General features: G+C 40.6%; 2 protein-coding genes and 3 long non-coding RNA genes across 9 annotated transcripts in view; 3 read left to right on the forward strand and 2 right to left on the reverse strand.

Annotated features, from left to right (window-relative positions):
* Window positions 1-25,517: 25,517 nt before the first annotated feature.
* On the reverse strand, window positions 25,518-204,121 carry LOC307047655 (leucine-rich repeat and fibronectin type-III domain-containing protein 2). Of its 3 annotated transcripts, XM_079694745.1 has the most exons (7): window positions 203,578-204,121; window positions 178,924-179,039; window positions 130,961-131,088; window positions 99,752-99,883; window positions 83,163-83,249; window positions 34,743-36,138; window positions 25,518-28,154 (listed from the first exon to the last, which is right to left on the reverse strand). In XM_079694745.1, exons 6-7 carry the CDS (start codon window positions 36,116-36,118, stop codon window positions 27,167-27,169), a joined length of 2,364 nt encoding a protein of 787 aa, XP_079550871.1. In that variant the 5' UTR covers window positions 36,119-36,138; window positions 83,163-83,249; window positions 99,752-99,883; window positions 130,961-131,088; window positions 178,924-179,039; window positions 203,578-204,121; the 3' UTR covers window positions 25,518-27,166. The 3 variants fall into 3 exon arrangements, with proteins under 3 accessions (XP_079550871.1, XP_079550869.1, XP_079550870.1); XM_079694743.1 differs by lacking the exon at window positions 178,924-179,039; XM_079694744.1 differs by lacking the exons at window positions 99,752-99,883; window positions 178,924-179,039.
* LOC307046708 lies at window positions 85,970-91,773 on the forward strand. Its single transcript, XR_013810180.1, has 2 exons — window positions 85,970-88,785; window positions 91,269-91,773. It is a non-coding gene; the product is annotated as an uncharacterized lncRNA (long non-coding RNA).
* On the forward strand, window positions 137,899-139,458 carry LOC307013195. Its single transcript, XR_013800888.1, has 3 exons — window positions 137,899-138,720; window positions 138,819-138,920; window positions 139,042-139,458. It is a non-coding gene; the product is annotated as an uncharacterized lncRNA (long non-coding RNA).
* A 44,805-nt stretch (window positions 204,122-248,926) lies between the features above and the next one.
* Window positions 248,927-251,547, reverse strand: LOC307046906. 3 transcript variants are annotated; one of them, XR_013810286.1, is made up of 3 exons: window positions 251,385-251,547; window positions 249,496-250,994; window positions 248,927-249,058 (listed from the first exon to the last, which is right to left on the reverse strand). It is a non-coding gene; the product is annotated as an uncharacterized lncRNA (long non-coding RNA). The 3 variants fall into 3 exon arrangements; XR_013810287.1 differs by lacking the exon at window positions 248,927-249,058 and having other exon boundaries at window positions 249,073-250,833; window positions 250,934-250,994; XR_013810288.1 differs by lacking the exon at window positions 248,927-249,058 and having other exon boundaries at window positions 249,073-250,107; window positions 250,287-250,994.
* Window positions 251,548-284,840: 33,293 nt separating this feature from the next.
* Window positions 284,841-288,358, forward strand: part of LOC307046429 (uncharacterized protein) — a gene marked incomplete at its 3' end in the record, with an annotated part of 9,080 nt that continues 5,562 nt past the window's right edge. The window contains exons 1-5 of the mRNA XM_079692823.1: window positions 284,841-285,148; window positions 285,691-285,774; window positions 285,873-285,974; window positions 286,096-286,182; window positions 286,485-286,563. Of these exons, the coding sequence (XP_079548949.1) occupies window positions 285,070-285,148; window positions 285,691-285,774; window positions 285,873-285,974; window positions 286,096-286,182; window positions 286,485-286,563 (431 nt within the window). The 5' untranslated portion in view covers window positions 284,841-285,069. The remainder of the gene's footprint in view (window positions 285,149-285,690; window positions 285,775-285,872; window positions 285,975-286,095; window positions 286,183-286,484; window positions 286,564-288,358) is intronic.

Below are 288,358 nucleotides of genomic sequence, written 5' to 3' on the forward strand. Positions count from 1 at the left end.
GCAGGTTAATGATGCAAACAACAGCACTAAACATCAGCCATATGGAGCTGCAGTGCGTGTTTTAATATCATTATGTCTTTATTTCTTTGCCACACTGAGACAAACTGTGTGATTGCATCGCAGAAGATGTTTTGCTACTCTTTACATTGTTGCATACAGAGATGGATCATTAGTTGTTGTTTGGGTTTTGGTTATTACCTCTCAGCGCTGTTTGGCTGAAGGATGCATCTTCAGGAAAACTTGACACCTTAAGTCAACATTTTCCCTTTAGTTTTGAATTGATCTAAATGTGTTTTAAGGAAGATAGGCCATCGTAACAGATTTTTTGGAGATACAATTGTTTCGATTATTCAGGCTGGACGAACCGCCAAACAGAAAGGTTATAATGCATGACTTCTTTTTATATGTTTTCAAGCTGATTTTCCACATCCCTCAAAATAACAAACTGTGGTGTAGAACATGCACAACAGATGAAATGAAAAAACTTAAAAAATGAATACAGAGCCCTGCTTTTGAGTAATGTTATACATTGACTTAATCTAAGTGTGTTTGTGCAGTTTATTAATAATTATTGCATTAATATTGGTATTTGAAAAATATTATGAGTAACTCTACATTATAACACTTTATTAAATGGCTGCTTACTACAGATTTCATAAGCTGTTTTCCAGGAACTTGTACATTTCTATGAAAAAACTTGTTTTTATTGTAGTCAAATTATCAGATAATAGATTTAAATCCACTTGGAGCAAATTCAATCAATTATAACATGGAAAAAATAGAAGAAAGAAAAATGACATTGTGAAAGAAAAGCAATAGTGCATGATACAAATGTCCCATGACACCGGGCCACATAACAACCACACTGGCGCTAATTCATTTTCCTGATAATTTTCCTCTTGGGGGAATTAGAGAGAAACACCTTTAAAAACCTGAATGGTTTCTGGTCTCCATCCAATTTCCCAACTAAAGGCAAACAAAATAGATATAACTAGAGGACGAGTGCTCATCTGGCAGACAGACCTGACAATATATAATTTCTGTTAATACAATTTCTGAATTGAGCTTATTTCCTGGACCATTTACCACTTGAATGTGTGCCATAAAATATTCATAATGCATGTTGTTGAGAAAGGAAATATCTCGCTTCAATTACAGAGGACATTTTTATGCCTGAGATTTGCAAACAAGTTAATCACATATACCTGCTACAGCTGGATGAGGTGATTCAGTCCCATTCATCACGCCAAGCAGCTGGATGACACAGAGGCGGATGGCGTTTCGTTACAGACGAGAGAAACGTTTCAAGGTTACACACACTTCCTCGGCTCTATTTACTGAGTGACATTTACACAATATTGAACAAAAGGTTGCGCTGCCGGGATGCGTCATGCTGTGCTTCAGATGTGCTGCTGAGCTGCATTATACTGGCCTCTCTGTTGTTTGACGTAAAGTTCCGAAATGAAGCAACAAATTACTTTCCATCAAAATCAAACGTTGGATAGTAATATTTATTTTGCATGTTTAAGGTTTGAATTTTGCTGGTCTTTCTTTGTGTATGGTGCAAGAACTGTTCAAGGTTAAAGCGAGGTCAGGCAAATATTGATTGAAAACCAGTTATACCATGTAAGTGTAATCCATGACCAACATGACAGATGTAGCGGTTTGACGTTGAAGGGCCCCACTTCACAACAGTGCTTGATATTTTATTGAATCCCCCTGCGCACAATAATTAATGTGAGAGTCTCGATAGCCCAAAACAGGATCAAATTAATTGATTCTGCTTGAGGCCTGCAGTTAATAAGTGAATATGTTTTTGTGTTATTTTTATATTATAACCGTTGCAGTGCTAATTAACCTTTATCGGATTAGTTGATTCATGGTTGTTGTTTTGCCTGGTTCATCTTCTTGTGGCTGTTATGTTCTTGAATGCAACACATTCCTTAAAAACTTACAATGCTTCTAATCATTTTTAATTTAGCAATGACATGATACTGTGTCGTAAGATTTTTAGAATGATAGTTTTAAAGGGGCCGTATTATGCTTTTGGGAGTTTTCCCTTTCCTGTAGTGTGTTATAGGTTTGTGTGCATGTAAATGGTCTGCAAAGGCTAAAATCCCTGTGTTCCCTCCAGAGGGAGTTTCTCTCCAACACCCAACCTCCCACACCTCCTACTCCTTTGTTGATTTCTGTAACACGGTGACATCACTATGTAACACCCGCACTTCTATTCACTAGTACGCCAACACATCGTACGTGATAAGGGGCGGGATATCTCTAAGCGGTTGACCAATCACAACAGAGCTGGCCTTCTAACCAATCAGAGGGTGAAAAGAGGTGCTGCAGCATAGGTAGTATGAGAATAAATAAAGACTATTAACATAAGAGCATGTGGACATTTCAGTTTTTAGAACATACAAATATTCAACAGAAAAAAAAGGTACACTTTTGACAACAATTATATGTTTTATTTTTGTATAAGGGAACTGGTTTTAATGCTTCTTCTCCATCAGCTAATATCTGGTCGACCAGTACTGCAAGCATTTAGCAAAAAGTACACATTATTAACATGAAAAAAGTTGACAGTTGTGAAACAAGCTTAAAAAGCAAACATTGATTTGTTTCACCTTATTAAGTTCCTAGGGTTAACATGTCAGCAATCAACTTTATTAATTTGGAAATGTCTTTATTTCTTTGAAATTCCATTCCATTCTCCGGTTGGTTTATTAAACTCCTGGCTCTTGTTCCACTTGTTTACCACCTGGTTGCAAACTAGTACTGCTGTTGGATGCTGAGTTAGTAGATTACAGGGTATTCTATTGTCTGTTGTTGCTAAAAGTGTCTGCCTGCTGTGGCTGAAACTCTAATGTTGTTTAATTTAATTAAACTCAATCCAATTGTCACACATTGTTGAACAACTGTTCTGTCAGACAAACTGGTATCCTGCTGATTTAAGCTGCTGAATGCATTACCTCTAACAATCTGTTACAATAGGAAATGTGGGAAATTAAGGAAGCAATATGGTGTCCAAATGCTGTTTCACTGTCACGCGAAAAGTTTAAACCAGTCTATTTTTTTTCTTTTCCAGAATACATAGCAAGTACTTTTTCTTTATCTTCTTGTGGGTACATTCAGACACCTAATGTTTTCAAGCTTGCTTATAATCAGATATATTAACTGTCAAGTGTTTGATGTACTTGGTTTGGCAGTTATACAAGGACAAGATTAAAACAAAAAAAGGGACTTCAATTATTTGGAATGTGTGTTTGTTGATAATAACATTTGAAAGGGAGATTTTAGTTTTAGTTGTACGGAGATAAAAGCATCCCAAGTTGCTAGTTCAAAGAGAGAGATACCATCGGCCAACAGAGGGGATTTCATTGCCAAAAGAATTGCAGCATTCCTTGGGCTTCAACATACTTTTAGTAGGTGAGGAGTTGACGCTGATGAAAGAAGAATCAATTGAGGTGGTGAGGTGTTGGTGCAACACCAGCCGCAAGATGATTGGATATTTGCCAAGTGAACATCTCCCTGCAGGAAAAGGAATCTGGAGGTGCATCACAGGAGAGGAAGTCTATCCGTCATAAGTATAAATCTCTTCCCCTGATCACTAAAAACTTGCCAGAAGTTAAAGATTAAACAGGATATCTGTGAGGGAGAACTCTGTGTTATAAGGGAAACACTGTACCAAATTAATACAAATAATACCTCTTTATATCAATTAAATAATGATAAAACAGTAGGTAACCAAGTTAAAAAGTTCAAAAATATTAGTGATCCTTGACTTTTATAGTGGTGTCGATTTTAAAGAACGTGCACTTCAGGTTTTTATTCACTTCAATTACCTGATGATCATACCAACCTATTTTGCGGATGAAGGCTGTGATCACATACTGTACATGTAGAGATATGTTGCCATAATAAATGCCTTAAAAACAAATGTGTGGGTGACCAAATTTGTAAAGCTCTTGCTGTTGTTTGCTGTTATTATTGGCTTTTTTTTGGTTTAGATACTTGCATCAAAACGTAGTAAGAAAGCCCGCCACTTACTTGATTTTATTGGTTGCCTGGGTCAAAAGGGACTAAGAAGAAGAAGTGCAAAAGGAAGCCCAAGCGGGTTACACGCCGTAAAATAGCAAACAATGGATTGGTTGGGTATAAGTGTTCACAGGACATCAAGGTTTTTGATATCTTGATTGTTTCATCTGATGCTTCTGTACATTAACTTATATAGCTCAATGTCAAAAGGCTAGATGCTCATTTACACATCCAAACGATGTTCGAACAACTGTATCAATCATTGTAGTCGTATCTTCGGCCACCTGATGAATGGTGACTCCTGAGGATATTAGATATGTCTGTTTAGCTGCTAAATGCTCCACATTTGCTTACTTGTTCTGTCTACTGTTGAGTGGTAAGGCTGAATCAAAACACTAAAAGTTGCACAGAGTGATACTAAAACATTCACACTGGAGAGCAAAGCCGACAGGACCCACAAGCAGGAAACCAAATAATTTGTCAGAATGATTTGGGCAAGCCAAAAAACAAACAACCCCGGTCTGACAAATATTGACAAAAAAATGAACTTAAATACATGCAGAGGTAATCATAATGACAAGACGCAGGGGGAAGGAAAAAAACGAAAGGCCATCAGGTGAATAGAATCAGGTTATCAAACAGGCGGGACAGCACAGAGACAGGTCAGGACTGACACATTGAGGATGGGAACTGCTAAGTTGCATGATGATTCCCAATGTGATAAAAAAAAAAGTAATTTGATCGATTGTTGATAAAAAACAATATTACTTGTGAAGCTTTATGTAACGCTTTTAATGATTTACTACATTGTGCTAGTGCTACTTTTAGTGGAGCCAATTATAAAAGTATGTCTTAAGAAATTCTTGCAATAACTCCAAATATTCCAATGTAATTTATGCCAGACTGATCAGGTGTGGAATTACATTAAAAAGGGTTGGCACCTTTATGAAGAAATAGCATACATGACAGTTAATGTAATGATGTGGAGATGTGATTGCATTTGATAGCTGTCCAGAGGAGCGTTTAATTGCATTCTGACACCTTATTACACTATCCAGCAGATATCACTTAATTCCTTGTTACAGAGTGGAAGGAAGATTGACAGCGGATGAGATACTTATTAAGACTGAGTGATGGTATACCAGCTATGAGACATGACTAAATAAACTCTGGCAGGCTCACATTTCAACTTTTCTCCAGCAAGACAACTTTGTCTGAGAAATAAACAAACCTCACACAGTCAGCCGTTCCCTCAGGCATTATTAGTCATGAAGTTATTAATATAGGATTCTGGGAATAAAAAATCCCAATGGAAGTGGTGATGAGGCTGCAGACACAGACGATAGATAAGGTTTGCTTTCCCAGAGCTCTTTGTAATGGACACCCACTTTTGTTGTGAATATGAGACTCCCACTTCATGCCAACTTTTTTGTCATGACCTCAAATATGGTGCGGTTTCCCTCTATAGAAAGAGAAAACCCATACCTGCGGCCTGTACTCTAGCATAAAAGATTATCGATGGACAGTGCACTGCAGGGCTGTGAGTGTGAAAAAGCTGCATAAAATAAATTGCTGAAAAAAGTACTTCAGACAACCTAAAAGGGGTTGTCTCCGAGTAAAACCACATTTAGCTGAGGTCTTTTGATTAAAACAGTGACAGTGAAGGTCAGCGATAAGAGACGAATAAAATGATGAACGTCCCTGGTAGGCAGCCCAGTCAAACAAACGATGATCCTGTTCTTTTTCTGTATGCATCAAACATATTTTCCTTACAAAGACATTTTTTGTTTTGTTCGATCAGACAGGACATCAAACCAGTGATGGCTGATGGTGTTATCACATGTGTGAGAGTCTAGTCAAATCGGTAGCCTCATGCCAGATAAAAAGACTTGTGAGGCAATCGGGAGGCTGCTTACTGTTAAGCCCCCTGTTCGAATGGACCCATGTGTTGGGAGAGGAATAAGCCTTTGGCTGACATGGCACCCAGTGGTGGTGGCTCCCTTTCTTCTGCTGCTGGGGCAGCTGCTGCATGGTGGCCATGCATGTAGGGAAAAAGTCGGAAACCATCAAAGAACATTTTACTCCTATTATGCTATTTGTAGGCATATATTATTGGTCTCAGATATATACCAATAAAAAAACAAGTCTATGATGTGTTTTGCTGAAAATAGACGGATCATGGACTTTAGACATCCCTCATATCCCTCTGTTTCAGCCCTGTTAGAGAAGTGCTGATTATGGGTCAGTAGCTGCTGGCCCCGCCCCCTTTGGAGCATGCATGCAAGATCTGAGCTGCAGAGAGATAGTTATAGCTAAATGTTGCCTTGATTAAATGCCATATCATGTTCCAAACGACATCAAGGATTATTTCGGAAATAGTGTGGAGCTCAAATGTTTTTTCTCTTGCGGGTTACTACAAGGTGAGTTCCTTTTTTTATTTCTGGCTTCTTACACATATGCCTCTTTCCAATACAGCTTAGTTCTGAGTGTTAGCAATGCTTGCTAATGTAAACAAAGACCATATTACTTCCAAAGCACATTGAGTCTGATAGGCACGTTTCTGATAGGGGGCGTAACGCCAGCCCGTCATATCGGTAGAAAATCTGGATCAGCTCCGTTCAACCCCCGTTTTAGTTTTTATTTGGGTACGGAGGAAAAGAGAGAAGGTTGTATTTTCTGACACTTTGTGGGTTCCCTTACACACCGGGGACACATTTATATATAAAAGACATACAAAAGTGCACTTTGCATGATAGGAGACCTTTTAGTTGATGTGTTGTTGTGTTGAATCAGTATTCAAATCGGGATTAGTGTTGATTAAAGGTGTAACATAATAAACAATGGTATTCTCTCAAATCCCTTTACAAACCTCAAACTTAGAGTCAATTTAGTAGTACACCATACATAACTAACACCAAAGGGGCTTCATGGCACACAGTTTATAGTAAAGAGTGGTTGACATTGTCCCCAAAAAACCTGTTCTTGCAACTCCACAGGGTGCACATACAGTGTTGTTCGCCGCTGGACGTAGAAACATCCTTGATGGATTCAAAGATGTCTCCTGCTGTGGGGCAGAAGTTATGAAGCACTACATAGGCCCTGATGACTGAGGGGATAAGGGTCTGCTCAAACAATCTCCACAGATTATTTAACCTGTTAAACCCCAAGCCTGTTTTTCAAGCCTCAGGCTCGAAAATGACATTCCCAGAACAAATTACCATGACTTCACTTCTAATAGTGGTAAATTAATAATCTTTTTCCTCAAAGCAATTATAAACCTGTGTGTTGGCTGTAGAAAAGTCAGAATCAATATAGATGTTTTTATTTTAAAGTAAATTCAGATTGAACATAGTAAAAAAAAATGTAAATGATAGTTTCCTTCCAAAATAAAACCCATTACTTATAGTGAAAACCACCCTTGAATGATGGGATAGTAGACTAAAAGCTTTATGAATCCAAACTATAACATATAAGTACCCTGTATCAAGATTGATGCAAAACAAGACCTTTTTAGAGAGGTTTAGCAACATTTGGGTGGATTTGCCGTTTCTCTGGGAGCCATTCGTCGATTTTGGTGATTGACATCTCTTTTGAACCGTTAGAGCCAATAGAATTGAAGGGGAAGTTCCACATACACACACACATTACCAATGAGGAGTGAGAGTGACGCACACGCAGTCGAAAGCTATGTTACTCTCAGACAACTGAAAACTGAAACCTAGGCTCAAACTAGTAAATATCAAGATGGATTATCAGTAATCATTTCAAAGTGATATAGACACATTGGATTAACCATTGGATTAACCTTCAGCAGCGTTTTTATCGTTTTGATGCCATTGAACACAACTTTTGATCAGAACAACAGCTAAGGTAAGACTAATGAAGCTCAGCACAAGTTCAGGCAGGAAGACCTATCACTTCGTATTGCACGTCATGGCAATACTCGCTCCCTTCACTAAATGGTAGGGAGCGCCACTCCTCAGCTAACCTATCACTTCCCTCCATTCACAAGCCTAATTATCGCACCTGTTAATCCCTCTATATGTGCTCTCCCCTTTTCCATCAGCTGTCTTCCAGGTGTCAACGCGCAAGTTGGTAGCTTACGCTCCTCTTACGCCTAAACACTTGATACAAAAAACCTCAAACATGTCTAATTCAGACTCTTCAGAGAACTTACTTTTTTCGAAGGATCTTGATCCCGATGCACTTCCAGAGGAAGCGTTAAACTCCTCAAGTCACCGTCGCCTCAGTTCTCGTCTGAGCGCCCGCAGCAGCTCTCGCACAGCAGAGAATTGGGCGACGAGAATTCCTCGTCGCCCATCTCCGGAAGCAGGGCATCACCCCACCCCCAGATCTCCTACTTTCCCAGCTCCTTCAGCTGTCGGATCAAGCCTCCGGCGTGGTCTCCCAGCCCAGGCCAGGAGCTCTAGCCAGCCCCCCTGGAAGAGGGCGAGGGCGCTCTCGCGGCCGCGGGGGCAAAAGGTCTAAAAAAGCGAGTCCTCCAGGAGCTAGCTCGGCCAAGAAATCCTCCAATCCCCAGGCTCACTCCAGCGCCGCTCAGCAGCCCAGCGCCGCTCAGCAGCCCAGCGCCGCCCAGTCCAGCGCCGCTCAGCCTGGGAGCTCCGGCACTCAGCCCCTCTTTGATGGCAGCCTAGTCAACACACTGCAATCTCTGGCAAGTTCTATGCTGCTAATCGACGCTCGCCTTCAGTCCATGGAGAGAGGCCAGGCCGGAGCTTCAACCTCTGCGGCGGCCCCGCCGGGTCAGGATTTTGCATTAGGCACGGTAGTTCCACCTCACTCTCTGGCTTCCGCCCTCCCGGCTCCTCCCTCAGGTAGGCCCTACATTCCCCAAGCCGCTAACATCTCCTCACGGCTCAGAGCTAAGATCGTCGGCTGGAAAGACATTAATTTGGTCAGCCTTATTCTGCCTTCCCCGGAGTGCGACAAAGCCATCGTCACGGGAGGAAGCATTAAGGCGGTATTTAAATCCGCAGACCCCCGGCTCCTCAAAGACTTTTCTATAGGGCAATTTCTGGTAGCTTTTAGCATCTTCCGCGATGCCCTCTGCGCAGTTTACCCTGAAAGGAGAGTGGAGTTAGATGCTTATCTGGTCATGATCGGCAATCTTCACATCAAATACGGGAAATCTGTGTTTTTTATCAATACCATAAAAGCTTCTCTAGCAAAGCAGCGCTACACTTAGCTCATTGTAACATCCGCCTGGACTGGCCCGTGCTGGATACCGAGCTGCTTGTAATGGCAACAAGTCGTCTCGCGCATTAGCTGCGGAGCGCAGGGCCACACCTCTCCGCTCTGCCCTTCAGTGCCTCTCTCCGGGTCTAGCGTTTTCCTCACGCAGTATTCTGGGAACAATAAACCAAACCGTCAGGTGATCAAACAAGGGGATAATAAGATTTTGCGTTTCTTTTAACGAGACCGTGTGTTCTTACCCTCATTGTACTTTTCTTCATATTTGCAGTACCTGCAGGGATGCTCACCTGAGGTCAGTTTGCCCAAGGCGCCGGCCCCCTTTCCCACGCCAGAATCAACGTGGTGGAAAAACCTTTTAAAGCATCAGCCCTCGACTCCCATTAACACCACACATTTAGCAGCAGCGCTTTTGACTCACCCAAATCCCGTGTTCGAGGGTTCAGGGTAGGGGTCCTTTCCCCCCCATCAGTGACTTTAGTGGCAAAAAACCTGCAGTCAGCCACCAAAGAACCCACCATAGTCTCTCAGCTCATTCAAAAGAGCTCAACAAATGATATTTAATCGGTCCTTTCTATTCCTCTCCGTTCCCAGTGTTCCGGACAAGCCCAATAGGGGTCGCTACACGCAAATACTCTGAGAAGAAAAGGCTCATCTTCGATCTGTCCGCTCCTTGCGCTGGCCCGTTTTTCAGCATCAATAGCCTTATTCCCCCAGAGTATTTTTCTCTTCATTACGCTTCAGTCGATAATGCCATCAAGCTCATCAAATTCGCAGGGCAAGGAGCGTGGCTCTCCAAAGCAGACATTACTGACGCGTTCAAAATAATTCCCATTCACCCATCTCAGTGGCATATGTTCGGTATCAGATGGGAGTCCAAATTCTACTTCGCTGTCCGTTTAACCTTCGGGTGCAGAAGTAGCCCTTGCATCTTTAATTCTTTTTCCGAAGCCCTCTGCTGGATCCTCCTGAACATAGTCAGAATCCCCTCCGTCCTTCATTTATTGGACGATTTCCTCCTCATAGATCCCCCTCGGGACAACTCAGGCGCCTCTCTAGCAAAACTCAAACTATGCTTTCAGGAGTTAGGTGTTCCCCTCTCAGAAGAGAATACGCTAGGTCCCACCACACGCCTGGAGTTTTTGGGCATGACACTCGACTCCGTAGACATGGAAGCGTTTCTCCCCACGGACAAACTGCAGCGCATTCGCGACATTACAAAGTTCTTCTGTGAGCAACAAGTTATCACCAAGCAGCAGCTGCTCTCCCTGCTCGGGCACCTCAACTTCGCCATGCGTATTATCCCTCAGGGGCGCTCTTTTATTTCCCGGCTCCTGGATACAGCGTCGGCTGTAGAAAACCTCCATGACCACGTCTTCTTAGATGAAGGCTGCCGCTCTGACCTGCGGTTTTGGTCCCTCCTGCTCGCGCACTGGAATGGCATCACCTTCTTCTACGACGACCTCGCGTACTCCTCCGACTCCATGAGATTCTTAACGGACGCTGCCCCATCCGTGGGTTTTGGGGGTTTCTTTCAGGGAGATTGGTTTGCAGGCTCGTGGCCTCCGTCATTCCCCAGCCATGCCTCTTCCTCCGCTCTGCATGAGATCTTTCCGATCGCTGTTGCCTGCCACGTGTGGGGTCACCTCTGGCCCCGGAAGCGGATCTCAGTACTCTGTGACAACCAATCCCAAGAGGTCGGGATTATTAATAAAGCGCGCTCCCCGTGCCGTGACATCATGCCGTTCATGAGAAGCATCACGTGGTCTTCCATCACCCACAACTTCCTCATCTCCGCTCGTCACGTCCCCGGGCCACCTCAACTCAGTGGCTGATTCCCTCTCTCGCTTCCACTTCCAGACATTCCGGAACCTCTGCCCAGAAGTCAGCGCTCAACCCGTCAGGATTCCTCCCCTGCATCTCCTCTCTCTCTTCTAAATAGAAGCCCCCTAACAAGGCACCTCGAATCCGTTTTTATGAGGAAGGGCTTAGCCGCTTCCACCCTTAAAACATATGATTTCGCTTGGAGAACGTTCACTTTATTTTGCTTTATCGTAGGCATTACACTTAAACCTGTTCTCATCTCCACCGTGTGCGCCTTCATGTGCTACTGTGCCACTGATCGCCACCTCAAACCCCAATACATCCGGGGCCTCTTAGCAGGAGTTCAGTTTAATGTTCGCTGTTTCGATCCCGGCTTTCCCAGCTTGTTCACAAACCAGTCAGTCAAACTCATTCTCAAAGGTCTTATTAAAACGTTTCCCCCTGCCTTAGACCGGAGACGTCCTATTACACTCTCCACTTTACGCCTTATGCTCTCCAAACTTAGAAGTGGGTTGTTCTCCCCTTATATCGATGCGCTACTTGATGCTTTATTTCTCCTAGCTTTTTATGCTTTCCTCAGACCAGGTGATTCTACACGTATATTCGCCCCGCGGCTCATGTTTATCCTTGCCATGTCTAACCCCGTACGTCCAGGTCGTAACCTTCGGGTCTGTATAAAATGTGTCCCTGCTAAGTCAGGTTTCCCCGTACGTCAGGGAAGCCCCGTACGTCCAGGATGCCCCGTACGTCCGGGATGCCCCGTACGTCCGGGATGCCCTGTATGTCCAGGACGCCCTGTACGTCCAGGAAGCCCTGTACGTCCAGGAAGGATGCCTAGGAGGCATCAGTATGTAATCCCCACATGTATTAACCTCTCATTTCATCAATAGATTTCCACTGCATCCCACAAGGTAAGAATTCATTACGTTCAGTACTTCATACTTTCACTTCTTTTGGGGGTTCATCGGAAACGGTTCTTTTCCTTCCCGAATGATATCCTACAAAACCTGGGCCTAATCGCCAAACACCATTTCATTCACTTGTCATAAACTGTCATCATTATGTTTCATTTATATAATGTGACCCGATAATAAACATGTATTCCATACATCACGTCTCTCCTGATTGAAATGAAGCTCAGCGCCAGTTCAGGCAGGAAGACCTATCACTTCGTATTGCGCATCATGGCAATACTCGCTCCCTTCACTAAATGATAGGGAGCGCCACTACTCAGCTAACCTATCACTTCCCTCCATTCAAAAGCCTAATTATCGCACCTGTTAATCCCTCTATATATGCTCTCCCCTTTTCCATCAGCTGTCTTCCAGGTGTCAACGCGCAACCCTCCTCCACCCCTTCGCCTCCTGCTTCCAACTCAGGGCCAAGCTTAACCTTCTCCCTTCCAACCGGACCTAACCACTCATCACCACCACCAGTGTCTAGACCCAGGGGGGTTCATCGGAAACGGTTCTTTCCCTTCCCGAATGATATCCTACAAAACCTGGGCCTAATCGCCCAGCACCATTTCATTCACTTGTCATAAACTGTCATCATTATGTTTCATTTATATAATGTGACCCGATAATAAACATGTATTTCATACATCACGTCTCTCCTGATTGAATTTGCGTGTTTGCTCCGTAAAGCTACGTTGTGTGATGAATGGGTTTGCTTCCCGTGCCGCAAGTTCTGGTCGCTCAGTGATAATACTTATATTTCTGGAATCTGTGGAATCTCAGTTTGCTAGCTGATGTCTTGTTTGTGAAGATCCGATAAGTGGTTGAGTGTTTCTACCATGAGTTATGTGCTAAGTGCGTGTGGGCGGCGCATTTTCAATATCTAAGTGAGGAGTCAGATTCAGCTCTGGACCTGATGGCATCCCTGGCCGTGTTCTCAGGGTGTGTGCAGTTCAGCTGGCAGAGGTGTTCACAGACATCTTCAACAGGCCCCTGCTGGAGTCTGTACAGATGTTTAAAACACTCCACCATTGTTCCTGTCCCCAAAAAGACAAAAAACACCAGCCTCAACGACTACCGCCCAGTAGCACTCCCCAGACCCCAGGCAGTGCAGGTGGGAAACATCACATTCTCCACCCTGATCCTCAACACCGGAGCCCCTCAAGGCTGCGTGCTCAGCAAACTCCTCTCCTCCCTGTTCACACACGACTGCATGGCCACACACAGCTCCAACACCATCGTGAAGTTTGCTGACGACACGACCGTCATCGGCCAGATCACCGACGGCGACGAGATGGCGTACAGAGAGGAGGTCGAAAGCCTGACATCTTGGTGCCAGGATAACAACCTCCATCTCAACGTCAGCAAAACCAAGGAGCTGACTGTGGATTACAGGAAGCAGCCGAGAGAGGGACACGCCCCCATCGCCATCAATGGGACTACGGTGGAGAGAGTCAGCAGCTTCAGGTACCTCGGTGTCCACATCACTGAGGACCTGACATGGACTCTTCACTCTTCTTCCTCCGCAGGCTGAGGAGGTTCAACATGCACTCCAGGATACTCTGCAACTTCTACAGGTACACCATAGAGAGCATCCTGACCTTCTACAGGTGCACCATAGAGAGGATCCTGACCTTCTACAGGTGCACCATAGAGAGTAAACCTGACCTTCTACAGGTGCACCATAGAGAGTATCCTGACTGGCTGCATCACGGCCTGGTACGGCAGCTGCACCGCCCTAAATCGTGAGGGTGGTGAAAAGTGCACAGCACATCACCAGGAGGGAGCTGCCATCCATGGAGGACCTTTACTCCCAGCGGCTCAGGAAGAAATCCCTCCGGATTATAAAAGACCCCCATCACCCCAGCCACAAACTGTTCTGTCTGCTGCCGTCTAGCAGGCGCTACCGAAGCATCCGGACTAAAACCACCTGTCGTGGCCCATTCTTGTGGGATATCTAAAAACTGTGCCACGTCAACAGCGATCCGCTTCTTGACTCACACGTTAAAAAACATCCAAATAAAGCTCTGTAGGCGCTGATTTCTTTGCCTTCCTTGGCCGATTTATTTACTTCCATATATTTAAACAAACAAAATAAACAAAATGATCAGTTTAACATGAGGTCAAAGACTGTTCCGATTCCCCGTTCATTGCTGGAGACAATTTCCTCCTCACGCTCAGTCCCACCCCTTCCTTATATCACAGGTGTGGCCCGCAGTAAATCAAAGTTTTTCTCCGAATATTTAATTCGGTACCAATACATAAATGGAAAGAATATTAAGATCTAAATTAATAAGAAAATATTACACTCATTGTCAACACATTCCAGCCCCTATTTGCATAGAATATAGCAATTACAACAAATCATAAATAGATTCAATATTCAAAACAAATATATTCATTTTCTTCTTGTCAGAGTTCATAGATGAGATTCATCTTGAGTTCATAAAAAAAATTAAAAATCGATTTTTCTAGCTTCAGCCAGTAGTCCACTTAATCTCCAGCTTCCAGCAGCAATCCAGGGTTTGTCACCTTCCTTCTTTGAGTGATCTCCAAGAGCAATCTTTTCCATTTCAGGATCCAAGCTACAGCTCTTTTCAGGCTGTTCCAATCTGAGTAGTGCTCAATTAGTTCACTTGTGGGACTTTTCCCCTTAATACTCATCACATTTACAGTGACATTCTTTTTCACTTCAGGATCACCTGGAGAAAGAGAGCTTTGTGACATTTTGTCTGGGTTCCCTGGCCACTGAGACTCCTCCTCTTGCAGGAATTCGGGTCCATGTAGCCATCTTTTAGACTTTAGGAAGGCTTCAATGTTTAGCCCCCGGGAAGCATCATCGGCCGGATTTTGTTTGGAGTCTGGAGTCATATCTCCACTGAGTCTCATTTGACATGTTGTGAATAACTGCAATCCGATTAGCTACAAAGTGTGGAATCGCTTGGTTTGATTGCATATATATTTAAGTACAGACTGGCTGTCTGTCCAAAAGATGGACTCTTGGAGGTTTAGCTGTAGCGCTGAGCATAACATCCGATCCATCCTTGCAGCTAGGGTGGCTGCTGTAAGCTCCAGTCTGGGTATAGTCATCCTTTTGAGAGGGGTTACTCTAGCCTTTCCCATCACTAAAGCAACATGAACTTCGCCCAAGCTGTTGACACATCTGAGATAACTTGCAGTGCTGTATCCTTGCTCACTGGCATCACTCAAGTGATGCAACTGCATGGTTTCCACTTGGACAATATCCTCAGGTTTGAAGCATCTGCTTACCTGCAAATGTTTTAATTGTTCCAACTCAGTCAGCCATTTTTCATATGGTTTGGAGAACTGACCAGGGATTGTTATATCCCATCCACACTTAGCCTGACAAAGACCTTGAAGAACATGTTTTGCCTTTAGTACAAAGGGGGCAGGTAGACCTAACGGGTCATATACTGAACTGACAGTAGAGAGCACAGCTCGTCGGGTAAGGGTCCTGTTTTTTATTGCAATTTGGAATCCAAATGTGTCGTCTTCAATATTCCAGTACATTCCAAGAGCCCTTTCCACAGGTAGCTTCTCTCTATCCAGGTCCAGTTCCTTGATCTGTTTGGCTTTGTATTCATCAGGTATAGCAGCCAGGACAGCACGGCTATTGCTAATCCATTTTGTTAGTTTGAAACCTCCTTTAGCACATAGTTCACTCAGATTCTTAGTGAGGATAATAGCTTGCTCTTCTTTTGCAACAGATTTCAGGCAGTCATCAACATAAAAGTTTGATTTAATGGTGTCAACTGCAATTGCATCACTCTTGTTCTTATTATCTTCTGCTGTCTTTTGCAGGGCAAAATTGGCACAGCTTGGTGAGGAGATGGCACCAACAAATGAACTTTCATTCGGTATTGCTCTAACCTTTGGCTTGTGTCACCATTTGGCCACCATAGAAATCTCAACAAGTTTGTGTCCTTTTCGTGAACTCGAACTTGGTGAAACATCCCTTCAATATCTGCCATAATGGCAAACTGTTCCTGGCGAAACCTCAGCAGAATGCCAAGAAGTGAGTTGGTTAAGTCAGGTCCTTGTAAGAGTTCATTGTTGAGTGATGTTCCTTTGTATGAAGATGTAGAATACAATACTACTCTACTCTTTTCACTTGTGGTACACCCCATGGTGGGGTATGTACCACACCTTGCCATCATTTGGATGAAGGTCTTTTGATGGCACCTTCTCCGCATAGCCTTTTTGTGATTACATCTTCCATGAAAACCTTGTACTCTTCAGCATAAGCAGCATCCTTCTTGAATTTCCTAGCAAGGTAATGTGGTCTTTGCTCAGCTATATGGTGATTATTGGGCATGATGACATCACTATTACGAAGTGGCAACAGTAGATAATAGTGATTATCCTTCAGCGTAGCTGCACTTGATACCAGCTCCATGAATTTACTTTCTTCAGCTGACATTTGAAGTTTTCCCTCATATTCTCTCTCTGGGAAATCATGATGATACTGATTTACAAGAGGCTTTTCCAGTTGTTCAATTGAGATGCGATTTACTGATGCCACTGGTCTTCCAAATGTGTCCACAGCTGTAGTTGAACTAAGCGGTCCATTGACGACCCATCCTAAGAGAGTTCTTACAGCATAAGGACCATTACCTTGACTATTTATGATTTGCCAGGGCTCCATTGCCTTTGGGACATCTACTCCGATTAAGAGTTCCACGTCCGCATCAATTTCTTGTAGTTGTATTTCCTTCAAGTAATGCCACCTGTTGAGATCCTTTTGAGAGAAAAGGTTCCTCTTTGTCACTGGTATCTTTGTTTGTGTGTATATCTTTTGCAGATCAATAAAGTTATTCCCATCCAAATCACCCACTTGTAGTCCAGTTATTTCATAACTATCCACTGGTTTCTTTTTACCCATTGTTTGCAGGAGAACTGTAGTCTTCCGTCCTGTTGTATTCAGCCGTCGCATCAGATTTTCTGTGCAAAAGGTTGATGTGCTGCCAGGATCAAGAAAGGCATATGTTTGTATAGTTTTGCTTCCTTTGGAAACTTTTATTTGTACTGTTACTATTGACAGTTTGCAATCTTTTCCAGCCCCGATGTCCTCTTCTTTATCCAGAACGACAGGAGTTCCACTGACTGATCGTTTAGTCCAATTAGTCATGTAGTCGTTTTCCTTTTCTGTTGGTTTATCGACGTGTAGAATGCTATGGTGCCTTCCTTGGCAGTGTAGGCATGTACTCCTTTTCCTACAAGCTTTGTTCATGTGGTCCCTGGTTAGACATCCAAAGCATATGCCTTTTTCCTTCAATAGTTGCACCTTTACATCACGTGGTTGCAGCTTTAACATTTCACATTCATTCAGCTGGTGCTTGCCTTTCTTGCAAATGCAACAATTACCATCCCACCTATTTGTAATCAGGCTTTCAGGTCGTTGATAGCTTTTTGGAATTGCAGTGTTACAGTTCCTCGTTTTTATTGCCATGGCAAAGCTACTACTTTTACCTCGTTGGTTGATTTGCTGTCTGGAGTAGGATGTAGTAGCTTTTGGGATGGCTCTCTGGGATGGCATAACATCATGAATATCACCAAAGAGGGGATCTTGCAGAATACTGGCTTGCTTTTCCATAAACACAACAAGATCAGAGAATGTGGCTCTTCTTTGGTTTCGTTCCAGAAGCTTGAATGCTGTATTTCTCCACTTTTCCTTCAGCTTGTATGGCAGTTTTGACACAATGAGCTTTAAAGTAGATACAAGATCCAGTTCTTCCATGCTTTTTAGTTCCTTCATAGCATTGCAGCATCCTCTCAGGTAAAGGGCATAGGCATAATGCTTTTCCATCATCAGGTTTAATCATGCTCCAGTTGAGGGCTTTCTCCATGTAGGCATTTGCAATTTTCAATTCATCTTCAAAGTGAACTTTCAGAAGTCTTCGTGCCTCAGCATAACCTCTCTCTGGTTCCATGTGAAAGCAGCTCCTCACCAGTTCCCTAGGTTGGCCATTAGTGTATTGTTCAAGGTAATAAAGTCTATCTTCATCACAACTAGTTGTATTCTCAATGCCATGTTTAAATGCTCGCATGAATGTTTGGAAACTTAAAGGGTCACCATCAAATACAGGTATTTGTCTGGAGGGAAATGAGGATTGTTTCTGATGTAACATTAGTAAATCTACAATATCATTTTGCCTCTGGATCACAGTTATCAAATCTTTACTATGAATACTAGAGTCTGGTGGCTCTTATGTTCTCGGGCTCAACAATGGAGCTGGTTCAGAGGGGTCTAATGCAAATATTCATTCATTCCATCTCTTTCCTGTACTGTAGCATGTCTTTCAGGGCCCGCATAAAAAATGTCAAACACCTTTAATTTGGCTTCAGATTCGGCTATATGCTCCTCCAGTTCCATTCTCTCCAATTCAGCTTGTAATTTTCTTCATTTCCATTGCCTGTTTCCGTTTTAATGTGGACATCCGTGCTTGTAATGCAGCTTTCTCCGTGGCTACTTTAAGATGAGCTGAGGCTATCGAAGTTGCAGATCGTCTTGTTTGTTTTGAACATTTTGATATCCTAGACTCATCGGATACATTGGAGATACCATCATGAGGATTAACAAACATCTGAGGGTCTGGTGAAAAAGTGTTTCATGAATCCACTTCCTTTAGGAAATTCTCAAATGTTTCCATTTTGGGCTCATACCAGTCCAACGTCTCATTTTCCTTTATTTCAGAAGGTAAAAGTATTTGGACAGCAGCATGAGCATCTCTAAATTCATCCAGAGTCACTTTTAATTGTTCCACACCTCGTAACACCCTTTCACTATTTCCACTATCAGCAAGCAGTGGTCTGAGTTCATTCAGTTTGCACGTGCACGCGCCCAGTTTCCCTTTTTTTTAACTCATTGATTGTCTATTTTATCAGGTTCTTCAGCCATCATGACATCATTTCCTTGTCCTTAGGATAACACCTTATCAATTATTTTGATCGTTCAATCCGCACTTTAATCCAAACATTGCGTCGTCACAAACATTTCTCTCTGCTCCATTCCGTTTCCTTTTATCTTGGTAGGCATCCAGCATATACATCCCGATCATCTTTAATATCTTTCTTCTGGCTTAAGAGTTCATCTCATTCCTAATATTAGTCCATTTACTCACTGTTCTTGATCCGTCCTTTGTTTACTCGCGGCCCTCCGCATGGCTCAACAGCTGATCGTTGCGCAATCCTTATGCTCTGTCCACGGCTCTTCCATTCACAAATCTCAAAACCGGGATTCCAGTCAGCGATGAGTCTTTCTGTGAATGTTATTAATTTGCAATTAAGTAACAGCTACTTGGTAAGCTATTGCAGCAGGTAATGTTACCTGCAAACAGCTGACACTAATTTAACAGCAGATATCAGCTGCAATCACTTAATATCTGAACCATGCATCTACAATGTCAAAATACATTAAAAAAAAAAAGAAAGATTTAAAGCCAGTACACTTCTCAAAGGAAGCACGTCTTGGATAGGATAGAGACCCTTCTCTATCTCTAAGCAGGATAAGAGACCCTCATTTATCTCTAGACAGGCACATTTAGATGACATGTTGATGGAGTCAAGATTGACTACAGGATGTTAGTGAAGATCTATACTTGTATGTATTCAATATAGGGCTGGGCAACGATTATAACGCGTTAACTTGCCCAGCCCTAATTCAGTAAAAGTTGTTCCTTCAGAGCATGTTGAGGAGAGGACCCGTGCTCGTCTGTTGAATAAAGGCATATTCAACTTACTTTGTGTGTCTTAGCATCATCTTTAAGTCCCGGTCGGCTCAGATCCGTTTGTTTAGAAAACAGCTAACGTTAGCAGATAAAAGTAGCTATGTTCTACTAACATTATACACTACACACATAATCTGCTCCCACACACAAAATAACGTCATTTAAAGTCATAAATACGGCAGCGACAGATATTATCTACATCCTGTGTAACTTTAACATTATAAACTTACCCATGAGATGTTTCCTGGAGATCCCCCAGACTTCTTCTTCTCTCGCATAAAAAACCGCATGTGCATCAGCAATAATAGTCCCCGGTAATTCACTTCCGTTGTGGCTTTTTTATTTGCATCGCGGCGTTTTTATTTGCGCGGCATTTCTGTTTCTTTTTATTTGCAGCGTTTTTTTTATTTGCAGCGTTCTTTTATTTGCAGCACCCTGGCCTCTCAGGGCCACCGTATCTTTCACATCAGTTATTCCAGCGGTCCGGAGTCTTTGACTGTGTCGTGGCCCATTCTTGTGGGATATCTAAAAACTGTGACACATTAACAGGGATTCTTGACTCACACGTTAAAAAACATCCAAATAAAGCTCTGTAGGCGCTGATTTCTTTGCCTTCCTTGGCCGATTTATTTACTTATTTTATTTATTTCATTTACTTGTATTTACTTATTTAAACAAACAAAATAAACAAAATGATCAGTGTAACATGAGGTCAAAGACTGTTCCGATTCCCCGTTCACTGCTGGGGACAATTTCCTCCTCACGCTCAGTCCCACCCCTTCCTTATATCACAGGTGTGGCTCGCAGTAAATCAACGTTTTTCTCCGAATATTTAATTCGGTACCAATACATAAATGGAAAGAATATATTAAGATCTAAATCATTAAGAAAATAATACACTCATTGTCAACACAGAAAATGGCTCTAACCACCAAACTCAGGGACAGTTTCATCCCACAGGCAATAAGACTGTTAAACTGTTACGAACTTAAGATACACAAGGAAGAAAGGACTCAAATGCACGACCCGGGAGCCAGAGATAAAGTATAAGTAATATACTTTATTTGCCAAAAGGATATACAAAAAGAAAAAACACTCTTTGCGAGGTGACAAAAAATAAAGAGCTTCAATAAGTAGTGATGGCAGTTTGACACTGAAGCTTCGAACGGAGTCCGAACCAGCAACTGCTTCATTTCCTGAATGAATCAACTCACTGGTTCGCCGTCCAATCAGGTGATTCAATGCACTGCCTCGTCTCGATTCTGACAGGTGACAGGTTGAAACAGTTTCAAATTTGAGCGCTTCAACACTTTATAACCGCTCTAAACAATGCGCAATGTGTGGGTTGTTGTCGTAGTTTGCATTGTTGCTGTTGAGTTGTTGTTGGCATTGCATTTGAATTGGATCATTATAGAGCAAGCCAGGAAGAAAAATAGGTCGTTCTGGCTCGTGAAACACTTCGAAATGTGGAGAAGTTGTGAACAAAAAGACAATGACTAATATAAAAACACTTCTATGGTGTAAGGAATTGATAGCCCAGTGGATAGAGCCGCCGGCCAGGATGCGGCGATATCGTCAGCGCAGCTGGTTCAAAGCTCGGAATAGTTCAACTTTTAATCATTGCTTTTCAACTTTAATACTTTAATAACTGATAAAAGGCCCTCTCCCCCCCAAAAAATGTCAAGCACTCTCTAGTCTCTTCTCAATAACCCAATACACACTATTATCAATCTTTAATTGCAAATAGAACATGATATTCAGTCCAAGTGTGTGTATGTGTGTGTGTATGTGTGTGTGTGTGTGTCGAATATTTTTCAAGGCAAAGATACGTTAAACCCACTGCAGCCTTGCACTTCGCCAGGAGAGGTCGCTGTAACTGAAGCTTCGAGAAATGAACCTATTTCCGACACAATTGTCCAAGTGGTTCGACGCTTCATTCAAAGCTTCATTTTGCCATCACTATCAGTCAACAACAAACGCTCACTACGTGAGCAACAAAACTTACAAAAAGTTTTCAGGAGCATGAATCAAGGTAAGTGCCAAGAGAAACAAATACTGACGAGCAGAGTTCTTACATGAGGACAGGACAAGACGAACTGACACTGAACACTGGGAGACTGGGGAATTTAAACACTCAACAACGAGACACAGGTGAAACAATCAGGGGCGGGGCTGACGCTGATGAAGGCGGGAGAACACATAAGGAAAGGGAGTCAAGGGACCTGAAATGAGACGTGACAAAAACAAAACAGGAAGTGAAAAACAATACAAAATAAACAACATGAAACATGACTGACTTAACACTTCTGGCGGTGCACAACATAAACACCTGAACTGTTGAAACAACATCCACAATATTCATCTGGCTGATACTTAAAAAATATTTATCTATTTACCTAATATATCATATTTCAATTAGTTGCATATACATGTATAGACTCTTATTGCACTATTTCACTATTTCACTTTTTTAAACTATTTTTCTTCTTGTATTTACTATTTACTTGCACTATATTTTTCTGTTTGTCTGTGTTTTGTGTTGCACTGTTGGAGAAGCCTGTGACACAAGATTTTTATTGACATAACTAGACTGTAGCTGTGTTGGTTTGACAAATAAAGAACCTTGAACCATGTTAGCATTTTTTCAATCAGGTCTAATTCAGAGGCTCCGCGTTAGACTTGTGTTTCGTATGGCTAAACATTTTTCATATCGTCAGTTAGCTGAGTTTCTTCCCGTTAAGTGGATATGACACATTCATAGGTTGTTAAATGTTAAGAAGCCCTCAGACGCTGTTTCTTGCAATATGTTGCATTTTGCCCCGCGGACGGGGGCACTGGGCTCAACAGGTTAACAAATGCCCGCTTTCTATAGGGTTGGGCGATGACTGAGGGTCTTTTAATGGAGGGATAGCCTCTAACGCCATAAAAATAAATATATTTTAGGAAATCTTCCACTCTACATATGTGCCAGATTTGCTCCAGTTTGTGACTTTTACAACCTCAGATCCAGTGCCTTGATACGGTTCCAGGTTCCTGCTGTGCAGACTGAGGCTGGAAAAAGGAGTCTCTTTTATTATGGTCCTTGGTCTTGGAATGACCTTCAATCACGCCTCAAACTGACGGCACTTGTTTCTATAGCCTGTTTTAAATTGAAGTTGTCAGAAGTCCTTACCACCATGCTGCTCTTGCAGTAATAAGTAGTGCCTTTCTTACTGTCCTAATGTGCACAATGTAGTACCTGCTTTTTTTTTCGTCTTTTGTTTTCTTAGTTATGTTCTCTGTATTTTATATGTTTGTGTTATGTGTTATGTGTAACGTTGCTGCCTTCTTGGCCAGGTCAGCATTGTAAATGAGATTTTATCTCAATGCTTTTTATCTGGTTAAATAAAGGTTAAATAAAATAAAAAAATACTTCAGAGTGGGAAACTAATAATTAAAGAATTTCTAATAATTGATTGATATTCATGTAGAAACAACTTAATTTAGCCTCACTTGAAGGATGAAAAAGAGCCTCTGCTCCAGGAATCTGGTATCTTGGAAGGAGCCAGGATACCCACAAAGGTGTTGATGAAGGCCCTTCCCATCAATTATTGCCTATGATGGAAAGAGCTTTCTGCCAAGGTAATCCTGGCACTTGGGTCCTTTTGGGAGTCTTTATGCAGACATGGCAGCCATCAATGTCATCCACATACCTGAAGAACAGGAGGCCGTGCAATGCTTTTGCCAACCTCATCCAGTGCTCCAGCGGTTGGCCGTGGGATGACGTCCTGGCAAAGGGATTCCATTTTCTTGGCTCTAGTTAGCACCAATCTGCAGATTGTAGGCACCATTCTGAAACCATTTTGTAAGATATGTTTTTTGGCAACCAGTAGACTGAGATCAGCAAACATACCTCATGTAACCAGCCGTGTTCTTTGATGGCATAATCCTCAAGAGGGGCTCCATGGACTGTCACCCCAGCCTTCAGTCAGCATTCTGGTCCTTCTGACCATCCAATAACAGACTGGCATATCAACATTTAGCATTGCATTGGGTTTTCAGTGTCCAAAGCCATCTACCAAATAAAGGAATTATATGTTGAATTAACCAGTAGTAGTTGCGGGGAACCTGAAGTTGATGCTGGAAGATTTATTTCGGTAAAGTTTTAACGTGATAGGGGTGTGACGAATCAGGGAAGGACACATCATGACTAAAAGGACCCTATCAAAAAGTTATCATGGGTATCTGCGTCATCGTCTTCAAAGGTAACCGTTTCTTCCTAGCCAGACTAAATGGCAAACCTTTAGTTAAAAAGGTTCCAAAACACCTGAATATTTTTCCCTCGAAAAAGGTATTAATGTGGATGTAGCCACAGTTTGTGTTTATGTCTTCGTCATGTCAACCTTTGGCAGGTGCATATCACAGCCTTATCATGGAACACTTGGCCCTTGTGGAGGTTATATTTGCTCTGTGCTGCCGTAAGCACCTTTCCTGACACATTATACGAATTAGGGTCTTATTATGGGCTCTGCCAGGAGCTGCATGTACCGGTGATTAGTAATAAGGGCAGCGATAAGGTGAGTCAGCAGCAACTGGCCTGATTACAGCAGCTGGACCTTAGGAGGCAAATCCTTCCCATCCCCGGTAAACAAAGACAGCAGGATAGGAAACACACTGATTTAGTTTGTATTGTGGGTTTGAACAGAACAGTAAGGTAACATTTCAAGAAGGATTAGGGTTAGGGTTAGGTTAGTAATCAAAGGAATGTAATATGTTTAGTGTAAGATGTTTTGAGAAGAGAAGACACAGAAGAGCCAGTTTGGTTCATAGGAATAGATCAATATTTTATATTGTTTTGTAGCAAAATGTTTTCACACAGAAACATGTTTTTTTCTTGTTTTTGTCCTCGAACCTCAGGTGAGAGTCATGACTATGTCAAGTCAAGTAAACGCTTAAATTGTATTGTCAGTTAACATAGTGGCAGAGGAGGTTACATGATGTCACAGGTAAAGAGAGCAGGTTAAAAGGTCAGTTTCCCCAAATAAAAGAAAAAGGAATCTTCATATTCATCTTTATAGGTTTACATTCATGCAGAAATGTTCGTTTCATTTACTCAAGTTTTGAGATTTGTTTGAATTATTCTCTTTCAGGATTTAGTCAAAATAAACTAAAGTTCCTGTGATTTTGGTCAAAAATAACATTTCCCCTGTTTGTGTCATAGCAAACAAGCTCTGTGTCAGAGGACAACACATATTTCAAAAGGATTGATTCATTGTTGTATTGGTCTCTTTAAGATAAATGGGAGAAATAATGCCAAACTTTTGTAATGGCACTGAAGAAAATACAACAAATAGTGCTATAAGCTCACACAGAGTTTATACCCCCATATGTATTAAATAGATAGCTTCTGTGGTATACGTGTTATGGTTACAACTCTGAAAACTGTCTGTTGGTATATAATGCTATTTTGCACACTAACTGTTTTATTGTGGAGGTAGACATTTCATAGTGGGATAATAAATCCTTGGCAAATAAACCAAGACATTTGAATTTATCTTTTACATTTTAGCCGACCCTTTAAATCAGCCAGTAGTTTACATGTGACATCATGTAAAATCCTATTTCAGTGAGCCAACTAACAATGACCAAGTTGGTACACCACAGTAAAGCACCTTCTCACTGTTTGCTTCACATGAAAATAAAAGTACTACTGCACAATCCCCCCCCGCCCCTTTACATTCTCACCCAGTTTTTGTACAAAAAAAATGTCAATATACAGAACAGTACACCGAGGATGAAAATAATACAAAAATTATGACCACCCGACATTTTTTAAATGCAGCAGAAACCCACAATATATCGAGAAAGGCATCAAAATGTTTAGGGATGTCTTGGCAGTAATCCCAATAGCCACTAATTCAAAGAATCATACTGCAATGTACAGCTCTGAATGAAAGACGGTAAAAGATGAATGGTTCTTTTGATGAATCAACTCACATAATACATAATACTAACTGTGGTTCTGTATCACGCAATCTTGTGAGATATATTTCAAGCTAGTTTCCAGCTGTTTGGCCCTTTTTAAAAAGTTATCTTTTTCCCATTTTCTCCACTTAACATCCTCCCTTGAGCAGCATAATGACCTTCATCAAACTAATAAAAGTCAATTTGGACTCATTCCGCCATTTAACCTGGCTAAATGAATAAGTGGCGTACTCCCTTGTTATTGTTAACTAAAGAGAATTAGAGCCGTATACATCCTGCTGTGAGGATAAGCAAATTATTGTGTGGCCTTGATGGATTTCAAAGACTATTCCCATCTGGTGATACTAATATGTGCTGTAAGCATCAGAGACAGTATCGTGAGGATAACACTGGGCTTACATCAATGTCATTTGAGCCTAAAGGTGAAACTGTCGTCAATATTAGCCATTCAAAGCTCTCAAAAAGACATTTTGGAAATAAACCTGAGCTGGAAACAAACTCAATTTCATTGGGTAAAAAACTATTCTTTGAAGCGTTTGCAAACAAGTGAAGAAGTTTGTGTTTTGAGCTGCTTGTGATCCTCTTGTGCATTTGGATTGTTTGTTGTTTTTCCATTTGCTTTCATATTTAAATAATCACATATGATCCATAACCTGAGGTAGAAATCCAGGCTGGGTTATACTGGCTAATTTTGCCTCAGTGTTTCTAATATCTAAGGCCTAAAGAACTTACTGTAAAAAAGGTTTCTTTTTGTAACTGATTGAAATGTGTAATTTTGAGTGATGTGAAGGGATAGCTGTGTATGTGTATAATCTCATTAAAAGAGCTGTGCCTGCTGAGGAATTACCTCAAATAATAAATAGTAAAAATGGTAGAAAAACCAAGATGAAAATAAAAATGACTTTGTTTTAATGTTCGATTCGCTCTTCCAGTCTTTCTCGCTACTGTCGCAGCAGTCCCATTTTCTGTTGCAGTAGTTCCATTTCATGCTGAGGGTCCAAGACATTGTGACGCACATTCAGTTCACCACAGCCAAGGCAAATCCTCTTGGCATTCAGTTTTTCGATAAAGACTTAGTAAATCCACTCAGAATTGATCATCGTTTTCCCCCCTCTTTCTCTATGAGACACTTTAATATGCCTTGTGGTTGGGAAATTATTCCCACTGCACAATCCAGGAATCAGTGTGGTTTTGACATGGGAACAGTATTGAAATACAGTTAGACACTTTCAGAGATTTGAGATAATGGCCAGTAATCTATGGATTTTAGTGTCTTTTCTCACATCATTTAGACAGTATTCACATGGATGAACTTCATGCAGTACCCAAATGCAGATTCCCATTTGCAACACCTTGCCAAAACACTCATGTCCCTTTAGCTCCTGATATAGATTTATTGGCCATGGACCTCATAGTAAGACCCACTCAAACTGTGCTTTCCATCACCCACTCCGCGCTTTCGAAAGCAGGTTTCTCGTCCTCACTGTCATCGTACTGCAGCAGCATGCCGTTAACAGACAGACTGCGCTTAGTCCAGATGTTACTGATTCTGCGAGGGTGGCTACCGTGACACTGTGCCGCCCCCACGTGACCCATGTCAAACGAGTGGCTCCTCCTGGGCTTACCCTCTTGGGGCATCCCTAACAGACGTCCCAGCATGGTGGTTGACTCGGCCCTACCAAGCAGGGGTTGTTTATCAGACGGGGGTACCATTGCTACCGTGATCATAGCATTGGAAGAGGTAGTGGGGCCAGAAGCCCGGTGGTGGTCCCTTGCTACCCCTCGCAGCTCCAGTGAAGTGAAGGCTCCTAAAAGGTGGTCCAGGTTTGGCCGTGCTTTGGTGCCATGCCTCCTGAACTTGCTGCTGGGCAAGGTGCTGCATTCACTGCTCTGCATGCTGTAGTGGTCGCCAGCCCCCCTTCCTATTTTGCTGTCTAATGAGTTAGAAGATGATGATGATGATGAAGATAGACTGCTCTGGAGGGATCCACACTTGAACTCTACCATTTCCTCACGCATGACCACCACTGTGGATTTGACCTGCGGCTGGGCACCGCTGAACCGGTTCAACCCCCCGTTGGTCTGCGAGTACGTGTTGCTCACAGCAGGTAGTTTATCGGTCTGGATGCCACTTGTCACCTTGTACCGCACCATGAGGATGATGATGAACACCAGCAGCGTGGCCACGATGATGCCGCCGATGACTAGGATCATGGTGCCACCCAGGAAGCCACTGTGGAGAGAATGGCACTGCGGGTAGTCCTCCGTGGTTATGAACTGGACACAGCCGACTATGTTGGTGGCAGTTAGGGTGGTAGCGGTGTCATCCCAGATGGCCAAGACACACAAGTCATACTGCATTCCTGGGACAAGATTTGTGACTATGAAGGCTCTGTTAGTCATGGGAATCATCCTGACAAGACACAAAAAGATACGGCATGAAAAATACAGACCTCTTGCTGTGGAAGTGCAAGGTTAGAAGACTTTACATTTGAATGAAACACTGGTATGGTTCGTTATACAAGAGCAGATCAAAGGAATTGCCAAAATGAAGCATGCTAAGTAGCTATTTATATGCACAGAGTAATTCAGAAAGATGACTTCATTGGTCTCAGTGTATCCCATTTGACATGCATGAGGCAAAAGCAATGAGATAAGTATTCAATGGCGACTTTTTGAACATTGTTTTGGCTGAATATAAATTATTTTATGTTCCATTTAACAAGCATTCATTTGTTTCAACTCAATCTGTTACAATGTCAGATGTTTAAATATTACTGAATACTAAGCCTCGCTGCTTTTGACTGAAATGAACGTCAATCTGCAGAAGATTAATTCTCTAAATTGTATTGCCAATCAATGCTATGCTGCATGAAACACTGAATTGTGTAGACAGCCAGTGATAGAGGCCTTTTTCCAACAAATTAATCCGACTACACAGACTGCAGTGACATACACATGTAACAAATCCCAAAAACAGCTATATTAACGTTTTTTTAGATAATTTAAGCAACTAAACTCATTAAAAAAGCTATCTGATTAATGCAGTTTGTGAACAACAGCGAAGTGTTATAAACCTTTCCAAAAAAACTCATCAAATCAGATTGAAACAGCGTTTGGATATCAAATGTATGTAAGCCCTTTGCAAACACTGTATACACAGTCTGGAATTCCGTACATATTGGACTAATCTGATTTCCATTTTTGTTGAGTGCCAATGTTCTTTTTTTTCACAAGTCTTTTTATTTCATTATAGTGTACAGTAATCTATGCCATTTAATTTATATTGTAATATCACACTACACTCCCCCCTCCCTCCCTCCACCCGCACATGCCCACACAGGCGAAACCAAAAAATGCTTATAAATATAACTTAAACAACAGAGCCATGAAAATAAACATAAAAACGGAAAAGGAAAAAACAAAAAAAGTGCCAATGTTCAATGCACTCCAGGAAATGTGTGGAGGCTTGGTTGTTGGATGGGCCCGACTTTTGTCATGAAAACAACTTAAAGCTAGCATTTTCCTTTAAATTAGCAGTACCCATATTGTACAAGTCGTGGCAATGCACATACTCAAACTGCGATGAACCAGAACTATTAAGGAAGCTGGAATACGACTATAAACATCTGTTCTCTGAGATCAATGCTCTGTACGAATGAATATAAACCGCGTTTCAAAGTCAACCACTTTGTATTAAAGCTTTGTTTTGCATATTGAAAGTAAGAATATAAGAACATTTATTTTGGGGAATATACTCAAGAAGCATTTGGGCTGATCAAAAGTCCTACATTGTCATGGTAACAGCTGAAATACAGCAATAAGGCACATATCCAAACCTTAACCTTAAACGTGTTGTAATGCATTGAATAACATCAGCAGTTACAACTGATATCTATTGTGCACAGTGAGTGAACAGCAATTACAATGTATTTTGAGTTAAAAGTCTTTAAACAATGCGTTATAATATGAGTGTTTATTACTATAATTCTACAGTTATATAGAATAGCCTTGAGTTTTATAGAAAGTGTTACCTGAAATGGAAATACGTAACCAAAATTCAAGAATACATGTTGGAAAGGTTTAGCATAAATGTAACGTAAAGTGGTAATACTGGTATTGCAAACTTGACAGAAAGGGCCTAAGCTAAAACAATGCCAAAGGGGCAGAGTAAATAAGAACATTTACTGAAGTATTGTATTTAAGGACATTTTTTAGGTACTTTTACCTTACCTGGTATTTCCATTTTGTGCTACCTCTTACTTTTACTTCACTACAATCGGGTAGAGATATTGTACTCTTTATTCCCCATCTTCTTTTGAAAAGATTAGTTATGAGTTAATTTTCAGGTTCAAATTATTAGTACGAAAATAAAATCGGTTAATGAATTATGATATACTATTATGAATTAAAATACCTTGGAGTATAAAAAGTAATAAAAGGTAATTCAACATTTACCAACAGCACAATTAAAGCTGTTTTGAAACAAGGGATCATTATCAGAATCCAGCTATATAATGTTTCAATTATTTACCTCTACTATGGGGTTATATTCCTTTCACTTCTACTTACCGGTACTCCTTCCATCACTGAATAATGCTAAGATCAAAATGTCTTGTATAATATAATTTCACTTGGTGGGTGGTATCAATGGAGCAGATATTGAGCTTGGATATATCTGAAGGAAGATGTTGGAAACCATTGCTATATAGCCTATTACTGAGACCACAAAACATGGAGTAGCAATCAATGGCTGTAACACACTGGGAGTAAACAATGGCCCTTATAGACTCTTCACCATATGTGTACCTGAAAATAGATTCCTCAGTCGTCTATAGATTATTAGCTTGCCGTTCCCTTCCAGTACATGTATCCTCATCTTTGATCCCTCTGAATCGCAGGGAGCCCAGACACCAGAGGGGCTGCAGTCCATTATTCATCCATAATTGTATTTTTACATAACTAGGAAGAGTTGGCTCACGTTTGAGAGAACTCACGCAATATTTCTCCTCCCCCACGTGGCTCTGATTGATTTTTAATCATGCCATTGCTTGAGTGCGGGCAGTACCCTGGGAAACTGTGTTAGCCAACAAGAGGAGAGCAGTAGGTGTGCGTGTGCAAGCAATGAAGTCATACTGATGTTAATTCAAAGACAGTTGTGGCCTCTCTGTGCACGTAATCTTTTCCTTCCAGCTCCTAATTTTTTTTCTGACATGCAAAAGTATTGCACAGCCGTTATTATACAAGACCAGATAAATCCATTGCTTTCGGCCATTTTTCTACTGCATACTGTGTGTGGTAATTATGAAGTAGAAAACATTTTTTAAACAGCGAATCATGAGGGCAATTTGGAAGTATGAAATAATGATTCTTGACTAACAACACCATCAGGAATGCTATTAAAATAATCACTTTTTTACGGAAAATAATTCAGTAAATATACCACACATATCAGTGGTATGTTTGCACATTAGATAAAATCCATGAAAAAAACAAGATAAGTCATCCGACAATTCCATCACCGGGGGAACAAATATACTGAAAATTCATATTGTTCTCTTTTTTTCTGGCATGACAATCTGGCACTGCAAGCAAGGAAATCAGATAAACACCTTATTATTGAATTTGCATGGATAGTGAGTTGCATTGACATTTTTTGAACAAAGTAATATCTTTCTTCAATATTGTGTACAGTTCTTATCTCATATTCCCAGCTAATAACCAGACTTCTCTTATTTTCGCAATGATCTTTCATTAAATGGCTCTGGCTGGGATGCGCAGTGCAGGAAAATGACGAAGGACTACGGCACAGACTAAGTGAATTCATGAAGTGGTGCTAAAGGATTTACCATCCATTGTTGGTTCGTAGGGAAGAATGAAGCTGACAGGAAATTGCAGTACATGTTGACCACAACAGGCTACCAATTTTCCCTCCATTCTGATGCCGTGAATACCATTTTTATTATTCTAAGGGTGGTCTTTGGCAAAGATATCTTAGAGCTGTCAGACAAATTGAATCCTTTAGGTTCACAACAAGGATTCATCGAACATGTATCTATTTGTTTGTTCCTACAGCAAAGTGTGGCATCTTTTTTTCTTTTCCAAAATGATTTAATGTTTTACAACGAGGCTCTTTTCTATATTTCCAACTTGATTATAACATCTCGATATCACGGCAAGACGTGAACATGTGACGATTTACCATGCTGGGAGACGTGAAGATGTCACGATTTTGTCCCTTCAAACGTGACAGTTACACGGTATTGTTAACCCATGTTAATCAATGAAGAAATAACCGGAAATGCCAAGCAAATGCTACCCCGACGGTCGGTTGTTATTGTCAATATTAATATAATAATTATTTAATTTGTAATAGTCATACTCGATTACGCCGATGTTCTCGTTGCCCCAGCTGGTCGACACCTCTTTTAGCAGAAACAAAGGCTACATTAATGTATTAAATAGATGTTAATCCATGCGTGTGGATGTGGAATTAACGGACGTGAAGTTGTGCGATTGAGTTGCCAGGCAACAGCTTCGGTTCATGTTAATTTACAAACTCTTCAACTACAACCGCAGTTATATTTAAAAACATGTTAGAAGGCCACACAAAATACTTTAATGCAAATTAAAATGTAAATGTGAAGGAATGTGTGTATAACAAAATACATCGGTGATAAACGAAACCGGAAACTGACGTAGGCAAGATCATCAGCTCGATGATCGGATCGTTTAGCCGCAATGCATGCTGGGATTTGGTGTTTATGTGATGTGAAATCTGAAAACGTTTTTAAAAAATAAAATAATACTTTATTCCGAGTGTGCTTGCTTTTCTCTTTGAAAGTCATTATATAACGGCATTGTAATACACCGCTCGGCTGCATTAAATATTACATATCTGCCGTAGTTATCTATTTATAGAGCCCTGATGAGAAGACTTCGAGAAAAACAGGAGAACTGCCGCCAAAACTGAAAACGTGACGTGGATCATAAATATATAAGCAATTAAACAACATCTTACATTTATTTTCACACAATACGTCTCCTTGCAGTATCAACACTAATTCGGCTGACTTTTATATTTGATCCAATTGGTAGATAGGCTTTATAAACGGTGCAGAGCTGATAGAAAGGGACACCTGGTGGTTGAAGAACGTTATTGAATTTTATTATTTTATTATTAGATATTAATAGGATCCCTATAAAGTATATTCATTACTCGTTATTCTCTACTAATAGTTGATTAAAGACTGTATATAATGACTATAGTTTGCACATCCCTTTCAAGATTTCAAGATTTTCTAAGCTAAGGTTTATTGACATATCATAGTATACACAACTACGGTGTAGTTATGCAATGAATGAAAAACTTGGGTCACAGGTTCCTCAACAGTGCATTTCAAGAAATCTATCAATATGTGTGTATACCTCGACCATTAAACTGTCATTCCTCACATTTATTATACTATCTACATCTTATAAGAGTATAATACATTATGTACAATATCAGTTTAATAATAAACAAATAATAAACAAATAAGTGCTTTAACATAGTTAACATTGCAGGAAAGCAATATATTAGACGTTAAGTACTTTGTCAGGCTTAATATTTATCTGTAGATACAAATGTCACTGTGTGTGCTGTGTGCTCTGTATGTGTGACCATTAAAGAGGGTTTCATCCCTCCATATTCTTCTTCTATACCCCCAAAGCTTTTTTCTTATTCAAAAGAAGACCTTAACCTAAAGTACTCTTTAATGTTTAAATTAAGCCTTATTAGTTTGTCTGTTTTGCACATCCTCCTATTAATATCTAATAATAACAATTATAGATACAAGTAAATAGAAATCTACCAATTGGATCAAATATAAAAGTCAGCCGAATTAGTGTTGATAGTGCAAGGAGACGTATTGTGTGAAAAGAAATGGAAGATGTTGTTTAATTGCTTATATATTTATGATCCACCTCACGTTTTCAGTTTTGGCGTCAGTTCTTCCTGTTTGTCTAGAAGTCTTCTCAGCAGGGCTGTATAAATAGAGAACGACGGTAGATGTGTAATATGTAATGCAGCCGAACCGTGTATTACAATGCCGTTATATGATGACTTTCAAAGAGAAAAGCAAGCACACTCGGAATAAAGTATTATTTTATTTAAAAAAAATGTTTTCGGATTTCACATCGCATAAACACCATATCCCAGCGTGCATTGCGGCTAAACCATCCAATCCCCGAGCTGAGGATCTTGCCTACATCTGTATCCGGTGTCGTTTATGACGGATGTATTTTGTTATACACACATTCCTTCACATTTAATTTTTTTATTTACATTAAAGTATTTTGTGAGGCCTTTTAACATGTTTTTAAATAAAACTACGGTTGTAGTTGAAGAGTTTGTAAATTAACATGAACCGAAGCTGTTGCCTGGTAACGCAATCGCACGACATCACGTCCGTTTATTCCACATCCACACGCATGGATTAACATCGATTTAATACATTAATGTAGCCTTTGTTTCTGCTAAACGAAGTGTCGACCAGCTCGGGCATCGGCGAAATGGAGTATGACTATTACAAAATAAATCATTATTATATTCATATTAATATTGACAATAACAACCGACCGTCGGGGTAGCATTTGCTTGGCATTTCCGGGTATTTCTCCACTGGTTAACATGGGTAAACAATGCCGTGTAACTGTCATGTTTGAAGTACGGAATCGTGACATCTTCACGTCTCCCAGCATGGTAAATCGTCACATGTTCACGTCTTGCCGTGATACCGGGTTGCTTAAAAGTGTGCAATTTCTTCATTCCAGAGGAAACATTTTTTATCTATATCTTGAAGTAACACACATTGACTTAAGTACTCAGCAACAATTAGCAATTGACTGAAGAGGCTTAAAAGAAAATGATTGAAGTTAAAGATTATACCTCAGGCTTAATTAATCACCCTGACCAGAAATGCCTCGGCTCAAGTAATGGAGTTTCACAAAGCATTCTTACCTGTAAATAAGGACTTCATCCTCAGAACAATTGTACTGAAGCTGATACATTTTGACCTTTGGAGTTGATTTGCTAACAGTCCACTTGACCAGTGCAGAGATGGCAGTCACTTCTGATGCAGAAACCACCTTCTCTGGTAGAGGTTTAGGCTCCCCTTTACTGATCTTGGTAGAACTGGTTATATCTGAAAGCCCTGACTTGGACTGTGTGGTACGGTTGGTACCATTACTCAGATGGGGGAGTTGAATGATTGACAGTTCAATGGAGGCCGTAGATTCCCCTGCAGCATTGGCAGCTATGCAGGTAAAAATTCCGTAATCATTGGATGTGGTGATTAAAATGTCCAGGGTGCCATTTTCGTATACTGTTGCTCGGGAGGAGTTGCTGATCAAACGATCATCAGGAGCAACCCAATGCACAGTTGGCATCGGATCCCCGACTGCTTTGCAGCGCAGGCTAGCCGTTTGGCCTTCAAGCACTAGTAATTTATGTGTGTGTTGCGTGATCAGAGGGGGCTCGCAAACAAACTCCTCCTCACGAACAGACCAAAAGTAGCGCCCCTTTAGACTATTAGGAGATGCACAAGTTTCCATATCATCGTCCCGCTCTAGCCTTCGAAGCCAAAGCACTTCACAGTTGCAGTGCAATGGATTTCCTCCAAAGCTTAGAGAGAGCGGAGGTGCATAAGGAGTGCTCATCACTACATTGCTTTGTGAGCGCCCAAAGATGGGGTCTGGAGGGAGCTTCTGGAGACGGTTGGAGGTGAGGTCCAAGCGGGCCAGTTTATCCAGATCTGTAAAAGTCCCCTCAGAAATGTACAATATGAGGTTATGATCCAGACTTATCTGATGGAGGTTAACCATCTTGCGGATGGCTTCCCAAGGCACATTGCGCAAGTTGTTATACGACAAATCCAGATCTTCCATTGTCGATAACGAGTCGTCAAAGGCTGTGTCAGCGATCTGATTCAGCTGGTTGTTGTTGATGATCAGGTGCTGCAGGTTGGCCAGTCCTCGGAGGTCGTCGGGTCCCAGCTCAGTCAACCTGTTACTGTCAAGGTGAAGGGATCTCAGGGTCTCCAGGTCGATGAAAGAGAAAGGCTGGATGGTGCTGATGGTGTTACGGGACAAGGTAAGATCAACAAGACCCGTCATGTTGACAAAGTCCAGGGTGGTGACCTTGAGGATGAAGTTGCCGCCCAGCCGGAGCTCCACAGTTCGCCGGTCAATGTCTGGCGGGACAAAGAGCAAGCCTTTGGAGGGGCACAGAGTCCCTAAAGACTCTGAGAGGTTCTGGCAGACACAGTATTTTGGACATGCATGGACCATCGTTACTGCGGTTCCCAGAAGCAGGAGACTGATGACCACTTTGTCCATGTTAGTTCACAGAAAGGGACCTGCAAAAACGAGAAGAAAAAAAGAGACACATTTTTAGATCATGATCAGCTAAGATAAACTGTTCACACTTTACTTCATCTTATAGTTTAATCAAAACATTAATAACATCACACTTGCATCATTGTGTGTGTGTTTATGTGAAGGACATATTAACACAGTTAAAATACACTTCCACCATGACTTTTGGACCACGGAGGCCAATATTTCTCAGATCTATCAATCATCCTTGAGAATTTTCTACATTAATATCCTTCATGTATTTTGTAATGCAAATAATGTGTGAGAAATCACATGAGGATTCTCTGAATAAGCCAGCTAAGAAGGAATTTTTAATGACGCACATACCTATAAGCTCTCAATACATATAGGGGTGTTATGCATGCAATGGAAATTAGATAAAGTGGGGCAAGTGCATGTATATGCTGTAAGACATGGATGAGTTCTGGTCTGAGTGTTAACTGACGGAGTATGTTTTCTACCTTTGTCTTATTAGTACCCTTTTCCTATCATATCTGTACCATTCAGACACAATTGTATGCAATATTCCATAACAAAACCTCACACCTGACAGGATGGCCAAACTTGGCTTCATCCAACGGTCTTTACATTCCCGCAGACAGTTGTATCATTCATTCCTAATACACTAAAATCAATTTCAATTTGTTTTACATGAGCAACATTAATGGAAAACTGCCTTCTAGTCTTTGTGTTTCTCACTAGAACCAAAGGGAGGCACAATTGTAATATTTGTATGTTAACTACATGCTATTATTTATCATTATTCATGTGTGTGAGAGGCTAGTTGCAGTATATTTATCTTAACTAAGTTGTTACAACCCTATAATGTTTTTTCTACTTTTCATTACTCATAATTACAATAGGAAAAATGCATAAATAACCCCTCCTCGATTCAAGTAATTGTTGTATTGTGGAGTGCCACTGCATATGGTCTGTGTATTACACAGAGATAATGAGAAGGAAATTGATATGGAAAAAAAGATATTCATGGAGTCTGAGTCCCTGAAGAAATTAATGTATGTATATACAAAACAGTCTGTTCATATGTTTCACCACATTTACAATATAAGACCAAGTAACTTTTTACAATCATGCACTATTATTTGATTTGTTCTTATAGATTTAGCCAAGCAGCTATGTGGACACACTTAATGTTGTTTCAAATCTGCACGTTTAAGCAATACACTCTCACTCCCTAAACGTCCAGGAGCGACGCTTGGTCAAGGTCCCGTGGCGTGCAGTTGGGACGCGCCGAGGCTCCTTCAGCTTCATAAACGGACGCGAAGAGCTTTCAACTGATTGCAATGTATTCCCATCGGCGGCGGTATTTGACGCTCAGGGAAGCACCGCATCCATTTATGTCGGCAGCTCTTAAAGGCAATGTGAGCGTCCATTCCCATTGGATAACGGAGAATTGTACACCCGGAAGTAAGTATTCTCCTTACTGTCGATTGATTTGATATCTGCACTACTCATCGACTAAAAAACACCAGATTACCTTTGTTTAAATTGTGTACAATGCTTTTGTCCTTTTCCCCTTCAATTCTTAGAAACAACTTGTTTTCTCTGAAATGTGGACCGCCAAAGAGACTACACTACCCACAATCCCCAGCTATTGTTGTGACGACGCCTGTCCGCTTTGACAAACCTTGTGATAAGTCAACAAGCGCTGTGATTGGATGAAACATAAATTCATACAAAAAAAGTCCTACCCTGTCTCCTAAAAATTACGTTCCCACAGAACTAAACTGCATTCTCAATTACGTTTAGACAGAAAACACGTGGCACAATTCAAACGGGATTGAAAGATAATATTTCTCTCTCCATTGACTTCAATACATTATTTTTTCGAAAGTTAATGTACGCGACTCTGGGATTTGTAGTCTTTCTAGTTGTGTATTTTTCAGAGTCTTATATTTCAAAAGTTTTAAGACAAACTGTGACTTTTTCGACATTGAAATAATTTTTTATGATTGACAAACATCATATGTGTAATTCATGGCACAATTCAAACGGGATCGAAAGATACGTTTTCTCTCTCCATTGACTTCAATACATAATTTTTCAGAAATAAGGTTCCATGGGGCGGAAGTAGATGGGTGTGACTTCGCCACTCTACTTCAGCATGTGTAGTTCTGGGGGGGGCGTTCGAGTCCAGTTTTGAATAGTCTGCCGTGGTTACGTTCCATTTCAAAGAGCTTGACGCTCGGCGTAACCTTGGCGCACTGCCACTCCAACATCCAATCCCAGAGCTTGAAGATTAATCCCGGGGTTTGTCGCAAAGCGGACAGGCGTCGTCACAACAATAGCTGGGGATTGTAGTAGTAGTGTAGTCTCTTTGGCGCTCCACATTTCAGAGAAAACAAGTTGTTTCTCAGAATTGAAGGGGAAAAGGACAAAAGCATTGTACACAATTTAAACCTATCAATGTCGTTTAATTAACAAAGGTAATCTGGTGTTTTTGAGTTGATGAGTAGTGGAGATATAACTGTCAAATCAATCGACAGTAAGGAGAATACTTACTTCCGGGTGTACAATTCTCCGTTATCCAATGGGAATGGACGCTCACATTGCCTTTAAGAGCTGCCAACATAAACGGTTGCGGTGCTTCCATGAGCGTCAAATACCGCCGCCGATGGGAATACATTACAATCAGTTGAAAGCTCTTTGCGTCCGTTTATGAAGCTGAAGGAGCCTCGGCGCGTCCCAACTGCACGCCACGGGACCCTGACCAAGCGTCGCTCCTGGACATTTAGGGAGTGAGAGTGTGTTAGTTTAAGAGCTAGACTTTCAGCATCTTAACAGCATCTGTGGTTCTCTGTCCTTTAAGATGGACCTGAATTTCCCCATGGTGATTAAATCTGAGCATTCAATCAGCACTCCAGTAAACTGTGTGAAACTGTGAAAAATGTGTTTATTTGAGCAAAAATAATTGCAAATCTAATGCACACTGTTCCGACTCTCTCAGCACTCTGGAGCTAATTCCCACAAGGCCTCATGGTGAGAGCTGTCAGTGAAGAGAGACAGTTTCTCTCATGAACTAATTTTAATGGACAGAATTGAGAAACAGCAACTGAAAAGCCATGAAAACCCACAGAACCTGCCTCACTCATTTTCTTTTGATGTTGCTTTCCACTGAAATAGCCAATTGTGGTGGGTAAGCCTTTTCAAAAACTGGGGGAAATATACACATTTGCAGAGATGCTCATAATGCTATATGGGTGCAGTTGAAACATTCTGTATCATTTTCATTCCGCACATCCCATTAGAGTGCGTGCAATATGTGAAGAGAAGGGTAAAGAAAGCCAGGCGCATAGGGGAGGCAGAGGTGACCTTTTAAGGTTAGTAGTCACAAAGAGACGAGAACCACGGATGTTTGAGGTCCACATCCATTTACTCGTGGCCTTTACCAAGCCAGCAACACCTTCTACAATTCAATTTAAGCGACAAAGAAACTGTGGAAATACCAACAAGGCCACATTATAGAATTTTCCACAGGGCATTGCATTATACAACTTGTGAAATCCATTATTAATCTCGTTGTGACCCTGGATTCTTTGGTGATTAAAGCACTCTTTTTATCTCTTCTATGGATAAAATATATTTCTAGCAGCTGCAACGAGGGTGATTGTTGGATGATACTTGAGACAAAAGATTTTGGTGTTATTTCTTACAAATCACATTTTTAAATCCTTAAAGAGTCAATTGATGTGCATTGTCCTGCATTGTCATATCACACCAGGATATGTGTTTGCCTGCCCCCATTTAGTTGATTATAGGCCTGTCACGATCACAATATTGTCGGCACCGTTGTAAGACCATTTTAGACCACTCAAACAGACCACCAAGATGCATTGTCAGGCAAATGCATCTTTGATTGTAAACTATCGGGAAGGTGGGGGCTCTCCATCTCCAGATGCCGTGTTTGCTCCCAGCTGGGAAAACGGAATGGGTAGGTTAGGTTTCAGGTGCAGTTTAAGGTTGGTCGTATTGCTAGCTTTTGTTGCTACCTTTTTAAAACAAAGGCGACACACCGCCCAGCTCATTCAAGTCCGTAGGTTCGCCTCGTTGATTTGGCTTAAATCCAAAATATTCCCACACTGGAGATGTGGTATTAGGTTTTGCAACCACTTCTATTTAACTTCAAATTCCCCTCGAGTAAGTCACACGTTGCCCCACAGCGCACCTGGCTGGCAGCCGCAGCGTGCCTGGCTAAAAGACTGGTCCCATCCTTATGTAAACAAACACGCATGTAAACGGCAATTTATCGAGCTCAGAAAAATTATCGAGTCCATTTTTATTTATCGTACGAAAAGTCCATTTATTGATTATCGCGACAGGCCTAGTTGATTATATCATTTTTCATTCATATTTGTATTTCTATTTGTATAGACCTTTTTGTGTGGCGATAGCTAATTCATGTAGGGCTGGAATTTTCACAACCTGGTCATTTTGGGAGAGTTGGTACCTGAAATATGAGAGTTTAAAGGTTACATTATCACCTTTAGCCAAAGTTAGACCAGAACAAGCATTTTTCTCAAGCTACAGAGGAAGTCCTTAACCTAAAGTCTTATTTACTTGTAAACGAGAAAATTCAAAGCATTAATCAAAGATTTTCAAACTAACGATCGAACCATAGCTTTTTTACTTTAGCAAGCTCAAGCTTTTAACAACAAAACCAGAGAGGTAAATTTTTTCCTATTATATATGTAACAATGTAACAATGACACGTACCTATTGAGCTGTAACTGTATGAAAACATCTAATGAACCTTTCAAAGACAGTGTTTTCAAGTAACTTATAGCGTAAGTTTGCTAGCTGCAGTCTATAGATTGATAGTCATGATTTCACTCATTTGAAATTGATGAAATGAGAACCCTTTTTTTCTCTCTTCTGTCTGAACGCAAAGACCCATTGCTGAAATAAATGCATTAAACTAAGAATGTTGATGTTATATTAATTTCCTCTGTAATCAATAAAAAGATACACCATGCAGAATGGAAAGACAGATGGAAGTAACCTACTTTGGCAATAGTCTATTAATAGTAATACAAACTCAGAGGAAGCCTCTATAGTGGAATATTATAATTCAGTTGCAGGTAAGGAAACTTCAAAGACTGCAGCTAGTGTTTGTACATGCATTGGCAGTTACTTTAACACAGTTTTCACTCACTTTTGAGAACCAACAAACTTTGGTTGAACTGAAATGTGTTTATGCAGCCGTTCTTTAGAGTTGTACATGATTGTGCAGAGACTGGTTCTAAAAGGCATCCAGCGCAGACTGCAAATTACTCCATTACTTCTGCTTTCATGCGCTTGTGAAATTAAATGTGCTGCTGTTGCCTCTGTGAATGTTAAAGGACATCACTTTATCAGCTGAACAGGGATTTCTTGTTTTTTAAAAAGAAAGTACAACGTTTGGCATTTAGAACAGCAAATGCAGTTTAAAAGGTTTTTAAATTGGCCATTGGTTTAATAGCTTTTGGTTGTGTCAGCTGTACTAGCATCAATCAAACGCTAATATAAAAAAAATAAACAGACATGAAAAGGTATAGGTGGAAAAGCTACTTATTTATCATTAGGCATTGTCAAATCCCCACATGCTGCTCTACACATTCTTCTCTTGAAAAATAAATACGTATTACGTGGAGAAACTCTAAATTATTCTGATACATTTGTCTTTGTCTATATCATAAAAAGGCAACATATATTTACTGAACTGATTTCCTTTGTGAACAAAACCCTGACAAAATTGTATATAGTTGGCAAGTACATTTTCTTACAAACTTTAAACATGAAGTGCTGTGAAACATACAAGAAATGTTCAAACAGTGTTTTCTGAGTGTTTTTTTTTCTTCTATGAAGACTGGTTTATATACGTTGAACTTTAAATAAATTGTTTGCCATTCAAACAAATCCAGGATTCAATGTATTGTACTTTGTCTTTTGGTCCTTAAATGAATGGATTTATATTGTGGTAGCAGCAGACTAGCTATTTGTCCTGCTTCAAGGCTTTTTGCCAAGCTCAGCTTTTAGGATGTAAGGCTGGATTGTAACTTATCTACGAGTTATTGGGAAAAGAAACAGACAAAGATAGGCTGGCACGGCGGAAAGATAGTGCAGGTTTGTTAAAAACAAGGTGTCTTTTGTGAGTAGGAGTTTGTTGCACAAGGTTAACCATCACATGAACATGACTGCACAGCTGTTTGGCAATCTGTTAGAGAAAAATCCAATAGTACTCCTTTAGGGGGAGAAGGACGGTCAGTCTGATGGCTTCTTCTTACCAACGAACATTCTATATCAGTCCAAGTGAATATGTCATGCTGTACAGCCAAATACATTGGTCGTGTTTCATTGTATCTGACTTATCTTTTCAATGCCCGGACCTACAAAAAAAGTAATCCAAGTCGCGCCCCCTTTGCAGGGGTGGCGGGTACTGTAGGCTAGGGAAGGCTAAGCCTTCCCAAATATTTGTGTCACTGCATCCTGTTAAAATAAAAATATAATGTATAATGTTTGTGTCTTTGACATTAGCGCTGCTATGCAGCCACCTGTGCCCTGTGCACTACGAAGCCAGTTCAACAGACCCTGGATATGTTTGAGTTATCTTAACTAATCCTAACAAATGAGATCTTGCTAAGCGGTTCTACGACGCTGGTTATCAACTCCGTAAATCAAGCAAGGGTTTCTCTGTCCGGCTGAGAGCGCGTTCACGTGAAAGGGGCGGGGTTAGCTACATTTGACCAATCACAAACAGGGACAAGTGTACTGACAGTGCAGCGTCATACTTCATTAATGAAAAGTAAACTAATATTAGACAAATATGAACTTTAAACATCCATGATTTAAATCAAGCCATATAGTTGCACCTGCAAGGTAAATATAGAACAACTGGTTAAACAATAACTACGGAGTGTTTGAAAGCGTACAACAGTTTGATGATATCACTGCCCCATCTAAGACATGAGTGGATCTGACTTTAATTACATTTGAATTGAGTGTTTCGTCAACTTAATGTGTTGCTTAAAATAATACTTCTGCATACAGTATGGGACACTGTAGGTGATGCACGGCCAGATACGGCTCGAGAAGCTGACTCAGTCAGATAAGGAAATATATCATATATCGATGTACTGATTGATGATGTGATATGAATGATAAGTGCGACACGTCGGCGTCTTCTCTGCATACGGCAGTTTAAACTGTATTTCCTTTATCCTGTAATATGACTTGACAGATTTAAACTCCGCACACTGAGCTTTGATTGGTCAGCAGGCGGTGCTTTCACTGGGTTGATCTCTTTTCTATTGACGCCGAAGGCGGGCAGCGTCAGGTAAAAAAAGTTAATTAGCCTTCCCAAACCTGAGCCTCACGTGTCCCTTTGCCTCAGTGCTATTTGCCGTTGTCAGCTGTGTTCAGTGGTGTAATCTCCCAACACCCAATTGAGGGGATACACTACTCCCGATCTCACAGAAGATTGTGAGAGTACTGACTAGAGAGAGCTGGACTCACCAGCCTTACATCTTCTGCCTTTTCTCTTTCCTCTGTAACTCTTTGATAGAATGTGTCACATGTAGACAGCTTGGTAAACCTTGGTGTGATGTGTACAATCCAATGATGTCACAATGTTTAGTGCCGGAGCGTCAGCAAGCACACATGATGAAACATGACAACAGTTACACCTCTCACAGCTATTTGGAGCTACCTGCAAATATAAAGATGCCCCCGTGCAGCTGACAACATTCGGTTTATTTTCTGTTTACTTCCTAGCATCTTGCATCTTTGGGGAAATTAAATGTGAAAATAAGTGCAAAATTGCTCACAGGATTTATAAAAAATAATCTTGGCATCAGGCTTAGCCTTGACAAAAGATGGAGATTATCAGAGTGTAAAATGGAAGCAGCACATCATGGCAGAAACCTGACACTGGATAATAGTGATCTATCTGTTCAACCACATACTGTATACCCAAACACATTTACAGGCTTGTCTCTGTCTGCTGGATATGAAAAGACTACCTGAAAGGGTGTAACTTTCTAGAACTGTGACAGGATTAGATCAGCCAGCTGTGAGTTTTTTTTCCTGCTACGCTTTCTTACAAGTTTCTCTGAAGAGGATCTATGGAATTGATGCAGATGTTCAATCAGATTTTGGGAGTCTAAAACCTTTGAGATAAGGATAGCTGTCTTTGAGCACTGGTAAGATCAGGATTTGTACAGTTTTTTTTTTAAAAGGTTCTTAATTCTGATTGACTGCTCAGAGAAACTGATGTTGCTTTATTTGAAATGTCATCGTCACCAAACGTTTTATTCATCGTAACCAAATGTTTCCTCTGTAGTTTTTATCATCATCAAATGTTTTCTGGGTAGTATTCATTATCACCCAAGGTTCCTGGGTGGTATTCATCGTCACCAAAAGTATTTGTGGTCAGTTTTCATTGTCACCAAAGGTTTTCTGTGATACACTGGACACAAGTCTACTTTTATCCTGTTATTATTGTGCATTCCTATGCAACCTAAGTGCTGTGGTTCACACTTGTCCTTTTGCACAGGAAACAAAGTTGCAAAGTAGATATACTTATACAGTACCAGGCATCCAGAGTTGCCAAAGAGAATGACTAATTAATTAACTTGATTAGCACTTAGTTGGAGCTCTGCCAAGGATTCATTGGATATGAATACCTCCCACTTGAATCTTCCGCATTAAGATTATCAACTGCGTTATAAAAATATCTGGTTCTTGCATGCAATAGTTAAATGTATAACCCTGGGTATGAGTACAATGAGGAGAAAAGTAAACTACAACACCTAAAGTGTTATTCTCTTCAGTAAGAAGCACTTATTGATTAAGCCTAAGATTATGTTGTGTGCGTAACAGAAATTAAAATGGAATTTTATTTGAAAGCTCTATAATCAGCCTTGAACTTGCTGGTAAATCCAGCCTCTGAAGCCCAGAGTCATGATATGGTTGAGGGGGCTCTGAAATTGGGCTGGCACTTTTAACCAAGAGAAGTCCACATTTATTTATTCCTTTGTGGTAACACAGTAGCTTTTTGTGAAGAAACTGAACTCTGAGTGGCAATTTTCTTTTTCCGTTTCTAAAAGTTTAAACTTAAAATCTGACCCTAGATATCGTTCAAAATAACAATGGAGAACTCAGTCTGGGTCAGCGGTTTTCAAAAGTCAGTCGTATTCAACACAACTGCCACCAAACCCAATGATAGATGGGTGCTTTAGTGAACAACAATACTGGTGGGACATTCAGAGCCCAGTACTGTCAAACAAATATTGATTGTGCAACATGAAAACTTTTAATTGACTCGACAATCCCCAAACCATTAATGGTCAGCTTACATTTTGGGTAAATATGCTCTAATGTCCAAACCTGACGTTTCTTAAAGGACTTATGTTGAATACCTTAAAATATATTACTTTATTATTACATGTAATTTGTTAGACGCTTTTATCCAAAGTGACTTACATAAATTCAGTACTGTGGACAATCCCTACAGGAGCAATTGGAGGTGAAGTGTCTTGCCCAGGGACACAACGACATGCTGACTGCAGTGGGACTCGAACTTGCTACCCTGTGAATTTAAGTCCAGCTCACTATCCAGTGAGCCACAGTCTCCCTCATTTATATCTATTAGTCTCCATATTTAAGAATGAGAAGGTGCTAGTTTGCCTGTCTTAGCTTCTTCCTAGCATATCATATCATATTTGCTAAGGATAAAAGGGAATTTGTTGGAATTACACCGAACTAACGAGGAGCTTTGTGCCATTATTCATCTGTGGTGTTTTCATTTATTCAATGAGACATCTGCCTCTTGAACAAGCCGTCATGATTGTAAAAAGGTCAGACACTTTAGGTCTGTGTACCCTCTTCATTTCTGTAGTTTACCATTGTCTTGTACTAATTACATACATGCCTCTGACATTCAACGGCAAACACACATTGTCACACACACGCACGCTGATTAATTAAAGCAGACTTCCCAACCGTGCTTGCTTTTTGATGAAATCCCCCCGCGCACAATAATGAATGCGAGTGTCTCCACATCCCAAAACAGGATCAAATTAATTGATTCTGCTTGAGGGTTGCAGTTAATATATTAAATTGTTTTTGTATTCATTTTATATTTTAACTGTTGCAGACCTAATTAACCTTTATGGGATTAGACTGTGTCTATTTATCGTTGTTTGTTTTGTCTGGTTTATCTTGTTGTTGCTTTTATGCCCTTGAATGCGACACATCCTTTACACGTTTCCAATGCCTCTTATCATTGTAATGTATGATACTTTTTTGTAAACCTTTTTAGAATTAAAGTGCTAAAGGGGCCCTATTATGCTTTTTGGGGTTTCCCCTTCCTGCAGTGTGCTGTATAGGTTTCTGCGCATGTAAATGGTCCCATAGTTCCCTCCAGAAGGAGTTTCTCTCCCAAATACTCCCCCCCCCCCTGCCTGAAATGCCTTTGTTTTCTTCCATAACATAGTGACATACATTTGTAGCACTTGTGCTTCTATCGGCTAGCTCTTCAACACATTGTACATTATAGGCTAAGCGGCGGGACATCTCCAAGCGATTGACAAATCACAACAGAGCCGGTCAGCTTACATTTTAAGCCATAACCTTTGACATTTAGTTGCACCAGAGGCATCAATCTGCATCTGCTCTCCGAGACGGTTAAAATTACATCAAGCTCAAAGCGGTCGGACCTTCCTAAGTGGCAAAAACAGTAGCGTATACCATCCACAGGTGACCTTTGGAGCTTTGTTACATTTCAAGCCGTAACCTTTGACATTAGGAGCAGCAGAGGCATCAATCTGTATGTACTTTTCGAGCCGGTTCTAATGAGAGCAAGTTCAAAGCCTTCCCAATCAGAGCAGAATGGGCTCTGGTTTCAGACAGTGGGTGAAAAGAGGTACTGCAGCACAGGCAGTATGAGAAGAATAAAGCACGTAAACATGTCACAGTAGAGGCACAAAATGCAAATAAAAACCTGAAAATGAGCATAATAGGGCCCCTTTAAGGTAAGAAAAGTCATTTGGGGATGATAACGGCCTCAGACAAAAATAAAGACATAGTAATTAAAAATGAAGGTAATAATTGACAAGAAAAATTAACATGTATGAGTTGGGAACATTGAAGGTTAATGGATAAGTAAGGAGCAGATTCATTGCGATGATATTGTAAGTGGATTGGCAGTCTGGGTTGGTTGATGTCAGCCTAATTTATATTCAACAGCACATGTACCAGTCGAGGTAAGCTGAATCATCTGAGCTTTTGAAGAAAGAATATTTTCAACCACCATAATAATGTAGGTTTCTCAGACCAATCTGGAATTTGTCACACGTTAACTGAGGCCGTGGCCTTGCTTTAGTTTTGTGATGCATTTGAAAATAAATGCGAAATAGTTTGTCAATGGCATTTCGCTCTAGTCACCTAAGACCTTCGGCACCTTTTAAATAATTTGATCCTATTGTTTACTTTTAGCAGATCTTAAAGGTGGGGTAGGTAATTTTGGAGAAACCAGCTCGAGAGCGCTACAATTTGAAAATATACAGCCGGATAAAATCTGCCACTTCCTTACAGAGCCCCTCCTCCAACACACACGAACGCGCACATGACCAATGAGGGCACGAGATAAGTTTATGCACAGATGGAAGGCTGACAGGCAGGTAGGCCATCCAGTTATTTTAGCCAGGCCGGCTAAAATGATTGGTCGTGCTTTTTACAGTGCTACGGCTTCCACAGATGATATTTTTTTATGGATTTTTATTCAAAGCACTTAAGATATTCATTGCTCTAGGGATGTTAAGAGCATTCCATGGAATATAGCAAAAAGTGTATCTCGAGCCAGTTTCTCAAACTTACCATACCCCACCTTTAATGGTTGTCAAGTATTAAGTTGAAACACCACATTGTTGTTCCAACTTGCTATTGATGACATGCAAAGGGAAAAAGTGTTTGTATCTTAGTGTTCGAAAAGGGGTACATTTAGTTAGATCCTTAAGTTTTTTAAATATTAAAATACACCATTATAATTATTGTATTGAGTATAACTTAAGTACAAGTATGTTTAGAAAGTTATGAAAAACATTTAAAAGGAAAAGCAGTGTAGTATATGAATTTAAGACTATTTATTTAATTGAGTTTTGCTTAGTAAACATGTGTATCTGGGACCGCATGAGATGTCCTCTCATGCTGACACCAGAACATGATGACCCAGCTGTCCAAAGAACAGATTCAGAGTCAATAAGTAAATGATGTGAGGTCATGTAATATTTGTTTCAAAATAAAGAGATTGTATTGAATGTCTGATGCCTTTCTTGAAAGTAAACAACCCAAATCGTATGCTACTGTCTCCAGTCTATTTCTTCAGATATGTGGAAATTTAAAAAAATACACAACACATAGGCATCACAAACAGGATCTTCACATTTAGGAAGCTGGAACTTTGAAATGTTTTTTTAGACAAAACTATTTAAACAATTAGCAAAATTGCTACCAACTCATTTCCTGTCAACCCACTCAATGTTTCTTGAAGGTAATGTTGGATGGTCAATTCATATAAAAGCAAAATTATGTATAAACTCTACCTTGTATGTTAAGATCTGAAATAATTTAGTCACTTTATCTGTTAAATCAATATTTCCCTTTGAATTGTAGTGGAACACAAGTATTAAGTGGCACAGAAAGAAAAGTACTTGAGTAAATGTATTTTTCACAACTGTTTGGTTCAAGAGATAAGATTTTGAAAGAGCGTTGTGAGATCTCAGAAAGTTATTTTTATGCATTCCTGTTTTCATTTATATTGCATCTTAAAGAACTGTGCAGTCAGAGACAATTATGTTTAGATCAAACAAAGCATCAGGGGAAAACCAACAATCAATATATCAGTTTTAATAAACATAAACCTGTGCTGTTACACGAAAGAAATGACTAGAATGTTGAATTATTACTGTTTTACCCAGGACAGCTCGGTTAGGTTTGACGGTAGAAGTGCAGATATATAGGGATGAGTCAGATTGCAGTACAGTTTCAGACAGCTCCCACACAGAGCTGTCCACATACTATATATCTGCAGTGCTGGATACGCTCCTGTTTCCATCACATAACAGCCCTCACACCCCCCCAGGCAAGTCACAGGTTCTGCGCTATATCAGACCTAAATGGGTAATTGACAAGGTACGCCTCCTGTTTTTGCTCCCTTTGTCCAGTCAAAGCATCTCACTTGTGTCTCTTCTTCATTTTTAAATTTGGTTGGCTCTCTGAGCGCTGAACTTTCCGGCCAGAGACTCTGTCTCTTTCAAGCGTGAGATCCAAGGCCAATATTCTATAAGTGTGTGTGTGTGTGTGTGTGTGTGTGTGTGTGTGTGTGTGTGTGTGTGTGTGAGTGTGTGTGTGTGTGTGTGTGTGTGTGTGTGTGTGTGTGTGTGTGTGTGTGTGTGTGTGTGTGTGTGTGTGTGTGTGTGTGTGTGTGTGTGTGTGTGTGTGTGTGTGTGAGAAATCATGTCTAACAGGAGAATCAAAACTGTGAAACAGAAGAAGTTTGATAGGAAGGGGTAGATGTACAACAAATAATTGGTTCATTGGTGATGATGTGTTTTTGTGGCGATCTGACTAAGATTAAATAGAAAGCCAAAGGTCATATCTAATTGGGTCACCCCTGGTAAATTCTACATAGATTTGTTTTTCAAAGCTCTGGATGAAAATCTTCTGCTATAAATACAATGCATAATAAGACCTATTTCAATAGATACAAGCAAAACGGAGGTAAAAGCCCATTAAATCAGCTTCTTAGGGATTGCGTCTTTCAAAACAACATTTTTTTGTCAATGGACTTTCTGTGTGTTTTTATTCAGATTAATGGCAGTTCATGGGTTGTTTTTTGACAGATCACTGTCAGCACATCTGTTCAAACCACACGTGGTCCATGAAGTATATATGCTGGCTTTGAAACATTTGAGAAAAAATTACCTAAGGATAATCTTTTTAGACATTTACCTTCATTGTTGCATATTTGCTCATGAATAGAAACTTGTTTAAGGTTTGAATTACAATTTCCAGGGACTAATGAGCATTAAGAATGTATCAGTTATATGTAAAAATGTCTTAGAACTTCTTCATTTGGAGAATTTCTTACACAATGTATGTATCTGTGGTCTTAAGAATTTATCATTTTAATAACACATGAAATTAAGGTTGTCATACATCCTATAGCTTCACTAACAATGCATATTTGTGTAGATGTATTCATTTTTCAATGCTCTCGGAAAGCTATGTTGTGAAAATACCATAACCACAGACCACAGACTATAAAAACTTATAAAATATCTTATACTTTTATGAATTGGGATTTTGAGACACAATTGAGCGGTTGATGGAGCCATACAATGAAATTGATTTAGACAGTCAGTCTGGCAACTGTTCTCCATTACTACTGCAAAGCCACGATCATTCTGTGGCCCGTGATGCCTCCGAAACATGGATATTATCATAGCAATTAGCTGTCTGACTCTTTCCCCAGAGTTCCATTTGCAATTAATTGCAGAATGACAAATAATGTCCCTATACTCCGGAAACCACAGCCCCATGTCAAACACAAAATGAAGGCAGTGAAAAAGTGCAACGGGTGAAATAGTTTGAACAACAATGGGCATGTATTCTTTTTAACAAAGAAGGCCTCAGGGGTTACATTCATATACAGATGTTATATTATTTAACCACTCATTTAAGAGATTAATTCCAAAACTTCCTAGAAACAGATTTCAACTGTGATAAACAACAGCCTGTGGTTCAGATTATATATTCTCATTCAAAAAGTGCAGGAAGAAGATGTGGCTAGGGTTTGCCTGGAGCATGTTCCAGCAAGACATTAGTGGCCAAGCTGAAGTAGCATCAGGAAGATCTAGACTCCCCAAGGTTACTCAAAATCAAAACTTAACTTAATTTGCTGATTATTCAAAAGTTTAGGCATGTTTTTTTTCATCTCTGTTGACAGAAGATGATAAATAGGCCACTCATAAAGCTGCAGTACACACTCATTTTTATCAACAATGGATCAAATGGCTATGTGGAAATATTTCGCCACATATTAAGAATAACACTGTCTATGCAGCCATTGGCACAGATCTGGCTTTTCACAAGTGTTTCATTAACTTTAGGTTTTTCTTATTGCTGTTGGTTTGATGTTGGCGACCTATGCCTCAAGTTCCAAAAACTTCTACTCGTTGCACCTGTCAAATTTTTCCCCCATTGTGGACCCAAGCAAATTGTAAGGCGGCTGTTGATACATTTTTTGGTAAGCTAACGTTAGCCCTTTTAGCTATTTATAAGGGGCCTTATAGATCAACTCTTTAGAAACCTTTACCCCTTCTGAGTTTTAAAGTTTATTCAGCTTTAAGCATTGTTATGCTCTTCCCCAATTAGTCTCATGTTGTTGAAAAATAGGACCCAAATGCAGATTGAGGAGGAAGCAGGTTTCAAAAGGAAACAAAAAAGGCGAACTTTAATTTCAAAAGCTGAAAAAACAAGAATCCATGAACAGGTACGAGGTAAAACAAGAATGCATGAACAGGTACGAAGTAGTATCACTGCATCACTAGGGCCAAAAGGGTGGGTGGAGGGGGTCTGGAGAACGGGTCTGGGCTGACAGCCCAGGGGCACGGCAGAAGACCAGGAAGGGGTCTCGGGCGGACGGCCTGGGGGCAAGGCAGAGTTCATTGTGGGTGTCAATGGGACCCCTGATGGAGCAAGGGCTGGTGTCGATTGGACCACCAACGCAACAGGGCAAGGAGTAGGCAGGACCCCCGGTGGGACAGGTGTCGGCATGATCCCCCACGGAAGAGGACAAGAAGTTGGCAGGACCCCCTGCGAGACAGGTGACGGCGGGGCCTCCAATGGAACAGGGCATGGGGTTGGCAGGACCACTGGCAGAAGAGTAGTCGGCGGGACCTCCAACGGCACAGGACATAGGATTGGCAGGATCCCCGGCAGAAGAGTAGTCGGTGGGACCTCCAACGGCACAGGACATAGGGTTGGCAAGACCCCCAGGAGAAGAGTAGTCGGCAGGACCCCCAACAGGACAGGACATGGAGTTGGCAAGACCCCCAGTGGAACCCCCAACGGACCAGGACATTGGTTGGGGACTCGAGAGGAGACTCGAGGGGGGACTTGAGAAGAGACTCGAGAGGGGACTTGAGAAGAGACTCGAGAGGGGACTTGAGAGGGGACTTGAGAGGGGACTTGAGAGGGGACTCGAGAAGGGACTTGAGAGGAGACTTGAGATGGTCGGTTCGCAGACAGAACACAGGGGGTTGGAGTCGGCCGGAATGACGACAGGACACGGGGAGCTGGCGTCGGACGGTACACCGACAGGAGACGAGGGGCTGGAGTCGGCCGGTACGCCGACAGGACACGGGGAGCTGGCGTCGGCCGAAGAGCCAGTACTGGAGCCAAAACCAAGGCTGCTGGGGCCGGTTCTGGAGCCGGAACCATGGCTGTTGGGCACGGAACAGAAGCCTGGACCCTGGCTATGTAAGCCAGGTAATAGTGCACGGAGGCATGGCTATGCGGGCCGGTACTGGTGCACGGATCCATGGCTTTGTGGGCCGGTTCTGGAGCCGGAACCGTGGCTGCTGGGGCCAGAACTGGGGCCGAAACTGGGGCTGGAACCATGGCTGTGTGGGCCGGTACTGGAGCAGGCACCATGGCTGCTGGGCACAGAACACGGAACCATGGCTGTGTGGGATGGTACTGGAGCACAAAGCATGGCTTCTGGGGCTCGGGCTGCCAGCCTGCACCTGCGACTCCTTCTCTTAGGAGCCTTTTGGAGGCTCCGTGGACCTCCAAAAGCCAGACGAGTACCCGAGAATGGCTCCTCGACAGGAGCAGGAAATGGGGAAGAAGCAGGGGTTGACTCCAGACGGAACACACCAAGGCGTATGATGTCAGGTTGGGAATTGGGAGGCAGGGAGCTAGCATGCCTGAAGCTAGCAGGCCGGGAATCACATATCGAAAGGAAGTCCAAAATCCAGTCAGGTAAGAACTTAACTAAACATGGCTTCTCCCTTCCACCAATCAAAGCAGCAAGCCAAAAAAAAGGTACAATTCTGTAATTCTACCTCAAATGGATCGTTTGCTGGGTCCATTTCTGGTTGGTTCATTCTGTCACGGTTGGGGAAAATAGGACCCAAATGCAGATTGAGGAGGAAGTAGGTTTCAAAAGGAAACAAAAGGCGAGCTTTATTTTCAAAAGCTGAAAAAACAAGAATCCATGAACAGGTACGAGGTAAAACAAGAATCCATGAACAGGTACGAGGTAAAACAAGAATCCATGAACAGGTACGAAGTAGCATCCAAACAAAAGGTGACTGTGACCAACATGAAGGGAGACATGAACGACAAATAATTAACCAACACCGAACACAGGAAGAGATAAGACTAAATACAGGAAGGGGTAATCACGAGACGAGAAACAGCCGGGCAGGGAAGGAGAAACACAAGGGCAACAGGTGAACACAATCAGACAATCAGAGACACCAGGGAAACTAACGACAGGGAGGAAGACAAGACACAGGGAGAACAGAATTGCAAAATAAAACCATGACAAGACAGACCAAACTAAAACCGTGACATAAAACTAAGATCGTGACACATGTCCAGCCAAAGAATGGTATTAGCAAAGAAAGCTAATTCAAACAAACAATGCACATCAACCTACATCAGCTAGAAGCCAAAGAACTAAAACAAATTTAGCAACAAGCTGGTCGGAATAGATTAAAATGTTGCAGTTTGTAGAGCAGGAAGTATAGGGTGATCTGTCTTCAAGTGGTGGATAGAAAGCCTACTGCTAAAGAAGCTGGATGTATATACATCAGAAATGTTGCCATGCCGAAATTATGAGGTGGTGGCGGGTAAAAAATTGTGTTTCCATTAAACTCAGTTATGCATTTGGTACAGCATGTAGGGAAATATCAAAAGAGCAAAATATGACACGACTTTAAGAGACATATTAAGTGGGGTGCATACGGTCACTGCATTAACTTGTCAAAGCCTATTGAAAGGTAACATTTTTTATAAACTTCCTCACACATCACCAAAAACATTTCCAAATGGCCTTCCTGAAAAAAATTATAATTTAAAACGTTTCAGAAGGAATAGCACCAGCTCACTCGTTTCTTATCAGAGGCTGCCAGATGCCAGCCCACAACACCATCCCACACACCGCCTGAAGGTGCACTGCAACACGAAGCCTTTGCGTTGGGGAGGGAGAGCGCGGGAGAGCCTGAGATACAGTAAAAGGGAGAGGAGACGTATAGCCTATAAACATTTGGAACCAAAAGTGGATCACGGTGCGGAGGAGGGTTGATTGGAGCAAAGGGATGCTGGCAAAAAAAGGGGATCTGTAACGTCAAAGACCAATTCCTCTGTTTCCCCCACCATGCCTGAAGATGAAAGAACTTCAGATGACAGAGTGATCTGCTACTTTGAAAAAGGAGAACAAAATTATGTTTTACGGGGGTTCCCCCGGCAGCTTTGTGGCAACAGTAAAGATGATGCAAATCACTTGTGAGTAACAAGCTCCATCCATCACCCTTGTTACAGCTTCAACTTACAGCACAGGCCCAGCAGCAAAGCCAATCATGCACACATTGTATGCAAAAGCCCACTGGCAGTCTTTCACAGTGGGTGTAAGCTTTCTAAATGGTATATGTGGAAGGCAGAAAACCTTTTACCAGAGCGCGAAACCCTCTCTGATCAAGCCATCTGTGATTAGAATTTTGACAGACTGCTGAGAACGTTCTAGTTGACAGCCCCAACATTGAATTTTGTTTCACTTTCTTATGTTCTCTTCTTAAAGACGACTATCTGTGGTGACATTCAGATGCACACACAGTTGACAGACGCACAGGCGTACACACTCATGCACACGATGGTTGGCAGCTGCTCACCGCCTCAGCTTCTTTTTCACGCTGCCTGTGAAAGCTGTTTACCACCACCAGTAGTCCTCCAAACAAACAGAGCTAGCTGAGTATGTGAGCATAACATGTGAGTTAGAGGAAGACAGAGAGAGACGGGTACAAGAAGCCATCACGAATGCCACTGAGTCTTGTATAAGAACTGAAGCATGGTAAGGGAATAAAAAGGAGGGAGCTAAATGTAGTAATTCTAGAGGAATGAAGGGACAAGGGAAATTTGCCAGGGTTGATTGATGACGAAGTCTAAAAAATCTGAACGAATTTAAGATATTTTTCTTACAAGTTCTCAGATAATAATAATACATGTTTTTTTATAGTACTTTTCCAGGTGCTCAAAGAAGCTTTATTCTACATTACATTAAATTACATTACATTACATGTCACTTGTTCGACGCTTTTATCCGAAGAGACTTACATGCATTCAATACTGTGGACAATACCCACAGGAGCAATGTTGGGTGAAGTGTCTTTCCCAAGGACACAGTGGCATGCTGAATGCAGTGGGGATTGAACCGGTCCGCCCCTGATCTGAAGATGAGTGCATTAACCTGCTGAGTCACACCTGCCCAGATGTCAATGTGATTCCTTTTTTTTTACCCGACCAACACTCCAAAAGCCAAACGTGTTTGCAACACAGAAGGTTATAAGATGAAGATTCAGAATAACCTTTTCTTTGAGAAGAAACTAGGGAATAGTGTTCTATTTGATACACGGTCTATCAATCGACCACTCTATCTTCTCAATCAGCCATTATAGATAATGTAAAGCAGTTGTGATGCCAAATCTACCAAATATATGGTGTTCTTAGTTTCCATACCTCCTGTTTTTTACGAGCGACTTATCAAGTCTTAGAAAACGGCATTAAACACGATTAAACTTGATAGTATATAAAACCATGCTCGTATCTACAACCTATAGAAATGCAACACGGCGTCAGTGGGGTTCCCAAACTTTTCAGCCCGCGATCCCAACATTAACAGTGCCAGAGACTGGCGCCCCCCAGTCGACGGGGGGGGGGGGGGGGCTGTGCTAGTGAAATAATTTCAGAAAGAAAAAAGAAAAAGTTTGAGAAACACTGCGCTAGTGGATTGTCCAAAAAAAAAAAATATTATAAAAAAAAAATTCCCATTTTTATTTTGTAATCATCTTGCGACCCCCACTCGGGGTCTTGCGACCCCCCTCACTTTGGGAACCCCTGGTTTAGACGTAATTCTGTCCTTCTGCATACCGCATCATTTATGAGAATACATGTCATAACATTAAGACAACATATTCGAGGTGGTTTTAAATAACATATCCGTATTTATTTATTTATCCAAGTCATGTTTTTGTGTGCACTGAGGAGTCGCAAACAGGCATTTGTTTAATCTTTTCAAGATTGGCTTTAATCAATGTTTGCAAATGAATTCTTCATATATGACACATGAGACGTAACATTGTATTTATGGTATTATTTTTACAACATTTCTCTCCGTTCTTCCTTCTGCTAACGGTGTCGCAGTTTCTCGTCTCTCCCGTTTTTGTGCTTAGGGATGTGCATCTCCATCACTGACGCCGATACGATGCAAATCCATCTCAATACGTTGCCATGATACGATACATTAACGATACATTTGAAACACCAGGTGATGCGATACGATTCACCCCTGTTGCGATACAGTTCGATACGATTTGATTCAACATTATGCGATACGGGGCGATACGATGAGATTCAACACAATGTAAAATAATAATATTTCAATATGGTATGGCAGAGGATTTTTGTTTTATTCCTTATATTAAGCAAATCATACATTAACAAAAAAATGCTTTACATATTTGATTCTCTCTACTACTACTGCACATCCCATCATGCTGTTACTTTTTTATCTTAAAAGAATCTCCAGAGTACAGTACAATTGTATAACACCTCACAGTTAAACAATTTAAGGATGCATTGCCCATGATTAACAATGTGCAAATAACAGCTACCATAGTGTAATGCCCATACAGCTGCCAGCCTGATGTGCTTAACACTCATTCATAGGCTAACTCACCAGTGAGCAGAAAGCGGTGGTTTCTATATGAACAATAAAGAATACAAATAACCAAACAGGTATTTCATAACTGCTTACAGTAAGGAAGACATTTTAATTATTATTGGCCGTCACAGGCTGCTGTAAACTAAACACCACTCTCTCTGACAGAACACCTCACTGAGTGGTTTAACTCATAGTCTAACTTTCCGGTTTCTCTTTTCAGCCGCAGACCCCATGTCGCCTCTTTATGTGCGTCGCTAAGTTCCTCGTACTACTTGTGTACTTTAAAGCGGGTCGGCATCGTTAACAATTTGCGAGCGATTTTTCAAGTTGACCGTTTTTCTTGAAAAATCCGAAGTGTTGCCAAACGTTTGATTTGTAGGTATTTTTTGATGCGCTGTGTTTCTCTTTCTCCTCGACTTCCATGGTTGCGGTCGGATAGTTTAAAAATCAGCTCCTAAGTTCTAACCCTATCTCCTATTCCTTGACCTCTGAGTGAAACGTCACGGGGTTAAGGGATAGTGGATAGAAGAATTCAAAAGGACTTAGGAGAAGAGACTGCGGTACTTTAGAGAATCCGAATGTACTTTCACTATCCGACGTGTTTATGATGCGCCAGCGGACGTCATTGTGTGCGTCTGCTGCTGTGGGGAAACTATGGAAACTACAGTGTTCTATACAACGGACTACATGGAGGTTTAATAAGAACGAGGGACTCATCTAGAGACTCTGCACCGTGCTCTGATGCTGTTGTTTTATGCTTTATGAACGTGGACAACAGAGAAACATATTCTTCATGACCAAAGTTGTAATTGATATAAAAAAGGAAAGTGAAACTTATGCTCGTCACCCTCTCCCTCCGGTCCACATTAATACAAATGATCCCAATACGTATGATTGTATGAAAATATCTTAAAATCAATACAAATGTATTTATTATAAACGTTAGTCCTTAACACCTATCACTGTGTACATCACCATTCAAACATCTTTTAAAAGTTGAACAAACCCCACACAGCTCAGTGAATGTTGACTTTATTTGACAATTTCAGGAAAAACTAACGTTCATATTTCTCTTTTTGATTATAATACTGATGAACGTTCAAAACAAATCACTTTGGCAAGTTACCACATATAAGCACCGTAACTTTCATGATATAACTTCTCAATCATAATCGTTTGTTTCCGTGAACGGCCGACTGTTGTGTGACGGCAAATTCTGCGGCTGCAAGGCATTGTGGGGCAGCATTTTCTCCTCTCCTTTCGGTTAGGGAGGTCCAGTGGTTCCTAAGCTAAAGGAGGTTATCAAGGAAGTTTGAAACCTCCTTTCCTATCATTCTAGAGAATTCGAACGGCACTTATCATGGCTGCCACTGAGGGACTTCCGGGCCATTTCACTCCGTTAGGAAGGTTCCTAAGCTAAATGGACTATTCGACTTCAGCCCCTGTGTGTTGATAACTGAGACTCTCAGCCTCCGTAGTGCGAAGCAAAGATCAAAGATCAAAGATCGTCTCTGCTGAGTGCTGACAGGATGAGAGGATATTATATGAATGAATCGTTTTTTTTCCGATGCAAAGACGCTACAATCGATGCATCGCGAGTTCAACCCAAACTGTAGCCGATGAGCACTCTTTCAACCGGTGCACTCGCATCTTGAGCGTTTATGCCGGTGCACCGATGCAAATCGGTGACTCTTAACATCCCTAGTACGCATGGGTCAGAGTTTGCGTAGAGGACTGCACATTTTCCCGTAAAGGTTGTTTTTTTATAAATCGCAAATATTGCTTAGAAACTGGTGTACGCCACCTTTTGAGTGTACGCACCGTTTATAAATGAAGCTTCAGGTGTCTGAAAAAATATTTAAATGACTCTTTGTGAGTCTGACTTTTCCAGACAATCAGGTGTCTGGAGAAATGTTTAGAAGAAGAAAATAACAGCCATCTGCAATTCAAACTTTACCCAAAATTAAAATCTCAGAGGCAGTAAACCCATCCCATCTGCTTCTCCAAAAAGGGAAAAACTAAAAACAAAGAACTTTTAGAAAATCTAATCTAGGTCTGGGAAAAAGCCAACAGAGGCAGATATGATACCGGGTATTAAGTCATCTTTTAGATAATGCAAACTCTCATGTGAGAAATATATTTTTGTTCATCCAGACAACTGTCCATATGGGGGACTGTTATATAATTCATACTGCAGGTGTTAAAGAGCTTAGACTTCCTGAATGAAAGACAAGCAGCTTTGAGACAGGGCCATTCATACACTATGCACCCATATGCTCACAAAATGGCTGACGGGAAGAAGCATTGAGAAGAAATATGCCCACCACAGGGACACACAATAATAAGAGAATATGAGGGGCACAAAACCAATCAGCGGGCTGTCAGCCAGCTTTTTGTCAAACAGGAACATGTGTGATGTCAGCCTTTCTTACAGGACAGAACGGTTTCAAATGTGTTTGAAGACGAGCAGCTAGAGCGGACTCAAATCAAATAAAAATAATCTGCATGTGATCCAGTCAGCCAATATTCCGGCTACAATAATAAGATTAACTTTTGTTCCCAACTCACTATGTGATTTGCCTTCAGAGCCCGATAAGGTCCTCTTTTAATTAGTTTCAGAAATGATAAAAGAACACAAAGTGATGAACGATTGAAGTTAGGCAATATATTTTTCCGAAACCGAATGTTCCCATTGATGTGAGATGCACTTTGCTTCATAATCTGTAGTAAACATCCCTGTCAAAGAGCAGATGTGGCTGCTGCCTTTCTTTGTGGTACAGCTGGCCCAGAGACATGAAATAGATCTCCCATCAACAGAGTCTTGTATAACAAAGGCAGCTGGTCATTTTTAGTGCTTAGTGAACCTGTTCAGTGCATGCTGTGGCCACTGAAGCCTTATGCTACTGTAAAACACAGCAGTACAGTCCTGCCTTTCTCTGATCTCTGTGGTTTAATCACCCACTGGTCATACTGGGAAACAGAGAAGGTTGCCCCATATATTTCTTATTTCTCAGGAAATAGGCTTCCTGAAGGGTAGAAAGATTAAGAAGGGCTATTTTTTTGCATTTAACTAAAAGTTGTTGAGTGAAAACCTATTTTCTATTGTCTTTCTGGATCTTGTGGGTTTGGTAAGTCAGTGTTTAATTTACATTAGTTTCAACTATCTAATAGTTTAAATCCTACATTTGACCTATTTCTGCAATTTATCACATTTTAGCCTCCATTTATAACAGTCAAACCCCAGTACTTGCAACACAGTGCTAGAGACCGAACCAGTGAAGTTGAACAATTATTTCCCTGACTTTATCATGAACAAAATGAAGCAATATGACTAGTGTAACTTAAGAGAAAACAAGGTAGACACCTACAGTACAGTATATTGTTACTTTATAAAATCACTGAATCATTACATTTTGGCAGCTGTGCAGAAATCAAATCACCAGGATGTTTGCAAGTACCAGGGCTGCCAACCCTCACGCACTGAGCCACACATGCCTTTCCTCACGCTAAGTTTACGTCCAAAATAAATATCTATAAATATAAAACGAAAGTGAAGGAACAGCAAACCGAGCGGTCTACTAAATGAGACGGTCTGGCTTACGGAGGAATTCCTGTTTGCGTCACCTGACACCCGCGGTCCGTAGCACTGTCGCCTAGCAACCTGGACAGCGACACCCTGTTGTTCATGTTTTACAGGTGACAGGTGTGGGCCGGTTTGATAGACTCTCCATCAGGGTTTGAGTTATGTTGAGCTACCATATGGAGGGGTCTGAGCTCCCATGAAAGCAGGGAAATCATACATCTGTGGGGGTCGCTAATACATTACAATCCAGTCTCACGGCATTTCGTGTTATAGTCACGACATTTAACATATTGGTTTGTGTTCACCAACACGATTTCCCCCTTCTTCTTTTTTTCGTGTAACACAGAACGATTTTAAAAGCAATGTATTTCTATTGGTAGTATGGTTCGTGCCTGCACCACGTCTTTTTGTCCGGTCGGGTCTTGGAAGACTGGAAGCTGTGGGGTTCATAAAAGCATGTCCTTACTCAATATCATGCCACGATTATTGTTTTTAAATTTTAAATCGTATAATGTCTGACTTTTTTTGCCGTCTGTGAGGAAAATGAATGGGGCTCAGAGCCTCAGAATACTGAAATCTGTATTTTTAAAATATTTTTTCCTTCTAATTTGTTATTCTTTTCTAAATAACACACTGTTATTTACTCAACAATAACACACAATTATCCTTCTTTTTATTTATTTGTTTATATCTATAATCTCTGGCTTTTTTGCCGTCCGCCAGGAATTGAATGTTGAACAGAGCTTGAGGACTAATCACGGGGTTTGTCGAGCAAAGCGCATGGTGTAGTCTCAAACAATAGCTGAGGATTATGGGTAGTGTAGTGTCTTCGGCCATCCTAAACTCCGATACAACTATTTGTTTCTCAGAGTCGAAGGGGAAAAACACAAAACCATTGAACACAATTTAAACCAATCAATGTTGTGTAATCAACAAGGATAATCTGGTGTTTTTTAGTCGATGAGTAGTGCAGATATCACTGTAAAATCAATCGCCAGAAGGAGAATACTTATTTCCGGGGTGTACAATTATCCGTTATCCAATGGGAATGGACGCACAAATTGCCTTTAACTGCCGCCGACATGGACCGATGCGGTGCTTCCCTGAGCGTCAAATACCGCCGCCGATGGGAATACATTGCAATCAGTTAAAAGCTCTTTGCGTCCGTTTATGAAGCTGAAGGAGACTCGGCGCGTCACAACTGCACGCCAAAGGGCCCTGACCAAGCGTCGCTATTGGACTATCAGGAAGTGAGACTGTGTTGTTTATCTAGCATAAAAGTCCATGGTCAGTCTGTATTTTCCGTTCGCTACATTTTTCATCTCATCTGGCATCTATTACACAAAATGCAGCTTAACATTGATAGTTTAGCTGGAGATGTAGGTGTGTTATGCTAGTAGAAGCTAATGTAACCTTCAGTCTGTAGCCTTAAGCAGAAAAGAGGAGTGGTTTACAGATATGTAGTATGCAAAGTTCTGCCCAACTTCACACTAACTTTTCCAACTTGTAGTCTTCAGCCCCAACACACCCAAGTAATTTATCACACTTCGGACAGCTCTATACAGAAATAACAAAATAAATTAAGTTTTACCTTTACTTGGACTCGACTGTGTTCCGGATTGGATTTTTAAAAAACTTGACCTACTGTAGGTGGTTTAACAGTCATGGTGACTTAATTGTTGTAGTCCTTCAATCCTTTCTGAATGACTAATTTCTCACTTGTCTTGGCTCTAACCACAATACTTAAGTTCCAAAGATTTAGTTTGGAGAAAAAGTCAACTTTTTTTAACCCTAGAGGGGAGCAAATCAAGCTGTTAACACAACATTTAAATGACCTTATAAAGTTGATATGTTACCACAAATTAAATTATATTTCACTTGGATCCATGTTTCTGTCCATCGGATCCACGTGCAACCAATAATCTGTTTTAATCTTCACCAACTCTTGAGGAAAATCTGGCTCCTCATCTGCTATAAATGCTCCATAGAGGACCAGAACTAATAGATAAATGTGTCTGCCTGCTGTTTGGTCCTGAGCAGGGAGGTGCTCTGCATATCCATTTACAAGCTGTAAAATCAAAACAGTGCTGAACGATGTATAAACATTTTAGAGCTGAGGGAATTACAGAGTCAGGTGGTAATTCACTTTGGGTTTGGGCATTCACAAAATGCCTTGATTTATCCCATTAGTAATATAAATATATGAAATGCTTAAAGGATGTGTTGGAAAAGCAATCAAACAACCAAGTAAGAATACTGTCAATTATATTATTGTCAATGCGATATATGCACACATTGCTTCAAATGTGTTGAAGTCAATTTTTTAACAACAATGTACTCTCCGGCAAAGCTTTAATCTTACTTTTAATGTACATGACCCAATATTTTTGGTGATTAAACTGCATATACCATTGTATTTTGAATATACAGTTCTAACCAGTATTAACATGATAACTATTCCGTTGCAGGATCATTGATGCAGCCACTTGATAGCCACTAGGGTCAGTATCCCAGTAATGTCTGTTGCATGTTTTAAATGCATTGTATTTATTTGTTTAAAATGAAATATGTTTTAGGTTGACATTTAAAATCTGTCCAGGGACTACAGATGAAAAATTGCCTCTTGGCTAACTCTGGCACATTTACAGAAATGTTCATTAATGTGCACTGTCCCTGTTAAATAAATGAATAAATAAATAAAAAATAAATTAGCTTTGCTGCATTGACCAGAGACACTAGAGGAGTCCATTGATTGAAATATAACAGTCAAGAAGAGTGTGAGACATAGGGGAGAGTGTGTGGACTGTCAAACTCAGCATGGTAGGGCTGAAGGCTTCTAAAAATCTTAAATGGCTTGCTGCTTCCTTGGACAAGTAAGAGAAGATTATTTGAAAGACAACAATGACCTGTAAAAGAAAGTACATACTTTACACCCATCCTTTGTAGCAGCTTAAGCTTTCTGTGGTCTTTATTTCTCCTTTAGCTTCATATTTTACTCTTGGAAGAGTGGTTTCAAGTCTTTAAAGAGTGTAATAAAAATGCATAATGGTCACTTGCTGTTTGCACTGCACAGACATCACCTGGATTACTGTGAGACTGGAAAACAAGTTGGATTCTAATGACTATGCTTTTTGGAAAATCAGCGATTGGGAATATTTCCTCAAATATTCAGAGCAGTTTGTATCTGTTAATAACCCTTTCTATATTCATTTACCAAGATTATTTTCATATTCGTTCACATCCTTAGCTGTAGGATAATGTGCAGTGAATCTCTCCTCTCTAGGATAATTGGGACTGGAGCGAAATATTTATATACTATCTATGGGATTTGAGACTAGATATCGTCTTAGATTTTGGAAATCATATTATCCTGTGTTATCTTAAGACTGTAACACAGTAAAGTGTTTCATCCATCTTCTCCCGCTTATCCGTGGTCGGGTAAAGTTTTTCAATTTTCTTAATTTACGAACTAGTTCCAGCAGTTATATTATTTGTTTTACCCACTAAGTCATTATTTCTGCATTACTAATGAATATTGAGGAAAATTCTAATTGTGTAGACAAGGCATCGATGGTCAACCCTACAATGTCAGCAGCATATCCAGGTATTTGGTAAAAAAATATCGAGACAGAGGATCTTTTCATATGGCCCAGACCTAAGGTGGATCAATTTATAGTTTCTGATCATTTTGTATTTTTTTCAGCTGCATAACAGAAATATGTACCTTGAAGCCACAGTTGTATCAGTCTATCACTTCAGTCACAGGCTTTCAACGTGCTCATGTAACCTGTTATATACTTGTGAAAACACATTTCAGAAGATAATATAGGACTGAAGAATCACTGTCTAACATTTGCAAGGCTGAAAATGATGCTGATGTCATGAAGCGTCGTTATGCGCCCTACTCAAAGATTCCTCTCCTCGTGCTTCTTCACAAAAGTGAAATTTTTACTAGTGTAATAAAGATGACGGACTGTAGACAGGTGAGGAACAAAATTGGAAGAAAGAAGAAAAGTTCACAAAACAAAACCAAGAACAGAAGGTCGAGATAAATAGATTTCCCCTCCAGTTGAGACACAATACTTTTCGACTCCTTTCTGCATGTAATTGCAACCCTTTTTCTTCTTCCTTCCATTGAGGCAGCAAGCGAGAAAACACATCAGACAGAAGCACATGGCAGCTGGTGCATCTTTTTAACAGCATTAGTTCAGCTCCAGTGGGTTTGTCACAAAGTCGCGATGATTTAGCGCAGATCAATGCTCTCCTTTCTTGGGGAACTGTGCATTTTGTTCACCGTGCAAGAGCGTCAGAGGTGGCCCAGTCTGCAATGCTTAATTTAAGCTTGTTTAGCTGATTGGTTTGTTGGGGAGGAGTTGCCTTTGTGGTCTGAATCTGATTAATTATCATGTGAAATCATTCAACAAACACTCAAAGTAATCCAGCATTAATTAGCAATTAAGCCAGGCAAATATAGAAATAGATTTGTTTTTTGTTTTAGTTGAATGCTATGATGATAATAATCATTCGCATTCATGGAAACGACGTGTCACTGATCCATTTTGAAGTTTTGATAGGTGCCTTGACTTTGTGCCAAAGGACCCCTGCTGGGATCAGAGAAAAACAAATCGATTCACTTTCGCCTTAAGCAAGGATACATCACACTGCCTGGTGCACGATGGAAAATAAAACATAATTTATACAACCGTGATGTGGGAGTGACCTGACTCGTGTATTCAGCATCCTCACACACTCACTGATTTTAAGTTGTGTGGGCATTATTGCAACAAAGGCTCTGTTTACAACTCGCTGGATTCATCTAGACAACAATCAGCTCATTATAGATATCATGTAGCTTAGTTTTTGCTTTGTAATTATTATAATTACATGTGTTGTTACACTTAACACCTTGAACTGCAGCTCTGGACCCTCAAACGTACTACTGCAAGCTGTGATTATAAATGTTTTCATGTTGACATGACTTCATGAAATGTCAAAAGATTACAAATGTATAGACACTGATTATGTTATTAGGCTATCTTACTGCATTTATAGTATAACATCTCTGAAAACCCACTGTATGCTACCTACCTAGTACCAATAAACAGACAAGCAAAGTTTGCATATGATGAGCATAGAGTAGCAGTTATCAGCTAAAGAGCCAGATATTTCTCTAAGGAGTTGACCAAAACAGAGAACAGAGAATGTTGCACTTACATTTACCAGGTAGCCAGAAAAACCTATTTCCAAATAGATAATAATCTCTCAACCCATCTAATGAAGCACTCCCTGCTAACATTTTAGCCATGTAATGTTTATGAGTTTATAATATGTTAAAGGTGGGGTAGGTAATTTTGGAGAAACCAGCTCGAGTGCGCTAGATTTTGACAATATACAGCCGGAAAAAATCTGCCACTTCCTTACAGAGCCCCTCGTCCAACACACACGAACGCGCACATGACCAATGAGGGCACGAGATAAGTTTGTGCACAGATGGAAGGCTGACAGGCAGGTAGGCCACACAGTTATTTTAGCCGTGCCGGCTCAGATGATTGGTCGTGCTTTTTACAGTACGCAGCTTCCACAGGTGACATTTTTTAATGGATTTTTTGTCAAAGCACTTAAGATATTCATTGCTATCGGGATGTTAAGAGCATTCCATGGAATATAACAAAAAGTTTATCTCGAGCCGGTTTCTCAAACTTACCTACCACACCTTTAATATTTTAATGTATTTAGCTTGTTTTGCTGTGACCTCTTTGGCCACCCCTACTTTATGAGAAGACTCGTCATGTGTTGTAAGTTATTTGTCGTACCAATTATCTCAAGATTATTGGACAAAATACCCAAATTATCAATTCTACATTTCCAATAATGCAACTAAATATGGTTTTTGGTTAGAAACCTTCTTCCTGATGACGTCAACACCTTTGAGACTCCATACCCCCGGTATTTATTGCACACTTTCTGTAAAATATATTTGTTCTCTTTTGTTTCTGTTATGGACCATTGATTTCCATGATTGATGATCCATAATTGAATTGACAAAAACGTCTCACCGTTAATAAAATGATATGTTTTGAAAAACTAATCCAAACTTTGTCCAAATGTTATAGCAATCCTATAACAATCACAACTTGGTTGCTTGCGATCATTATATTCTCGCTCTTGCAGAAAATCACTGACTTTCATTTTGCAGCACACAGACTTGGATGATGTTGAGGCAAATAGAATAGCCCAAATTAATGCAGTAATGAGTAAGAAGGCAAAATCAAGCCTTACACCCACACAGTCACAACAATTTGGTTTGTATCAAGCGAAAGACAAGTACTGTGTGGGTTTGCTGGGTTTTGTAACTCGATAATTGGATCTACAACTGTATGGTGTTTGGCAAAAGAAAAAACTGTTTCATCTTGGACTGACTATAAAAGTCTTCTGCCAGTGGTGTAAGACTATTGTGGTTACCGAAGCAAATCAGTATCTCTTGTTTGAATATGATGACCTACACACTATCAAATTATATCAGTCCAAGAAAAGTAAGTATTAAAAAAGAAATTTCGGTTTTCTGTTAATATGCTGTGCGCCTATAGCTTGATATCGACTCTTGAATTCATTACGCAGAACAAGGTACAGTTAATCACCTTTTTCAGGGCCTAGTAGAGAGGAAACACCCTGAATTGCTCAGTGTTTATTTTAATATATACACAAAATGGATGCTTTCCTAGTCTTTCTGTCTAGTAAAGCATTGGTCTACATTGCGCTTGAGCTAACATTATACAATAAAGAAGGTTAGCACTGAAATAAAAAATAGAAGGGATTGTTTTACAGTGTTCAATAGAGGCTGAACTTCCAAAACAATACTTCTGGTAAACAACTGAAGTACAGCAGGTTGATAAATAACCCTGATTGTCTATTGAAATTCACAGCCAACTCCAAAATATCTTTATGGCTTTGAAAGCTTCTGGTGACTCTCAGAAGCTTCTATGATTTATTTACTAATGTAGAAATAAATGTGGCAAAAAAAGCAAAGTTAGAAGTTGTTTGGCATGTGTGTGACTAATGGAACATGATGAGACTTTTTTATCACCTAATTTATTCAGATAAATCAATGGAACAAGACAAAAATAAAAGAGAATTGATACAGGTTATGTGAATGGACTTTAGAGACCTGTACGACGAAGCCAGTTCAACAGATCCTGGATATCTTTGAGTTAACCCCAACAGACACTTTTTTACGCTGCTATGGACAATATTGCAATAATGCACATTCTATGGAAAATCTTGCACTAATATTTATTTTTGCACATTTTATTGACAATCTGCACACAATATTTAAGTGAGTGCTATTTTATATTGATTGTTGTGTTTTTATGTAAGTCTAAAAGCGTGCACATGTACAAATGTGTCTTTGACTGTGTATATATATTTGCACATATTTTAATATTTTATATACATTTGTTTTTATATTCGGGATTGTGGGAAACAGTATTTCGATCTCTGTTCGTCACACAAACTGGAAGATTGACAATAAAGTTGACTTTGACTTTGATTAACAAATGGATCTCGCTAAGCGGTCCTACGACGCTGGTTATCAACTCGGTAAATCAACCCAGGGTTTCTAAGTCCAGCGGCGAGTGTGTTGCCATGAAATGGGCGGACTTAGCAACATTTGACCTAACACAATATAGACAAGCGTATTGACAGCGCAGCGTTATACTTCATGAATGAAGACTAAACTATCATGTTATAATTCAAACATCCATGACTTAAACCCAAACCCAAGTACTGTTTGAATGCGTAAATAAAAGGTTTATAATATCACTGCCCCATCAAGTGACTTTAATTATAGTACACTTGAGTGTTGTCTCAACTTAATGTGTTGTTTAAAATAATACTTGTGCATACAGTATCTGGCAATATAAGTGCACGACTCCGGTGTGTTGCACGACATTAAGAAGCTGACACAGATAAGGAAATATATGATGTGATATGAATGATATGTCTGACACATCCGCGTCATGCACTTACACTGCCCGGACTGTATGCAATGCTCTGAATGACTTTGCTCCATTTACTTATGTTGTGGCAGGGATTTAAGTAAGCTTGGTTTCCGCAAATGTGATAGATGGGCAGTGATATTTTATCAATAGCCATATTCACACAATCGGCGATTCATTGCCAGCCCTCTTTCCTGCATTCGTCAATTTAACCTGGAGATTGTTATATGTTCAGCATAAGTTACCATGGAGATCTCCCCCGGTGTTTTTTAAATTGTAAGCCAGTTTACAGAAAAGAAACAAAATGTGTGGTTGTAACATAACAGCCTGTCAGAATAAGCATAGACCCCTGAACTAACTCTGTCTGTGTGAGTCTGGTGGTCAGCCCTGAGCAACACAGAGGATGAGATAGGGAAAAGCATAAATATTTTGACATCACAATCCATATCTGATCTTCAAAATAAACATGTGGGTTTGCAGTAATACATGTACATATACTAATGACTGAGACATGTTCTTTGCAGGGAAATCAGTTGCCAGTGTAACCATAAAAGCTTTAAAATAGAGCTTGCTTATCATATAAATTCCCAGGGTTGAATCCCCAAAGACATTTCTACAGAGGTCCGGGTAGCCTGAATGTTTATGTTATTATTACTATATGCCTCTGCTGTGCCGAAACTGGGTCACCACGTTGGCGCTGCCCAAGATGATAGTGGTTTCATTTCTTAATCTGCAGCCCTGATGGGATGCAACTATGATTGTGTTTTTTTAAGATCAGTGAATTTCCAGACGAATATAAGTATTTTACCTATTGATACAACACACTCTCAACAGTTTATTGATCTTGCTTATCAATCAACACACTCTCACTCCATAATCGTCCAGGAGCGACGTTTGGTCAGGGTCCCGTGGCGTGCAGTTGTGACGCTCCGAGGCTCCTTCAACTTCATAAAGGGACGCAAATAGCTTTCAACTGATTGCAATGTATTCCCATCTGCTGTGGGATTTGACGCTCATGGAAGCACGGCATTCGTTTGTGTCGGCTGCCCTTAAAGGCAATGTGAGCGTCCATTCCCATTGGATAACGGAGAATTGTACACCCGGAAGTAAGTATTCCCCTTACTGTCGATTGATTTTACAGTGATATCTGCACTACTCATCGACTAAAAAACACCAGATTATCCTTGTTAATTACACAACATTGATTGGTTTAAATTGTGTGCAATGCTTTTGTATTTTTCCCCTTCGATTCGGACAAACAAATATTTTTTCGGAGTAAAGGATGGCAGAACACTACCCAGAATCCCCAGCTATCGTTTAGGACTACACCATCTGCTCTGTTTGACAAACCCCGTGATTAGTTCTCAAGCTCTGTGATTGGTTGACCTCCAACTGCATTCCATCTGAAAAAAAACATTTCGTAAAAGATAAAATCATACTCTATTCAGCAGTGCTTGCTTTACTCTTTGAAAGTCATCACATGAATGCATTGTAATAAATGGTTTGGCTGCATGAAATATATTATACATCTGTCGTAGTTCTTTATTTTTATTTATCTACAGAGATCGGGCTCAAAATAGACCGGAAACTATTCTTTTACCGTTCAGTTTGAATTTCACAATAAAGTTAGTAGTGTAGTGCCGAGGATATGGAGTCAGAGGCGGTGCAAGGAAGGTGCAGAAATAGTAATTTATTAACAAGCTGCAAGGGACATGTTGTCGGGTCGCAGCCCGGGTCGACAAGAGAGAGCCAAGAGGGCACACACTATATATAGGTAACCCATAACATGTCCGTGTGGGAACAATAACCGCAACTGTAGTTCCTAGTTTGAATTGTGTCCCAGTGGTTAAATAGGTGGTCACCACACAAGCCCCCCACAATTCAAACAGGGCAAAATAAATCCTCGCGCCCGTGGAGGAAGCACCATAGGGGCCTACGAGGGTGTGGTCGCAGGTGGGGACCGGGCCATGAAACGGGCCACGAAAGGGGGCCGCAGGAGCGGGTAGGGGTCCTAACGAGGGCACCCCCACCGGGGGCGGGCCGCAGCAGGAGCTGAGGCGTCCCCGGAAAGCAGGAGAGCAACCCGGCCGCAGGCAGACGTGCCGCGGCAACGGGCATGAAGTCCTCAGCAGGCGCCGAGGCGTCCCCGGGAAGCAGGAGAGCAACCCGGCCGCAGGCAGACGTGCCACGGCGGCGGGCATGAAGTCCTCAGCAGATGCTGAGGCGTCCCCGGGAAGCAGGAGAGCAACCCGGCCGCAGGCAGACGTGCCACGGGGGCGGGCATGAAGTCCTCAGCAGGTGCTGAGGCGTCCCCGGGAAGCAGGAGAGGAACCCGGCCGCAGGCAGACGTGCCGCGGCGGCGGGCATGAAATCCCCGGGAAGCAGGACAGGCCAGACAGGGTCCCGGAGCGTGCCACCCATGGGTCGATGGAGCATGGGCGACGTCCGGAACTGTTAAGGCGAGACGGGGTCCAGGAGTGCACCACCCAGGCATCGATGAAAACCTGAGTGGCGTCTGGAACCACCGTCGATGTGGTGAAAAAGGTGAGAGTGTCCACATGAGGTCAACCGGCTGGTCGAACCTCCTCTCCGGCACCAGAAAACTCAGAAGGGCCGATAGCCGTTAGCACTAGCCGTTAGCACTAGCCGTTAGCCGCTAGCTAGCAGCCTTGGGTAGCTGCTAGCCGTCGTTAGCCGCACGTGGTTAGCAGCCGGGATGTGCAGTCGCACGCCCCGAAGAACAAACCCACGAGGTAGCAATGGGGTTGCTGGTCGACCCAGCAGGTCGTGCATCGTCCCCCTGTTGTATAGAAAGCCGATGCGGGAACGGCGAGCAACGTCCCCAGCCTTCTGCGGAGCGCGCACCGAGCCTCAGTGCCGGTGGCAGCCATGGACGTCTCCAATCAAACCCCGGCATTTCGAGAAAGGAAAACGGGTTCCTTTTGCCGTGTTCGGCTCCGTCCAGGAAACTTCCCAAGACGTATCGGGGTCACCAGTGTAGTGCCGAGGATATGGAGTCAGAGGCGGTGCAAGGAAGGTGCAGAAATAGTAATTTATTAACAAGCTGCAAGGGACATGTTGTCGGGTCGCAGCCCGGGTCGACAAGAGAGAGCCAAGAGGGCACACACTATATATAGGTAACCCATAACATGTCCGTGTGGGAACAATAACCGCAACTGTAGTTCCTAGTTTGAATTGTGTCCCAGTGGTTAAATAGGTGGTCACCACAGTAGTAATATTTTGTTTTGATATTATTGTTTTGTATTAACTACTAGACCGCTGGGTCATGTTAAGACCATCTTTTCTGTGTTGCTGTGGGTTTTTTCCATCGCTTTTGTGTTAAAAATATCAAAACAATAACTAAATATATCCGTCATAAACTAAACCAGAAACAGCAGTATATTTTATTTTGTTAACACTGTAAACTTGACAGCTTTTTAACCTTTTTAACCCAAACCACCTACTGGTTAAAGCACGTTATTAGACGTTTAGAGTAATGCAATGCAGGTAGATTGTGCTACCTGCTTGAAATGGGATGGAACCACGTCAGACTGTCCAAAACTGGATTTGAACGGGTCCACCGCGTCCCCCCCTCCCCCACCCCGTCCCCAGAACTACACATGCTGGCTATTGTGTTTCGCAACATGTTCTCTATCTATGGCACGTCTCTACTGGGAGTTGTAGTTCTAAAAGACGTTTTCGTATTTCCCATAATAAGAAGTTGCCAGTATTAAACTGTGTACATCCCTGGAGGTTTAGGGGATAGGAAACACTCAAATTTAAAACATATAATTAATAAATGGGTGAAAATTGCTTGTGCCCATAATGGGTAGCATTAATATATACCCACATACCAGCTAAGGTCAGAAGAGCTTTATTTAACAGCTGGTCTTATGTCTGTGACCCCTCCTGTTGTTAATTGATAAGCCTGAAACATGCACTTGTCAAGGTTCAGAGGCAAATTTGGCAAATATGGCAGTAGCCATCGATCATCTTAAGATAAGATATACTTTATTGATCCCAAGTTGGAAACATTTGCGTTACATCAGCATGTGTAACAGTTGTAAATATGCAGTGGTGTTTATTTTTAAATCATTTAGTATAATCACACAAATTCTGTGTTTTATATTTAATAATTCTGTGTTCTTTATTTATTGATCGTTCCATACCTGACAAGGCCGGAGATGAAATATCTATATACATCCTATAAGAGTATAATACATTATGTATAATATCAGTTAAAATAAGTGCTTCAACATAGTTAACATTGCTGGAGGTATGCACAAATATTGATAAATGTCTTGTAATGCACTATTGAGGAACCTGCGACCCAAGTTTTTCATTCATTGCATAACTACACCGTTTGTGTATATATGTCAATAAACCTTAGAAAATCTTGAAATCTTGAAAGGGATGTGCAAAATAGTCATTATATACAGTCTTTAATTAACTATTAGTAGAGAATAACGAGTAATGAATATACTTTATAGGGATCCTATTAATATCTAATAATACAAATAATGAAATTCAATAACATGCTTTAACCACCAGGTGTCCCTTTCTATCAGCTGTGCACCTTTATAGTGTAAATACAGCCTATCTACCAATTGGATCAAATATAAAAGTCAGCCGAATTAGTGTTGACATTGCGAGGAGACGTATTGTGTGAAAATAAATGTAAGATGTTTTTTAATTGCTGATATATTTATGATCCACGTCACGTTTTCAGTGTTGGCGGCAGTTCCTCATGTTTGTCTAGAAATCTTCTCATCAGGGCTCTATAAATAGAGAACTACGGCAGATATGTAATATTTAATGACGCCGAACCGTGTATTACAATGCCGTTATGTGATGACTTTCAAAGAGAAAAGCAAGCACACTCGGAATAAAGTATTATTTTATTTTTTTTAAATGTTTTCGGTCTGTTTCCGGTATTTGTTAATGACGATGTGATGTGAGATGTGAGACTGGAATTGCACAGGGGAAAATAACGTATCTTTAGATGCGGATTTTGTTAAACTAATACGTTTGCGCTGTGGACCAACACTATACATTGACGGGGAAAGGGGTAGCAATAAAGATAACACCATTACACAGTTAACAGAACAAGGCAACATAACAGAAATAATATAGATAGCAGCGTCCCTAGCAACCACCTTGCTAACAATGAAAACGTTCTATGGACGCAATTTCCTGAAGTAATCTTCGTAATAACTAGCAAACTAAAGATCATGTACATCCACTGCACACATAATCTGAAATAACAACTCCTATTTCTCGCATCAAATGACATCAAAACGCATTTTAATGGCCAAACTAACTTTAAAATAGGCATTTTCCACCGAGAATAAAACGAAGTCCGGCCATGTTTCTTTTTTCTGCAGGGAGAAATTTGAAGATCACGTGACATAGACGCCAGCCATTGGAATGAATGGGGTTTGTCAAACAGAGCAGATGGTGTAGTCCTAAACGATACCTGGGGATTCTGGGCAGTGTAGTGTCTTCTGCCATCCTTTACTCCGAAAAAATATTTGTTTCTCCGAATCGAAGGGGAAAAATACAAAAGCATTGTACACCATTTAAACCAATCAAGGTTGTGTAATTAACAAGGATAATCTGTTGTTTTTTAGTCGATGAGTAGTGCAGATATCACTGTAAAATCAATCGACAGTAAGGGGAATACTTACTTCCGGGTGTACAATTCTCCGTTATCCAATGGGAATGGACGCTCACATTGCCTTTAAGGGCAGCCGACACAAACGAATGCCGTGCTTCCATGAGCGTCAAATCCCGCAGCAGATGGGAATACATTGCAATCAGTTGAAAGCTATTTGCGTCCCTTTATGAAGCTGAAGGAGCCTAGGAGCGTCACAATTGCACGCCACGGGACCCTGACCAAACGTCGCTCCTGGACGATTATGGAGTGAGAGTGTGTTGATTGATAAGCAAGATCAATAAGCTGTTGAGCCCTGCGCCACCCGGTACTTTTACCTTGGGTCCAACTTCAAAAATCAAATGCCCACCCACAAATTTAGGTCGGCCACAATATTCTGAACATTGCGCAATTCGATAATATGCCCTCAAGTCAGAATATTGCCCCATTGGAAATGGATTCAACAGTCTAATATTCTGAAAATACACATTCTCTATGCTATAAACAGAAGCACATGGCTTATTATCCTGCAAAATGAGAGACAGAGTAAGCTTTTACAATAATTTCAGAATATAGTTTATATTGGGAAGTTCATCCTGGCTTATAATTGGCCATGTGCTTCTTGTTGTCTTGTGTAGCATTGTACTTTTTTAGCAATAGACCGTTGATCTTCTTTAAGGAAAGATTGATAGTTATATTATATGCAATTTGTTCATATCATAATAATTGTTCTATGTCTTTTTTCATTTACTAAGTATAGAACACGTTGTTGTTTCATTGTTAAGATAAGGAGTCAGCCCAGGGCTTTAAAATCTAACCATATTCAATCCCAAATATGTTTTCTTTTACATTACTCTTACATTACATTACATTGCATTTAGCTGACGCTTTTATCCAAAGCGACTTACAGTAAGTACATTCGACCAGGAAGATACAACCTTGAAGAAAACAGAATCATATAAGGTCATCAGTTTTCATAGAGCCAACATACATACACATTACTTCCAAGTCTGTATACTCGACCAAAAAAAATAAAGTTCCCTCCTGTTCCCTACTGCGTTAGCTGTTTGAAGGGAGTTGTCCGACACTAAAAACCAACAGTGACAGGAGTCCGAATGACTATTTCAACACAGTTTATATTGTTTTCAGTGGTAGTGGATCTCATAGCAACTCTAGTAGCTGACTTCTCTCTCTGTATCTTTGATCACTATTCTTTCATCTTTTGTGTGCCTGGGACTGGCACAAAATTGCTGCATGGCATGATATATGACTTTCCATCTCAGCAGCGTATGAAAAATAAATTAGATTTCCCTACACCATTTCCTGATCAGCCCCCACCACCAGCCTTTCCTCCCTTTCATCACACCTGCCATCCTCATCCTGCAGATGCACGTGGCAGCTGGGCTGTGAAGCAGCTGAAGGTGGGTTCATACTGAGTGTGTCGGAGAAGCTTTGTTAAAACTCTCTACTCTTTATGTCTGGTGGTGTTCTAGCAATGCCATTCATAATATGATTCCCCCAAATAAGTCCACTGAAAAATGCATAGGCCTACTTTGATGTCTTTTTTTTTTTAGTCAAACATATTTTACCGTAACTGTGAGACTACATTTAAAAAGCATTAGATTATGTGACTTTAAAGGATTGTAACTTCCATTAGTTACTTGAAGAACAGTTTTCACCACCATTTTTATGACACAAAACTTCTTGTTAACCTTTGACCTATTTCCAAAATGTCTAAGTCTCCTCAACACAGAAACTTGAAAAATAGGGCAGAGGGCAAAAAATACCAAAGCTTTTTTTGTTAAGTAATACAAGACAGAATGATATGAGGATCTCCGCGCTACAGCTGCTCCGTGCATGCATGCAGTGACATGTAATATCCAAGGATTAGAGACTGTTGGATGCGGCTGTTTTGAGCATTGCAATACATTTATTTGTATTATGTTTTTTTTATGATTAGAGACGGTTGGATGCTGCTGTTTTGAGCATTGCAAAATATTTATTTTCATGTTATTTATTTATGATTATCCTTAGGCTCAGCAAAGATTTGATGTCAGCTGTTGCTGTCTTTTTTTCTATAGCTAATAGTTACTGAAATAGAGCCCTGCTGTTTTATCAGGGCCTTTTCTTTAAATATAATTTTAAAATGTCGATACAGTAGCCCCTTTTTTTAAATGTCTATGCTTAAGTTGTTATAGATGTTGCAATCTGCTTTGTGTAGCGTGGTTCAACAAACAAGTAAGTGCATTCATTGGGTGGTATCAGAGAGTTACGAGGGTCTGTAAATGCAATGAAAACATTTGGCCACAGCAAATCATTTATATTAAACATGTAATTTTTACTTTTGAATACTTCAGTACAAAGGATGTATTGAATAATTTAAGTGATATATATGTACACATATAAATCATTAGTCAAAACAGGGCTAAATTTGATTTAGTTATAAAAGGTATAATATGTGGAAAACTGAAGAGCCGTTTGGGAGCCGAAAGAACCGGCTCTTCTTGGTGAGCCGAGCCAAATGATCCGGCTCACCAAGAAGAGCCAGAATTCCCATCACTAAAATCAAGCCAGGGTTTCTCTCTCCAGCTGAGAGCGCGTTCACGTGAAAGGGGCGGGGTTAGCAACATTTAACACATAGATCACAAACAGGGACAAGTCAGAGCCGTATCTGGGACAAGTGTACTGACAGCGCAGCGTCATACTTCATTAAAGAAAAGCAAACTAATATTAGACAAATATGAACTTTAAACATCCATGATTTAAACATATAATCCAGGATACAAGCCACATAGTTGTACCTGCAAGGTGCATACAGAACAACTGGTTACAAAATAAATAAACTACTATAAAGTGTTTGAAAGCGTACAAGAGTTTTATGATATCACTGCCCCATCTAGACACGAGTGGATCTGACTTTAATTACATTTGAGTTGAGTGTTTCGTCAACCTAATGTGTTGCTTAAGATAATAACCTACTTCTGCATATAGTATGTGACACTGTGAGTGTTGCACGGCCAGATACGGCTCGAGAAGCTGACTCAGATAAGGAAATTATACATTATGATGTTATATGATCGATGATCTTATTGATGATGTGATATGAATGATAATTGCGACACGTCGCCGTCTTCTCTGCATATGGCAGTTTAAACTTTCCTTTATCCTGTAATATGACTTGATAGATTTAAACTCTGCACACTGAGCTCTGATTGGTCAGCAGCGGTGCTTTCACTGAGTTGATCTCTTTTCTATTGACGCCGGAGGTGGGCAGCGCCAGGTAAAAAAGATGTTTAGCCTTCCCAAACCTGAGCCTCACACGCTGCCTAGTTCAGACATTGAATGACTTCAGGCAGGAGTCATTTTTTGATAACTTGTGGGATGAAGTGTTGGACATTTCTGAGCAATGTGATAATGCAATACAGCCAGCAGCAAAACGACAAAAACGACTGAGCTCTAAACTTGCTGAAAGCTTCGTACTGACTACTGTTGGACAGAGAGAGACAGAACAAGATAAACACGGGTGTCGTACAGCCTTTTTCTACCCTGTCATTGATCAGAGGCTCAATGAGCTTAATAGACGGTTTTCAAACACAAACTGTGACATGATGAATAGCATCCAAGCTCTTAACCCCAAAAGTGATGCATTTCTGAAGGAGACAACTCTGTTTTCATTTGCTCATTTGTATGATGCAAATATTGAGGACTCGGGGCATGAACTACATCAGTTCAGCAGAATTTTAGATAGGAAAATAAAGACTGGGATGCAGAGACCTGATAGTACAGTGGAGCTTGTTCAGTTCATTGAGCCTTATAAATAAGTGTTTTTTGAGCTCTTCAGACTTTGCAAAATAGCAGTCGCAATCCCAGTCAGTTCTGCTTCCTGTGAGCTTTGAAGCTGGTCAAAACTTTTCTCAGATCCATCATAACTGATGAGAGACTGAGCAATCTGGGTGTGCTTAGTATTGAGTCAAGGAGGTCAAAGGCTTTGAATCTTGACTTATTTGTTGATCGGTTTGCCAAAAAACACAAAAGCCGCAGGATTTTGTTGCTGTAATGTGACATTTTGGGAAGGAAACTACAGCCTGGGATGCAGACACCCTTATGTAAAGTAGAGATGTAACTGTTCATTGCCTTTATTTTTATATGTAAATCTGTGTGTTTTCCAGATATCACTGTTTTACGTTTATTAGAAATGTGACAGAATAGACGAAACTGATTAGTGCACGTGCAGAACAGGTGTGCATTCTGTATTCAGTCTTCATGTTTGTTAAATAGCCTACTTGTCTGTGCTTATGGGAAATAATACATCTGAAATCTATGTTTTCTATCTACGTATATCCATGTATTTTATTTAAGTCAACATTTACGATTTGTAGACTTGTACATTAAATCCTTTTCTGTGGATTTAAAAATGTATATTTTCTCATACTCTTGTTGCGTAAACTTGTTGATTGGTTTGCCAAAAAAAACGCAGGATTTTGTTGCTGTAATGTGAGATTTTGGGAAGGAAACTACAGCCTGGGATGCAGACACCCTTATGTAAAGTAGAGATGTAACTGTTCATTGCCTTTATTTTTATATAAATATGATATGGTGTTAGTGCAAAAATTGTACTATAACTTAAGCTGAAGCTAACAGTAATAACTATCTATCAGTAATAACTATCTATCTAAGATCTATCTGAAATAAAACAAGTGTACTGAAACAAATACCAATAACTGTATTGCATTGTTTTCTTATGCCCAATTACTTCATACTGTCTAGTTCTCTTTTTCGTCCTGCATTTATTGTGCCCCCCTCAGAAAATAACTGGCCCCCCAGTGGCCCCCCCAGTCAAATTGGTCTAGAACCGCCACTGGTTGAACTGGCTTCATCGTACAGGGCACTGGAAGCAGTAACGTGTAACTCAGCAGAATCTGAGAAGAGCAGCACCAGCTGCAAGAGCTGTGCCTTTTACTGTTTACTTCACTGTGTTTCCCTTCATTAGAACAGCTGAATAGAGATCGAGGCTGCTTCAACCACACACACCTCAACACACATCGAACTACCAGAGTATTCCCCCTAATACTCGTTTTATGAAGGAGATGTCCAGTCACCGCATGATGTGTGTGTGTTTGTGCTCAGCTCCGCTCTGTGTGTGTGTGTGTTCGGTGTGTTGCTTGTGTGTGTCCGACACCACCAGCATTTGTTTTCAAATTACCACGAACAGTAATTTACACAAATCTGGTTTTCCATAGTTATATGTGTATTTCCAAGTGAAAGAAATGTGTTTAATCTTAATCTCGATGTAGTGCTATGTCCTGCCGGTGTGCACCGGAACGAACGACACTATCATAAACAAATACACACAAACACACACGCACACCCTGGCGACCGGACATATTCTTCATAAAACTAATAATATGGCATAATAATCGGGCAGTTCGATGTGTTTAATCATAAGAAGGTGTCTGTGCGAACGAGAAAGTATAACGCACAAGTTAATTAACCATGGCCTCGTTTTATTTATGATTCTCTCTATGAACCCTCCAGGGCTCCGTAGTATTGACATGTCATCACTGAAGGCAATTGCGGTTTCCAAATGAGGTGAAATGTCCATACACTGTATAGCAGACTTTTGGAACATTTTGCATTTGTTTTACAAAAAAGGTCATGCCTTACTTAGAATTTCTGCAGTGTTACTTAATACCTAGAAACAATTCAATATAGAAGCGGGACCACTGTAGATGTTATTGGACTAAAACACATGGACCTGTCACACTTAGCATGTCATTTGAAAGTTAACATCTACAGTGTGTTTGCAGAATGTTTTCATTAAGATATCACACTTGCAGACTTATGGGATGAAGGGGGGAACTAATTGAAACAATATAGTATTTCCCAAGACATTCCTCAGAGGAAAGCAACTTCTTTATAAAGCCTCAGCTTGTCGACTCTTGTATTGTAGGTCAGAAAGCATTCAAGCTTTCACTCATTGCGGTTTAAAAATGTAACTCTTTTTAACTGTGTTTTACATACATATTCTCACCTTCTCGTTCTCCCTTCAAAAATGATACCTTAATGGAGATATGCGACGCGCCTTGTCCATGTTATAAAATATCCTTTTATGAATCATGCAGGAGAGGTTTTCAATTTATACTGATGCACTTTATATTATGTTCACATACAGTGAGCGCAAATCCAGTCCACGCCTGCATTCTTGTTTATCTCAGGGTCAGTAAAAAGCTGTGCATTGTTTTTAGCTGTTTATCTGTTCTTTATGAACCTGCCCTATATCTATCATTTCTATTTGAGTGCCAAAACAAGCTAGACATCACTTCATCCTCTTCAAGTACTCTAAGCTAGACGTACTTTGGATCAAAATAAATCCCCCGCAGCACGACTTTAAGCATTGTTTTGCTGCAGGTGCTACAAAGACCGAATCCAAGCACGTGGCACAATTATTCTGCATATCGCCTTCTTAGTTTTTTCACTTTGTGTGACCTTCGCAAACCCCCTGAGTGGGAATGCGTAAAGCCTCAAAAGCCTGAATCACTCTTTGAATCCCCATTAGAAGACTGATCTGCAGTGATCAGAAGTGTTCATCAAGAACCTAGGACAGCTTCCACTGAGGCTTGGAATTGCCACTTGCTTTACAGTAGTGACAACATCAATGGCAGAGCTGTATACTGTAGCCTCATTTAACAGCTGGGTGTTCTGCTGTGGTCACAGTGTCAAAACCATCATCACTGTCATCATCATCTTCACAAGCTGCTGCACCGGCATCTCCTTCGCTCAGTGTTGCGTATCATTCAATGCACGTCATATATAGGATGCATCCCTGCATACATGTATAGCATGTCAACAATTCTAACAACTTCAATATTCATTGGTTAGCAATGCAGTGACCAGAAAAGCAACTAGGAAGAAGTATGTAGGTTGTTGTACCAATGACTTGTCGTTTCAAGCAGTAAATTGCCACTTAGAGTTCTCTTGAAACCTTGAGAAGCAACACAGTTAAAACAATTTGGCTAGAAAGCCTCAACAACATGTTCTGACCTATCACTACCTTAAACACTGGGTGCTTCTATAAATAATAATGCTATCAAAAATATATTTTTTTTCTCTTTCAAATATTGTTGTCACTAGAGATATTAAATAATTGTTTTCACATTCAGTTGAGTATATTATGAGGTAAATTGACACACCAAAGCCTTCAGGAAGAGTGCCTGCTAATTTTGATAGTGGCCAAAAGATGGTACTTCAACTTCTGTGTTAGTCAGTTGATGCCATTGGGCCCAAACATACTTTTTCTAATTGCCTTACATGAGGAAAAACAAGGCTATAAATTAGCACAAAAAAAATCAGTGAGATTAACCAACTCCCCTATATGAACACTTGAAAAACCCTTATTGAAATCATTAGTTCTAAGTTGTAAAATGCGCTGAAAGCCGAATCTAGAGTTATGTTCCTCTCCATTCCTCTGACTTAGCTGAGTGACGCTGCTGATTGGAGGCAGGGCTAAAGCTGGCATGCTCTATGTGACCAATGTATCCGAAAGATCGCCTACGATCCAGGTATTTTTGTTCTTAAGTGTCAAGCAATTTAAGCTACATTCACAAGTGAGCAATTTTTAGTTGAGTGAAAAGGACCCCACCCACAACGCTGTATCCAGTTTTCTTTATACATCTATGACTTTAACAGGCAATATTGATGGTTTACATATCCCATAATGCATCCAATGTCCCGATTTCTATTGACACTTGATAAATTCCCATGTGCATTTAATTCTAAGGCTGCATTCCCTTGCATGCTTTTTCTTTTTGCTTTTAGTATGAACTGAATGTGCCCTAACAACTCTGTTTCATGTAGTACATACAATTCATTCATACTGCCCCATCATTACATTGCGCCTTGAACTATGACCTTATCATATATCCATTGCAGTTCACAGCGGGAAATTCCAATGAGCTGTCATCTGTCTGTGCTCTATCCTCGACCCAAGCCATGTAACAGATCATCCGCTGCTCAACTTTTGGGTTAGAATAGCGAGAAGCAGGCTTGCGGTATTTTGGCATTCGGCATTTGACATTCTAAATACTATGATGGTATGGATATTGCAAAGCTGAGTAAATGTATTGTCGCAATGACAATGAATAGCAGAGCAAATGTGTGGTCGCTATGACAATGAAATATGAAGGATTGCAGCATACTATGTGTTTAATTAACTTTTGTCACCAGTACAAAGACAGGCTACAGATGCAGGTAGGTGCAGACTATGCTCAGAGCACGGAGGCGGTATGCAAAGTACAATGTTTTATAAAAAAAGAGACACTGTAAAGTTTAATATGCAAGCTCATATAGTGAGTGGGAGGTGCTGTTTGCTTGTTTGATTTGTTTGTTTTCTACACAGTGTTAATGATATAAACCAAGCATTCAGCCATGTACCTGACTCATTCATTTGTCATGTGACATTTTTCTTTTCATCTGGCAGTTTTATAGGTTATTCAAGGCTAATAATTCATGCCTCCATTTCCTGAAACTAAGTATCACTCCTGGGCGGGAGATACATGTGGAAGCTAAGAATAATTCACCAACCAAATCTGGTGTTAAAGGCTCAAGTTTATCACCTTCCCCTGAGGTTTCTGTCACTTTTCTCATGTTGAAAGTCTTCTGCATTAGCGAATACATCCTGCCAAGGCCTGAGCTTGATAAGAATGGTCAAGGGCTTTTCAGGGGTAATTTCAGCCCTCAAAGTAAACAGGAAAAGTGAAAGGAAAAAAGCGTACCTATATCGTGTGGTATTGTGCCATACGGTCCCTCGAAAATACCTCAAGGCCACACATTCACACTCAGCGAGCAGGATGTAACGCAGCCTATAGAAAGAGAGAAAAAAATAAGGTTATGTCCCATTCAAATGTGAGGTTAAGCGTAGGAAATTCCAAGAGAAAGTCATGACATAACAAGCATTTTTTCCTCTCTTGTGAATATTGTACTGAATAATAAAATAGGCGCCTACATGAGAGTCATGTTAACCTCTGTATTTTGATACCATCTCACACAGATTCTAAACAAAGCATTTGCTGTGAGCCAATCATGCCCTTAAGCTTGGAAACCTTTTACAATTCAGGCAGCGCCATTGTGATTGATAAGGAATTATCTGCTTCTCAAAGAAAAGCCTATAAAAATCTCCTTAAAGCACAGTGTAGGAGGGAGGGGAGATTGAATTGGTTTATGGAAAATTATTGAAATAGAGCACAGCGGGTTGTTTGTGCAGGGCTACGGCTCCCAAGTGACATTATAATCTCGGCAAGGACTGAGCATTACTCGTCTCTATTCTCTTATTTTTCCTTGGCCAGTCATCCCTACAAGCTGTTTGCCTTCATAAACACACACTCCGAAAGCTGTATTGTTTGTTTACTTTGCAAGTATGTGTGGGAGTAAGAGTGCCGGTGTGCATGTGGCTGAATATGTTTGTGCTCATCTTCATGTATGATGAAAAAGACAAGGTCATGCATGTAAAAAACCCATTTTGGGGACATTAAATGAAGCAGAATACCACCATCTGCTCACAAAGCAATAGAAGGCTATGATATCTAGAAGTATTAAATAAAGGTGAGCATGTATTTTTATCCGAATGCTGTGAAGTCATAATCATGTTAAGGTAAGGAATTACAGGTTGCACCTTTTTTCCTTCTCCATTGATAGCATCTTTATATTTCACTCAGTGCTCATCTTACGAGGAGTTTACATGCTGCCTCCCTCATGTATTTCCCCTCCTTCGCAAGTTCTTCTTGATCCAGACTATCTTATTGGCACACACGCAACTGTTCCATCAATGCCTCTCTCAGTGGACCCATGACACGCCTTGTTCTCACGGATCAGATTTATTGTTTGACTTCCTGCTCACTCTTTCCTCGTGAACTTCAAGTCTGATGCGTTGAAAACTTGCAAGCGCTCCCCCAACGGAGCTTTGATTTCTGGAGCAGATCTGGCTCATCAACAGTTCTCCATCAGCCAGGGGACCCTAACAGAAAACAATCTAAGCCTCTGTTTTTAGCAGGTCCCTTGCTGGGCTTAGCTTGTCGATTTGCAGTTTTACAAACGCCAACACAGGATGCACTTCACGCTCACCTAAGAGACTGAACCTCCACTCAAACCATTCCCAACTGGAAATAGCTAAGCCGGAGTTATCGGAGAAGGTGGATGGTGGGTGGACCTGAGATTTGCCCATTCATGAAGTCATTCTAAGCATTTAAGGCGGAGCAGTCAGAGAATAGTTTCATTAACCTTCTTAATTCACCATCATTTCATTTAAAGAAATTGCCTCAAGCTATTTCCTGCCGTGTTGCACATTTATGCTAACACAATGAATGAGGGAATTGAGACTTTGAAAGATGCCAAGAGAACGCTGTTTGCGAAACATCAGAAGCGTAATTTTTTGACATATTTCTGGATTGGATCAAGCACCAAAGACATTGACTAAATAATTCACTTTGACATCACTTTGACATCACTTCCTTTGACAAATTGGGTGAACTCATGATTTTGGAACAGTCCAAAAACATCCTTCCTGACAGCATTGCAACCTATATAATAGAACACAGGGTAACTTCGGCATCCGAGGCTGCAGTAGCAGCGGATGAGTTTGTGTTACTGCATAAGGGCAGGTTCGAAGGGCGTGCTGGAGATCTACCTGTGTTTGGGGGAAGTGGAAGGTCTGTTGATGTTGGGTCATTGGGGATGGATCTAAAGAAAGTGGCTTGGGAGAAATCTGAGGATACTTGTAACTATTGTCGTGAGAAAGGCCATTGGAAATCAGACTGTCCGGTGCTTAGAGCAAAATCCAAGGAAGGAAGATTTGTGGGTAAACCGGTTGCGTTTGCTGCTCCTGTGAGTAGCTGCTGTGTTGACGAGGTGCTTACGGACCACTTATGTGGACCTGAGGTTCTGGCGTCCTATGCTCCTTTTATAAGAGACGGCTTGGTGTCATTGGTGGGTAGCAATGTCAAAGTTCCAATTAAAATTTGAGGGATACAGGTGCTTCCAAAATGTGTTCAGATAGTTCAGATGAAAAGTGATCGATGGACCATTTGACTTATTGCCATCTCTAGAGCATGCTAGCATTGTGGCTAGAAAAACCCTCAACTGAAACATCAGAAGCGTAATTTTTTGACATATTTCTGGATTGGATCAAGCACCAAAGACATTGACTAAATAATTCACTTTCAATTCATGAGTAGGCCTACTCTTGTTATGATTTCCTGGTAAATGCCCACATAAAGGACTTAACGCAGGTTTTTGTTCAGAAATGAATACGCCAAACAAATGAATGGTCCCGTAAAATCCACAAAGTTATTTTTCTGGACTGAGAACCACATAAGACGTTGTAGAAGTGTTTTTTCAAAAAGGGTTGACTAAAGTTCCCTTTAAAGGTCCCATGTCATGGCCATTTCTACTGATAATAATTCCATTGTTGAGGTCTACTAAAATAGATTTGCATTGTTCAATCTTCCAAACTCACATTGGTTTCTCATACAGCATCTCTGTATAGTATGTGTATTCACTCTCTGTCCTAAACGGCTTGTTGTGTGGGTGTGTGTGCTTCTCTCTCCCTGATTATATCCAGGTGCAGCCTCTCTCCAGGTGCTCCCAATCTGATCAGCGCCTCCATAAAGGGTCTAAGTAGGCTGCAGTGGCTCTCTCTCTGCCCGGGGAACGTAGGAGGAAGAGCAGCCCGGAACAGCTATCCTCCTGCATAGAGCTTGTTAACCCTGTTTGGTGGTCGGTTGTTTTGGGGAGTGTGAATAAACTCCTCTTTTTTCCGTACTCACGTCGTCGTCTCATCGCTGCGTTTGTTATGGCTGAGAGCCAAGCCGTGACAGCTGGGGGCTCGTCCAAACCGGTAAGATAAGCTTGGGTGCGTGTGAGTTCGTTCGTTATTTTGTGTGGGGTTTCTCCTGATAGGTGGTAGCGACGGTTCCCTTGGGACCGTTGTGCGGGGTGTTAATGTTGTGGTGAAAGTGGCTGAAGCTTCGGTTTGGGGGCATGGCCGTGGTCGCAGTATTTTTGCTAGCTTGCTAGTCGCTTTGCTCGGCCAGCGGTCTTTAGTGCATAAGTACCCGCCGCAAGTAACCACATGAAGACCAGGGAGGAGATTAGTTAGCGGGTGTCGTAGTTAGTGGGGAAACTCCAATCAGTTTTTTTTCTCTTTTCTCTCTTTTGTCTCACTGTAAACTCGGTGTTGCGTTGTAGTATGGCGGAGGTAGACGCGTTTATCAGTGCTCCCTCTCAGGAAGCCCTTGAACATTTCTCAATGGAGCAGCTGCTCGTTATTGCGGAACATTTCTCGGTGGAAGTCGTTGGCGATAAGAGGCTAAAAAGCACTATAAAAACCTCTATTGTGTCAGTATTACGTGAAACGGGTGTGCTTCCGGAAGTTAAGGAGGGGGTGTTAAAACCTCTGTTGCAGGCTAGTTTACTGTCCTTTGAGCAGCAGAAGGAGATGTTGTTGTTGCAGCTGAGTCATGACAAAATGAGGTATGAGATGGAGTTTGAAAAGGAGATTGCAGTGGAGAGGATGCGGCAGGAGACTGAGAAAGCCAAACTTGATATGGAAGGACAGCGTCTTTCCATAGGCAGAGGTAGTGCGGTGTTGGGTGAGCGGCACGGTGAACAGGTGCCCAGGTCTCCTCAGCGGTTCGATGCTAACAACTTGCGCTTGTTGCCGCAATTTAATGAAAGTGATCCTGACACTTTTTTTTTGCTTTTTGAACGGGTGGCTAAAGCTAGGGATTGGCCGGATGCAGACTGTGCCCTGATGCTTCAGTGTGTACTCACAGGAAGAGCACAGTCCGCATATTCCGCGTTGTGTTCGGAGGATAGCTCTAGCTATGTTAAAATAAAATTGGCGGTGCTTAGAGCTTATGAACTTGTTCCAGAGGCTTATCGACAGCGTTTTAGGTCCTTGGAGAAAAAACAGGGTCAGACTTATGTGGAAATGGCGAGGGATTTGTCTGTTCATTTTAAACGTTGGTTAGCTGCTATGGACATCACTTCCTTTGACAAATTGGGTGAACTCATGATTTTGGAACAGTTCAAAAACATCCTTCCTGACAGCATTGCAACCTATATAATAGAACACAGGGTAACTTCGGCATCCGAGGCTGCAGTAGCAGCGGATGAGTTTGTGTTACTGCATAAGGGCAGGTTCGAAGGGCGTGCTGGAGATCTACCTGTGTTTGGGGGAAGTGGAAGGTCTGTTGATGTTGGGTCATTGGGGATGGATCTAAAGAAAGTGGCTTGGGAGAAATCTGAGGATACTTGTAACTATTGTCGTGAGAAAGGCCATTGGAAATCAGACTGTCCGGTGCTTAGAGCAAAATCCAAGGAAGGAAGATTTGTGGGTAAACCGGTTGCGTTTGCTGCTCCTGTGAGTAGCTGCTGTGTTGACGAGGTGCTTACGGACCACTTATGTGGACCTGAGGTTCTGGCGTCCTATGCTCCTTTTATAAGAGACGGCTTGGTTTCATTGGTGGGTAGCAATGTCAAAGTTCCAATTAAAATTTGAGGGATACAGGTGCATTTGACTCCTTTATTGTTGACTCGGTTCTGCCTTTGTCTGAGGAAAGTGACACTGGTGACACGGTTCAGACTCGGGGGATGGGATTAACGGTTTTTCCTGTTCCTGTCCATAGGATGTATCTCGACTGTGACCTTGTTAAAGGGGATGTAGCTATTGGGGTACGTCCAGCTTTTCCAATCGAGGGGATACATTTCATTCTTGGTAACGATTTGGCAGGTGGTAAAGTCTGGGCTGATGGCCCTTCTGTGTTGTTAGTCACTGGTGGTCTGATTGAGTCAGCATCTGAGAAGTGCTCTACAGTGGTGCCAGACGTTACGGCCGCGTGTGTGATCACAAGGGCTAGGGCCAAAAGGGATCAGGACTTGCTATCACATGGGAAGTCAACTGACACAGTGGAGGTTCCATCTTTGTCTGAGTTTTCGGTGTTACTTACACACCATGAGGTGGGAGAGGAGCAACGTCAGGATGCTTTGCTGAAAGGCCTTTTTGACTGTGCTGTGCCAGTGGCAGAGAGGGAAAACGCTTCAAGTGGATACATGTTGCGTAATGACTTGTTGTTTAGGAGATGGAGGGCTGTTGATGGTGCAGGGACTGAGGTTTTCCAGCTGGTGGTGCCAACTAAGCTTCGTCCTCTTGTCCTGAAAGTCGCACATGATGAGTGTGGACACTTTGGGGTTCGGAAAACATATTGGAACATCCTGAAACACTACTTCTGGCCACGTCTTAAGACAGATGTGTCGCAGTATATTAGAACATGTCATGTGTGTCAGCTGACAGGGAAACCGAACCAGAAGATCAAACCAGCACCACTACAGCCGATACAAGTGGTAAGTGAACCATTTACACATCTCATTGTGGATTGTGTGGGCCCTTTACCATGTTCAAAGTCTGGTTGCAAATATCTGCTGACTGTGATGTGTCAAACCACTAGGTATCCAGCAGCTTATCCTTTGAGGTCGATTACAACTAAGGCGGTGGTTAGGGCCTTGTTGCAGTTTATCTCAATATTTGGTATTCCTAAGGTCGTTCAGAGTGATCAAGGCTCCAATTTTTCGTCTCACATGTTTGCTCAGGTGTTGAAGCTTTTGAAGATTAAGAAGAACCAGTCAACAGCTTACCACGCCCAAAGTCAGGGTGCTTTGGAAAGGTTTCACCAGACATTGAAATCCTTGTTACGTGCTTACTGTACTGAGCTAGATGGAGACTGGGAGGAAGGTCTTCCTTGGTTGATGTTGGCTGCAAGGGAGGCGGTACATGAAGGTACGGGGTTTAGCCCTAATGAGTTGGTTTTCGGACATGCTGTACGGGGCCCCTTGGCAGTGCTGGAAGAGGGTTGTGTGGACACTGAGCCACCACGGAGCTTGGTGGATTATGTGAATGGCTTCAGACGTCGTTTGATTGTTGCTTTAAGTATGGCACGGGAAAAGTTGTCAGTGTCTCAAAGTAAAATGAAGGAGTTGTATGACCGTCGTTCGGCACGACAGGAGTTTAATCCAGGTGACCAGGTTCTATCACTTATGCCTATTGTTGGTTCCCCATTTCAGGCTAAATATTCAGGTCCGTACACTATCATTGAGAAAACTTCTGATTTAAATTATGTTGTGGCAACACCAGAACGAAGGAAGACTAAACGCCTCTGTCATGTAAATCTTCTGAAACCCTACCACAAGCGGGAGGTTAACACGGACACAGAGGTGGAGAAGGATGAGGTGCAGCCGGCTGTTGCGGTGACACATGGTTTGATGCATGAGGGAGATGTAGTGCCTGAACCTGATGATAGTTTGCTCTGTGGTCGTTTGAGAAATTCGGAATCGCTAGATAATTTAGACGGGTTGTTGTCTCATTTGGCGGAATCAAGACGTGAGGAACTCTCAGCATTGGTACACAAATATCTGTGTCTGTTTGGAGACACTCCGTCGCAAACTGACTGGGCTGAGCATGATATTGATGTTGGGGACGCTCAGCCGATTAAGCAACATTTTTATCGCATGCCACCAGTTAAGCGCAATCGGCTGGATGCAGAGATGAATTACATGTTGGAGAACAAAATTGCTGTCCCATCAGCATCTAGTTGGGTGTCTCCATGTATTTTGGTGCCAAAGCCGGATGGGACACCTAGATTCTGTACTGATCTAAGAAAAGTGAATGCGGTGACAAAATCTGACTCTTTTCCTTTGCCACGGATGGATGACTGTATAGATCAGGTGGGGTCCGCAAAGTATGTTAGCAAATTTGATTTGCTTAAAGGTTATTGGCAGATCCCCTTGTCCAAGCGGGCACAGGAAATAGCAGCATTTATCACACCATCTGGACTTTATTCATATAAGGTAATGCCGTTTGGGTTAAAAAATGCTCCTGCTACATTCCAACGTTTGATGAATCGCGTGGTGTCGGGTTTAGAGGGTTGTACGGTGTATCTAGACGATTTGGTAATTTGCAGTGACACTTGGACTGCTCATGTTCAGCGCATCGAGAGGTTGTTTGAACGGTTGACGGAGGCACATCTGACTATTAATTTGGCCAAATGTGCCTTTGCAAAGGCAACAGTGACATATCTTGGCCATGTGGTGGGTCAGGGTTGTGTGGCTCCAGTTCTGGCCAAGGTCAGAGCAATATCTGAATACCCACAACCCACAACCAAAAAGGAACTCCAGAGATTTTTGGGTATGGTGGGTTACTACAGGAGGTTCTGTGAACATTTTTCCACTACAGTGTTTCCTTTGACTGAACTTCTTAGGGCTAAGGTAAAATATACTTGGTCGGTCGACTGTCAGAGAGCGTTTGATAGGGTTAAGTCTCTGTTGTGTTCCTCTCAGGCGTTAGCGGCTCCATGTTTTGATCGTCCTTTTAGTCTCCAAGTAGATGCAAGCCAGGTGGGAGTCGGTGCGGTTCTGCTCCAGCTTGACAAGGGGGGGGTGGAGAGACCCGTCAGTTTCTTTTCAAAGAAACTTAACAGTTACCAAAGGAATTATTCGGTGATTGAGAAGGAAGCGTTAGCACTCATTTGGGCGTTGCAGCATTTCACTGTATATGTGGGAGCAGGAGGACCAATTTTGGTTTACACAGATCACAATCCCCTGACCTTTTTGCATTCAATGAAGTGTCCTAACCAAAGACTGACGAGGTGGTCTTTGTTTCTTCAGGCTTACAACCTTGATGTTAGGCACATTAGGGGGTCTGACAATGTTATTGCTGACGCGCTGTCACGAGCCCCATGGCACTAAGTATGGTTAGGTCTTACCTTAATGTATATATATTGACTGTCATACTGTGATAAATCTTTCTTGCTCTGCCCATTCTTTTTAAATAGTGCTTCTCAGATACTGGTGTTGCTAAAGGTGTGGCTGGGCGTTGAAGGAGAGGATTGCTGTGTGAAGGTGTTTTTTTTTGTTGTTTTTTTTCATTAGGGACCTGGGGGAGTTCCATATGTGGGGTTTTGTTTTCCATGACCTTTTGCTTTGGTTTGGGATGGGGTTGGTTGGTGGTGCCGGTGGCCCTTGGGACACCGACTTTAAGGGGGGGGGGGTGTGACGACCCCTGCTTCACTGCCTATGCTGGTGTGGGTGTGCCTTTGTGTGTGGGTGTGTGTGCTTCTCTCTCCCTGATTATATCCAGGTGCAGCCTCTCTCCAGGTGCTCCCAATCTGATCAGCGCCTCCATAAAGGGTCTAAGTAGGCTGCAGTGGCTCTCTCTCTGCCCGGGGAACGTAGGAGGAAGAGCAGCCCGGAACAGCTATCCTCCTGCATAGAGCTTGTTAACCCTGTTTGGTGGTCGGTTGTTTTGGGGAGTGTGAATAAACTCCTCTTTTTTCCGTACTCACGTCGTCTCATCGCTGCGTTTGTTATGGCTGAGAGCCAAGCCGTGACACGACTGCGAGACACCGCGGAACTCAGCCTGGGCACACACTGGCAGCCTGGCTGGGAGTTTGTTTGTGTGCCCAGGCTGAGTTCCGCGGTGTCTCGCTGTCTCGCCGACCCCACACCAGTGAGCCAGCTCACAGTGTCCCGCTCCTCGCAGCTATCGTTTCACATATCAGTCAACCAGCTCAGAGATGGATGTATCGCAGGATCGAAAAAAATCCCAAAGTCCATGTTTGATCGCAAAATCCAACTCATTGAGTTACAATAATGTTTGTCTTTGAACAACGTCACAACCAAGACACTTACGCAGAGCATCACTTTTTTCAATATCAGTCTGTAACCTTCATTGACGATCTAGAAGTGGGCTAAGAAATGACTTGGCCTGTTTAGAAGTTCAAACTATGTCATCCTTGACGTCCAAGCATGGAGGAGTACAAGTATGTTTACTCCAGTTTGGATAACACAGACGGACTGGCCATCTGGAGTCTTTTTTCACAGGATGGTTGGTGGTTGTGTGGGCCAGAAATTAGCCGAGAAAAGTTGAAATCATTTCCCATGGTGGGTGCTTGAGGCCAGTGGTTGTTATGAGTACTGTTCAAGCCCAGTCCATCTTGGCAGCCCGCCATTTTACCAAGATGAAATATAATTAATGAATAATATAAATGTAGTGGTAAACAGAGAAAAAAGGCAGGGACCCAGAAACTCAAGGTAGAGCTGAGATGTTAAGAAAAAAGTAAGCCTTAAGTGGCTTATTGCCACAAATTGATTCATTTTATTGGCAGGACTGCAACAACGCTGCTGCTTACATCAATGCTGTGCCTCATATTGTCGTCAATACATCTCAGTACTTTGTTTTCCAGCTTTCTAGGGCCTCCAGAACTAATTCCCTTATGGTGAAAGGTATGCCAACAACCACAAGTGCTTCAGAATATGAAAACCAGTCAACTGTGTGTGCTAAAGGGCCACCTTCTTTAAAAAGAAACATAACAGTATGGATGGGAATGGAATTATAAGATTCTCTGCAAGCTCTTCTTTATTTTTAACAAAGTCTGGATCCTAATAGTAGGCTTCAAACCAGGGGTCAGGGTATCGTTCTATAACAGGGGTCACCAACCTGTTTTAGGATGAGAGCTACTTTCAAAAAATAAGTCGTGAGCTACTTTTACTCCTTTTTTTGTTTTTTGCAGTGTATTCATTTAGCGCATGTTAACATTATTATATGCTTCCCTTTAACCTTTGTGTGATGTTTGGGTCTGTGGGACCCGTTTTCAGTGTTTATTAAAATAAAATGTATTCAATGCAATTATTTTAACCTGCTTTATTTGGGGGTGGACCTCACCTCGTCTAGAAGGGTCCGGGGGCATGCACCCCCGGGAAGAGTTTTTTTAAATGTTGAAGTCAAATGCATCAATCTGCTGCACTTTGAGCACAACATGAATTGATGGAAACAGCTCTCAACACCAAGATGAAAGAGAGCTGTATACTTTTCAATGATCCAAACATCTTTAGAATATGATCACAACCAACAACAAATCATTTAAACTGGTTTATTCTTATCTTATGTTACCTAGTTAGCATTCTTTCTTTCTATTTATGCATATTTTACTAATCACTCCCCTTTTAAACTGTTTTTTTTTTTTTTTACTGTCCTATAGTACACATTGGAATGATTTCTTACTTTATCTATATTAAATAGATAAAGGTGCTCTCTCTCTCTCTCTCTCTCTCGCATTTTTTTAAGTGAGGCATTTTTCACTGTTAAAACACAAATGGCCGAAAGGAGTGTTTTTAATATCAATATCATGGGAAGCTGTGGAATTAATAGGGCAATGATAATCAACACCATGCTAACAATGGAGTTAAATCATTTAATTTTCCAATTAATTGATAATAATTATCTATTTATATTCAAGTTTCCAAACAATAAGTAAAGGTGTGGTTAGGTTTAGGGTTGCGCTGTTGCATTTAGCCATACAAAAAACATTCAAACTCCACAATATCCACAGGCAGGTTCGCTTATATTTTTTCTCGATTGATTGTTTGGTCCATATATCAGGAAATAATCCATCCCATAATGACAAAGTACAAGATTATCAGTATGAATATGTAGTTGTATTAGTCCATAGCTACACACATTCAGTTTAATATAATACAAAAAACTGAGAAAAGCTAAATATCTCTATGACTTTTTTTGTGTACAAAATTAAATTTCAATAACAATAATAATAGTTGCAGATCTACTTGTTAACTATGTGTGTATCCTAAGTGCATCCAGTGATGTTCCATACAGGACCCTACCAATTAAAAAAAATGTAAAGGAGTTAAAAGATATAAGAAGAAATAAGCTATACAAAAGTGTAATATTCACCTGTTATCACCTGGGTACCCCTGGTTCTTTTGTTTCATACCTTGTCAGACACATTAAACTACTCTCTATAGTTCAATATTTCACATCTATTCCTCGGATTAAAAATAATCTGTACCCTAAAACACTTTGAAAAAGGATAGCCCATTATTCAAAGAATATGTCTGATAGAGAGCCAAAGCTGCTCGACTCTGTACTTTCTCACAGTGGATGATTTGTAGCCTTCAAACCGCTTCAAACCCATCTTGCCCGCCGCCTGTCACTGGAGCTTTATCACCATTTGTCAGAGGAAGTTCTATGGTTGGAAGTGCTGCCCCTGACAGCCCAGCTTTCAATTGGTCTCAGTTGTTTTCAAGATGAATCTGAAAGGCGTTTGATAAGGAAATGAAAAAGGAGCTTATGGACTGAACAGGTAACTTCAGAGCAGGGTCGATATAGATACTTATTCCCTTCCGGAAACTTTGCACAAGCTAAATGCTCAAAGTCACTTTTTCAGGCTATAAAGTGTATATTTATTTATTGCCATCAGAACCTCAAGGCTTGTTTGGTCTAAGAACTCGGAAATAAGAAATAAAACAAGGACTGACTACAATACATTCAGAAATGAATTCAGCCCTGAGGTTTTACCTTCTGTATCTTACACCGCATACTACAATAACTATCCCTGCCACTTGTATTGATCCTGAAAAGCTTATACAAATATGAACCTTTTTTTTTGCTCTGTTCTTGCTGCCTGTCCTGGTTCAGGCTATTTCCTAGACTAAATGCAAGACCTATTGTTTAAAGAGACATGTTTTCTAATGTACAATGTAATAAATGTTGACAACAACCGCTTTCTTATTCGTAAATTCACAACACATTTGAAATATTCTGGGTTTTGAACTCCAGGAAGGTTTCGTGGTGCCATTGCTAATAGCGATACTTAATAAATAAATAAACCCTCAGTCTTTTAATAGTAGTACACGTGAAATTCAATAATAGGTAGCGCAAATTCTATCTATCCCATTTCCCCTCAAACAGCAAGATGGAGTGATAACAGCTGCCTTTTCCACTTGCTATCTGGTCCCTCAGACAACAGAGACATCAGAATCCTGACACACATGCTATATTGCTTCATGGCAAATTCATGACATGTGCACATACTGCCAAAGATGAAAGACACGAGTACAAGGCATGTGGGGATAGATGTACACTAACGAGAGCCTGGAGGCCCGGCTTAATGAGGAGGATTAGTGAACCATGAGAGAGCTCTTGTGCTGGGCTGTAAGAGGGGCGGTAAGGCTAGCAGAGAGGGGCTGGATGGATGGGGGAGCAAAAGTTTGTCAGGTAGAGGACGGGCTCACCTCAGCTCCAGAAATCTCTTAAATGAGACAGACGGATTGCAGACCAATAGATGAGGCCAGATTGTAAAAGCTGACATGTGCAATCAATAGATCGCACTGTGATATTAACTTGCTATCATCTTTTTGATATCCCGCAGAGATGGGACCTAGGAAGGAGGCAATTCCCAGGTTTCGACTAATGTGAAATGTCTTCACAGCACTGCAAATTAATGTTGTCAGTACAAACATTATGACACCTTCGAACGCTTTATAAATCCATTTCTAGTTAATTACTTAATTTGCCAATGAAATGCTATCAAGAGGCGCTATACTACTTCACATTTTCCATCTAGCAGATGGGACAGATGGGTACAGATATTTCTGGGAGACACACTTTTGCATTAAAGACCATTAACGGTGACATATTTGTATTGTTTATTAGGTTTGGTTCACTGCTTTTGGGTGCCTTATATGTGTCCCTGTAAAGTGGTGAATACTCCTACATCCACCCTCAACATCCTGACACGAGTGCTGCATTTCTGCTACCATATAGACACAAGAAAGTGGAATAGCGATGTCCTCAAAGATTCTTCAGGAAAACGGCAGTGCTAAAGGTTTTGTGAAATAATTACTACTCAGAGGGGAAGTTGTTGAACTGCTGGTTAAACGCTTACATGCTAGCTCGCTGGGAAGATGCTAGCACTAGTCACATTCATTTTCAGGCTAGTTCTCTAAGCTAGATGAAGTTAACGCATTTGCTAACAGGGAAATATGATTGCTCTGTTTATTTAAAATCTGAACCCAGAGATGGGTCAATAAAAAGACTGATCAATAGGCTATTTCTGAATAAAACTTAATTGTCAAACCATGTGGCAAAAAAAAGGTTGTCTTGAGCAAAGGTGTACTTTCAATGATGTGTATTTATTATTGTAGGCTATAACTTGAAAGTAGTCTCATTTTAAGAAAAGCATTTCTACCATTGACATTTATCTCATTACTTTCAGAAAATGTCTTTTGTGGAGCCTTTTTGACCTCCAACAGGCAAAGAAAGAAAGGGTAAATAAAAGTGGATGAAGAATGTCTAACGAGCGAATACTCGATTTCGGACTCTCTGTCTACCTTTTCCTCAAAGGTTAGCACTGTCAGGTTTGCTATGTGTCAATGGATTCTATCAAAGTTCACCTAAGTTGAACAAAAAATTACTTTGTCCCTGAAAGCAAATTCACGCGAAGCAAAAACATTTGTTATGCTTTATTCAATTGTTGATTAGACCACCTTGAACCCCCCCAGTGATGAGAAAAAAAACTGAAAGTGAGCAGCCTTTTAAGAGACAAATACAAATAAATGTAGTGAAATTATAAAAGGACTCAACATTTATTCAAGAGAATAGTCAAGCTCCAAAAATCTTGATAAACATCTGATCTTATTGAATATAGTATGAGTATGACAGAGAACACCAGCTAAGTCTGGTGTCTTATCTTTATTCTGTAGATTTAATTAAGAAAGCTTAGCTTAAACACACAATACACCAAATGACATGCATATGACCTGATATAATTAGACACCTGGTGAGAGCTTTATCCGACAAGACAATGAGATTTATACATGACATTTCACATCAGTCAGTGAAAGAGCAGGCCAGCAAATGTAGATTGCTGACAGCTATCCTTCAAAAGCTTCTGACAGAGGTCTTACTTGTTTGGTCGTGTGTTTCTTGCTCCAACAATGTTTTAGTGGGGGAATGTCTTCGCCTAAACTAGTTTGCCATTGATTCCAAACAAAATTCCTTTTAGTGAAGACATGGTGTCTTTTTAACAGGAGCATAAGTTTGCCTGACATTCTGGAAAGCAAATATGGTCTTAAGAAAAGTTTCCCATCAAATTCAGTGAAAGCAAGCCAAACGCGTCTGTGACCATTTTGGGGAAATCAACATAATTTGCCTGGCAGATTGCATTATCTTTCTTTAAGTGTTCAATCATTGTAGTCCGTTTTGCCTCGGTGTATGGCACCTCCTTGCCTTCAGTTACCTGAACTCCTTATCTGTTTTCACCCCCTGGGAGCAAAATTGAAACAAGCACGGATTAACTCAATGTCACGGCAGCTTTGTCCCTGGGATAATGGGGGACAATGAGCTCTGCAGTGACAGCAGTAAATGATGCCAATTTACTCAGAGAAAGGGAGAATGATAGAATTGGAAAAGAAGAGAATAGTGTGGGGAGATAGCTTAAGACTCTAATCCAACTTAACTAAATCAGAACGTTCTGGGTTTTGCTGATTGTTTGTCCTGTTGAAGTGATTTATATCATCCAATCATTGTGGCACAGGCGGCACAAATGCTGACTGAAGGAATGTGACAGAATGGGTTTAAGAAGATTTGGTGAAGCATGTCATATTTCCGTGAAAATAAAATGTGACATGTTTTGTCTTAAGGTTCCAAAGTTTGATTGAGCTTTTCCGCCATTGCTAGGTATGAAGCCCCTGTTCATCTATACATTCCAAGTTAACCATAAGCCCAATGCTAGATGCTAACATGCATTCACTAAAGGGTTATTCAATGCTAGCAAGTGTGATGCCAAGACAGCTTCCTTGTGTTCAGTGTAATTGAAGATTAATGTGACCAACACACTCTCACTCCCTAAACGTCCAGGAGCGACGCTTGGTCAGGGTCCCGACATAAATGGATGCGGTGCTTCCCTGAGCGTCAAATACCGCCGCCGATGGGAATACATTGCAATCAGTTGAAAGCTCTTTGCGTCCGTTTATGAAGCTGAAGGATCCTCGGCGCGTCCCAACTGCACGCCACGGGACCCTGATCAAGCGTCGCTCCTGGACGTTTAGGGAGTGAGATTGTGTTGTGACATAAGCAAGACATATCCACACCAACGAATACATTTATTTTCAGATTGCTGACATATATGCATTTATTTTATAGCCTTTAGTCATTAGCAACGCAAATTACCATCAAAAGCTTAGACATTTTCCCTTGAAAACAAAAATATATATTCACCCATCATATTTATTCTATATGTTTACTGTACATTGTCCAATTAGGAATTTTGCATGATACAAATATACTAATCCAATTTTTTATCAATACCTGATAAACCACTGTGTTGATAAAGGGTACATAGAGCAGGGCAATGTTTTTACTGAATAGAGCTTAGACACATGATAGTGTACTTAATAAACTTCCATCAATGCAAGACAGTGCTGCTAACAGCTAACGTGAACATGTACGCTTATACAGATGTGTTGTTCCCTTTGTAGCATTATCTCGACCCAAACAAACTGAAACATGATAAAAAGTTACGGCACTGTGCATGCTCAACTGTTGTAAAGCATTGATGCAAGGAAATGGAAGTGACGGAGGCATGCCATTCCAAGGAATCAGACAACTTAGAACCTCTCAGGCAGGTACAGTACATGTAGGAAATCGATTAGAAACTAAGTATATGCATACAGAACATGGTCAAGAAATTGTTGAGTGCCACCACATTTTCATAGAAAAATGAAGTTTGATGTCAATTTATATACAATTTATAAGAAGTGGGCGTATGAACAATGATGCAACACTTGGTTTGTCGACTATACTTCTATGCATTTTGGCTGTCGCCATCTTTGTTTTATGGCATCAGAAGGTTGAGATTGGTAAAAACAAGACATTTGTGTTTTTTTAGTCTACCCTGTTCTGAAAGGAACCACAATTTGAGGAAATGAACAAAATGCAGATTTGAATACAACTTTGAAGTAATGATTCAGACCATAAAATAGGCAATAAAATGTTTACTGATGTTATAACAGTATAAAAAATACATATATATATATATATATTTATATGTTAATAATTTTGTTTTTGGGAGAATGGGATTAAATAAGTTTAAGCTTCTCCCCACCCCTTTTTGGATTTGTAATTAAGTAGAGTAATATTTTTGTTTATCAATTTGACACTGCTTATTTTTCGTGTTGTATAATAATTGTTATGTTAAATGTTTGTTTACACATTCAAAATAAATCTGATCAAATGAAAACATTAAATCAAAAAAAATAACCTCTATTATTTTGTGTATATATGTATATTTATATTTATATATATTGGTTAAAATTATTTGGTTTTGGAATACAGTAACTTGAGTCGCACCCTGTTGGCCATTAAAGAGAATGTGAGTTTTAGGCCTTTCCGCATTGGCTTCACATTTAGGAACAGTTGAACAATGTACTCCTTATGAAATTAGATGGTGGTACTCACAGTAACAGGATCAGTCGTTTGGTCAAGTCAGGAATGCAAACACATAGTGATTCATGTCAAGAAGTCAGAGCTCGAGTCGTACACTTCTTTTGATAGTTGTCACATTTGTCTCTGTTGGATCTTTCAGTTCACCTAAAAAAGGAAAAGGCATGGTAGGACAAGTTAGTTAAAGAATATTTTAACTTTATTACTATCATGGTGGTTCAGAGTTGGTTTTCTGTGATAAATGATTACGAATGTGGAAAAATTGTCTGCTTAACAAACTATTTCTGATTTAAGGATTCAATGGTGGGAAAAAATAAATTTAAATTAACAAATGTGTACTTGTTGATTTGTTCTATTATGTATCTGTTACCAAAAGCCCACTGGCTGGCCATGACCAAAGTGAAATTAATGTTCAGATATTCAAACTGCACTATAAAGTCAGCAGATAAACAGTTTTTTGTTGCATTCGGTTTGGTAATTATACCTTTCAGTGACCTTTATTCATGTCCAAAATGTTTGCAGGGAATGTTTCAAAGGAGTCCCCTGACAGAAGAAACTGTTTGGATGTTAGTTAGTTATAGGAATGCAAAATATAGCCCTCGGGATAAATGATACAGCATTCATACATTGACTCATCAAAATTCCGTAAGCAAGTCATTGCTAGCGTCCTCAAAAAACCCAATGCTGTTTTTCAACCTTTCATCAAAGATAAGATAAAAAGAAAACACAGAGAGAATGGTAGAGAACAAGCTTTCATAATGTTTATTTGGATACAAATGGTGCATTCTGTCTCGAGGCTATGTCGGCCGAGGTGAATAAACAAAAGCAATTTTAAAGTCTCCATGCAATTAGTGCTGTTTCACAGACCAATACATCCTTCTGCTAAAACAAAGCTCTTTCTAAGGTCTGCATCTGCCAGGCGTCCATCTTTGCCAAATCACACAGTCAGGGTAGAAAAATAAATGACACAAAATCCAACTGGCTGACAGGGAAAACAATGCAGTCTTATGGCAAAAGACAAAAGAAGTTTAACAGTGCCAGTGTGATGCTGGATAATAAGCACTGTGTCACAGCGGCCTACCATAATGAAGAAGCAGAATGCCTGATCCCAGACAAATGACCGTCGTTGGCACTTTCTCCATCTGCCCGTTCATCAAGAAATGTGCATCCTTTTTAAGCCTCTGTTCATCCAAAAGACAAAAACAATATGTATTTGTCCAAGAATACTTAAAATGATCCTTAGAAAACTCAGATTTTAAAAAAAGAAAACAGTTTTTTACTCATCATTCTACTTCTTAATATAACTCTACATTGCATTAAGGAACACAAATGAGGATAACCTCTCTATGCAAAGAGTTTGCAGCATTCTGTCTTTAATACAAGTATACAAAATGGATTAGGTATTAGGTATTAGTATTTTCAAACATAAAATGTATTTGTTAACGTACATAGGTGAGGATGTAGACTGCACAGATTAATGTACGTGCAAATGTGAGGGACTTTTTGTAAAATCTTGTTCAAAACAAGTTGGCTTTGAACCTAAAATCTAAAGACAGTGTTTAAGCAAAGCATTTTGAGTGGTAAATATTAAAATGTTATTTAAGGCTTGATATTTTTCAAGTCAAGTCATCAGGTTTCTGGCACACGAACATGACATCCAGATAAATAATTCCACATAAAAACCCTCATTGGCTCAATTACCTCCCATAGCAAACATCAATGACCACATAACCAGACCATTTTGAATACCTTAAAAAAAGAACTGAAGATGTTGGCAGATTTAAAGTTAGTTCATAATTAAGATGGATAAAAACAACTGTTCATATGTCCTGAAGTCAAACTTTTTCTGGGGTTTCAATCTATTCATTAAAATAAACTAAACGAAAAGACAACAATTTGCTATCTCTGGCAACCCATTTCACTTGTTACGTCATGATGGGATTTCTGCCTCTGTGACAAGAATGCAGAATATTCTCCCAGAATCCCATTGATAATCTCTCTCTGCAGTGCGGGGTGATTCTAAGCCACAGAGATTTCCCGACATCCATGTTTATAGCGGTTAGCAGTTGCCAAGTACACCTCTGCTTTGGATTCTGGCATCACAATATGCTTGAACCAGATTCCAGAGCCTGCAAGCAGCAGCTCCACCTCCAGCAGCCGAGTGCCCACACTGCCTCGTGGTGGGCTTAACATTGTTCAGTGCAAACGGGCATGAAGCTGTGAAAGTTTTACCAGAATTGAGACAGTTACAATTTCACGCTGCATAACTGAGACGCTGCTTTTGCATGACGCGTAGGTCATCAATCAGCTGTCACTCTCGATTATGGTTGATGTAACAGAATGTAACAGAGGAAAAATGGTCCCTCTAACTGCATGTGTTCCTATCTCACTTTTGCCGCTGTGTTAAACAGCGGTGGGGAGTAGTGGAATACAAATACTTTGTTACTTTACTTAAGTACATTTTTCTGGTATCAGTACTTTACTCCACTGCTTCTTTTTCTGACAACTTTTTACTTTCACTTCTTACATTTTTAACACAAATACCTGTACTTTTCAAAACAGGTTTGTTACTTTAGTTTTAATCTGTGTTTGGTGGCGTGATCATTATTATTTAGAGTCATTGCGTGCCTATGATTTTAACACGATCCGTGTATCCATCATTTCCTGGTCTTCTCTAAAGAAGAGGGACCAATGAAAACGTTGTCATGTTGCCGTTGTTCAGCATCGTAACATTCATTAGCTAACAATGACATTATTTAAAACAGTTTGTAGTTACTTAAGTACATTTGGAAGCCCATAGTCCTTTACTTTTACTTGAGTAAAGAAGTTTAGTCAGTACTTTTGCTTTTTATAGCCTACTTTTTAAACATGAATAGGCTATATGTACTTCTATTTGAGTAAAAGATGTTTGTACTTTTGCCATCTCTGGTGTTAAAGTTATGTAAATGCAGTTACATGTGGAGATCTTGAAGGTAAGGAATATGTAAATTAAGTATCGTCTGCCCTATGACACATAAATTCATCTGTTTTCACTCACACCCCAAACGCTACAACAACTATGCTCTGGCTGTCAGCCTCTCGACATAAAACAAGCAGTGTGCATGCTCATGAATGTCAAATAGCTCAAGTAAGATTTGAGCTACTGAATGCCTGAAAGCAAATTAATCAAGCTGTGTGTGTCTCTGAACGCTCTATATAAAATAAGTTGCATCGAAGTAATCAATCAATAACGCTGTCTGTCTGGTACTCTTCAAGGGTCAATCAAGGCGGATGGAGGATGCCAATAAAAAGTTTTAAAATCAGTGTTTAAAGCCCAGTGAATCCAGTGTTGACAGTTGGCTGATTAAGGAATCAAGATCACACACACCTTCATTCAGGGCCTTTCACAAGCAAGAATATATCAGTATGGGAACATCAGGAGTTACTGAGACATTGTGAATAACACATTAACATACCATTAAAATGCATACTATAAAGCAATTAGATATTTACGTACACAAATGACAGCACTTGTTTTTAACCTTTTCAGTCAGGAACCCCAAGAACAATCATGTTGGTGTTCACAACATTAATCACTAATAAACTATGAGAAATTAATGCTTTTGGTGTAAACATTTGGCATATTATTACAGTAAGTCCCAAAGTTAAAAAAGTGGATGTCTGTGCTATAAAATGAAAACACATAATGTAAATGTAAAAAAGTAAGGGGGTCTTGTGTTAGTACGCACCTTTCCATAAAACTGAAAAAATGAAGCGATAGAGAGTCAGGAACTTGTCACGTCAAAGTTTCTTTCTTAGCCTGTTTGCTTTTTGTGATTGTGAATAGATCTTTAAGATCTAATTCCGACTTTCCAGAAGGGAAAACACATTGAAATGAAAGGACCAGGTAACACAAATGGTGATTAATAAATGAAGATAGGCTATGCTTCTATTCGTGATGAACGTTTTGCTTGGATTTGTGTGCCTTGAACAACTTCTACTGTATGTCCTGGCTGGATTTCCATGACTGTTTCTCTCCAATTGACCTTCCGGAATCCTCTTTTTCAGACACAGCAAAATGATGTCGATGGTAGAGGTAATGTACTGTAAACGACAGATAATATTGCATTTTTTCCTCCCGAACCATCTGGCCACCACCAGGAATCATCCTGCAAGTCTCTGTGGGGACCGGACCCCCAGGTCGACAACCACAGGTCTATAGTACATTAACCAGAGAGTGCGGACCTTCGTCAAAGCCAACGGTGCATTCAAATGCTCCTCAGATGATCTCGGTTTCACAGTAGGGAAGAAGTTCTTAAGACTTCTGTGTATTGGGGAATTTTAAGTCGCATTGTGGAAGAAAACATGGATGCTATGTAAAAAAGAGTTGTTGTATATTATTGCTAATTTGGATATCAGTTAAATCAGTTAAACCAACAGGTTCTGTGTTGTTACATCAACGTGTAGACACTCTTTCTTTGGCTATGCTATCCTTTCCATTAGGTTTCATGAAAATTGGGCTAGTGGTTTTTGTGTAATCCCGCTGAAATACTGACTACAAAAAAAAAAAAAAAACAGACTAACTGAGCCAAAACCACACACACACACACACACACACACACACACACACACACACACACACACACACACACACACACACACACACACACACACACACACACACACACACACACACACACACACACACACACACACACCCCACACACACACACACACACACACACACACACACACACACACACACACACACACACACACACACACACACACACACACACACACACACACACACACACACACACACACACACACACACACACACAGGGTTGCTTTAGAGGATCATTTTAAGTCTGGTTGGTCATCTGATCCAAGCCACAAAGAGCACATCTGATCCCAAAACCAAAGCCACAACTGGACACCCACAAGAGACAGAGCAGACTGCTGGGTTGCTCTAGAATTAGATTGTACTTACTCCTTGCATATAAGTTACTGAGTTCAGTGTGCATTATAAATAAGCAAGGGATTGGTGGTTGAGTACTACAAGACCGATCCAAATTTAAACCCGTATTTCCTTCAGGGGAGATGAAGTGTGTTTAAAAGAAGCACCCTTTAAATCTTACACATGTATTACTTCTGCATATCTTCTGCTACTTACTTATACACAAACACACATATAAGAGGATTCAATCCATCAAAATGCAAGCTTTGAAATTGTTACATAATTGCAACAATGCAATGCTGTCAAATGTATGTATGTGTCCATTCAATTTGCCAAGAGCAGATTTTTCGTACAGACTTCACTCTATAAAAAACATGTTAATATGTCATTGATGTTGTGATGAGATCTGGCTCTGCTAACTGTAATGGGTTACGGGTTGGGGTTAGTGTTAGTGTAAAATATTCTGAAAGTATCCCAATCTTTTTGAGGTGTTTTGACCTTATACTGATGTGGCCTAACATGCTCACAATGGCCATGCAGATATTTCATCTTTTCCTAGTTCATTAGATCTGGATTTTAAAGAATGCAAATCTTAGTATTTGTATCGATCACAAGAGTAACAGGTTTCCTTTTTAATACAGCATTGTTTTTCTTATCTCTTTCATGTCAAATCAATACTAGTATTGTTACTAAAATAACGCTAATGCAATTGATAATTGATTAAATTGAATCAAATCAGAAATCTAATTTAATTTTGAGCTAGTAAATCTGAATTAAATCAGTTCAATTAATAAGTTGAAATACAGCCAAGGCTGAATTTTTTTTACCTCGTTATAGCACTCAAAGAAAATCAATAATGCAGCACCAATAGTTATAACAATTAATTCAACGTCATAATGTGTGTACCACATTTCATGGCAATCCATCCAAAAGTTGTTGAGACGTACTATTAAAAATCAAAACAACACCAACATCACGATGGTGTGGGAGGACAAATCAGGTGATATTGAGATACTTTACTCTGGACAAAAGTGGTGGACTGGTCAACCTACACTACAACTTGGCACTCCTTGATTGACTGAATAATTTTGTTCAAAATTATGCAGATTCTGATTTAGAAACCTTATTCCTTTAGTCAAACCTGTTTAATTTTGGGTGTTTCTAATTTTCTTTCTTTCATTTTTTCTAATAACAACTATGGAGAGCATAAAAACAAATGTTTCTAACTTTGTTTTCATACAAGATGTTACTTAAATTGTATTTTTATGAATAAACATATTCTATTACAAATAAATAAAATGTCAAGAGAAAATTAATTACAGTATATCCAAAATATTACATATATATATATACTACTGAAAAATGCCTTAAAGTGTATTTCTTTATAGATATAAACCAATACTCTTTAAGGGATTTAAAAAAAGTCATCAACACCCACATACAGTAAAAGACACAAATGGTACTTTCTGTTTAAAGTCGGAAAGCCAAACTACCCGGGTGATGAAACATCACAAAGCGCCAGAGCATCAGACAACATTTTTCCCAGACTAAGAAGTACTCATGACTACTAAATCAACTCTGACAAGTAAAATCATTGTAGTGCCTTTGAAACTCTAACTCAACAGAGAGAAAGTTCACAGACTGAGTCATAAGGCCCTTATTAGTTGGCGGTATGCTTGCACAAGGAAACATGTAGGAGGGTGAGCAAAATCCATAAGTCCTAAGAGTTTAATAGACTTTGTCTTGTCTTTCACAAATTTCTGCAGGGCCTAAATACATACTCCTCTTTAACATCATTACCACCTGTATCTAGATCATCAAAGAGCTGCTTTACCGTCCTTTCAAATCAAAACCAATCTCTCTCAGAAAACAAACCTATCATCGTGACATGACAGGTTGCTGAGTATACCATGACACCATCTATCTAGAGGGATTTTCACATGACACCAAGCTGCAAATGAGGCGCCTCAAAGACACAAGGTCAGAGAGAATGCTACTCACGTCCCTCCGCCCTGTTGTTGGCAATGTTTTGATCTGAGCCCTGGGCGGTTGGACCAGGGCCGTCCTTTTGAATGCTAATGAATGAAGTCTTAAAAGAAAGCAGCACTCCATAAAGTCACCTTATGCTATTGGGCCTAATGTAAAAGACAATTTCACATAAACAGTATGGAGTGGGTAGACATCAAAGTAAGCGTTTTTCATTCATTTAACTTCAATTCTTAAGTCCTGCAATCCACTGTGAGAGCACATCCTTGTCCACCGAGTAGTTTGGACATGAGGTGTGCTGGTTGGATGAATATAGACATTTGATACTATTATGTTAGGGCACACTTTGGCAAAGTTACAGAACAAACACTGTGCCGCAGTTTCCTTTTTCTCCCGTTCTCAATTGATGTCATTGACTTACACACATGCGCACAAGGTAACACATTTGAACTTGATCTTTACACCAGAAAAGGTTTTCTTATACATTTAACTTGCCTATATTGCGTAATGCTAGCAAATTATGAGGCGTATTGATTATACAATTATCTATAGAATATTGTGCGTCTGTGCGTGTTTTCCGTTAGTTTGCTTTGTCGTTAACAACATTTTTGCCAAATGCTTCTGTTCCACATTAAATGATAATTTGTATATGGTCAGGATTAAATGTACCATTTTAAATGGTTGGTTTATTGTTTTATTTTTTTAAACAAATCTGACATAAAAAAAAATTGGGGGAAAAAAGCCAAATTTGAAAAACGAATAAACTTTATAAACAGAAGTTAAAAAAACGTGTTTTATTATAGCCTTCGTTATTGTCAAAAATGATCATTAGAAACATTGAACTATTTTTACCAGTATCTGCTGTTGCGTTGCGATGGCCTCATGGCTGTTCTAAAATAAATTAGAGTAGTCTGTTCTAGAGATAAACCTGCTTTATCAATATTTTCCAGATGTACTTTGGTTCACTGTTAAACAGAGTTATACTATTTAAATCTATGTTCTGCGACATAGTTGACCCTTGAGCAAACCTTTCAATCAAATAAAATAAAATCAAGTTTTATTTATATAGCACATTTAAAAGCGATTTTTGGTCGAGCCAAAGTGATGTACATGTAATAAAAACAAATTACTACAATCACAATAAAAGACAATAATTTACTAACGTCAGGTGTCATACTCCGCTCTGACTAGAAGGCTAGAGAGAAAAAGTGTGTTTTTAGTGAGGATTTTAAAAACCCTAGGGTTTGGGCCGACCTCACATGGAGTGTTCCAGAGCCTAGGGCCAGCTGCTGCGAAGGCTCGGTACCCTCGGGTTTTGAGCCTGGTCTTGGGCACTACCAGCAGCAGCTGGTCAGCAGACCTTAAGGCTCTGGCTGGGGTGCAGCGATGGAGTAGTTCGGCTATATAGGCCGGAGCCAGCCCATTTAGGGCTTTGAAAACAAATAAAAAGGATTTTAAAATCAATTTGCAACCAAATTGGAAGCCAGTGTAGTGAGGCCAGAATTGGGGTGAGGTGGTCACGCTTTTTGTGGCCAGTCAGAAGACGTGCAGCTGCGTTTTGGACTAGCTGCAGGCGTTTAATTGAGGCCTGTTCCATACCCACATACAGAGCGTTAAAATAGTCCAGTCTCGAGGTAACAAAGGCATTAATAACCCTTTCTAGGTCTTTAAAATATAAATACGACTTGATTTTGGCCAATAGTCTTATTTAAAAAAGCAGAATTTGACTACGGTGCTGACCTGCTTGTCGAATTTAAAAGTGCTAAGGCTACTCCAAGGTTCATGACAGAGGGGAGGATGTTTTCATTGAGAGAGCCCAGAATATCAGCCGGAGAGGCTGGAGGTTGGGGTCCAAAAAAGATGACCTCGGTCTTGCTCTCGTTGAGGTTAAGGAATTTTTTGCTCAGCCAGGATTTTATCTCTATCAAGCAGTCCATCAACTGCTGCAGTGAGTGTTTGACATTTGATTTGAGGGTCAGATCGATCTGTACATCTTCGACGTACAGATGGAGCACTGAATTTCGGACTCCAGCTTACAGCTTCCTGCCTACGGCCTGCCAAAGACCAGTATAGAGGAATGTTAAGCCCTCCCACTATTTTCCAAGAGGGCGTTGCCAGATTTTCAATTTCAGGTTTTAACCAGGAGATGGCGCTTCATTCACAAATACAGAAAGACAAGTTTCATGGACTTTCAGTTGTGTTTTGAAGAGCATTTGAACACATCAATATTTTAGATAAACTAAAGTATATCTAATCTTGTAATTCAATAATATATAGTCTTTATATATTAAATAATCATAATTATAATGTAAATGTTTACATTACACTTCTTTATTTGTTATGCTCATACTTTAACCTTTACAATCGTTCGCTTTAATATGCAGTATATTTTTGTGTTTGCTTCCTCCTGCTCCCTTTCGGACACATACTGTATGATTTATTATTATTATTAATATGAAGATATTATTAAGATAAGATAAGATGTTACTTTATTGATTTAACATTTTAGTTTAGAATATGCTGTCCCACGGTAATTCAGAAGGCTCACAGGTCACATTCCGACCATTATTTAAAATAATAGGTGCTTTCACACCTTCTACAGTTTGATTTGTATAGAGGGAGCTCTGTCAGTTTTCGAATTACCCATTTGCTTTCGGGGAGCCCTATTTTTCAGAGCACATCCTGCTACTAAATATGTCACACGCACGCTCTGTTGACTGGCGCAGCAGCGCGGATGCGATCAATTGCTATAAAAACACTCTTCTACTAATACAGACGGTGTCACTATGCCGGCGGATGTGGCCGTTGTTGAAGCCTCTTCAGGCTCCGCATCGGCAGGCCTCTCCCTCGGTGTGGAGCTGTCAAACTCGACCCTAACGCCGCTTACAGCCGGCCAACTAAAAGTTGTTTTCCGTTCACGTTGTCATTTTTAGACTCCTTCGCTTCTTTGCTTGTGAATCCAAAAGCTGTGAGGCTTGGCTGTTTTCGTTTTGCCATATTTTTTTATTACACAGCCAGAGTTAAAAAAATATCAATATGAACATTTCAAATACCGCGCCGGCATCACCGCCATAATCATAGCAACGTAAGTAAGAATGCAGAGCCGCCACATACAGATGGCAACACCCAGACATATTCACAAATATAAAACAAATATTCAGAAACTGTAATGAACAATAACTATTATTTATTTCAAGAACTGTTATTTACAGAAACTCAACATTTCTAATCTGTGTGACACAAATATGCACGATTGTTTTGGGCTCCCCCTATTTATCTCAAAGTCAGCCTTCAGGGGAGATCCCTCCCTCTTCGGGGGAGCCAAGCTCCTCCTAGCTCCCCCCCATTTCGAACAGTGTCTGTGGCTGAATGGCCAGCGATTAGGTGCGGCGCATTTGTCAAAGGTGATCAGAGCTAACTGCCTGCCGTCAGATTTCATTTAAAAAACAGATCTGATTTTAAGACTATTTCTGCGCTCATAAAGAATGATAAGAATAAGAATAATGCGTATTGAACTGGTTTCATTAATTAGTGAGTTTATTTAATATTAGAACCGCCAATCGGGTCAATTTGTGTGATGTGTGTTGTGTGTGTGCAATGTAACTTTTTTTCAATAAAATATTAAAGTCTCCCAGTCCCTGACTTTTCCTGAAAGTGTGTTATGTAGCACCCTGTGTTGTTAAAAATTGCATTCTAATAGCGGGATTAGACAGGTTTAGGTAGGCCTATACAAAAACCTCTGGCGGTTCTAGTGTTAAGGTAATTAGGTACAGTAGAAGCCCTTTTTTTTATCAGTAACGAATTTAGCAGTTGAACATAAAAGTCAACTAACTGAGGGTCACTTGCAATGACAGTGTTGTGTCTAACTGTAAGGTTTTTTACTCAGAGTAACCTACCGTTAATTTAGCTGCTGGAGAAGAAAGATCAAGGGGGGAGGGGGGGAGAGAGCTATGGTTGATGGGCCATTAGTTGTGTAAATACACAGCTGAGAGCTGCCGTTTCATTCAGACTGTTTAAAAAACTGTAACAACGGACTATTTTTCTTAGCGGATGCATGTCAATTTAAATCAATACTTACAACTATTTTTTAAATCAATACATACAACTATTTTTTAAATCAAAACACATTTTCTAAATCCATAAAAGCATTTCAATTAATATTGGGAGTCATGTCGTTACTTTGTTGAGAATGTGGCCATGTAATAAGCGGGATAATTTGCAGCGACTTGTTCTTTATGGGGAAAATAACACCCTTCATCCAGATGAGGATCCCTCCGCTACACTTTGGGATCCTGATCGACCGACGAAACTCCATTAAAATACACATATCTTTGGTGAATTACTGAGTTTAGGCACGTTAATAACGTTTTAATGAAGTTGAATACAGTATATTCATATGTGTCAGTGATTTCATGTCAATTCGGCGAACATAAACATAAATGATCGTGGTGAAGATGATGATTAAATTAGGATTAAAAATCGAGAGCCGGGCTGCATTTCCTCCCGTTCGTTTTTTTCGAATAACAACATTATTTTGTTAAATAACAACATGGTGATGTTTTGTAAATGATTACATGTCTCTTATTTAGCACAGTAGTATGATATCCGTGACATATGGATCTTAACAAAGTTCCGCTGTACATCCAACATACTGTATCTCACTTTATTTCACATGAGCTCCAGTGTGGAACCCCACTGCACCCTCTGGTGGATCAATGATCTATTGCAGCTGGCTTCATTATAATTACATTTATCTATCACGGGGGCGGTCTCAAGTCAAGCTGGAGGTTTTCCCTTGAGCGAGGGCAGATCACGTACCAATCACGGCACTCGCGTTTCAAACTGTCTGAAATGAATCGCTACATCTGTACAGTAGCAGTGGAAGGGAGTATTGTGTTTAGTGAGAATTGAACCTAGGGGCAGTATGTACAGGAAAAAGAGGATGGGGCCCGGGATAGAGCCTTGGGTAACCCCACAGGTCAGAAGGGCTTTAGCAGAGGAGAAGGCACCTAGCTACACTGAGAAGCTACGGTCTGTCAGTTAGGACTTGAACCATGCAAGGGCAGAGCCTGTGATTCCTGCGGACTGTTCAAGCCGTGACAACAGGATGCATTAATTACAGACACACACATTCGAGAGTCCACGGTGTCGAAGGCAGCTGTCAGGTCTAACAGTACCAAGACAGCTGGGCTACCCGAGTCGGCGGCTTGGAGCAGATCATTAAAATCTCTTAAAAGGGCTGTTTCAGTGCTGTGCATAGGTTTGAAGCCAGACTGAAACTTTTCATGGATGCCATGTGTGGTTTCAACACACTCTCCTGGCTTATTCCCTGCATTGAACCTGCTGTGTTTTTACCACTGTGGGCTCTGTGCAGGCGGAGTGAACCTGACCTCTTCTTGTTTCTATCTTTAGCTCTGCAGCATCGATGACACAGCCTGTGGATTGCTTCTGTGGGTCGTTGCTACATAATTCATCTGTGTTTGATCAAAATCTGCTTGAAATGATTCAGTGTTACCCTGACTCAAACCATCAGCCATTTAATCATTATCACGGTGCAACATGTCTCACTGCAAGGCCTCACCCTGGAGTTGTGTTGTAAAACTGCTTGTGTTAGGTGTTGGGATGCCAAACACCCCAGATACTGGGGATATGCAAATACCCTGATAATCTCATTAAACAATTACATAACTGATGAATGCCAATGATTATATGATGTACATTATATTGTGCAAATTCTTGGATCACATAAATTGGAACAAATCCAATAAAGCTACTACTACTGTATATCTAACCCTAAGCCGAATACAAATAGTATCATCCTCATATTACTGGTGTGGCATCGTCTCTTCCTGCAATTGTGCAAAAAATATGGGGTTTAAAATACAACCAAATAGAAAATAAGTAAAGAGGTGGCTGAGATATGAATGAACCTAAAATTAAAGTTAGTTTAGAGATTTTTCCCAATCTGTTACCATATCTTTAACTGAAGGAATATCCATTTTGAACTGGGATCTGGATACTTGAGTTATTTATTAATTGTGATTGTTCAACCGCTTAGCATATCATGTACAATGTGTTGGAGCCCTTGCCAATAGTAGCGCAAGTGTAACATACTGATGTCACTATATTACAATATATTATTATTGAGTACAATAGAGGCAAAATGTTATCAGACATTTTGATCAGTCTTTGGGAGCAACGGATTACAGGTAACCAGATTACTTAATCAGAATACAAAAAAAGGTAACTGTTTTTCCTTACAGTAACATAAAAAGAAAGATCTAATCAGATTACTGGTACATTTATAAAAACTGCCAGCAGGGTTAAAATGTTACTAAAAACTAAAAAGAGCATATTGTGTTTGTTGTAAAAGGATCAGATGCTCTGTAAACTGTACTGTTCTATACTTTAAGTGAATATATAAGCCCGCTGCATAAATTTGCTTCATGGTTTTTACTTTCTGTGGCTCATTTGTTGAATTTTAATTAATTACGTCAACCTATATTTTCATAAAATTGTTCGTGGCAGCCTTGCTGTATGTGTTAAACAAAAACATTTGCATTTTCTTTCAGCTCAGATTTTATGTTTGCTTTTTCAAACTGTAGTATGTGCTCATGTTTATCATTGGAGCTGTATTGTGTAATCTAAAAGTTAAGGAAAGCAATCTGTTGACATTACTTTTTTACTTTGATACTCGGTTACTGATTACATTTTTTGTTAAAGGTGATTAGAAATTGTAACACAATATATTTTTTAAGTAACCCTCTCAACCCTGCCTTTGATTAATTTGTCACCTGGGGGTAAGGTAGAGACCATGGATGGGGTCTCGGGCGGACAGCCCGGGGGCAAGGCAGAGTTCAAAGAGGGGAACTCGGGCAGACGGCCGGGGGTAAGGTAGAGACCATGGATGGGGTCTCGGGCGGACGGCCCGGGGGCAAGGCAGAGTTCAAAGAGGGGAACTCGGGCAGATGGCCCGGGGGTAAGGTAGAGACCATGGATGGGGTCTCGGGCGGACGGCCCGGGGGCAAGGCAGAGTTCAAAGAGGGGAACTCGGGCGGACGGCCCGGGGGCAAGGCAGAGTTCGAGGAGGGGCGAAGACCACCGCGGGCGAACTCAGGGGACCGGGCTCGAGGGCGAAGACCGGACAGCTCCGGAGGCCGGGCAGGAGCCCGTGTCGGCAAGATCCCCCACGGAAGAGGACACAGGGCCGGCAGGACCCCTGGCAGGAGAGTAGTCGGCGGAACCTCCAACGGCTCAGGACATGGGGTTGGCAGGACCCCCGGCAGAAGAGCAGTCTGCGCGACCTCCAACGGCTCAGGACATGGGGTTGGCAGGACCCCGGCAGAAGAGCAGTCTGCGGGACCTCCAACGGGACAAGACATGGAGTTGGCAGGACCCCCGGCAGAAGAGCAGTCTGCGGGACCTCCAACGGCACAGGACATAGGATTGCTAGGACCCCCAGCGGAACCTCCAATGACACAGGACAAGGGACTTGAGTGGAGACTCGAGAGGAAACTTGAAAGTTGACTTGAGAGATGACTTGAGAGGGATCTTGAGAGGGAACTTGAATGGAGACATGAGAGGAGACTTGAGGGGAGACTTGAGAGGTGTCTTGAGAGGGGACTCGGGTAGGAACTTGAGAGGAGACTTGAGAGGGGACTGGAGAGGAGACTTGAGAGGGGACCTGAGAGGGAACTTGAGAGAGGGCTTGAGAGGGAACTTGAGAGGCGACTCGAGAGGTGACTTGAGAGGTGACTCGAGAGGTAGCTCGAGAGGAGACTTGAGAAGGAACTTGAGAGGAGACTCGAGAGGGGACTTGAGAGGGAACTGCAGAGGGGACTTGAGAGGGAACTGGAGTGGAGACTTGAGAGGGGACTCGAGAGGTAGCTCGAGAGGAGACTTGAGAAGGCACTGAAGAGGAGACTTGAGAGGTGACTTGAGAGGGGGCTCGGGTAGGAACTTGAGAGGAGACTGGAGAGGGAACTGGAGAGGAGACTTGAGAGATGACCCGAGAGGGGACTCGAGAGGAGACTCGAGAGGGGACTTGAGAGGAGACTCGAGAGGGGACTCGAGAGGATACTTGAGAGGGAACTCGAGGGGAGACTTGAGAGGTGACTTGAGAGGAGACTCGGGTAGGAACTTGACAGGAGAATTGAGAGGGGACTGGAGAGGAGACTTGAGAAGGCACTGAAGAGGAGACTTGAGAGGTCACTTGAGAGGGGACTCGGGTAGGAACTTGAGAGGGGACTGGAAAGGGAACTGGAGAGGAGACTTGAGAGATGACTCGAGAGGAGACTCGAGAGAGGGCTTGAGAGGGAACTTGAGAGGAGACTCGAGAGGGGACTCGAGAGGGGACTCGAGAGGGGACTCGAGAGGATACTTGAGAGGGAACTCGAGGGGAGACTTGAGAGGTAACTTGAGAGGGGACTCGGGTAGGAACTTGAGAGGAGACTTGAGAGGGGACTTGAGAGGGAACTCGGGAGGATACTTGAGATACTGGAGTCGGGACCATGGTTTCTGGGGCCGGAACCAGGGCTGGAACCATGGTTGCTGGGGCCAGAACTGGGGCTGGAACCATGGCTGTGTGGGCCAGTTCTGTAGCCGGAACCATGGCTGCTGGGGCCTGTACTGGAGCCCGAACCATGGCTCCTGGGTCTGGAACCAGGGCTGGAACCATGGTTGCTGGGGCCAGAACTGGGGCTGGAACCATGGCTGTGTGGGCCGGTTCTGTAGCCGGAACCATGGCTGCTGGGGTTCGGGCTGCTAGCCTGGCCTTGCGACTCCTTCTCTTCGCAGCCGCCTGAATACTCTGTGGACCTCCATAAGCCCAACGAGTTCCGGAATACGACTCCTGGACAGGAGCAGGAACTGGGGCAGAAGCATGGGTTGACTTCAGACAGAACCCACCGAGGCGTATGGTACCAGGTTGGGAATTGGGAGACAGGGAGCTAGCATACCTGGGGCTAGCAGGCCGGGAATCACACACCGGGAGGATCTTTGAAATCCAGCCAGGTAAAAACTTCACCAAACCTGGTTTCTCTCTAGCCATCTGGCGCGCCTCCGACAACACAGCCTCTCGCTGCTGAACTCCGGGTGCTCTCTTCCATCGATCCGAGCAGTTAGCCAAAAAAAAGGAAAGTTCAATACTTCCAGCTCGAACGGATCTGCTGGGCCCATTTCATGGTTGGTGCTTACTGATACGCAGAGTGAAGCAGGGAGGACCCAAACGCAGATAACACTTGACAACACCTTTATTTCAAGGACTTAAGCAAACAAAACACTCTACGGTGAACTATGTCACACACAAAAGAAGCACCAACACTGAACACAGGAGCAGACAAGACTAAATACACAGAAGGGTAATCACAGGACAAGAAACAGCTGGGCAGGGGAGGAGAAACACAAGGGCCACAGGTGAACACAATCAGATAACTAGACACACCAGGGAACTAATGACAAGAGGAAAAACACAGGGAAAAGGACCAGACAATAACCCAGAGAAAACATGACATGGAAAACAGCAAAAACACCCAAACCTACAAAACTACAACCGTGACATGAACCCAGGAGCGTGACACATGCAACCTGAAAAGTAACTGAGAACAAAGTTTAGTTATGTCGGGATATACTTATGCAGAAACAAAGGGTTTCATAAATATAAGTTGGCAAAAACTGTCTGGTGTTCGTTAATAAGAAAGTCTTTGTGTGTCACAGTGAGGGTTCAGAAAGACCATATAATTATCTGGTACTAAAATCAGAGGCCCAGCCATAATAGCTAGCAACGTGAAAACCTCCATTGTTTCTCCTTAATTGGGTACCTGCCACTCTGTACTGTATGAAGTATAATTGGCTTAGTGGCCGGTAAATGTGATTAAGTGCGGGAGAGAAAGAACAAAGGATTCCTAGGTCGCACTATATGTCCATTTACAGTTTTAAATAAATACATGAATACATCAAATTGCCTAGAAAGTACACATACCACCTTTTTAGCACAAAAGGACCAGGAAAATCAGTGTTAACAGTTTCAACTCTTTCATAATTTACTAAACACCAAAACCAACTGAGTTTTACATTTTTAAGTCACCAATTGACGCCCATAACTGATGTCAAGGTGCACTGAACACAGTCAGAGTACTTCTACATCACTGCAGAGCAGAACAACTTCAATCCATTGAAGTCTGCAAAAATTGCAGTTGATATGTTAACTCCCCAAACATTTGAAGCCACTAGCATCACACAGAAAAGCAAACCAAAAAGAGGTTGAGATTGGGCGACGGGGGGATTCTTTAAACCTTTGTAGTACTGTGTTGAATGAGGCATTCTCAGTGTTTTCAAATGTCAGCATAAAAATATGCCAACTCCCCTCATCATCTGATATCAACCCTGACAGGAAGCAGAGTCTGGTGTCTGGCGGTCACTGAGGCACTTAGAGACTGACATCAAGCCACAGGCTTTGGCAACTTTAGCTACAAATTAAGCACCATGCTAAAACAAAACAAACATACAGGATCCATCCATAGCTCAACTTATACAAATTGTATGAATGTGACAGGACTTGATCATTCTTTGTGTTGGACAACAAATTGGCCATTAATAATCAGAACTGGGTTTTTGCTGTTCATTAACTAGTCCATCATAGTAGCTCCACAGTTTTCATTCATTGGATCTGATGCCAGAACTTTAAAACCATCACTTGACAAATGGCTATAAAACAATCTGGATATATTTTAATCATTTCAACTGTTGTTAAAGTCATTTTTCATGCAGAAATGTCATAAAATGCTGTTTTCAGTCTCTCAAATATGGAAATGTCCTGCTTCTCTCTTTGTTTCGTTTCATATTCAAGAGAATATCTTTGTTCTTTGGACTGAAAAAATAAGCCATCATCTTGAACTTTGAGGAACTGGAATATAAATTGTTCACATGTTATAGACCAAACAATTAGCCTATAACATAGAAAGTAGGGAAGATAGAACCCAAACTTTCAACTGTAAATGTTACATTAACTTTTTTAACCATGTGACTATTTCCCAGAATAAAAGACAACTAAAGTGATTGTGTGCCATGAGATGATAAGAAAGAGAGGTTGCCGTGTATTCATACTGCAGGCCGACCTTTTAAAATGCCATCCTTTGTCTTCAAAGACTGACCCCATGCCACCAGAGAGCCGTTTCACCTCTGCAACACCAAGTACATACATGCACTGTCCTTTTGCTGGGGCCAATGTATTAAAGTTTTTCCAAGAACTTTGTGAGTGATGGTTTCCCCGGAAAAGGGCACATTCGTTGTAGCTAAATAAACAATTTTCAGGGGAAATGGTGTAAAACTAACCCAGCGAAAGTTTTTATTTTGCATGCAAATGAATATATTCCTTTGTATGAACAGGGGAGATAATGCACTGCGGCTTTGCCTGTCTGTATGATGCAAGATAAAAATGATGTCATATTAAGCTGGTTTTCGAGGTCTGGTTTGGATGTAATCCAGCTAGTTTAGCATTTACATCCGCCATGCATAAGAGAGTACATTACAACCTGACAGGAGACAAACATGAGCTTCAGGCTGGGGCTCTTTATGTAAACCTCATCCCAAAACAGATTTTACAACAACAAAGAATTTTGGAATTTAAAATGTGTTATTACCCTTGCATACATAATGTATTCCCCGCTTGTTTACTCGTCATAAATATTCTATCTTGTGTTCAGCACTGCAGGGCCTAACTTAGACAGTCAATTACTGTATGCGCCTTCATCATATATCTTGCATGCAAATGGGCCTATAAATACAACGACTCATCTCTCAGATGCATGACTCTGTCGCTGCATTAAACAGTGGGCTGAGACTCACTGTAGGTCTGTCACTGTCTTGAAGTTCTTTATAACATTCAATCGCATGATATGAGACATGCAATTGTAATCTTCATCTCATGCAATGTCAGAAGTTATGCCTCTACATAGACTAGAACTAAAGACATATCATTTTTAAAGTTTTAACTCATAGACATAATTGTGCAAGACCGACATCCTGGCTTCAGGAAGTGCAATGGAGAAACTCTGCAAACAAAAGGTGTTCATTTAAAGCATGGCGACGTGTCAAAGTAGAGGCACAACATATACATATGAACCTGGAAATGAGCATAATAGGGCCCCTTTAAACATCGTCCACTGAAATAAATGTGTGATTCCGTTTCAAACCGGTCTGAAACATGACATGCTGAGGTGCTGCTCTGCCTGTCTCACATCTGATAGAGTTCTTGAAAACACACATCAAATATTCAATAAAATATTCAAAAAGCTGTCAGTCAGTGAAATATGAGTGAACAGCTCTCTGGGAAGAAATCAAAAGTCTGATAACATTGAGCCACACACTGATGTTTGTTGGTAGCATTCTGTTCGCAAACTGCTGCAAACCAGCTGCTGACGGAAACAACAAGATGCACCCCGGAGAGACATGAATGAAGGGAACAGTGTTTGCTCGATATGATGCTCTGCAGAGGCAAATGAAAGGTTGCTCCACATTTGCATGATGTGGGACTGTTGTTGTCTGGCAGAATAATGTGTCATTAGTTTATAAGATAGAGAAAAAAATGCACATCAGTCTATCAATAGCTCCTTTGATCAATAAAACATGAAGAGCTTTGTCAGCAGTCGCTCAGTCACATTCTGAAAAAAGACAAGTGGGTTGCTTTTCTTTCCGTGTGATTACTGGGAATGGGAGAATGTATCTATTTGAATCCACATTCTTGACTAATTCCGTGAAGATCCCTTTTATTTTGAATTCAGTTTGAAGAATGGCTTGTTTTTTATCACATGAAGTAGTTTTAATCGTAAGATATTTTCCTAACCTTTGCCTCTCAAGGATGGTTTTATCTAGTTTTTACTAGGAGCGCAACTACTAATTATTTCATTTTTTGCATTCTACTTCCTGAGAAGATGTGAATATTGTGTCAAATGTTTAATCTTTATGTCTTTTTCGTAATATGCTTTGGGTAAATCATTTTACAGACAGTGATACTTCGTACAATTGTCTTTTAAATGGTTATCTTTTGAGGATTGCTTATACAATAATCTTTAGCTGTTGAGAAATATTGTGTTTCATTAAACCTAGGGAGTGATTTAAGACAATACTGTCTTCATTAGAGGATAACATAATCTTTACATACAGTGATTAACCCAACTGGGAGTATGCAAGGGAAATTAAGGGAAATCTAAATGAGTGTTTTTCTCATTACAGTAGTTATCGTAATACAAACTCCCATGAAGGTGTTTTGCTGAAAATGATCCCAAGATGGCATTAAATGTCAGTGTACGCCCACACTGTATGATGATTGATTGCACCTTCCCCTGCTGCATGCATAATACGCTGAAATGCAGGTGAAGATAACTGATATTGCATTAAAAATCCCTAGAGGTACAATTTAATATAAAAAGCAGATTAAGGCACTGATGCTTACTGAGATTTACAAACAATTTAACTGCTATGGCATTTCGCATCAACATCTGAAAACCTTTATTATTAATGTAAACAGGTAACAAGTTATTTAGATATACTTTTAAAGATGATCCGAGGACTTTACATTCAAAACGACACACCAGACCGCATTGTTGTTTGTATCATTGAAGTCAGCACCAAGCGTGTTGGATGCATTTCCTTTCTGGTTCAATTCTGGATTGTTTGAAGTTTGCAATCCTTCACTCTTCTTCTCCACTGCCTGTATCAGAGAATTGTTGCCTTTCTTTATACATTACTGCTAACTTTGCCTCAGTGTAGAACCATTGGCAGAAATAAGTATGCACAAATGCAATGCATGGGTGTGGCACCATCCTAAAATACTCCTCCCTAGCTCTGTAGATCTCAGAAACTCCACAGATTCATGTCATGTATTCAATGGGAGTTGCACGACCCAATGACTCAATTATGAGTAAGTTCTGCCCTAATGCTTGAGCTATCAATATCCAAGTTTCATAGAACGTTGAAGTGATGTTTTAGTGATGTCTTGCTTTGGAACAAACAAAAAAAAAGCAGACCAACCATAGCTGAAAAAGAGATCATCTCATTGTCAACATCTGAACTTCATTCTTATCAGTACCTGACACATTATAATGCCTCATGTTTCAATATGTACTCCCTGAGACCTCCTTTTACAACTGTGCAAGTTGTAGATGAAAGTTAATAGGAATGAGTCCTAAAACCCATGCATGAGTAAGCATTTTACAACTTCTGGTTCCATCGTCTCAAAGTTAGCGTTTTTATGAATGTCATTGTGGTTTGATTCCTGAAATAAGGTCTGTGGATAACACAAGCTGATGAGATGTTCACGTTTTGTTCAACAACATACAATAGGTCAGTAAATACCCAACTGGTGAATCTCTGATCTTCTATGTAAAAATGGTGGTTGCTAACAAGAATCTTTAAAAAAGTCTGTCTTTAGCTTAGCGGCCGTGATATTTGTCCATAGCCTAACGTAAGCTATTTACATCTGGCAAATGTATTAACACTTCAACCTGTTAAGTATCATATATTTGTGTTTGCCACAGAGTTTATTTTCTGCGATATTCAGAAATCCATATCAGAAAATCCGGTACCACTTTACAATAAGACTACCCTTAGGGGTATACGAATCGTTTTTAATTCATTTATTAAATAGGTTCTGAACACTTTACAAATCATTAATAAGCTTTTATAAGACATGAGATGAACAGGGCAACTGTAACCGGTTGCTTGCCAAATAGTGAGCCCACATTTATCTGTACTGCTAAGCATTATATTGGCTACTTAGCTTACTTCGTCTTCTTCATCAGCCAGCATCCTTGGTGTCTGTTGCTCACTGAGTTGATTCTCGCTAAGTAGCCAATATAAGGCTTAGTCATCTTGCCAAATAGTGAGCCTCTGTTGATGTACATGTCTATGTTAGAACTGGTTTATAAATGGTTCTTAAGGATTAATAAAGTGTTTACAACCTAATTCATAACCTAATTATAAACCCTTTATGAATCCTTTATAAGGGTAGTCTTATTGTAAAGTGGTACCGAAAATCCTATTGCTTGCAATGCTAACTTTTGGGTCGGCATACCATAAATCTTCACCACCCTATAGCACATGATAATGAATCAACAAGTCCTCCAACACATATGACCCATTCCTATACAATGGCATTCACAATGACATTCATAGATCAAGGCACTGTCAGCAAAGGACACAACACATGTCTGAGCTTTCATCAGGATATCTTGACAATGAGAATCGAAAGGTTATAAAACCATAGAGACCTGAGAGTTTGTGGAACTCTGCTTGGGTGTTTTTGTCCATGTCTTTTTTAGTATCTGGAGGAAACTTTGGCTTCGACTATCTGACACTGAGTTTTTTGGGATCTGATTCCACATTCTGTTAGAGTCTTTGGTAGTTTGATGGCTCAGGCGTGGTCTTGAGCTGTAGGATAAAACGCACTCATGAGTCAGTGATATTCATCTTGCTTGTCAGAGATACTGTTTCTGCACTTCCAGTTAATGATAGCTAATAAAACTGACGGGTTCGGTTTCATACCATTATACATGTCTTCCCCAGTGGCTACGGTATCAAAACTGCAGAGATTATTCATAAAAGAAAATAACTGCTGAGGCATTTCCTGTATTGAAATTAAATTCAATACCACTTCTCCATGATAACACACAGCTTTTATATGAGCACATTAACCGTGACACTGAGCCTAATTGAGGAGCAACAAGGACATTTTCTGAAATTCTCTGTGGAGTGACTCGGCTGATTTCTAAAATTTAAAATGCATCAACACTAAATATTTTTGGCAGGTTGCCTCCTGAATATTTGATGGAAATTGTTCATAAGTTTGATTTGTAATTCTGCTGGTTCTTTTTTCCATCTAAACACTTTGCTAACAGTATAACAGTATTTTGAGTGAGTTGAATTTGTGGATTGATATAATGACTGTTGGACATATTGCACAGACACAATTCCAACATAAACAAGATTAGAACCTGATCACATAACGGTAAACCTGGAATAATTTGCAATATAGATGGTATGTTGGGAATTCTGTGACACAAGAACTCTTGGGATTACTTTTAGGCTTAAAAACTTTCAGCTGCTTTTGAACTTAGTCTGTCTGACACTTTTACGTGAGACACATGTTGCATTCATGCCATTTTTCAGAAGTGTATGGTGAAAACAAGTATGTCAGTATTCCACTAATTAGGAATTTATGACAGATTCAAAATCTCTCATTTTATGGGAAGAATCACAGCAGTGTCCACAAACTTCTGGCAAAATGACTACAAAGGAATAACTGACAGTCATACCAAAACAAAATTAACACTAATGCGATTGATGCAGCTAATTAAAAAAGAATCAACACTTACGTTGTGTTTGGCTTCCCTTGTTTACAAAGCAATACACAAATAGCTAATTAAGACTTAATTTCCATTTCTGACTTCAATGGAGTTTACCATCTTGGAATAATGGTTCAACGTTCCCAAACAGAATATAATGTGATTATCATGTTTGTCTCATTCTGCTGCCTCAGTGTGACCGCAGCACAACAGCTCTTTCACACCAGTGTTTCCTTTGGTGAATTAAGCTGAATTGCTGAACATGAAAAAAGCCGGAGTCAGATGATTAATACAAGTGAATATGTACAAATCATTCCTGCCTAGCTCAACTTTGGTGAAATATATATTCCAGTTTTTGATCAATAGCAATTTGTCTTGATAAAGCTGAAGCGTGATGGAATGAATAGCCGTAAAATCCAGATTGGAAGAAACAATCTTATTTAATCCACTTCTGAAACCTCTGCAACCGTGGTACTAATAAAAGTATGCGTTACAAGCTTATATCCACAACTTTTCCTTATTGAAAACCAACAAAGAGCGAGTCCGGTGGAGTCAAGACCTTTTGGTTTATTATGCAGTTAAAGAAAATATGTCGTCTGACCATCAAGTTCCTGCATGACTGGATGAACCCATTTTGAACCTGAAAAAACAACAAACTACTTGAAATGCCAACAATGTCATTTCTTAGCATGTTTTCTTGGTAACGTGTAATGACAGGAAGCACTACACAATATTGAATCCCAAAAGCATGGACAACAATGCTTGATGGAATAATATAATATCATAAGCTATCAACAACAATGGGATTGTACGCATTTGAGGCCACTGGTTTATTCCTTCAGTTTCTGCCACCAGGAATCCATTTGGGTATGCTGACATTTTGACTTTAATTAAATGTATCATGTCAAATAATTTCACAAAACTCTATTAAGTTAGATGAAAGTCTAACTTCTTAAGTTGAACCTAATATTGTTTAGTTGACATAAAACATTTAATTAAAGTCAACTTGTCAATCTTTTAAGTGTTCGGGACACCATAGGATTCAATTCACCTGAGATATCTAGTGAATATCATAGTTTCTACCCCGGGCCCTCCTGTGGATTTGTATTTATCATAGAACGAAGCCTATATAGCACTTCATTAACTCCCTGTATACTGTTACACAAATAAAAAAGTGTTTCTGTGTAGCAGCGCATAATGCAACCCAAGGCGCTTTCTAACCACCCAACGCTTCATTGTCTGAACAGCAATGATGCCAGTATGATAATCAACATGTTCCTTACAGTTGTATTCACACATATGAGACAGGTTAATATGGCTCACAAAGCAGGCAGTGCAATCTGAGGGTGGCACAGCTAAATCACTGGAGTATTTAGACTATAAAAGGATTGTTGAGGAATAGGCTGACTCGATCCTGCACCCTTCATCCAGGGTGACAGTTTTGGGACAAGTTCATAAATAGCTGCTGCAGGAGGGGGAGCTATTCAGGGATCTCGCCATCCAGAAATGTTGTTGATCAAAGCTCAGTAGGTAGACACAAACAGCACCACGGTGGATTCTGAGCTACAGTTTCATCAGCCAATTTGTATATAATCTGCACGATTCTTGGAAGTAGCCGATTTTGTCTGACTGTCAAGTTTGCTTTGAACTCAATATATCTGGGTAATGTTTAAAGTAAATCACATTTGTCCCCTTATTCTTTTTACAGATCTCTTGGAAAGGCTTCCAAGCAGTCCCACTCTCCAAATATATCCGCAGAGAAAAGCAATGCATCACTGCGTTATTCATAAAATTGATGGCACATCACTTTCATTGCAGTGGGTCATGTGCCAAACAGTTGAAATAAGAGAGAATTAACGTTAAACAAACAGCCCTGTGTCTCTTGCAGTGATGGTAATATTGGACGATTCTGCAGCTCACAATGTATGGCCAGTGGTCATTTTCAGGTGAAATGCAGGTAGATATGGCCTTCATTTAGTGAGGAATACAAGTTGAAGTGCAGACAAATAGCTCAAAACTTGGTAAATTAGGCATTTGGAACTAATGAAAATATATTGTGTTGGGGTTAGGGTCAGTGGGTTAAAGTTATTATGTAGAATACTTCAGAGCAACATTATTACCAAACTGAACATTTTTCATTCAAAAATTCAACAAACTATCTCCAACTGAACAGTGCCAAATCAGACATCATCATCATCGGCCCCCCATCCCGTGTCAAAGACATCCAGAATTTCAACTTCACCATTGACAGCCACACTCTATCTCCCCCCCCTCACATCCGCAACCTCGGAGTCATTTTCGACAGTCAGCTCAAATTCAACCACCACATAAATCAAATCACCAGGACCGCCTTTTTCCACCTCAAAAACATTGCCCGTCTCCGCCCATCACTCTCCTCATCTACTGCTGAAACCCTGATTCATGCATTCATCACTTCACGACTCGACTACTGCAATAGCATCCTCTATGGTATACCATCCAACCTCCTCAATAAACTCCAACATATCCAGAACTCTGCTGCCCGCCTCCTCACCCACACCCGCTCCCGAGGCCACATCACTTCCATCCTCCAGAACCTCCACTGGCTCCCCGTCCGTCAAAGAATCCACTTCAAAGTCCTCCTCATTACTTATAAAGCCCTCAACAACCAGCCCCCCCCTACCTCACAGACCTGCTGCACCACCACTCCCCTTCCCGCTGCCTCCGCTCATCAGAAGCCAACCTCCTATCCATCCCCACCCGCACCAATCACCGGACCTGGGGGGACAGAGCCTTCTCCGTCGCTGCCCCCTCCCTCTGGAACTCACTCCCCCAACCCATCAGACTGCCCTGACCTCACCACCTTCAAAAAACTCACAAAAACTCACCTTTTCAATCTGGCTTTTAATGTGTGATTGTTTTTGTATTATTTGACTTTAACTTTACCTATATATTTATTTGTTGTTCCTTTCTTCTCTTTTCTTTTCTCTTCACTATTATCTGTAAAGCGTCTTTGAACACCTGTAAAAGCGCTAACAAATTAAATCTATTATTATTATTATTATTATTATTCAAACAACAAATCCATTCTGTTGTACAGATCAAAACATTGAAAATTGCCAACATAGTCAACAAACTACAGGCATTCATCAACCACTGCTTCAGATGCTTCTTGGGGTTGTCCATACCAGAAACCATTACCAATGCAGACTTCAAATAGAGCGGCAATCTAGAACTATTCAAAATAAATGAAATCCAAGAAGGTGTTAGCATGAAATCCAGAAGGCAAGAGAAAGAGAGAAACCCTAACCCTAAGACCAACTAAAGAACAAGAGCTAAGGCCGAGGGGCTGTCATGGCAGCAAATAGATTGAACGATATGCCACCATGCAAATAATGGATTCCCCCAAAATATTGTCAGGCTGTGCCATCAGAAGTCAAATAAGGATCCATTATATTTATTTACCATCTGCCTACTTAAGCTCACCGCAAAACCGCCTTAAATCCATTCAAACATCTTGTCCGCCTCTTCGTAACAATCATTATGTTTTAATTCCCTGATTGGCTAATTGAAAAGTTTATTATATTTGACTTGAAATCAACAAAACTTGTACAAATGGTGGCTTGTCATTCAATAACAACAGATGTCCAAATGCATTATATGGCAGTGTTGTGTTATACACATTAACCATGACTTCAAAAGTGGAGAGTCAGAGAGGAAATGTAATTGTGAAAGTCAAAACAACAGAGCTCATTAGAATGTAATACAATCACTCCGAGGTTAGACTTACTCAATATTGAGGAGAGACCTATTAGGATCACATCGATATTCCATTGGCTATTACTAAAATGCATATGATGGAGGATTGAGTGTGTGGGGGTGCACTAAAGGAAGATCTCTATTTGGCAAATCAATTAGTGTGTGTTTGAAGTGATAGACTGATCATTGTCCTCCTCCAGGCAAGACGCCTGATTTTGGAAAGACACAGCAGGATATTTTCCTTTGGATAATACATTACTACATGTTATCAGTAGTAATATTCACTGATCATTTACAAATGATGCAGTAATTACATCGCTAACATCCAGCATATCTTGACTCAAAATTATGCAATAATACAAGTCATACTGCTTCCCTGATGGCTCCCACAGGATTGTTGACATCCTTGTGGATTCATCTTCTTATTATAGACACATGCCTTTCCAAACATTTGGTCTACCTATGCTGTAAAATGTATTATCTCTTCAATTTACACACGGCATCTATTGCAGGTCTGTCCGTCCTGGGAGAGGGATCCCTCCTCTGTTGCTCTCCCTGAGGTTTCTCCCATTTTTCCCTTTAAACTGTGGGGTGTTCTCTGGAAGTTTTTCCTTGTACGATGTGAGGGTCAGAGGGTTTCGTATTGTCATACTGATATTCTGTACACACTGTGAAGACCACTGAGACAAATGTAACATTTGTGATATTGGGCTATATAAATAGCTCAATATCGATTGATTGGTTGATTGATTGATTGATTGATTGATTGATTGATTGATTGATAGATAGATAGATAGATAGATAGATAGATAGATAGATAGATAGATAGATAGATAGATAGATTGATTGATTGATTGATTGATTGATTGATTGATTGATTGAAGTCCATGCATTTGTTACGTCAAGGCATGGACTATTGTAATTCCTGATTATCAGGCTGTACCAACACGTCTCTCAACACCGTACAAAATAGGATCATTTTACTCCTATATAAGCTGCTCTGCACTTGCTCCCTGGCCAGGTAACATCCTATTTTGAACACAACTTCCCCACTATTACCTTCCAAGAGTTATTAATGGTTCCCTAGAGTCTTCAAAAGTACAATGGGGGCCAGAGCATTCCTCTATCAAGCTCCTCTTCTGTGGAACCATTTTCCAGTTTGTGTTTCGGAAGGCAGACACCATCTCCACAATTAAAAGCAGGGTTAAGACTTTCCTTTTCAATAAAGGTCAAAGTTAGGGCAGGCTCAGGTTTACTTTGGACAAGTCCCTCTATAGGTTTAGACTGTTAGGGGACATTCACATTTCACCTTTCTTCTCCTACTCACACATGCATTTACAGTGCATGATTGCCCTGATAGGATTAAATTGTAGTTGGTTCAGTAAAACACTGAAAACGTAGGATGAAAATTCAAGGTTAAAAAATACCAAAGTTACCTTTCCTGCATAAATTCCTCATTTGCATTCCTAATAGATATAATTATAAAACGCATTGACTATTGTTACTGAAGGTCATTAAAAGTATGTTTTTCAAGCATGTCTTCTGTTTTAAAAAATATACTACCACCTAATAATACAAATAGGTAATGAATCTAGGATAACATTGTTTTTGCTAAATGTATCACTTATAATGCAGACACAAATACCTACTGTAAATGAAATGATGTGAGTCCCATTTTTGGTTTTTTTTCTTTATGTTGATCAGCTGATGGATTTGAAAGTCAAAATAAAACATTCATTGTTCTGAATGTCAAACTCTGAATGTTCATTTTAGCAGCCTCAATATTTTTGAATGACTTTGTTCATTAGCAGAAGCTTTACCAAAAAGCATCCTTTGTGTGCATATTGTTAAATCATCAATCTAAAGGGAATAAATTATAGTGGAAACAAAGGTAATCGACAGATAAATGTCAAATGCCAGTCTATATGCTTCATATTTACTCTATTCACCATAAATATACCTTGTGGTAGTCCATTAGCAAGAATCAGTGAATACATAAAAATGATATCTGAACATAAATAGGATTATTTGGGATAATCATAGTGTGTCAAATGCTCTTTCAGTCCAATATCAACCCACTTCTCATATATGTGAACACCAGGCCTCCCTGCCAATGAAACACACTTTACAGCCCGTGTGTGTTTTCACCTGACCCTGCTCGTCCTTCACAGTTCCCTGGGTTTCTCAACCTATAAATCAGGTATTATTATCTGCAGCTTTTCACGTAATTTGGCGGAATATTCTACAAGGGCTCTGTGCCAGGCGCCAGTCCTAAGGGGAATGTCAGTCCTAACCTCATCTCCAACTATCATTGGCTCTGTGTGAGCTCCTCATATTCACCAGGAAATCCATGGGGCGACAGACAGAGATGAGGGAATAGGTAAGGAACAGAGGACAGACAGGAGGAAGGTGTGAGGGAAGGAATATGGAAGTAAAAGTGGAAGAAGGGAAGGAAGGAGAAAACTAATAAATAACAGTAGAGAAAAAATGGGACGTGTGGAAAAAGGAACAAAGATGACAGTAATACCGACGGGGTGAAGGAAGGGAGTTAGGAAGGAAGGGACCAGAGCAAACAAGGTTTGAAACAAGGGAGAGCAGGAATACATTACTTAAGAGACTAAATACATGATGAAAAGACAGTAGAAAGAGAAGAAAAGAAAAGGAAGAGACAGAGGAAAAAAAGAAGGAAGAAATTAAGAAAATCAAGGACAGGTGGAAAGAAAAGAGGTAGAAAGGAAATATTGAAGGAAGGTTGAAAAAGGAAGAGATGGGAAAAGAAGAAAGAAGCAATGTAAATAAACTGGGACAATAACGGACAAAGAACATGAGGAAGAGAGGAAAGAAAAAAAGGAAGGAAACAAAGAGGTGGAAAGTAAGAACAAATGGGAGGATGGAAAAAAAAGTTAGAGGACGGGAAGAACGTTCAAAACATTATAAGAAAGGAAGGAAAGCAGGAAGGAAGGAAGAATGAACAAAAGACATGACAAAGAGAGAAGGTACAAGGAAGGAGGAAGAAGGAAAGAAGACATGAGTAGGAGACAAGGTAAAGGAAGGAAGGTACAGGCAAAAAGAAGGACTTAAGGAACACATGACACAGATAGGTAAAAAAGTAACTAATAAAGGAAGGATTGGAGGATAGAAAGAAGGAAGTTTGGAGAGAGTTCAAGGTCTGATTGATTCCGTCAAGAGCTGTCCCTCATTCACTAATTGAATATGTATGAGAGAGAACAGCTGGCCAACTTTCATTAAGTAAGTTTAAGTATTGATGGAGTGATCATCTTTGACATCTTAAGTTTACTTTGCATTCAATCAGCCCAATCAACCTGCCTGATCAACACTAAACATCTCCATATGCCAACTGACACGTGCAGGCTAACGGAGCTGTACAGGAAACAGCAATCTGTCACGAGAACTTTGCAGGACTGACACTTTGAAATCGTTTCGAAACACATGTCAACATTCATAAAAAAGCATTCCTGACACCCAAGCCATCACCTGTTTTTTTCATAGAAGTGGCTAAATAACCTGTAAATGCAACACTGCAGTAGACATGCTGCAGTAACTGTAGTTGGCAGGATTGAATGAAGGTCACAATTGGCTCTGTCTTCTAATGCAATTAACCCAGTTTCTCAGTGAGGCAGCAATCTGTGGGGAAGCAATTAAAATCCAAACTCATCCCAGTGCGAGGACTTCACAGAAAAAAGAAAAGGAAGAAAAACCTTGGACGGCCCAACATTTGTTTGGAGGCGTTGATTAAAGATTTTCTTAGACATCTGACATTTTTAAAGAGGGGAAATGGGAGAAAGGAAGCAACGCAAGAAAAGGAAACATATTAGGAAAGGAACAGTTCAATTGAGGGATAAATAGAGAAAAGGCCAGATGGAGCAAAAGGACATTTGGGAATTGTCTCTTTTCTTTCATCGAACAGTATCTGTTAGATATTGAACAGAATCTTCATTTACCAGCAATTATTTGTTCATGAAAACAATGCAGCTCATACAAAACATCATATCAACTCACTTAGTATTCAGAGCCAATAGGAGAGAAGATGCTCCCTTGTTCCTATTATTTGTCCTAAACCTGTGTGTGTGTGTGTGTGTGTGTGTGTGTGTGTGTGTGTGTGTGTGTGTGTGTGTGTGTGTGTGTGTGTGTGTGTGTGTGTGTGTGTGTGTGTGTGTGTGTGTGTGTGTGTGTGTGTTTGTTTGAGAGTGCTGCACTGACCTTGAATTCCTCCTGAGGGCAACAACAGTCCCAAGTCTTTCCTCTCCTCCCACGGATGAACGCTGCGAGGTGACGTCTCTGTGTGTGCTGAGGAAGAAGTCCTCCACCTCATCTGTTCACTTTTTCACCTACAAGAAAACAATGAGAAGAGGCATGAGAAATGGCAGCGATCTTATACATATGTGTGGTCTGTATTTCTTTCATTTCAGAGAAAACAGAACACTGGGTCTCGCCCCAAACCCTGACTGAGGTCTGGAGTTACATCCATTCCCTAAGGGTAGCATTATTTCGAAGCAATTGTTAGACGCATAACAAAGAGAAAGCCGTCAAAGTGCTGGTTTCTACACATTTCAGTGAGAATTGCGACTGCACATTTGTGGCCGTGGCTTTCCTGAAAAAGAAAAACCCTGAGGCTATAAAAGCCATGCAGGAGGGATTTTAATTCAGCAAGGCTTGGAAGAGCTTTTATAAATTGGGTTTCTAAATTAGGTAGGGTGCAAGCGCTTGCATCTAATGCAATAGTTATTTTAACACACATAAATGTAAAACAGCAAGCTGGGGTTTTAATGGCCATTACATGCTGTTTCGTTCCTATTTGTGTACACATTTAACAAACTAGAAACGAATGGTTATGCGCTTCAGAGGTGCTGCTAAGTGTATTATTATTTTGACTCAACCAGACTCGCTTTCCCCCCCCCTGTATACAGTCTTTAGAAGCTAAGCTAAATCCCTTCCAGCTTCATTATTAATGCATACAATGTTATTAATCTATTCATTTAACCCTCAGCTGGAAAAGCAAAAAAGTGCATATCTTGAAATGTTGGACTTTTGCCATTTTTTAACGGGAGGGGGGAATTTGAAACTTATTTTTGTTTTGATTTTCTTTAAAGATATAAAGAAATAGTGGATTGTAGGATAATATCAGTATTTCGTATTGATTGTATCGAAGAAGTCACTGGGATGTCACCAATTGTTTTGTAGACTATCATGATAAAGCGTAAAAAAGAGTATTTGAAAAATAAATAATGAAAACAGAATGATCCTAAAAGCTAAGCAACATTGCAGCTTGTAAGGATTGGGTACATGCATTACATCTTGAAAGTACAAAGGCCTTTTTTCGTCAAAAACCTTTGATCCTGCCAGTAAATCGGAGAGCTTGTATCTGAATCATCGTGGCTGGCTGTGAGCATTCTTTCTTTCCCTCTCATTTTAATTCATCATGTGTGCCAAAGTCAAATCCACATCTGAAAAGGGTTAACGCTGTACATGTCAGTGTATCACCAGTTTTAGTTTAATATTACAGGTGTGTTTTGACATTAGAATATTACCAGGAGCACTTTCAATCATCTCAGGAAGCTCCTCTCGCCTTGAAATCTCGGTTACTCCCCAGCATGCTGCCGTACAGGTCATAAAATGAGGTTGCCAAACCATATCGCCTTGGGTCGACATGATAATTGGGGGCACCTCTTTGTGTCACGCTGACATTGCAAATCGCTTCGGCGTGTTTTCGGGGTGGGTGCCTGCAGCGTACATCACTCAGCCACCGGCCAGCTTTACTTGGAGCTAAGTGCTGTGCCAATTATTGCATGACACCGCCATCCATATCTTTTCTCAAGGAAATTTATAATTTATGACACATCCTCCTTTCTGCCTTGAGGGACCTGAATGCTATTATCCTGCTAAAGTGAGATCTGATTGGGCAGCTGCTATCTCTCTCGCTCCTTTGAAGTCATTTTCTTCAAGTGCCCCTATCGCTATAATGTATCATCGTCCAACAGAACGTCAGACATACAGTGAGCCGGACCGAATCTGTGGCGCGCTTACACTGTAGGTGCGCCGCATTTGCGCTTCAGATGAGGCTGCCTCCACAAAATCAGGCCCCCTCCGCGAGCTGAGGCCCCACGCAGTCTGCGTGATTGGCCTGTAGGGAGGGGCAGCCCTGATGACATGCATCAAAAGGCAGCACAACTGAAGCAATGACTCAGCCTTTCTAGCCAATGCTATAACAAATATAGAACTGTTGTATTGCATGTGTTACTTTGCTTTTTCAGCTTTGTCTCTTAGCACAATCTGAAAGGTTAACAAGGAACACTACATGTTTCCATTCATAATTGATGAATACAGAATAAAAATGTAAGTGGGGTCAGCCAAGAACGTCACTAAGCATCCTTTCGTTCATTGAAAAGCGTATGAAAAGATAATAACGTTGCATTTTGCTACCAGATTACCTTGCGTGATTGTTTCACTGCTGAACGAAGACTTGATTGTGTAATTCCAACAGAACAAACACATCAAGCTGTCAGGAATAGCAATAGCTATTAGTTGTTTCGTACACTTCATCCCTGATTTGCTTTTCTAGACCAGGTACCTGAGAAACTAAGGTGACAAACTACAGCTTGTGAGACACTTTTAAAGGAACTTCACTTTTGATGCTTTTCTTCGCACAAGCCTTATGTTATTACCTAGCTCAATTGCACTTCTAGAATCCACTCACTTGTCAAAATCACTCCATTGACTTCACAGTAGCACAAAGTTGTCTCAATGACAAAGCTCAACCTGAAGAAAATTGATTTGACTCATGAACATGACTCATCAAGATTGTAACCTTGCTCTAAATCCCTCTTTGAACTTCTGAAACCAAGCAGGACCAACAGTCACAAAATCTGAGGGCGTGAATGATTTCTAAAGATTTTTATGGTAGGACACAGGCTGTGTCGACTTATTTTTAAGCATTGGGGACTTCAAATGCATTCGCCCACAACGATTTCTGCTGAGAACCCGCAGTGGCAAATAAACACATCAGCTTGAGTCCATCCCCCTCTCCCTGTCTCATATTTTATTGCCTGTCATTCCGCTGCCTCATTTGAGCGTCCCTCTCCTCTTTACAGGGGATGGTTCTGCAACTTCATTAGCAAAAAGGTTGGCTGAAAATCTGCACCGACTCTCAAGGACTTTCCACTTACTTATTCCTTCTTCCTCATACCTTTTAAGATACTAGTTTGCTTTTAGTAGACATCTTTGCTGTCAAATACATTCAATGTCACCTGTCAAACTTGGTCGTTTCACTTCAGAACAACTAAGCGGAGTTAATCTGTTTGGAAGTCTTATCTGTTTGACACAGATTACACTGAGAACTGTGCTAAATACTATTTTGAATTCCCCATCGTAAGGTGAGAATGCATAAGTACAAAGTTCAGTTTGCTTGAAACAAACTAGGTCATAAAAAGTGTTGCTGGGAGGCAACTGTTTAATGTATACTGGCCTAATTACTCAGTATATATATTCAATATTAGCATTATGCATTAGGCATTTCATGAGGGATAATAGATAAGTGTTTTCTTTGCCAATATGGAGATCAAGCATGCGCTGTAAGTCTATACAGTCTACTTTAGCTCCATTGATATTGACAGAGAATTTGATCAGCAGAGAGATCAACAACAAACCAAACAGTTCAACAACAAGTTGTATGTCAAACAGCTGAGCTAGGTCGAAGTCCAATGAAGGAAGTCAGTTGTTTAATGCTATACCAATGACATTATTCATTTAAAAATTGGCTTGCTTTTTCTTCCTAAAAGATTTCAGCAAGGTTATAACCAGTGTTGGGCAAGTTACTTTTAACAGAACTAGTAGTAATAGTTATACTTACTGCTCTCAAAAAAGTAACCAGTTAATTTATTAGTTAGTAAATTATAAAAGTAACTAGTAACAAGTTACTTTACTTTAAAAATAATAACAATAAAAATACAAGTTTTTGTGTTGTTTTTTGCTGACTAGATCTCTGAAGGCATGCAACAGACTCGACCGTTGCAATGGGCAGCATGTCCTCAACAACACACCTGGAAATCAATCTGTTTAGTTGACTCTGGGTGACATGTGGCGATTTAAAGGTTGTGTCCTTTATCCCCACAAATTGAAAATAGTGGTTATATTTCCAAGTTGCAAATGCGCTGCTGCTCTCGCTGATACTTGCATCTGCCATTGTGTGTGTGCTGGTGGTGAGCGTTGCCGTGTGTGTGTGTGTGTGTGTGTGTGTGTGTGTGTGTGTGTGTGTGTGTGTGTGTGTGTGTGTGTGTGTGTGTGTGTGTGTGTGTGTGTGTGTGTGTGTGTGTGTGTGTGTGTGTGTGTGTGTGTGTGTGTGTGTGTGTGTGTGTGTGTGTGTTGTGTTAGCATTAGCAAGTGTTCGTGTGTGTGTATTTTCGCCATAAGGCAAGACTCGCCCAACTCTGTCTCTGATTGGCTTACCTTGAAATGTTACCCCGCGTTAACCAATCATCACTCCTCTCTGGTTACTTTCACTTTTCAATGGTGCTGTGAGAGGACATCGCTGTATTCGCCTGTAAGTTACATCCGCAGGGAGATTCGGTTCAGTTCCATCACATACTGTAACGTAGTAACGCACCCATTTAAATCCCAGTAACTATAAAGGCGTTACTTAATGATAACATGTAACTAGTAACGCTATTCGTTACCACAGAGTAGTCGCGTTGCGGTAACGCGTTGTGTCGCGTTACTTTGTACCGCGTTAGTCCCGACACTGGTTATAATTAGTTGCACTAACATAGTAAGGTCAGGAAAAGCTTGAAACCAGCTGGTTTGTACATACTGTAGATTTGTCCAAGGCCATTCGAATGCCATTTACCCTTGAAAACATTAATGATGTCACACCTGGCTGATCCTGTAGATAGTGACTGAAATAGTTGCATAAAGAATAATTCTACAATTGTCCAATCAGAACTGGACTAACCAATCTCCCCAATAGGACAAAATAAGGGTATTAGGTTAAGGGTATTCTGAACAACCTGACAGTCAGGCCTTTTCTTGCCCGACAATAAAACAGATTGGGAATTACCATTAAGTGGCAATGGACCATTTTGAGCAGCTTGGAAGCACATGGGAAACATTTCTGTATCTCTAAGAGGCCATAACAGGTATTCACTTTTAGCAATTCAACAGAGTGATAAGGTACACTGATGGTAATACAGAAACAAGTTATTAAGTGAAATAAACTTTCTTGTGATAATGGGGGCTTAGTAGACATCTGCATGTGCCATATTGTCTTATGTTACCCTTGGGCATAAAGAAACCTTCCCAAGCAATACTCTGCATTAAAAAAATATATCTGTGAATTAACTGAAGCAAACCAGGTTTCCTTAATGAACTAAAAGAACAGAAAAAAATATCACTGATGTGCCAACACTATTACTGGGCACAAGATGAACAATTTGTCAATGGGTTACTCTCAAAAACTTCAATAGTGCGAATAGGGTTAATAATAACAATAATTTTATTTATAGAGCGTTTTTCACGGTACTCAGAGACACTTAACTTGTTAAAATTCATAAAAATAACATTTAAAACAACACGCATCAAATATATAAAACACAACATTTATTACAGATTGAAAGTAGTTATAAAAAGGTGAGTATTGATTTGACCATGGTGAGATTGGTGCAGTCACGGATGTATTTGGGGAGGTTAAGGGCTTAAACCTATATTTTACTTCAATGTTTTTCTTAGATTCTCATTATATTACTTGCGTGTTATTATATGTACCAAAGCGCGAGATATCATATTTTCATTGCCAACAGCTGCTTCTCTGTAAATGTTGTGCAGAGGACAAAATACCACCTAAGAGACCCTTATCTGGGTATGTATATATACTTACACTAGACTATTCAACATGAATCATGTCCTGACCTGCAAGCATTATAACTGAGTAAATGTCTATCCAGGCGTACTCCTCCATCTCTTGATTTTTTGACTCAAATACACATACCTGCTCATGGATTTAATGTGTTCCTGGCCATTTCTTGATCAAAGGTATGATTCCCAGAGTGCTACGGGAAAGACTTTAATACAGGCAAGGCGCATTGATGATGATTCATGCAGGGTATAATGTGATTTCCATGTTCTGCCTGTCAGAGTCACCTGACAAAAGCCTGTGGACTAATTTAGATCATGACCACAACAGATCTGTGGAAAGTGTGACTGAGTGTACTGACATATCAAAGGAATTCAAAGGTTTAACCATGGGAAATGGAGACTTTTTTCTAATACTAAAAGGTTTTTTCAGATCATGTCACACCAGTGCCATTTACAACTAGCCAATAACCAAGTGTTTGCTCATGGATCTTCTGTAAAGCCAGCTGTGTTCACAAAGTTACCCTCTTGGGTTATGGCTCAACCAGTGCACGTAAATCTCATCGTCATTCTGGTCCCAGGATTAGATTACGTTTTTACTTGTTCTCAATTTTGTTCTTATTATTAATAATTTGCTCTTGAATCTTGGCACTCACAAAGCCCTTATCTCCACCAAATACATCTTGCACAGCACTTTGCAGAAAATATTGGGTTACCGGGACACAACAGCACATGATGTGGGGTTTTATTTTACGCTTCTATTGTACTAGACTTCACTTGATTTGAACATCTTTCAGGTTCTAGCAAGGTGATGTCATTCTAACATTTAGTGTTATGATTGATCCAGAATCTTGAAACAACTGTTAAAGAAATGACAGGTGAAAAAGGACGTAACAAACGTAGCTTATGCCTTCATTACTCTGATTTATATGTTCCATTGTAAATGTTTATGTTTCTGTGTACAATTTACTCCGTCATTTGAATTGACGCTCTGGATTTCCCCTGATAACCATGTGCAAAATGTGGCAACATTTTGAATTCCCACAGCTATGCTGCAGAAATGTGGTGTCACTGAAAGGACTCAAACAGTTGAGCTCTTGGTACAGATCCCTCACTTCCTGCCCTTGTGTGTTTCCAGCCTATGATAAACTGCCCTGCTCTGATTAGTTCCACCCAGGGGCTTGGCGCAGTTTTGGCGCCCCCCCTCTATATCTGCAACCATTATTCTTACATAAAAAAAAAAATTCTAACATAGGGGGAAAATGAGCCAAAAATCTAAAACGGTCGGTCGGTCTAAGAGCCTCGGCTTTAGTTGTTCACAGTCAGAACATGCTAGAGCGCTGTGCATTGATGGGTATCGGTCAAGTGTTTATAAAATTGAGCGTTGAGGAAAGAAAGACTAACGTTAGAGAACTATGAAGAGGCAAAAGCCATCTGGGGCGCAGTATAAAAACAGAAGAAAAGAAGAAGAAGAGAAACGTGCCAAGGTGAAAGGTATGCAATTTTGATTGTATTGTCAACATTAGCGAATGGATCATGTAATCTTGCTAGTTAGCCAAGCCAACGTTAGCTAGCCAGCGTTTGTTATTGCCATTCAGTCGAAACTGTCATAAGGCTATTTTCTTTGTGTCATGAAATAGAAATATTAGTAATAATAACAATGTTAGTTTTGGTGTAGCGAGCTAGCCAGTGTGGTGGAATGTTAGTTAGTTGGTAACGTTAGCTAACGTTAAGTTTACCTCAGAAAGCACATTGACTATCCGAGTCAAACATTTGCCAAATTCAACCCTGTCATAATGTGCGCTAACGTTAGCTAACTAGCTCAGTGGTTCTCAACTCCAGTCCTGTTGAATGTTTTCGTTCCAACCCAGAACTAACACACCTGATTCAACTGTTCTAATAAGATAGGCATAGCTCTTGATTAGTTGAATCAGACCTGTCAGGCTGTCCTAATGCTTACTAACTAAATAATAGCTACATTTAACAAATGGAAATTATTCAATGTTGATAATACACATTTTGTTATATCATTTTAGATTCACTTTTAAAATATCTGGGACCATCTGCTGCATCAGTTGACAAGGAACCGCCATGCACCTCAGCTGTGCCGGCTTCCTCAGGTGAGTGCAATGTGTCAATAGATGTTCCTGATGATAAATAATTGAATGTGAAATCCAGTCAATATATTTGCTCTTGTGTGTTCTTTCTATATTTATAGACCTAGAACCACATGAAGGAACGTCAGAACAGCAAGCTGCTCATCCTGATGAGATGACCACTGATTCCACCCTGCCACTGACCACTGTGTCTGTTTGTTCTGGTGAGTACAATATGTCAATAGATGTTCCTGATGTGATGATAAATAATTGAATGTAAAAATGACTGTCGTGCCATTTCTAATCCAGCCAATATATTTGCTCTTGTGTGTTCTCTATGTATAGGCCCAGAACCACTGCAAGGAACGTCAGAACAGCCTGCTGCATCTCATCCTGATTGCACCACAGATTCCACCCATACACTCTTCTCAGGTGTGTGCCTGATGAATGTAAAGATGTTTAGCTATAAACCTAATTGTCCTCATGCTTTCAAATAATTGCTTTCTGTTTTTATTTACATTTTACACACTGTCCCAACCTTTTTGGAATTGGGGTTGTGTGTGTGTGTGTGTGTGTGTGTGTGTGTGTGTGTGTGTGTGTGTGTGTGTGTGTGTGTGTGTGTGTGTGTGTGTGTGTGTGTGTGTGTGTGTGTGTGTGTGTGTGTGTGTGTGTGTGTGTGTGTGTGTGTGTGTGTGTGTGTGTGTGTGTGTGTGTGTGTGTGTGTGTGTGTGTGTGTGTGTGTGTGTGTGAAGATATTGTGAATATGAGGTGAGAAAATGTGCTTCACATGCCCTCCAGATGCAGCAAAGACAGACGATCCACTACCAACCGATCCTGCTGACTGCCCTTCACATCTCACAGACACAATGAGGACAGAGTTTGTTCGGAGAGGACCATATCAGATAACACCTGATTTCATTTTCCCAAGGAGAGATGATGGGAGAAGTTGCCACCACCAGTACTTCAGCAGGACCTTAGTAAATGGAGAAAGGATCGAAAGAAGTTGGGTGACATATTCAAAAAAGAAGAACAGTCTTTTTTGTTTTTGTTGTCAACTTTTATCTCCAAAACAAATTCATTTAACAAATGCAGGACTGTCGGATTGGAAAAATGCAAGTGCTGCTTTGACCAGCCATGAAAATAGTCCGGAACACCTGAACAATTTGGCGTCATGGAAAGAATTGGCAGTTCGATTAAAACAAGGTACAACAATAGACAAACAAGAGCAAGCCCTCCTTGAGGCAGAGAAGAGTCGGTGGAGAGCAGTGCTGACACGACTGGTTGCTATTGTACAGTCTCTGGCAGGGCGAAATATGGCATTGAGAGGAAAGACAGAAATACTCCACTCTCCTTCAAATGGAAACTTTTTGAAAGAGGTTGAGCTTTTGGCGCAGTTTGACCCAGTGATGAAAGACCACATCCACAAGATTAAAAGTCAAACATCCCACCACAGCTACTTGGGCAAAACCATTCAGAATGAGTTGATTGAATGCATCAGTGGAAAGATTATATCAACAATAGTGCAAGAAATAAAGAAATGCAAGTACTTTTCCCTCATTTTAGATTGCACCCCGGATGTTAGCCACACTGAACAGCTGTCAGTAGTCATCAGAATTGTGACACTGGAAGAAGACCCCCAGATTAAAGAGCACTTCATGGGATTCCTAGTAGCAGAGGAGTCCACTGGTGAAAGTTTGTCCGCCCTGATTTTGAAGAGGCTGGAGGAGTTGCAGATTGCCTTTGATGACTGCAGAGGACAGTCATATGACAACGGCGCAAATATGAGAGGGAAGAACAAGGGAGTACAGGCCAGGCTACTGCAGTTGAACCCAAGAGCTTTGTTTGTGCCTTGTGGGGCACATACACTCAATTTGGTCATTGCTGATGCTGCCAAAAGCTCCAAAGATGCCATATCATTTTTTGGCATTGTGCAGAAGCTATACTGCCTGTTTTCTGCCTCTACACAGAGATGGGCCATCCTCAAGAAACACGTCAACCTTTCACTCAAAATGTGGTCAGAAACCAGATGGGAGAGCAGAGTGAAAGCTGTGGAGCCTCTGCGATATGAAGCCACAGCTGTGAGAGAGGCACTGCTTGAGGTGAGAAACCAGGCCAAAGACCCAATCATCAGGATTGAAGCCCAGTCTCTGGCAGAAGAAGTGGGGTCATTCCGCTTTTCACTGTGCACAGTGGTCTGGTATGACATGTTAAGTCAAATTCAGCAGGTGAGCAAAGTCCTGCAGTCCCAAACAATGCAAGTGGATGTAGCAGTAAGTCTACTGAAAAAGACTGAAAAAGCTCTCAAATCCTACAGAGCCACAGGCTTTGTGGCTGCACAAACATCAGCCAAGGACATGTGTGAAGACATGAATGTGGATGCAGTCCTTGTGCAAAAGCGGCTGAAGTCAACAAAGAGGCACTTCTCATATGAGTCTCCTGATGAGCCATTGAGGAATGCCTTGCAAAATCTGGAGGTAACGTTCTTTAACGTGGTGGTAGATGCTGCAGTGTCAGCACAAAACGAGAGGTTTACCACTCTTGAACATGTGCAAGACAAGTTTGGCATTCTGTACAACTTCCCAGACCTGCCACACTAAGAGCTGATGAAGCAAGCAGAGGCACTTGCACACACCTTAAGCCATGGAGGGCAATCTGATTTGGATGGGAAGGAGCTGGCTCAGGAGTTGGAAAATGTACCTGACTTGCCATCAAAGAGCATGACAACTCTTGAGTTGTTGAAATTCATACACACAAAGCAGCTCACCGAAATATATCCCAACTTGTGTATTGCTCTGCGGATCAGTGCAACGCTACCAGTAACAGTAGCTTCAGCCGAGAGGAGTTTTTCCAAATTAAAACTCTTGAAAACATACCTGAGGTCCACCATGGCTCAAGAACGCCTCAGTGGTCTGGCTGTAATCAGTATTAACCATGAGGTTGGTGGTCAGATTTCATATGATGATGTGATTGATGACTTTGCAGCGAGGAAGGCCAGAAGGATTGCACTGTAAATGGAAACCAGTAGGAGCTAATATGTAGGCCAACCTTGTGTGATGATAGGGAGTGGAATGTAAATAGTTCTTGAGACAAAGTGAATTTGTAATTTTTATGTATTTGTTTGTTTATTTAGCATATTATATTTTGATTATTTGACATGTGTAACATATTTTACAATACATAATTTTCTTTTAAAGCAAATGTGCACGTTATTTTATTGTTTGTTATTGTTATTATTATTATTGTTTGTTAGCTAAGTTGTTTGTTTTAATTCTTTAGTGTGCACTTTACATTTCTTCTTAATTTTCTTTGAAAGCAAATTTGCACATTCTTTTATTGTTTGTTATTGATATTATTATTGTTTGTTAGCTAAGTTGTTTATTTGTTTTAATTCTTTAGTGTGCACTTTACATTTATTCTTAGCTCTTGTTCTTGCTTGTAATAAATAAAGCTGCAGTACTTTACTGTATAACTGTTAAGATGTTTTGATATTTTTTTGGGGGGGGGCGCAGTGGTGAAGCTCGCCTAGGGCACCAAATGTGCTAGGTCCGCCCCTGGTTCCACCTGCCCCTATCTTTCCCTTATTCCCAGGTGTATCTCGTATTTGCTTACATTTTTCTTTGCCAGTTGTTAAGTTCAAATATGTGTTAAACACCTATGTATTTGGAGACCTTATCCCCTTTAAATGATTACATGTACCAAAGCTCTGAAATATCGCTCTTTGTTTTGTGTTGTGTCCAGCATCAGCTTTAATCCGAAAACGATTCAAAGGCTTGCTGTTTTTCTTGAAATGATCATCGGAATGCCACTCCGCTCATGCCGTACAATCTTCCATCATTCCCCTGGGATGACAAAAATATGCGTTGTGTGCCCTGGCAGTTACTCTCAACTCAATGAAGTGTCGAGCCACAGGGAACTCTAACCTCTCTGTCCCAATGTCCCTGTGCACAGCGGACAATGTACCGAGGAAACAGCAGGAAAATAATGAGCAGGGGAGGAGAGAAAACCGGTTCTTCTGTTTGATCAAGAGCTAAGGTCCGAGAATTCATTCAATTGACGTCGGTGCACAGCACACTCAGGAACAGAAACTACTGCAGACACATAGTATGTGTCTGCAGTAGTGTCTGCAGTTTGGTGGTATGTCATACCACCAAACTGCTGACTGCTAATGAGAAGCAGTGACTTCCTAACAGTTGTTATTAATGCAATGCAACACGTCTATCAAAAAGCATATTGTGCACAACACACTCAAGGAACATACCACCTACACATGTTAAAAAAATAAATGTAATAATAATAATAATAATAATAATGAAGCTGTCTAAATGTGTGGAGGTTAAATATGATAGGCATTCAACAGAAGGGAACGCCTAGAGTGTAAATTCAATTCTAACAATGTATCTGGCAGCTTGACAGTTTATCTATAACAATAGGTAGTCTACCATCAATGTATTTCCCCTTCATTTCATTTTATGTTGTGGAGAAAAGATTGCACATACTGTTTTAAGTTTGAAGTACTAGTTTTCACATAAATCACTTTACAATTATCAGCCGTGCTTAGGGCTGTCCATACAGAATTGCTAACGTAAATGAATAGGAGTAATGTTATTGTTTGGGCATCATTATTGTGTGTCTGGTCATTGATAATCGTTTTTGAGAAATTGCAATGCATCATCATTGCTAAGAATAGGTTGATAAGGGCACACCAATAAGGTAAATTAGCCATATGTGTTGTATCCCTGCTAGACAGCCTGAATTGCTTCCATAAAAACCCCTCTTGTCCCAAATCATCTATGGCTATGAATTTTATAAATGTCTAGTTGACCAGATGGATTATATTTCAAATAAATGTGGCTCATATGTTAGTGTGCAGTTATTTTTGCCCTGTTGGATCTATTTTTAGATTCTCAACAGTGAATTAGCTCAGTACACTGTTGGCATAACAGAGGATGACTACCAAAATAAGACCCAAGCTGCAACACAAATTAGCTTAAATACTTACAGTATTAGTAAGTAGTTTATGTTTTGCAAATGGGATTTAATAGTCTTTTATTATGATAATGCTTAAAATATTAAATATTGACATTCAAACCAATACATTACATCTTTGTTTAATTACTAAATGTAACATAGTTATCTTGAACATTACTCTTCGTTAGTTAAAAAATGTATTAGGGTATACATTAGCTTGAAAAAAAAAAGATTTCTGGTTAAAATGATACTATCTTTCAGTTGCCTATTTATGGAAAGTCACAAAAAGATAGCTTTCCATAATTTCACTTTAATTGGTCACAGTGTTACTTATCTTTGCATAAATGTATGTGCCGTCGTCTTTTAAATGCCTCCAGTGTGTTCCGAACAGGGCTGCATCTTTATCTTACACCCACCGGAGCTAAGTCAAGCCACAATGTACAATTGACACATACACTTCATGACTATGTGCCTTTCTCTGCCCTCATTACTGAGGCAACAAGGACCATATGCCTGAGTCCCAATTATTGTCACATTAGCACATGAATGTACATCCGGCATAGGCAGACAGGGACATATGCAAGCAAACATGGACAGAAGTCATTCTCTTGCAAGTCCCTCCTGAAAAAAACATACACACGCACGCACGCACGCACGCACGCACGCACGCACGCACGCACGCACACACACACACACACACACACACACACACACACACACACACACACACACACACACACACACACACACGCACACACACACACACACACACACCAAGCCAAGCCTGTGCAGCACTCAGACACAATAGTCCTATTGGCTTTAAGTGTCATCTTGGGACTTTCTCTCTACGTGAGATTAAAGTCATGTGCCTGGCTCTTCTAATTAAGCTTATTCAAGGCTTTACGCAGTGGCCGGCTTTAAACCCAGAGCTTAAGGTCACTCTTTTTGCACAAAGAGGTGAATCTCCTTTGCAATGCCACGCAAATGCCACCCTGAGCCCTGCCAACATCTTAAAAAGACCAGCTTTTAATTACCTAGCATTGCCAGTAAAAAGGTGCCAGTACCCAGCAGCCACCTGTTTGTGCACCGTGGTGGCTGTAGATAAGAGGAAGGGTGCTTTCTGCTCTCTCTGGTCGGAAGTCAAAAGCCTCCCATCAAACTTAATCTGTCCTTCAGAAAGTTGTCATAAATCCACAAGTAGACTTTGTAGGAAAGCCATTTCAGGACAGCCTCCTCTTATATATTTCAATTGTTTTTCTGGAACTATTATATCCAACCTCTGAACGCTGCAGGTGAATAAGTGTTCTTTGTTTTCTTGTGTTTTCACTTCCTTCAGGCAATCCAAATTGAGCCGAGCTTGGCAGTCAGAAAAGCAATTTGTTAAAGGACTGTGGAGTGCTCTCGTCTAATGTTTCATTAAATTATCCCTATTCACCCGCCTCAAGTCTGTAGTAAAGCCTCTTATGGCGGCAGTGGGATTTTGAGCAGCAGTGCCGAGGTCAGTTGCAATCTGATATTTCTTTCCGCGGATTGATAAAGCCACGGAGCCACTCCAGCTGGGGTTGTTCGGGTAAAGGCTTTGTTTTTGCCATCAGATGTGACATTGTGTCCTTCCTACTGCCCAGTAGAGGCTAACGCGGACAATTAAGGAGCTGTTAGCGACGAGGCTACACAGCATGTTTGTGATTGTTATTTCTCACATCAATGTTTTGCTGCACATAATTATTTTCACAGCTGTTATTGGGCTCCTTGTGTAAAGAAGCTCATTAAATTGCATGTGCTCTCACACCAAACACACACACAGAGTCTAGAGCTAAACAATTTTTCCTCGGAATCTGAACCCCTTTCCATTAGCATGTTCCAATTAAAATGTCAACATTTTGGTGAAGCTAACGTAAACCACTGCCCTGCACCTAACCCCTTCCCGTCCAAGAATGTATTTTACAAACAGAACTATGTTGCTAAAGCTTAGGGTTAGCACTAGCTCCTGGCCCTCCATATTACACAGTTTTGGCCTTTCCCCTTAAGGCAGAGCTGTAAGCATCTGCCAAGAGCTGTAAAGCTGCTATTGCTAACGTAGCTGCATTTTAACCTCAGGCAGTTGTTGGTGTTATCAAAAGCTAAAAGATGTTTCCATAGGGCCGAGGCAACCTGGTTTCTCTAAGGGCAAACAACCTACAGAACAGCAAATACATACTACATGATTCCTTATCTCTATGAATAGATTGTCCATATGAAGGCAGAACCTGTAAGCAACAGGACAAGACTGTGGTTTTGGAAGCACTCTTGTTCCTCCATCACATTTGAGCACATTTGGTTGTATGCAAGCAAGTGCGTGTGGAGACAAAAAGAGGCAGAACACATTGGCCAAATTGCAATATCGGTATCCATTGGCTATTGACTGACAACGATATCGTTGTTTTTTTGGTTAAAAGTGTTCTTGTAAACTGGCTACTTGACACTTCTTAACTCCAACACCCGTTTTGCATCTCAAGTTGCTAATCATACTTTAAATGGGCCGTATTGTGCTCATTTTCAGTTTCATAGTTGTATGTTGAGTCTCTACTGTGACATGTGTCCATTAGAGATGTTAAGGATCACCGATTCACATCGGTGCACCGGCATAAACGTTCAAGATGCGAGTGCACCGGTTGAAAGAGTGCTCATCGGCTACAGTTTGGGTTGAACTCCCGATGCATCGATTGTAGCGTCTTTGCATCGGTAAAAAAAGATTCATTCATATAATATCCCCTCATCCTGTCAGCACTCAGCAGAGAAGATCTTTGATCTTTGCTTCGCACTACGGAGGCTGAGAGTCTCAGTTATCAACACACATGGAAGTCGAGGAGAAAGAGAAACACAGCGCACCGAAAAATACTTACAAATCAAACGTTTGGCAACACTTTGGATTTTTCAAGAAAGACGGTCAACTTGAAAAATCGCTCGCAAATTGTAAACGATGCCGACCCGCTTTAAAGTACACAAGTAGTACGAGGAACTTAGCGACGCCCATAAAGAGGCGACATGGGGTCTGCGGCTGAAAAGAGAAACCTGAAAGTTAGACTATGAGTTAAATCACTCAGTGAGGTGTTATGTCAGAGAGAGCATGGCCGTATCTACAGTTGAGGTAACCGAGGTCCGGACCTCGGTAATATTTTTCGAGCTGTGTATACAACACTTGTGAAATAATTGCACTGAATGGGTTTCTTTGTAGTACTTCCATTTACTGCTGATGGGGGTGCTGCATAACTGCGTAGCCTCGATTAAAGCAAACAGAAGAAGACATGTATCAACAACAAACCACCGCAGCCGAGCAGCCCGGTTATGACTAGAAAGGATCCGTCTAGTGTAAATATGACGTCACGTTCTCATTGTAACTCGTTGTAATCGGAGCGGCTCGGAAACACATCTACAGCAGTAACATGATGCAACATACACATTAATGCAGCAGCAATATTAATAGAGAAACATCAGACATAATAGTAAAACACTGCAAGGGAACATTTTATTGCACCAGGAGCTATCTTGGGACTTTTACTGCGACAACGTTGACTTGCCTGTGAATAAAAAGTAAACCATAGTGTTGGTGATCTACAGTGTTGTCATTCTTATTTGAACACCAGCAAGACCACTAACACCCTATTTCATCAATCACACTCCCTGTCATTGACATAATTAATAGGTAGTTTAGCTTCTCATCATCATTTGCTGTGGCCCACTGATGTTAACGATCGTAACTGAAAGGCTGCCTGCCAAACGTAAACATTCAGCCACGTGACATTCAGCCAAACTCTCGCGAGAGTTTTACACAAGACGGATCCTTTCTAGCCATAACCGAGCAGCCCGGACTTGTACCGGAGCAGCGAAGGATTGATGAAGTATTTAGAGATCTGAGTCCATTGGGCTGCTTGTGTTTCTGTTCATCAGGACATCATATGACCAGCAGATCCTGTGTGAACGCTCTACGTTAGTCAGTGGACGTCCGACAACATGCACACTAACTTATTTTGCAATTTGCAGCTATACTTTGGTTTAAATTGCATGAATAAACTAGCTAGAGAGCTAAAGTGAATTACATTCATCCAATGTCAGAAGGATTACCTTTTAACAAACGTAGTAATGCTTTTCTTTCAATTCAATTTGAATAAAACAATGGAGATATAACATTGTATTGTTTTATTTTTACACTGACTCAGATATAATGAAAAGACTACGTCAGTCGAAGCTCAGCTTTGGTAAGGAAGAGACAGGACAGGCAGAGAGAGAGAGAGAGAGAGAGAGAGAGAGAGAGAGAGAGAGAGAGAGAGAGAGAGAGAGAGAGAGAGAGAGAGAGAGAGAGAGAGAGAGAGAGAGAGAGAGAGAGAGAGAGAGAAAGTGATGGAAGTCAGGGAGGAACTGCAGGTATAGTCACACAAAAGAATGTAGGCTTAATAACCCCATCTATCTATATTATATATATATATATATATATATATATATATATATATATATATATATATATATATATGTATATCTATAACAATAGTCTTAATTTACAATAGGCATAATTCTAAAACAACATAGGCCTACGTCTATTGCAGTTATGATGTCATAATAACATACAATTGTATAAAACACAATTTGCTTACATATTTGTTCTCTTTTGAGACTCAAACAAAACAGATTTAAATGACAAAAAGAATGCAAACAAACAACTGAAATGAACTAAATTGCTGAATTGCTTTTAATTCACTGGCAGGAGCGACAAGTGAGGAGGAGCAAAAAGTGAACAATGAGGGAGAGATTGAACAAAGAGAAAGAGTAGAGGACAGAGAGAGTAATGAACAGGAAGAAGACAGAGAGACTCAAGAAGATGGAAGAGAGGGTGCAGGTTATGGAAAGGAGAGAGACGTGGAAAATGAATGTTGACAATGTTTTGTGATCATTTTAGCCTCTTCTGCATTTCCTGATCATTAATAGTAACAATCAACTGATTCTTATGCATTACACTTTCAAAAATAATTGATGCTGCAGCCCACTGACATGGTTTGAAATCAATATATTATCCATTTGTGACCCCCCACAGGACTTAAAAAGCACCTAACTAGATCATGAAAACCCCAAAAATCTTGGGGGGTGTCCCCCGAACCCCCCTAACATATTTGGACCTCGGTATTTAGGAAATCCTGGATACGGCCCTGAGAGAGAGTGGTGTTTAGTTTACAGCAGCCTGTGACTGCCAATAACCGTTGAAATGTCTTCCTTACTGTGAGCAGTTATGAAATACCTGTTTGTGAAAGGTTATTTGTATTTGTTATTGTTCATATAGAACCCACTGCTTTCTGCTCACTGGTGAGTTAGCCTATGAGTGTTAAGCACATCAGGCTGGCAGCTGTATGGGCATTGCACTATGGTAGTTGTTATTTGCACATTGTTAATCATGGGCAATGCATCCTTAAATTGTTTAACTGTGAGGTGTTATACAATTGTACTGTACTCTTTTTAAGGTAAAAAAGAAACAGCATGATGGGATGCACAGTAGTAGTAGAGAGAACCACATATGTAAAGCACTTTTTTGTTAATGTATGATTTGCTGCATATAAGGAATAAAACAAAAATCCTCTGTCGTACCATATTGAAGTATCATTATTTTGCATCGTGTTGAATCGTATTGTATCGCCCTGAATCGCATAATGTTGAATCAAATCGTATCGAACTGTATCGCAACAGGGGTGAATCGTATTGTATCGCATAGCCTGGTGTTTCAAATGTATCGTTAATGTATCGTATCGTGGCAACGTATCGAGATGCGCATAGCATCGGCCTCAGTGATGGAGTTGCACATCCCTAGTGTCCATGCTTTAATGTTCAAGGACTGCTTACTTTTTCACATACTGCCTGTGCTTCAGCACCTCTTTACACCCTCTGTCTGAAACCAGAGCCCAGTCTGCTCTGATTGGTTAGCTGGCTGACTCTTGTGATTGGTCAATCGCTTAGAGCTGTCTGCCCCAAAGCCTATCACATAAAATAGTTTGGTGCATTAGCCAATAGAATCGCGTGTGTTACATAGTGATGTGTTGGTGTCGGAGAGAAACTGCCTCTGCAGGAAACTTGGGGATTAAAGCCTTTGTCGACCATTTACATGCACAAAAACCCATACAACACACTACAGGAAAGGGAAAACCCTCAAAATTAGGGGCCCTTTAAACTATTGACCGGGGCCAGGGGAAAAGGACTATTTCCACTAGTTACATTAAATTCCCAGAAACATGTCCATTAGCAACTGAGCCTTATCGTCATCAGACTGAGAGCCGAGGGGTTCAAAGATTGCATTCCGCCTTGATCACATGAAAACATGTATATGTTCTTCTAACCACCTGAATGTAAGTTTAATGCGAGTCATGTTAGGCCCTGTAACTCAATGTGCTCGGATACGCGTTACCCACACAGTGCTCTTTTCACATAAATTGCTTTTAGTATGAGCCAAACAGCACTTGCTTTACAGTATGCATGCACAACTGTCAACCTGATTCAGTGTAATTAAAATGACTATTGCAGCCCTAATGGATTCTCCCATTTGAAAATAATGATCTTCAAGCAGAGGGTAATGCATTCCATGTACATATGTTCCATATTATTTTGTGGGCTGTCCCGTGTTTCTTCCCTACTTAATAAGCTCTAAGTGTCAAGCTCTTTTTGCCTTTTTTTTTTCTTTTTTTTTGCCAGAGCAGTTTGTCAGCTAATTCGCTGTCACACAAATACGCAAGTCGAGTTCAATTCTCTTTGAATTACCTGTTAAGAGTAGTGTAGGTGGCATGTTTCCAAAGAGAGTTCCCTCAATTCTCTACTTATTATAACGGCACGACAACAATGTTTTTACCATTCCAGTCAGTACATGTGTGTCGTGTGACTTAACATATGGCACTTAATTGAAAAACAGCAGGCACTTAAGACCTGCATTGTCAATGTCTATTCATTCAGTCTCTTCCTATTCACTATACAATATCTCAACCCTCTTTGAACATTCACCTTCTCATGCAAACAAGCAGCGAGAGAAAAAACATCCAAGTTCATCAAGGCAATATGTTCCCACTGTGTTGTGTTGTCAAATGTATTTTCCTGTAAACATATTACTGGCATGACCTGACTGACAATCTGCCATTTTCAGGAAACTCCGCTGATCTGCTGCATATGTTGACATGGTGACAATGTTTCACCTCGCCAATTGAAGACACATAAATCAGACCTGCCTTATGCAGCTCTGCATATCATGCCACTTTCATGTAACTGGGAATTATGGATTAATTTGTTCAATATAAACACAGCATGCTCACATTAACCAGTCATTTAGAACTGGCGTCACGGTTGTATTTGAGTCTGTACTTGGTTCACCACTTTTGTCAAGGAAGAAATATCTCAACAAGGTTAAAATATGTTGCTATAAAATGTTGTAAAAACATTGATAATCCCCTTAGGATGAAGCTGGATTTACAGATCCTCTATATTTTCCCCTTTTGTGAAACATCTCAACGCATGTTAAATGTAATGCTATGCACTTTGGTTAAGACATTCATGGTCCCCAGAGGATGAAGCTTACAGACTTCACTAAGCGCTTAAGGTTTCTCCTAAGCAGCCAACAGATTGGGTTTTAGTAGGGCACCTCGACAAATGTTAAATGGATTGATACCTTATTTTTTTAAGAACATTCATGGTCCCCAAAAAATGAAGCTCACTGACTTTACTGATTCTATAATTGTTTTCACTCAAGCCTTTAGCAGGTTGGATTTTAGTGAAACATGTGGACAAATGTTTTATGTATCTGTACAAACATTCATGGTCCAGAGGATAAACTTTACCTTCTTCAATGAGCCTTTAGCTCTTCCCCTTAAGCCACCAGCAGGTTGACAGGTTGTTTTTTTGTGAAACATCACAACAAATGTAAATGAATTGCTTTGCAATTTTGTACAAATATTCATGGTCCCCTGAACGCTGTAGGTGAACAAGTGTTCTTTCTTTTCTTGTGTTTTCAGCTTCTTTAGGCAACCACAATTCAGCCAAGCTTGTTAAATGGATTGCCATACAATTTTGTACAAACATTCATACTCCCCAGAGGATAAAGCTTACGGACTTTATTGCATGTTTAACGTTTCCCTTTGAGCCATCAGCAGGTTGGTATTTATGGTTTTTGTACAAATATTTTGTACAAACGTTCTGGGTCGCCAGATAATGAATACTAATGATTTTGAAGATAAAAGCAACTTTAATTACTTTGGTGATCTTTGACTTTTGATTTAGCACCACCAGCAGCATGATGACCTTGGCATTTAGCTAAAAGAATCAATCCTTTTTTTTCATTTAGAATAGTGTTGAGAGAGGACATATCTGAATCTATGACATGGATTCTCTCAATTAAAAAACATAAAAGAGAGAAAAGGTAAACTCTTTTTGCAAAACGTCTGGCTGATATAAATGCATATGAAAGAACTAATGTGCCCTCAGACAGATAGTGTCAAGGTATTAAATGGTGTTCTTTTATCTATAACAAAACTAAGCTCTTGAGTATTATAAGAAGGAAGGCATTCACTAATGCAACCTGTTTTTTTTACCACTTTTTTTCGCATCAACATATACAGCAAGATGAATTGGGCCTGGTTATGATAAACAGAATGCCTGAAAACACAATTGGTTATATTCATGAACAAGTAATGACTTTACCCTTTCTGACCAACGTTGCCTTTTGCCGTTAGCTGTATTGTCTGTTTTATTTTTTCCTTTGACAGTTTTCTTTGAAAATAAATCAAAGTCAAGTGAGACCCAGTGGTGAGTGCATTTCAAATCAGACGGCTGCAGTGTGTCTTGTGAGCACAAAAACAAATTACTTATGTATGTTCTTAGCAGGCTTGCCACTTAAACAGTTGCTTTGGTCTCAGAGTGGAGGAAATGGGTGCATCTGATGTGGGCCCATGAATTGTTCCTATTATTTACGAACATCTTTGTTCTATACTTCTTTATCTTAAGATATAGATTTTTGCATCATTCCTCCTGCAGAAAATACAGCAAAATGTCCCCAAAAAGTCAGATTCTGAGCAGTGTAATCAAGATTCATTAAAATCCAACATTTCCTAATGCCCTTAAAATGCCTATGAGCAACAATAAACTGAATTGGACACAATATATTTATATTTAAAATGGTTATTTCTGGTAAACGGTTTAAAAGCCACTCGGCACGATGCTTCCTCTCACTTCTCACTCAGTAAGTGTGTGAGTATTTGGCGAACCATATGAACACCACCCACATGGATAGCATCTGTTGCTAAATTTCCCTCAGTCACACTGTTTAGCCTCACCAGACATTCTGGGATTAGGGAAATTAAATTAAATTAAATCTATATCTTTCTTGGATTCACTTAAAGTAAGTGGTTGATCAATTATTTACTTTTTATCCACTTTGGAAACCGCTCTAAAAAGGGCTAAATATCTATTTGAAGCACAGGAGATTTTCTAAGAGACAGAGGTGAAGTCCAGATTGGTAAAACTATTTCATAACAGTAACTGGAAGCAAAACATATTATTCAATTACCGAGAATTAAATATTGGTCTACAGAGGTGTCACACATTGCATTGAGCATTTAGCTTATATTGGACTTACATTATAGCTCATATTAGACTTAAATCAATTTGGTGGACATAGATATATATTTATCAGTCCATAGAGCAATGGTCAGATTAAATTAACAGACACCTAGAATTACGGTGGCCCTGAAGTGCAAGTCAAAACAGCATTTCAGGAAACACCACAGCATTTCACAAAACACAACAGCATTTCACAAAACACCACAGCATTTCAACTTATACGGGAAGGGTATAGAGAACCGCAGTGACGTGTCCAAAAACCCGGAAGTAAGTTAGCATTTTTAGCACTTCCGGTTCCTTCGTCAAAAAGCAATGCATTTTTTCCATAAGGTTTTGGAAAATAGCTCGAAATAAGGTCTGTGGTTGACACAAATTTTAGAGATAAATCACGTTTTGTTCTACGACATTAAATACATCAGCAGTGACCCCACTGGTGATTTTTGAAGAGTTTACGTGTCTGAAAAACGATGGTTGTTACCGAGTGGCTGAATAGGACTACAGAAATTGTCGAGGCCGTTTTACGTCATTACGCAGAACACGTAAACACTCCCGCTAAGTTTGTTTTCCCCTGTGTTCTGCTTGAAAGCAGGTACATGCCTATCTTTAGTATCTGTATATCTGTATCTGACCATTAGAATCTGTGTTTTTTGAAATTGTCGTTTTTAACACCATAGTTTGACAAATTATAGAATAATTAATTACCAGTGCTTTCCAATTTTACTCGGCAGTTCGTTTCGTTAGCTAACGTTAGCTAAAGCTAGCGCTACTAGTTAGCTATGCAATGGTTTGTTGCTTTGCTCCGGGTTGCAGCCACAGGTCTTCGCATGAAACGTGCTTGTTCTATCGTTTCCCGGCCAATGTTTTCCAAAGGAGAGTCTGGATTCGTGCCATGAGGTAAGCTGACGTTACATTTTTGTCCATGTCACGGTGAAATCTAAACGATGCGTTTTAAAGATGGCGCTGCTGAAAAGACCGCAACATAAGTAAAGATAATGAATAAATCCTATTAAAACCTGTGTGGCTTATATGATAAGACTAATTAGTACAAGCAGTATAATGTTTCACCATGTAACTAAAGATTGTAGTCAGGGAAATCAGTTTGACATATTGAACTAATAACAAATCACCTCTGCCTGGCAGAGAACTCTCTGCTCCATAGCTTCTCTTGGATGTAAAATCACATGTACATTTTACATTTATATTACATTTAATATCCCATCCCTCACATACTTTTGTATATATAATAACTTATATTTTGTTTTTCTTGTTATGCTGCTGCAACACAACCATTTCCCAAATTGGGATCAATACAGTAATATCTTATCTTAATTAATTAAGAAATATAACTATTATAATTAGTGTAGCAGCTGACACCTATTTTCAATATGGATTAATCTACCATTTATTTCTTTAATTCAATTTTGATCTATAAAAATGTCAAAATAGTGAAAATGTTCACGAGACTTATCAAAGTGCAAGGTTATATCTTTAGATGTTTTGTTTTAGCCTATGTACTGTATGTCTTAATGCTCTTAAATGTGACGGGGTGACTTCCATGAAACTATTATTTTATATCTTCCCAACAGACGAGCTGACAGGAAACCTAACACTCTAACAACCACAACATTGCAACATCCTCCACTGAATGCATACGTTTAGCTGCCTTTGGCTTCTTCCACTCACAGGGGGTGTCAGTGCAGCTGAAATTGTGGATGGCAAAGATGGCTCATGCAGCTGCATGACTGCATTTCCATTCTCCACATGGGCATTCACATTTTGTCGGGAGAATTCCCTCTTCTCCTGTAGATACCTGTGGTGGTGGGATTGTTTTATTGTTTAAAATATATTTACATTTGTAATGCCTTCCCAATTATCCCTTTAATTGTTTATAGCCTACTGTATGTTTATTTCATGGATATTTCTGTGTTTTCTGGTGTGTAATATTTGTAATCTTGGGGCCTCTTCTCTTTAACGTCTACATGCTACCACTGGCTCAGATAATGAAGAACAACAAAATAAGTTACCATAGCTATGCGGATGACACACAAATTTACGTAACCATTTCACCAGGAGACTATTCTCCAATTCAAACACTGAGTAAGTGCATTGAACAAATCAATGACTGGATGTGTCAGAACTTTCTCCAATTAAACAAAGATAACACTGAAGTAATGGTTTTTGGAGCCAAGGCAGGATGTTTAAAAGTTAGCGCTGAGCTTCAGTCTGCAATGTTCAAAACAACAAATCTAGGTGTAGTCATGGACTCTGACCTGAGTTTCAACAGTCACAATAAAACAGTTACTAAATCAGCTTACTATCACCTAAAGAACATATCTAGGATTAAAAGGCTAATGTCACAGCAGGATTTGGAAAAACTCGTCCATGCTTTTATCTTCAGTCGACTGGACTACTGCAATGGTGTCTTCACAGGTCTCACTAAAAAATCTATCAGAAAGCTTCAGCTGATTCAGAACGCTGCTGCTCGAGTCCTCACTAACACTAAGAAAGTGGATCACATCACTCCTGTTCTGAAGTCTTTACACTGGCTTCCTGTGTGTCAAAGAATATATTTCAAAATACTGCTGCTGGTTTATAAAGCACTGAATGGTTTAGGCCCAAAATACATTTCTGACCTCCTGCTAAATTATGAACCATCCAGATCTCTCAGGTCTTCAGGGACGGGTCAGCTTTCTGTCCCCAGGGTCAGAACTAAACATAGTAAAGCAGCGTTTAGTTATTATGCTCCAAATACCTGGAACAAACTCCCAGAAACCTGCAGGTCCGCTGCAACTCTTACTACTTTTAAATCCTGTTTTCTCAAATGCTGTGGTGTTTTGTGAAATGCTTTGGTGTTTTGTGAAATGCTGTGGTGTTTTGTGAAATGCTTTGGTGTTTTGTGAAATGCTGTGGTGTTTTGTGAAATGCTTTGGTGTTTTGTGAAATGCTGTGGTGTTTTGTGAAATGCTGTAGTGTTTTGTGAAATGCTGTAGTGTTTTGTGAAATGCTTTGGTGTTTTGTGAAATGCTTTGGTGTTTTGTGAAATGCTTTGCTGTTTTGTGAAATGCTGTGGTGTTTTGTGAAATGCTGTAGTGTTTTGTGAAATGCTGTGGTGTTTTGTGAAATGCTGTGGCGTTTTCTGAAATTCTGTGGTGGTTCCTGAAATGCTGTTTGGACTTGCACTTCAGGGCCACCGTATAGAATAGCACGGAACGCCTCAACATTACTATAGACCCAATCCTTACCCACCACAAAAGTCATATACAGCATATTGACATATATCACAATAAACATACATTTGATTGTAACATGATCAGACGTGTTACTTCTATATTCATACAGTAAATAAAATACATATAAATATCAGAAATAAAAATTTCAGTAGAATGCAAAATGTCAATAAGAAAACCATACGTGTCCCTTTTAATAAAATAAATATCAAATAAATGGAAGAACTGTGCTAAAATGATATTAAGGTAGGGACACTAGGGGCGTTATTTACAATTTTTCATCAACAATGTGATGCATTAGATTTATAGAGATCTTTTTCTTTCTGTGTCTGTATATTTTCCTGTCCTGCCAGCTCGTAGCTGTAGCCTTGACATTTGTGTGGTTCTGGGATTACATTTGAAGAAAGTTGGCCTTTACTCTTATGTATGTGCCCTTATGAATTCCAAAGTGTATTAAATGTAATGGGTTTAAATTTCAAATGCATTATAATAAGTCATGGTGTATAATGGCTGTGGCATGCAACCTAAGGCCACAGCCTGAGCTGACACCTACAGTATGTGGCTTTAGAGAAGAATTACCCATGTGGGTCTGAGGTGTATAATGACTATATGATACAGTCTTATAAAGGCTTATATTGATGCATACAGTTCTGACTTAATGTGCTCCATGGAAGTACTTATTTTAAGAAGTACCAACATTTTTCTAAAAACTGGATTGTGGACTATGTATTTAAAGCAATTTTGAAACATTGTATTTTGTATCAACACTGCATACATTCATTGTCATGAGTGAAAATAATAATATAAAATACATAAATAATATATGGATATATTGGTCCACAGAACACTATATCAGCCTTTTCCTGAACCCCAAAGCTCGCTGTTTTGTTCCAAAAAATGCCAAAATTGCAGGCTTTGTCAAAGCCAGAAACTGTAAAAACAAACATCACAATCACACGTTTAACTTTCCAACGGTTCTTGAACAGATTATTGGAGACAAATAGGTCAATCAGTCAAAATAATCAGAACAAAGCTCATAACAGTCATATTTAATCTAAATTAGTTCATTTAATTTCAATCTTTATTTCGAACCGATTAAAAAAACAATACAAAAAAATACAGTATTTATCCACATTCATGATACAAAAAAAAGTCTTCATATTAATAATAAAAATCATATGTGTCCGAAAGGGAGTAGGAGGAAGCAAATGCTTATTAATTCCCACCCCTTACTTGATCAATGATTGTCCTTTAAATCATTATGCAAGTTCCTACTTACATTTACATTTATACATACATATACAGTAATTTCTCATCTTCAATCACTTTTCTTCATTCTCATAGTTTTCCAAAAAAGTGTTTCTGTACATCCTTTTAAACTGAATGATGCTTGTGCTTTGTTTTATCTCCTGCTCCAAACCATTCCATGAAATCACCCCACAGATTGTTATGCTCATACTTCTCAGAGTTGTTCTGACCTTGAGTTGTTTAAAATGTAGATTTCCTCTCAAATTATACCCACCCTATGAACAATGTTTTTAATTTCCTAGGAGGTAGATTATGTCTTGCTCTGTACATGATTTGTGTCGTTTTAAATTTAACCAGATCAGTGAACTTCAATATGTGTGACTTCAAAAGTAATACATTAGTGTGTTCAAGATATCCAACATTATTGATTACTCTTATAGCCCTTTTTTGTAATGTGCATAACGGCTGTAGGTTGGATTTGTACGTGTTTCCCCAAATCTCCACACAGTAAATCAGATATGGCAATATTAGTGTGTTATATAGAGTATAAAATGAGTTCTAGTCAAGAATGTGTTTGGCTTTTCCCAAAATTGCGATAGTTTTAGCCAGTTTTGCTTTTACATGAGTGATATGAGGTTTCCAGCTGATTTTGTGGTCTAAAACCAAGGAACTTCATTTCATAAACTCTTTCTATGTTTATGTTATCTAGTATTAATTCCACCTGTGGATTATGTTTTCCAAATAACATCATCTTTGTTTTGCTTATATTTAATGATAATTTGTTTGTGTCAAACCAATGTTTTACTTTAATCGTTTCTGCTGTTATCACTTCCATTAACTCTTTCAGATTGTCACCGGAACAAAAAATATTAGTATCATCTGCAAATAAAATACATTTCAATATATTTGATACTCTGCAAATGTCGTTGATGTATATTATGAACAGCTTTGGACCCAACACGGACCCCTGAGTTACTACACAAGTTATATTCATGCATTCTGATTTATGTTCACCAATTTCAACAAATTGTTGTCTGTTGCTTAAATAATCTCTCACCCAGTCTAATCCCACCCCTCTGATGCCATACCGTTCCAGTTTTGTCAGTAAAATATTGTGATCTAAGGTGTCAAATGCTTTTTGTAAGTCTATAAATATTCCCACTGCTTGTTTTTTATTGTCCATGCAGTTTGCTATTTCCTCACTTAATTCCATTAGTGCCATAGATGTTGATCTATCTTTCCTGAATCCATATTGACTGTCGTCCAAAAGCTGATGTGTTTCCATTAAATTGTCAAGTCTTTTTGTAAAAAGCTTTTCAAGGATCTTGGAAAACAGAGAGCAATGAAACAGGTCTGTAATTTGTATAATGGTGTTTATCCCCAGTTTTATATAAATGGTATAACTTTTGCTATTTTCATTTTATTTGGGAATTTACCAGATTAAAAAGACAAGTTAAAGATTAGATTAGATACTGTAGAGCTTTATTGTCTCCCTTAGGAGAAATTTGTCTTGGACATCGAGAAAATAAACATAAAACATTCAGGTCAATCAGTCATAGATACAGAACAGAGAACACATATCACATGGCAAAGAAACAAACAAGAAACATACAGGTACAGCACTTTCCCTATTGCACATACATAATCATATTGCACTTTCCCTATTGCACATACATAATCAAATATTGCACTTTTCCCTATTGTATTATACATAAATCAAATATTGCACGTTCCCTACTGTATTCATACACAACCAATATTGCACTTTCCCTATTGCACCTATGCATAGTGTCCGTCAAATTGCACAGATCCCTATTGTGTCCATACCTATTTACACATAATGCACTTCCCCTATTTAACCTTCTCGATTGCACAAACTACACTGTAAACATTGCCCTCCCAACAACTCCTAACACAGCATAATCACAATTGTTTCTGACTGTTCAGCAGCTTGATTGACAGCGGAACAAAGGAAAACTTATACCTGTTCAATCTACAGTTTGGTAATCTATACCTTCTGCCCGAGGGCAGCAACTCAAAAGGTTAAGGAGATGACTCAATGGTTCTGCAATTTCTTCAATAACGTTTTTTACTATAATCATATCAATATTATTCCAATCTGTCGAGGATTTGCTTTTAAATTTTCACACAGTATCGATGATTTATTTTTCTTCGACTGGTGTGAGGAAGAAAGAGCTATTGTTTTCATTCCAGAGGTCCGTATCTTCCCCTTTAGTTGTTTCTACGGTTTTAATTTTTTCTGCCAGATCTGGCCCCACATTTACAAAGAATTTATTAAAACCATTAACCACATCTTCTGTATTATTAATAACATTATTTTTGTCCACAAAAAACTCAGGGTAACCAGAGCTTTTTGCTCCATTTCTAATGACACTATTTAATACTTTCCATAAAACTTTCATATTATTCTTATTATTCTCTAATATTTTATTATAGTATTCTTTTTTACATATCCTCAGAAAATGGGTTAATTTATTCTTATATCTTTTATATATTTGTTCTGCTTCTGAAGTTCTATATTTTATGAATTGTCTATATAGTGTATTTTTATTTTTGCAGGCATTTTTTAGGCCATTAGTGATCCATGCACTGTGAGTTTGTTTGTGTCTCTCTCTGCATTGTTTCACAGGACAGTTTTTGTCATAAAGTGATACAAAAATGTTTAGAAATTCATCATAGGCCTTGTCAATATCGTCTCTCTCATATACTACCCTCCAATTCTGATTTAGTAAGTCATTCTTAAATGCAATGATGTTATCTTCAGTTCTCAATCTTTTGTATTTGAAATGGCTGGCGACTTTAGGTTTCTTAGAACTGCAGTGATAGTTCATTATACAGTTTATATTCACACTATAATAAAGAGTTTATAGTAATATGATCTTATGTAAGAATACATTTAGACAGTAGTGAGTTGTCTGAACCCTAACAATCACATGACAAAAACTTAGCAAGACTTTTTACACAGAGTCGAGAACAGAGGCCAACAGAGGTTGTTGGAATAGGCTTTAAAATGTAAAATAGTTTTACATGTTTATCAGATTGCTTGTATTATTCGTCTCAATTATGGGCTCTTTGAACATGTTGTGAATGCAGCTCCCATGTTTGCCCCTATATTAGAAAGTCAACTTGTTTTTGTCAGTATAACTGCAATATGCTGCAACAAATACATTCCTGAGTCCTCCCTACTCCTTGTCCTGGATATGCTGTTTCCATAGAAGTGCAGGACTTATATATTGCGGTGAGAAACAAGGCCACAGTGAATCAAATGTGACAGGAGAAAGAAGCAGCCTGTAACCACTTGAGGTTCAGAGGGTTAATGATCTACTGTAGCACCCCTCGGAGTCATTATGGACCTTAGTACATTTGACTCGATCGACATGGCAAATGGAACTGCAGTCACAGCGAGCTGAGGCTTTTGTTTCATGCATTATGGGCGAGTATGCCCACATAAAAGCCAGCAAACAACAACAAAAAAAACTGCCTTACAGACATCAAGTGTCAGGTGCCATTATTTCCCCAACTTAGAGGAAATATATGTTCTATTTGGCCATTTAAAGCTTTTATATGGTTGAATTATTGATATATTGATGTAATTGGTCAACTGAACGGTTTGTTCCGGACTATCATCGAGGAACATCTCTGACCTTTCAATCCTTTATGAGCCTAATTACGGCATCAGATCCTCAGGCAGGGTGTAGCTTGTAAATTCAACCTGACAATGACGATTAATTAGGCTTCAATGTATCAGTGGAGAACAATGCCCAAGGATATCAAGCCTGCTTCCACACTCACTTCTTTTAAATGACTCCTGAAAACAGTCATTGATGTGCATTATCGCAGGTGGAGGGAGCCATTGTTCACAATGGGCGAGAGGGGATGTATAGATGATTTAACATACTACCACAGAGCTCAGACATGCACAGACATACATTCATACTCAAATTCAGGCAATACAATCAAATTAGCCTGCACTGTAGCAAAATGTAGAGTCAGCAACACTGACACTGTTTGTTTTTTTGTGGCCAATTTTTAACTTAGTTTTTCCATTTTGTATGGTGGATATGTACCATAAAGGAGGTTAGAAGGAACTTAGAGAGCAGACACCCCATAATGAAATGTCAACATCATGAGATTGTGTCAGGATTTTAAACATGAAGGAAAAGGAAATGTCTTCAAGTGTCCGCTATGTAGAGAGGGGTTTCAGGGCCTTGGACAGCGACCTTTACAGTGAGAGAGGAACTCCTATGAAAGGTCATTAGAGTCCAGCTACATCATCTGTCAGCTGCCTTGGATGTGAACTTCACCTTTCTTGTGAAGCTACACATAAGGACTACGTTCTTAGCGGAATTTCTCACAATTACTCGAAAAGTAAAGAACTAATTCTATCTATGTGTCTCAAAGGGGACTTCTATTCATTTTGAATCCCAAAGTCCATGAATTTGGAAACATAATTTAAACAGGACTGACAGAGATATCCTGACCCTTAGATTTCAATTTTGCTTAAACACTTAACATAATGCATTTTCTCTTTCATAACTAAGTCTTATGTGTCCATGCCCACATCAAGTGAACCTTGATGCCATCACTGGTGTTTTAAAACTAGACCAAGATGCTCTATGAAAAAAGATCATGCCTTATAAGTTGCACCAATGGTATAATATGGTATACACTCCCAGTCTCTTACAAAATCAAGTATATTTTGCTGCTACCACTGCTAACAGACTTTTTTTTAGAGTTTATGAACGTTATTTGACGATTGCTTTATATTTTGCGTCCATTTAGCTAAAGTTAAAGGTTTGTTTTCGAAAATGTTTGCAGACTAAAAGTGATAAAGTTGCCTTCGATAAACTCCATTTACTTCTATATGTCCGTTTAAAAAATTATGTTTTGGTGTAAGAATAATGTTTTTTTTTTTAAATGGTGTGGCTTGTACAAAAGGTTCCAAAATGTACTTTTGAACCTATGGTGCGGAAGAATCATAGTTCACACACACTTCTACTTTATTCACACTAACTATTTGTGAGAACTCTAACAAACTCCTCCGTCTCGGTCTCTGTTCTTAATTCATCCATTATTTAATGTCAGATTGTGGCTCATTAGCTCAGGTTCCACGCCACACAGTGGCTCTGTGTTAGCTGTCTGACACAGAGGGTGTGTAAAGGGCAGACAGCTTACTGTCACAACGTGCCCATTAAAACATCAGACTCTCAGCTTCTGTTTGGGGTGTCTCTGTTGCTTGTGTAAGAGAAAAAGAAAAATGTAAACTGTGCATGCAACTATTTTGCAATCCCCGAAATAAATCCGAAATAAATCAGCATAGGCTATGTGTAAATGATTGGTAAAAAGCTGTAATGAATTTGTCGAAAAAATAAGTTCCAAGAAATTCGTTTTTTTTGTTAAGATAGCATCCCATATGTTGCAGTCCCCTAGTGAGCTGCTTGCTGTGACAATCTGGTATTGTGCTTTCACATCTAATGCTAACTAGATCCTATTTTTGGTAAACAAAAAAATAGAACCAACACATCACTGAGGATGCAGAAGCTTCCAATGGAGGGGGTTTGGAAATAACACCAACAAGAAGGACATGAAACGTAAATCAGTGCTAGGAAATAATGCAAGAGAGACAAAGCTAGTTAGCCAAACTTGCTAAGCTTCCACTTTCTGAATGGAATATGAGTATTGCCAAAAAGTTATGATGCAAAAAACTGGTTGTTTATGTTGCTTTAAAGGTCCTATTTATTGGCCATTTCTACTGATCATTATTCCATTGTTGAGGTCTACTAGAATATATTTATATTGTTCAATGTTCCAAAATCACATTGGTTTCTCATACAGCCTCTCTGTATATTATGTGTATTCACTCTCTGTCCTACACGGCTTGTTGGAGCTCCTGCCCCCCCTCCCTGTGAGCCCACTGTGCTCTGATTGGTCAGCTCGCCCACTCTGTTCTGATGAGTCCACCACCGTTACAGCGGAACATCAGTGATTATGTGTTACAATTGCGTTTGTTAGCAACCAGAAAATGACACCAGTAAGGACAAACAGATGAGAATGCTGCGTGGGGTCTTGGTGCCGTGTTGGCAGGACGTTGCGCGGCTCGCTGCTGCGAGGAGCGGACAGTGTGAGCTTGGTTCATTTCCTGCTTGCTGCGTGGGATCTGCGAGGCAGCGAGACATGGACATAATGAATAACGAATGGAGGCGGGAAGGGGGGGGTGCTGAGGGGGCAGCAGCACCCCCATCTGCGAGGCTCCACTAGCACCCGCACCCCCAAAGGCGGTGCACCCCCCCCCCGCAGCGCGTCACAGTTTCGCCGCTGAGAGAGTGTGTGTGTGTGTGTGAGGAGCTCCACGGATTGGTCCATTTGGACCAATGGGTCCATTTGGGTCCATCATGTCACTGTGCCCAGGAAGAAAAAGAGAAATCTCCAACGAGGCGTTCTGGGGCAGCATAGACAGGTCTTTTCTGTGTTAGAGTTGTACTCGCTACAGGGTGTACCTTGAGGGTTTTTGACTCTGCAGACCGTTTACATGCAGAAAAACCTTCATAACACACAAGGGGACGGGTAATAACCGCTAATAACCGGAAAAGCATGACATGGGACCTTTAAGGTGCTAACACTGGGAATGACGGTGATTCGACCATAGCTGACGCCTGTCCATGTGTCTAACCCTCATGGTAGTGTTTGGATTGTATATGTAGGAAGCTAGAAAGCCCAACTTGCTAGCTTTCACTTTGTGAAAGTAAAACAAAGAAAGTTTCTCACCAAAATGTAATGTTGTAAAGGAACAGATGGATTTTGTTGCCAAAAGTTGTTAACACTTAATGTGTATAACAGTATTTCTGCCACAGCTGACACCTCTCCATTTTGGGACTGGATTAGGCATAGCTTTTCACTGTTATGTTTTGTTATTTAACAAGCAAGCTTCTGACTTTATTAAATGTTTTGTTTCTTTTCATTTAAGTTTGTTGTAGCTTATCTCTTCTTATTTCTTCTTTTAGTTCTACTCCTTTGTGAAATGTTTTCACTGAAAATATGTTTGTTGAATGTTGCTTCTAGAATCCCTAATGAGCTTTATTGTAGAAAATAGTATACAATTCCTCAGTGAATAGTGTAAATCCTAGCAAAAGCGGCTCTCAAATATGCCAAGAGGCTTGAAGCTGAGACTAAGTTTCAGGAAATATGTCCCAAAATGCCTTTTAAAAGTATTCACAATCAACACTCACCTTGATATTTTGACACACAAAAAGTGTATGAATTAAAATCTCTCTTGGTACATGTGGAATAAACTGACAGAAGAAAGTAGGAAGCTTTTTCTTTCACTCCTCACTTCGCATTCCAAAACACATGTGATTACTCTCGAATTAAACATACACCAGTGAGCTCTTCCATAGATCCAACAGGCTATGCCTGGCAGACAAATCCCAGTCTAGAGATATGTGTTTTTTCCCTCCAAGGCTTAGTTTATTCATTCATAACTCCTTGAACCTCAATTAGACATCTGCTGACTGTTTGAGAGCACATAAACCACTCTAAAGGGGCCAGATTGTATGAAATATTGGAATAAATGCACAGTGCAACTATCCTTGATGTCTCCCTTTCACTGTGGAACAATGAAAAATAAAAAGCTGCATGGGTTCGGTGCTCCAAACCGCGTGTAGAGGTGAAGCATTCCAAGAACAGTTTTAATAGCCTAGATAGAGACTATTTTTACTTCCTATTGTCTGCCTTACTGTCTGTCTGTAGGCAAGTTATACCAAAGCAAACCTTCTCTTATAAATAGGCTATAATTCAGTCTCTTTGTCTCGAATCCCATGTCTCCGTGTTAAGGCGGGAAAGTTTTGGCAAAAAAAAAAGTTTCATGCACTTTTACATTTGTTAAGAATGGCTGAACTGAAATGGCAAAAATGAATCTTATACATTTCTCCACTAAACAGAAAAGGTTAAAAGTATCATTGTTGAACAAGCACTCAGAATCATATTTCTTCATGAAATATGATTCTCAGAGGTCTTTGGTCTTTATCCAAAAGTACTAGATCGCAAAATACTTATTTCAAAGGTACAGTTGAAAATCTATAACAGATAATTTGTGATAAATTCCACGCCATGTATTCTGCCCAGGAGACAGCAGGTGCATTCAAGGTGTTTATCTTTATTTGTTTATCTTTATTGTAAAACTGAAATACCATTTTTTTTTGCCGATCCTCTTAAAGGTGCAGCACTGACTGTGTGAATGGAAACAATTGTGTGGAAATTGATTTAGGATACAATCAATATGTCCTTCCCTCTGTGGAGGAAACCACAGGGGGTGCAACCATTTTGTATTAGTTGTGAAGGTATTTGATACCAAGGATTAGGACAAATTCCAATCTAATGTAAAAATGGCACTGAATGAAAATCCAGATTATTTCTGAAGTGAATACGGTTATCGAAAAGGAAGGTGAATGTCTATAACAAATGTCATATCAATAGTTGTGACCATTTGACTTGAAAACACATGGGAACCTCATGGTAGGACAAGAGAGCATCACCAAATCATTGTGCTATCATCTTCTAATTTAATTGTTAATCCTACACAAAAGTGGTTAGCCAACCAGAGACCAGATGTTCCATTCCCAGAGTCAAACCACTAGCTTGTGTAAAAACGATAAGGCAAAGGTTTAATTTCCTCCTTTTTCGTCCTTAGGCAGAACTCTCGAAATGCAATGTAGTCAAAGAAATGCTCTTTGACTTTTTCATTCCCTGACTGCTTGGATTTAACGCCTTCCCTTAGAATTACCACAACTCAACATGTATACCCTTAGGATCTGAACATGAAACAGAGTAAGAGCGGAGAAATAAACCTTCTTTAGGTGAACAAAATGTCATCATATTTGCTTTCTTTTTAAAAACATTTCATGGATACAGAAAAGCTCCTTCTGATTTTGTTCATGTTTGTAAGGCATTATTATAATCTTTATTTCATAAAACAATAAAACTGAAAACTAATGTCAATTGGTTGCATGCTTAATGAAATTCATGCAATAACAAAGAAAGATATAAGGAGCTATACATGGCTCAGGTATTCATAGAAACACCCAAGAGCTGCTACCTGATCAAAAGCATGAAAAGATACGTAGTACTTCTCCTGTTGAATTCATTGATGTTGCACCCTTCATACATTTCTGAGATATTTTCCCAAATATCTATGAAAAGAGGTGGCCCAGGCTTTGTGACAGAGCACAAATGATCACAACATTCAGAAAAAATATGTTTAAGGAGGAAAAGAACAATCTTGAGTCTTTTGTATGTCAAGATGAGCAGAGAGCTAACACCTGAGGTCCATGTCTAATGAAAGGCTCACATATGGTACCTTTTGTGTGGTTGCTGACGTGATCTGTTGACCATGATACACGGACAGCAGGAAATACGTAGAATGCCAAACTCTGACTGTGATGAAAAATACCCAGATGTTTCCAGAAAGCCAAAACTACTATGTGTACTGTGGAGATTTAAAAATAAATTGATAGGAACTAATGAACTGGTTGACATATTCAAAGTTATGCAAGAGAACAGAATGACATCCCATTTTTTGTAGATGTGCTCTTTATTATCATGCTCACATGCTAGCAAATGTCTGCTAAATATGGAGCTGTTAGCATACTCTTTTATCCTAACCCTAACCCAAGTTAATTATATGTATGCATTATTTTAAATAAAAGAAAAACATTAACATATGCTCTAATATTTCATCTACTCTTATTCAACTAAGATGGACATGCTTAGGCAATCATAACCCATCATCATGGCTGGCTGTGGTATACAGAAGTAAAGAAAACACATAAGAGACCGTGCATACCTTGATATACTCCCATTTTCCCTCAAATATTTTAATGTAATTTAATGTCAGATTTCCATTTTGTTGTTCCTCCAAAAAACCTCCCATAGTTCCCCTGAATCTCACAGCAAATAAACATTGTTTTTAGTTTGAAAGATCAGCCAGCTTTTTTTCATCACACTTCTTTGTTTGCATATTTTTCAATAAAGCCAGGAGACTGAAACATGGCAGATTTAATTAAAAGTGAATGGGGTGGCAGAATATTAATAATGCAAGCTGTCAGCTGTCAGTCAGTGCCACTCAGCCATGTGCTTAAAGGTATTACATTTAAGAAAGGCAAATCAAACCTTTATGTGAATGAGGACTTTTCCATCATATTTAATTTGGTTAAGATTTTGATGGATTTGCTTTGATTGATGATAGCTTTGCATTTATCTATTATTATATTTCTTCCATCAATTGATCCATGAACCATTCATCCATCCATCTAATATACTTCTACTGTTGTGGCCTTCAACTCACACCTCCGGCGGAGCTTTTCTGGCATTCCTGTGGAGGTTGGGGACATTGAACCAGAGTGGTCGGTGTTCAAAGCCTCTATTGCCGAAGCCACGGCGGGGAGCTGTGGTCTCAAGGTCCTAGGTGCCTCAAGGGGCGGTAACCCTCGAACCTCCTGGTGGACACCGGTGGTCAGGGAAGCCGTCCGACTGAAGAAGGAGGCCTTCAGGGATTTGTTATCCCGGGGGACTCCCGAGGCAGTTGCAAGGTACCGACAGGCCCGAAGGGCAGCAGCCTCAACCGTGGCTGAGGCAAAGCAGCGGGTGTGGGAGAAGTTCGGAGAAGACATGGAAAAAGACTTTCGGGCGGCACCAAAGTTGTTCTGGAAAACTGTCCGACACCTCAGGAGGGGGAAGCAGGGAACCATCCAAGCTGTGTACAGTAAGGATGGGACGTTGTTGACCTCAACTGATGGAGTGTTAGGGCGTTGGAAGGAGCACTTTGAGGAACTCCTGAACCCGACAACTCCGCCCTCTATGTTAGAGGCAGAGCTGGAGTATGACGGGGGATCGACACCAATCTCCCGGGGGGAGGTCACTGAGGGTGGATGAGATCCGCCCAGAAATGCTGAAGGCTCTGGGTGTTGAGGGACTGTCATCGTTGACACGTCTCATCAACGTTGCGTGGAAGTCAGAAACAGTACCGAAGGAGTGGCAGACCGGGGTGGTGGTCCCCCTTTTTAAAAAGGGGGATCAGAGGGTGTGTGCCAATTACAGAGGCATCACACTACTCAGCCTCCCCGGGAAAGTTTACTCTAAGGTACTCGAAAGGAGAGTCAGGCCGATTGTCGAACCTCAGAGTGAGGAGGAAAAATGCGGATTCCGTCCTGGTCGTGGAACGACGGATCAGCTTTTTACTCTCGCAAGGATCCTGGAGGGGGCCTGGGAGTACGCTTATCCAGTCTACATGTGTTTTGTAGACTTGGAGAAGCGTATGACCGGGTTCCCAGGGAGTCACTGTGGGAGGTGCTGCGGGAGTATGGGGTGAGGGGGTCTCTACTCAGGGCCATCCAATCTCTGTACTCCCAAAGCGAGAGCTGTGTCCGGGTCCTCGGCAGTAAGTCGGACCCATTTCAGGTGAGGGTTGGCCTCCGCCAGGGCTTTGTCACCAATCCTGTTTGTAATATACATGGATCGGATTTCGAGGCGTAGTCGTGGGGGAGGGGGTCTGCAGTTCGGTGGACTGAGGATTGCACCACTACTTTTTGCAGATGATGTGGTTCTGATGGCTTCATCGGTCTGCGACCTTCAGCACTCACTGGATCGGTTTGCAACCGAGTGTGAAGCGGTTGGGATGAGGATCAGCACCTCCAAATCTGAGGCCATGGTTCTCAGCAGGAAACCGATGGACTGTCCACTCCAAGTAGGGAATGAGTCCTTACCCCAAGTGAAGGAGTTCAAGTATCTCGGGGTCTTGTTCTCGAGTGAGGGAACAATGGAGCATGAGATGGGTCGGAGAATCGGAGCAGCGGTAGCGGTACTGCAGTCTCTTTACCGCACCGTTGTGACGAAAAGGGAGCTGAGTCAGAAGGCAAAGCTCTCTGTCTACTGCGCCATTTTCGTTCCTACCCTCACCTATGGTCATGAAGGATGGGTCATGACCGAAAGAACGAGATCGCGGGTACAAGCGGCCGAGATGGGTTTTCTCCGCAGGGTGGCTGGTGTCTCCCTTAGGGATAAGGTGAGAAGTTCGGTCATCCGGGAGGGACTCGGAGTTGAACCGCTCCTCCTTCGCGTCGAAAGGAGCCAGTTGAGGTGGTTCGGACACCTAGTTAGGATGCCACCTGGGCGACTCCCTAGGGAGGTGTTCCAGGCACGTCCAGCTGGGAAGAGACCAAGGGGTAGACCTAGAACCAGATGGAGGGATTATATCTCTTCGCTGGCCTGGGAGCGCCTTGGGATCCCCCAGTCAGAGCTGGTTGATGTGGCCAGGGACAAGAAAGTTTGGGGCTCTCTGCTGGAACTGCTACCTCCGCGACCCGACCACGGATAAGCGGGAGAAGATGGAACATGGATGTTGTGTCCGGTCAAAAGTGTTGAGTTCAGCCAAGTTTCATGTTTTTGTTTAAAGAGCATCTTGCAGGTTTTTGTTTTTTTCTACATTTATGCTTAAACTTGCTTGAAAATTACAATTAAAAAAGTGAATGTAGGATTTGATATGTTTTACGAGACATAAGGGCAGGAATTCAGAGGGAAAGGAGCAATTTTGAGCTCTGATCTTAAAAACGGCTTTTTTTTAAGGTCATACGTCAAAAGTGTCATATTACATAACAAAGGGGAAACATCTCCGCTCTCTGACCGCGGGTATAGTTAGTAGTTGCGTTGAGTTGAGCGGTTGTGTTTTAGTGAGCTGATATTTTTCGGTAGTTTTACATTGTATTTCACCATTTGTAATCATGGTGCAGTATTGTGTTTGTGCAGGTTGCACAAATACCAGCCTGTCAGGACATCGAGTCCACAGTAAAAAGGACCGGAGCTAGCATTCGTTCCTGGGTGCATTGTGCATCCACATCCCTGCAGCACATACTCTCCACAGCTTTATCAGGAAACCGTATTACTTCTCTCTCCCCCCCCCCCTTCGCTGCTCTCTCTCTCTCCCCTCCGGTACACGGCACCGTAAGACGTAGTGTGGAGTTGCATTAGGTAACGCTGTGGTGGCTGTACTGCTCCAGCCGTGTTTGTTTGTTCCCCCCTGTCTGTGTTGTTTGTGTGTGCGTGGTGGCTGTCACTCCTGGCTCCCGGCTCAACCTCCACTCACCTGCTGCAATCAGCTGTGCACCCTCCCCGACTACACACCTGTTTTCCATCAAGCCATTTACAACGGCATATCAACGGAGGCTCCACAACCTTTCTCCGCCAGATCGTCAAGTATCAGCCGTATCTCGCGTCTCTCCTCCGGTACACAGCGCCGTAGTGTGGAGTTGCATTAGGTAACGCGAGATACGGCTGATACTTGCGCTTTAGTTTCTGTTATGGATCAGTATCAACAGTCCTGCCAGTAACGTTACTATATTATCAATGCTACGTTAGTTATAGCCTGATATATGATAGCTAACTTCACAATGTTGTGATGTGACCAGAGTAGGATTTTCACGGCGGCCATGACGGCCATGGCCGTCGTAGCCCCTCGGGCTAGCCGTTATGCCCCACAAATAATTGTACGTCCTACAGCCACCATGGCCTGTGTGCCCCTGATACTGTTAAAATCTCGAAGTTGTTTTAAAAGCGTCAGAACAGTGGTTTCTGAACTGCATTATGCTGCGTTCACAACGGACGCGATGCGAATATTCGCATTGCTCTAACCGCTGGAGTTTCACCGCGGCTGTCAGCTGTGTTTACTCCTGTCATTCAAACAGCACGCGCTGGAGAGGGGGAGGGGCTTATTTCCATGTAAATACTGTGGTGGAAACCAACTACGACAAAATTAACCTATTATACAGTATATCTTATACAGTGATTTAATTTTAATACACGTTTCAAAATGATGCTGAAGTAAAAACATACTGATACCGGTTAGTAAAAAACGTGAATTAATGCTTTGACAAGTGTGTAGACAAGACGGCAAGCGAAAAACCTTTTAAAATGCGTGTTTTTTTAATGGATCAATCAGGCTAAAATAACCTGTAGCTGCTCCGTCCACACTCACAACAACGTCCTAAAGACAGAATTAAAGCAGCGATTGTATTCTCCATGACACTGACAGTCTGTGGTTTGTACATGTTTAACTTTCGTCCAGTTCCTGAACAGAGCTGTGAGGAGTTGATTAAAGAGACTCTCGTGTACACGCACGCACGCACGCACGCACGCACGCACGCACACACACACACACACACACACACACACACACACACACACACACACACACACACACACACACACACACACACACTCCGTTATCACTCCTCGATCCTCCGGCAAAAATAAGGCCACTGGGACGGTACTCAAGATGGCGCAGAAAAATCTACTTCCGGTGATACCGAGCCCGAGGAGCGAGGAAATGAAAAATAACCGAAGTGAGACGCACCCCTGGTCCCTTCAGTCCATATCCTTGTGTGTGTCTCCCGCTCTCATCAGCGTCAGCGTCCCCTGATTGTTTCCACCTGTGCCAGTTACATTTTGTTTGAATTCTCCAGCTTTTCCTTGTCTTGTGTCAGTTCGTCTTGGCCTGTCTCCATGCCAGGAGTCTGCGTACCAGCGATCACTTATCTTGTCTCAAGCCTGATTCATGCTCCTGGATTACTTTGTAAGTTTTGTTCCTCACTTACTGAGTGATTTTCTTTGTGCCTTTTTTGAGCCTTTTTTTCACCTCGTTAAGAGTGTTGATCATTTTTTGTAAACCTATTTGGAATAAAGTAGTTTACTCATACTTTACCTCTGTCTCTCGGGTCGTGCATTTGAGTCCTTTACATGGGCCAGGATTTTTTTGCTGCAGTAGCTTAGCAGTTACTATATGACAGCATGGCGTTGCTAGTTCATTTTCAAAATAAATAAACAAACAATACCAGTGGGCCAAGCACGAGCCTGTTCATATTGTAGCGTTCACCGCTATTCAAGATCACAGATCACTCGAGCCTTCAATGTCGAAAACGTTCTCTTTATTTACAGAACCAATCAATAGTATAACACTCATGACTTTTCCCCACACTTGAACACAACTCCAACCGTCTCGTACTCCCTCCACACACACCGGAAAACGCACACACACACACACCTGGAAGGGCCGGTCTCTCCCTAACTCCCACCAACAACATTGCCTAAATAACACACACACACACACACACACACACACACACACACACACACACACACACACACACACACACACACACACACACACACACACACACACACACACACACACACACACACACACACACACACACGTATGTGTACGTGAGAAGGGGGGCAGAGCCACTCACCAATGGGTCACATCTGCCAGAGCAGGACAATGCGTATGTTGTTGTGGTTCAAAGCAAAAGCGTCAATGATCTCCTGCACATCAAGGGCTCTTCACGTTCTGCATTGATGGACAGCAAAGCCAAATTGCTATTCCTTAAGTCCCCGCTGTTGCTCCTCATGTAGTTTTTGACACGTCGTAAACAAGAAAAGCTGCGTTCGCAGGTTGCAGACGTGACAGGCTGTGTGACCGATATACATAAAAGTCTGTGCAAATCAATAAATGCGTCCTTGTATGGCCGGAGAAGCGAGATACATTTGTGCGTTTTTTCACAGTTTGTCCCTGCTGCTGCTTTTTTCGGTCAAGGAGCCGTCGAACTTGGTGCTGTTCCGCAGACAGGCTGTCAGTTTTTACCCCATAATACTGGGCCATGGGTGATAGGTGTTCCATCTCAAGGAATGACTTATGTGTTGGATTTAAGGCAGACGTGCCCTGTAGAACACCACAAGATTCAGACGAAAACCCCCTTTTCATTTCATTGACGAGTCTATCAATGACAGGGTAGTAGCAGTGCTTGCGGATGTCATCAGAGGAGGTTAGTGGTGGAAGTTTTCCTGTTGGAGCATCAACTACAAACTCCTGTAGGTGGCATGTAGGCTGAGTCTGACGTTGCTCTTGTCTCAACTGGAGGAGGAGGCCAGTCTTGGTGGAGAGGGCTTGTGCTTTGTCCAAAATGTAATTCCATGATTTTTCATTTCGCTTTTCGGAGAGGGATGTAATTACCGACTCGACAAGATCCGTGGCAGATGCCAGTTGCAGATATGGGGACTGTAAATGGTCGGACAAGAATTTGGTGGCCCGAAACATATCCTCTAGCTTCTGTCTTCCTGCGAGCGTTTGACTACGTGATAACCTCATCGAGTGTGGCATAGATTACTGGCAGTGTTTTCTGAATGGCCCACAGTGCTGAATACTGACAAGCCTATCTAGTGTCTGACAGCTTTTTTAGTTCAACCGGCTTTTCTCTTGGTTCAAGTTCCTTTTGTTTTTTATGGAAAATGTTGTGCACGACAGAGCCAGAAAATAAATTATACAGCATCTGCACAACTTCAAAAAAATCCCCTGCTGGCCTTACATTCTTGACACAGTCAACTAAAACTAAATTTAGCCGGTGGGCATGGCAATGTACATAAAGGGCCTGTGGCACCTCCTTCCGAAATCTCTCCTGCACACCGTTATTACACCCCGACATGACAGCGGCACCGTCGTAGCGTTGGCCAATGCACATGTTGTGATCAATGTTGCATTTACTGAGCGTCTGTTTGATTGTTGTCAAAGTGAATCGGCGTCTAGTCCATCAGCTGGGGTGAAGTGAAGGAACTCCTCCTTTATGCCATCGTTATGTATATACCGCACTGCCACAGACACCTGCTCCTTTTTACTCACGTCTTTGCTCTCATCCACCATCAGTGCAAACACTCCAGCTTCCTGTACTATGATCCCTGACCATATTTGACATCAGCTCAATTAGCTCATTTTGTATGTTGTGGTGTGTGTACTTTGCATTTGTTGGATTATCGGATATTTTTTTGCCACAGTTTTGTCAAACTTGCCAATCAGGTCTAAAAGTTTGATGAAGTTTCCCGTTTGATGCTTCACTCTCCCTATGCCCTCGTTGTGCAATGGTTTGACAGTCAGTGTAACGCAATGCTTCCACAACTGCCCGCATATATTCCCTGTTTTCACATACAGTTTTTGAATGTCCCTCGCTGAGTGCGTTGCTGATTTTTGAGCCACTCTCTTTCCTTAATTTAAATCCAGACCATGCATTCATGGCACATTTATGTCCACTGCTCACATCATGTGTAAGGAATGACTGCATAGCTTTAACCCAGGTGCTAAATCCGTCAAGGTGGTTTCTTTATGGAACCGGCTTCCTTCGTGAGCAAAATGCCTGCAGGCAAAACAAAATACATTGTCCATAGTCACTGAGTACTCGAGCCAAGTATATTGCTCCTACCATCGGCGATTGAATGACCGCATTTGCAGTCCGTACTTCTTGGTCGGGTATTTTCTCAGCATAGGACGTGTTGGTCCATCACAGGCTGACTGGCTGATGTCAATTACGGTGCAGAGGGGAGCAGCACTAGTTCCACTGCAGCTCGCGGTAGCAGCTAGCTGGTCCTACTGCTGCGGGTGCAGCGGGTCAGTTGGCGGGGCAACCTGTTCTGCGTGGTCCCAATCCTCCCGGTTTTCATTAGAGTGAACATCGGGATCCTTGTGGATAGCAGGGTTGTCCGGCTGGACCAGCTCCGTTGGAGATTGCGGTCGTTTACGCTGACTTGTGACTGTGAGAAATCATTCCATTTTCGACCTACTGAGAATTAGCCAAGTAACAGTTTGCGCTTCAACTTACAATGACCTCTGATAGATCTCGCGAGAATGTGTATAAATATGATACATTTTCATAACAAAACAATGGGGTTGCTAAGCCGTTGCTAGGCCAATTGTTGGAGTTGCTATCCAAGCTACCCCCTGGCGCCACCCCTGGTCCTTTACCTTGTGTTTCCAAGTTTGTGACATCTACCCATTTATTTATCCATCCAACTTCCATCCATCCAACCTTCCAATATCAATCCAACATTCATCCACCTATCCATCCATCAATCCATCCATCCTTCCAACATTGAATTTGAGAGGTAAGATTGTAAACGTTGGACAGTTAACCTGATAATGAGAGTGATGACGGGTCAAGCAGAGGTGTATAATCATTGAGGCATCAACTGTGTTAATAAAGCTGGTGTACCTTCTCTTTTGTGCCTTCCTGTACAAACTAGCAACACTTTATGTGAATCGAAGACTGCTTAAATTGTTACAAGCCTGTTGAGGAGCATCACTCTTCTATAAAAACACAGAAGAGCTTTCTTAAGGGGACCACAATTACTAAAACATTGAGCTTTTAAAAATGGTTTCAGACTTTGAGGATTATAAACGGGTAAACATGATAAACTGTATATTTTCTATTTAAAATAACCCATTAAAGTTGCTTACATGTAAGCTTAGCCTTGTATTGCTGTACCGGGCACATGCTGACGAATGCTTCCACTCAATTCAGCACTTAACCTCCTTACAGACAGCTTATGTCATAACTTCTGGCCAGCGCCAACAAATGAAATAGCTTTCAAAGAATAAAAGCAGATTAGGAGCCCTGTTCCTTATTAATATATAATAGCAGACTCGACACAGCCAAAACAGTGTGGCGCCTCCAATGTTTTGGTACATGTATTCCCAATGCACAGGGCTTTCTATTATTTATTACAGCCTACATCCAGACTGCAGACACTGGCAATGGATTTTAGTGCTGGGTATGCTGAGAAAAGGACAGATGACACACTCTGCTGGACAACATCAACAGAAACACCAATTTATTGTACAGTATACTGTATACTGGGAGGATAAGTACAGAGAGTGTGGTTCAGATGCTATATTTAGGTAGAATGTGCATTGGGCTTGAATAGCTACTTGAGCTTGCTTAATCACAACTTAATATAAATAAATATTATATTTTCACATCATTATATTTGCGTCTCTGAGCACATTTCGTGTTACTTCAAACAGAAAGTGCAGAGGTTGTTTTTCATGCTGAGCTTTGTATAGCAGGATTGTTTTTCATCCACTGAATTTCTCACACTGAGAAAATATCCACACCAGCAAGTCCTGACACAAAAGAAATACCGAAAGCAAACCTAGAAGAGGAATAAATACTCCGTCAAATAAGTTTGCAAAAATAATTATTTTCTAATTCTCCAATTTAAAAAGAGGGATTTTTTGTGTGTGTGTGTGTGTGTGTGTGTGTGTGTGTGTGTGTGTGTGTGTGTGTGTGTGTGTGTGTGTGTGTGTGTGTGTGTGTGTGTGTGTGTGTGTGTGTGTGTGTGTGTGTGTGTGTGTGTGTGTGTGTGTGTGTGTGTGTGTGTGTGTGTGTGTGTGTGTGTGTGTGTGTGTGTGTGTGGGAGGGGGGTGTTAAAGTCCCGGTCCAGTGGGCAGGGTGGAGAGAAATGAAGGGAGAGACGGGAGGGGGGGAGAGAGTTCAGTCTCTTGACAGCCTGGTGGACGAAGCTTTTTTTCAGTCTGGTTGTGCTCGACCTCAGGCTGCGGAACCTTCTCCCTGAAGGCAGGAGGGTGAAGAGGCAGTTGAGGCACCAATGATCCTCTCAGCACAACAAAGTCTGCTTTCAACAAAGTCTACTTCAGCCTATAGGGATTAGTCTAAGCAATTCTGACACATTTTGACACATTTTGATAGATACAAAAAAAATCTATTGCAGACATTGATTAGCAGCATTGAACTCATAGTTTAAGCAGTTAACTTGTGTAATTGACTGCCAAGATACAGCTAATTCCTTATAAAACATAATAGGAGCTTAAACATGAAATGCATACATCAGATCTTGTATTTTATAGTCTTCTGACATTATATTATGGTTGTAGAAACATGCCTAATGGACCCTACATATAGATTTTAGCACACTTCTCTTCTAATATTTTCCACAGCATACTTCACATCATCTGACTTTAAAGCTCTGCTGGGCCCAAGAGGACATGTCTGTCTTGCCCTGCCTAAGACACGTACAAATATTAATCTGTTCACTTTGTCTTTTAAAGAGATTTTTTTAAATGATCTTAGCAGTCAAATTTGACCCCTCATTAACCCCAGTCTTACACATGATGTGAGGAAAATTGGATTTGTTGCGTTTGATTGGCTATGTAACAACACATAATGAGGTTTTGAATGATGAAACTCAAAGCAGCTGAGGCGGTATGAACCACTGCCCCAATTTGTCTTAATTGAGAAACTTTAGATTATAAAATAAAAAGATTAATTGAAATATCCCAGATGACATCAGGGTTATTTTGGCCCAACTTGGAAACCTCCCTTATGTTGAACTCTGTCATGTCAAAAAATGTCATGAAACACATTTTTCTTGTCTTTATTTGACATCTGTTGGTTTCAGAGTGGAAAATCCAATGGATGAAATAATGGACCCTGAGGCTACAGAATGACTGCATGTCACACAGCGTTGAAATTCCTCTCTTGAGATGTGGTAATGTAGTATTCCCAGCTGCCACTGTCACTGCCTCTCAGAATGTGGAACTGTCAAAAGCTTCCAAAGCGGTGTAAGTAGTTGTAAAGGTGCTGCATTTAATCAATCAAAGCGCCTGCTGATTTCGGTGGCTGAAATTTGTCGAACAACATTTCTCCTCCCTTTTTCGGCCGCCCTGATTGAACATCGGACGCTTAATTAATCAACCTGTATGAAGAGTGATGGCACCGGTCAAAGCTGTCTCTCTTCAAAGACATCCACAGCTGCATGGAGGCATTTAGAGTTGTGATGAGTACGTCTGAGATCTGTATGGACGGCCAGCATAGAGAGGAAGCAATCGAACTCAGGCAAGCACCCAAGTCGGTCAAGCCTTGTTATCCAAGGGAAAAAATCAATGCACTCCCTTCTGAGTGGGCATGCTGCTCTGAACAGCGCTCACACACTGAAGCTGCTTCAGAAGGAGAGGGCCGGGCTGACTGACATTTATTGAGTGCGGTTAGCAGGCCTGTGTTTACTTTAACTGTTAATCAAAAGTGCTTGGGATACATTTGAATGTAAGCTGTTCTTATCCAAAGCATACTCTGACTTTTGACACATGTTCCAGTCTTCATATATTATTAACTCTGCAGTCTAAACATATTCAACACATGCAGTTGTGGCTGTTGCAATGACGACTTCTTAATGGTAATATGCCAGTTTCTTTTAGATCTGGGCTTTGATTTGAATATATTGTATATTTCTAAAAACAGAGCTTGTCACAGTCTGCTCCCTCACTCACCTAGTTTCTGCATTAGCATTTCTCAATCACCATAGTACCCTGGTAGTCACACCCTGTGTCTCTCTCACACCTTGTCACACCCATCAGCTCCAATAGATAGGCCCCCTTTTTTCGGACTAAAAAGAAAGCAAAAATGTATTGAGTATTAGGGTTAATTCCTCAACTGAACATGAACAGAAATAATAATCAATTGATTACAGTATGTTGCTCCGAAACCACTGGGCAAATTAAAACAAAGTAAACAACACTTTAAAGATTCCCAAAAAGGGTTTAATTTACTCTAATTGAGAGTATGTTGTTAAGCTAGAGCACCCCCCCCTTTATTGATGAAAGGAGCAAGCTTCACTAAAAGCTGCTAATATCAAAACTGCAATTATATTACAAAAATAATAAATACTTTCAAGTTAGCCAGAAAAAGCTTACTGCACTCTGCCGCATATTGAAATATAATCAATCTCTTCATAACTCTGCATAACTCAAGTGCTTTTGTGACACTTCAGATAACCTGTGTAAGAGTGTGTTTGAGCTTCATACTCCCCTTTCCGGAATATAATAAACATGCCCACAGGCTATCCACACACAACAACAAATGCATTAACATACAGTAAAGTGCACCAGTCACACACATATTTTGCATTATTCTCATACACAAACAGCTCTTGCCTACAGTACTTTTCCTGTCCCCATTTATCCAAATAGGACAAAGTGATCCATGCTTTGGGCTACTTTTTGAAAAAGGCAATTTGCCGCGCAATGGCCAAAGGCCAATTTTAATCCGTCTCCTTTCCATTTGCACCGTAACGAGTAAGTTGCATTATTGCAGGTAATTGAGATCATTCTGCCCCTGTGAAAACTCATTTGACTTCTAATCATACTCTGACTCCTCATTTGATGAGGCAGGAGATCCTTCTCTTTTTTTCACCATAGCACTGCTGGACCTGTTGGCTCTAATGTGAGAAAAACTACTTTTCTTTTGCACAAGCCATTATCACAGCCATTATAAAGAACACGCCAACCCTGTTTCTCCTATCTTTAAATTATCACCCCAAGATTATGTTCACAAAAGCACTTCAGACTAATTGAGAGGGAATGTACTTGTGTGGTGATGCAACATCTGTCTGATGTCGGTGTTCACAGTTATGTGAAGCAATAAGGCTGATATGATCATAAAGGCAACTCTTGGGTTGTAATTATTTACAGAATCTTTAACGTGTTTATCTTCAAGGGCTGTAAATATGCCACTTACAGAGTGTGAACTGTAGCTAATTTAGTGGACTTCTTTATATTTACTTTCATATCTTCTCAACCCAAACAAACAGTTGTTTGCAACTAAACAAACTAAATGAAACACTTGCAGCTCAATTTTTAAATGTCATACTAGGCATTCATAAAGGCCAGGGCTATTAAGCACGTTAGAGGGTGTCAGAGCAGCTGCTGGATGAAAGAAGAGCTCCATTCAGATGGATAGACCTCAGCCTTGTGAGAGGCTAAGCTACTAGGGGTGTAACGGTATGTATTCATACCGCAAATATTTGGTATGGGCCCTTCGGGTTGGTACATGTGTGTACCGAAGTGTACCGAACAAATATAACATTAAACGTAAAAAATTGAGAACGTGAACAACTTTTTGCAAGTAATCTCAGGTGCTGCGTCGCAGCATTCAGTGTAATTTGCTCACATTGGGTTCAACGCGTCATAGAGCGACCAAGTCATTTCATTGGACAGGGCGAGGAGAGGAATACTATGAGAGCTGTTCATAGGTAGGGATGGGTATCGTTTGAAATGTATCGATTCCGATTCCGGTTCTTATCGATTCCCCGTTTTGATTCCAAAATTGTAAAAGAAACGTTTGGATACCAAAAATATCTTTATTCTTTTAAGCTTTAACTGACATTTTTACAAATAAAAAATATACAAGCAATACAAATGTATTGCACTATAGCTGTGCTTTATTTTAACAGAGCTATGCCTGTGGCAAGCTATTAACTTGCCACAGGCATTGCACTGTGCCTTGTCTTTATCTTTTTTAGTGTAGTGGAGCCTCACTTTAGAGCGTTTACCGCGATCCATCTTTGGTTTTATGAAGTGACTGAGCTTGTGAACTGTCTACGGGAGGGCGGGGGGAGCCTCGCTGCATGGCAACTGTGGACCTCTGTGGACCTCTGTCGCCTGTGAGCGCAACTTACATGATGCCGCTTAAATTTTTTTAGGGTGGTGCTGGCGTTGTGTCAAATTATACACCCCCGTCGTGAAATGCACCCCTTGACACGGGAACGCGCATTTGAATGTATAGTCCGCTATTCTATCTTGTCTTTTTGATGGTTGGGTTGTCGAATCCTGGATTTTGCATTCATTCGTAACTTATTTTTCAGTTCATGTTTTATTTAATATATGTTTTTATTTAATTGTGACGTCCTGTCTGTATACTTTTGCTTGTACTTGTGCTTTACAATGTATTGTTTATTTTTACATCAAGTGCTTGAGGGTGGGATTAATATATTTTTTTTTATTTTGGGTGGTGCTTTTTATGAATAGCCTGGTTGCCACGATATGCACCCCTTGCTATCTCTGACAATAAATGTGTCACATACATGAAACTTGCTCCATTTATTGGTACTGGTCCTACAACTATACCCTCCAAAGTGCTTGAGGGTGGGATACATAGAAGCATCTTTTTTGGGGGGGTGCATTTCACGACGGGGGTGCATAATTTGACACAACACCGGCCGTCAGCATACTGATCCGGCCGTCAACGGCCCACGGACGACCGGCCGTTCTGTGATTCTCCAGAACACACAGATGGCCAGTCTGCCGCTGGTTACCCTGTATTCCACCGGGTCGCGGCGGCGCAGACGCACCCGGTGGAATACAGGGTCTACCGCGTTTAGGAACCGTTAAGCAGAACCGAAAATATGTATTTTGTATGGGTACCCGGTACCTGGCATTTTCTTATCGGTTCTCATCTGGAACCGAGTTTCGGTTCCCAACCCAAGTCATAGAGATGTGTTAACATTTAGTCAGATGGGGAACTGTCGAAATGGCGAACGCAGATAAAGTTGAGCTTGAAAATCCTCCAGCATCATTGAAGTCTCCGGTTTGGGAACATTTTGGTTTCGCAGTTACGTACAAGGATGATGGACCAAGACAGCTGGACCGAACCAAAGCTGTTTGTCGGCTTTGTTCAACTAACATTGGTTACGCGGCTGTTAATACATCAAACTTACATACATACATCGAAACTTGCATACTCATTTGAAAAGGCATCACCCAAATGTGAATATCACCGGTACCAAAAGAAAAATGACTGAAGTGCAAACCCAACTCCCAATAGCAATTAAGCCTCCACCACTCGCAACAAGTTCAGACCGAGCCAAAGCTATTACAAACATCAAATATCCTTATGATGCCATGTTAGCAAAGCGCTACCTGGCTGTATCTGCTACCTCTGTCCCTAGCGAGAGGGTGTTCTCCACAGCAGGATACATTGTTAGTGCCAGCAGATCTGCCCTTTCGGCAAGCAATGTGGACAAGTTCATTTTTCTTTAAAAAAACATGAAAATACAATGAAAAGCAAGTCATAATGTCAAACTGGCTGCTTAGGTGCTAGTACAGTACAGTTCAAATACAGATTATTTCAGTTCATCGAAATGCTGCACCTTAACGTTTATTTTTATATTTTGTATTTATTTGAGTGAATACATTATTCATAGTTTATTAATAATTAAAAACTACGGAGCCCTGGAGGGTTCATAGAGAGAAAAATAAATGAAACGAGGCCATGCTTTATTAACTTGTGCGCACAAGATGTAATTCGTGGCCTCAATTCAAATAAAACGAGGCCACGCTTTATTAATTTGTGCGCACAAAATACTTACTCGTTCGCACGAGATACTTACTCGTTTGCACAAGATACTTACTCGTTTGCACAAGATACTTACTCGTTTGCACAAGATACTTTCTCGTTCGCACAAGATACTCCGGCAGGACTACAGCACTACATCAAGATTAACATTAAACAAATTTCTTTCACTTGGGAATACACATATATATAACCATGGAGAACCAGATTTGTGTAAATTACTGTTCTGTACACACACACACATACACACACACACACACACACACACACACACACACACACACACACACACACACACACACACACACACACACACACACACACACACACAGCGGAGCTGAGCACAAACACACACACATCATGCGCCCTGGTGACCGGAGATCTCCTTCCTAAAACGAGTAATAGGGGGAATACTCTGGTCGTTCGATGTGTGTGTGGTTGAACGTAGCAGCCTCGATCTCTATTATATATATTATCAACTCAGTAAATCCACCAGGGTTTCTCTGTCCGGCTGAGAGCGCGTTCACGTGAAAGGAACGGGTTTAGCAACATTTGACCAATCACAAACATGGACAAGCGTGCTGACAGCGCAGCGTCATACTTCATGAATGAAAAGTAAATAGCAAATCCTGCTTCGTAGTGCAGGCCACTGGTGCCGCAGAGATTTCATAAAGTGAAGGAGGTTTTCCTTCTATAAAACAGCTGTGGGCAGCAGATACTGTGAGAGTCATGGACAGGAATTCATAGATCAAAGCAGACTGGTGTACAGACTCTTCTGTTTTGCGAATCCGGTGCTTAAACAAATAGCTCTAAACCCCTGGCCAAAATGTCCCTAAATGAAGTCTGCCATTTCTCCACATAAATATAACAGTCTGCAATGAAATGGTTGTCTCCTCTGTCCTCCACTTCCTACTTGGCGCACCGGTAACTTTCTCTAAACTAACAAAATACTTTCTTTCTTTTTTCTTTCTTCGGCCAAAATAGTAAAATATTTCGTGCGAACGAAAAAGTATATCGTGCTCACAAGATACTTTTTTTTCTCTCCATGAACCTTTAGGGGCTCCGTAAAAAAAAAATATATATATATATTTTATGTTTTGCGATCATTTATTCTGCTGGACCGAAAACGTACCGAACCGTGACCTAAAAACCGAGGTACGTACCGAACCAAAATGTGTGTGAACCGTTACACCCCTATAAGCTACCACAGCTGTCAATTCGGGCCTGGACACAAAGCCGCTGTGTGTTTCCGTGGGTCTGGTCCGGCAGGGCTGGCACTCTCTTATGTTTATGAGTCAGTAACAGTTCTCTTTGGAATCCTGTCAGGGGCGACAGACGAGGTGAGGCTGTCATTGCCGAGGCCATGAAAGTGCATCCACAGCTCTATTGCAAGCGATCTTCTTGATGCCGTCTGAGTCTGTTTGCCACTTTGGACAACATTTGGCCTTATGGGTCTGTTTTGGCATCAGAAAAACAAGGCTTTTTGAAAAATGACTCTATCACAACATTGAACATTTTGATAAGTGTGATGTAAGCCACAATTGTTTCCAGCAGTGAAACTGTGCTACTCAAAATGTTATTTCCATCGAGGAAATATAATCCTACTTAAGGAAAAAGTTGAAAATGTCTCCCTGTGTCCTTAAGACAGAAACTGACAGGGAGAGCAAATCATCTGCCAACCAGCCAAGAAGTATTATATACTGAATGTCTATCTGTCAGAAAACATTTATATTTTTTAGTGAAACAAAAAAGAAAGGAAAAAAATCATGATGGGTGGAAAGCTTCTTGCCACGACAGACATAGTTTTGTATTCGGGTGTTTCGTGAAGTTGGTGAATATTTTCTATATGCTGCGGATGTTTTTTAATTTGCATTTATTTTCGCACATTTGTGCTTCTACATTTGCATAATTTTTTTAACTGCATCAATTCCTTCTAATGGAAATGTTTTGGCCAGTTTGGCACCTGTCAGCCTCCGTAAAGAAGGCAGTAAAACTGTTAAATCTCCAAGCACAAGCTGAAATAAATATAATGTCATATATCATAATGGGATATTTTCTCAGACTTGAAAAGCTGCTTACAGTAAGAAACACAAAAACATTGTACACAGCTTTTGTTTTCTAAGCGTCATGGGAAAATAACTTTCCTTTGAGTTATGATTTCTATTCTCCTTTGTTATTTGGACCATGGTTAGTAAAACTCAGTTCTATTTGTAGTAGAAATGCAGCAGTAATCACTGGAAAGAAACTTTGATCTCACAGTAAATATGTCTTTGCTTTTCTTTCTCAAATCAGTGGCGGTGCGTCTGACAGCTTTGTGCACACTGTGATGATTGTTGCACTGGGGCTCTTCAGCATCACTGGTGGATGAAAGACTGACAACACAGGATTGTCGCTTCAATAAGTTCAGCGGGTGCCTTGTTTGCGATGAGCAGTTGGCGCCACAGGGCAACGACACATGTAAGCGAAAAAATGTTCCCCCTAAAATGAGTCCATGATGGATGGGATGAACATTGAGTGACACGTTTTTTGTTTTTCCAGTGTGCAGGGTCTCTGTCAATGAGTCAGCTATAGTTGCTCGAGGGAAGAGAAGCAATTTACTGAGGCTTAAGAATCAAGCAACATTTTCTTGGATGATTTGCCTTTCAGTAGGACTGAATCATGCGGACAGAGTGGAGCTCAGTGCGGGTCAGACAGGGCATTGTTCTCTGATTAGCTGCTGCTTTGTTCACAGGGTTATTTCATGGAGAACGCTTCAATGCTATACCATGCTACCGACTGCTCAAAAAAACACAATGAAGGGATGATGGAAAGTATGATGACACAGTTATTTGAAAAAAAGAAGCGTGTTGAATGCCCCCCAAAAAACACATACAGTATTTAATTGCTCAGGTTTTTGCTTTACAACTGAATCCGCATACCAAATGTATAATGGTTGTCACGTGATTAACCTGTAAGTATTACTAATTCAAACCCAGGTGCTCAGGGTCAGGAGGCAACAACGCAAAAAGAGGCCTGTTCTCTCAAAACGGCATACTTTATTTTTTAAAACTCTCTGCTTGTTTCTCGACTAGCTGGTTAATAATTTAAATACGTTAAAATATGAATGTATTTACATCCATTACATACATAAAAAAGTCTACTTTTTCGCACTTGTTTTGAATGTTGTCAAGCGATTAAATTGCCACTAAAAGTTGTTTAAAAGTCCACTTATCCAAATCCAAAAATATGAAAGGTTTGCAGTTTCCGTTAGGTCTCCCCTTTAGTAAAGTTTGGCACAATATCTATATGGTAAGGTTAAGGAAAAAACATTATGTTGTGGTTTTAAATGGGTATAATTAAGTGTGCATAGGTTTGTTAAGGTTAGGGTTGTTGTACCACTATTTCACTTGGCTTACAGTATGCTTTGTCAGTTGAAATGACTTAATATTATACTATTGGTTTCACACGTACATGAACTCTGGTCTTCTAAGTAATATGTCTCTGACTGGCCAATTGTTTGTTTTTTTACCCATCTTAGTGTTAGGAGCAGTGGGCTGCCATTATGTACAGTGCCCGGGGAGCACTGTAGGGAACGGTGCCTTACTCAGGGACACCTCAGTGAACTTCCGGTCTGGTTCCCAAGCCAAATCTATATGGACTTCGCCTACATCGCCATTCCATCCACCATACCCTAAGGAAAGTTTGATGGTCTCATTCTACCTCCGGGACTTCCTCCGTTGTGTCCATCATAATGACACAGGTGAAGCAACAGTACATATTGAGGATGACAACATCCTGAACCTAAGGTGTAGCAGACACCTTCTAAACCAAAAACACTGATATTGGCGATTAAAATGGCCGTATGTCATTCAATGCGGATGATAATTATGTGAACAAGTGCAATCTTTGAAGAGCTAAGTGAAATCTCAGTACAGTAGTTTCCTATTCCTTAGACCTGGAGACAGTAAAAGAGGAGAGAGTACATAAGTGGACCCCACCAATCATTATAAAAAGCTCATCGTCTTGATTTGCATTTGAAATGTACTATCTTGGAGATGTTTAAGATGACAGTAACAAAACCGATTGAAGTGGAACTGTTTGTGTACGGTTGGTTGTCGGATAAACTCCATTTTAGTTTTCAAGGGAAACTGTTTTTGATGTAAAAGAGGCAAAATGTTGTTGTGCTGCATAAATTATATATATTTGACAGTCTTTCATGAGTACAGAAATGTTTTGTGATTAGTATATCTGTTTAAAGCCCATTACCAACTCCAACATGATGTGATGTGATGAGATTTGTATAAAACTGAGTCATTGCAAACTGCAATCTCCACTTCTGAAAAGTCAAGCAATTGCAGGAGGGTTTTAAACTTTTTGGAATGTTTGCAAAAAAAAAAAGTTTAGAAGTCAATGAGAAAATAACCCTTCTTTTAACTAGAATTATCACCTGAATAGGCATTTTCCTAAATAGGTTGCTGTCTCATTCGCCAGTTTCAAGTCTTTTTCAATACTGCACATTTTGTAAACGATGGTCCGATTTAGAGGAAAAAGACAATAAATGATATACACCATGCTACCACCACGTTGTCCGTTTTTTCATACAAGAGCGTAAACCGTCGTACAGTATAATTGAACTTCATAAAAATGACTTGTTCAGTGTTCGGTATACTAAGCCCCGCCTCCTTTTGGTTCTAAAAAACAAAGATGGCCGCGGCAAACATTGAAAATGACAACAGTCGTAATGGCTAACTCAACTGAACCAATTGGTTACAATGCAGAGACAACTTCCACTTCTTATGAATGTTCTATTGTCAAAAGCATCAGCAACATTTAAACAAAATGTCACACCCATGTTTTGGTCTATTCCAACTGGGAAGTGACCTTTCGGAATAAAGGTATAAAACACTGCAATGGGGAGCACCAGAGATGTTGCAAAAACATCACAGCAAGGATCTCCGATGGCAGATATTGACTCTGTGTGGTCACAACATGTCAGGAGCTTAAATACTGTGAGCTACGACCACTCTTAAACTGCTACCTTCAAAGAAGTTGACTATTAACCAAATAATTTTGTTAACATTATGTTTCCGATCACTTTGTGTGAGGTCCTGTCTGCTTCTTTTTACTTCTATTCAGCACCCACTTCATACAAGCAGCAAATTGAGGCTTTGTTGCCACTGTTGACATCTAAAGGACACCCTGCTGGGGGATTATATGGGCTCAACGCCTGTGGCTGTGTGGCTTTTTTTTTGCTGTTTACCCTTCACCAGCAGAGAAAAAAGCAGACATACTGAGATATTGTTTTTTATTTTTGGCACAGATCGTGGATTGGGAGCAAAATTCAACAACTCAATTCACGATAGCAATTCAAAGGCACCACTGCATACTGTGCGCACTAGTTGTTGGCCCGTTGGATGGGATTAGCATGGCATTTTACAAACACTCAGCACCCCCCACTCAACGATGTTTGCTGTGGCTTGATTTTGTTTCTTTACAGTTGCAGTTTTCACCTGCTGTTTTGTGTTGTAGTGCACAAAATGATCATCAGAGGCACACAGCGCTACATCTTATTGCACTCATCAGAATGTTCTATTTTTGGCAGTTTTCCCATGAATCCGAGGAGATGCATGCCAGCACCTTATCATAGCTAATTACACCATCATCACACCACTTCAAGCAATCATGTGGAACACAACCCATGCAGTGCAACACAAATCGTGGTTACAGTTAAATGGACGGGTGCCACCAAAACAACTGCATTCACTCTATAGGAACAATATGGAGTAATACCTGGGATAAAGTTAGGATAAGACATACACTTTTTTCGAAACATCTCTTTGATGTACCTGCGTGGAAACAAGACGAAATTAGGCATAATATACTGAATCAAAATGATAAATCACATTCAACAAACCAAAGGCTCAGCAAAGCATGTACTGCATGCTTTTTTTTTTTATACCAGCAAGGCGGCTGAACTGCCATTCATTTTTTCAAAAATAACCATCCGCTGACATTCACTGATTCATCAACAAAAAGTATTTACAAAAAAAAAAGTAAAACATGATAAAAGTAAAAAGACTAAAAGAAAAAGAAAACATCCATACAAGTAAATACACAAATTAATGAAATAAATAAGTCAAAATAATAAATTAGAGGAAGAAACCAGTATGCTAGATTGGGTGTTACAAATAGGGAAACAAGGGAATAATAATTAGACTATGGACCCTATTTTAAGTGCAGAGACATACATACTGTGGTAGATTTGAAGTATTTTTACCAAACCTCCAACAAATAATCACTTTGCCTTGCAAACATTTTGAAACCTTCCATGAATGGATGGAAACAGCATGCTTGTGAGCCATGCAAGAGGACTGTAGAACTCTTAAATGCATCTGAAATTTGCCGGTGGCAGTCATTTGTGAAACGGGACACTGGCACCATTAGCGATCTGCGGGTATATGGTGCCTGAAAATTGCTTTTGTGAAATGGCCCACTGTTATTTTGGTTCATGCACAGCGCAAAGTGCAAAACAGTTTTGTGAGATGGATCGTAGATCGGAGGGTGTGGTGATTACTGCTTTTTTCGATTGCTAACAAGCATCAGCCATTACTCACACTTTTCTAACAGTTTGAATAGAAAAGCTATTCTAACCTCTAAAACTGCAAAATCTTTCAAAATGTCTCAAAAGAGCTTGTTCTGCTCCAATTATCAGTGAAAAAGCATACATAGTCTTTGTTATAACAGTTTGAAACGTTTAGCCTTGAAGTTTAGATAACATTTCTCCTAAGTTAGTACGTCATTGTAAAACAAGAATAAAGTATTTTCACTTAACAATTTTGACAGAAAATTCTTTTTTTAGGGATGAATCCCTAATGACATTCAATGTTTTGGTTATCTGAAATGATTCTCCACAATCATATCTCTGGTCTCATTGCTCGGAATCAGCTGAGCCAATCACAGTCAAGCATGGTAGCTCTACAAAGGATTCTCCAGGAAATTGTTCTGTCCACAGCCAGAGGCAGATGGTGTTTTCTGTTCAGTCTACTGAAAATAGAAGAAATAATGAAACCCGTTTGTTGAAGCAGTTTGAATGAAAAATTCAACCCGACACCATGCAGTCTTTATTGTACTATATTTAACATCATAAATAGTCTCACCATAATATAATTAAAAAGAGGAACAAATTGACTTTTTTTAATCATAAACATTAACTGTTTCAGCAGTTAGTATCCAAAAATGTCCACATACTTAACAGTTTTATATTATTAAGAAATTAAAGAAAAATGTGTGTCCATCAAACAGCAATGCTACTGCTGAAACTCCCTCTGCAGGGAACCTATATAACACACAAAAGGAAAGGGAACACGAAAAAGCACGACATAAGTCACAGACGTATAAGACGTTAATGAGTCTACTGATGCAATAAAGGTGTATTTTTGGGTCCTTTCATTAAGCAAACAAAGGACTACAGCTGAAGTTAGACTTAACCGTCAACCACGATGGAAAGTGTGTGCTTTAACAGCCACGGAGAGTTATATGTTGAAAAAACCATTCCAAGTCTAATCCCATGCAATTTCCCTACACTGAATGCCTAATAAACAAGCGAAAGAAAAGGTTGGCGTTCGAAGGCAGTGCTTGGGGAACACTGTGTGCATGCTGACGGCCGTGCTCACTAACTGATGTAAACTCAATGCTGTGAGACAAGGGAAGCTCTTTGCAAAGGACCCATCAACAGTGCAATCATCAGGGAGGACCCCAAAGGAGCACAGTGAGATTAAAAGACCAGCTATCAATTTATCAAAGACGCTGAGGGAACTTCAACTTTAAAGAAAAATTGGGACATTTTCTGCCTAATGAGTTACATTTATAAGAGAGCATGGACAACTCTGGTGCTGTAATCTTGAGAGCCAATCTTAATGAGCACTTCAAGTAGTACCCATGTGATTGTTACTTGTTGATAGCACCAAACTATGTTCATATCTCTAAAGAATTCCAGAAAGAAGAAGCATACCTTCACTCTCAAGGACAAAGCTTAGCATACTGTCAAATGGAATTTAAGGTGGATTTGAAAAAGATCAGATCAAACACGAAGAGAGAAATATTGCTTTTCCAACACGTTCAACAGCTTTGCCATGGCAAGACAAGCAGAATATCTAATACATCGTCAACTTTTTTCATCTCCAGCTGCAGCAGCGTGAAGACGCTCGCCTACGTGTTGACCTTTTGGACACAGTTTGTGTAACTTTCAGTCTTAACAAGAATTAAATGAATATTAAGCGAACCAGCAAACCTTCCTCTAAAAGACTTATTTATTATCTCTGTTTGTCATCAACTGTGACTCATTGCTTCTGTTTTGTGTTTTTTCTCACTACTTCTTTATTTTGCTCAGGGGTTTAGGAAGTTAATCTTTTCCATCCCCTTCTCTAAATTACAGTGGCGACATCCCCAGCAGAGCCTGAATGTTATCGCTCCGCAGCGGCATGAGGAGCACCACATTAATTTCTCTGGAGCTAAACAGTTTGTGTTGCTAACCTCGAGGCTTGCCGCACATCAGCGGGTAAGAGGAGCCGGCCCAACGGAACAGTGATAACCTGGGGTTTTTCACAACATAGTGGGGAAAAAGTGAGGATGATTCCCCACAAACTGTGCCGTACTGTAGGAGTCCCACTCTTGAAATATGTTTAAATACTCTAAATGTGGATGTGAAGATGTGTGTTTGTGTTGGAACATGGCTGCAGTGTGTGAAGTAATGGAATTATATCAAGTGTGTCCCACTCATAGGTTATACAAATGCAATTCATCATTGTATATTAAAGGCCACCCCAGTTAATTTTAACCCAGAGGCACATACAGCAGAGAATGTATGCATTTTTTTTCTATTTTAATAGAAGGCCGAAAGGCACATAGTTGGCATTCAATGGGGGATTTTCAGATTAAAAGACTCATAAATTAAAATTGTGTGCATATCATTTGAATGTAATATAAAAACGTTCCTTAGAGTACAACATTTCAGAGTTTCCTTTACTTAATTAAAGTGAAATCCCCATAGCCCACACATTATTTATAACAATTAAAAGTCTTGCATGAAATGTAGGCCGTGTCTCAATTCAGGGGCTGCACCCTTTGGAGGCTGCATTTGTACCGCATACGTCACTTCTTCCGAAAGAAGGCTGTCCCAATTTTAAAAAAAGACGAGACTCCTCCGAATGCGGCCCACGAATGCAGCCTTCTTTTCCCGGATTTGGAGGATACATCTGATGTATCCTTCACGGCCTATATCCCAGAGTGCAATGCGCGCAGGGAAGAGTACGTTTTTTTCAAATGAAATGGCGGTCCGGTCTCCCCAGCAGAGTTGATTTAAAAGCAGCAGCAAGCGGAGGAATCGCTAGTAAATGTGAGTATTGGGTTTTAACTTACTTTAAATTAACTAACGTCACACACATCAAACCCAAGGGGCATTAAAACGTACATTTTCGTTAAATAATACGGATAAATACGTGACGTTAGTGACGCTAACTAACTAGCTGGACGTAATACACTGTTGTTTACACTTGTTTTTAATTCAATTCAGAAGTTTACTAATGCCCTACAGAGATCTTGGCTATGTTATAGATAAGTTATACTTTATATTACATAAATAGACCAAAGTGAAAACATTTAGACCGGTATAGCCTACAGTACGGTGGGATTTATAAAATGCTACCCTGACGTGTAGGACATGGTCCTCTTTATTTCATCACCGTTGGTGATCTCCAAAAAATGGTTAAAGTAAAAAAGTTAAAGTAAAGTTAGAGTTAGCTTGTAAGCTAATTTGCTAGCAGGCTGCTGGAGCAGCGCAACCGAACAGCGCTTATCACGTGACATAAATATGAAGCGCTCCGTAGGCTAGACCGTCTCATTGCGTAGGCCGCTCGGCCCAGCCTACGTGGGCTGGGCCCTCCGTGCACCGCGTAGGCTGCGTACTCCGAAGGGTGCAGCCCATGAATTGAGACACGGCCGTTGTATATTAACTCATTAAAGATGGATCTTCCATTACCAGCTGCAAAATTAACCTATTAATGCATCAACAATCAAGTCCTATGATATATTCATACTGTGGGTGTTTGCACCTGCTATATCTGACTGTATATGGATTTTAATGACTACTTTTTTTTTTACGATGTTGTATTTTAGTGTTGCCTCTGTTTTTAGTGTCCTGTCTGTCTGTAACTTTGTGTGGTAGTGTTAACACTGACAGGTCTCTCTTGAAAATGAGACCTTGTGTCTCAATGAGATCTAAACCTGTAAAGGCTAAATAAAAAATAAAAAATAAAATATGATTCTGAAAATGATACTTTTTCCACCTCTGCTGTTGGGTGAGTTTGAAGCTGCAACAGAGATAAAAGAGACTTTATTGTCATCCGTCTGTACAGTGCAGCACATAGAGGAGCGCAGCTGGGTGTCTCCTGGTGTAAAACAAGAAGAATGAATGATGCAACAGTCAATGGGAGTAGAGCAACCGTCAGACGAGGAGCAATCTGTAAAACAAGAAACCAAAGCAAGATACAAGCATGTAGTGCAATGCACAGATTGACTATACAAGACAGTGTGGGAAAAACAAGCTAGACTGGACTGGGGGTCCATGGGCAGCAGGGTGTGGAGCAGTCTGACAGCCTGAGGGGAAGAAGCTGATGCTGAGTCTGGAGGATCTTGCTCGGATGCTCTACTAGCTTTTATGATCCTGAAGGCATCAGCGTTTATTATAAATGCCATGGATAGTGTGGAGGGAATTCCCACTGAGGGACTCGGCTGGCTGCACCATCCTCTGTAGGGACGGGCAGTCTAAAGACGTTTTCGGACCGGTGGAACTTCATCATAGTTTGAAGAAGAGCTGGACTGTCAGTAAATGTACTCAAGTGCTGTATTTAAGTACTATTTTGATATCATGTTAACTCTTCCTGGTATTTCTATTTCAGAAAAGGCCACACAATTAATCCCACAAAGGGAAATGTGTGTATTTTCTACTTATATGTATACACTGTAAACATACACACATGCCTACACACATGAGGTCTGAATACCCAAATGCACAAACATGTTTTACAGCACCAGGGAGCAGTTCGGGGTTTAATTACTTGCTCAAGGACCCATAGGAAGTGGAAAGCAGTCAGTATATTGAGTCCAATCAGGACTTGAACTGGTGACAATTTGGTTGGGAAGCCAGATGTAAATAACATGCTTTTTAGTCCACTACATTTATTTAACACTGATAATTACTTTTTACATAACACTGGTATCATCATATGATTTGATGCAGTACTGTAAATCTTATCTACCCAGTATTATACAAAGAATCTAAAATTGGCTCCATATTGGCAAACACTACAGTGTAATGTTCTTATGTGTATGTATTTGAAAGAAAAACAGCCAAAAAAACGATACTTATAGAATACTGAGAAAAAGTACTTTGCATAACAAGTACTTTTACTTGCTTGATACATTCTGCAGACAATACTTCCGTACTTTTACTTTAGTTACAAATAGAATCCAGGACTTTAACCATTATTTAAGTATTTTTAGACTAGTATTTCTACTTTCTCTAAGTTAAGAATCTGAATACTTTTCCAAACACTGGTTCCAAGAACATACTTCTAAGAATTACCCTTCGTATAGTGTCCACACTGCACAAACTAGGAATGATTGTACTTCTTAGAACCGGTATTTAGGGATTGGGACTTGTGCAGTGCTGCATTGGCCTTCCTCAAGTCAGTCATGATCTCTTCCTTTGTGTTTACGTTGAGATAATCTCTGCGGCTTAGTCTGATGCCAGACACTGACCTACTGACAGGTCAACTGTGTCCTCAGAGGCAGGGAACCATGGAGCCACTACTGTATGTTGCATTGCCAAAAACAAACTGTTGTTGTTGTCCATATGAAAAATAAAATATTTTAAATGTTTGTAAATCAATGCAAAATGTAAACCATCTTTTGGATATATTTCATTGTGCAGAAACAACCCCTTTTTAAAATGTGTTTCATGAAAATAGTCTTATCTCCAAAGCGTAGTAAAATCAAACCCCTTTTACCACATTTTGAGTATTCTTCAAAAAATGCACAAATATACCATCCGCCATACCCATACAGTATATCTTTGTCCTGTGTGAGACACTAGAAAACACATGACCTCCCATTGGCTGTACTGAACGCTTTGTGAGCAGCAAAGACCTGAACCTAGAGGCTTTTATAAAGTAAAGTTTTGTTGAAACACTGTAGCTTGAGTGTACTTGAACTGCTGACTATGATGAATGAGTCTGCCATTAAATGAAGGGGGGGGGGGGGGACTGTATTCTGAAGTGCAACAACAACAAGAGAATTCATGTGGGAGCGGAGAAAAGGGTGACAGCAAAAATAAGACTGGCAGCTCTCAGCGCTTACCAGCCAAACATAGATTGGAGAAATAAGATGAATTTAGCCTTTGTAATTTGACTCAGTACACTTTTCCCTGATGTACCGAAAGTGCTGAGTCTTGATTTTAACAAAGGTTTGCCCCAGACACACTGTCAGCCATGCTGGTTCCATAATTATTGCTCCAGAAAACATCTTCTGAGGTACATCCGTAGCTGCTGCTGTGTATCTAACGGCCCGTCCACACGGCAGCGTGCGTTGCTTCAACGGAGACGCTTCCCGTTCACTTTGAATGGGGTGACGTCACGCTTTGCCGAACTGCTTTGTGGTTCCGTCGCTTCGCTTTGCCTCCATTGCTCGCTTCAAAAGTTGAGAAAACTTCAACTTTTCAAGCGTCGACGGAAGCGTCAGCCAATCAAATCATATGCCAGTACAAGATCTAGCCAATCAAACCGCGTGCTTGTGTGTTCAGGGCGGGAGATTAATATGATTGGTTGTTGGTCACACGCCAGACACGCCCACCGGCAAGCTACAACGCACGCTGCCATGTGGACGTACCGTTAGTACTGGCGGCCATGTTGGTTGGTCAGCAGTGACATCTTAATGTTCTGACTAGTGTTTCACAGAGGAAGGTTGATGTAAACTCCCTGAGATATTTGCTAAAGCCCCAGAGTGGCCTTGGCCTCGGTCTCTGCCGCTCACTTTGATATTCTCCTGAGTCAAGGGGCTTCCTGCTGAGACAAGCAGAGAAATCCACCTCACGACACAGGTATGTGATCTAACGCCAGCCAAAAGTGCTTTCTCTTTTCTGACTTTGTAAGAGGGTTAAGCCGCTACACAAAGGCAAAGGACCTGAGAAAGTGTAGGTTCTCCATTCTCATACATTTAGAGTCTTGCATTAATGTAAAGAGTTATTTCTAAGAGCTCGATGTACCATTATTTGAATGAGATAGATTTACATATCAATGGAAGTCGGGTGAACAGTATGGAGTTTATAAACTAAATATAATGTACATATTTTAATGATATTGTAGGGTGAATACATGCCATAAAATAGTATATCACCCTTCTAAAATACCATGTTGTTCTACTTTTTAACACGTCCTTAGTAAGGAATTTGCAGACAACTACATCTTCTTGTGCAAACTGTTCATCGAGCCATACCACTGTGTAGAAGTTTAATAGTTACATAAACTTGTGGTACTTTGTAGGGGTGACCCTTAAAAATCCACTATTTTAAGATTCAGTCGAAGGAACTTGATTGGACTACTAATTGTCAAAGAGGTGGGAAAATGTTGTTATGAAACTAAGGAACATTCCACGACATGGGGGTGCTGAATGTCTTGGTTTCTTCCAGCAGTTAATGATATTGAGTCCATTTTGGTACAAATATAAGCTTAGTTATTATACTGTCTATAAACATTTAAATCGCACATTTACTTTTAATAAATCTGCCTGGTGTGTGCTTGGATAAATAATAAATCAGCTGGAACACCAAGGTAGCATTTAGCGTAGCCTCAGAAATCAAATCAAATCAAAGTTTATTTATAAAGCACATTTAAAAGCGATTTTTGGTCAGGCCAAAGTGCTGTACATGTAATAAATACTGCAATTACATAAAAACATATTACTACAATCACAATAAAAGACAATACATTACAACAGATATATAAAAAACACAGGGAAAAGTCAGGAGTCGTGCTCTGCTCTGACGAAAAGGCCAGGGAGAAGAAGTGTGTTTTAAGAGTAGATTTAAAAACCCCTAGGGTCTGGGCCGACCTCACATGGAGGGGCAGAGTTTTCCAGAGCCTAGTTCCAGCTGCTGCGAAGGCTCGGTGCCCTCTGGTTTTGAGCCTGGTCTTGGGCACTATCAGCAGCAGCTGGTCAGCAGACCTTAAAGCTCTGGCTGGGGTGTAACGATGGAGGAGTTCTGCTATATAAACCGGAGCCAGCCCATTTAGTGTTTTGAAAAAAAATAAAAGGAGTTTAAAATAAATTCTGAACCGAATTGGAAGCCAGTGTAGTGAGGCCAGAATTGGGGTGATGTGGTCACGCATTTTATGGCCAGTGAGAAGACGTGCAGCTGCGTTCTGCACTAGCTGCAGGCGTTTAATTGCACCTGGTCCATACCCACGTACAGAGCGTTGCAGTAGACCTCGAGGTAACAAAGGCGTTAATAACCCTTTCTAGGTCTTTAGAAGATAAAAACGACTTGGTCTTGGCCAATAGTCGTATTTAAAAAAAAGCAGGTTTTGACTACGGTGCTGACCTGTTTATCGAATTTAAAAGTGCTATTGAAGGTCACTCCAAGGTTCATGACAGAGGGGAGGATGTTTTTATTGAGGGAGCCCAGAATATCAACCTGGGAGGCTGGAGGTTGGGGTCCAAAAAAGATGGCCTCGGTCTTGCTCTCATTGAGGTTGAGGAAATGTTGGCTCGGCCAGGATTTGATCTCTGCTAAGCAGTCTATCAACTGCTGTAATGAGTTGACATTTGAATTGAGTGGCAGATAGATCTGTACATCGTCGGCGTAACAATGGAAGGGGATGTTGTGTTTTGTGAGAATTGAACCTAGGGCAGTATGTACAGTAGAAAAAGGATGGGGCCCAGAATCGAGCCTTGGGGAACCCCACAGGTAATAGGGGCTTTGGCAGAGGAGAAGGCACCTAGCTACACTGAGAAGCTACGGTCTGTCAGGTAGGACCTGAACCATGCAAGGGCAGAGCCTGTGATACCAGCGGACTGTTCAAGCCGTGACAACAGGATGCTATGGTCCACAGTGTCAAAGGCAGCTGTCAGGTCCAACAGCACCAGGACAGCTGGGCTACCTGAGTCGGCGGCTAGGAGCAGATCATTAGAAACTCTTAAAAGGGCTGTTTCAGTACTGTGCATGAGTTTGAAGCCAGACTGAAACTTTTCATGGATGCCATGCATGGTTAAGAACGACGGTAGCTGGACATAGACTACTCGCTCCAGGGCTTTAGATAAAAAGGGTAGCTGGGAGATGGGCCTAACATTTGCGAGAATGAAAGGGTCGAGATTTTTCTTTTTAAGTAGTGGCTTGACCAAGGCATGTTTGAAGGCAACTGGGACACATCCTGAGCTGAGAGAGGTATTTACATGTATAAGTAATAAAATACTTGTACTTGCTCCAACTGATTCGAAAACATCTCTGAGAAGGCGAGAGGGAATGCTGTCTGAGGTGCAGTTTGTCGGCCGCAGGTGCTTGACTACATCCGAGAGAGAAGAGAGGGATACAGGCTCAAAGTGGTCGAGGACAGCAGGGCACAGAAAAGGAGCAGAATCTGGGGTAGCATTAGTGTGGGCCAGCCTAAGAGCAGATACTTTTTCAATAAAAAATTTAAGAAACTTATCACAGAGAGTAGTCAATGGCACAATTGGAGAAACATCAAAGGGATTAATGATCGAGTTGAGGACATTAAAAAGAACCTGAGGTTTATGGCTGTTTTTGGAGATTAACAGAGAAATGTGCTCCGTTTTGGCTGCTTTGACTGCCGTCTGTTAGTCGGAAAGACAAGCACGAAGGATTTCTAAGGAGACATGGAGTTTATCCTTTTTCCATTTTCTCTCCGCAAGCACGTCTGAGAGCACGAAGAAAGGCTTAATAACAAGAGAATATGGCTACTGTTTCAAAATGAAACAATACTTTTAATAATGGATTTATGCCTCTTTGTAGTACTGCGAACAGCTGTGTTGCCTTTGTTCAAGCTTAAACATGGAATCAATGAGTAAAAGAAACAAACATCAATTGAAGATCCCTTAAAGAAAGGCAAGACTTGACCAATCAGATTTGCCTGTGTAGTACTTTAGGTTTATTTTGATGATCACACATTTTGCTACATTTCTTCCACCACTGCTTGAATTCATCGTGTTGTTGTGAGATATTGCACATGCAGTGAAAATTAAACAGTGTATTGAAAAGGCTTGAGGGGATATTCCGTTCCCACTCAGCTGGTGGGAAGCTCCGAGGTCCCACACTGGAGACTAAAGAGGCAGTCTACCCATTCCTTTTCATAACATCAATGTTTGAGGCCTTGTTTTTATTATTTAATAGGTTTCAGAATGCAGAGGTCATTGGTGCATTGTTGGTATGCAAGCGTCTCTCAGATTATCAGAATTTTGGAGCATTTGAATGCACCGTCTGGAATTACTTTTCAAAAGTATTGATACTTCCCTTGCATGCATTACCCTGCAAAAACAACCCAAGTTTCACCAAAAGCTACATTTTTTTTTAGCTCAAGCAAATTTCCAGTCCAACAGTTTGATTTTATGGTTTATTGATCAAATATGAGAGCAAAACAATTTGTAGCGACTTCAGGAACAAAACAAGTCACTGAACGGCTGAGGTCGGGCCGGGTTGACTTTGTCTGACGCGCATTGATAAAAAATGATCCAAAAATGCCTCGAACAGAATCTTAATTTAATGAAAATGATAAATGTATTATAACGTGTACATCCATACAAAACTGCAGTCAATAGAAAATACAGCGACCCGTTCACCCGCTCTCCCACACACATCTTATACGGGTGATTGTAAATCAGTACCGCACATACTTACGTGACCAAACTCACAATAGATAATAATATTATAAACAATTAACAAATGCAAAAATATAAACAATCAAAAACCTTGGTGAATGTAGCAGAAATCACCATTTGTGACACAATGGCTGTTAATTAAGTAATAATGTATTTAGCTAGAGGGGGTCATACATGCCATCAATGTAGGGTTTGGGTTAGGGTTAGGGTAATAAACAAGTTAACCTAAGATAATGTTGTTTTTCTGCCCTGGTTAGAAGAAGAAACAGGCAGAATAAGGAGTTCTCTAGGGCTGCATCTCACAACTATCTAACACAACCCTCAACAGGAGCCGGGGCCCCGCCCTAGCAGCTGATTCCTCTAAACGCTGCATGAAGTGTCATCTTCACTCTGCACATATGCTGCACTACAGCAGCTGGACTGTGGTAGCCAGGCGCACAAACAAAAGACCAACTCTGTGACAACGGGAGCACTGATTAAATTCATTAGGGAAATGTTTCCCTCTTATGCCGGGCAATTTGAGGTGCAGAAGCACATGGAAATGCCCGGCAGCTGCACTCCATTCCCAGGAAGCGCTATTCATTATTTTACAAACAGATCAAACGCATCTGACTGCCTGCATGTTCTCTCCTCCTTGCTTGTGTTTCAGATGTATTTATTTATTTTCCGTGCACATAGCTTGTTCTGCTGGTGAGTGAATGGAGCCATGAGGGAGAGTTTTCTGGAAAGGAACCAAGCCCAGTTTTTTTTTCGACTTGGAGACTTTCCACTTAATTTTTTGCTTAACTTCAATTGCCTCCAATCAAAGCTATTCCATGTGAATTACATTACATTGCATTTAGCTGACGCTTTTATCCAAAATGACTTAAAATAAGTGCATTCGACCAAGAAGATACAAACTTGAAGAAAATAGAGGGTTTCATAGAGCCAAAACATTTCAAGTGCTACTCAACTGGCGTTAGATAAGCCATAAGTGCTTTGTTAGTAATTATATCGCTCAGTGGAGTCGAAAGAGATGAATTTTCAGTCTGCGCCGGAAGATGTGTAAGCTATCTGCTGTCCTGATTTCAATGGGGAGCTCGTTCCACCATTTTGGAGCCAGGATAGCAAACCCACGTGTTTTTGCTGATGGGAACTTGGGTCCCCCTCGCAGTGCGGGTGCAGCGAGCCGTTTGGCTGATGCAGAGAGGATTGCACGTGCTGGGGTGTACAGTTTAACCATCTCCTGGATGTAGGAAGGGCCAGATCCATTCACAGCATGGTACGCAAGTACTAGTGTCTTGAAGTGGATTCTAGCAGTTACTGGAAGCCAGTGAAGTGAGCGGAGGAGCGGTGTGAGAAATTAATGAGAAATGAAGAGCAGTTGATCCCTTCTTTATTATTTCACTGTGTGTGGCGTTTAATAAAACAGTCCTCTGGTTTCCATTCCTCCCACCTCTCCCTTCTCATAATTTCCCTTGCAGAACGACAGCGCTCCAGCACTCTCCTTCGGTGTATGGCAGGCCTCTCCCCAAGGTAGATCTGGCCTACTTCTGAGTGCATCCTCAGCATCCATCTGCCTGTACCCGTAAATTGCGTTTGCTTGCGATCGCAGGTTATTTCATCCGTCAAGACAGGCCTATCAATTTCAGCAAGCATCTCGACAGAAGGCATTAACCCTCAAGCGTCATTCTGGCATCGAGCATTGACAGACAATAACTGCCAGGGATATCAACATATCAGATGGGCACTGCTGACGGTTGTGTTGTGACTGTTAGCAATGAGAAACTAAATACCACAATAATAATGATTTACATAGCTCGTCCTCGAGTAACAATATGTGATGCTAACAAAACTACTTCCTATGTAGCCAACAACCAACAGGTGATAGCGGTGAAGGACTTAGCTGAAATTCAAAACTATGTTAATTATTTCTAGAGCCAAAAACAGATAATTTTCAACGGCAGTCTTATTTCAAACTCTCAAAATACAAACCTCGTCAGTGCTCCTTAGTTTCTGATATTGAAGCACTGAGGCTGTTAACTAACTCTTATTCAAAGCCCATCTCCATCAGTATTAGAGTCAGAGCACTACATTCTTAGTAAGCGCAAGAAAGTATTCATCACAGATGTGCACTATCAGTGGTGTAACTTTGATTTATAATAGATCTTGTTCAAAACTGTATAGGCCGTGAAAATGTGGTTTTGGAATTATTTTTGAGTGACTGGGTCACACTCAGCACAGAATTTTCTTATGTATAAACGTTTCGATTATTTAATCTGATTACTTTATTTGAGATTAGTTTATTTGTGTTTTTGTCTGGTTTGATTTGGGTGTGGCCTTCTGAAGATCATTATATTATCAGGAAATATTTCCCTTAGGAGGTGATTGGAGCCAAAAGAGAACAAAAAGAGAAAACAAACTGGACGTACATTCAATAGGTGGACGAACGATAGTCGAAGTAAATATTAATTTGGCTCTGTTACTGCTGGATATGTAGATAAGAAACAGTTTGTTAAATAAACTTATGATAATATGTCAATGCTTCGTTTACAACTTTGATATTCTTCCCCCTAGTGACCAAAAAATGTATGATGTCCTTTATTGTTTTATGTTTCATGTGGAACCTATATGCTGCAGGTCTCCCTTGAAAAATAGATCTATGATCTCAATGGGACCAATCTGGATAAATAAAGGTTTGAAATTAAATGAAATGAAGGGGTTATTGCAGGTAATCATTTAAGGAAGTACTTCAATTTAACATTTCCAGAGTCAAATGCATTGGGTGACACCCCCTAAGAATAAACTGTGTATCATACTGTAAAGGCAAAACTAGAGAGGCTCTTTAATCTTCTTTTAGACGGGCTATTTTTTATCCATCCACAGACATTGAAGACTGGGTAGCGGATCCACTCACATACATTTCACAACAATACAAGGTAAATCCTGTATAGAGTGCTCTTTTCGGTGAGTCAGAACTATTCTAGAAACTCTTCAGTAAAATGCAGCGCTTTTATCTGAAAGTCTCACCTATTTTCAGACAATTCCTACACAGAGTGACACTTTAAGGGGAATAACATAGCAGCTATTCAAAAGTCGATAAATGCCCCATTGTGGGTGTCAAAGCCTCCCCTCCTACTTGCAGTTCCAGACTTCTCTGCACTGTCCATGGTGCTGAGCAGGCTTCTACCTCCACACTGCCATGCTAACACTTGTAATCCACAAGAGGGTGGTGATTACAGCGGGTGTTGGCTTTACACTTTCCCATGATGCCTCGAGGCGGCCATCGATCCCTTAACCAGACACACAAATGAAAACATTCTATTGGGACTGCTAGTTTAAAAAAAATCAGCACATAGAAGGACATAATTTTACCCTATTCTGTCTCACGCGAGTCCGCACAGACAACTTAAAAGGAGTTTTAATAAAGCTTCTGCGATCACAAAGGAACATTTTGGGAAGAGTAGGTTAATCTCTTCCTCTCCTCCTTTCTCCCTCTCTCTTTCTCACACACACACCCCTCCAAAAAAACACGCACGTTCATACACACCTTGGATTAGTATGCGTCGGGCACAACTATCCAAGCTCTCTTCATGATTCCCCTGCAACGGTGCGACCTTTTCCCCACTTATGTACATTTCAAAAATGCAAATAAATAAAATGTCCATAGCACTGTGCATTGTTACTTTCTCCGGATTAACTGTAATTGCAAGATAGAGCAAGCAATGTGTCCATAAACATAGGCTACTGCTTGTGCGTTAACAGCAACATAAACCAGAGCTTGTGGAAATATGTTGCATGGAAAATGTAAGCAGAATATCCAACACATAGAGAAACCACTAGTTTTAAATCTGAGCAGAAAATTCTCACACCCAATAAAGGCTATTCCTTACCTTTAGAGACGGACAAGTATCCATTGTTTGCCACCGCAGGCTCTGCTCGGAGTATTCTCTTTCCCCGGTTCGAGGCTACAGCCGCTCCCTTCCCATTCATCCACTAATTCCAGGAGACGAACTGCGAAACCAGCTGCCGAGCGAGCCGCATATCGCTTCTTCTTTCGCACTTCACAATTTGTTCGCCCCACCACCACCAGCAGTAAGCAAATGCTCTGAAAAACCTGCACTTATTTTTCGCCGGGAGCCAAGCTGCGACGAAGAGCTTCACAGAATATTTGTAGTTTCCCTCCTTCAAGTAAAAATAACTAGCTGGATGCTGTGAAGGGCTCGTGGATGTATTTCCAGTATTTCTTTCTTTAGAGAGGGAGAGAGAGTGCTGCTATATGGCACAGGCGTTGTTCTATATCCTCCCCGCGGTGCCGTACTTACTTGTCGTTGAAAACACACAATATGTCCCTTGCTTCTCTTTGGTGACTCCTAAAACGCACATCCAAGTCGGGGAAAAAATGGGGTTGAATATCCAAAAAGAAAGTTTGTGTTGTTAATAATTCAGGAGTTGTCCGAGAGCGAGTAGATAGTGAGGTGTGAAGTCTCTGCGCTAGAAAGACTGCAATGGAGCGGCGGATAACCCTAGATTGCACAAACACCATGAGGTATCACTGAGCCCACCGGGGAGAGGAGATAACGGGGTTGGAAGAAGCAGGTCAACTAGCGCACATTTACGCAAACAAACACGGGAGTGATTGTAGCGATGATGATGCGTAAAGGGCCACTTTGGCACGGTCCGCAGCGAGTGCAGGAGATTAAGGACCGACCACAGATTAGTGTGTGTTTAGCGGTGTTTAGCGTTCAGAGCAACAAAGTAGCCTATCAGGGCTGCAGGAAACACTGTCTTCTATTATGTGGCAGACCATTGGACAGGAAGTTGTTGTGCCATCTGTAAAAACTCCAAAACTGCTGCATGCATCCTGTTTGACCTTCAGAAACCAGGAACTCACTCCCAGTCGGAAGACATAGGGACAACAATTACATGATCATTAATCAGAAGCTATTAAATAGCTATTATTACTTACTGTGCATCTACTCAATACTTAAGTTCAATAAAGGGTATTTAAGTAATTCCATGTTTTGCCCCTTTATACTATCTAATAGGGAAATAGTATAGTGTAAAAATGGTAGTTTAAATCCACTATATTATTTAAGAGCCGTATTTAATAGTTTCTTTTTGGATTCTCTATTGATTGTTTTTAAATGTTTTATAGGTTTACAGTATAATATATAATGCACCCTTGATTTAAAATGTTTTTATTTGTTTGTTTGTTTTATTTTTGTATTTAATGAGATTTATTTGGTTAAATTACATTTCATTTATAAAGCCCAAAGTCACAAAACACATTTGTCTCAGTTGGCTTCACACATGAACAAGCATTATTGACAATGTACATACATATTAAAGATATGCCAAGAATATAATGAAATTACAAGATAGAATGACAAATTAAAATCAAATACATTTCCTTAAATGTAGGATCCAGGAGCATGTTCTAGGGAAGCCTGAAGCCAGCCCTAACTACACGCTTTATTGAAAAGGAAGGTCTTTAGCCTGCTCTTAAATGTGGGGACGCTCTCTGCCTCCCTAACCGTAACTGGACACTGGTTCTAAGAATAGGAGCTCGGTAAGTTAGAGCTCTGGTTCCTTATCCAGTTTGCAAACTCTAGGAACAACTCAAATGCAATACAGTATACATAACGATCATTCAAATCAATGTATAACAACATTTATAGCTACTATTTATTTCTAATGCCCCCAAGAGAACCCTATGTAAAGTAAGGAATCGAATACGGGGTTGTGAAAAAAACAGGAATGGCCATAAAGCATTGTTAGAACACCAAATAAAGGAAAACATGCCTTTTAAGGGGTCCAATCAAATAAATCCAAACTGACTTACCTTGGATTTGAGAAGAGTGGTGCTGCATTTATAACGCAACCGGAATTATAGCTTATACATCCGTGTTGTGTGCAACTTCAGAGAATTGATACAAAAGTAATGTTTAATTTTCTTTTGCTACTTCTGAAACATGTATAGCAGTCATAAAATCAGGAGGAGTAATGGAGTATTAAGCTTATAAGTCAAGAGTCTCAGTGCCTCCATTATCCCAAACACAACATTAAAAGGATTAAGGGTTAAAGTGATTTATTATTTCTGCACCAGAGTCCCATCCTTGCCCTGTGGAAAGTGCTTTAAAAGCATTCGGACCAAGTTATAGTGAGATAGAATTGCTGTGTTGGACAATTCATGACCTTAGTATTTGTAAAACCCTCAGTGTGCAGGAACACCTTCTTTATCAGTTGTTCCTCATTCACTCTGACTCAGCCTCCAAATAGCTCACAGCTAATGAATAACAATTACTCACATATTAGTTATTATTCTTTCAATGACAGTAATGCACCATACTGAGGTTATGCCATGCATACATGCATCCAGATTACATAGGTAGTTAGTCATAATTTTCAGATCTCGGGGAGATTGAAACCCATATGTTGTGCTGCCTTCCAGAAAACTCGGAGTACATTTGTTTACTAGTGGAGGACAGTTATTACTTTTTTTCAACCTCCAAGTAGGCCAGGTGCATGTCGCCAAACATGAACAAGAAAAAGGCTGAGCGTGCCAAAGTCACTTTTCAATGGAAATTGTACACACAATCGAGGTCTCAGCAGTGCAGGCTTGTAATTTCCTTAGCGGCAAGTTTAGCCCTAATCAACCCTTTAGCAGCGTAGATACATTTTAGGGATTGTTTTCTTTAGCCGGCTGCAAAATTGCTTTGGCTACATATCTTACGATACATTTTTTATTTTACGTATGTATTATTTGAATTGGATACAGGCGAATGTACTTTACGTTGCCTTTTAGTTGATTTACAATGTGTGTTTCCATTGTTCAAATTGCTAAGAAATGAATGGTAGATGGATATTCCTCCAGTTTTCAAGAATACACTGTCATGATATTGCCTTTTGTTGTTTTGTTTCCTGTTTTATTTTTGTCAAAATAGGATCCTCACGTCATTCTGGTTTCATGTCCTGTCTTTGTATGTTTTCCCGCCTTTTGGGGATTTTTCCCTTAGCCCTGATTTGATGCAGGGTGTAATCACCCTGCTGCCCTGTGTTTTTGGTAGGTAGCTACTCCAGCTGTGTCTTTTAATGTGATTAGTTTGGTGTCTTTATACCTGTGTGTCTCATATTCTTCTATTTTAGTCCTTTGTCAATGTTTGGACATAATAGCCTAACCCTCAGTTTCCTGGTTAGCTGTTTTTATACTAGCGTTACACATTTTTTAAACCTCACCTTTGTCATATATTTGTTCTGCTTTATATTCCCACTGCCTGAATAATCTCTGACAGAAACTCAGACTTTGACTGAAGTTGTATTTTACTTTATCTAGTAGGAGGCTGGGAATGTGAGTTCTGTGTTACCCTGAATGCAACATCATATTACTAGCTAACAACTATTGACACTTAACTGAAACTTTTGCAAGCTTTAGGTCTGTTACTTTTAAACTATCCTCAGGACTTCAACAACTTCATAACAGTTATTCAAGTATTCAATGTTTATAGCATTCAATACTAACGGTTTCTTTGTTTCAGCGTATGTAATAAGAATTCAGTAGTGTGGTAAAGTTGAACTTGCAAAAGCAAAAATACTTGAGCAAAATCCATCTGCCCCTAGAAAAGATTTCAACCTGTAATTCTGTTGGTGGTCCTAGAGTTATTATTTTTTTGTATGTGTTAATGAAACTATTTTTCAGTTGTTCAGGATATGGGACTATAAAGCAGTCATCTTTTTATTCTTTGCTGATTCTGATTTCCTCGGACTCCATTCAAAGTTAAAACCACTGACGTGTCTTTGTTAGTCTACGATCCTGTAGTGTTCTTGGATAGAAAATGATTTTCAGGAAGCTGTCTTGATGCTGTTGAGCTCTGCAGGTTGAGTGGAAGTCTCCCCATCCGTTCTACTTCCTCCCCCTCCCCTCAATGTCATTGATGCAGATGGTAGGTGACATAGCCGCTCTGCCTCTCTTGCCGACTGTGCCATTGATCTGTGTTTGCATCCTCTTTTAAAATACACAACATACAGTAACTTGCAATCTTACCACTTTATGTGCCTTTTAAAGGAACATACATTGTTAAAGATAAATCAATAAAATCTAACCAATATAAATGTGTCTGACTGAACTGAAAGAAATTTAACTTAGTTCAATAAGAGAAGCATGGTTAAGTTAAACCAGATGGAAGTGCCATGAAGTTAAATTAGTAGTTTAGCAAGCTATGTTGAGCTTTAAGCCAATATTTCCTAAAAGGGACACCATGTCTACATTTGCACTACATATTTTCACAATTTGGTAATATATTGCACCAAAAGCTCCCTTTTTTATGGGAACACGCACAGAGCCTGAGGAAGAAAACCTGTGTTATCAAAGCTTAGTTAAACAAAGACTGCAGCAGGTTAAGGTTAAACTACAGGGGTGTACCAGGAAGATGAGTAGGTTAGCGAGGTATGTTGGGACTTATTGGGCTATATTTGAATAATATATTATAGGGCCATATCGATACAAAACATGTCTGTGAAGTGTTTTGCTCAAAATGCCAAACAGATCCCCCAGTGTAGCCATGCCTCATACCCTTCTGTTTCAGCCTTGTTACAAAATTGCTGATTCTGGGTCCTTAGCTTTAAATGTAACCCGAGCTGCTGCTGGCCACACTCCTTCTGAGGGGCCCCTTCAATGTCACCAAAGTGACACCGAGCCTATATTTAACCTACGATTAACACCATATAGTCATTTATTGCCATCATTCCTTTTTGCATTGTTTGCAGCAACAGTTCTTTAGTTTTATCTGTAAAATGGCAGAATTAGTTGGTACGCAAATGGTCCATTTTGTAAGTTAGAAATTAAATGTGCCTAAAGCCTCCTTTTTTGTGGAAAAATGCACAGAGCCTTGAGTTCACTACGTAAGGGATAATGTGCCACATTCTCAACAAATAACGATATGACTCCCAATATTAATTTAAATGCTTTTATGGATTTAGAAAATGATTTTATTGATTTAAAAAATAGTTGTATTGACTTAAATTGACACGCATCCGCTAAGAAAAATAGTCCGTTGTTACCGTTTGAAAAACGTAGCAACGGCAGGAAGGCGGAGCTTTTTGATCACAGATTTTAAAACATTGTTGCTTGCTTTAAAAGTAGCACAATTCATTATGTCAAACCTTGGAAAGTATCTAGATATCCCTGCCCTAATGCCAAAGTAACTGGCAACTGAATATGTGTTTCCGTTTGATGTCTATGTCTGGACCGCTGCGTGAAAAGGAGGGTTTCAGCCCGTTACTTCTCCGCTGTTTTCTTGTCAGTTCGAAAAGCCAAACTGTATAGCCTACAGTTAAATTGAACTGACTTGTTTGTGCAGATGTGAGCGTCCTTAAAGAGCATCTTGCAGGTTGTTGTTTTTTCTATATTTATGCTTAAACATGCTTGAAAATTACAATTAAAAAAGTGAATGTAGGATTTGATACGTTTTACGAGACATAAGGGCAGGAATTCAGAGGGAAAGGAGCAATTTTGAGCTCTGCTCTTAAAAACAGCTTTTTTTTTAAGGTCATACGTCAAACGTGTCATATTACATCACACAGGGGACACATCTCCGCTCTCTGACCGCGGGTATAGTTAGTAGTTGCGTTGAGTTGAGCGGTTGTGTTTTAGTGAGCTGGTATTTCTCGGTAGTGTTGCATTGTATTTCACCATTTGTAATCATGGTGCAGTATTGTGTTTGTGCAGGTTGCACAAATACCAGCCTGTCAGGACATCGAGTCCACAATAAAAAGGACCGGAGCTAGCGTTCGTTCCTGGGTGCAATGTGCATCCACCTCCCTGCAGCACATACTCTCCACAGCTTTATCAGGAAACCGTATTACTTCTCTCTCTCCCCCCTTCGCTGCTCTCTCTCTCTCCCCTCCGGTACACGGCACCATAAGACGTAGTGTGGAGTTGCATTAGGTAACGCTGTGGTGGCTGTACTGCTCCAGCCGTCTCCTTTGTGTTTGTTTGTTTCCCCCTGTCTGTGTTGTTTGTGTGTGCGTGGTGGCTGTCACTCCTGGCTCCCGGCTCAACCTCCACTCACCTGCTGCAATCAGCTGTGCACCCTCCCCGACTACACACCTGCTTTCCATCAAGCCATTTACAACGGCATATCAACGGAGGCTTCACAACCTTTCTCCGCCAGATCGTCAAGTATCAGCCGTATCTCGCGTCTCTCCTCCGGTACACAGCACCGTGGTGTGGAGTTGCATTAGGTAACGCGAGATACGGCTGATACTTGCGCATTAGTTTCTGTTATGGATCAGTATCAACAGTCCTGCCAGTAACGTTACTATATTATCAATGCTACTTTAGTTATAGCCTGATATATGATAGCTAACTTCACAATGTTGTGATGTGACGTTAGCTAACATTCTGTAGCTAACGCCGGTCACTCACCAAGATAGCTGCACAGTTCTCCACTGGTTCTCCTCACACCACAGCTCAATTTTTCTCTGATGGCCGTTATTTCTTCTAATCCTTGGCTGCTCCTGGTCTCTTGGACGCCTAGCAGGCTCATAATTATAAGGTTGTGGTCCGTCATATGCATTTGAATATTCATGTTCAACTTCTTCTGTGTCTTCTGTGTCGAAACTAGCATTGGGATCCATGTTTATTAATACGTTACACCGGCCGCTCTCCCCCTTGTTTCCCCCATGTTACGTCACACGCGGGAGATCACGTGCCGAGGCTTTTTTATGCGGAAGTGAACATTTCTTACAAAAACGACGCCAGATGTCACTGTAGTGTATATTTCTGTATATTTTTTTGAAAATCTAGTGTATTCATCATTTTCTACACATTTATTCACAGGTGTCTTTAACCTGGAAGTTGCTCTTTAACAACGGTCAATAAGTCCTTGACAGCGGTCTGTCTGTTCTGGATTAACAACGTGTCATGTGTTCTGAATTGACCAATCAGAATCTAGTATTCAAGTAAGCCATGTAATAAAAGTTGATAACCACCATCATGATACCCTTTCAAAAGCAGTTTAAAGGCCCCTTTTCTGCTTTTTGGGGTTTTCCCTTTCCTGTAGTGTTTCAGGTTTTTGTGCATGTAAATGGTCTGCCAAGGCTAAAATCCCAAATATCACGCCAGAGGGAGTGAACATTTGCCTTTTAAATGTAAACTTACTTAAACAAAGACAGACATCGAGGATTTCTTTTGACCTTACACAATTAGGCAATTTTCTGTGAACACTCCTCCGCGTTAATTGCAGCAACAGTTCTGTTGATGTGATTGATGAATTTTTCGCATTAGAAGTGCAAAAGTTAAGTGAAATTAATTTCATTAAGGAACATGTACAGAGGTAATAGAACAGTGTTTACAAAACATTTTAATCACCAGCGTCATGACAACCATCTTTGATCGAGGCCTAAAAGCTCTGTAAAGTAAGCTAAGGCAAAGAAAGCCTGGCTCTGTCCAGGTCTGCATTACTCTTAAATTACACCTTTGATAAAGTGACATTTACATGAGTTTCAATGGTTAAACTACAGCTGCTGATGACATGGCACATTGAAACCCATCCTAAAGCTTTAACCACATCTAAGTGGATGACAGGGCAACAGCCCCATAAATGGTTTCAACAGTACACAGGCAGTATTTCAAACTTTGTGCTCATTTCCCAATGTTTTATGAGACTGGTAAAAGGCTAATAAACCATCCGTCTCTTTTTTCATTTTGACACACAGCTGCAGTTGTTGTGTCTCTTGTGCTCAGCCTTGCAGCTATGGAAATGTCATTATAATAATGATCCCAAAGAAGGCTTTTAGCTACAGTTACATTACAATGAAAGTGCTGCAAGTGTCCCTGTGTGAGGAGACAAGGTCTGCTTTCCTTTGGTTAAGGCATATTCCATTAACAAACTGTCAAAGCAACATTTGCACAGACAAGACAGTGAATAAAAATAAATGTGTTAAAGGACATGTCAACATGAACTGACACAACAATGGCCTTTATGTAATAGCAAACATGACAAACCCATGACAACAAAGGCAAGAAAATGAAAAGAAAGAGAGAAAGACAATCACAGGAGCAGTAAGTGGGCAGCTGACACAGCAGTGATTATGGTTTTTAGACGGTGAGTGGGATACAAATGGAGGCAGGGAAGTCCAATGGCAGAGATGGAAGTAGTTCAGGGAGGCAGAGGTTTCTAACCTCTTTACATTATGATTATGTAAAATTAATGATTGACTGGCAACCTATTGCTTATGTGAAACATCACGCCACGTTTGTGGAGGTGGCCATTTTTAGTTCATCTTTAGCTTTAGTAATCATGTATGTCGCATGCCTAGTTTTCCAGTCCATGTTTAGATTTAGTTATTTATGTATGTTTCATTGTTTACATGTTACAGTCACTCACCTCTAGTTTCGTCATTCACTTTCTGTTATTACACTTCCTGTTATACAGTATATGTACCATTCCATCTTGTTTCAGGGCCCTTGACTCCCTGCCATTGTGTCTTTTCCCGTCAGTGATTGTCAGCCCCGCCCTTGATTGCTGCCACCTGTGTCCCATTAACCCATATATATAGTCCTTGTCTCCCTTTTTCCTGTGCTTGTCTTGTGTTTGTCTCGTTTCATGCCAAAACAAGCGGTTTTTGTCCAAAGCCAATAACTTCAATTTGTTTGTACCTGTATGTTTGCCTTAGTCATGTGACCCCCTTGTAACCACCAGGTTGGGAACCATTGCATAAACATACTTGTGAAAATGCTAATTTGTTCTGAACAAAGTCTGTCACCAAGAATACGGGAAAAATAACTCACCCTATTTTAAACGTCCCCTATTTTACTGTTTTACATCAATATATTAGGTCTCAGATAAATACAAAACATGTCTCTGAAGTGTTTGGCTCCAAATACCAAACAGATTGTGCATTGTAGCATCCCATAATCCCCCCCCTGTTTCCAAAGAGCTGATTCTCTGTCTGTTACTTTAGATGAAAATAAGGAGCCACTCCCCACGCCCCTCAGAGAGATATTTGGTTAAAAATAACACAACGGTGCTCTAGGAGGATATTCAGGTGATAAGGTGTGTGGGGGGGGGGGTTGCCTTGGTTGGTTATTGGCTAATGGTTACACAAGCCAAAACATCGTTATGACATCATAAAGTCGCCAAAATCTGATCATTTTCAGACAGGTTTTTATATAAATGGACCAGGACAAAAAGTGAGCGAATATTTATTTTGAGAGGGAACACATGGTTATGTATAACATTAATGAAAAAGTGGATCTTGCATAATAAGTGACATTTAATGAAACGTAGTGGAAGGTTGTGTTGTTGGCCAAGGAAGAACCCAATGACTTTTTTAGTGGATCTGAATCACAGGTGGATACACAATTATGTTTCACTTTCATTTACATTGCCATATGAGGCAATTTTACTGAATTCATGTGGTTTCAGAATAATGGAATAAACATGTTCCTTACTATACAATTCCCATGAATACCCTCTGATATGGAATCAACTCCCCCAAATGTAGTAACAACCACTTTGAAACAGCTAAAAACTTGATGTAAATGCTTTGACCAATTAAATACAACACATCCATGTTTCCACATTACGACCTTTATGTTGTGAAAATGCCTATGAGAAAAAACAACATTTTCCAACTCATGAAATGGGAACATCCAAGGAGCACATTCATTTGTTTGAGCTTTGGAGATATCTGTGCTACAAGATTGCAATTTTGACCTTAAAAACTTGACCTTAACCAAACTATCCGGCCAAAAGTTTAATTTAGCCCTTAAACTCTTATTTTGGTCTTATAACTCAATTTAACAAAAGACATCGAGTTTGCTTTACTGTATTGAAAGTGTTTTTTTTGTCAATCATTTTGGCTAACAAATGTAAGATTTGAAGATGAAACTTAACCCTGGAAAAAACGATCTACATAGTATACGTATATAGTAGCAGTTCTGCAGCGTTGGATTGTGTCATACGAATCAAATATTGAACTATATGTATACCTTTAAATTATGACATTTATTTTGGTCCTGATTTAGAAGATTTCGAAGAAGATGGCTAAATATCTTCTGGTAATACGGTCATATTTTTAAAAAAAACAACTAGGAAGAAGCAATACAGTATTCAATCTATTACATGAAGTTTATAATGCATACTGTGCTCATTTGTATGCTACTCTAAAAATGTTTAGTTCTGACTCTTGTAGCAGAGAGCAGACCCGTCCCAGAAGACCTGAGACTCCTGGATGGTTCATACTTTTGCAGGAGATCGTTAATATAATTTAGTGCTTTAAAAGCCAGCAATAGCACTTTAAAATCAATTCTTTGGTGGACTGGAAGCCAGTGTAAAGACTTCAGAATTGGACTGATGTGATCCACTCTTTTAGTGTTTGTGAGGACTCGAGCAGCAGCGTTCTGAATTAGCTGCAGCTTTCTAATGGATTTTTTTGTGAGACCTTTGAAGACACTATTACAGTAGTCGAGTCTGCTGAAGAGAAAGACATGGACAAGCTTTTCTAAATCCTGTTGGGACATTAGTCTTTTAATCCTAGATATGTTCTTCAGGTGATAGTATGCAGACTTAATAACGTGACTGTTAAAATTCATGTCGGAGTCCATCACTACACCTAGATTTCTTGCTTTATTCGTTGTTTTGAAGTCTGCCGACTGAAGCTCTGCGATGACTTTTAATCGTTCCTCCTTTGCTCCAAAAACAATAATCTCAGTTTTCTGTTTGTTCAATTGGAGAAAGTTCCTACTCATCCAGTCATTGATGTGCTCAATGCACTTACTCAATGTTGCAATTGGAGAATAGTCTCCTGGTGACATTTTTCATCAGCATAGATATGATAACTTAGGTCGTTGTTTTTTATAATTTGAGCCAGTGGTAGCATATAGATATTAAAAAGCAGAGATCCTAAGAAGGAGCCTTGAGGAACCCTGCATGTCATATTTGTCAACACTGATGTGTAGTTATATCAACCCGGTATCACGGCAAGACGCGAACATGTGACGATTTACCATGCTGGGAGATGTGAAGATGTCACGATTTCGTCCCTTCAAACGTGACAGTTACACGGTATTGTTAACCCATGTTAACCAGTGGAGAAATAACCGGAAATGCCAAGCAAATGCTACCCCGATGGTCGGTTGTTATTGTCAATATTAATATAAAAATGATTTATTTTTTAATTAGAGCCTTCAGAAAAACGCGGGCAAAAATCCTTGATTATGCAGGCTAAATTCCTTGATTATGCGGGCTAAAATCCTTGATTATGCGATTAAACATGCGGGGTTTTTATGTGATTTTATGCAGTGAAATTGCGGGAAGTTGCGAAATATGCTAAATATGCGGGAAAAAAGAACAACAATTTTTTAAAATATTGGGCTGTCTTATTTATTCTCTCTCACACACAACCTGCCACTAACGTTAAACCCCTTTACTATTCAATTAAACACATTCAATGTTTATTTATTGTAAAAGCAATTGGGCTATTTTAATCTCACACACACACACACACCCCCCCCCCCCCCCCCCCCCCACACACACACACACACACACACACACACACACACACACACACACACACACACACACACACACACACACACACACACACACACACACACACACACACACACACACACACACACACACACACACACTTCTCCGCCTCATTCTGTTTTCATTTACTCGTTCGTTATCTGACCAGCTTCAATCTTGTAGGCTACTCACTTCGTTTCTTGTAGCCCTCGAAAGGGTTTTGGAGGTTGATGCCTCGGTGAACGTGAGTTGTTTGGCTTTCTTGTCCGCAGCAGCAGAAAGCATTTTCGAATGTTTGAATGAATCAAAGTGGGTCGCCACCGTCGATTTTCTCTTATGCTCCAACACACAGTTGCATGGGGTGCACAATAGTTTCCCCCCACTTTTTGCCCGGTCTTTTGTAGAAATGTTCGTCGGTAAATGAGATGGATTAGATTTTTTCATCTTGGTGTTTTCTCTATCGTGTGAGCTCCACACGTTCACTCTATACAGTGTTGTTTACATTCTGTGATGCGCGAGCTGATGACGTCACGTCAAGACGAGTTAACTTTTTTTTCTTCTCAACTTTGTGTGGAAAAATGCGGGGATTATGCGGCCTTTTGATAAATATGCGGCCTTTTAAAAATCTGCGCTATTTTGCTGATTATATGGTAAATTCTGCAATCGCAGAATCGGGTTTTTCTGGAGGGTCTATTTAATAGTCACACTCGATTACGCCAATTTTCTTGTTGCCCGAGCTGGTCGACACCTCTTTTAGCAGAAGCAAAGGCTACATTAATGTATTAAATCGATGTTAATCCATGTATGTGGATGTGGAATTAACGGACGTGATATTGTGCAATTGCGTTGCCAGGCAACAGCTTCGGTTCATGTTAATTTACAAACTCTTCAACTACAACCGTAGTTATATTTAAAAACATGTTAGAAGGCCTCACGAAATACTTTAACACAAATTTAAATGTGAAGGAATGTGTGTATAACAAAATACATCCGTCATAAACGAAACCGGAAACAGACGTAGGCAAGATCCTCAGCTCGAATATTGGATGGTTTAGCCGCAATGCATGATGGGATTTGGTGTTTATGTGATGTGAAATCCGCAACATTTAAAAAAAAAATAATAATACTTTATTCCGAGTGTGCTTGCTTTTCTCTTTGAAAGTCATCAGATACCGGCATTGTAATACACGGTTCGGCTGCATTAAATATTACATATCTGCCGTAATTCTCTATTTATAGAGCCCTGATGAGAAGACTTCTAGACAAACAGGAGAACTGACGCCAAAACTGAAAACGTGACGTGGATCATAAATATATAAGCAATTAAACAACATCTTACATTTATTTTCACACAATACGTCTCTTTGCAGTATCAACACTAATTCGGCTGACTTTTATATTTGATCCAATTGGTAGATAGGCTGTATTTACACCATAACGGTGCAGAGCTGATTGAAAGGGGCACCTGGTGGTTGAAGCACGTTATTTAATTGTATTATTTTATTATTAGATATTAATAGGATCCCTATAAAGTATATTCATTACTCGTTATTCTCTACTAATAGTTAATTAAAGACTGTATATAATGACTATAGTTTGCACATCCCTTTCAAGATTTCAAGATTTTCTAAGCTAAGGTTTATTGACATATCATATTATACACAACTACGGTGTAGTTATGCAATGAATGAAAAACTTGGGTCGTAGGTTCCTCAACAGTGCATTTCAATAAATCTATCAATTATGTGTGTATGCCTCCACCATTCATTTGCACATTTCTTATACTATCTCTACATACATCTTATAAGAGTATAATACATATGTTTAATATGAGTTAAAATAAGTGCTTAAACATAGTTAACATTGCAGGAAAGTAATATATTAGACGTTAAGTACTTTGTCAGGCTTAATATTTATCTGTAGATACAAATGTCACTGTGTGTGCTGTGTGCTCTGCACCATTAAAGAGGGTTTCATCCCTCCATATTCTTCTTCTATACCCCCAAAGCTTTTTTCTTATTCAAAAGAAGACCTTAACCTAAAGTACTCTTTAATGTTTAAATTAAGCCTTATTAGTTGTCTGTTTTGCACATGTTTTGCACATCTATTAATATCTAATAATAAAATAATAAAATGCAATAACATGCTTTAACCACCAGGTGTCCCTTTCTATCAGCTCTGCACCGTTATGGTGTAAATACAGCCTATCTACCAATTGGATCAAATATAAAAGTCAGCCAAATTAGTGTTGGTACTGCAAAGAGACGTATTGTGTGAAAATAAATGTAAGATGTTGTTTAATTGCTTATATATTTATGATCCACATCACGTTTTCAGTTTTGGCGGTAGTTCTCCTGTTTGTCTTCTCAGCAGGGCTCTATAAATAGAGAATTACGGCAGATATGTAATATTTGATGCAGCCGAACCGTGTATTACAATGCCGTTATGTGATGACTTTCAAAGAGAAAAGCAAGCACACTCGGAATAAAGTATTATTATTATTTTTTTTTTTTATTCTGATTTCGCATCACATAAACATCAGATCCCAGCGTGCATTGCGGCTAAACCTTCCAATCATCGAGCTGAGGATCTTGCCTACGTCTGTTTCCGGTTTCGTTTATGACGGATGTATTTTGTTATACACACATTCCTTCCCATTTACATTTGAATTTGTATTAAAGTATTTAGTGAGGCCTTCTAACATGTTTTTAAATATATCTACGGTTGTAGTTGAAGAGTTTGTAAATTAACATGAACCGAAGCTGTTGCCTGGCAACGCAATCGCACAACGTCACGTCCGTTAATTACACACCCACACACATGGATTAACATCGATTTAATACATTAATGCAGCCTTTGTTTCTGCTAAAAGAGGTGTCGAACAGCCGGGGCAACAAGAAAATTGGCGTAATCGAGTGTGACTATTAAAAAATAAATCATTATTATATTAATTAGCATTTGCTTGGCATTTTCGGTTATTTCTCCACTGGTTAACATGGGTTAACAATACTGTGTAACTGTCACGTTTGAAGGGACGAAATTGTGACATCTTCACGTCTCCCAGCATGGTAAATCGCCACACCGGATTGGATTATATACAGTATAGAGACAACTTTTGTATGTCCTTTAAGTAGGAATCAAACAAATTTAGAACTGTTGCCGAAACCCCCACCCAGTTCTCTAGTCGGTCTAGCAATATGTCGTGGTCAACAGTATCAAATGCAGCGCTGAGATCTAATAATACTAGCACTGATATTCTGCCACTGCCTTTGTTTAAATGGATGTCATTGAATACTTTAACAAGAGCAGTCTCAGTGCTGTGGTTTGGACAAAAGCCTGGCTGGAACGCATCGAAACCATCATTTAAAAGCATGAAATGATTCAGCTGTTGAAAAACAACTTTTTCAATAATTTGGTCTAAAAATGGGGGGTTTGATATTGCCCTGTAATTATTCATTACGGATGCGTCTAGATTATTCTTTTTTAAGAGCGGTTTAATTACTGCAGTTTTCAGGGCCTGTGGAAAAACACCTGAGTAAAGAGACTTGTTTACTATGTGAAGTAGATCTGAGGCCATGAAATGAAAAACAGTTTTGAAAAATCCTTTTGGAATAATATCAAGGCAGCAGGAGGAGGATTTGAGATGTTTAATAATGTCCTCTAGGTCTTTATCATTTATCAGACGGAATTGTGTCATGATGTCTGAATTGATTTTAGGTGGACACAGGGACACCACATTTGCTGTACCTGATACAGAGGCACTGACTGCTTGTCTGATTTTCTGAATTCTGTCAGTGAAGGAGGAGGCCAATTAATTGCATGCCCTGGTGGATAGAAATTCAGAGGCTACTGACACTGGGGGGTTTGTTAGTCTGTCGACGGTAGCAAACAGGGCACATGAGTTGTTTTTGTTTTTGGTAATGATGTCAGAGAAGAAACACTGTCGTGCCTTTTTTATTTCCTGATTATAGATGCAGAGTCTCTCTTTATATATTTCCAAGTGAAGGTGGAGATTGGTTTTTCTCCACCTGCGTTCAGCTTTTCTATTTGTGCTGTTCTAACGGTCATGGCTTTTCTCCATGGAGATATTTTCTTGCTAGATAATTCCTTTATTTTAATGGGAGCGATGGTATCCATGACATTTGTTATTTTAGAATTAAAATGGTCTACTAGCTCATTTACTGAGACGTTAGCATGGGCAATTGAGGAAGAAAAATTCTGAACAAACATTTGCTGTGCATTTTCAGATAAGTAACGTCTAGTGGTTACCTCTTTCACAACATTTGTATGGACGGAAATAGAGCTCTCAAAAAAAAACACAGGAAGGGTCGGAGAGCGCAACATCGGTCACCAAAAGAGATGTTCAGGGGGCCTCATTTATAAAGCCTTGCGTAGGATTGACGTGGGAAGGTTGCTTACGTAGGACAAAGCAAATAAATACGCACAGACATTTTCCAATTCATAAAAGACTGCGTACTTGCGTACGGCACATCCTACGCCGGTTTCCCTTTTATAAGTCACAATCAACTCGAAATGCGACGCAGCTTTTGCGGGCTTCACGTAACGCCCATATTTGCCTATAAAAAGTCAAAAAAACGCCCATTCATTCATTCATTGTGACTGACTGCATGAAGAAAATCGCAGGAAATGACGACAGAACTGCTAAAAAAGACATCTCACACCGTGTCAGATTTTGGTTATTTTGGAGAGGTCGAGATAAATCATATTGTTTGGTGGATGTAGTTTGAACCCCCCCCCATAGATGCATGAGATGGAGCCAGACATGTCCAAGAGATAAAAGGGGCCTGGCGTGGACCAAGACGCCACCGTGCATATGTCCTCCACACTCACGCCGTTAAATAAGGCTGTTGACACAGCCATAGCTCGTGTAGAGTGCACACCCCCGTGAGGAAGGCTCTCCCCACCTGACCGTAGGCATGTGCAAAGCAATCACAGAGCCATCCTGCCAGGCGTTTCTTGGACAGAGCTTTACCGGCCACCCCCCTCCCCAAAGCACACAAACAGCTGTTCAGTGCGCCTAATGGCAGCCGTGCGCTCCACATAACATGCTAGCGCACGCACCGGGCAGAGGAGGTGCAGTTTAGCCTCCCTTTCCCCATTATGGGGTGGAAGACTAAAGCCGCCCAGCTGTATAGCCCTTTACCTGAACACACTCCTTAGGCTCTTGGGAACAAAGGAGGGGTTCGGTCTGAATGTCGCACGCTACGGTCACCCCGGATAAACAAGGAACTCGGGTGTACCGACAGAGCGTTCAGTTCAGACACTCTTTTGGCCGAGGTCAGGGCCAGCAGAAAAGCTGTTGTCAATGACAACGCTTTCAGGGAGGAGAGCTCCAGAGGCTCAAATGGTTCTGAGCCTCGAGCACCAACGGCAAGGCTGACCTGCCGCCAAATCCCTCATGGCAGGACGAAATGGCTGCTGCATACACTTTACCTGTGGAATAAGCAAGCCCCCTGTCCACCAGTAACTGTAAGTAGGACAGAATAGAGCCCAGCAAGATAAGGGCTCTAGACTTCCCTTTTCACACCATCGCTGGAATCCCAACCACTTCGGCCTGTAACAGGCTCTGTTGGATCCTGCTCTTGCTGCCTGGATAGTCTGAATAACCCTATGAGATAGCCCCCCCCTGTCTCAGCCTGTCCCTCTCAGGATCCAAGCAGGAGGAGAGGTTGGCCCAGAAAGGGAAATGCCCCGATTGCACCTGCCTCTTGAGATATCGTCCCGGGCTGGCCCACCATCATCTATGTCACCTCTGCGAACCACGGCGCCAGTCGGCGGTCTGGGGCCACTAGGATAACTGACAGATGTTCTCGTCTCACCCTCTCCAGGAGGGGGAGAATGAGGCGCAGCGGTGGAAAGGCGTAGAGCAGCTTTTTTGGCCATTCCCCAAGGGCGGATTGACCCGCCGAGCCATGGAAAACCACATGCTACAGTGGCTGTTTCGCCGGTTGGCGAACAGGTCCACCTCCGCTCTCCCGAACTGGGCCCAGATCTACTTCACCACCTCCGGGTGAAGCACGCACTCGTCTGGCAGGGGCACGCCTCTTGACATGAGGTCGGCCCCCTCATTCTCCAGTCCCGGGATGTGGAGGGCTCTCAGAGACAACACAATTGCTGAGGCTCATAACCACAGGTTCTCGGCTGCGGTCAACAAGGCGGCGGTGCAGCCTCCGCCCTGCCTGTTGATGTACGCCACTGTGGTGCGGTTGTCGCTCCTCACCAGCACATGTTTGCCCTGTATTACGGGTTTGAAGTGCTGGAGGACCAACCCTACTGCCGACAGCTCTAGAAGGTTGCTGTGCCGACGAGCGACCACCTAAAGCAGACTGAAGCTGATAAAGCAGACTTCAGGCAGTGAAATAGTATTAATATCAGCGTTTAAAACTGTGGTTAAAAGCTATAAAACGTTAAAATAACACGGCTGATTTTCAGAGAAGAAATACTGCTGCTGCCATCTTGTATGACGACTCTCTACTGCTCTCTCTCTCGATCACGCAAAACAAGATCAAGATAGATCATCTGCATTCATTTTAGGCTCCATTGTCTGACTTTCTGCATGGTGTCAGCTATGCAGAAAGTCAGATCATCCATTTAAAACTGCATTTCTTCTTAATTCTTTATAACCTGCACATGATCTCCTTGTACTCTCACTTCAGGTACACGCAGTGCTGGGATTTTAAGACAGCGACCTTTCACACCCTTGACTTTTTGGATTTTGGGGCTGGATAAGAATATCAAAATGTCTGCATTGTAACCGTTGAATCCGCCTTTTAGAAGTCACTTTTTTATACTTCCTTTTTGAAGCACGTAATTATGTATTTGTCCTTCATCTCCCATTGGTTTGCAATTATCTTATGGCCATTTGTTTTAACTTATTCCGACAGATGATGGGTTTTAGACATCATCACCCGTGGGAATAGAAATTAAAATGTGAAAATGCTGGAAACACCAGTAGCTATTCTCTCTTAGGGAAAACGTAGAAGGTGCTCTTCCCATTTCTGTCAGTCGCCACCGAAGTGCGTCATTCATCTGATGATTTACATTTCAATTCCCACAGCTTGTCAGTAGAAAATAGGGAAAGATTTTTTGTCCTGCATGCTTTCTTTGGCAACCTGACAACGTTTCGGTGAAGATGTATGGCCCTGATCTTCCCTTACTCTGTAGCAATCCATCAAAGGTGAAGTGGAGAGGTTTCAGTTTGTCATCCCATTTCTATTAACGTGTCGTTTTCAGCACGCAGTCGATTGGCCATCAGGGTATCAGTGTGTGTGACCTGCTGACACCACCAGCCTCTGTGGGGAAGACATAACCAAATAAACCACTTGACAACATGCCTATGGAATGAAACAAAAGAAAATCAATGATTGGAAGAATAATCGGTATGTACGGTCGCCATTTCTAATCTCATTACGCACACAATCTCTCAGATGACCTTTCATCAAATGTGTGAAATTATCTGGACATTATTAGTGTTGTTCACTTTAACCAAATCATGATCACATGGCCGTGAATGATGGGAATATAATGTAATTGATATCCATTTGTAATGAAATAGGGGAATTACAGCTTCTAATTAATGTGTTGTTGGCTTGCATTTCACTAACTGACCTTCAGACGTCTCATTCTGTGGAGAACAAAGAAATTTCTTTGGATAATGATTTCATCTTGAATAATCCTGAGCAGTTTTTTCTAGGGAGATTTGAGAGTATTTTTTGACAAGTATTTCTTATTTGCATTTTGCATTTAGCCATTACACATATGTATAACCCCCAAAGAAGATAAACAAATTGAAAATGCCCAGGGCATATGTTAATGTATCTATGGCCACTGGCAGGCAATGAGACAGGTCTTTTAGCCACTGACTAATCAAGTTTCCCGAAATAATACCAATACATTTTTCTTGGTGTTATTTCAGTCTTGGAAAACCCTAAGAGTTTTGGGCATTCTGGTAGTTTGTCCGAAAGTATTTCTGATTCTGTGCCTGGAACATCTTTCCAAAAGGCTTCCACAATTGGGCAGTCCCAAAAGCAGTTGAAAAGTGTTCCTTAATCATTATTACATTTTGCACATTGACACTTAAGAGTATTGAAATTATAATATATTTCCTAATCCAGGGTTGCAATACAATTGCACTTCACTGGGTTTATTGTATGCATCAGGGAAAACTGATTGATTAATCACATTCCCAATAATCAATGAGCAGTGGTAAAGGTATTCAGATATTTTACCTCATAAAAAATAGCAATACAAATACCATATGTCAATTAGTGCAATGTGGTATCAGTCGTATAATGCACTAAAAGTTCCAAAGTCACAGCTCTTTTTATACAGAATTCCTGCATTAAGAGTGTTATATATTTTATAAATATTGTATATATTATGGAGATATTACAACTGATGTATTAATATGTAAGAGGGAGCCATTCTTACATTTTTAAATAGTCTTTGATTCTAATGTATGATGTGTCCTATCTTGTTGGCTAATATATTAGATTACACTTGACATTATCTGAAAGCAAATGCCTATTTAGTAAATATTTCTGGATCCCGAATGAACTAGATTTAATTTGGTGTATTTTAGAACTGTTTATTAGAACAGATATGAATACTTTAATTGTTCATTTACTTTTATATTGTTAATACTTATTTTTGGGTTAGGGTTATATTTTTCTCCCTTGTTTAATTACTCTGATTGTGAGTCTGATCCCCAGTTTTTATAATTTACCACGGGAGGAACATGGATTGACTTTTGATATAAAAACTGAAAATCTCCTAATCTGGCAAAAAAGAGGCTAATTGTAGTTTATAAAGCCAGTTTTGGGGCACATACCATCTCTGCTAACCCTTCTTTTATGGTAATCCCTGAAATGGAATGATCCATTATATGTTTGTGACAACACTTTTCCCTTAAACAGTTCAAGAAAAGCATCAATTACATTTGCTCTCTATGACAGTGAACTGACTTCATCAGTTTTACTATCATACGCCGATGATAAATCCGTCACACATGCTCTCCTATCCATACGAGCGATTACTGAAGTGATGCGTTCAGTTTTATTGGCACAAAATGATTAATCAACAAACCAGTTGACAGTCAGTATCTAAATCAGTCACTCAGTCAATATGCCACCCCGGGGAGACAGATAGACATCCGTCTTCTCATGACATTTGATTTATTTGCCGATCACTGACCACTTGATCCCCGGGGAAGATGTGTTCAATTGCTTCGGAGACAAAGACCCACCGTGGCATGCAAATGAGAGTGTTGAAGAAAAAAGTGAAGTCCCTGAAGAAGTTCTCTTTGAGTTGGTTATTCTGAAAGCCTACGAGAGCTGCATCCGCTGATTTTATCGGGAACTCCCACTCTCTTTTTCTTTAAATGGTCTAATTTGTGATTGTTATATTTAATAAGGGAAATCAATACCGGATAGGAGCTTTTACCTGGAGTCCCCTCTTCACTGAGCAGCATAAAAAGGAGGAAGTAAACATAATCCTAGAACACACCACTTTAATTCACATTTAGCCACCCTACCATCTTTAGGTGGTAGCAATGGAGGCTATTAGAAGACAATGAACACATTTATTAGCATCTGGTCAATGTTTTACCTGACTTGGACTATATTTGCAGAAAGTGTGCCTAGCTTATGGTTAGTTAAAAATCTATTTGGTGTTGATTACCGCCTCCTTGTCCGAAAATGAGAAAAAACGTCTGTAAACTATGCAAATAAATGGGATTTTAGTCAGAAAACATGGCATGATGGTTAAAATATAAATTTTAAAATGAAACCATCTTAGAGGCAAACTTCTATTTAGCACATATGGAGCACCGAAACACCTTTTTTCACTGCACAACACATATATTGGTCCGCTCTATAGCTTACATTACACATGCAATATTAGCCGGGAGTGACAATGCCAACATGAAGCTAACGCGCAAAAAACAATAACAATAAAAAAAAAAAAAGCACAAAATCCCTAGTCTACACCATTAAAGGTAACATAAACACAATGCAAATTGCCTATGTATTTTTGTTGTATGGGATTGTTGTTTTTGAGGGATCAAGCTGGTAAATTCTGCAGTTTTACATCAAAATATACGAGACACAAAATGCAGTGTGCTCTAGATGTCTTATGTTAGGGTTAGTCCTTTGGAATACAAAAATGTCAGTGCAATTGTCTTTGTAAGATTATTCGAAGAAAAAGTTCCTGTCATTTTCTTCTTTATTATGCAGCTCAAACACAAGTAACTTATCAAGCTGCTGCCAGAACATCCTTAAACATTGTCTACATAAACAGATTTTCCGACAGCCTCTTGATTTGTAAAAAAATTGTGTTTTCAGCATCTTTTGGGCACAGTTGCGCTTTTTTGCAGATAGTAATTACCTCCTCAGGTCTGAATGCTGACAGGGTATTGTGCGTTGGCTGTACTGTAAGTAGAGAATACTGTACATCTCTGCATATGAATTATGGGATTGGCACATGTAGAAAATGTAATGGCTGAGGAACAGCTGCGGAGCAGGAGCGATAACCCTCATTATTGAAACGCAGATGTATTGTGGAACTGGCACACCATTTCATCAACGCACATGTTCTCCTCAGATAAGGAAACATGAGTCATCCTTTACCTTTTAGACACTCTGCTGTTAAACTGGCAGCTGGAATTACTGTGTCTCTGATCCTCCACGCAGACACGTTTATAAAAGACAACACTTGTTTGATGAACACCAACCAATTACAATACATGTCATGTCACTGTCTGTCATCCGACAAAATTACACGACCAATTCTATAGTTTCTCATTGCCTTAAAAAAATTACGCGTATGAGCGGTCTGTGATATGGTGCCACTAATTGAAGAGCAACATTGTTTGCCAGTACTTTTAAAGCCAAAATATGACTGTTGAAATGATCCATGACTGTTGAAATGTGGGAGAAGTTATTTTTACACACACATACTACTTGTTTACTGAGTTAATAAAAGGACCATGGGAAAGGTAAACTATACTAAATTAGAGATTGATTTGTTTGGCCATATGGGGGTTATTATCATAACCCTTACATATGTTCACCTTACAAACGTTAAGAAACACATAAACCAGACACATGGTACCATAAACATACCTGAGAAATGTGTCCACTATTCACTTCATTTACCTCTGTTTTGGTCTTCTTCACCTAAGGAACAAATCAGATTTTTTTTCAAAGCTAGAATCTTCACTTTTTTCTCCAGCCAGTAATTAACTTTGTCTTTCTGCTATTTGGTGCCTTCAGGAAGAATTCCAGAACTGTATTGTCGGATATACAAAAACAGTGCCCAGATAATGTACAGAAACAGAGAGCTGAAAAACGCTAGGAGGCATTGTTATCAGATGTCTGATAAATATCATATTTATTTAAACATTTCCCCCTCTGTACATTGTACGATCAATAACCTCCAACATTTCTTATCAGTATGATCATTTGTTTACTTAATGCTCAGACTTATAGACACATACCCTCCTCCTCACATGGTAGATACAACAGCGTGCTTAAGAAACATTTATCAAACATTTAAAAAACAATGTGGATAGATTTGAAGGTAAAAAAAATGAGTGTATTATAAATCTATATTTCATTAAATAACACGTCTGCCACCCACATAAGATTATCTCCCGAAAAGTTCCATTTTAAGTCGATGGTGAGTTTCACGGTCTCCACTAAGCAATGCTGCTAGGAGGAGCTAAGAACAACCGTCTATTGGTAGCTAGCTCTCTTTGGTTTGGTTGGTGACTATGATGTACCATTACACAGAGTCATTTCAATCATTGCTAACATAAACATTTTCATTTGCACAGGCTTTGAGGTTAGGGAAAAGCAAGGTAGCAAGGTTATAGGATAAATACATAAAAGTTGACAGTTGGCTGTAAACAATAAGTCAACAGTCACCTGTATTTGAGGCTCTGTTGTCCCATCCACCCTGACCTCCTCCCGAGAGATTTTATGGCATTAATATAAATGTCATACTATTTACCCTTTTGTCCCTGAGAGTTAAGAGTCACAACCATATGGCCTGCTAGAGATCCATAATGTAGGTAGTTTGATGTTGTTATACATCCATTCAGAGCACAGGTATTTCCCGCTATTTGTTGGCTATTAGCATGTATTAGCTCATCCCCAAAGCCATAAACCAGATGAGAAAGAATCTGAGGATGCTATTAAAGACATACAATCTGTAGCCATACATAATGTGAATTGGACAAGTTGAGAGTATATGTATTTACATTCAAAATCACAATAACCAATTAAAAGCTCTTTGGAGGCCAATGTGAGAGAAAGTGACTACCCATCCAATGTTAAACCTGCTCAGGGTCACTGAGAGGTCTTGAATCTATCCCAGCATGCATTGGGGAAATGGCACCTTGGATGGAAAACATTGTGGACAGTCTCTCATGAGGTTAACAAACACATTCTCACCTCCCGGCTCACCTGACCTGCACGTGTCAGGATTGCTGAAGGGTATGGAGCACAACAACAACAAAAAAGTGGGATTGCTTACTAGCATTTAATCAAAAAGGCATTAGAGGGGAAAAATGATGATGATTACAGCTATTCCTCTCATGCTTGTCTAAATGTAGCCTGTTTGTCTTCATCCCCCTCCTCATTTTCTGCCTTTCCTCCTTCCCCTCATAAACAGCGTGTGTGACTGACAACCCCACCCGATAAAACACCTAACCTTTGACAACATTTAAGCTCCGGATCAATACATAATTACCAGCAATTTAATTACCCATTCACACAGTGGATTAGCCTTGCTTTAAAGATAAATCAGGCAATAAGCATGCTTTATGTGTGGCTGCGGTGGCACATTGGAAGCCAATAGTGATCACATTAGCTGAGTCATGCAGGTGGCGGCACAATAATGGCTCGGCAGGCTTACCGTTATTTAGCAGTGTTGTGCTTTTATTTACAGCACAGAATAATTCAATTTTCTCATACAATTTCCAAACCCACCGGATTCTGTGTTTTGAGAACTTGACAGTTTTCTGGGTAAAAGATTACAGAGAGAGTTTGGAGTGAGGCTAAATCCCCCAAAAACTAATTATTTGTTGAACTTGCAGGCATTTTACTCCCACAAAGGAGACACTTACACAACAAATGATCATAATCCTATTGGTGCAAAAACACAGTAGAGAGAAAAAAGTTTTGTTTTTTTTGTTTTTTCCATATTTCTCATTATTTCTGATGTCTACAGGAAGCCAGATTCCATTCCACTCCTTCAAACATGTCATTCATAAAATAAAATAAAACACTTTCTTAAATGTAGAACAAATCTAACCCGTCTGCCACGGCTTCTATCTATTTTCCTTCCTCCCATATTCAGGTGCTCTTGGAAATGACTTTGTCTGGGTCCCAGAAATTGCTTTATGGTGGTGTGATGATGAGAAGAGTCTGTGGGGACGGAGACTGTGGCTTAGAAACTGAGCACCAGTTTTACCTTGTGCTACCTTTTTCATTCATTTACCAACCCTCTAACTAAATAGAGGAGAAGAAAACAATACTGCAAGCAGAGGAAATTGTATCCAATTTAACAAGTGTGGTCTAGGTTGAAGCAATAGGTTCCCCAAACTCTATCTAGTGTGAAACATTGACCCTCTGTAGGATTAGAGATGATAAAAGGTGAGGTACTGTAGCTGTTTGTTATCTCATTCTGTGTTGAAGATCAGCCTCTTGTAATACAGTTATTTTTCAAAGACTCAAAATAAAGCATTTATTTAATACAATAGCTGTAAAATACAAATAAAACAGTCAAAATAAAAGCAGCACTAGCCGAAATATCCTTTGGATCAAAACTGGATCCTGTACTTCCTATAGTGCAACTACATAGCATATTTCCTCATAGCCTCCCGCTAAACACCCCCATCAAACATTGTGTACATTTTCATATACATTTGTATAATACTACATAGTAATATAAAATATATTAACATAATGTGGTGTTTTATACTAAAACGCAATGAATTGATACACAGGGCATCATTGAAACTGTGACTCTGTGATGACATTGCTTATCAAAATTCACAAAGTAACAATACATTCAATCTGTTAGTGATGGGAAGAGAGGTTAGTATCACGATTTGTGTCGTTCCATTCCATCAACATTCCTGAATTCTTTGTCTCAATAAGTGTGCATACTTGAAGAAAGTATTTCATTGGCTCAAGGGGGAGGGTGGGCGATGAATGAGAGATGTTTTGAATAAAATAATTAACGACAGTCGCTCTTTACAATCTGAAAGAGAGTCTGAAGCAATGGTGTTTGGAAGTTAACCTGGCAGTTATTCCCAACTGCATATGCGCCTTAATGAAGCAAGTCAAATGCATTCCCGCTTGCAAATCTGCAAACATTTGGTAAAGGTCGTAAAGATCAATTGTATATATATATTTATAAGTCTATGAGCAACACATTAGTGTACATCAGCGATATCACAATCCGGCAGCAGGGTGCACTGACGCTGATAGTGGATCAATAAGTAGGTGGACAGCGCGTGGTGCTGAAATAGCGAACATGCGGTGTGTGGTTTGAAAAAAAATAACACCAGCTTACTAAATCATTCAAACGTAATGTTTACTTATATGTGCACAGTAACAAAGTTCAGTCAAAACACCACCTCAGTTGGCAGCTTTGTTTTGAAAAAAAAGTTTGGGCTCATCAGACCTTTATGAGAGAAAATCCCTAAGTTCCGAGTGCAAATGAATGCAGCACACGACGCGAGCCTTGTAACCCCTCCCCCGGCCCTGGCGCGAGCGTGGAAATGGCTGTATTCAGCATTAATTCAAAACGAACTAAAGCTTTGGGTCTTAATAACTTTGTGGGCAGGGACGGACTGGCCATCTGGAGAATCTGGAGAATCACAGAACGGCCCCTCGTCAAGTGCGAGGCTCCCCCCCCCCCCCCCCTCCGTTGACAGTCTCCAAGCATGTGAACGTGTCACATGTTTTAACAATCAATTACTTAAATTAGCTCTTGATTATTGTCCGGCCCGCCATCTAGTGGCTAAAAAAAAAATGGCCTAAGGCCAAACTTACTTGCCGACCCCTGCTTTACCTTGTCAGGCTTGTAAACAGGAGTGTGCACTTGTTTACCTTCAGCATCCGCCTGCTTCTCTCCTGCTAGTCACAACGGCTCCGGAGGACCCCAACCGTACAAATAAACATCAGACAGATGACTGAAGAATGTGTCTAAAATGATTTCAGTGCAAACAGCATGTTCAATGGAGGGAACAGAACTGTGTCAAGGGCAGACGCAGAAAAACATTTGGAGGCAACTCCCATTACTGTTCCAAATAGTCCTGGATGGAAAGCCTGCTACATGAGTACGATAATTAAATATTATTTAAATTAGCTTCAATTATAATTGCAGTCATATTGGTTTTCACACAGAAAAACATAATGGCTGTCATTTTTTCAATTACTTGTACTCACCATTGTACTATAATAGAAAAACAGTTTGAAATAATTAGGATAGTGACAAATAAGCTTTATTATGTAATGCATATTATATACACAATAATAAGGTGCACAGATCATTGCAGGGTCACCTGTATTTATTCAATTGAATAAGGTAGTTTCATTCTTTATTAGCGTAATTATTTCCATAATTACATCCGTCATTCCTGGAAGTGATTTCTTGCAGCGTTTGTCTTTGAAGCTCAGCCTTGTATTGTGTCAAAACATTCCTAACAGCAGTGAATTAATGACCTATCAGGGCCAATGGCTGCACTGCTCAATCTGATAATCACTGGAACACAGAGAATAACCTATCAATAACATAATGCAACAAAGCCACTGCTCTGTGATCTTTACACACACACGCTTTGTCTTTGTTCCTACGGGCAGGTTTCTGCTTTGCCATGGAATAACACAGCTTCAAAAGAGAATGGATGCACAATGCAAATGTTCATTGTACTGTTGAACATGATATTTAAGGTAATGGCTTTGTGTAAAGCACCATTCCACAAGGAATCCTTTACCAGCTACAGCTTTATTGAGCTTTTAAGGTAGTATTTGTTACGTTATTTTCTTTTAAAAATACAACGAAAAACTGGTTCAAGTGTTAACCACAAGAGTTTTTAACTCAAACTAAATCCCACAGAAGAGTGTTGAAAGTGTTAAGATTAAACATTTCTTCCAAAACATTAGTATAGGAGTTAAATGTAATTTATATCGGGCTGCTTCTGCTTTATATGCAACATTTAGTTGAGTCCATAATAAATGTAGGCTATTTAGTTCATATAACCAACATAAGTAAAGGGGTTTATAATCTTCATGACATGCTTTTCGTATTGAAACAGCAGAATAACAAAGAATAAAAACATGATATGAACCACTTTGCTAGCTTGCTTCATGTTTTATCGGTTGGTTATTACCTCCACTAAGGGAGTTATCATTTTGGCTAGGTTTGTGTGTGAGCACGATTACCATACATGCCAACCTTTCCAAATCCAAAAGAGGTAGGTTTGTGAGTGGAAAATGTGCACGCCCACATTAGGTAATCAGAAGAAACGGAACCCCAGTAATTACATGTATAAACCATGTATTTAACATATATTGCATCATTTTATGCATTTTTCAGAAAAAGAGGTAGTTTGGTAAACAGTGACATCAACGACATGTCTGGTCTGTAAAATGCCCGAAAAGTAAAATAATGGGAGATAAATATCCCAAAATCTCCACATTTTATTGTATTTTTAATGTGTTGGTTCTCTTTCAGTTGTGACGGTGTAGATAAAAGATGTGTCAGGATGTAGAACTCTTGTGTGAACATTGGATAAAGCCAGGTTCATATTCTTGTTTCATGTTGATGACATATTAGAGTCAAAGGTTTGCACAGAGTGAAATATCTTTGCGTTGCGCCATAAATCAGAAAATACTGCATTAAAAAAGTCATTTCCTGCATTTCTCTACTGATAAAGTGAATATAAATAATGTACAGGCTTTCAGATTGCTGTAGTTCACTAAACAGAGACATTAACGACATGTTTGGTGTTGAAAATGTCAGAAAAAGTGAAAGACTGGGAGATAAATATCTCAAAATTGTATCATATTTTGTGTGTGTTTGTGGTCCTCTTTCAGTTGAGACACTGTAGGTGAAGGATGCTTCAGGAAAAGACCAAACACTGGATGTCTTTCAGTCGCCAACATGTGTTTTCGAGACACTGATATTAACGGGGAAATCCTGCAGTACTCAAATGCCTCGTCTCTGTTCCCTTAATTTGGGAGTGATTACCCATCAGCCCCGGGGGTGCAGAGGAAAGGCAGCGTTGCCCCCGGTCTGCACGTTGTTTCTCTTTCAGAAACACAGAGGACTGTTTGTATGATGCGATCTCAGAAACGCTGTAAACGGTATCCGCCAAAAGTCGAGTCCAGTGTCTATGTAGTGTCATTTTTATTTGTTATAGTTTGGGAAGATTGAAAATTGGTAGGGAAAGCCAGCTAAGTCGGTAGGCGGTAGAAACATGTCAAAAGCGGTAGACTACCGCCCAAATCGGTAGGGTTGGCAGGTATGCGATTACAGATTTCTCTACTACATTTAGTAATAAACGTATCCAAAGAATAATCACCTTCAACCCCAGCAGTACTTAAGTGCTGATGACCACACGCTAAAATACGTAGATAAGAGGCTAAGCATTGTGAACAGTATGTGCCAAACAGTAGCATGTTAACATCGTTGTGAGGATGTTAGCATAATCACATTAGCTTGTAGCTCAGAGCAGCATGGGGCCAATGTGCAAAGCCTCACAGAGGTGCTATTATGGCTTTGTACTCTTATTTGCCAAATGTTTGACGTAAAACCTTTGTGTAAGGGTTTAATAAGAAAATGTAATAGGAGTGCATCATGGGAAGTTTAGGACCCAGTCCTTTTGGACCTTGACATATAAAGCAGAATTACCCGGTCAGCATTCTTTTTGACCAACTTTATACAAATTGTAATGGGAAATAAAGAAGCTAATTTGTACTTTGAAACTAATCATCCATTACAGTTTGTTGGAGGTTCATCATGAACATTACTTCAAAGTTAAGCCCCTTTAGAACTACAATTGTAATGTTGTAGTAAGTACTAACATCTACTGACACAAACACAAACACACACACACAGTTATAGCAACACAAAAAGCAGTGAGAATCCAACCTGGTTCATCATGTTCTGCCTTTACAGTCCTCCTTGTTCCTCTAGTGCAGGGGTCTGCAACCTTTTTGACCAAAAGAGCCATTTTGCTCCTTTTTCCAAAACATTTTTTTGTCTGGAGCCGCAAAACATATTTCATAGCTTGATAGCTAATAAAGTTGTATTTATTATTATATCAGACAAAAACTACAGTTTTTTTGCATTTATTAGGCTATTTATAACATTATATAAAACTGTTAACCTCTAATAAGAAACAAATAACTCATATAAGGAGAATTAAAAATAATACACAGGCCTACTTTAAAATAAATTAAACACAGCACTTGGGGATTCCTCTGCACATTTGAAGGAACAAATAATATTATTAAAATGTGCCCACTTTGAAATAAATAAAACATATAGCTGCACCCTAAAAAGAGTTAAAGGTAGGGTAGGTAAGAAAGGAGAAACCAGCTCGAGTGCGCTTGAGTTTGAAAATACACAACTGGAAAAAATATGCCTCTTCCTTCAGACTTTCTTACAGAGCCCCTCCTCCAACACACGAACGTGCACATGACCAATCAGGGCACGAGATAAGTTTGTGCACAGATGGAAGGCTGACAGGCAGGTAGGCCATCCAGTTACTTTAGCCGGGCCGGCTCAGATGATTGGTCGTGCTTTTTACAGCGCTACGGCTTCCAGAGATGAATTTTTGTATGTATTTATTGTCAAAGCATTTAATATATTCATTGCTATCGGGACGTTAAGAGCATTCCATGGAATATAACAAAAAGTGTTTTCTGAAATAAATCACATACCCCATTGAATTATGACTGAAGATTGTCAGCTGCCTTCCTCTCCCTTGTTGTTCCTTGATACGTAAAGGCTGCAGCACCGTTGACAACTTCTCTCTACATATCAAACATACCGGTAAACCAGCATCGTTTGCTGTGAAAGCATATAAATCTGTCCACGCATAATTAAATCCTGTGTTCCTCCGGTAATTTTTATTTATTTATCCATAGTTCGCTCATCGAGCCGGGGGTCAGGTTATTCGCCTCCAAGACAAGGCGCTCGCGTGGGACCGTAGCAGGATGTGACGCATATTTTAGTTGACCTAATTAAAACCGTTGTGTTTTTTATTTATGTGTCACAGTATCACCTCAAAATACAAGATACGAAACATTTTCAACCATGCAAGAAAATATAAATAGTCCTACAAATACTTTTATTTTATTTCCTTCTTATTTTTGTCTAAGCTCAAGGGAGCCAGAGCAGAGGGCTTAAAGGGCCGCATGCAGCCCGTGTGCCGCGGGTCGCCGACCCCTGCTCTAGTGTGATGCTCTTTCTTTCTGGTTCAAAAGCTCTATCGTTTATATATTAGTTGAAAGCAAGGGTGTAACTTTGGTTTGAGAAGTGGGGGGGACACAAAATAGGGGGTCCTTCGCAATGAAAAATTGTTCTCGATTTAATTCCATTTCCTGCCTTTCTACAAATATATGAGGGACTATGGTGTTAACAAATCCAAGGAAAGTGTGTAGTGTATATAATGAGGAGAAGATTTTTGTCTTTAAATTTAAGTTAAATGCATCAATCTGGTGCACTTTGAGAGCAAAATTAAGAGATTTATGGATACAGCTTTCAACACTCATATGAAACAGAACTGTATATATTGCAATACTCCAAAAACCATTAGAATATGCTCACAATCAATAACACATAATTGATATACTCCTCTCTCCTATCTTAAACTTACCTAGTCTGCATTCTTTCTTTTTATTTATGCATATTTGACTAATTATATGATCACTCCCCTTTTAAACTGTTTTTTAATTTTATACTGACATTGGAATGATTTCTTAACTTATTTTGAACAACTATATTAAATAGATGGAAATATTTGTTTACCTAGACGACCAAACCGTTTGAGACCCACTGAGATAACTTAGACTAAAGTTTACAATCTAATCACTCAGCGAGTCCTTTAGCTCAGTGATTCTTAACCATAGGGCCGCGGCCCACACTTGGGCCGCCAGCGCCCCCCAGAGGGCCACAAAAAACTTTCAGTTTTGCACCTGTGGGCCGCAAGGGCCGCGAGACTGCGTGCAGCTTTCGACCACGTGGTGGCGTTTTTTTTTTTGTCAATGTATCTTTATTACCACTCAGTTGTTAACAAGCGCCAATACACATAGATGAAGCGGCAAAAATTGAGAAGTTTTTAAAAAGAAAAAATGAAGACGAATGTCCTGCCAACCCCCCCACCCAAAAGACAAAGTTTTTACGGAAATACAATCTCGACTTCATTAAATACGGTTTCGTAAATGGAGGAACAGAGGCAGTGCCAAAAGCCCAGTGTGTGGAGTGTGGGCTAATGCTGTCCAACGAAGCCCTCAAGCCCTCAAAACTACAGCGGCATCTAGAGACCAAGCACCCGAATCTCGTGGGAAAGCCGGTGGAATATTTTAAGAGGAAGGAAAGTGGGCTGCAGATGCAGAAAAGGTCTGTCGTGTCACTGACAAGCAACTCTAAATGTGCATTGAAAGCGAGCTACCTCGTAGCCAGACGTGTGGCACAGAGTAAGAAAGCATTCACCATAGCGGAGGAGTTGGTTCTGCCTGCCGCTGTTGATATGTGCCGTGAGATGGTCGGAGAGGCCGCTGCAAAAAAGCTGCTGACCATCCCACTCTCAAACGACACTGTGAGTCACCGTATCGCGGACATGGCATCAGACATACAGCATCAACTTATAGAAAGAATAAAAAGCAGCCCTTTTTTTTCTTTGCAATTAGACGAGTCCACGGATGTCACGAATGCTGCACTGCTGCTTGTTTTTGTTCGCTATCGCTGGGACAGTAGTTTGCACGAAGACATACTGTTTTGTGGAGAGCTACCAACACGAACTACGGCTCAGGAATGTTTCCGCTGCATGGATAACTACTTCACTGAGAACGGCCTGGACTGGCAGAACTGTGTCGGGGTGTGCAGTGACGGTGCAGCATCAATGACTGGCAGGCATCATGGTGTCATTAGACAGATCCTTGATCGTGCACCAGAAGCTAAATGGACACACTATTTTCTCCACCGTGAAAGCCTTGCAGCAAAAAAGATGTCACCAGACCTCCACCAGGTGATGGATGTAAGTGTGAAAACCATAAACTTTATTAAAAACAATGCTGTGAACTCCAGATGTTTTGCTAAGCTTTGTGAGGACATAGAAGCAGATCATGTCCAACTGCTATATCACAGTGAAGTGAGATGGCTTTCCAGAGGACTGGTCCTCAATCGTTTGTTTGAACTGAGGAATGAGGTCTTCTCTTTTCTCAGTGAGAAAAAATCTAATCTTGTAGATTACTATGCTGACACAATGTTCACAGCAAAACTTGCCTACCTCTGTGACATTTTTTCACTACTGAACCAACTGAACACCTCACTTCAAGGAAGAAACAGCAACATATTTTGTGTTGCAGACAAAGTTGAAGCTTTCAAGAGGAAACTTGCTTTGTGGACCAAGAGGGCCCAGGAAAATAGGATGGACATGTTTCCACTTTTGTCTGACATTTTGAAAAACTCCCCTCAGGTGAAGATCAGCGACTCAGTCTCCCAGCACCTCTCACAACTGGCAGAGAAATTTGGTGACTACTTTCCTGAGGATCCCAGAGAGGGAAACATGTGGATTTTGGACCCATTTTCAGTGGATCCCACTGCAAATGATGTTGCTTTGCCCTCACACCTGGAATCCCAGCTTCTGGACGTTTCCACTGACAGCACTTTAAAGCTGCAGTGGGGCAAACTGGACCTGGGCTCATTCTGGGTTGCTGTCTCAAAGGAGTACCCATGTCTTGCACTGAGGGCTGTGAAACTCCTTCTCCCATTCACAACTACGTACCTGTGTGAATCAGGATTCTCCATTGTGGCCACAACTAAGACCAAAGCCCGAAACAGACTCAGAGCAACACTGGAGTCTACTCTGAGAGTGAGCCTTTCTCCCATTCCACCCAGACTGGATCTGATTATGTCTCAGAAGCAGGCCCAAGTGTCTCATTAAGAGGTCAAGATAAAAAGGGAGTTGTATTATTGTTGTTATTGTTGTTCATTGTTGTTATTATTTGTGTCATTGTTCATTTGTCACAGATATAAAGATTATTCTGGTTCTGCCATGCAAAAATGGAGACTGCTGAAGCAATTTTCAAATAGCTTTGCAGATTATAAGGCTATAGTTTCATTTGCACTTTATTTCAATTTCATTTAGTTTATTTATTTAATTTAAAAATAGATTTATATTATTTGAATGCATTTATTTTATCACCCCCTTTTATTGATTGATTGATTATTTATATATATATATATATTTTTTTTTTTTATTAATTTAAAGTAAAATCCTAATATTGGTCTTTTTTATTATTATTTAAAAGCCTGACTTGATCCTTGACATTTTTTCTTGTCACAGCTTGATTTGGTCCAGGAATTATCAGCCTGTTCGGTGTCTTGATACAGTATGTGTAGGTTTACATACACATGTTTAATAAAAGTATTTGTGATGATCCCATTTTATCATGTCATTTTATTTGATAAGGTTTTTGCTTGTTAAACAGTTAGTGGATTTGGTTTATTATTGAATACAAATCAAACCGAGAATGAGGTCAATTAAACCTATACAGTGTTAATATTTAATGGGCCCCGGGCCACTTTGTACTATAAAAATTGGGCCTCAAGGTCAAAAAGGTTAAGAACCCCTGCTTTAGCTCACCTAAACTGACGTTATCTCCGCCTCTCAGTCCGACAGGAGAGTACTCTCCCTCTCCTTATTTTTGAAACAGCTTCTAATCTCCGTTAGCTCCGAGCTAGCACCAGATGCTAACAACAACCCCTGTAACTCTCTCTGTCTCGCTTGCGTAAAACAATTATAATAAACACATTTGAAAAGTGGCGGGGACACAAACGGGATTTTGAAAAGTGGGGGGGACATGTCCCCCCTGTCCCCAGTGGAAACTACGCCCATGGTTGAAAGACTTCTACATAACTAATATCAATGAACTGGATCTGGCTGCCCAATCTTTGACTGTGACCATGAAACTGACACAGCCAACTAATTCTGCAGATTCTTAACTCAAACAATCTGTGACCCCCCGAAATTCTTCAAACATATCCTTTGAAAGGCTTAAGGCTTTGACATGAGACATCTTTGAGCTGTTCTCACTTCTACAAGGACGACATTTTAACAATGTTGCTTTGAGCTACATGGCCTTCTATCACATCTCACTCAGATGTCTCTATTTAATCTGCACCTCTGAGAGATACTGTATCTCTTTGCACATCCTTTATCCCTAATGAAATATATTATCAATTTATAAATGACAGTTTTCCAAAGTTCTCTTTTTTTTATCAAACTACATTTTAGCTTTGAAAGTACCTTTTTTCTTTAACAACAGACTAAGGTTTTAATATAGTCAGTCAGTTTTGAAACACTACAAGCTATAGCTAATTTTCTTGGTGGAATAATTGTTTCCTAATTGTCAGTATAGTCTGTAACAGAATCAGATTTTGTCTACAAAATGATCAAATAATCTACAATATAAATATATTTGTTAATAAGGTTTTCCTTAGACAGCAAAGTGCTGAATAGCAGTAAAGACATTCAACTGAGGAAAACAGAACCATTTTGGTCCTATTTCCTGATGAAAGAAATTACAAACAAGGCCATCCAATCCAAAAACCTTCACAGGAACATTTTGTCTTTTTCCACCAACTTTCAAGGATTCTCAAGATCCCTCTCAGAGTTAAATCAACACCATTGTAACTGCCTTCTAGTATGTGCATTGTTCAGTTTTGTTGTCATCTTTTATAAAAGCTGCAGCTGCTATAGTAACTCACTTTGATTAATTTTACTCTTTGAAGCTTTGAAAATGCTCTTCTTCTCAGGGGTAATCACCATCAAGTCCTCAACATAACTCTAGAACAGTTAATCAACGGCAATAATGCTTAATAGTCTCATATTCTCAGTGAAACACAATGACAGATGGCCTGATGATAAAAACAACACTACTGGGTCCATTTGCATGAAAACTAGACATTTATAAAGCCATGCATCTCAATTATTGTGAGACAAGTCTGATTTGTCTCCCACGGTGAGCCATGGATTAGGAAAATATAAACAACTCATAAACTAAGGGAAATAAAATACTGCCTCGATGAGCGGGATGTTGTTTGTGTATGTAGTAATGAGTATGTTATTGTAATACTGTATGTATTAAGCAGAACCTTTTAACTGAAAGGGACATATTAACATGTGGTTTATATCCTATTTGACCTTTTGTCTGTTCTACATTATGTTTATCTTGCACTTCTGCTAGCTTAATTTACTATTTTTGCTTCAGAATTTTCTCTCAAATGGTACACAGATTATTTGTTCCGTTTGCTTTCAGTGTTTTAGCTTTGTGATCGTTGTAGCTCTAATAATAAATGCCAGAGGCAATACGATTGAATGAGTGATTATCATTTATAAAGATAAGTCATGGGGATGCCTGATTGGAGCAGCCTGTCCTCCTACAAAAAACGATTTTTGTTCATGCCCTTATTACGACCCAGAGACACGTTTTAAAGTGTATGTTGTTTCTTACCCGACCACTAGAGGTGTTCTAGTGGTCGTGTAAGAAACAACATGCTCCCGGCCCGTTCGTTGCAAACGCTCTGGAGGGACGTTCATTCACAAATAACCCTCTCTGGAAAATCCTAAATTATAGAAGAGTTTGGCCATTAAAATGCTTTTTGATTCGATCTCTGGCGAGAAGTGTATATTGTACTCTTAGAATCCACGTCCAGTTGATGTGTATGATCTATAGTTTGATAGATATTACGAAGATGATTTGAGGTCTCGTCAGGATAACATGTATGCAGCTTCCATCTAAAGTTAGCGTGGGTGAAAACAGTTTTTCCGGTCTCGAAGTTTCCATAATAAAACAGGATATATTCCCCTCACTGTCAAATGATTTAACAGTGATATCTGCATTACTCATCCACTAAAAAACATCAGTTTATCCTTGTTAATTACACAATATTGATTGGTTTAAATTGTGTACAATGCTTTTGTGTTTTTAACCTTCAATTCAGAGAAACAAATATTTTTTTCTGAGTTTAAACACTACAGTTTCCGAAGACACTACACTACCCAGAATCCCCAGCTATCGATTGGGACTACAACATCCGCCTTGCTTTACAAACCCTGTGATTAGTCATCAAGCCCTGTGATTGGATGTTGGAGTGGCAGTGCGACAAGGTTACGCTGAGCGTCAACAGCTCTTTGAAATGGAATGGAACCACGGCAGACTTTACAAAACTGGAATTGGACTGGTCCAGCCCTCGGGTCCAGCCCATACATCCATGGTCCATTTATTATATTATGTATTGTCCTATGTTATTTTTGTGTGCATTTGTTTTGAGGTTATAATTCATTAGTTATATATAATATATATATATATTAGTTATATTCATTAGCCGATTCTTTTGAAAATGAAACGCAGCAGCATTTGGATGCACTTCAACCAAAACCCAGGCAGTGATAAAGCGCACCATTTGTAAAGGCAAACTATCCTTTAAAGCAGGGTCAACCAATAATCTCCATCGACACTTAAAAACACAGTATCTAATATAAAGAGTTACGTGAATTTCATTCAAGGCAAGACAACTTTATTTACTTAACACATACAGAGGGTAAATTCAAAGTAGTACATTCACTGACATGGATATGGCGCCACCTTGTGTCATGTTTACAAAGAAGATTATTGACATTAGGTCAGGCAATACAGTCAATCATTATCCTGGTGATTATTTCGCTTATTTTCCCTTCAAAGAGCCATAATTCCCATCACTAATTGCTGCCCAGGCTTGCCCATGCTTTTACCAGCAGTCCGTTCTGGTAGTTGACCAGGAAGCAAGCCACATTGAAGAGCTCCTCAATGCTTCCACACACAGACAGTGGTATGGCTTTGTCAAATAGTTTGTTCTCTTTGACTCTTCTGATGCACCTCTCCACATGGACCCTCAGACGTGCAATGGATTGAGTCTGCCTGACATCCTCCCTGCTCATTTGGGTTTTTTTGTGAAGAAAGGCAGGCCGGTACACTTTACACTCAACCAGATTGTCCACAAGCAACCCTTTGTCGACCATTATCGCCATGTCTGGTGTGAGCAGGCTCACGATGCCAGACAGCTTGAAGATCTCCCGGTCACTCATAGATCCTGCATACAGGCCAGACACACATGTAATGGCACCATGTGGTGCCATGCCGATCATGGCCTTGAATGTAGCATGCAACTTGTATGTAGAAAACACTTCACTCTGCAGCAGGAGAGATGATGGAGTCTGGCAGAATACTTCAGTGCAGTCAAGCACCACTTGTGTGTCAGGGAAAGCTGAAAACTCTGGTGGAAGGTGAGCTTTGACAACTTCGCGTGGGATCCACAGACGTTTGCTTCCAAGCATTTGGTAGAGGAAGTGTGTCCAGGTGGAAATAATTCTGCTGACTGTGGTGCGGTGAATGCCAAACCGTTCTGCTAGATCCCTCAGATGTAAGCCCACTGACAGGTGCATGAGGAACAGCAGCAGCTCATCTACTGTATGGGTGGAAGTTTCTGTGAAAACAAATAAGTGTTAGGCATACTGTAGATACTGTTATAGGGGAGACCGGGTACAGTTGTAACACATTTTCCTGGGGTTTGTTGTTCTGTGTGTGTGTGTGTGTGTGTGTGTGTGTGTGTGTGTGTGTGTGTGTGTGTGTGTGTGTGTGTGTGTGTGTGTGTGTGTGTGTGTGTGTGTGTGTGTGTGTGTGTGTGTGTGTGTGTGTGTGTGTGTGTGTGTGTGTGTGTGTGTGTGTGTGTGTGTGTGTGTGTGTGTGTGTGTGTGTGTGTGTGTGTGTGTGTGTGTGTGTGTGTGTGTGTGTGTGATGAAGGGAGGAATTAATCATTTTTGGCATGAAGTTCATTGTGTGACTAATTCTCCAACTTTGAATTTCAGATTTCCAAGTTGTTGGGGAGTGGCCAGATTTAGCCAACGGCTCAAAAGTACAGTAAGTATCCTTCACGTCTCCAAATAAGTCAAAGATTAAATGAGTAGGATTTGTCAGTTAAGGCGAATACAGGTGAATAGGGTATTTATTTTTACTTAAAGATATCAGCAAGACATTTCTCCAGTTAATTATTTGCAATAAGGCAATTGTTTTTTGTATTACAAGTTTTCTGAAATAGTTTGTTTAAATATACAAATGATGAAATATGTGCATATTTTAACATTTTTCAAGAACACTTTTCTGAATATTGGATAAAGCCAGGTTCAAAATTCTTTTTTTTTTTTGTTTTTAGGTATAAAATGTTATATAATTCAGGCTATGAATGATGTATGAAAAAACCCTTCTGTAAAAGCCTTCAGAATATTGATAGGAATATAACTGGAAAGTTTGGTGTATGTAAGTGTACATTAAAGCATGGAGACATGTCACAGTAGATACACTACATACTGATATACACCTGAACATCAGCAGGAGAGGACTCTTTAAAGTAGAGACACTACATACTGATATACACCTGAACATCAGCAGGAGAGGACTCTTTAAAGTAGAGACACTACATACTGATATACACCTTTACATCAAGGTATGTAGTTGTATTAAATGGTGTAGTTTGGGCACTGCTCTGTAGTGATCTCAGTGTGTTATGTACTGGGTTTATGGATATGGGTTAACTAGTGTTTGGTTTTAGATTGATATTTTTATCTGTGATAGATGAATAACAGATCAGTACACTTTCTCTCTCTCTCTCTTGACCACCTACATTCCCATACACTGAATAAAATAAAAACATAGTGTTAGGGAATAAATCCCATATATGTTTACCTTTCGCCCTCTGAGTTATCTCCCATAAGGAGGGGCTGCCCTAGTATTTTGTTGTTGTTCCCAGCTGTTTAGTCTACCCAGTAAGGAATGTTGATTACTCTCAAGCAAACCTGTTAAAGGGTTTTGCAGGAGAGAGGAATCTTCAAATGTGATGGTGGCATCTCAACCGTGTGGTCAAACCGTGGCCCTGTGACATGTCTTGTGAATTCTCCGGCCGAAGCTCGTAATAAACCATCAGTGTTTGCCATCAAAGCTCCAGCTCTCCTCGTGTCTCCTTTTGAGTCGGTGACTCACCTGCACTTGCAACAGAAGTTTCCCCCACACGTAGCATATTTTCTGCCATGAGATATGAGCTGTATTGATAGAATGTATATATCTTGGACTGTGTATATACACACAGAGGTTATGTTTGTTTCTATGATAGATATATCCACAGTAATGACATTTACATGTCTAATATGTGATATATGTAATCGTAAAGCGCTTTGAGCACCTGTAAAAGCGCTCTAAATAAAAAATGTAATCCATTATTATTATTATTATTATATATCTTGTTTTTTTCTTTTCTTTTAGAAGTCCCCTGGATTCAACACATATAATGACATGAAAAAATACAGCAGCACTCCAGTCGCACATAATATAATTACTATTACAATATTGCTAATTTTGTGGCTGTGAAATGTTATTTAAGGTTGCTTTGAAAAGTTCTTTGCTTTAATTAGTTATTAATTGAATTGCTCTCATTACAGTCTCGAACAACCAAATTACAGTCTCGAACAACCAAATTGCAACAACACCCTCAGGAATGCTTCAAACGACACCAAATTGCAGAGAAGGAACAACATGCTAAAAGAGAACATGCCATGAATTTGGTAAAGCGTGCACAACTGGTTCAGCAATTGGCAGACATGGGTATAAGTATAACAGATCATCTGACAGAAATTGCTCTCCGCGCCCATCCTCTTGTAATCATGTAGATGAATTGGAGCTCAATTGCAAACTTAGTAATATTGGCTATACTTTGTGCTTATGTCTTTCAATGCAATACAGCTTCAAACTTGCTGCATGTTTACTACTTTAGAAAAGTACTGTGCAGATGTGTAACCTAACTGAAATATCTGCTGTTTCTTATCTTGCTGACTTAGACGATAGTAAGAGTAAGGCAATGAGGAGTCAATTTCTTGGTTTCTGGGCCTGTTGTATAATGGGGCCCTGCCAGCCATTGGAAAACATGAATGCAACTAATATGATGTAGGTGTGTTGGTATGGATATGGAAGAGTGGTATCAGCTGAGAAATGATTGTGTGTGTGAATGTATTTACAATGTGTGTGTACAGAGTCATTAATATACAGTAGATTTGGTTTACAGCTATTAACAGTTTTCACCTCATATCTCTTTCTCTCTCTGTCTCTTTTTCTCTCACTCCCTCATTCCCAAACTCATACACAGACTCGTACATATTACAGGGATGCAAATGTTTGACCTCTCAGAAAAATTTGCAGTTTTTAATACAGGATAGGTCATTTTCGTGATCCATGTAGATCTGCAATACAAATATTTATGGGGGTGGGCGGGGGGTTTCTGGGACCCGGAGTAATCGGCGGCCGCTAGCTGTTGTGTGCCATGATGACGCGCATGGTGTTATGTTTTTATATATTATAATGAAGCGTGAGTCTTCCTGTCTGTCGGCTGAACTCTGCTGCTCCGCGATGACCGTCTAACTTCAGCAGCTACATTACCTACGGTTGTGTTTGTGAATAGTAACTGTAAAAGTAGAAGTACTCTGATATTGTACTTGAGTAAAAGTAGAAAAGTATTCTCATCAAAATATAGTGAAAGTAGCGACAGTAAAAGTAGTCATTGTGCAGATTGGTCCATTTCAGAATAATATATATGATATGTTTTATAATGATTGATCATGAAAGTGTTCTCAAAGCTGGTAAAGGTGCAGCTAGTCTGAATGACTTTGTATACTAAAGGGTAGCTTGTGGATTTACTCCAGGTGGAACTAAAGTCTGATTTAACACTTGGTTATATTTCACATCTTTTCATCCACATCTAGAGTAACTAAAGGTATTAAATACATGTAGTGGAGGAAAAGTGCACCATTTACCTTTACATTTTAGAGGAGTAGAAGTAGCAACACATTGAAATACTTAAGTAAAGTTCAAGTATCTAAGAATGTTACCCAAGTACAGTACTTGAGTTTATGAACTTAGTTACTTTACACCACTGGCTATAAAGATAGAAAGACTAAGCCTTGCACAGAGGCATCAAAATACATTTTCAAAATGTTCAACAGTGCTGCCAAAATTAGAAACTGACTGCTACACAATTAAAATAAATGCTTTTATATATTTCTATTAGATGTGACTCTATGGCGTTTGCGTTATTATTACCACTGCTACTTTAGTTGTTCTGACTGCTAAAAATCCTCTGTTATTCCTCATTTCAAAGCCGATATTCCATGGGGTCGGGGGCTCGGATCCTTGTCACCTTTTTCATACCTGATGAGTTTGCATCCCTGATATTAAACCTCCTTATACCTTGTATGTGTGTGAGTGATTGTGTGTGAGAATGAGACAGGAGTAAGTGTGCTCTCATGGCATTTTGTTTTTCATTTGTGCTGTTTCATGTGTCTTTGAGGTAAAGATATGTATGATCTTGACCTAATTCAAAACATTGAGGTCAAGCTGGGTCAAGATCATAAATATGTTTACCTCAAAGACACATGAAACAGCACAAATGAAAAAGAAATGCCATGAAAGCACACTTACTCCTGTCTCATTCTCACACACATACAAGGTATAAGGAGGTCTAATATGTACAAGTGTGTGTATGAGTTTGGGAATGAGGGAGTGAGAGAAAAAGAGAGAGAGAAAGAGATATGAGGTGAAAACTCCAAATTGCTGTAAACCATATCTACTGTATATTGTTGTCTCTGTACACACACACTGTACATGCAGACACACACACACACACACATTTCTCAGCTGACACCACTCTCCCACATCCGTACCAACACACCTACATCATATTAGTTGCATACATGTATTCCAATGGCTGGCAGGGCCCCATTATACAACAGGCCCAGAAACCAAGAAATTACAAGCATGTAATTCAATGGTAAAATGTTACCCCCGGTGATATACAGTAAAAAGGACAAATTGAACAATTTTCCTCTAAAATAAAACCCTGACATTACAAAATGCATGAAAAAGGGCTGTTCTCAGGACTCATAATCATGTATTTTTGAACTGTATGTTGTTTTTTATATTATGCTCATATTTGAGCTTCATTGTCTTTTGATGCCTCTGATCACTGTGACCCCAATTTGTATGCAGATGATTAAAGAAAAGTTGAATGTAATGAATAAACTGTGAATAGGGACATGATTAGTCTAAGAATGACACAAACTGACAGGTTTTTATATCCACATTTACGTTTTTTTTGGATAGTTACGTTTCATGTCTGTCAGATTAAGTATGAAATTCATTTGTATCATTGTATGGGACTCTTGTGAAGGAAACACTTGTTTTATTTAGATCAGGGGTCTCAAACCTTTTTTAGGATGAGAGCTACTTTCAAAAAATAAAACAAGTCGATAGCTACTTTTACTCCTCTTTTTCTTTGCTTTTGTGCAGTGTATCTATTTAGCACATTTTAACATTATTATATGCTTATCTAAAACCCAATTTAATTATTTTAACCTGCTTTATTTGGGGGTGGACCTCACACCCTCTTGGGGGGTCCGGGGCATGCACCCCCGGGAAGATTTGTTTTTAAATGTTGAATTTAAATGCATCAATCTGGTGCACTTTGAGCACAAAATGAATTTATGGATACAGCTCTCAACACTCAGAGGAAAGGGAGCTGTATACTTTTCAATAATCCAAACATCTTTAGAATTTGATCACAACCAATAACAAATCATTTAAATGTGTTTATTCTTATCTTATGTTACCTTGTTAGCAGTCTTTCTTTTTATTTATGCATATTTTACTAATCACTCCCCTTTTAAACGTTGTTGTTGTTTTTTGTTGTTTTGTTTCTTTCCATTCACCGTCAAGTGGGAAATATGTTTTTTTTGTTGTTTCTCTTATTATCCTAAGATACTGTTATGTATCTTTGGATAAAATCATCGGCTTAATGTAATGTTATGTTTGGCTGTGAAAAATAAATATGAAGGACAGACCATCTATTTCAATTTCTCTTCTTTTTATTTAGAAAGGGGCAGGTAATAAAATATGTATTTCTTCTCCCTGCTCCTTTTCACTCAATGGTGTGTTTTGTTGGCAATTATTGTACATTGGGTTTTGGGTACCATGAGCGGAACAAATAAAAATGAAATAGTACACATTGGAATGATTTCTTACTTTATTTTGTACAACTATGAAATAGATAAAGGTGTGCTCTCTCTAGCTCTCTCTCTCTCCTTCGCTCACAGAGGCTGTGTGCTCCTCCGTGGCGATGACGGCTTACGTTAACAAATTATAATAAACATATTTGTAAAGTGGGGAGACGCAAACGGGATTTCGAAAAGTAGGTGGGACATGTCCCCAGTGGAAATTACGCCATGCGTATGTGTGTGTCAGGTGCAATAAATATATATGCAAGTTGCAACACACACAGTAAAACTCTGCCCCTCATGTGTTGTATAGGCTGCACCAGCGTCATATAGATAGAAGAGTTACGACAGCGGAAGTCCAAAAACGGTTATCGTCACGTGGTTCATGCAGACGAGGATCGTTCCCCGGAAGTTCATGGCGGGCAATGTGAATGCATTGATAACAGGAGATAGAACTACGATTTTTGGTAATTATTAGTGAATAAAGGTTTTGATTTGCAATATTTATACAACAAATCGATGTTTGTATGTATTTAGATCAATATGTTTTAAAAAATAAAATATAATTTGCTAATATTAAGTGATAATATTAGGATTAGTGTGAACAACTAGTTTACATTTTAGGCTAACAGTGCCTTGGTTAAAGAGCCTGTTGCTGTTTATAGCTTTGAATTCTTTAAAACCAATATTATATTTTTAAACTTGTATGGTAGTCAGGAGCATCACTTTCTAATGTTTATTGATATATTTAGAGGGAGGGGATCTAAAGGAATGCTTCAAAATTCAGATTAGATTAATTTCTTCCATTTTCTTAAATTCATGGTAGTTTCAGTAATCCCATGGTAATTGAGGACACAAGTTATCTAAATGACTAATGTCATCTTTATGGGTTTCAGAAAGGACAGGAGACCGAAAGGTGACTATCAAAGGACTAGCAGCAGCAGCAGCAGCATGATGATGATGATGTTAAATGTGTTGTTTTAGGAACATCCATTGCAAATACATGGAATTCAATAAACATTGAATAGCATATCATGCAGTTTGTCTGTGCCTTTTCCTCCGTGTTGTCCTGGTTTGCTGTGCTGCCTCCTAGTCGCCACCATGGTTTGCTGTGCTGCCTGGGGATGCTCAAATCGCTCAGAGAAAGGAGTACGAATGTACGGCTTCCCCACTGACACAGAGCGCAGGAAAAAATGGCTGGCTCAAGTCAGCAAGAGCAATTTCATGACCAACAGCAAAAAAATATGTGAGGTACTTATATACAAACACTGCATTTGCACTTTTTCACAAAACGAAAACCACACCATTGGGAAAGCTTAATGTTTTGTTTAATACAAAAAAACAGGGAAAGGCTTGAAAAACACAGAGTTGAGACTCAGGGTGCAGGGTGAGGGTATCAGTGCAGGTATTCAGGCTCCATTGAATCCCCCTCTGGTTCTTGTGCTGAAAGAGGGAGTAACAGACAGGAGAAAGGGTTATACACACCTATATAGCACACCTATTGGATGGGAAATTGCCTTGGGGAGATAAGGTGTGGTCTTTGTTCCCAACTGAAGTTATGGAACTTTATTATTTGTGAGTTTAACAAAGTATGATAAATGGCATCAGTAACAGATGTGATATGAATTTCTATAAAGTTGTCTCACATTCTTGGTCATATTTTATATACAGTATATAATGAGTATAACATGTCCAGTAAGTATAAAGTGTTTCCTAATACTGTGTATTCAACCACTATGGAATATGTATGTGGGCAGACAAAAGTGAGTTGTTCTGTGTGTGAAGTAACCTCAAGTCACTCCGCAGGCACATTTTGATGCAGAACAGTTTGTCAAGACAAAAAAGGGCAAGACTAGGCTGAGAGCAGAGGCTATACCCACCATCTTCGTGCATCGCCCTGTGGTCAAAAAGAGAAGGGCCCCTGCACCACGATTCACCCCGGGACCTGTATCTACAAAGCCCATAGCTCATGATCACAGCTATAGTGTGAAAGGTGACACAGGTATAATAAGTATGAACTCTTAGTAACAAAAGTCATATTTCTTATTTTTAAGTGGTACAATATTTTAAATGTTCGAAAATCTACAGTGCCATGTCTTCTACTTACATTAGTCTCAAAGATTGAGGGAAGAAGGGATGAGGAGACTGAGAGAAAGGAAAGTGAGGGTGAAGAAAGAGAGGAAATGGCTAGTGAGGAGAGACAGGGAGGGTGGACACCACCCACTCAGCCAGCAGCCAGTCAGCACACGAGGGAACCAGCAGCCAGTCAGCATACGAGGGAACCAGCAGCCAGTCAGCATACGAGGGAACCAGCAGCCAGTCAGCATACGAGGGAACCAGCAGCCAGTCAGCATACAAGGGAACCAGCAGCCAGTCAGCATACAAGGGAACCAGCAGCCAGTCAGCATACAAGGGAACCAGCAGCCAGTCAGCATACAAGGGAACCAGCAGCCAGTAAGCATAGGAGGGAACCAGCAGCCAGTCAAACAGATCTATTAAAAAAATTAAAGAGAAAATTAAAGAGCCAAGAAGGAATCATCAAAAAAGTAAAGTCTGAACTAAGAAAAATCAGGAAGGAAAATGCAGCTCTCAAGAAAACAATGAAAATTAGGGACAACAAATATAAGAAAACGTTTTCAAAAGACCAACTTAAGGCATTAGGCAGACTCACCACAAAGGGGATGAAATGCAGCAATGAGACAATTAAGAAGGCTTTACAAATTTGCTTTGCGTTCGGACCAACGGGTTACAAAACTCTGCAGGAATTGCAGATTCCCCTTCCAGGAATAAGGACACTGCAAAGAAGGATGCAATGTGTTAAGTTTGAGCCTGGTGTGTAACAGCTAACATCACTGCCCCTCCACCTGCCAACATCACTGCCCTCCACCTGCCAACATCACTGCCCTCCACCTGCCAGCACCCAGCCAGAGGAGCGCAAACAACAAAAACAAGCAAGGTGTCCCGTCATGTACCTGGAAGTTTGGGTTGGCAAAATGGAGTAGGCCTAAGAGAGGGACTTGAAAAACCTTGGTGGCTCTCTACTCATGTTGTTACAGCTCTGAAGTTTTTTTTGTTGCCATTTCCACATCTTTAGAAAATATGAAATAAATGAAGTGAAATCAACCTCTTCTCTGGAGATCAAACTTTGATTTCTCTGTCTTGTGAGTTTGCAGTCTTGCAGTTTTGCTCCTCCACCTGTAACATCACTGCCCCTCCACCTGCAGTACAGTAGGTTACTAACAAGATTACTTATATAATACAGTGATAGAATACATGTTTAGTATGCTTACTTATATAAAACAGTAGTATTAAACTTACCTTGTGTTTTCACTCTCACTTAAGTCCCTCTCCCTTTGCCATCAATCCAAAATCAGCTGAGCTGCAACATTATACAGACAGGTAATAATCAACATAATCACAAGGACACAATATGGCTCTGCTAAAAACACTCACTCTTACACGCACCAAAGTTATATTTGTCTAATATTTAACTCCCTCCCCCCCCGCATACAATCCCGTTTAGAAGCCCCTCTTCTCTAATTCAATAACGTTGGACGAAATGACATTAAGAGAACGGAATTTACAATTAAAAGGCTGTTCAACGTGTGTTGCTAACTTGATCCGGTATCCTAGCTTTATCTGCTATCTGTAAACGTTCCCTAAATCTACTAATTTAGGGATAATCCACTGACATCCTTTAATACACATGTTAATTTGAATCAGATGTACTGATAATATGCGCAATATAAATCTTTAAACTTCTTCTTACCTTTAAAAGTCCGTCACGAACGGTCTATTATGCTGCAACTCTACAGCTCTGCTAGCCTTGGCGCTAACTTCCGGGGAACGATTGAGAGGCTCCACGATCCGCCATTGCTGTAAAAAAGTGGTCCATTGGAGTGAACGGAGATGACGTAACTCTCAGTCTATACGGCGCTGGGCTGCACGACTAGGCTGTTCAATGGGGCTGATGTGTTGATTCTGCCAGAAGGAAAGGTCTAACTCTTTATGATGTTGTGAGGTGCTGCTCCACATTGCATTTCTTCCCGACTGCAACGCTGGTCCCGCAAATCAAGTAAATACGTGATTGGTCGATATTCATTGTGGGGGAAGGAAGGGCGTTAGAAAGATATAGAGTAGTAGTAAGTAGATAGTTTGATATGATTGAGGTTTCGTTTAGGTTAGCTAATTTTAATTACATTTCCTTTTCTTTGGTGTATTTTCTACATTTTGGATTTGCTTGGCGAGCTACTTATTAAGGGCTTGGTCCACGCCCATATTTTGAATCATCTCTGTGGTTTTTACATTTTGCTAATATATTTGAGTTTACATTATGTTCATGTATTTGAGCTGTATCAGTTTAGCTTGATAGAGTTAAACAGTTGTCAGGATCTATTTGAGAACAGTGTGAAAGGATGAATTTCTTACCCACTTTACATGTCCTCCTTACTAAATTTAGATTAACAAAATACATACATGCTTCTGATTACATTACATGTCAGTCGTTAGACACTTTTATCCAAAGCGACTTACATGCTCAATACTGTGGACAATCCCCACAGGTGCAGTTTGGGGTAAAGTGTCTCAGGGACACAACGACATGCTGATTGCAGTGGGGTTTGAACCTGTGACCCCCTGTTCCAAACACCAATGCACAACCCACTACACCACACGCCTCCCACTGCACCCCTGCTGATAATGACATTTAATGACTCGTGTCCCCAATGGGAAAGTGTGGTACCCAAAAGTCACTTTTATCAGTTTGTGTATTTGTGTATATCTGGAGTCCCCCAAAAGGACATTTAAATGATTTGTCCCCAATCTGAAGGTTTAATTCTGGTTGGACAAAAGTTATTTTAAACTAAAATCTCAAGTGATTTTGATAATGTTGGCACTCCCAGTAATACTTTCTACTTACCAGCATCTCTCTAACCCCTTCAGAAAGTGGTGTCCCCTAAGGGGGGGTGTAAAGATGTGTGTCCCCAATTGTGACTTAAGTGTGTATGTGTGTGTGTGTGTGTGTGGGGGGGGGGTGTGTGTGTGTGTGTGTGTGTGTGTGTGTGTGTGTGTTTTGTGAGTTATGTGATGCACTTGTTAAACGGTGGTATAGTGCGCAGCGTGCATAATTATTAATATACATCCATGCTTGTATGCTGCTTACCGTTGTTGATGGTTGAGAGGAATCCGAGCTGCTGGCAGAGGATGCCTTGGCGTTGGTGATCCGCACCATCTTGGTGTTCGCTGCAGGCTCCACCAATTTCCAAAAGGCAAGGAAATGCTTGTATGTGGCAAATCTAAGAATGTAATATTGTTCATGTTAGACATAGTTTTGTTTCTTAAATTAGCTTCCCCAAATGAAAAGTGTTTATCAAACTAGTGGCCATAACAACATCCTGATAGCCTTATAAACAAACCTTATAAACAAACCTGGTGTAAAAACGAATGTCCTCGTCCGACCCTGCCAGGCGTTGTATCCCGAAACGAGATCTCAGTTGTAACACTTCCAGCTGGTGTTGGAGCTCCCTAACCTGGATTTTCAAGGCTTCGTTCTCGTCGGCCACCTGATTTGTCATCACTGCCGTCGCTGGATTTACAGAGTAGTCATGATCCGGCAGCGCAAGTGTTTCCACCTCGTACTCAGCTGTCAAGTCCGGGGTGGGACTCTCTGCCCTTGGCCGACGCTCCCAAACATTACGTCTTGGTGTAGGTAGCTCGTAGTTATTCCAAGCAAAGAGAACAGGTGTAGCTCCTTTCTTTACTCTTTTCAGTCCTCAAGCTGTGACCAATAAGTCTCCTGGTCGAAAATGCCTACTACACACGGGTATTTGTTGTGGGGCTGAAATGGTCCCTACGGACCTTGATCAGCCACTGAGCCTTTACCTCAGCATCAATAGGAAATGAATGGAAACTTATCTCCCGATTATAACTGGACTTATTTGTACAAAGGGGCACACAGCAATGTAGTGCCGACTTTCTTACCCGCTGGAAGGCCAATCGCTTTTCTTTACCGCTCATCATCTATGCTATCTATCGCTATCTGTATGCTATCTGTATGCTATGTATCTTGCTATCTATCTATCTATCCATCTATCTCTCTCTCTCTCTCTATCTCTCTATATCTATCGTATGTATATCGCTAACTCCCCAAACAACTCCACACCGAAGACCGGAAGTACTCGGGCTCACACCCAGCCACCGGAAGTTGATAGACGCCATCTTGTGCAACTAGCCTATTAGAAGTTGCCAGTATTAAACTGTGTACATCCCCGGAGGTGTAGGGGATACGAAACACACTGGTGTTATCAAATTTAAAACATATAATTAATAAATGGGTGAATTAATATACCCACATGACACCTAAGGTCAGAAGAACTTTATTTAACATTACATTACATTGCATTTAGCTGACGCTTTTATCCAAAGCGACTTACAATAAGTGCGTTCAACCAACAAGATACAAACAGCAAACAGCTGGTCTTATGTCTGTGACCCCTCCTGTTGTTCCTTGATAAGCCTGAAACATGCAATTGTCAAGGTTCAGAGGCACATTTTGCAGATAAAATATACTTTATTGATCCCAAGTTGGGAAATGCTTTTGTTACAGCAGCATACTACTTTGTTCTACTCTTCTACAATTCAGAGGTTAACCTTTTATTTTTACTCCACTACATATATTTTAGTTACTTTGCAGATTCTGATTAATGATGTGAAATATAAACAACCCTTAAATAAGACTTTAGTTACACCTGAGTCAAATTCAGGGAAGGTGATTGTCAATTGCCAAAATAAACTATGCAATATATTGGATGTTAAGTACTTCGTCAGACTTCATATTTTTCTGTGGATAACCCCAACGTTTTTTTCTTATTCAAAAGAAGACCTTAACTTAAAGTATTCTTTAATGTTTAAATAAAGCCTCATCAGTTTGTCTATTTTGCACGTCCTCCTGTTAATATCTTTGGACGTCCTCCACTAGCTGTTTTATTGTAGAGATCACTACAATATCTTCTTGATCTTTTCTATTCTATATTTATATCATGCCTTCTACATTCCCCCAATTTTGTATGTAGGCTACTCTTAATATTTAAATGTTCTCATCAAATAAAACTTATTCAACAACACAATTCAATAACGTGCTTTAACCACTAGGCGGTGCGGGTTAAAAAAACAGTGATGTAGTTAATAAAACATAATAATATCAAACATAATATGACTATTAACTTTATTGTGAAATTAAAACAGAACGGTAAAGGAAAATACAGTTTCAGTCTCTCGATTTGAAGCCTATGCATTGTACCATGAACCTGTATAGACCTGTAACAGTCAACTGCATGAGGAGTTGGAAAGGTAGTAAATAATATCTTTAAAAACTACAAAAAAATCCCTTTCTATCAGCTTTGCACCGTTATGGTGTAAATATAACCTATCTACCAATTGGATCAAATTTAAAAGTCAGCCAAATTAGTGTTGATACTGCAAGGAGACGTATTGTGTGAAAAAAAATGGAAGATGTTGTTTAATTGCTAATATATTTATGATCCACGTCACGTATTCAGTTTTGGCGGCATTTCTTACAGTTTGTCAAAAGGTCTTCTGATCAGGGCTCTATAATTAAATATCTACGGCAGATATGTAATAATTAATGCGGCTTAAAGAGCAACTTGCAGGTTAGAGACACCAGTGAATAAATGTGTAGGAAAATGATGAATACACTAGATTTTCCCAAAAATATACTGAAATATACACTACAGTGACATCCGGCGTCGTTTTAGTAAGACATTTTCACTTCCGCATAAGAAAAAGCCTCCGCACGTGACCTCCCGCGTGTGACGTAACACGGGGGAAACAAGGGGGAGAGCCCCGTTCTAACGTATGAATAAACATGGATCACAATGCTAGTTTTGACACAGATAAGGTTGAAAATATATAATCGAATGCATAGGATTATAATTATGAGCCTGCTAGGCGTCCAAGAGACCAGGAGCAGCCAAGGATTAGAACAAATAACGGCCATCGGAGAGAAATGGAGCTTTGGTGTGTGGAGAACCAGTGGAGAACAGAGCAGCTGTCTTGGTGAGTGACCGGCGTTAGCATGTTAGCTAACGTCAGTCACATCACAACATTGTAAAGTTAGCAATCATATATCAGGCTATAAGTAAAGTAGTATCGATAATATAGTAACGTTACTGGCAGGACTGTTGATACTGATCCATAACAGAAACTAATGCGCAAGTATCAGCCGTATCTCGCGTTACCTAATGCAACTCCACACTACGGTGCTGACCGGAGGGGAGACGCGAGATACGGCTGATACTTGACGATCTGGCGGAGAAAGGTTGTGGAGCCTCCGTTGATATGCCGTTGTAAATGGCTTGATTGAAAGCAGGTGTGTAGTCGGGGAGGGTGCACAGCTGATTGCAGCAGGTGAGTGGAGGTTGAGCCGGGAGCCAGGAGTGACAGCCACCACGCCCACACAAACAACACAGACAGGGGGAAACAAACAAACACAAAGGAGACCGCTGGAGCAGTACAGCCACCACAGCGTTGCCGTTACCTAATGCAACTCCACACTACGTTTTACGGTACCGTGTACCGGAGGGGAGAGAGAGCAGCGAAGGGGGGAGAGAGAGAGCAGCGAAGGTGGGGAGAGAGATGTAATACGGTTTCTTGATAAAGCTGTGGAGACTGAGTATGTGCTGCAGTGAGGTGGATGCACAACGCACCCAGGAACGAACGCTAGCTCCGGTCCTTTTCCCGTGAGGGAAACTGTGGAGTCGATGTCCTGACAGGCTTGAGTTTGTGTAACCTGCACAAACACAAGCTCAACATGATTACAAATGGTGAAATGCAATGTAAAATTACCGAAAAAATACCAGCTCACTAAATCACAACCGCTCAAACCAACTACAAACTACTACCGCGGATTGGGCAGAGAACGAGTCCGAGAAAGTTAACTCCTCCATGTGACGTAATATGACGCGTTTGACGTATGACGTTAAAAAAAAGCAGTTTTTAGTAGCAGAGCTCAAAACGGCTCCTTTTCCTCTGAATTCCTGCCCTTATGTCTTGTAAAACATATCAAATCCTGCATTAACATTTTTAATTGTAATTTTCAGGCAAGGTTAAGCATAAATGCAGTAAAGAAAAAACCCTGCAAGTTGCTCTTTAACTGTGTATTACAATGCCGTTATGTGATGACTTCCAAAGAGAAAAGCAAGAACACTCGGAATAAAGTATTATATTTAAAAAAAATGTTTTTCCGATTTCATATCCCATAAACACCATCTCCCAACATGCATTGCGGCTAAAACAATCGATGTTTTTCAAAACCTCTGAAAAAAGAAAGGTGTCTCTCAGAATCGAAAGAGAAAAACCCGTGGGAAAAAACACAAAAGCATTGTACACAATTTAAACCAATAAATGTCGTATAATTAACAAGGATCAACTGATGTTTTTTAGTTGATGAGTACTGCAGATATCACTGTTAAATCATTTGATCATTAGTTTTATTATGAAAACGTAGAGACCGGACATACTGTTTTAACCCTTAATTTTACATGGAGGCTGCCGCATACCTCAAATCATCTTCGTAATATCTATCAAACTATAGATCCTAAAAGTACAATATACACTTCTTGCTAGAAATCTTATCAAAAAGCATTTTAATGGCCAAACTATCCTACAATTTAGGATTTTACAGAGAGGGTTATTTGTGAATAAACGACCATCTGTAACGTTTGCATTCAACGGGAGCACTAGAGGGCGAAAACTTTAAATGTAAACGTAATTATAGGACGTGTTAAGCGCTTGAACAAACGACAAATTTGGTCGTAATAAGGGCCTGAACAATCGGCCCATTTGGTCGTAGGAGTTGGAGGACTTGTTGGATTGGAGAGTGATTGGAACATGTGACTATAACATTACTTCCTTGTCTGCCTGATCTACCACATGCACCACAAAGTCATACTGATACCATCTGTTGAATGCTAATGGTGATTCCAGTAAGAGATTTGTATGTCCATTTTACAACACAATTAAACAAGGTTCAAAAGCCAATTCTTTACTGGGGAACCAGGCCCAGGTGATCAGTCAGAAGAAAAGCCAACAAATCCAGGCAGGCAAAGATCCAAGAACCAGTGAACAAGGCAAAGATCAAAAGCATTGAAACTGACATTAGGAGAATGCTGGAAAAGGATGAGCACACAAGGATGAACAAAGACAATCCGGCAGGGGGGCAGGGAAAACAAAGGAGTATTGGGGGATGACTTATGGCAGAAACAGGTGTATAATGAAAGCAGAGCTGCGGTCGATAAAAAAAGAACAACAAATCGTATTCTTTACATAACCGCTTCTCCTTGACGTCGACGAAAGATGTAAACCAGAATTAATAAAGACAACACCACCAGTGCTCATATAATCAAATTGCATTCACACAAATATAGGGAATGTTGTTTTGTTATGAAACTTTATTTATAACAATTTCAGAGCAATTTGAGTAATAACTAAAATAAAAATCTGACCTCCTGAGAAGAATGTTTATCCATAGTTTGTAATTAAGTAGCAATTGGGGATGTAAATGGTCTTAAATGTTTCTCCTGCTAAGGATTGTGGGATGCTATTATCTCTTCTGTTGGTTAAGGACAGTCCATTGCTAAAGGGGATAGGAAACAAAGCATTAAAGCACCTTTCCTCAGCAGTAAGATAATTCCAAGCTTTTGGCTTCGTCTTAGATACTTCTGGGTGCATCCAAAAAAACAGGAAGTACAATGTGCCCAGCTCATTATTAGCTACTGTACCATTAGCCAACTCTGTCCAAGGCAACATGGGAAAATGATTTGGACTTCAACACGTTTCCATATGAATTACCAAAAAAAAGCGTTTTTTTCATATTTACCTATCATGGTTCGTCTTGATAACAAGCTGTCTGGTATAGGACATGACTTCATCTTCATAAACCTCTTTTATGGCTTTCTGTTAATCAAGACTAGGAGCACATCAAAGGGAACCATAGAAAGAAAACGTGGGATGAGGACTGATGCTGTGAGTCATTAATTCTTAATTAGCGTGTCATTGTGTAAGCAGTACAACTCCTCTGTTTTGGCCTTTTTTAAGTACACATTTTGTTTCTATTATTGGATTAATACATCAACTCCTATCTCGAGGGTTTATTACCTGAGTCATGATGAGTACTTGAAATCTGAGACTTTTCTGGTAATCTGTTTGACCAGTCGGCTCCCGATCGTGAGTGCTTTAGACGCCAACTGCATGAATTAAGACATCGTAAGTTTAGTTTATTACAGAAATGCTGTGACTTCTTACTGAGCGGGGGGAAAGGGTGACAGCAACCCTAGAAAAATAATTGCAACCGCTGCTAATGCCTCAGCTCAGTTTGTTCCATTTTGTGTCCCAGAAGCCTTCACTTTCATTCACGGTTGGGAGTGTTTATACCGGGAGTAAATAATGGATTGCTCATTATACAAACATTGTATCCTACTTAATTGTTTTGAGAGGCCTTCCAAGAGCAACCCATTCTGTTTTGCGACTGCTCTCTGTGTGACCAAAGAAAACAAGATGTGTCATGCATGCACTCACACTTTTTTGTGTGTTATTTTTGCAACGCACTAAAATGAGCTCAGTGTAGATTGATAGAAGTGTCCAGAGTGCGAGTGCGCAGCCTCATTTGTCCTTTGATTGTTGGTTTTTCAGGCTGGGATCAGAGGTTCATTGAGCCACACAGTTATATTCCATTAGTCATCTCATCCGGTGTTTCACGAGAGCATTGACAATGAAATCATGTCTGTGTCTCTGTTAGATAGCGCTGTCTGTTGTGTATGCTCATTAGCTTGTGGCGCCTGTCTCATACTGAACGGTTTTAATTCTGAACACATTATTTTCTTTCCTCTTTTAATAATTCATGAAAGGTGACAGGGAGATAGATCAGTGTGGTTATATGTCTCCTGCAGCTCCTCTGAGTTGATTAAGCCTAATGTTTACTGTATATAATTCCTAGTCTATCCATCCATTCATTTCTGATCAGGGTTAAAAGAGGCTGCAAGATAGTCCTATTACTTGACATACTAACAGGAAGTGGCCACTTTCACCTTGATAAGCTTCTAAATGTTGATCTACAAAAGTAAAACAAAAATCAGATTGTCACTTTTTTTCCTATGTAAGTGTTCACATTACCTTTCAAATGTCTTTTCTGAGGGTCTTTTTTTCAGTAGTATGATAAGTCTGTTTCCGGTTCATACTGTTACAATCGGTTCAATACTAAAATAGCCTTTAACAGCACAGTTCATAAGGTTAAAAACCCTGCAGTAAAAACAAGATTGACAAATCAAAAATACTGTTTTCAACCCGTAACTTTACATGGAGGCTGCCGCATACCTCAAAGCATGCATGCAGGAGTAAGCTACTAAAGTGGCAGACAAAGCGAGGCAAAGCGTGAAGCACACTAAGCTAGGGCTGAACGATATATCGTGTCATGGCGATAACCGCGATGCGCGATATTCACATCGCAGGGACGTGCGATTTTATTAAAAAAAAATGTTTATGAATTTCTTTTTTAGGGCGTGCGATATTAAGTAGGTAAATGAACTCAAACACATCATGTTACAATTACAAAAGGAAAACTTGCGCGGCGCTCATGTCAGGGGTACTTGAGTGAGTGAAATGCAGGCTCTGCATGCACAGCTAACCACCAATCACAATCATTCTTGATCAGATCACAGCAGGCCCCGCCCCGCTAGTTTGCAGACCATCAAAACACAGGTGAAAAATGAGCGAGGCACAGGAGGACAATACCGGCGAGAATGAAGATTTACTTCAAAAAAGAAAAGCAACATCTGCCATCTGGAACTATTTCGGATAGAAAAAGATTGAGGTTGACCAAACAAAGGTACTTTGTAGACAGTGCCATGCAGTTGTTTCGGCAACCCGAGGCAACACGTCGAATTTACTCGCCCATTTGAATAGACACCACAAATCTCTGTATGACGAGTGCAGTCAGATCTGAATGCCATCCACAGCCAAAGCAAAAAACTATTTCAGATGCCTTTGCCGGTGTTACACCATACGAGAGAGATTCAAAACGGCATAAAGACATCACAGATTACATAACATTTCACCTGGCAAAAGACATGGTACCAATTTACATCGTTACCAAAGAGGGTTTTAAGAAAATTATCCGGTCACTTGATAAGCGGTACGTAATACCATCATGCACCTATTTTTCTCAAGTCGCCATTCCTGACCTGTACGAGAAATGCAGGGCAAAAGTTGAAACAGAGCTGTCAAAAGTGGAATACTATGCTGTTACAACGGACTTGTGGTCCAGCCGGACAACGGAGCCGTACATAAGCCTGACGGTGCACTTTATTGATGAGGACTTCAAACTGAAAAGTCGCTGTTTGCAAACTGTATTTTTCCCAGAAAATAACACAAGTGAGAACATCGCAGCGGGGCTGAGAGAAGCGGTGGCTGCTTGGGGCCTGGATGAGACACGTCAAGTCTGTATAACAACAGACAATGCTGCAAATATGGTGAAGGCTGCATCCCTGAACGAGTGGACCAGGCTGCAGTGCTTTGACCACAGACTTCATCTTGCAGTTGTTAAGTTACCCCGCCCACGCTTTATTTACTAAGCTGTGTCTGTGTCGAGTCTGTGTTTTTTTAATAACCTTTATTCAGGGAAGTGTAACAGAGTAATGCTATCTTTTCCAGGAGTGCTTAACAACCTGTCCTGAAATGCAACAGTTTTCTTAATTTTAATCAGTTTCATAAATGTTACGTTTTATAAGCAATTCATTGTTGAAGGCAGTTAATTTCAAACTGGAGGACACACACACACACACACACACACACACACACACACACACACACACACACACACACTTGTAAATGTATAGTTAATATAAATGTATATAATATTTAATCTTTACTTTTTATTTATTTATTCCCCCTTAGAAAATGCAATGAAAAAATATGGATCAACCGTACTGCGGGTGTGTGCAAGAAGCTGGTGGGTCACTTCTCTCACAGCTGGAAGGCCAGAAGTGCTCTTGAAAAAGCCCAGAAGGAACTCAATCTGCCATCACATTCCCTCATATCAGAATGCCAAACAAGATGGGGTACCAGGCAGATGATTATCAGCAGGATACTGGAGCAGCAGAAAGCTTTAAGTCAGGTCCTGTCTGTGGACAAGAAGCTGCGGCATCTAATTCCAAACTGGCAAGATATATATGTCCTAGAATCTGTCAGCAAGTCCCTGGGCCCATTGCTGGAGTTCACAGACGCACTTTCAGGGGAAGACTACGTTTGTGTCTCCTATGTGAAGCCAGTTCTTCACCTCTTCAACTCGTCAATGCTGCTAATGCGAGAAGAAGACACAGACCTGAGCAAGAAGTTGAAGAAAGAGATGAGGGACTACCTGAACGAGAAATATGAAGATGAAGATACTCAGAAGCTGCTAGATATTGCATCTTGTTTGGACCCCCGGTTCAAGATGGACTTAATCACTGCAGACAGCAAGCCCCAAGTCAAGGCCAGAGTGCCATTGGAGATGATGACGACAATCATGACATGCTAGGAGACTGCAGCTGCAAGCTGCAGCACTGAAGTGGAGTGCGAAGTGGCTGACACGTCCCAGGCAAAGAAAGGCAAGAGGTCTTTGGGAAGTTTCTTTAAACAGAGCGAAGCTGCAGCAAAGGCTGATTCATCTCAGTACCTAAAGGATGCTGTGGAAGCAGAGTTAAACAGCTACCTGCTAACACCTTCAATAGACAAAGAGGAAGATCCACTTGCATGGTGGAAAACGCACAAAGTCATCTTTCCATAACTCGCCAAGCTTGCCCGCAAGTACCTATGCATACCTGCTACAAGTGCCCCCTCAGAGAGGCTTTTCAGTGCAAGTGGCAACATCGTCACTTGCCAACGTTCTTGTCTCAAGCCTGCATTAGTGGATAGACTAGTATTCTTGGCCAAAAACCTCTAAGCCTGATTGAGCAATGCATACAGATGCTTAAAAAGTCAAATTATTATATTTGACTACATTATGCAACAGTTGAAATTGTGAAAAAGAAATGTTCAGATTGATTTAACTGCTAGGTGCTCTGTTCAGAAAGAAAGCAGATCTTTATTTGTTTAGGCTAGCCATGATGACCAAGAACACTTTGTTTTACTTTGCACTGACTGCTGCTAAGACATTTTGATTTTTAAAAAAAAGGTTTGTAAAACACAATGGTTCACAAGTTGATATTGTTATGTAGTAGTTCAATTTTTATTACAAGTTATTTGTTTTATGACAAATTATATTTATTTGAAGTTGTAATTTTGTAAACCACTCAGGGAGCTGGTGTATAGCTGTTCTTAATTTTATTTTTATAGTGTTTAAAAGATGTCCACTACTTTGCTGCTATTTGCACAAAAAAGGTTTTAATTGTGGAATAAAAAGTTAAATTACCTAATGTGTCACCTATGTTAATTCCCTAATGTGATAATGAAGCTTCCTATAGTTTAATGCAATACGTTTAATCTCTTGGATCCCTTTTAGACACCACTCTTCTTCATTCACAGATGAACCCCCTTATTTGAGGGTAAGCAACATGCATTATCATAACATGTAAGATCATGACTTAAGGCATGATGAGTCAACCAGTTAACCTCTTAAGCCCCACGGATCCAGACGTCCGTGACTAAAATCCTTCATCCGGTTAAATATAGTTAAAAAAACGCAATATATATCGCAGGGGAAAAAGATATCGCAATGTCAGTTTTTTTCAATATCGTGCAGCCGTACACTAAGCTGTTTGTTCCAACCATCCTGCTTGTCTTAGTGAGAAATACAATACGCAGACCACCATGGATGCACCACTCAGATGCAAGGGTGTTGCCTCACATCCCTTTAGCGGTGCAAACTGCAACTTGAGGGTATTTTTAGGCTTTAATTACAGTCAACCTAAAGAGAGAGATGGCACCTTAAACACCTAGGAAACAAGGAGGCTCAAGCAGAGATAGAATTATGAGGCCACCATACCTAAAACTCATGCACGAGTGAGATCAGTGATAAGGCATAACCTTGGATAAGCACAATGCCCTCTGAGAGTGCCCTTGAATCCCTCCCCACAATACGAACAAAGCTTGACTTTGGGTTATTTGAGGACTGAATCGCTCATCGTCGTAACCCTGGCACCCCATAAAGTACAGATTAGGCAGTAACCACCCCCCCACAAGATACCCCAGGGGACATGGTCATAAGCCATCTTCGAGTCCACAAAGCACACATATTGGATGGGAGAGTCCCTTGCCAGGTTTAAGGGCTGATCCAATGTTTTACCACAATGATGTAATCCACATTGCATCTCCTAAATTCAAGGTTCATCAAGACTTTGCACAGATTTATTATTTATCTCTTTATAAAATGTAATGATTCTGACAAAAGCTTTTTTGCCAATGTGCAATTTTAATCCCATTCCAATGTAAACAAATGTCATGAATTGTATGTATTTCTTTTTGGCCAGTTGTTTCAAGAGAACAGATTATACTTTTGCTTTGAAAAGAAAGAACAGTCAACATACAAAACTTGCAAGTTTTATTAAAGTTTGAAAGCAGCAGTCCATTAAAACAAATTAGACTGTTACCCAAACTGACAATCTGCATTCAAGTGTATCGTATAAGTTGTCCCATTTTGTGCCATACTAACATAACTCATTATTATGACCACAAATTAAATAAAGGCGGCAAGGGCTGCAGTGAGAGAAATAAGATGGTCAATTTATATGCAAATGTTAACCTTTTACAGCCAAGAGGCAAAAATAAAGCCCCTTTTCTCACAAATACTTTCTGCATCACATGTAATGGTGTACACAGCATAATGTGCTTGCCTGTTTGGGACTTTCTGTGTTTACTCATTAGCCCATCTCGAATATCAACCTTTCCCATTTCCAGCTCATGTTGATATGAAAATGATAAATAACCTTTCAAAATGCAACAATATTTATGACTAAGCCAAACTTTAACCAGAGCAAAGGAGTCTCTCTCTCTCTCTCTCTCTCTCTCTCTCTCTCTCAAAATTCAATTAAATTGGGCTTTATTGACATGAAAGTTAAATTAAACAATGTTGCCAAAGCAACAACATAGTTAACAACATTAACATACATTTCAATGTTTACATATTATTGATGATACATACAGTGATACAATTACATTTCAACACACGTCTGTGTGTGTGTCTCTCATTCACTGTCCCTCAGGTTGTGGCAAATGTATACATATTGGGCAGCAAGATGTGCCTTGTCTCCTTCTCCTAGGAGTATTCTCAGTCTTGAGAGGTCATTAACCTCCTTGAAACCTCGGATTACAGAGTTCAACTTGTTACAGTAAATGCTCGTTACTTCGTTGAATGTTTGGCACTTCAGGAGGAAGTGCATCTCTGTCTCAGTCTCACCTGTCGTACAGTGACCACATGTTCTGTTCTCTTTTGGTTGCCAGGATCTTTTGAGTCTTCCTGTTTTGATTGCCAGTTTGTGGTCACTGAGCCTGTACTTGGTTAGGATCTGTCTCTGCTTTCTATCTCTGACAGTAGAGAAATGTTCTGCCAGTTCATAATCTCTGTTTAGAGCCAGGTAACATTCTAATCTACTTTGGCTTCTAGTTTCTTCTTCCCAATGTTGTAAATAGTTGTCTTTACATTGTGTTATAATGCGTTTGACTGTGATTGGTGTTTGGAGAGCAGTGTTTTTGAGAGACTGGTCAGAGTGGCTCTGAGAGGGGCCAGCTAGCCTCAGCACCAGCTGACATAGGGGACTTCCTGTTTTTAGTTCTTGGCTTTGGAGTGGAGGGTGTCTCGGGGGCTGGATGTAAGGTGGTTAAAGAATTCTAATGCTCTCTTTTGAGTGTTAATGATCAGTACATCAGATCAGATCTACATGCATTTGTTGGTGTTTTTCTCTGAACACGTAAATGTATCTGCAGAATTCTGCATGTAAAGACTCTGTTGGATGTTTGTCCCAGCGGGTATAGCTCTGGTGACTGAGTGGACCCCATACTTCACTACCGTACAGCGCAATGGGCTGCATCACACTATCAAATATTTTAAGCCAGATTTTAATTGGAATTTGGACATTATAAAATTTTCTCTTAATTGCATTTAGAGCTCTTCTTGCTTTTTCCTTGAGTGCATTCACTGCCATGTTGAAACTTGGATTTGAACTTGAATTCGTTTTTTTCATATTGACTGCCAGGGCCCAGTTCTTACAGTACTGGTCTACTATGTCCAGCTGTTGTTTAGACCCTCCAGAAAAACGCGGGCAAAAATCCTTGATTATGCGATTAAACATGCAGAGTTTTTTATGTGATTTTATGCGGTGAAATTGTGGGAAGTTGCGAAATATGAGGAGAGTTGCGAAAAAGAATAGGTTTTTTTTCACTCTCTCTCTCTCTCTCTCTCTCTCTCTCTCTCTCTCTCTCTCTCTCTCTCTCTCTCTCTCTCTCTCTCTCTCTCTCTCTCTCTCTCTCTCTCTCTCTCTCTCTCACACACACACACACACACACACACACACACACACACACACACACACACACACACACACACACACACACACACACACACACACACACTTCTACGCCTCATTCTGTTATCATTTACTCATTCGTTATCTGACCAGCTTCAATCTTGTAGGCTACTCACTTCGTTTCTTGTAGCCCTCGAAAGGGTTTTGGAGGTTGATGCCTCGGTGAACGTGAGTTGTTTGGCTTTCTTGTCCGCAGCAGCAGAAAGCATTTTCAAATGTTTGAATGAATCAAAGTGGGTCGTCACGGTCGACTTTCTCTTATGCTCCAACACACAGTTGCACGGGGTGCAGAATGGTTTCCCCCCACTTTCGGGGAAGACATCGGGGTACTGCTTTGCCCGGTCTTTAGTAGAAATGTTCATCGGTAAATGAGATGGATTCGATTTTTACATCTTGGTGTTTTCTCTCTCGTGTGAGTTCCACACGTTCACTCTACGGTGTTGTTTACCTTCTGTGATGCTCGAGCTGATGACGTCACATCAAGACGAGTTAACTTTTTTTTCCCTCAACTTAGTGTGAAAAAATGCGGGGATTATGCGGCCTTTTGATAAATATGCGGCCTTTTAAAAATCTGCGCCATTTTGCTGATTATGCGGTAAATTCTGCGATCGCAGAGTCGCGTTTTTCTGGAGGGTCTAGTTGTTGTAGTCCTTGTTCAGTAGGAGACAGCAGAACAAGGTCATCAGCATAAAGCAGACACTTCACCTCTCTATCTAGGAGGGAGAGGCCAGGAGCAGCACAGTGATCCAACTGAACAGCAAGTTCATTTATATATATATATTAAATAAAGTGGGACTTAAATTGCAACCCTGACGAATGCCTCTTCTCTAAGTGAAGAATTCAGTTTGTTTGTCTCCAATTTTAACAGCACACTTATTCCCTAAATACATTGATTTAACCAGATCGTACATTTTGCCCCCTATACCACAATGTAGAAGTCTATAATAGAGCCCTTCATGCCAAATAGAGTCAAAAGCTTTTTTGAAATCAATGAAACAAGTGAATATCTTACAATTTTTTGTTTAGTGTACATGTTTGTTAACTAAAGTGTGAAGGGTATATACATGGTCGGTGGTGCGGTGTTTTGGAAGGAAGCCAATTTGATTTTTACTCAAGATGGATTGTTGGTTTTAAGGAAATATTGTATTCTTTTATTTAGAATACTACAGAATAATTTTCCCAGACAACTGCTGACACAGATGCCACGGTAGTTATTAGGGTCTGATTTGTCTCCACTCTTATGAATGGGGGAAATGAGCCCTTTGCACCAGATGTCAGGAAAACATCCTGACTGCAATACGATATTGAACAGCTTTAACACTGTACCCTGCATCTCTGGGGTGCTGCATCTGAGCATTTCGTTTTTAATGTTGTCTGGGCCACAAGCTTTACTTGGCCGGAGAGATTGTGTCTGTGTGGTCAATTCTTCCCAAGTAATTGGGAAATCAAGGGGGTTTTGGTTGTCTTTAATAGTTTCTTCTAATGTTTGGATTTTTCTTTTGTAATACATTGTTCTGAATTCATTAGATTTATTGGTATGTCTTTTTGCAAACTTTCAAAATGTTCTCTCCAGATTTCACCGTTTTGGATGGGTAATGCTTGTGGTTGTTTTGTGTTGAAGTTGCTCCACAGATCCCAGAATTGATTTTGATCAATGGATTTCTCAATATCCTCAAGTTTCATGTGGGTATAATTTTGTTTTTTGTTCCTTATTGTACATTTATCTTTGTTTAAAACGTCATTGTATCTAATGCGTAAGGCTGGGTTGTTTGGTTGCCGATGTTTTTCATTTGCTATTTTACTCAGGTCTTTTCTGATGGTCTTGCATTCTTGGTCAAACCATTTGTCAGCGTTTTGCCTTTTAACAGGCTTCCGCTTTTGTTTTATAAGGTCAGCTTTAATAGCTGCCTTGTGAAATATCATATTGATATAATCAATGGCCATGTTTACACCATCTTTGGTAGGAACATATTGATTTTGGTCAAATAGTGACAAGTCATTCACAGTGTTGGGCAAGTTACTTTTAAAAAGTAACTAGTAATAGTTACTGCCCTCAAAAAGTAACTAGTTACTTTATTAGTTAATAAATTATACAAATACAAGTTGTTGTGTTGTTCTGTGGCACAGTAAGAGAAAAGACAACTCCCCATCATTGTAGCAATTATCATTATGAAATGTAGTGGAACAATAAAACACAAAAGATATGTTTAGACATTTTGACAGGCATCTTTATTGTAGCCTCAACAATCAAGTTCTAATTAGTGCACTTGTAGTCAGTGTTGGGACTAACGCGTTAGTAGTGGTTATATCTCCAAGTTGCAAATGTGCTGCCGCTCTCGCTGATACTTGCATCTGCCATTGTGGGTGTGTGTGTGTGTGTGTGTGTGTGTGCTGGTGGTGAGCGTTGCCGTGTGTGTGTGTGTGTGTGTGTGTGTGTGTGTGTGTGTGTGTGTGTGTGTGTGTGTGTGTGTGTGTGTGTGTGTGTGTGTGTTAGCATTAGCAAGTGTTCGTGTGTATTTTCCACATGAGGCAAGACCGGGACCCGCCCAACTCTGTCTCTGATTGGCTTACCCTGAAATGTTACCCCGCGTTAACCAATCATCACTCCTCTCTGGTTACTTTCACTTTTCCATGGTGCTGTGAGAGGACATTGCAGTATTCGCCTGTAAATTACATCCGGGAGATTCGGTTCAGTTGGATCACATAATGTAACGCACCCATTTAAATCACAGTAACTATAACGGCGTTACTTAATGGGAATAGGTAATTAATAACGCTATTAGTTACCGCAAAAAGTAGTTGCGTTACAGTAATGCGTTAGTCCCAACACGGGTTATTCATCAGATCAGGTGAGTTCAAGGCCATGGTGAATTTGTCTCCACTGTCTGGGGCCCATCTGTAACTAGGATTTAATGTATACAGCTTACTGGGTTCCCTTGTTGTGTCACTCATTTGACATGAGAGTTTAAAGAACACATTGATTTGGTTGTGGTCTGAAAAGGGGGATTGCTGTCTGACAGTGAATGCACTGATAGTGGAGGGGTCCATGTCAGTGATTGCATAGTCTACTACACTAGACCCTAGAGCTGAGGAGTATGTGAATCTCCCTAAAGAGTCCCCTCTGAACCTCCCATTCAGTATGTACAGGCCTAAGGCCCGACAGAGATGCACTATCTCTTTGCCATTCTGATTGATTTCAGAGTCAAGGCTGTTCCGATGGCTTACGGTTGGTGTGGTAAACAGGGGGGGCTCGCCAAATACATGGTGGCTGCCCTGTGGGTCTATGACATCAGGTTCAATTCCTGTTTGTCCGTTCAGATCTCCAGTTAGAAGCACATTTCCCTGGGCCTGAAAATAGGCTATTTCTGAATGGAGAGTTTCAAAAATGTCTTCTTCAAAATAGGGAGAATCTACTGGCGGTATATAAATAGCACACACATACGGTATAGATTCCTGTCAGTTATGCCCAGGGTTTGATCTAACCTTAGCCAAATGTGTGATTTACCTCGTTTTACTTCTGAAATCTGACGGCAAAGATCTCCTTTATACCACACCAAGATCCCCCCGATGTTCTGCCCTTGCGTATGTTTTTTGATTTTATAGAGGACACCATGACTTCATTATAACCTGGAGGACAGTGAGTGAGCAGATCATTTTTACACCATGTTTCTGTTAATATAATTAGATCAACATCTTGATTGATTCTAAGAACTCTGGATTCTCACTCTTAACCTCAAAGGTGGAGGAGTGGAGTCCCTGAATATTCCAACAGCTTATATGAAAAGAATGCATATTATTTTTTTCAAAAACAGACAATCAAAATGAACCTGTATAATTTCTCTCTCTCTCTCTCTCTCTCTCTCTCTCTCTCTCTCTCTCTCTCTCTCTCTCTCTCTCTCTCTCTCTCTCTCTCTCTCTGTCTCTCTCTCTCACTCACTCAATGAGCCAGGCCTCACACTGGCCTTACAGCTGTACTCACTGGGAGAAGTAGTAGTGACTATTAGAAACAGAAAATGTAGTGTACCACATAAATAAAGAAGCCAATGTAACCCTCCTTTAACCCTCCTTTTAATGGGGAATGCCAATTGTTCCAATATTCTGAGACACAAATAGTCTGAAAAGGGTCCCATTTTACTGAAACCTCATTTATCTGACAGCCGTTATCGCCACAATGAACACCCATTGTTCTGAAAGCCTATAGCTCCCGAAATACACCTGCAACAAACTAAAGCACGTGGCTAATGATTATGCAAAACCACATGCAGTTTATCATCAAATGATATATAATATAAATTATTGTTACTATTGATAAGGCATGACCCATCATTTTCTGTTTTTTGACTGCCTTCATTGGTTGGGTTGGGTATGTTTAGGCATGAAGAGTTAGATTGATCAGGGCTAGGGTAAGCCAACCAGAAGTGGGTCATGCGTACCCCTTGGACAACTATGTATTCAACCAGAAGAGCTCAAAAAAGGTGCAATGCCAGAACTATAAGAAAAAAGTCCATCATACACACCTTCGAAAACAGCAAAACAGGTACAACTCCCAATAAATGTATAATCCGTACCTGGAGAGTCATTTTAAGCCCTCATTCCTGGTAATCCTGTTTCCCTTTCCCTCCTTTTTTCACCCTCACCAAACACAATTCAAGGCTATTTGTATTTTATTGTGCTCCTGTCACACTTAACATGCTTGACAGTCTGTACGGTGGGCATGGGCTTTAAAATAATGTGTATGCGTGTGTGTGTATTTGTGTGTATGGGCTGGAAGAAAAGTAAGTTTTGCCTTCAACCTCGTTTTTAGTCATTGAGTTGCTTTAAGATACAATGGAAAAGTTTGTCCAGAATTACTGTATTTCATCAAAATGGATGATATTCAATCAAACAAGTTAGATATTTATATTTCACAAGGATCACAAGAAAACAATGTTTCTCAAAGTTTTTCATACCAAGGACCACTTATCCAATAAAAAAAACACTCGCGGACCACCTAACTCCACAAATATCCCAAAACACATAGTTTTTCTAGAACAGATTACAAATTGCCTGAAAATGGTACAAACAGGTGGCAGCATGTGTGACAAAGGTGTTGCGCTGGGCTATATCGTGCAATCGAAACTCAAGCTCGCTCCATTGCGGAGATATTCCCGCAAAAATGTGGAAAACTGAAATTAACTTATTTATTTAAAATGTGAAATTTTACCAATGTACTCACGGACCACACTTTGAGGAGCACTGATCTAGAGGAATGAATAACATGTTATATGTCAAATCTTGATAGAGAGAAAAACATGGCTGGGGGACAATCTCAAGTGGTCGGAAAATATAAAATATATATATTTTCAAAGATGACACAGAAAGCTTTCACATTCACAATGGGAACGATGGTGTGAAATGCTTTTTCTCCATTATACTTGTCTGCTTCCCTCAGAGCACAGCCGCCCCCTGGGAAATGCCCTCAAAGACGAGGCAGGGGACAGCAGATATTTTTGTTGGCGTAGACCTTGAATTCAGATCCAAAGCATCTCTACAGGCCTGCACACCCTAATGGATATCCTACCGTGTTTAACAAGCACAGAAAGAAGCATGAAGGGAAGGTATGCTGGAGCTCAGAACCATTCCTCCTTTAACATCCCAGGAAACGGAAATCATAGGGACTTATTCACATGCGTTGGCTGGTATGTCTTTGTATTTGACTCCATTGTTCTTTCCATTTTACAGATCCTTCTCTAAAACTTTGCAAGTGAAAAATACTCTTAGAAGATACTTCCACTGGCTTTCACTGTTTTCAAATATATTTTAAAAACTTTTTCTACTGCTGTGCATGGGCGGCGCCAGGATTTTTTTTCTGCAGTAGCTTAGCAGTTGCTATATGACAGCACGGCATTGCTAATTAATTTTCAAAATAAATAAACAAACAATACCAGTGGGCCAAGCACGAGCCTGTTCATATTGTAGCGTTCACCGCTATTCAAAAACATAGATCACTCGAGCCTTCAATGTCGAAAACGTTCTCTTTATGTTCTGGTATTGACGGCCACAGCCACGCCTTAAAGAACCAATCAATAGTATAACACTCCTGAGGACTTTTCCCCAAACTCGAACACAACTCCTACCGCCTCGTACTCCCTCCACACACACCGGAAAAAGGAAACACACACCAACCCTGTCTCCTAAAAATTAGGTTCCCACAGAACTAAACTGCATTCTCAATTACGTTTAGCGAGAAACGTATTTTCTAGAAGATATGTAGGAAATAAACGTATTTGAGATACGTTCATAACGAACGTCACGTGGGAGAAAATATAGAGAAATTGGGAATGCAGTTTAGTTCTGTGGGAACGTAATGTTTAGGAGACGGGGTTGAAAAAGCTGAGTTTGTTACAGGCACAACTCATATGTTTAACATTTGTTGAAGTGTAATAACATGCAGAAACAGAGCATTTCATCTGAAATATTTTCCTGCCCCATGCCGGTAGTATTTTTTACTCTTCGCATGGCGTCTTGTGATAATGATGGGCATGTCCAGCACATCCTCCTTTTCCCGGTCTGGGAGGTTGGTGAGGTTGAGCCATCTAGCTCTTTCCTGCACCACCATGATTCCCATTGCCTTGCCCGTGGCCTGGACGGCGCAGCGTTGAACGCGGAGACAGATGTCCGTGATCGCGGCTATCTCGTCCAGAACGGCCGGTCAAGGATTGCTTGACAGATCCTCGCAGAGTTCCGCTTGGTATGCGGTTAGCAGCGAGGAAACGTTCAAAGCCCTGGCGGACAACGCTGCCGGCTCTGTAGGACCGTTCAGTCATGGTCGACTGGAATCGGTCCGCCTTCGCCGGCAGCGTGGGGTTCCTGCTTGGTGTCGGAGTCGGTAGGAGGTGGGCTGCCACCAGCGGTTCCATAGGCGTATGCGGAGCAGGCCGAGCCTCTCCATACCGTCGCAGTCTAGGGAGGAGGCACCCTGGATTGGGGCCTTGTTGTTGAAGGGCCGGTCTCTCCACGAGACCGATACCTCATCCAACATCTCCGGGAAGACCGGAAGGAGTTGCTTCTTTGTCCTCGTTGCTTGGGGCAAATGTTTCCCCTCGTAACGGGACCTGGAGGTCTCCTTGGCCATTTCGGGCCATGGGATGTCTAGCCTGGACACGGCCTGCAGGTCCATGCAGGGCGAAGCTGGTGTGCTATCGCCCGGGAGAGCAGCCATCGCACCCGGCTTTGCAGCCTGAGCCGATGACACGAAGATATAATCTTCTTGCTCATCCGAGTCGGACAGGAGGAACTCAGAGGCATCCTTTTCGTCCTCCATATATTCCAACTCCAGGACATCCTCCGCGGGCGAAACCATGGTGAGGTCCAGCCGGGAGCCCCAGCTTGGTATAGCGTGGGGCTCCGCTCTCGCGTCTCTTGCTGCCACCGGGTCCCAGCCTGACACGGCGCGGGACTCCGGTTCTGCAGCTGCCGCTGTTGGTGAGCCCCAGACCGACACAGTGCGGGGCTCAATCTCTGCGGCGGACACCCCCGTGTCTTGATTGCCAGCCGGCAAATCAGTGGACATGAGGGGGTACTGTCCCGACAAGCTAGCTTGGCGTGCTAACCGTCGGCAGAGGCTCTTGATGGTGAAGCGGGCACAATGCCCGCACGAGCCGGGGTTGTCGATAGCCTCCTGGGCGTGTTCCAGCCCGAGGCAGGACGAGCAGACCTGGTGTGAGTCTGTGCCTGATATTTTCAACCCGCAGCCACAGAGCCGAGCCTCCGAGTCCATGACTCCTCTGGTGTGAGGGAGAGAGGCGTCCATCTTGTTCGCCGTGGTGACGGCGTGGAGAGGAACCGCTCGTAACAGGTATGTTGCCAAGACATTTTTTTTCCAACCTGTTGTTAATCCGGAGAAAAGCGACGGTGTAGATTTTTTTATTCTCAAAGAATATTAACTGGTGTGTTAATATCTTTATCTTCTTCTCCTCTGGTGTGAGAGAGAAAAATAAAAAAACGTCCACGCTACCGTGGTGTCGGTAGTGAGGGAAGGCAAGATAGCAACAGGTGTGTTGCTAGCTTGAAAAAATCAAAACCTTACCTTTATTTTCGAAGAAAAAACGGCGAGGTCGATTTGCAATACTAACTGGTGTGTTAGTATTAACAGTCTTCTTGCGAAGCAGAAAAGCAGCCGGCGAGCGCCCGTCGACCGAAAGTTAGCTTTGGGTTCAGTCTGTGGACAGTTAAGCTAGCCCGGCTACGATCTATCGAGATGTGCTCTGAAGCGAGAAGAGGTGTTTGAATGACGCATGCGACGTAGCGCAAGCTACTTATAGGGGGTGGATTCCCTGACGCTGACTTCAAGATCACCAGCCAATCAAGATTGGCGTAATGAGATTGGTGCTTCTGTTTGCTCCGCGATGAGGCGCATCCCATAGTGAGACATCGAACGGAGTGTTATGAATGAGAACAACAATAGTGAAGGTGGGGTCCCCCTCATTAGTGTGCATCTGGCACCACTCGGTAAGCTCAGTGTGGAGCATGAGATGACCCATATTCCTGGCCTGTTATCTCTGATTGCTGCACTGTGACAGAAGCTTGATTAAGTGTTTTCAGCCACCGCGCTGCGCTTGAAGTGTGGTGGGGAAAAGTGAGAGCGAATATTTGACTTTCAAATGAGCCTGGCAGAGTTAAACATTGTAGCCGCATATGGGAGGACTATTCTTGAACATTGGAGACGGATAAGATAGAGAGGTTGAAAGGAGCACCTAAGATGTGAAACAAGAGAGGAGCGAGAGCCAGGTACCGTCTCAAGAAACATTTGTGTTGTGACTAAACACACAGGAGGATGTTGCGCTCTGTAAAATAAGGTAAAGTGCAGGAGAAAGGGCGCATACACTTGTTTTAATCGCATGTGTGTCATTCAGGTTTCTGCCAAGGCATTGTGCTATTTGTGGAGGGGAATAGTTCATCATTGTGCATCCAGCTGTATGGGCATGTCGCAGTTAAATAGAAAGTGAATTCGCTGGAACAGTTTGAAATCATTGAGGGTAAGATTTCACATCTACAAAAGTGAGACTGAATTATTGTCAAGTGTTCTCCCAATTTAGTTTTTTGTAGTAAATGAGTACTTGGAGTGTTGGTACATCCTGAAAAAATGTAATGAGTTTGAACGTGAGCTTAAGAACAGGAAATAAGCAGATCCAATTATAAAACATTCAGGGGAAATTAATAGTCATACAGTGTGGTTGATTAATGTGTCACACGCTTAGACATCATGCTTTACATTTCCTCAACAATTTCCCCTAATTTTTTGTTATTTGAAAGCACTATTTCCATTGTTTACTTTTATATTTTCAGGCAGATAAATGATTAAGTGCAGAAATGAGAGCAACAATTGTAAGTCATCTAATGCAACAGGCCCAATACAAAGATAGCCTCCAATCTCAAGGTTGAGTTCACAGATGGTCATGGTTCGAACACGGTGGAGAGCGGCACATTAGCCATCTTATGACCCTGGCTTACACTGCTGGTAGAATTTAGATCTTTGAACACCACAGGTGTATAGTTGAGTCAAAAATGAAGGCTGAGGTTAAAAGAAGTGAGGAATGGGCCAACTACTCAGGAAAGGAAAAGAAAGGGGAAAAAAGAAATAGCCATCTGTCCTGAATCTTCAAAAAACTGGTAACAGCTGTGATCCCCAGCAGACTCTAAAAAGAACATTTAGTAATGATTCTAAACTTTACTACTGTTGTTCTGACTTTAGAATCTAAAGTCAGAACAACACAGAGGAGGAGGAGGAGGCGATAATTGATTGATTCAGACAAAGACGATGGACCACAGGAGAGCAACTGGCACCTTCACCCATCACTGCCCTCTGCGGCTTCATCCTGTCAATATTATCTACTTAGCTTGGAGAATTCCTGGAAACATATTTTTTTCTGCAAAAATTGAAAGTTGTTATTAAAAGCCATAATATTCCATTTGAATCTGCACTGAAAAAGCCACAACAGAAACGCCAATGAACACTATTGAAATGTATCAATCTGGTCTCCTGTTGCCTTGCATACAAGTATTTAACTGAAGTTACACACCAGTGTTGTTGATACAGAGTTGGAGTTTATTCACACGTCACATACTACAGTAGGTAATGTTTTCAAGAAAAATTGAACAGTGCTGCCACATATGACACAGGAAAAAAAGAAAAAACACTGAACCCTTTCTTTGCCATTATATAAAAATAGTGTTGTTACAAAAGTATAAATTAGGCTTACTAGTAAGACAACTCAGATCTGAAGCTACACAGGAAACTGCTGCCAAAGTGCAATACAAAAGACAACATTTGTTACGCCCTCCGGGAGCTTACAGGAGTGAACTCACAATGCTGAACACCAGGAAGAGGAAACAGAGTTTATGAGGTATTATTTATTAACCAAAAACCTTTTACGGAGACAAAAGAGGGATTCGATATCTGCTTAGCCCAGGGCCAGGGTGTGCCACCAGAGAAGGTGCGGAGATGCACGGAGGAACACTGGCGAGGTGAGCCGAGGATCCAGAGCTGGCGAGAGTTGACAGGTTGGAGCTGGTGTGCGTGGAAGCACGGAGGAACACAGATGAGGGGAAGGTGGCTGGACGTGGCAGGCAGAGGAGTTGGCAGGCGGATACTAACAGAGAGAACAAAGGTTAGAAGTTGCAGGAACACAGTGAGTTAGGTTTACTGCAAGCTAAATGTACCAAGTCTAATTATCAGCGTGGTGAAACGACGAACTGGTGAATACTGGATGAAGGAACCGGGTATATATGCAGGTGAAGGTGAGTAGTTGAAATCAGGATGATGAGCAGCAGCTGAGGAGGTGAGTTGGTGGGAATCAGAAGTGGGTCAACCACGTCCAGCCGGGAAGACAGACAATAACAAACACAAAACAAAGGGGTGCAGAAGGAGGGAGAACTGCAAATCCTCACAAAATTGATAGAATCACCCTTTTTTTGTTGCATTTCAGTCGAGTAAAAAAAAGAAATGCCTTTAAAATAGGATGCAAGCAACACTAGTTGCTTAACCTGAATTGATAATAGACTATAATCAATTTAAGTTTGCAATTTATACCATTTTGTACAATAATTATAATGAATAAGTTCAAACAAACTGAAACTTACAGCTGATTAATAACGGTATCTAACTTGAGTTTTTATTATATCAAAAACCTGTTGAAATGCTACTGTTATTTTTACTGTCCCCAAAAAGCGCGTTGGAAGCCTCCAGGAATGCTTCTTTCACAACTTTGAAAAACTTCATGTGTTTCGCAAGAACGTGACTGACACGATAAGATGCTATGGTAGCAGCCTTGCTCTTGTTGTTGGGCCTGGTGAAAATGGACTGCTGTGCATTGCTGTCCTTTCAGGTCCCTCACCTTTTGGGAGCGTAGGGCAGAATCTATTACGGACAGCGTACCCCTTGAGAGTCAGTTTTCAACGGGCAGGGCGTCCCATTGACTTGCATAGAGCTCCCTGAACGTTGGTAATAGACGAGTTGAGATTGCGGCGAAATGCTCTCCACATATCCATTCTCACAGCGTTTATCAACCTTTTTCTTACTCAATATCAAGCCACACTTATTGTTTTTACTTCTTTATTTTTAATTGAATAATGTAGGACTTTTGTTGCTGTCTGTAGCTGACGCTCAAAGGTCCTTTATTATTGTTTTGTCCTTTTTTGAAGAGTGTTTAATGTATGCTTGAACTTTGTTTTATTTTGTAAAAATTATAAGAGTTGTCTTTCCGGAAGTCATGTGACCTCTTGCCCCGGATGTTTATATTGTGTTTGTGAGAGAGTAAAAGGGCGCTAAAAGTGTCAACGATGTGATAACGTAATTCTACTGCTGGTCTACTAGGCAAACAGGTTTTCATGGTGTTTCATGATTGTGCAAAGAAGAGAATAAACGTGATTGTGGACATCAGTTAGATGCGTAAAGTTCTTTCAAGACCAGAGTAGTTATAGTGAAAACGTAAACTAATTCATCCGAATGAGGTATTCGATCCTGCTGCAAGCTACAGGCTAAAGTGCGCTACGCTATTCCCCATCCTGCTGCAAGCTACAGGCTAAAGAGGTGAGACGCTGTTCTCAATCCTGCTGCAAGCTACAGGCTAAAGTGCGCTACGCTATTCCCCATCCTGCTGCAAGCTACAGGCTAAAGAGGTAAGACACCGTTCTCAATCCTGCTGCGAGCTACAGGCTAAAGTGCGCTACGCTATTCCCCATCCTGCTGCAAGCTACAGGCTAAAGAGGTGAGACGCTGTTCTCAATCCTGCTGCAAGCTACAGGCTAAAGTGTGCAAAGCTATTTGATCCTTCTGCAAGCTACAGGCTAAAGAGGCTAAAGACGTGAGACGCTGTCGCTGTTCCCATCCTGCTGCAAGCAACAGGCTAAAGAGGTCAGACGCCGATCTCAATCCTCCTGCAAGCAACAGGCGTATCGTGCACGAAGCTACGCTTCATCGGACGGTGTGCTGCGTATCCCGTGCGGACGACAGGCTTCATCAGACGGTGTGCTGCGTATCCTGTGCGGACGACAAGCTTCGTTGGACAGTGTGCTGCGTATCCTGTGCGGACGACAAGCTTCATCTGACTGTCTGCTGTTGTCCTGCTGGAACACGGGCTTCAGTGTGCAGCTGAGCATCTTCTTCCGGAGCGCATTCAGGTTTCTGCGTGGCTCTTCAGGTTGAACTGTACTTTTAAATGTAAACCTCAAATAATTGATGGATAGTCCCACAAATAAGGTAAAGGTAATAAAGACTTATTAGTATAAAGTAAAGAAAATATATTTAAAGTTCCTGAAAATAACTGTTATTGTTAAGGGTTATTACTGTTAAGAATTGTATTGGCTAAGTGTTAAAGGTATTCCAAAAGTTGCCATTCCTATGGCATCTGCTCAAACTTTGAAGCAGAAGAGAAGGATGAGAGAAGAAGTGCTGCGTCTAAAAAATCAGAGACAAGAGTAAGGAAATCCTCTCGAGAGAGACGGCTAACACCAAAAATGCAAGAACTTAAAGAGCAAGAGTTAACTCAAAAGGAAAATAAGTTCAAAACGGTGTATGAAAAATGGAAAAATTAGGTAAGAGACATTCTTACTAGACTTTAAGGAGAATGCCCTGAGTGTGACATGTATAACATGATGGACGAAGTTGAGAGGCTTGAATCCGAATTAAAAGACTCGTATGACAACATTCGACTTCATACAGCACCTAATCAGGAAATTCGCAGGAAAATTGATGCATGCTCAGCTGTAACAGCAGATCTACTACCGTTAATGAGAGTAAGGTTAACTGAAGATGCAGGTGACTTTGACGCTGAAGCAGAGAAATCAAGGTTACGCATGCTGCTTAACAATCAGTATGCTCGGTCCATATATGGATCTACAGCATCTTGAGCTACTGCACCTAGCTACCGTTCAGACCATATCTTAGAGTCACCTAGTATTTCAGCCAAGAGAGCAGAGACAGTTGCACAGTTAGCTGCAAAGAAAGCTGAAATGGATATGGAAGCTGCTCTTGCAACAGAAGAAACTTGAAAATCAAAGAGACCTTGATGTCATTCAGGCAGAGTTAAATGTGTATACCGAAGAAGAGAGAAAGGAAAGGAGTGAGAGGTGTAGTCCTGTAGACAGCCAATTGAATGATGCTAGCCCATCTTCTCCTCACTCTGGAAGTCAGGAAATGACTAAAAATGAGGCACATTTAGTACAGGCGTTGCAAGAAGCAATGGCTCTCACCCGACTTCCAGTCCCAGAACCTACTGTATTCTTTGGTTATCCATTGAAGTTCACTGAGTGGAGCGCAAGCTTTAAAGCTCTAATAGAGAGGCGATGCTCTAACCCTGCAAATAGGCTGTTCTACCTGCAAAAGTACGTAGCAGGGGGGGCGAAATCTGCCCTTGAAGGTAGCTTCTACAGAAAAGATGAGGAGGCCTATGAACAAGCATGGGATAGGCTGAATGCCAGATACGGTCATTCCTTTGTTGTGCAGTGAGCCTTCAGAGAGAAACTCAATGGATGGCCAAAGATTGGGGGAAAGGAGTGTCTCAAGTTGAGAGAATTTGAGAGGGGTCTGCCTGCAGGCTTGCACTCTCAGGACAGTTCCGGTGTAGCCTGCACTCTCAGGACACCTGCACTGTCAGTACAGGAAGTGAAGATTCTGACGAACACGTTTTTTCCCCGCCCCCCGAAAGACTCGTTTGATGGAAGTTTTCAAGTCCCAATGGAGACTCAACACGGAGGTGATGAGTCCGTCCACTGTGCACTTTGGGTCGGCCTTGGTCAAGCCCTTTTGACCCCCCCAGCCTGGTTCTCGTAAAAGTTGACGGGGACACTGCCCGGTCTCGGGTGTCCCCCCACGGCCTGTGTCCAGCCCCCCCCACTCATCCATATATTAACGGATTTTGACAATTTTTGTTGCATTTTTCTCCTCTCCTCTCACTGATCAAATGGCAAACGCGACCCACTGTCGGAGGGCCTCCCTGCCGGCCCGGCCTAGTGCCGGTGCTCTGGCGGTCGGTTCCTCCGAACTACGGGTTCGACTCTGATGGCCGGGAGGGTGTGCTGCGTTGGGGTGGGGGTGGCGTGTCTCTTCCTTCCCGGGCCGGCCGATATGAAGCGTGACCAAGACGCACTGTCTGACTGGGATCCCACGGGTCCCGCAGCGCGGTGGAGGTTCCCAGCTGGAACCTCCCCACCTCTGCCGCGGTGCACCCGGCAAACACGGTTGTTTCTCGAACCCTCCACTGATGTCTCTAGCGGGTGTAACTAAAATACAAGATGTTGTATTTATATATATATATTAATGCTGTCAAAATTATCGCGTTAACGGCGGTAATTAATTTTTTGAATTAATTGCGTTAAAATATTTAACGCATGAGCAGAATGACCCGCCCCATACATTCCACCAGTGGCAGCGCCAGGGTATGGGTGGGGTAGGCTACACCCATACCAATAAATGGCTTAGCCCCACCATGAAAAATGATTTTAACTTGTCTGGAAATACCGAAGACCAGAAACGGTTTTGAAAACTTTTGTCACGTAGTGATCGTCTTCTCAATAGAACATCTTTGATAATGTCTTCTGGTCAATCAAAATCAAGATAACGGCGTGGTGGTGTTGCAGGACGTCCTGACGGAGAATACTTTTGCTGTAGTACAGGGGTGCACATAACTGGTACGCAGGTACGCATGCTCGGCAAGAATCTGAAATGCGTACCGTCACTTGTGTCACAAAGCTGTTAACATCAGTCTGTACAACGGAATTGTGCCAAAACTAAGCCAACCGGCTGCGGAGGGAGACCCCCACCCCCCCTTCACCGGAGAACTGCGCTAAAACAGCTGATCACAACGTTCACGCTCTGTGGTCACGAAGTGCTCCACTAGCCCCCCCCCTGTGTTGATAGAAATCAACACGTAATGAAATAAGACCCCACGGTTTGATGATTGATAGGTGCTGTCTTTCATTTTGACACACAGAACAATGTTATAATACAAATACATACATACTGTATGTTAAATGGATATATCCGCCTTCTTTCATTTATCTTTCCATTCCCACAACAATATACATAAAGAAATTGCATATTTTGGACATAGTTTGAATGGTGATTAATCATGATTAATTATTTTTTAAGCTGTGATTCATCTGATTAAAAATGTTCATCGTTTGACAGCCCTAATATATATATATATATATATATATATATATAATAAGTGTCACGATACAATTTTATTTTGTATTTGCGTGCATTTCCTGTTTGGAAAGTGGCGCTGTACTGATAGTGGCGATTTTATTTTGGAATTCTTTGCGGGCACTTCCTGTCCTGAGAGTGGAGGTGTCCTGAGACTGCTGCCTGCAGGCAGGCTCCCATGGAGAATTTAGTGATTTCCTTCAAACATGCTGCAACGCTATGGGCCTTTCTCACTTTGGTTAAATGGATTCCTTGCGTCCCTCACTTGCGTCGTTTCCCTGTGACTTGTCCCTCCCACCAGGGAAGCATGGAGGGACACAAGGAAACCACGAGAAGCAGGGAAATTAGTTTTAAGAGCAATGGGACGTCCTTTCCTCCGGAGCGTCACGTGAAGCGACGTCCGTTTGTGATGACGCTGCACAGCTGATTGTCTGACAGCAGCCAGCTCTGTCCCCGTTATTTCCACACACACCCCCGCCTCTGTTAGTACACGTTTACTGACACAAACATTTGTATCATCTGTTGTAGACCTAAATAAATAAAAATAAAATAAGAACTAATTCTCAAAAAAGATAAACACCTTTCTTAAAATGTATAAACGAACAATAGTTGTATTAATATTGATTAGAGTGCACAAAATAAAATAAAATAATTGAGAGAAGAAAAAGATATGTTATCTATCAAAACCCAGTTAGATTAACATTCATTGGATTGCACACTTTGTTTGTTTGGATATGTAGCAAATTAACATTTTAAATAGCACTTAATGACTGACTGGATAATAAATGAAAATGAAAAAAAAAAGCGATCATGAAAATGTTTCCAAAAAATGAATAAAATGATTTTTGACCACTTTGTTGTTCAGATATATCACATATTTGTAACTAAATAATACATTAATTGACACAAAAGACGGTATAAAATGAGGAGTGACTCCCGTGAGGTTCATGTATTTTCTTCACTCCGCTGGGAAACTGCTCTCATGTCAAGAAGCATCAGATCAGTGCATGCGCTGCATCATCCAATCAGTGAGCGATACACAGTAAGGGGGCGGGGCGAGTGTCTGAGGATTTCATCGGAGGATGGTCTGGTGGTTCCTCGATTATAGCTCCTCCATTATCGCTCCTCGCTCCTCGGTCCTCCGACAAAAATAAGGCCATTGGAATGCTACTCAAGATGGCGCGGACAAATCAACTTCCGGTGAGACCGAGACCGAGGAGCGAGGAAATGAAAAATAAGAGAAGTGAGAAAGGCCCTATGCCTCACGTTAAGGGCCTATAAGTTCTTAATTAATTCTGAAGAGAATCAGAAGATGCTAACCAAACTTCCTGATTGGTTCACATCAAGGTGGAACCGTTATGTCACAGAACAGCTGGATTTAGGCAATGATTATCCAAGCTTTGCAGAGTTTGCCAGGTTCATATCAAAGGAGGACCGTATAGCATGCAACCCAGTGTCATCACTATATGCTCTGAAACCCTCAGCAGAAATGCCTGTAAGAGAAGCAAAAGGGCCAACAGCAAACACATTTGTCACCGACGTGGGGGCTTCAGACACACCTTGCATTGTGGCTAAAACCAACGTAGAAGAAACCAAGTCAGAAGATGCAGAGGAAGTGAATGAAAGGAGCATGCTTACACAAAACATAACTGAGTGTTTTTGCGGTGGAGAAAATTGTTCCATATTCAAATGCCAAAAGCTACTGGAATTGACTGTGGAGGAAAAGAGAACATGCATACAAGAAAATAGGCTGTGTTTTGCATGCCTGAGAAAGGGACATGTCTCCAGAGACTGCAAGAACAGAGCCATGTGTGGCATATGCAAAAGGGGTCATCCGACTCCTTTGCATGAAGAGCGTTCCTCAGCGGACAAACCCTACACACAAAGCAGGTTTGAAGGAAATACATCCTCACTATCATGTTGTGTGAATGGAGGTGAAGATGGGCGCACATCAATGATCGTGCCAGTGTGGATTTCATCATCTAACACTCCTAATTCTGAAACTCTGGTGTATGCTCTATTGGACACCCAAAGTAGTCACACCTTTGTAGAACAAGAGGTTTGTGAGAAGCTGCAAACAGAGAGGGAGCCGGTAAAACTAAAATGATCGACTATGATGGGAAAAGACTCAATTGTAAAGAGTCTGAGAGTTTGTGGATTCAAAGTCAGAGTCAAATACATCCATTGATCTGCCTTCAGCTTATACAAGGAATTTCATTCCACTTGAACGTGCGCACATTCCAACCTGCAAGACAGCCATAACATGGAAACACCTTGCAGATATAGCTCAAGAAATGCCTCCACTTATAGATTGCGGTGTTGGATTACTGATTGGCTATGACTGCTCCAGAGCACTGGCCCCAAGGAAAATCATCACTGGTGGCAATTACGAGCCATTTGGTATTAAGACCGACCTTGGATGGAGCATCGTAGGAAGTGCATCACAGTGTGTGAATTCTCAAGATGTGACTGGACTTTGTCATCGGGTATCTGTCAGGGAGGTGCCATCTGTAACGCCATCAGCGGTTATCAAGGTGCAGGAGTCTGATTTCGCGGACACCAGGCCAGGGGACAAAAGCATATCTCAAGGTGATATTTGCTTTCTGAAGATCTTAAAGGAAGGAATCCAGCAAAACGAGCTGGGTCATCTAGAAATGCCTCTTACATTCAAAGCACGACCTCTTCTCCCAGACAACAAAAGGCTGGTTTTGATTCGACCAAAGCACCTTTAAAAGGGAACTGGAAAGACAGCCTACATTCAAGGCTGACTATGTGAAGTTCAAAGATGGCGACGCAGAGAAAGCAGAAACACAACCAGAACCAGGACCGGATCTCGCAAATGGCCTTCTAGCTCCATTCATCCTTGAAGGCAGGGGCGGAGCTTCCTACAGGCAATATAGGCGGTTGCCTAGAGCGCCACCCAGAGGGGGGCGCCAAAAATTGCAACAATTTTTTTTTTTTTTTTGCTTGGCGCAGTTTTGGCGCCCCCCCTCTATATCTGCAACCATTATTCTTACATAAAAAAAAAAATTCTAACATAAGGGAAAATGAGCCAAAAATCTAAAACGGTCGGTCGGTCTAAGAGCCTCGGCTTTAGGTGTTCACAGTCAGAACATGCTAGAGCGCTGTGCATTGATGGGTATCGGTCAAGTGTTTATAAAATTGAGCGTTGAGGAAAGAAAGACTAACGTTAGAGAACTATGAAGAGGCAAAAGCCATCTGGGGCGCAGTATAAAAACAGAAGAAAAGAAGAAGAAGAGAAACGTGCCAAGGTGAAAGGTATGCAATTTTGATTGTATTGTCAACATTAGCGAATGGATCATGTAATCTTGCTAGTTAGCCAAGCCAACGTTAGCTAGCCAGCGTTTGTTATTGCCATTCAGTCAAAACTGTCATAAGGCTATTTTCTTTGTGTCATGAAATAGAAATATTAGTAATAATAACAATGTTAGTTTTGGTGTAGCGAGCTAGCCAGTGTGGTGGAATGTTAGTTAGTTGGTAACGTTAGCTAACGTTAAGTTTACCTCAGAAAGCACATTGACTATCCGAGTCAAACATTTGCCAAATTCAACCCTGTCATAATGTGCGCTAACGTTAGCTAACTAGCTCAGTGGTTCTCAACTCCAGTCCTGTTGAATGTTTTCGTTCCAACCCAGAACTAACACACCTGATTCAACTGTTCTAATAAGATAGGCATAGCTCTTGATTAGTTGAATCAGACCTGTCAGGCTGTCCTAATGCTTACTAACTAAATAATAGCTATATTTAACAAATGGAAATTATTCAATGTTGATAATACACATTTTGTTATATCATTTTAGATTCACTTTTAAAATATCTGGGACCATCTGCTGCATCAGTTGACAAGGAACCGCCATGCACCTCAGCTGTGCCGGCTTCCTCAGGTGAGTGCAATGTGTCAATAGATGTTCCTGATGATAAATAATTGAATGTGAAATCCAGTCAATATATTTGCTCTTGTGTGTTCTTTCTATATTTATAGACCTAGAACCACATGAAGGAACGTCAGAACAGCAAGCTGCTCATCCTGATGAGATGACCACTGATTCCACCCTGCCACTGACCACTGTGTCTGTTTGTTCTGGTGAGTACAATATGTCAATAGATGTTCCTGATGTGATGATAAATAATTGAATGTAAAAATGACTGTCGTGCCATTTCTAATCCAGCCAATATATTTGCTCTTGTGTGTTCTCTATGTATAGGCCCAGAACCACTGCAAGGAACGTCAGAACAGCCTGCTGCATCTCATCCTGATTGCACCACAGATTCCACCCATACACTCTTCTCAGGTGTGTGCCTGATGAATGTAAAGATGTTTAGCTATAAACCTAATTGTCCTCATGCTTTCAAATAATTGCTTTCTGTTTTTATTTACATTTTACACACTGTCCCAACCTTTTTGGAATTGGGGTTGTGTGTGTGTGTGTGTGTGTGTGTGTGTGTGTGTGTGTGTGTGTGTGTGTGTGTGTGTGTGTGTGTGTGTGTGTGTGTGTGTGTGTGTGTGTGTGTGTGTGTGTGTGTGTGTGTGTGTGTGTGTGTGTGAAGATATTGTGAATATGAGGTGAGAAAATGTGCTTCACATGCCCTCCAGATGCAGCAAAGACAGACGATCCACTACCAACCGATCCTGCTGACTGCCCTTCACATCTCACAGACACAATGAGGACAAAGTTTGTTCGGAGAGGACCATATCAGATAACACCTGATTTCATTTTCCCAAGGAGAGATGATGGGAGAAGTTGCCACCACCAGTACTTCAGCAGGACCTTAGTAAATGGAGAAAGGATCAAAAGAAGTTGGGTGACATATTCAAAAAAGAAGAACAGTCTTTTTTGTTTTTGTTGTCAACTTTTATCTCCAAAACAAATTCATTTAACAAATGCAGGACTGTCGGATTGGAAAAATGCAAGTGCTGCTTTGACCAGCCATGAAAATAGTCCGGAACACCTGAACAATTTGGCGTCATGGAAAGAATTGGCAGTTCGATTAAAACAAGGTACAACAATAGACAAACAAGAGCAGGCCCTCCTTGAGGCAGAGAAGAGTCGGTGGAGAGCAGTGCTGACACGACTGGTTGCTATTGTACAGTCTCTGGCAGGGCGAAATATGGCATTGAGAGGAAAGACAGAAATACTCCACTCTCCTTCAAATGGAAACTTTTTGAAAGAGGTTGAGCTTTTGGCGCAGTTTGACCCAGTGATGAAAGACCACATCCACAAGATTAAAAGTCAAACATCCCACCACAGCTACTTGGGCAAAACCATTCAGAATGAGTTGATTGAATGCATCAGTGGAAAGATTATATCAACAATAGTGCGAGAAATAAAGAAATGCAAGTACTTTTCCCTCATTTTAGATTGCACCCCGGATGTTAGCCACACTGAACAGCTGTCAGTAGTCATCAGAATTGTGACACTGGAAGAAGACCCCCAGATTAAAGAGCACTTCATGGGATTCCTAGTAGCAGAGGAGTCCACTGGTGAAAGTTTGTCCGCCCTGATTTTGAAGAGGCTGGAGGAGTTGCAGATTGCCTTTGATGACTGCAGAGGACAGTCATATGACAACGGCGCAAATATGAGAGGGAAGAACAAGGGAGTACAGGCCAGGCTACTGCAGTTGAACCCAAGAGCTTTGTTTGTGCCTTGTGGGGCACATACACTCAATTTGGTCATTGCTGATGCTGCCAAAAGCTCCAAAGATGCCATATCATTTTTTGGCATTGTGCAGAAGCTATACTGCCTGTTTTCTGCCTCTACACAGAGATGGGCCATCCTCAAGAAACACGTCAACCTTTCACTCAAAATGTGGTCAGAAACCAGATGGGAGAGCAGAGTGAAAGCTGTGGAGCCTCTGCGATATGAAGCCGCAGCTGTGAGAGAGGCACTGCTTGAGGTGAGAAACCAGGCCAAAGACCCAATCATCAGGATTGAAGCCCAGTCTCTGGCAGAAGAAGTGGGGTCATTCCGCTTTTCACTGTGCACAGTGGTCTGCTATGACATGTTAAGTCAAATTCAGCAGGTGAGCAAAGTCCTGCAGTCCCAAACAATGCAAGTGGATGTAGCAGTAAGTCTACTGAAAAAGACTGAAAAAGCTCTCAAATCCTACAGAGCCACAGGCTTTGTGGCTGCACAAACATCAGCCAAGGACATGTGTGAAGACATGAATGTGGATGCAGTCCTTGTGCAAAAGCGGCTGAAGTCAACAAAGAGGCACTTCTCATATGAGTCTCCTGATGAGCCATTGAGGAATGCCTTGCAAAATCTGGAGGTAACGTTCTTTAACGTGGTGGTAGATGCTGCAGTGTCAGCACAAAAGGAGAGGTTTACCACTCTTGAACATGTGCAAGACAAGTTTGGCATTCTGTACAACTTCCCAGACCTGCCACACCAAGAGCTGATGAAGCAAGCAGAGGCACTTGCACACACCTTAAGCCATGGAGGGCAATCTGATTTGGATGGGAAGGAG

The sequence above is a fragment of the Notothenia rossii genome (assembly GCF_949606895.1).
Source record: "Notothenia rossii genome assembly, chromosome: 7".
In the NCBI taxonomy this organism is placed as follows: Eukaryota; Metazoa; Chordata; class Actinopteri; order Perciformes; family Nototheniidae; genus Notothenia; species Notothenia rossii.

What these genes read in the sequence shown, in the direction of transcription:
- LOC307047655 (XM_079694744.1), bottom strand. Translation starts at nt 36,118, where the DNA reads ATGGACAAAGTGGTCATCAGTCTCCTGCTTCTGGGAACCGCAGTAACG. An exon ending in GATGAAGTCCTTATTTACAG is followed by an intron (nt 28,155 to 34,742) that starts GTAAGAATGCTT and finishes GTGTCTTGTCAG; the next exon opens with GATGATTCCCATGACTAACA.